Source organism: Pseudorasbora parva, chromosome 1, assembly GCF_024679245.1.
Source record: "Pseudorasbora parva isolate DD20220531a chromosome 1, ASM2467924v1, whole genome shotgun sequence".
NCBI lineage: Eukaryota > Metazoa > Chordata > Actinopteri > Cypriniformes > Gobionidae > Pseudorasbora > Pseudorasbora parva.
Window position 1 is genome coordinate 25,789,180 of NC_090172.1, and position 239,885 is coordinate 26,029,064.

At 38.4% G+C, this 239,885-nt stretch overlaps 6 protein-coding genes across 12 annotated transcripts; 1 reads left to right on the forward strand and 5 right to left on the reverse strand.

Moving 5' to 3' along the window:
- Positions 1-378: 378 nt before the first annotated feature.
- LOC137068772 (insulin receptor substrate 2-B) lies at positions 379-29,856 on the reverse strand. Its single transcript, XM_067437370.1, has 2 exons — positions 26,114-29,856; positions 379-2,700 (listed from the first exon to the last, which is right to left on the reverse strand). Exons 1-2 carry the CDS (start codon positions 29,574-29,576, stop codon positions 2,696-2,698), a joined length of 3,468 nt encoding a protein of 1,155 aa, XP_067293471.1. The 5' UTR covers positions 29,577-29,856; the 3' UTR covers positions 379-2,695.
- A 3,490-nt stretch (positions 29,857-33,346) lies between these two features.
- gc2 (guanylyl cyclase 2) lies at positions 33,347-53,162 on the reverse strand. The gene is made up of 21 exons (XM_067449610.1): positions 52,999-53,162; positions 52,720-52,785; positions 51,482-52,345; positions 50,448-50,752; positions 50,015-50,363; positions 49,845-49,929; positions 49,637-49,733; positions 49,421-49,546; positions 44,419-44,499; positions 44,088-44,264; positions 42,664-42,820; positions 42,418-42,567; positions 41,415-41,563; positions 40,417-40,580; positions 40,108-40,300; positions 39,764-39,938; positions 39,578-39,676; positions 37,703-37,797; positions 34,590-34,675; positions 34,420-34,508; positions 33,347-33,482 (listed from the first exon to the last, which is right to left on the reverse strand). Exons 3-20 carry the CDS (start codon positions 52,233-52,235, stop codon positions 34,421-34,423), a joined length of 3,330 nt encoding a protein of 1,109 aa, XP_067305711.1. The 5' UTR covers positions 52,236-52,345; positions 52,720-52,785; positions 52,999-53,162; the 3' UTR covers positions 33,347-33,482; position 34,420.
- Positions 53,163-59,087: 5,925 nt separating this feature from the next.
- On the reverse strand, positions 59,088-63,408 carry rasl11a (RAS-like, family 11, member A). The gene is made up of 4 exons (XM_067449622.1): positions 62,929-63,408; positions 62,552-62,608; positions 62,196-62,278; positions 59,088-60,518 (listed from the first exon to the last, which is right to left on the reverse strand). The coding sequence occupies exons 1-4, from the start codon at positions 63,077-63,079 to the stop codon at positions 60,048-60,050; spliced, it is 762 nt and encodes a 253-aa protein (XP_067305723.1). The 5' UTR covers positions 63,080-63,408; the 3' UTR covers positions 59,088-60,047.
- A 3,268-nt stretch (positions 63,409-66,676) lies between these two features.
- Positions 66,677-86,935, forward strand: usp12b (ubiquitin specific peptidase 12b). The gene is made up of 9 exons (XM_067437372.1): positions 66,677-66,833; positions 68,333-68,413; positions 72,295-72,508; positions 76,337-76,605; positions 78,379-78,455; positions 78,549-78,632; positions 81,267-81,464; positions 82,257-82,335; positions 85,803-86,935. The coding sequence occupies exons 1-9, from the start codon at positions 66,786-66,788 to the stop codon at positions 85,902-85,904; spliced, it is 1,152 nt and encodes a 383-aa protein (XP_067293473.1). The 5' UTR covers positions 66,677-66,785; the 3' UTR covers positions 85,905-86,935.
- A 3,365-nt stretch (positions 86,936-90,300) lies between these two features.
- Positions 90,301-141,597, reverse strand: arhgap36 (Rho GTPase activating protein 36). 3 transcript variants are annotated; one of them, XM_067437373.1, is made up of 13 exons: positions 141,193-141,597; positions 113,341-113,497; positions 110,563-110,631; positions 105,532-105,812; positions 102,491-102,689; positions 100,380-100,435; positions 99,833-99,983; positions 99,510-99,658; positions 97,888-98,064; positions 96,525-96,613; positions 94,552-94,751; positions 91,528-91,844; positions 90,301-90,951 (listed from the first exon to the last, which is right to left on the reverse strand). In XM_067437373.1, the coding sequence occupies exons 1-13, from the start codon at positions 141,283-141,285 to the stop codon at positions 90,880-90,882; spliced, it is 2,010 nt and encodes a 669-aa protein (XP_067293474.1). In that variant the 5' UTR covers positions 141,286-141,597; the 3' UTR covers positions 90,301-90,879. The 3 variants fall into 3 exon arrangements, with proteins under 3 accessions (XP_067293474.1, XP_067293475.1, XP_067293476.1); XM_067437374.1 differs by having other exon boundaries at positions 94,552-94,748; positions 141,193-141,595; XM_067437375.1 differs by lacking the exon at positions 141,193-141,597 and adding an exon at positions 121,037-121,195.
- A 2,257-nt stretch (positions 141,598-143,854) lies between these two features.
- On the reverse strand, positions 143,855-237,312 carry nhsl2 (NHS-like 2). Of its 5 annotated transcripts, XM_067437378.1 has the most exons (9): positions 215,738-215,863; positions 215,502-215,647; positions 157,607-157,759; positions 152,853-152,995; positions 152,211-152,400; positions 150,591-150,728; positions 147,790-150,285; positions 147,533-147,680; positions 143,855-147,069 (listed from the first exon to the last, which is right to left on the reverse strand). In XM_067437378.1, the coding sequence occupies exons 2-9, from the start codon at positions 215,590-215,592 to the stop codon at positions 146,748-146,750; spliced, it is 3,681 nt and encodes a 1,226-aa protein (XP_067293479.1). In that variant the 5' UTR covers positions 215,593-215,647; positions 215,738-215,863; the 3' UTR covers positions 143,855-146,747. The 5 variants fall into 5 exon arrangements, with proteins under 5 accessions (XP_067293479.1, XP_067293477.1, XP_067293480.1 ...); XM_067437376.1 differs by lacking the exons at positions 215,502-215,647; positions 215,738-215,863 and adding an exon at positions 236,642-237,312; XM_067437379.1 differs by lacking the exons at positions 215,502-215,647; positions 215,738-215,863 and adding an exon at positions 184,347-184,729.
- Positions 237,313-239,885: the final 2,573 nt, after the last annotated feature.

The following is a 239,885-nucleotide window of genomic DNA, read 5'->3' on the forward strand; positions in this document are numbered from 1 at the left end:
TCTGTAAATCGAAAAAAACTAATAAAAATGTTTTAAAAATATATCTAAAATTGAAAACAAGTTTGGTCATAATTGCAGAAGAAATACCAGAAGAAAATTCTTGGCATATGGGGGAGGGAGATTTGTTCAAGAATTGTGTTTGAGTAAAAAACAAACAAACAAAAAAAACGTATTGCATCATCTTATAATATTACATTATGCCAAACAATATCTGTCTTAATAAGCATGACCATGTAATGTTTACACTAAAGTGGTAGTGAGACAGAAGGGTCACTGGATGTTACTGCCCTGTTTTTGGAAGCAAACAATCAAAGTTCAACAATTGTGGACATATTTTTCACTCAAAGGCATACAAAGAAAAAACAAATGGAACTGAAACATGTTTTAGGAACTTTTTTTATTGTAATAGCTCTATTGAAAGCAAAAAACAAAACAAAAAAAGATAAATACAAACACCAAGCAATGTTCAAATGATTTGCCTGCTTTCACTCTTTTTCCCACCAGAGGAAAAAGGAAATGTCTATCAACTGCAGAAAAAAAACAAAAACAAGCCTCAGTATGTACACATGGACACAACCATAAAAAGTTTTTCCTTTTTTGAATCGTCTCAGACTTCATCGGACTTTCACACCTGAACTTTGCCATCTGTCAAACTCAGACTTCAAAAACAATAGCGAACAGAACACAAGCGTACCAAAACATACTAATGAGGTTTGACAAATACACGAAAACTGACATGGGAATGCACAAACATCCCATCACTTTGATTTTGAAATGATGCCAAATGAAAGAACTGCCTTTCAAAAAACATTCCAAAAGAAAAGATCTGAGCCATTAAAACAAAAACAATTAATTTTGGCGGGGGAAAAAAACATTAATGCTGTACCACTGCACATCTGTACTAATCAATGAAAATCATGGCAAAAAGCAGTCAGCTTGATCACATACATTAGCAAAAGGCTGATATCAAATACATTTATGTGAAGTTTAACAATTTGACTGATTTAAAGCTTTTATGTTCGAAAATAATGTTTCTCAGTGTAACTCTTACAGACCATTCTCACAGTTACAAATATTCTGCTAACATTAGCCAGAAAAAAAAGACTAACCTGCACCCTTTTTTATGTCAAAGTCCCATTTACCACAGAGGCAGTTTTGGGTTTCAGATAGTTTTGGACACTGGGTAAAGCCTTGTTTTCACAGAACCAAAGCTGAGCAATGTTGTGCAGCAACTGTGCTAGTTAAGACTCGCTTTGGTAAATCCAGAGTAATTGATTCTTCTACCAGACAAAAAATAAAATAAAAAACTTCCGTACCATTGACAGATTAACAATGAAAACCTTATCATACAGTTTTTTCTTTTTTATCAGATTAAGTTTCACATTTGATTTTGTCTTTTAAAACAATGTGCAGTAACAGGGAAATGTAAAGTAGTGTGAATATCACTCCTTTGACAAAATATACTAGAGATGAGAATGCAGAAATCAGTCAAGGACCACGGTTCGGCGAACTGTACCACTTCTTCACTTCCTGAATGAACAGCCTGATCAAATCAGGACATACCGCAATACTGACAGAAGAGAAAGAGCAGCTGATTGGTAATACTAAAATATTGAATACAAGTCATTATAAATAAAATATTAAATGAAATGTTTATGTTGTTGTTTAAAGGAGACCATTCGATCTTGCCAACAGCATAAAGGTTTATACAGATAAAGCTGGGCTTTCGTACCTTCAAATTGTGCTGTTTGTTCACTAAAGTTGAAAAAAAGGTTCCCCTTACAATTCATTTTCTGTGGGAACCAAACCATAACTTGAGAACTCATTTATATTTATTGGGATGATATAAATCACGAACTGTGCTCATCTGAGTGGCATTTTAGCAACTGAAGCAGATTTTATCAGGGGAGTCCCAGAATAGACCCTTCCTCTTTTCCTGCACACCCACTCTCGCTCTCTCTCTCTCGTACACTTGGCAAAGAGGAGATGATGCTGATCAAAAATTAGTACGGGAACAGATACGAAAAGCCTAACTTTGGGCTGCACTGCTTGCCAAGGCTGCACTGCAAAAAAAACCTGGGGCCCGGCGCTGGATAAAGCAGAGTGAAACGTCATGACTAGCCTGACACTCACAGACACTGAAGAACAGTGTTGATAGTCCAAAGGAGGAGGTTTTGACGGTGCAAAATTGAAGATGTGCGTGAAACATTAAGCGGAGACCTAACGGAGACAGACATTAGGCAGAAAAAAAGATACTACTGCTGTATCCTCATATCCCATCTGCAGTCTGTACCGTACCAATATATGTTCTCTTTGTTAAGCAAACGGTAAACATAAACACTAAAATCTGTAATTGCACCTGAAATCTTTATGGGAAATAAATACAATTTGTACATGCACGTGATGCTTGTAAACAGCATGCACCTGCCCAAACCAGACTTGTGGATTATGGTGTCTTCATAAGATGAACCTCCCTTTTTAATGCATTGAATAAAACATTGTGATACAAATCACAAAGTACTGAACTCATACAAGACAGAACGTATGGATGTGCTCTGAGACAGCACGCGAACAAGTAAAAATAACCATAAGAGTCCATTAAAACAAAACTCAGGATCCTTTTGCTGTGTCACAGGGTTGTGCTAGGGCTTTAATGTTATCCGGCATCTCTGCAGGAGCTTGATGGGACAGGTCCTTAGTCTGTAGTGAGAGAAAGAGAGAAAGGATTAACCTATGTACCATGTGAAGATGGGATACCATTAATACTCTTCAATTAAATGTATTGATGGTTCAGTCAAATGCCATATACAGTTTTTAATGGGTCAGTTCAACCCCATATTTAATTTGTCATTATTTACTCATCCACATGTTGTTCCTCCTAACCCATTAGATATTTTTCAAAAAACATATCTGTGCCACCACAGAGGTTTGTTTACCATATCTGATGTGCTCTATGTATGTGCAGTGTTTATATTTGTGTGTGAATAAAAACCTAAATTAAATCTCCTCATTATATAAAGCCATCGTGTCTCTTTGAAGACTTTGATTAAACTGCTTGATTATATGGATTACTTCTGCTATGTCAGGATAAACTTTAAAGCATCAAAGTTTTGGTGGAATCTTTCAAGTAAGGGACAGAAATTGGTCAGACTTTATTACAAATATCTTCATTTGTAGTTAAAAGTTGAACCGCAGTCTTACGGTATGGGGGCGAGTAAATTATGACAATTTTAACGTTGGGGGGAACTATCCCTTTAAGAAAAATCAAAAACAAAAGCTGGAAGCAGAGTGGTCTGTAACAAAATTCTACATTTAAATGAACTTAGTAGGCTACATTCACACAGGGGATTGACAACTGTCTACTCTACTGTAACAGTTTACATACTGTCTGTATGAACAAATAATGAGTCTTTTTTTACATCCTTCCCTCCTAACCTTACTTCTTTATCTTTACATCCTCTACCCCAGGCGTACTCAAGATCCAAGGCCAAAAGGGCAACATTTACACCAAATCAAAAGCAAATGGCCACTTGAAATAGGACAATCATTTTTTGTGCCCATCTGTGGCAAATGGCCGCAAATGGGCACAAAAAATGATTGTCCTATTTCAAGTGTCACTAAACATGAAAAATACATTTGCAACAAAAAAGTAGTTTAATAGTTTGTAGCTATATAAAAGTAGTTTAATAGTTGTAGCTAGCTATATTCCTAATGCATTCATGCTCAGAGTATGAAAAAAATATGAAAGAGTATGAACGAAATGCATAAATAAACACTAAGCAAGGGGTGAAAATGAGCCTGGTTCAGAAAATAACAGAAAAGTGATGCTCGACAGCTTGAGCATTTCTCTCACGTGTGCAGTAGTGTGAACTATTTTATGTATTTAGCATGTGTGCAAATAAAAAACGAAATCCTAAATATCCAAAATGGTAGGCTATAACACGATTCTAAGAGTTCTTAAATCAGGGGATGGAAATCCAGGAATATGATATGGTTTAATGTGACTATTTAACTTGTAACGGGTGTGATTTAGCTAATTACATAAATATATTATTGTTGTAATTAAATGTATTGTCAGCATCACCGGCTATTACACGGCAGATACTAATTAAACATTTAACAACACGACGTAAATTCAATATAATAAAAAAAAACAATATTTTATACAATTTTACATAAATGAGCACTATTTATTCCTTGATTATAATGGGAGGGTGCGCAAAAGTGCAGAACTCTGTGATCTTACTGGTGGGATGACAGCTCCACACATTGAAATGGAGCTGCACTTTGCTTGTTTTCTGTTTAACCCATTGACAATTTAATTTTTAAGTTTTCTTTTTCAAACTGCCAAGAGGACCATCATCAGCTTCTTATACAATGCAAAGAGTCCTGGACAGGTCCAATATTTATCAGAACACCCGACCTATTATCTGATAGGAACACTAACACCTCACCAGGTTCTCCTGAAACTCTGAAGTGTATTCGTGGCTGTTGGAGCTTTTGGCAGCAAGAAAAACAAAACTTTTGTTCAAAATTGTGAATAAACAAAGCGAGCGAAGAGCAATCCTTATAAAATCATACAATCACTGAAGCCGTCAATTACTTTCAATTTCAGCGTGATTGGCTAATAAAGCTCAATGCCAAATGCGTACGTTGTAAATAGAAACCTTTCATGGTCTTCAAAGCGTGCCACAAACACAAATATGCACAAGACCGTTTGTAAGCAGCTGCCTATCAGATTGCACCAAATTGAGTCAAAAAAATCTTGCCTATGGAACCCCTCCGTGCCTATTTATTTCAAATTTGAGCAGTTCACCCATGTAGTGTATAGACCCAAACAATTCACACAGCCTAATATTCACACAACTTTTGAGAGCAAATAATAACAATAATGCATTCATATCTGCATTAATTTTGTTACACGGGCCACAAAATTAATGCAGATGGCCATGCTGATTACCCCATGCTCTACCCAGGTTTACCTACCAGTCCGGTCTAATGTGCCCTTCACCTGTCATTGCCCCCTCCATCCCGTTACAGCTCTGGTGAGCAGTGGTGTTGTACGGTGGCCTGCTTTGACCCTGACATACACAAACAGTGCCTTTGATAAAAGGCTTTGTCTGACCTAACAATGGTGGTGGGGGCACAATGCCGCCGCTTTCAGAGCTCTCCGCACAGCGGCGTCTGGAGCGGCAGGAATGCCACTGGTTCATTGTTCAAGAGCAGGTCCGATGGGGTAGCAAAGGTCCCTGAGTTCCTCCTGACCTTGGTGCCACAGTGACAACCACAACCTGTTTACCAGGAGAGAAGCTACTAACAACCCCATCAGCATGGGTGTAGTCTTCTGTTTATGAAGCCTCTTCCACACAGAGATTCCGGAAAATACACAGATGATGTGTCCCGGGATCGTTTGATTTTGGTTCATTCACAATGCCAGTGATTTTCTGGAATCTGTGCATGCGTTCACACAGATCCCTTTAATACATGTGACAGAGCCTTACGTTTGCTTATGACCAGTAATATCTGTCTTTCTCTCAACTAGAGAAAATAGAGAAACCACAGTTGTGAATTTTTTTTCTGATTCCATCATAAACTAGCACATCAACCACCGTTCCACTAAGCAGGCGAGCAATCTCAGCTTCAGCGTCATCACTACGACACACCCCTTGCAGCATTGGTTCTGCCTTTTGTTCACACAGTGCGCATTCCGGGAAAGATCCAAGCAATGTTACTAGGCCCCCCTCCAGGATCGATCCCGGGACGTGTTTGCATTCAAACAGAAGGCAAATCTATGGCAGTTTTAGAATCAATGCTGTGTGAAAGCGGCTTTAGAAAGAAGTCTTCAAGTTTGGTTTAGAACAGAAAAGAAGGTGCCATCCCTCCACAAAGCAGCCCAATATCAAGATCAAGAAGTTTAAGAATGCCCAGTTTGGGTGGGCCAGATATTACATATAAACCAACTTCATATAACCCAATATCTGATCCAGCTCAAGCTCAACAAAAACACTGACTTGTCAACATTTTCACTGGCCCCACCACAAAGAAATGCTAAAAATGAAGAGGAAAATAAACACTTATTAATATTTGCTAAACTATAGGAACTGCAGTTTAAAAATCTGGGGTCAGTAAGATGTTGTGCTAAACGTCTTATGCTCATCAAAGCTGCATTCACTTGACCAAAATATACTGTAAAAACAGTAATATTGGGAATTATTATAATGTAAAATAACCTGTGATGGCAAAGCTAAAGTATTAGCAGTATTAGCAGTCTTCCGAAATCATTATATTATGCTGATTTGGTGCTCAAGAAGCTTTTTTTTATTATTACCCGTTTAAATTTACGAGTTGTGCTGCTTATTTTTGGGGAAACATTGATACATTTCAAGTTTAAAAGAACAGCATTTAGTTGAGTTAGAAATCTTCTGTAACATTAAAAATGACTCAATTCAATGCATCCTTGCTAAATTAAAATTAATACTATTTCGCTCCAAAGCCTTCTAATTATTGGGATTTCATTCCTGTTGGACTTTGCCTCACCACATAGAAGAAAAACTAAAGAATTTTTAAAAACATTGTGACTGACATTGTGCCTTAGATGGGTTCATACATTAGCCAACACAACCACCTGCCGAAATCCTTTTATTTTATTTTACTGTACTGTATAATTGCTTTTATTTTGCTGTATATCTTTCTACCTTTCTTGTGCAGGTTCCTCACTTAGTGATGGTGAGCTGCTACACCTGTGGATGTGACATTTTGAATTATGTGTAAAGCAAACGAGAGATTAAAGTTGAGAAGGATGGGAGAGAGACAAAGCCACAGCACTGCCACAAAGGGGGAAGTGACAGTTTAGATGACATCCAAACAAGTGACATCCTTATGGTTGAGCCCTGCATGCCCTAAAAAGTGAAAGATAAAGTTTCCCCACCTTGGAGCAAACCACAATGCAGTTTGCCAAAGGTGCATGGCACTAACAACCTAAAATATGAACCCCAAATTATACAAGGGAGTGAGAAAAGTAATAGTCAAAGAGTTGTTTGCAACTGTGAACTAGCTGCATCTTCCACTGATCATTTGCTTTCAAATCTGCCCACCATTGTCACTAAACCCCACTGTCAAAATGACACGCGCTCTTTTCCTTGCAATAAAAAAGATCACTGGCTGTCACTGGTGCCTCTTCAAAAACAAACAAACAAAACAAAATCAATCCTCCAATCTAAGGCAAAAAAGGAAGCCAACATGTAGTTACCCCCTATTCCTGTATACATACAAAACAAAACAAAATTGTCCCTTTCTGAGCCTGTCCAGTTTGGGTCATTGAGGTGTTATATATTAAACACCTTCGTGGAATCACAGAGATCCGATTCAGTCCCCCACTGTCCAAGAAAAAAGTGAACTGCAGCACAAGACCATCTGCGTCACTGCATGAACACCAAACTCCATGTGCGTCAACCCCCACACACACACAAGCATATCATAGTATGATGCTACAGCAGGCCACCACTATAAGTGGGACAATGATCAAACCACTGCAGCCTCTCTTTTAATTCCTGGCCTATTTTAGAGTTGTTCTGCCAGCCTACGACAGTGGGATTGCCCCTGACCCTGCAAGAGTCTCTTCTTTCACTAGTAGATGAACTTACGAAAGGTATCACCAACTCGTACAGACGTCATTGGTCCTGCGGAACTGTGTTGGCATGGGCATCCGATTTGCGTCATTAGGATCACCTTTGGTGTCATCATGACGAAAGCAAAATCCACAAATGTGACAATTTGCTCATCAAGAAAGCAGCAGGGATATTAAATAAGTTCACAGCAAATGCTGTATGCTGACTTGTGTCACAAAGAATTTTGCTTGCAGAGCAATTCACTCGCTATGCTCAAGTCATTGAACAGAAGCTTATGGAAGAAATAGATTCGTAATTGTAGTCTGCTCTGCACTCAAGAATGATTCAGATGATTTTAAACTGGCATCTACATTAAGAGTCCCCACAATATCCATGTTGTCTCGTTATCATTTACTGTTGTATTCCTTTACTGTCTTTTGCTATACACAATTTTCACATCCACAGGTGGAGCGACTCAACAAGTGATACTGCACAAGAAAGATAGAAAGGTATACTGGTAACATAATAATATCAACAGATATATAGTACTAAAATAAGAGGTTTGTACCTTAGAACGCCATGTCAGTCAGGATCAATGTGTGCAGCATTTACCAAATGTCACTGCAATCTTTCTGGACAAAACCTCAAAAGCCCAGTAAATCTATGAGAAGTTGACACTGAAAACTAAGGTGGGGTGGGACACGGCAACTTTTAATTAATCAAGAAAGAGTCCAAAATTGATATCACAATAATTAGAAAAAAGGCTTTTGAGACAAATAAAATTAACACTTGTATTGAACAAATATGCATTAAATTGATCAAAAGTGACAGAAAGGACATTCCTAATGTTACAAAAGATCTGTTCTTTTAAAGAATTACTTTTGAAGAATTTATATTCACCAAAAAGCTTTTATCCATGAAGTTACATATGGAAGAAGTTACCTCAGCAACACATTTTGGGGAACTTCAAGAATAGAGCATTTATTTATGGTTGAAAAAATAAAGCAATAAAAGAGCATATTGTAAAGTTATTTTCTATCAAGAATTTAACATTTGTGTGTCTAAAACTGAAAAAACAAAAATTCCGGAAGGGTTTCCGCTTTACGCATAAGAAAATATGAAAAAATACAGCAAACCAACGCTATTTTAAAGGTCCTGTTCTTCGCGTGTTTTCGAAGCTTTGATTATGTTAACAGTGTGCAATATAACATGAGTTCATGTTTCGCGTGTAAAAAAAACAGTATTTTTCACACAGCTCTGTTTTCTCTGTCCTAAAAACGCCTGATGAGTTCCTTGTTCTATGTAGTCCCTCCTTCATAAACAAGTAACGAGTTCTGATTGGGCCAGTGCTTCCCGTGTTGTGATTGGACAGCAGCTTAGCCCACTTTGCCCAGTAAGGTCCCGCCGCTTACCATAACGGGGAGATGTAAGCGCTGAATGCGCGCTCTTCTCCACGTGGGAGAGCAAAAAGACTTGTGGGCGGAAGGTTAGTCAACAAATGGTTCTAGTGACGTCATTCCTGAAGGAAGTGCAGGGCTGTAGTCCAAACCGGCCGTTCGCTGCAGGCTTTGAAAGGGAACTTCTGTTAAGTAAAATATCTCGCTTGGCATTGAACTTTGAGCTTTATAATTTCACAGGTATTATTTATGCTCTAACAGCAACATTACACACTAACTAAAGTTTGAAAGATGGAATCGCGAAGAACGGGACCTTTAAACCTTAATGTAAGCAAGACCTTCATCCCATTTACATGGCCATCTTTACATTCACCGTCTACCCAGTTTTACCATGTACCTGTTTGGTTTAAGGATAACACCATGTGCCCTTCACCGGTCATTGCCCCCTCTATCCCGTTACAGCTCTGGTGAGCAGTGGTGTTGTACGGTGGCCTGCTTTGACCCTGACATACACAAACAGTGCCTTTGATAAAAGGCTTTGTCTGACCTAACAATGGTGGTGGGGGCACAATGCCGCCGCTTTCAGAGCTCTCCGCACAGCGGCGTCTGGAGCGGCAGGAATGCCACTGGTTCATTGTTCAAGGGCAGGTCCGATAGGGTACCAAAGGTCCTGGAGTTCCTATCGACCTGCAATCAAATCATTACCCAACAGCGACAACCAAAACCTCACCTCCACTAGCCATTTTGGGTTGGCCAAATGTTATATATTTGATCCCCTTCCTGGAAAAGATCTAAGCAAGCAATCTTCTCAAATGGTCCCTAAAAAGTGAATGACATCTGCATAGGCACCAAACACCATACCACTCATACATCACAAGCATGCCATCAAGACAATAAAGAGATAAAACGATAACGATAATTATCGTGCTATGATTTTTCATTGATAGAAAAATAATTCGAGTTTGGTAAATGTTTGATATAATGTTTCTATTTGGACCACATGGACCATCCGCTTGGCTCATCATTCAAACAGCAGAGCAAGCTTAATATAGGAGATACGTTTACTCACTGATCCGTCTCGGTCACATGACCCTAAACAGTGCTTCAAGATCTAGTGAGAAGCTTGTTAATTCAGCGAAGAGCACAAACGTCTCTGATTTTAAATTTAGTTAAGTTTAAGCCAGATGAAAACACTGACAAGCAGGAGAAACACTGAGCAACGATACAGTCAGAAGGCTTTTCAATCTACAAATCACCATCATTTATGAACATAAATTTACATCTGCATCCTAACTCAAGCTACTGTCAACTATGCATTTCTAAGAGACAAAACATGTAATGTTAATATTGCAGCAATGCACGCACTACAAACAAACGTGTAAAGAAATCAAAAGGGTGAAGTGTTTTTCTTTTGACAATAAAGAGTATTGAGTGTTTTTCAAACCATAATTAACATTCTGGTTTCTACAGCTTTCCCTTAGGAGCAAAAATCTGCCTTTAAATTTTTTTTAATTAAGATTTGACATTTAGTGATTATTATCAATAGCAACAGATTTTTTTTTTTTTATATATAAATATAATCTGGCCATATCACCCAGCCTTACATATCTGCAGTGGCACTGCATTATGACTGGAACCACAGAGGAAACAATGATCAAACCACTTCTGCTCCAACCTATTTAAGGAGTTGTTCTGTCAGCCATTGACAGTGAGATCGCCCCTGACCTATGGGAGTCTCTTCTTTCACTAGTAGATGAACTTATGAAGGGTGACATCAATCAAATCATGTGATTAAGACACAGATGCACCTCACCTTGACAGGAATTATCCAACCAACACCTAATCACAGCCATTCTGAATGTGCCACACACACACGCACACGGAAAGTTCTCCAAACGAAAACAGCTAAACAGCTGCAGGGCACTTGTTTACCATGACGACTGGCCACATAATTCATGATATAAGAGGACAATGGATGGAACTTAATCTTGTCTAAGCCACCTATGCCAGGACACAGTCATAACGTGAGACAAGCAGGTAATGTTTGCTGCAAAATATGAATGCCTGCAATGTGCTAACTGTCTATTAATGTACACTATTGTTCAAAAGTTTAGTCTATGTGCTTTTGAAAGAAGTTTCTTATTCTCCCCAAAGGACTTCATTTATTTGATCAAAAATACAGTAAAAACAAGTAACATAAGAGTAATATTGTGAAATATGACATTTGCATAAATTTGCCATTTAGAAAATGTGTAATTATGGCAAAGCTTGAAATTTCAGAATCATTATTCAAGTATTCAGTGTCACAGAGACAGTGCGACACGCGTCATGATCTGAAAGCCACGCCCACCAGGGGGGAAAACAAGCCAACTGTCTCCATTGACTTTCTATTGCGTGAGGCTGCCTTGTTATTTCTGACTTATGACAAAAAAACTAACATTGTCTTAAAAGCTGATGTGACAAGGTGTACAGAAAACAAGCTAAAAAAAACAGAACCAAAAACCCAGAAGTTGTATAAGCTGTTGACCCCAAAAAACAGCATTTAAATACATAAAATTGCATACGTACAATAGAGACAGAGGAGAAATGTTATATTACACTGAGAACTACCCCCACTGGAGGCGAAAGTAATCAGCAACAGGAAACATCATATATAAAACTGACATTTGGATATTTCACAAAATGTTTACTGCACATGTAGGCATACTGAGACATACTAAGGGTCAGAATCCAAAAATTGACCCATTCTTCCTGCTGAAGCTTCACGTCTTATTGCATGTATCCACTTTTGTCTCCTTAAACGCTCGGTTTTTGGGGCCGACAGCTTATAAAAACGTAGTTTAATGTTTTTTTTATCTTGGTTGCTGTACTCCATGTCGCATATCAGCGTTAAGACATTGTTCTTTTTTTTGTAATAAGTCCGAAATAACAAGGAGGCAGCTTCACACAATACAAAGTCAATTGAGAGCGCTGGATTAGAAAACTGAAACTTGAAACTTGTGAAAATTATCAAAAATGTGGGTGGTGGTGGCTGGCAACTTTTTTCAAAAACACTGGTGAGGAAGTTCAACTTGTATTTTGCTACACTGATGCTGGACTGAGGCAAGTTAAACATACACTGACTGAAGCTGAATCTATGTGAAGCGAGTGAGAGAGACAGATAAATATAGAGAGAGAGTGAGAAAGACACAGAGAGAGGACAGATAACAAAGCATGCCGCGCATGGGTTTATGATGTGGTTGCTAGGCCGGCTATGATTCACCTTTAATGTAAAAAGAACACAGGATATTACAATAGAATAAACACTGGTCAAGTAAATCAGAAATACAATGATTAAGCAGGAAGAATCGGTGTGGCCGTGCATGTGTGCTTGTGCATAAGACCCTCAAGCTCAGCACACCATGTTCTGGACCAAAACATTCCTGTCATCTCTCAAACCTAATTTGGTTCCATAGGTTTTTAAAAAGCTCAAGTGATAGCTTCCGTAGTACTCGACAGAACACCTCGACATGTCCTAAACGCCATCGGGCACTCATGCACTGCAAACCACCACTGCCTTATGCCTTCTAATTTGCCCTGAACACATTGGCAAAATGTTTAAAAGGTCGATATGCGTGGCTTAGGAGTGTTTATATGCATGTCAATAGTTAAAAGAAACCATCATGGATCTACTAATCATTGTGCACACAATCATAGAGTGAAGGTCTCTTTAGGGAGGGGAAACTTGTTTGCTTGTGTATATAGGGTCAAAGTTTCAGGCTGTCCCAACGTAGATCAGTAACTCAGTATACCAGTAAATGAATGGGGGTTGAACTCTAAAGGCTGATACGGACTCGTCCACAATCACTGACAAACAATATTGGCCAACAGCAATACGTCACCTCAAAATTCTCCCCTAAAAACTGCATCGTATTATGGTCAGGTGAACTCAAAACCAGCACAATTATACAGCACTAAGACGGATTGGTCTCATTGAGCAGTTGATTTTTTAAATGGGTTGTATTTTTTTATCTCTATTATGAATAATTGATCTAGCAAAAGAAAAAAAAGCTAAAGTTAATATAGTTGTATAATGTGTCCTCTGTTCTGAATAGTACAAATAATAATAAAAAAATGTAATCAGTCAGAAAAAATAAATAAATAACCATAAACATTTGAACGTCACGTAAAATCATTTAGGGAATATAATATTTGTATTATATATATATATATATATATATATATATATATATATATATATATATATATATATATATATATATATATATATATATATATATATATATATATATATATATATATATATATATATATATATTTTGCTGGTTAAATTCCCATTCTGACGAGTGTTATGCTTGGGCTGTAGCAGATACAAAGTGCCAAAGACACAAAAAGAAGATACAATGTGTATAGCTGCTCTCATTCTCTCAAATGCTTTGTAAAGCATGTAAGAGACATGTGAGTGGGTGCGTGTTTGAACAGAATTTAACACAGGAAAAGGATCCCGTTACCTGCGGTCCTCATTTCCTGCAATAAGAGAAATACTGTTCAGCACATGCCATGGTCGTAAATAAGGTGGGCTCTCAAAATAACGCTGTAAATATAGGCATATGTGATGTACAGAAGAGCATGATGCCCCTTGAGCAGACTTTAGCCCAGCATAGCTCATCTGAAGCGCATTTCTCAACAGAGGACGGAGTGCACAAACCTATTTACACTTTATACATGAATGTTTTTAGACTCTTTTTACATCTAAACTATGCTGTCAATAATTTTGCCCTTTATCAAACACTTGTACACAAAGAAATATATAATATTAGAAATGTATAGTACAAATAAAATTGTGTTCCCTTCCATGAGAAAGACAGTGGAGCAATAAAAGCAGTTTTATCCTAACTATACAGGGCTCGACATTAACACTTGACTGGGACAAGTGGATTTTTTTGAAGGGGCAAGTGAAAGAATTTTACTTGCCGACCAGACAAATAGCCTGATTAAAATGGTAGTAACAAAATATAACTAGTAGGGAGTCACCAAAATATGAGAATGATTCTGCATTAATTAAGTGCAGGTGGCGATTGATATTGAATAATATATTATTGGTAACGCTTTAGATTACGGCCCGGAAAGTACTGCATGATTAAAGTGAATTTACAGCATAACTTTCAGTAATTATACTGTAACTATAAAGTAAGTACGTGTAGGTATAAGGGAACAATATGTAATAGTCGGAGAATAAAGGGGTACTGTCAGGAAAAATAAATAATTTATACTGTAAGTATTTTTTAATTAAGGGGTAATTATCCGTGTAGTTACAGGGCAAGTATGAATGTGCGGGCTGTAAATTAAAGTGGCTCTTGTTCCCCTCTTGTTTCATGTAGTTATGGAGTAAGTACAATTAAAAACACATTTACAAACTAATATCACTCATAAATATTTATTTGAAAAACAACATTCAAAACAGATTTATAGCATGTATCCATTTGTTTTTTTTAAATAAACTTTGTCCCTTTCTCTTTCTTTTCTTGTTCCTCTTCTTCATTTTTGTTTCCATGGATCATGGATGTTAGGATGAATCCCATGTCTTTTGACATTTTTTATTATTATTTATTAAAAGAAAAAGTAGTACACCAAGAAATGCTGTCTTAATTTAGTAATCGTTTCATATCTGATCAGCTGTTACCAGCTCGTGCATGAGACGCTTCAAGCTTTCATGACGTCGTTCTCATGCACGCGTGTGAAACACATCTGAAACACGCGAGAACGGACAGCTCTTGTCTTTTACTCTTGTTTGTTTCTAATTGCTATTATCATATATTATGTTATTGTTTGTATACTGTTGTGAGCATAATTTTTTTGTTTTCAGCATCAGACATCAACATGAGTTTTTCGGCACGCACACGTCACGCTTGACGCTTCAAGTTACGTCAAGTGTGAAATCAACCCTTGCATGCACACGCAGATAACTGCTGGTCGGATGCGATATATTGTTATTTTTCTTACAAACACTTTAACTTCAGAAGACATTGATTCATCCATTGGGATCGTATGGATTACTGTAGTTATTGCTGTATGTGCTGTTTGATGCCTTAACTCTTAGAAACCCTAATGAGTTTTAATTAGATTGTTTATTTATCTGTGTTCATCTGAGGAAATAAAGTCGTACACATCTCAGATGGCAGGAGGGTAAAAGATGAGTAAGCGGTGAGGACATTTCTGCGAGCACTGTATTTTCAGTGTAACAGTTACAGAATACTAGCTAGAGACGTGGGATCTTTCTTAAGATTCATCTGTGGCAAAGAAGAAAAAGAAGAGGAACAAGAGGAGGATGAAGCCAAGCAAGAGAAATTAATGTGTTCTATATCAGTTTTTTTTTTAAACGTTTATATATATTTTTTTTCATTTTTTAAATAAAGGTTTCCGAGTGATATCAGATTGTATGTGTTTTTAATTGTACTTACTCCATAACTACATGAAACAAGAGGAGAACAAGAGCCACTTGAATTTACAGCCCGCACATTCATACTTACCCCGTAACTACACGGATAATTACCCCTTAATTAAAAAATACTTACAGTATAAATAATTTGTTAATTTTCCACCCCTTTATTCCCCCAATATTACATATTTTTCCCATATACTTACTTTATGGTTACAATATAATTACAGAAAGTTATGCTAAATTCACTTTAATTATGCAGTACTTTCCGGGCCGTAATCTAAAGCGTTACCAATTTATTAATTTTTTTTATAACGCACTTTTCATTGCGTGAATCTTCAAGTATATCTCAATGAATTTAACTGACGAGTCACACAGCCTCATGAGAAGAAATCGCAACAAATCAGCGCAGCTTAAATAAACTCTGTTAACTTACTGTGGTACTGTAGTTTTTATATTTTTAACATATGATACAGGTAAACAGCACATACGACCAAGGGTGCTGAATTCCATCACAATTGAAAATGTGATCCTGATTATATTTTATCGTTTGAATGAATGACTCACTCATTAAGACGGTTAACTATCGCCACCCACTAGTGGTTTAGTTTCATTCTTTTTTTTTTTACATTTTATTTTTTATTGAAGTTGCATAACATAAATACACCATTGGTCATATAATACATTAATACATATTTTGATCTTGTCCTACAACATCATCTTTTTCCACCGAAACTAAATGTTTTAGTGTCCAACCATATTAATTTAGTGTATTAATATAAAAATACTAATTTTTATATTTAGTTTATTTTTATTATACCTTTATAAAGGTTAAAAAAATATAAACATGCAGATTTAAATATGTCAAAGCTGACTGAACCGATGCTTCAGAATACAATTTTGTGGTTTACGTAAAAGCTAATGTTTTGACCAATTTACTTGTACGAAAGACAAGCACATGAAAAGGCTTCATGTCTAGCCCTGCTATATGGAGTGGGTCACTACATAAGGGGATAATGGGATTCCTGGTAACTCCACTAGTATCCCCATTTTCGATCACAGGACAAACTAATCATGGACACCTGCTAATAGCACATTTAAACAATGACACCTGGAATGGTGTCGGATAGACTAAAAAATATAACAGTAATTAACACTCCTATTAGTGTCAATCAATCAAGTACATTTTGCAATACTTAGAATAACATTCTACTGCTAAATCTGATCCAAATACATTCAAATATGATCCATTCAGCCCACTGCAGCAAAATACAATGAGGTCATAGTAAACACTAAAACATAAGTAACCACCACATGTATTAGCTATATGTGCACATGAGATGGGGCAGACATTAAGAAAAATGTATACTTCTGCGTCGAGTGTATGGCGTATGCACTATAAGCTGGGTGTAGTAGCACAAGCAATAGGTGATGTACCCTGAAAATATAACACTGCGTCAATTCTACGCAGACCGCAAGCACTGTGATTGGTCTGCCAGAACCCCTTCCTAAGTGGGAATCATGCTCCATCTGCATGTTTAATTGCACATGGATGTGGACAACGACGCAGAAGTATAAATGAAAATCGACACGTAGCCCATGGTATAGAGGCTACAACACAGTCCCACACAAAAGTCAGCCTTTACTGTATCTCCAGCATAGCCTGGTTAAAAACAGACAATTCCAGACAAAAAAAAACCTGAGTTATGGTCTGGCAAAGCTTCACAGATAAACATTTCCATAGGGAATCACCAACGGTTGTCACTCAAATGCCTCTGGGCGCAAATGGATAGACCTAAAAATGCCTAAAACCAATCAGAGCGATGAAGGAGATGACGATTGCAGAGCGACGGAGAAACACCTGAGACTGACAGCAATTCTCTGTTTGTGATTTCGAGGAAGATTTTGCAATGGCTCCTGACGACTTTTGCCGTTGTTGTAAAAGAAATGTGATGATAGTGTCCACCAACACTCCACCATTTTGGATTTAAGGTCAAACAGAAACCATCAAGCTCTGATTGCATTTGCCCCCGTTGTAAGGCATTTGTATTGCGATTAGAACATTATTTGCGATATTTTGAAAAAATAATATTGAGGAGTCTTTGGAAAATTGTGTCTCACAAACTTTATTCAAATTCAGTCATGTCAGATAGGTTAGAACATTTTCAGACTTGAGCATAGTTACGTAAGTTATTTATTTACAATTATTTACATGACTAGCCAATCTAATGTGAGGAAATGAGCACAGAAAGGCCATAAACGGAGCTGCTGTGTGGTGTTAGCACATGATCACACTCCCCATCGTTGATGATGTTTTTATTCCCTTTCTGGACAGGGACAGTATAGTGTGCCTACACTTGGATACGCTATCTAAATATAAAATATCTTAAACTGTGTGTGAAGATGAACGGAGGTCTTACGGGTGTGGAACAACTTTAGGGTGAGTCATTAATGACATCAATTTCATTTTTGGGTGAACTAACCCTTTAATATAGAGTTAGGGTAGGATTAGTATCCTAAAATTTTGCAGTTTATTTAGAAATTGTTTTAGGCTATTTCGTGATTTCAATCATAGTAAAGTAACCAGGCACAACAAAATAATAAATTATAAAAAAAAGTAAGGGGGAGGGAAAGATCACATCCCTGATCATGGCATTCATAAGTACTGATGATTATCTTATAAATAAAATTGATAATATAATATGATAGCGTCACTGAAGCATGGTGTCATTACAGCATGTTTTTGTAAGGGGAAAGAACAGAACAGAACGAGGCTTTATACTTAACAGCCTAGGATCAGACAAGACTACATTAGATAAGCAGCAGAGACCAAAATAACCATTTCAAACATTTCTTCGCTCATTTGGAGGATCTGTGACAATTTAGTACAGAACAAACGGTCCTGTTCTTTGCTACCTTGGTTGTTTACCTCATGATGTGTGATAGTCCCAGAGTGAGCTCTGAAAAGCGCTATGTGTTGAGATTAAAATGCATTCCTCTGTAGCTATGCACTCGCTAATTTACATTCCAACACCAGAAAGAGCACGCATACCCCATATTCAGACAGGCCCATGAACCAGCATAGCCAAAACATCGCCTTATTAACATACCAGTGCCAAACTCAGTTGACAGGCCCACAACGTCAGAATCAAATGTATTTAGACTAAATTGTACTTAAGGTTAAAAGGTGCTGCAAGCCATTTTAGCCATTTCGCTAAGTTGCACCAACTTCAACAACCTCCTTCCAAAACATCTACCTGCAAAGACATCTGTAAACCTTAATGTGTTCAATGTTTTATAGTGATTCTTAAAAAGGGCAGACAGTCTAGAGCGGTCACAGAGACAGGTGTGATCTCATGATGCCCATTTCATAGATATCTGTCAGGTGGTATGGACATTGACTCCATTTAAAAACCACTTATAGCACCAGTAACAAGAACGGTGGCTATGGTCTTTGAATTGATTTGAGCTACTTGTGCTGCTGAGTATTACTTAGCACTATCGGAGTGGCTTACTTTATAGAGGTCGACCGATTGATTTATTTTACAGAATAATCGGCATGAGAACCTGGAAACAAAATCTGCACAAATCCATAACGATAGTTTTTCCAGGATTACATCCATTGTTGGAGTGGCCAAGAAGCAATGTCCAATGTCATTATACAGTATTAGAGAGAGGCGAAACCACTGATGCCTCATGGAATTTGTTTTGACACGTGAAGCTGCGCGCTGTACAGAGCTGGACACTTCAGATACGAATTTAAAATAGACCATATCATTATAAATGAATGAATTTGTTGACATCATTAGTAGAGAAAGAACAGTGGTATATTTGCCGTCAATAAAGGACGCTAACATTAATACCTCGAGCAGTTAAAACTATGTGACAAAAATACACGGAAATCTGTCCCAAATGTCTGATTTCATGATTGTTACCATCCATAACATTATTATTTATTATTTATACCTTGGTCTGTTTAAATACTTGATTCTGATTGGCTGGAAGGTGTGCAGTAAACCCGTTTAATGCACAGGTAGTTTCAGTCAGCTTGATTACAGTTCGAAATGTATCCGCTACTATAAGCATTGGTAAACATAGTAACGCTTGCAAACAGTGACAGTGGCAGTATCAAACATAGATGTACGTTATACGTATAATGTTACATATCTATGGTATTAACATAAAGTGACATGACCTGACACACAGAAGTAAATGTCACATTTGATTTCACTCTGCGCAGATATGGACGTATACGTCAAATCTATGACTGTATTGGCACATCCGTGGCACATGCGGTCTTCATTGGCATACGCTAGTGTATAGTGTGTGCATCTCCGTGTGTCGTGACACCTCCAGTAGTGACTGACAGATTACTCGAGCAACTATACTGACGTAATTGTGACAAAATCCTAAATACATAACCTAATTTTGCTACATTTTAGATTTCAATAAAACACATTAAAGTCAGCACTTTTCAAACATATTTGTGTCAAGTCTGTATTTGATTGTGTGTGCCACTGAATGTGCCACTGAATGTTTTGTAATAGCCTATGTCAGCCATTCTAGGAAAAACACGAAATAAATCTATCATGGGTCAGGGTCCCAATACGAATAGGCCCGCTGAAGTGCTTTGGAACGCACCGCATTATTCAATGTGTTGATGTGATTTCCCCTGAAATGGCTCCAGCTGTTAGCAGCTACTCCCCTTTTTTGAAATAGTCAATAGTGTTTCGTTAATACACAGTGTCAGTTTGACTAGAGCTTTTCTGTTTGGTAAAGCCAGTTTCCTAACCATATATCATCATCATCATCTCCTTAATATCGCTTTGAAATAAAGAATTCTGTGCAGAATTCAAATGGTTCCGATATGTTTGTTGTCTGCGACGACTCGAGCATATGATCCACAATCAACAGCTCTGGTCTAGACTATGTGTGGTCGCTGCAGCGGTGTGTGAAACGAACATGAAACCAGACTTCAGTCGCCTCAACTGAAAGCATATTTACACTGAATCGTTTCCGATCGCATATTAGTGTGCTATGTGCTGTTCACCATGTAGAAATTAAATGTGTGAACAACTGAACTGACCAATTTTAGCCGCAACTTCAGCAGTGTAGGGGGCGGCTTTAGAGTCTACAGAGGATTTGATTGGACAGAAGATTTCATGAGAAGGTAAAGTCTGCGATGATGTCACCAAAATCTGTAATTTGTTTTAACGGAAGTGAGAGACTGTAAGTTTTGAATGTTTAGATCTCCTAAATGCAAATTTTGTCATTGTTTTGGAACACACCAGCTTATTCATAACTAAGGCTGACAGTGTCATACTAAAAGCTAAAAAAAATCCAATTCTGATTTCAGTGGGCCTTAGTCACGTGCGTTACTGTAAAACTTTTTTGTTTGACATACTGACATCTCAACAAGTAAAGTGAAACAATTTCACCTCCAAGCCTAAACCTGAAAAAATCCTACTCCTTTCCATGTCTAATTTCACAACAATCACCAAAAACAAAATTTCCAACTGTTTTCATTATATGAACTCTTTCATCTAAAAACATTTAGATGTCTCTACTTTGTTTAAAGCGGACGGAGTGCTATAACTAAAGAGCCGTAACTAGCCATGCATTAAATGATTTTAATGCATGGCTAGCCGTGAACAATCCCTTACATTTCCAACTGGTCATTTTTTGCATTCAATAGCAAGATTCCTTATATAAAGCTAATGAAGCAAAAAAGAAAATTGATGTGTTCATACAGCCGAAAGAAATTCAACAAATCAGAAACGCATCCAATTTCAGTTTGAACACATTGTTTTGAGTGTACACACCCCAACTTTGTCCCAAATCATTGTTAATGTGCATACTGGCATTTATCTTTCTGTAGCTTTAATATAGGCTGCCGCTGCGTCCGAAACCTGGAAAATGCTGCCTTCGGAGTTCACATTTTAAGGTAGAAAAGCATCAAAGAACGTCTGAATCTAATGTTAGCTTCACTTCCTGTCTCCTGAGATACCTTCATCTGATCAATTTTTGAAGGCACCATATATGTATCATTAGCTACCTTTATTATATCCCACAATCCGGTGCCATTCTGAGACAGTTGAGCTTTAATACTCTTCAATAATATTTTTCATTCAATAAGTTCAGACTATTTTACTTGGTTATGTTTGTTTTCATTCAGTATCCAATTTAAAAACTTTAGGCTGAATAATTGGTTATCGGCCAGTGTGGTTGAACCTAGTTACCATTATCGGTAAAATCCACTATTGGTTGCACTCTTTCTTAAAGAGCAAAAGTCATGACCATGATACAACATAATCAGAAGCATTTCCCACGAGACAAGAGAGGCAATGCCTCCTCAAAATTCTATGTGAAATTAATCCACAGCACAAAAATACACAAACTAAGAAAACGAAAATATTATGAAACTATATATATATAAAAAAATGTTGTCACTTTTTTAAAACAAACACTGTCAAACAGTGAGACCAACAATTAAAGTTACACAGGTAGTCAGCATCTCTCTGAGCTTGAGTTTTACAGGCACTTAATTTATATATATATAAATTATATATATATATATAAATACCCATAACAGCAGCATTATATGGAAATATGGACTAGAAAAGATGCCCCTTTGCCCTTACGTGCATGACACACTCCAGAGTTGCCAGTTTTGGCTGTCTTTCCAGCTCTTAATGCCAAATGTGCTCTTTTAGATCTATAACACAAATTGTATTTATATTGTGATTGATACAGCAAAATTACTTTTTCCTTTTGTTGCGTGCATATGATGCACTTGATGGCGTGTTAATATACATGCATGTAACCCACATCACTAATACCCAATGGGTTGACATGTATGCCTATCATAAGCACTTTAAAGAAAGTTTACATACATTATGCATACCCTCTATTTGTATTTGTTGCATTGCATATTATATGGTCAGGGATGACAGATTGATAAACTTTCTATTTATTGCATTGCATAGGCTATTGTATGGTCAAGGATGACAAATTGATAAGCCGACACGCTTTTTATTTATGACTGGATGTAACTTTTCATACTTTTGCTGTAAAAAGCGCACTCTCCTATTGATTTATCAGTGTGGCTCTCATGAAAAAAGCAAAGAGCACTGCTCTAATGCTTGCTGTGTGTTTGGTTGGAGGTATTTGAGAACGAATGGGAAAAAGTAATGTGAGAGAAGGCAATGCATCCATGCTTTGATTGACCTACATTGTTTACAAGATAAATCCTGAATCTCCTTTTTATGTTCTGCATCCACAAATCAATCAGAATGAATAGTTAAATAATGCTGTAAATAGGAAGACTAGTTAACAAGTATAATATCAAAATAAACTAAAAGTGGACTTTGTGCCATTTCAGAACACTGCACACCAATGAGTACAAATAGTACTTTCGTGCAGAATGATTATCATATTCACATATCAATATACTCCAAGGTACTTAAAATTAGCGGCACTAAAAAAATATGGCACTACTTTATAATAAAGTTAACAAGTATTAGAAAAGAGTTCAATAATACTGGTGAAAGAGAGCATTGAGAGGGTGGGAGGTTAAGAGGAAGACAACTGGCTGGACTGAATCCCAGTTTCTCCAGGTGGATGAACACAGCAGGCTTAAGAACAACATTTTTCTACACTGATGCATTTCCTGCATCACATGTCCCCGTGCTGCAAAATGCAGAGACTATTAGCCCACATCAAAGAAACCAGTGGACAGCCAACAAAACATGGACAAGCTTGAAACATAAGACATGTTTGGTACCAACACCTGGCACCAGTAGCGGTTCTCAAACTGAGGTATGCAGACCACTGGTGGTCAATGGTGACCAGCACTAATGATGGGGGGGGGGGGGGGGGGGGGGGGGGATCTGTAATCAAAATTACAGATCCATCTAAAAAATAATTCACAAACAATATCATAGCAAGAACTGTTATCAGACAAAAATCCAGTTAAGTCTAGTAACATGAAGTAGGCAGCTTAAAAGTTTTGGAATTGTGTAGTTTATGTTACTGGTCTTGTGCAAACCTGTGCTGGCAGGCATGTACAGACACAATAAGCGTGCATGACACACAGATGATGCAATCCATACATGTTCACTTTTGAGATGATAGTCAAACTTTTGAAAGACATAAACATAAACGCTCACACTGTAGCTATAAATATACGGTATAGATAATGCTCATCGAACACAAAAAAAACTTTACAGAAGGTACGGGACAGGTTCATCAAAAAAAAAATGAAGTGTATAAATGCTTGAATGCAAATTAAATAAAACCAACAAGATGTGCAGATAACTGTATAAGTAAACCATCTGCATGTCAAGCTCCCTGTATAACATTTGACTGTTTTGTCTGAGAACTATTCAACATTGACTTAATGGCGTGAGTTTAGGGGACAACCGATGTGTCCCAAGTTATGGCGGACGGAGACCTGTTTGACGTGTGTGAAATTAGCCTGCAACAACTAGTCAAGACAACGAAGTGAAAGTTTATAATTTGCATGTTTTAGATCCTATCAGTTTAAATAGTCACGACACAAAGGAGAACTTAACTCGGAACTCGCACGTTGTTTTCTGTGCTTGTACACAGAGCAGCACAGATAGCATGCCAACACTAAATTCTGTTCTCTTCCACGTCTAGTTGTGCTTGAAAGGAAACATACATGCAAAAGTATGCCAAAATACCCATCTCATTGAGTATCCCTGAAAAAAATAGCCACTCATATTTTATGTCAGGAGTGTCCAAAATCCTGCTCTTGGAAGGCCACTGCCCTGCAGAGTTCAGCTCCAACCCAATCAAACAAGTGATCCAACCGATTAAAGATCTTACTAGGTTTAAGACAAATTGAGAGACAGGTGGGTCTGTTAAGGCATGTTGGAGCTAAACTCTGCAGGATAGTTGCCTTGCAGGACCGAGTTTGGACAGCAGCCTAATATACATGCTGCTGTCTGTGACAACGTTCAACAAATCAAACAAAATACAAAGAGCAAATAACTTTTGTAGCTTTTACAAAGATTAATGATATTACATTTATACAGTGAAAACTATGCAGTGTTATTTTACATTTGATTATTCAATTTCTACTGTTAGACTTACCTAAAAAAATAAAATAAAAAAAAAACAGTTTTTTTCTAGTGCTGGGCAATTAATCACATCCAAAATAAATGTTTCTGTTTACATATAATGTTTGTGTGTATTGTCTATGATTATTATGTGCATATAAATACACACACATCCCATTTGTGTCTTAGAAATATTTGCGCATGTGTGTGTGTTTATATTACATTGTGGGGACCAAATTTCCCCACAATGTAATATAGACCTGAGATCACCTACATTGTGGGGGCCAGCCAGCAGTCCCCACAATGTAAATGGATTCATAAACATAATTATGTTTTTTTGAAAATGTAAAAAATGCAGAATGTTTCCTGTTATGGCTAGGTTTAGGGTATCCACTGGGTAGGGGAATAGAATGCACAGTTTGTACAGTGTAAAATAACGTGTGTACAAACAGACAGACAGATAAATATAGTTTATACAGTTTATACCCACCGATTACTCGATTACCCTTTTTTTGTTCGATTGTATTTATCCAATTTATTTTTGGCATTTATCTTTTTTTTTTATACAAAGATTAAATTACATACAAAATGAACCAATAGTTGTTATTTCCAAACAGAACTATTCAAGTCATCAGGTTGTTTCATATCGCTATATATAAAAATCAAAGAAAAAGTAAATATTGCAATGTCAGTTTTTTTCCCCAATATTGTGCCCTAGTTGGCAGCAATGCTGCATGAAAAAGTTTTCTGTGCATCATCACCCGAGTCACACATCTACAAAAGTGCTGTTTGCCAAAGAAAAAGAAAGGTACAAGAAGAGAGAGGGTGTGAGATGCTAGAAAGTTATTAGATTCTTTAAACCAACCTTTTTCCTCACACACACACATACATCTATCTCTGCTTCAACTATGATAAACAAATGAGTCATCTAGGGCTTGCTGAGAACACTGACTCACTAACACTGCATTCTCTCACTCCCCCTGCTGCAACACACACTCAGCCAACTACATAGCAGCCGCTAAACAAAGTGAATATAAAAAGAGAAACCTTTAGGGCAAATGAGTTAGAGACTGCAACAGGAAGGAGATGGCAAGAGGAGGGGTGCATTACAATAAAGATGTGTTTTGTATAGTTCACCCAAAAATGACAAATTATGTAAATTTACTCACTCATGTCATTCCAAACCTCTACGGCTTACTTTCTTTCTGTGTTTCATACACACAAAAAAGATCATTTGAAGACTGTATCGCCCATACAATTAAAGTCAACAGGGTTTAAACTACATTGGACTTTCATTGTATGGAGAGAAAAAAAAATTGGACTTTACTTGGTGTTGCACAGAAGAAACAAACTCATGCAGGTTTGGTGAGTAAATTAATAAAGCATATGAACTATTTGGGTGAACTAAACCCCTTTTAATATACTCAGTAGTAGTCTGAACTATTGTTTAGACTTTAGAACATAAAAATAATTCTTATAGAACATAATGCAGTATGGATGGAAAGACTGTTCATAAAAGCAAAGAGACATGATTTTAAGAGACATGACTGTCAATAAAAACAAAGAGTCCTAGTAATGATTTCTTACCTTTAGACGCTGATGTGAGCCCCTCAGATTTCATTAAATCTATGCTGGCATAGGCACCGTTCTCTGGGGGAGGAGCGCTGGAGGATGGCATGGGAAGCGCATCATGAGCGTTCCCAGGCCGGAGATCCTCTCTCAGGTCTAGGGCGATGTAGTTCAGGCCATTCTGGTGTTCCACAGTTATAGTTCTTGTAGACCTCATAGAGGGGGGATTGGCTCTATCAGATGCAGTTCCCAAAGTTACATCACTACTGGATGTCATGCCATCAATCCAAACACAGTCAAAGTTTTGTCCCTTGTTGCGGCCCACCTGCTGCGCCCCACCATTGCTAGATGCAGTACCATTGGTGTCCTGGCCACTTCCACCTGACGCTCCTGAAGATGTGACAAAGGTCTCCGAACTGTGTCTCCGCCTGCCCTGGGGATCAGCACGGACAACTTTCGGCTCAGTCGGGGGGCTGAAGGGGAAAAACTGCTGCTCCAGAACACACAGGTGCTCAAGCATGGCTGTGGGGCTCTTCGACTCATCCTCAGCCTCAAAGGACATTTCTGTGTAGTCATCAGGCTTACCCACCATGAGCCCGCTGCACTGGGAGGATGAGGAGGGCCGGATATATGAAGGAGGATTCCAGGGGGCCACCAGAGAAGCCCTAGGTGACCGACTCTTAGGTGGAAGACCATCTACCTCGACAGTCATATAGTCCTGTGGCAAAGGGGATTTGCGCTGCTCCCGGCTGATACTGAGGGTTGAGGGGGAGCCTTCAGCAGACAACGAGCAGGCAGAATATGTGGGCCGATCCCCAAATTCAATATTTATGTACTCTCCCGGGCTGGAAGGCCGCACTGCTGCATCACCTGCTCGCAGAGAGCCGTGCAAACTTCGCCTTCCCAGGGGCAGACGGTTCGGCCGAACAGCACGGCGGTCCGGGAAACTATTATGCTGAGAGGACTCAGAAGGTGGGCACCTGCTACTGCGATCTGGGGTGGCTGTGGGTGAGATGTAGACTGGTTTCGCTGGGGAACTCATGGGCACATAATCATCATGCTCAGCCTGGTCTCTGGATGGAGCTTTGTATGAGCGAGGGAGGGAGAAATATGGACTGTAGGACTTGGGGACACCAGGAGTGGTCAAGGCATAATAATTTTCTGTGGAAACCTTTTGAACATTAGCTGTTGAGCTGCTCTGAGACATATCCATGTATTCTGCATTTTTGGGGTATTCAGAGGCTCTCTGTCCCCCTGCTCGTCTACTAATGTCAGGGCTAGGGGGGAGGGGGGAGTCAGAAGCCCCACTCCTACCGGGGAGCATCATCATATAGCCTTGAGTGTCCCTGTGCTGGGGAACATTTAAATCAGCCCTTTGGACTTGTGGAGAGGCAGAGAGGAGGATATTTGGTTGCATAGGCATATAGTCTGCATCACTAGTGGAGGGCAGCACACCTGCCATCATGGGCATGTACCCATCATCCTTAGGTGCGTCAGCAGGACGTAGGCTAGGAGGCCGGTCCTGACTGTGTTCTGAACTGGAGCTGTAGTCAGAGCAAAGGGAAGAGGAGGTAGAGACTGTCTGGGCACTGCTGCTCCAAGAGCTACTCTCAGCCACAGCCTCGTCCAGCGAGAAGGTGGTCTGGGTCATCTTTTGATAAACAGCTACTCCAGCAGTACTAGCGCCCCCAACCTGTCTGGAGAAGGAAGCTGTCCGTCTCCTTAAAGACCCCGGTCGTGAATCTTCATCTGCACTCTCATCGCGTGTTGCCTCGGCAGCGCTCGTTCCGAACACGTCGCGATTCCAGCCCATAGCCATGTAGTCATTGAGGCAGTGCTCCTCACGGATGGGTGGTGTGTTTCCCAGGGAGTCGGGGGTGTTGCTGCGTACTCTGAAGTAGCGGAAATCTCCAGGGCTTGAGCCATACTCGTCAGATGAGTTGAAACCTCCATCACTTGGGGATCCACAAATGGACGCACTGGAGGGACGAGTGATGGTGTCTGACACAGAGCCATGCCCGCTGCTGCTAGACATGCTGATCGGACTGGTGGTCGAAGGGAAGTGTGACACTGGCAGCGAGGCCGAACGAGCATGATAAGTGGAGCCTGGTGGGGCGCGAATGTAGCGGGCCCCAGCCCCACTGCTACTTTCCTGCCGGCTCAGGTTAGCACGGGCTGTGTTGAGATGAATGAGGCTACCAGTCACAGAGCGAAAGGGACGATTCATTGTGCTCTCTCCCTCGCTGGAGGTGCGAAATCTGTATCCGTTCGCTGCACTGCTCTTCCTGCTAGATGGAGTGCCCACCACAGACTCTGTCCGAGACCGCCGCTGGAGACCTGTCTGGCTGGGCGGAAGGTTCCCCAGATGTCGCCGCGTGGTGATAAAGCCCATTGGGTTGGTGCCAGAAGACTGGCTTTTGCTTCTGGGCCTGAACTCAGCAAATGCCTTCAGCGCCTTCATGGTCTCTAGAATGGTCTCATGCATGTTTTGCGCCACCACAGAATCGTCAACCTGCATCCAAACCTCCCCAGGTCCTATAGAAGAAGAGCGACCAACCTCAATAAAAAAGAAGCTCTCCGAATGGCCACAGCGTCTGATATTCATCAGCTGCAAGTTCACACAAGGCGTCTCAGAGTTCAGCTTTACCAGGTGGATGCTCTTAGCAGACAAACAGAGCCTATATACGCCAGTTAGATTCTTTGTCTGGCCTAAGCCTTTTGGTTTAACATTTACCTGCCACACTTCCTTAAAGTCAGTCCCTGGGGTCACAGTACCGTATCCATCGTCAATCTCTTCCGCGTCCAGGTGACCCCTCTTCCCCTCACTCATAAGCTCGCTGAGCGCCTGGTACCACTCCTCCTGCTCCTGCTCATTCTCAGCGACAATTGCAAAGTATTCATCCTTAGTATACAGAGCAATGAGATGTTTATTCTTTGAATCTGCCCTTTTATTCACAGTGAAACACTGGTAAAGATAGATCACTCTTTTGGGGGGAGAGGCGCCAGCTGAGGCGACGCCAGCAGCAGCGCTCGAGCGCTGGGTGTTTCGGAATTTCTTCTCGCTGTCATAGTATTCAAGTCTGCTCGGCCCCAGGTGACTCGACGCTCGCAAGACGAAAAACCTCTTATGGCCGTGTTTCTGCTTTCTCAGATAGCCACACTTCCTAATTTCGTCAGACACAGCAGAGCTGGTGTTCACAGCAGGGGAAGCTGAGGTAGCGTGTATGTTACTCGCAGCTGAGTCCTCGTGCGCCCGGTGAAATGAGGAAGTGGATCCTTTCCTCGCCGGTGATTCCAGGTGCTGTTGATGCGGATCACTCGGTTGATGAAAAGCAGCGCCGCCGACATCCAGTGCTGAAGGGGGTTCCCCCACAGAGCTGTCGCCGTTCGGCGTTGCAGGTTTAGTCCCAATAGCCCGCTGTTGCGTTTCCAGCATCAACATAGCGGCTTTGCCTTCTTGGTAGTTTGCGAAATTTGCCATCAGATAAAATATTTAAGGTCACTTTACCTCATACTTATAGACCGAGACCCCATGTTTGTTTGGGGGGAACCGTGTCTCTCAAGCGGTGCGCTTAAGTCTTTTCAGTCTTGAGTTTCTCTCGGCCGCCACATGAAAAGCAGATATCCCAGCCAATACTCCTAGAACTCAATGCCAGCAACTGCAACATGACCACATTTACCCGATCTATTATCGGTAGATCCTCCTAGCGGGCTACCAATCTGCTCCTCGCGCCCTGTGTACACTACGGAGCACAGCACAAACAACACATGACTCGTGCGTCATTCGATTGTGGGTGGGAGGAGGCGCCCGATTGAGCGAAACGTGCGATTGAAAGCTGCCGCGACCTATCACAGTGGACCTTTTCGGTGCTACGTCAATGTAACCGACCAATGATTTCACTCGGAGTTTCATTGAACTGGCAAAGTGACGTCTGATGATTGATAAGAGTTTTGTCCAATGATATAATGCAAAGCAGTTTGCGTCATAGGATATCGAGCGCCCATTGGCTTCAGAGTTTGACTGAAAGGTCATCCGTCCTATCTCGGGCGATTTCAAAGTTCCTTGTTGCTCTATGTGTTGTTTATCTCTTTCCAGACGCGCGTATCGCTTGCTAGTTTTCTACTTACTTCAACAGCCGAGCGTGCCTAATTACATTTGTTAAATGTTTGCTAAACACTAATAAATATACACTTTGACCCAATTATTATTGTATTTTGCTAGTGATTGGTATTTTTGACAGAAGCAGTCCGGATTTTGTAAGCCACTCGTGTTACACTATTTACAGTAGCAGCTACTGGTGTGTTGAGAATGTTCTTGTAAATTTAGATTGCTTCAAATTTCTAAGGGAAATATTGGTAGCATCTTCATATTTCATATCAAACTGAGTCAGAAGCAGAGATTAATAGCAAAATTCCATAATCTCAATGCCTAATCATTAAGGTTGTTTAGTACAAATTACATTGTTTGGAGAATGCATTATCCAACATTCTACTAGCCTTTATAAATTGCTCTTAATTACAAATATGACATCGTTTTTGTGTTGTAGTTTTTGTTTTTGGTACAATGACAACAAACTTTTTAAAGATGTTTATAAAGAATCATTTTTTGAGGCTAGTTTATTTTGTGTAATCCTGTTAAAATAAGTTTATTGCAAGGGGTTTAAACAATGCTTTTCGTACTTCGTTTAATGAACCATATCAACAATGCACCTTGCAACACCATTTAGGTAATTTCCAATAACTTAGGACTTTAAAGAGGCCTTTTTTACTGACTTCAGGAGGAGAAAGATGGCCAGGGTCGCTGCTCGTTTGTGTGAACATACCACAGTCCTGCTGCAGGAAAGCACGAGGACTGTAGTAGCCAGAGCCATAACTGCAATGTCCTGAATGTAAGGCAAGTGCTAGAGTGAGGACAGCTGATCCGCCTTGCAATAGCAATGTGTACCCATATAAAATAGTTCATTGAAGATTATTACATGTGGACAATGCAGTGAAGCAATGCATGAATAAAACAAGGATAATATAGCAACCAGTCACCCAGTACTGCATATGATGAAACATTTCAATCTGACACCTTTTTGACCTGCTGAGTAATTATTGTGAAATAATTACTTGATTTGCTCATTTGGAACTACTATAAGGTCAACAACAAACTGAAATGTGTTTTTGTCAATTTGATGTGAGGATCAATTTGGATTGCTTGTTTAATTGATGGCCAGTTGGCATCACTGCATCCAAGAGTTCAAAGTAGTTCAGAGTATCATGAAAATTCATTTTCATTAGAAAAAATGTTTCAGATTTTTTTCAGTGTTTAGTTTGTGCCATTGCTTACCCCTACATATTGATGCCTCAATCAGTGTGACTATGAAATAGCAATAGTATTATTGAAAATATAAATTACATTGGACTGATTTAGGCAACAAGCATCCAAAGTAAACTTTTTTCCAGCACACTTCACACACCTATAAACATGGCAATTACACTGAGAGAATGAGAAGAAACAGTTCATAATTATTAAAAATCACTATCTATAAAGTATGATGGGTAATCTTGCTGTTAGTTTTTGAACAGGTTTTAAAAGAAGGTAATCTGGTTAGGGATGACCTGGTGGCTCTGCAGTCTTATGTAGAGTCAGTACTGGATAATCCACATAGGGCATGAAAATGTAGGTCGCCATCTGCTGCGTTTACTGACATCATAACAAGAGGGCACTGTTATACTGTATTTCTTTAACTACAGTGTCACTGCAAAGTAATTTCAAGACATTATAATACAGTACATACACATTAGCAAATTCAGTATTAAACTATAGCTGTTTTTAAATAAATGACACCTGGTATTTTAAGATATTTGTTTTACAGTACATATGAAATTTATTATATATAATAGTAGTAGTAGTTTGTCTACAAATATACACACTACCATTCAGAAGTTTGGAGTCAGAAAATATTTTTATTTTCTTTGAAAGATATGCATTTATTCCATTTCAAATAAATGCAGTTTTTAACACTGTATTCATCAAAGAAACGTGAAAATAAAATATTTCCTCAAAAATATTAAGCATCACAACTTTAACATTGAATCAAAGGAATATGTTCAAATAAAAATAGATGTTTTAAATAGTAATTTTTCACAACAATACTATTTTAACTCTATTTTAGAAACTTTTTTTCAAAAACAAAATCAGAGAAATATAGACACACACTAATCCTGCTTCTAAAACCACCACAATGTGGATTTATGCAATGTATTACATATTTTGATATTCTGTCTCACCTGGTTTTCATGGTTATTCTATTGTTATGGATTATGACCATCTATGTAGAAAACAATTCTTTGAACAAAAACCCCCTCATAAAAATCATAATTTAAATTGACACTGTAGTTATCCCCTGATAAAACTGATCACTTGTACTATCTAAAATTACAACATTCAAATCATCACAGGACTATATGCACCATATTATTACTGGTAGCATGATCATGTGGGCCTTTCTAGTTTATCTCAATACTATTTACTGTTTACTTCAGTCATGTGTTCTAAGAGGGATAATCCACGAGTGAATAGTGTAAATTGACTTATTATGTGTTAAGTCTTTGAGCCGGACCTGACGCCCCTAAGACCCTATCGCTGAGTATAAATCGATTCCCACATGGTACATTTAGCTCCTTGTGAAACTTATTTCATAAAGGTTTCATGTAGAGAATCAAGAAATGGGACAGAAACAAATCTTGTGTTTCCTACAGCTGTACATGTATATGATGAGTGAGGTGAACCACCATAACTCCAAATGAAAGATTTATCTTATGAGACGCTGAACAGCCATGTAGGTTCAATAGGGTTTGATACACTGAAAGCTTCTTCAAAGTAAATGTTCCACTCAGTGCTCAAAGTGGGGGTGGGGGTTCTTCCGGTTGAAACACGATACGGGGCGGGACGGTCACGGTATTGGCATCATGTGAGAAGTGCCGGTACAGAAGAAAAAGTGATGGTACGCTACAGATTAAAATGTAGAGTTGCCGGTGCATACCGGCCTTCAAGCACTGGTTGTACCGTTTTTTAAGACTGACTTTCTACCATAACTAAGTCCCTGTTCAAAAAACTGTAGACACAGGCTTGCTTCATCAGGTGCTTTTAGATGAAAAACAGACCGAGAACACGTAAGAACAATGTTTTGATGCTCTTTAAGCTTGTTCTCCATCTCTCCACCTTCCATTTCATTCTGCGTACAGGTGTGGGTTCACAAAGGCAAAGGTTAAAGGTCATCAGTGATGGTGGATCATAACATTGCCCTCATCGGATAGGGTGAGGTGAGCCACCTGACGCACAGTGGAGATCTTTCTCACCGCCTTCTTAAGCATCACCTTAAAATCTTTGGATTCAAGTCTGTAACATAGAAAAACAAATAAGGAACACACCTTAGTGTATCTAATACATCATCAAATGACTTCACATGTTTACGCCTGTCTGTCACAAAAACATTAGAAAGAAAAAAGTATATTTAAGAATACATTAAAATTAACTTAATTTCACTGTTATATATCTGTTATATGTATTTAAAAAAAACATGTTTAATTTGTTAACATTAATTATCACATTAGTTACCGTGAATAATGCAATGAATAAAAACATTTATCACTTAGAAAAGGAAAATACAGATAGAAAATAGATATATTGTTTTGGTCTATGTTAAGACATAATACATGAAACACTAAGAACAAACAAGACATTCAGAGCATGACATAACACACAAACAGAAACATAACAGCATGCCAAACATAGCCGACGATCCATTTGGAAAAGCCGGCTATCCATATCTGTGGAGTGCCATCCAATCTGAAAGGAGAGAGCTTTAATAACCACTATCGTAGGTAAGTCACAAATCTTCAAGACCAAAAATATCTACGAGGGTGTACAAAGTTACCAGAAATTATAAAATCACCATATCACACACACAATTTCATTCTGATTTAAGGGTTACTTAGTTATAACTCAAATTACACTAAAGTAAACTTTAAATGAAAAACGTCACGTACAAATGTATAAAACTGACAATTGCAGAAATGAACAGAAAAAAATAGAAATAGTGGAAAGATAAAACAGTAGGATAATGTATTATCATCTGAGAAACATTACTTGAAAGTAGAAGAACTGAGTCTTGTGTATGGTTGGAGAATGAAACCCAACCAAAATGGGAAAAATTGGCAACTGCTTCCCAAAATGACTCTTAACCCCCACCCCCCTGTCCTTTCGTCCTCCCCACCTCCCTCAACTCCCTATGCCACATTGAGTAATGTTATACATTCTCCATGCATAACATTACCTCAGTTTTTCTTCTTTGCAAGCTGTGCTTCTGCTTTCTGCTTCTTGTATGCGGCTATCTCCTCCATCTGCAAGCCATGAGCCATTTGCCTGAAAAATACATTGGAGAAAATAAACAGAAGACACACAGACAGACTGCAGGACACAGGCCATGGAAAGGCCTCCCCTTACCCTGACTTGAGTATGGGCGGCACAGGGAGCGGTTTGGTGAAGCCACTTCTCCCGGTAAGCCAATAGGTTTCTTCTATGCCCTTTCCCTGTGGAGAACAGCAAATTGAGCAGATGAGTTGTCAATCTAAGCACATCGACTTGATCATTAAAGAAATAACTTTGTATTGTTTTGTAATTCAGATCTTTCCACTTGGATGGCCCTGGTAAAATAATGTAAGAGGATTTACTGCATTTGGAAACTAATCTTAGTATCACTATTAGTTACTGGCACATTTTACCCCAAAGCATCTGACACATTATATCAGGGGTCCCCAAACTCGGTCCTGGAGGGCCGCTGTCCTGCAGAGTTTAGCTCCAACCCCAATCAAACACACCTGAAACAGCTAATCAATGCCTTTATAGGACCTACCTTGCGTCCCAATTCGCATACTATCCATACTAAATAGTACTCGAAAATAGAATTAGTATGTCCCAAATCATAGTATTCCATTGGTTTACTATTTCCGGTCCGAATTCGAAGTGCGGGTCGATGCGCATTCTTAACAGCTGATATTGCCGACAACCCATTGCGAGTTGGACAAATATTAGATTAGAACTACAAATGCAGATAAAAAGCGTTAAAAAACTACAAACATGAAGGATGTGCGGGTCTGAAGGTTAAGTAGAGAGGTTCAGATAAAGGGGTTTGAGTGACCAACTATTTGTATTTAACCTGACAAAAATATAATTATTCAGTGTTGTCCACATTATATTTCACCTGCAGCAGCATTGTGAACTTTTGTATTGACTTGTTTGGCCATTAACTTTTAAATGCATCATTATATTTAAACTGCAAACACGAGGAGAGTCTCTGCATTAAAGACCCACAAATGGCAGATCTCACCGATACGGTAGGAAATTAAACTGAATGTGGAGGATTTTAAATGTGACGAATCTGACGATGATTGACAGGACAGTTTAAATGGTGATGGGATGCGCGTAACTAAGCAACAGAGTCCGTTAAAGATGTCAAAGTAGTATGTCCCGAAGCTTGCATACTTTTCTGCTACACACTCAAAAGTATGTACTTTGTCTTCACAAAAAGAGTACATACAAAGAGTACAAGAGTACATACTTTTAGGACGTAGTATAAGTAGGTGAATTGGGACGCAGCACTAGTAAGGCATTGATTAGCTGGTTCAGGTGTGTTTGATTGGGGTTGGAGCTAAACTCTGCAGGACAGCGGCCCTCCAGGACCCCTGCATTATATCCTAATCTAATATGATGATTTTCTGCTGAAGAAACATTTCTTATTGTTGTAATTATTGAAAATAATTGTGCTGCTTAAAACAAGCGTATTAACAAGTAATTGTGAGAGAAATTCTATTAAATCTTTTGGTTGTCCTAAGCCCCTTTCACACTGCGATTCCGGCAAATACACGGATAATGCGACCCGGCATTTGTTCCCGGGCCGCTAGATTTTGTCCATTCACACTGCCAGCAAAATACCGTAATATGTGCGCTTTCACACACAACCCGTAACGGTCCCGGGTCGAGTTGACACGTGACATCCTGAAGTGACGTATAATGGCGAGCGGTCTCAGCTTCAGCGCGGATAATAAGGAGCTCCGTGGTCTCGACTTGTGTCCAGTTTGCGCACATTTCTGCTTGTTTAATTTTAGTTTCTTTTGTATACGAACACTCTCTGCGTTTAAAACACTGACTAGCTCTTCTGGCACTGCAGGGTTGTATTATTAAAGGGGGGGTGAAACACTCAGTTTCAGTCAATCTCATGTCAATCTTGAGTACCTATAGAGTAGTATTGCATCCTTCATATCTCCGAAAAGTCTTTCGTTTTATCATATTTATAAAAGAAATATGGGCTGTACCGAGTCTTTCCGGAAAAAACCGAGCGCCTGGAGGCGTATCATGTGGGCGGAGCTAAAGAATGACAAGCGCGCAAAGCGATGACGTCCTCAAGCGTGGAGAAACCCATCTATCTCAGCTAATACAGATAATGGTCCACAATCAAATCTGAGGCTGAAATAAATTGAACAGGAGAAACGGCAACATCAGGATGTCCGTCTCTGTGGTATGTACTATATTTAGGGGCCTTTGTGTGCAGTTTATGAGGACATGATTCGATTTATGGACTATTGTATGTGACTAGACCTTAGAGGTAGCAAGCAAAACGGTTTTGCACGTCAGAGTCAGAGTAGTGTAACGTTATACAGAACAACAATGGAGTAACCGTTAGCGCATTTGAATGACGAAGCACGCGATCGTATCGTTTACTGATGTTTACTCATGCGACGGTAGCCAATAGCACAGACATTTGAAGTTGATTTACTCACCGGCATCTTCCAAAGCAGGACCGCTCTGTCAAAATCCACTTTGCGACGCGACTGAAGCGATGCCTTGAAGCTTCCCGTCATTTCTGCGTTCAAATCGGTTCAAATGCAGCGCAGCCTTCCCGGAATGCTGTGCTGAAGCGTTGAAGTCGCTCGACGTCACCCATAGGAATAAAGTGGAGCGCGGCGCGTCATAAGTGTTCACGGACGACTGGATCTGCACCTGAGAGGCTGTTTACAGCGTGCATTTCCTCTCTCTCCCTCTAGCCACGCGCGCGCGCACCCTTCCGGGAGAAGAGCCCATACGGCCCATACAAGGACCTTCCGATCTATTTAACGTCAAGTAGACCCATACTCGAAAAAAACTCGCCGAAACTTGTGAGAAACCGGAAGGAGTATTTTTAACACAGAAATACTCCATCAAACGTCCAACATTAGTTTTTGAAACTTTGTCTATGTTTAGGATGGGAATCCAAGTCTTTAAAGGTGTAAAAAGCTCAGTATGCATGAAACAGCATTTCACCCCCCCTTTAAAAAAACAAGCTCTAGGAGTCGCACGATAACTACGTACACGTTGCGGCATTAGTTTCGGCTTTTGTTCACACAGCTCTCGTCCGGGGTCGAATACCGCAATATTACTAGGTCCCCGACCCGGGTCGAATTCGGTAATTAATCCCGGGACGTGGTTGCTTTCACACAGAAGGCGACCCGGCAATGTTCCGGGAATATTGTGGGTCCGACGTGCAGTGTGAAAGGGGCTCTACAGAGGAACTCAGATCTCACCTTGAGTTCTGTTCTGGCTCTCAGCTCTACTTTGTATCCCAATTTCAGGTCCATCAGGATATTCACTGTACTGGAATGGACGTGGATTCTGTACGCTGCAAACACACACAAATTTTAAGTGTCTTATTTTTAAATTAGCAATATAAGAACAATTTCTTTGCCAGGCAAAGCAAAATATACCATTGATGACAATCACCGAATTTAATTGATTATACAGATGTTAATCATTGTTGAGATGTTTAATGAGATATACACCGATCAGGCATAACATTATGACTAATATTGTGTTGGTCCCACTTTTGCTGCCAAAACTGCCCTGACCCATCGAGACATGGACTCCACTAGACCCCTGAAGGTGTGCTGTGGTATCTGGAACTCAGATGTTAGCAGCAAATCCTTTAAGTCCTGTAAGTTGTGAGGTGGGGCCACCATGGAACAGACTTGTTTGTTCAGCAAATCCCAAAGACGCTCGATTGGATTGAAATCTGGGAAATTTGGAGGCTAAGTCAACACCTCAAACTCATGTTGTGCTCCTCAAACATTCCTGATCGTGAACCATTTTTGCTTAGCCTAGAAATCTAGACGCACCCTAGTGGCAGCAAATCTAATTTGCCGCGAGTGTCGTCTAGCAACTCTCAATTCACTTCTGAGCTGTAAATGGCAAACTCTGGTCGGGCCAATCACATCGTGTATAGAGTCGGTGGGCGGGGCTAAACATAATGACGGCCAAGTTGCGCTTGCGTGCTTCTAGTAAACACAGAAACTGGCGAACGGCGGTCTTTCAAATCAGCTTTGATCGCGACTCTGGAAGACTTGGAGTTAAGCTTTTCTCTGAGAAAAGAACAAAGAGCGGCACTGAAGTCATTCTTAAGAAGGGAAGATGTGTTCGGAGTTTAGCCGATCGGATACGTCGAAAGTTTAATCTGTCAACGAGCTCTGCTTCACCTCTGGTTGGTTGTAGCGATATCCAGTTGCGTGCACGCCGTGCAGAGGGAGTTTGAAAGACAACCGTTTATCCCGCCCCTCGGATTGAGCCCTGTCAATGGCGAGTTTCCAGACCAAACATCTTGATGTGGGTCTGGCTTGTCAAACTAATTTTTGCTTTGTGGCAGGGCGCATTATCCTGCTCAAAGAGGCTGCAGTCACCAGGGAATACCGTTTCCATGAGAGGGTGTACATGGTTTGTAACAATGCTAAGGTAGGTGGTATGTGTCAAAGTAACATCCACATGGATGGCAGGACCCAGGGTTTCTCAGCAGAACATTGCCCAGAATCACACTGCCTCCGCCAGCTTGCCTTCTATCCCATAGTGCCATGTGTTCCCCAGGTAAGCAATACACATGCATCCGGCCATCCACGTGATGTAAAATAAAACATGATTTATCAGACCAGGCCACCTTCTTCCATTGCTCTGTGGTCAATGGAAGAAGACAGTTCTGATGCAGTTCTGATGTCCACTGTTGGCACTTTAGGCGGTGGACAGGGGTCAGCATGGACACCCTGACAAGTCTGCGGCTATGCAGCCCCATCTGCAACAAACTGCAATGCTCTGTGTATTCTGACACCTTCCAATCAGAACTAGCATTAACAAGCAATTTGAGCTACAGTAGCTTATCTGTTTGATCAAACCACATGGGCCAGCCTTCATTCCCCACGTGCATCAATGAGCCTGGGTCGTCCATGACCCTATCGAGCAATTGGCAACTTCTTGCGCTTGTATGAGCTTGCCCTGTGTGCATGAATGTTAATTTGACATGTGTTTTCAGTTGTGTAGTGTGAGCTTTTCTGAAATGCCAGTATAAACAAGAGTTGTTTTCATTTTAAAATGCCATTTCAAAACAAAAATTCACTATTGCCTAAGTGTAACATGCTTACGCAATCCTGTAGACTCCATTCTAGAAGCAGTGGTAACTGTGTCCCCGAATAGACAGTACCGCGGCATGGTCAAACCCACTACACCGGCCACACAGGGACCTAAAAAAGAAGGCATGCATAACATAAATCTAACTTTCAACATTTTTTACATTTCATCTTAAACCAAATGGCATGGATCAGCCTGACCTGAGTGAAGTCCTATTCGGATGCGGACCGGTACATCAGGCATGTGCCTCATTTTGAAGGTACCAACAGCACTCAGGATGTCCAGGGCCATGTTTGCAATCTCAGCTGCGTGTCGGTTTCCATTGGGCATGGGCACACCCGATGCCACCATGTAAGCATCACCGATGGTCTCCACCTGCACACAATGGACAGATTCATTAGTAAACTGAAAGATTATAATATTTATGTCAACAATTTTGCACTGTCACAACAAAATCAAGGAAATCTCTGTAGAAACAAACACATTTGCTTTTTACAAACAACAAAAAACAATTTAATAAATGTTAACAATTTTCTAGTGTTACCTTATAAACATCATGATTGCCAATTACAGCATCAAATGTTGTGTAAAGGTCATTGAGGAGGTCAACCACCTCAATAGGCTCACTGTTGGCTGAGATTGTGGTAAAGCCAACAATATCACTGAAATAGAGACTGACGCTGTCAAAATACTCTGGTTCAACTGTAGTGCCCAGTTTTAGAGCCTCTGCCACTGACCTACAGAGGATTAGGTAACAAAAAAAGTTATTTATGTAAGTGAATGAAAGTGGTTCCCTGTTTATTTCTCAGTGTGATGGTAAAGTAATTACTGTGACCGTGTATGAGTCGCTTACGGGGGCAACATTTGTGTGAGGAGTTTCTCAGTCTTTTGTTTCTCTATTTCCAGCTCCTCTGTCCTTTCCCTGATCAACTCCTCCAGGTTGGAGGAATATTGCTCCAACATTCGCAACATGGAGTCTATGATGTTGGTCTTTTTCCCTTTATTAACATTCTTGAACTGTAGAGAGAAGAGGTATACAGAGAAAAGCAGAAAGATTACTGAAATCTAAAGTGATTTCAACAGCGTACCAAAGCATTTGCTATTTGTATTCAGGGACGTATTTTAGTCATTTCTGTTATAAATTCAGTTTTATTATCTTAAATAACTTCTCTTTAAAAATGTTTGTAATTTTGCAGAAAAATGATACAGTAAACACGTTACTGTAAGTTACCTTACCATATAAAAAAACAAAAATGTTGTATCATATGCAGTTTTACTGTTTTTGGAAGTAAAAAAAAAAAACATTTACATTTTAAAATTTAAAAAAAGTTCCTGCAGGACATTTTATTTAAATAATGATATTTCTTCTCATTTTTGTTACGAGTAATGTACATTATAGGGTGATTTGTGTTAAATTTCATTGTTGTTTAGTTAATGTTTATTGCCTTGTTTTAGTGTTGTGTGTTACCCTGATGTTGTTTTAGTATTTTATGGCATGACCACTTATGATGTACTCTAAATCTTCACGTGTTTTTTTATTTTACAACCTGTATTGCTATGGTGGTTATCAGAAAAATTTAAGGTAAAAGAGAGAGAGAGAGAGATTTTTTTAGATTAGTGTTTTGATATTATTTCACTTAATAAAATATATGATTAGTTGTAAAATATACAGGCCATACTGGAAGTACTGTCAGTATTTTTTACATTGAGTTTCTGGCAACTACCAATGCCAGGTTTTAGCTAGATTCTTTTTGTCTTTTCTTTTCTTTTCTTTTTTTACAGAACTGTTGATTTCTGTGAGAGAATAGCAATCACATCATGTGACTTCATGGTGATGTTGCTGATGTTTACCTGGTCAAAGATTTCTTCAAAAGTGGGTCTTTTCTCTGGCTGTTCATTCCAGCAATACTTCATAAGCTGAATACACTCCATTGGAGCGTGGTCCGGAGACACGATGGGCCGACACATTGGAGGAGGCTTCCGGACCTTCTGGACAATTTCTGCATGATCCAGATATAGTCAAACCAAAAATTATATAAACCTTACTTTGAAAATTATCTACACCAGATATAGTATTTTACTAGTGGGTGCAGGAAAATATAATTAATGTATGCAAGTGGATAGTAAAATAATGTAAACTGTGACATTTTATACACAAAAATTCTTCATACAGTGGAGTACCAGTAAAATTGATAGAAATTTGGGACCAAAATTATTCAGCTTGAGTGTTTTTTCTTTAATTGCTAATTAAACCTTTTACACCAAAGAATGCACGCAATATTCTATTTAATTTGATGTAAGTGTGATCTTGTCAAACACACTGTAAGTGGGGCAGTCATGGCCTAATGGTTAGAGTTAGACTGGTAACTTAAAGTTTCCGGGTTCAATCTTTTTAATTCTGGCAGGAAATTACTGATGTGCCATTGAACAAGGCACCTAACCCCCTCGCTCCTGCAGTGAATGGCTGTCCACTGCTCTGGATGTGTCTGTGTCCACATTTTGCAGTGTGTGTTCACTACTCCTAATGTTTGTGCACTAACTTGGATTAGTTAAATGCAGAGGACAAATTCCAAGTATGGGTTACCATACTTGGCCTTAATATCACTGTCACTGTAAAAATAGCTAATGACTTGTTTGAACAACAATCTTCCAATATAGTCAAATAATAGTTATACAGTACAGATACAGTATAATTATTATATTTTGTATAATATATTTATGCATTTTAATATACATCAGCTTTTTTGTATTTAAGTAAGGGGGCCCTTTCAAGGGGATCATCATATTTGTGTGTCTGTGTCATCAAAAATTTTGCAAACCCCTGGTATCATATCCCCGGTTCATGTGACTTTACCATCATAAGACTGCTCCAGCATACAGAATGGAGGCCCTCGCATTACCACCTCTTGCATGATGATTGAGAAACTGTACACATCACCAGAGAGAGTGCCATACAAACCAGGGTGGGACCCTCTGAGTATCTCAGGGGCGGTCCACAGCAGGTCTATTGGGGTTAGAAAAAGCACATTAACATGCATTATTTAAAAAACACATTAACGTTAATATGGAAATGCATAGAAATAATAAGAAAAGACCTTACCTTCAGCAGGCGGTTCAACATAAGGAAACTTTTGAGAATCCAACACCTCGTTGTAGCCATAGTCTGTGATTTTGAGCACAAAGCGCCCATCAACCACACAGTTCCTGGATTTCAGCCTTCCATGACAAATGCTCCTATGGTGAAGGTATTTCATTCCCTGCATGCCAGTCATAAACACATACAAACATACATGTGATGTAACATTTATGTAACAATAATGTACACACTAGAGCAGTGTTTCTCAACTGGTGGGTCGCAACCTGAAAGTCGCAGAATGTCCAGTCAAACAAATACGTTTTTCTGAAGCAAGACTTTTATTTTGAGAGACATGCACGAAAGCAGTTGACTCTTCTGTCAGACTCAGTTTAAGTAAAGAGTGCCTGAGAAAAAAAGCAATGACCTGATTCAGTATATGCGGTCAAATTGTAATGAAATTAAAAGTCACTCATCAGTCATCAGTCTTAATATAAAAAAAAAATGTAATGACCGATAATTACATTTAAAAGTCATTCTCTTTTTTTGTAATAAGATTTTGGTATAAATTCAGAAGACATTACCAATGTGTGCTTGCTTTATTTCAATGTTGATACATTTTACAAGGCAAACTTAAAGGGGTAGTTCCCCCAAAAATGAAAATTCTGTCATTAATTACTCACTCTCATGTCGTTCGACACCCGTAAGACTTTTGTTCATCCTCGTAACGCACATGAAGATATTTTTGTTGAAATCCAATGGCTCAGAAAGGCCTCCATTGGCATCAATGACATTTCCTCTGTCAAGACCCATAAAAGGTAGCCTGACAAGCCAGACCCACATCAAGATGTTTGGTCTGGAAACTCACCATAGACAGGGCTCAATCCGAGGGGCGGGATAAACGGTTGTCTTTCAAACTCCCTCTCAGCGCGACTGGATAGCGCTACAACCAACCAGAGCAACGAAGGTGAAGCAGAGCTCGCTGACTGATTAAACATTCGCCGTATCCGGTCGGCTAAACTACGAACACATCTTCCCTTTTTAAGAATGACTTCAGTGCCGTTCTTTGTTCTTTTCTCAGAGAAAAGCTTAACTCCAAGTCTTCCAGAGTCGCGGTCAAAGCTGATTCGAAAGACCGCCGCCGTTCGCCAGTTTCTGTGTTTACTAGAAGCACGCAAACACAACTCGGCCGTCGTCATTATGGCCCCGCCCGCCGACTCTATACACGATGTGATTGGGCCGTCCAGAAAATGTCATGAAATGTCATTGCTGCCAATGGAGGCCTCTCTGAGCCATCAGATTTCAACTAAAATATCTTCATTTGCATTCCGAAGATGAACAAAGGCCTTATGAGTATCGAGTGACATGAAGGTGAGTAATTAATGACAGAATTTTCATTTTTGGGTGAACTAACCCTTTAATTCAACTAATCCCATTCTTACTAAAAGTACCTTGATGAGGTCCAGAATGAGAGAGGACTTGAACATCCAGTCCAGTTTGACATCGTCATTTAGCAGCAGATCTTCCAAGCTGCCACGCGAACAGTACTCTGTTACTATGGCAAAGACCGCGCAGTCGTGGAAGAAGCCAAGAAAGGTGTTAACGTTCTCGTGCCTCAAATCTTTCATCTAGAGTACAAAGAACAATTGTATGATTATTTGCATGATGAAATAAAGGAAATAATCAATAACAGAGAACAAATCATGTGATTCTACAAACAGATCCTTCATTACAAACACTACACCTAAAGTTTTCCTATGTAAAATCAGTGGCAAAACCAACCAGTTCAAAAACGTCGCTGGTATTAGGTGTGATACTGCGGAAGTTTCCGTACGGAAGCCGTTTCAGCCATGCCCAATCACCCTGCCAAATGAGAAACATTGTACATTTTCAAAGTAGAATTAAAGAAGACTTATTCTGACACTGTTTTCAACCTTTTCTTCTATGAGTTCTACTTAAACGGTCATAATAAAAAAATGCTGTTATGATATTTAAGATTTCTATATATAAATTAACTTTTTTGTTATTAACTAATCTCCAATAGTGTTCAAAACTTTGGGGTCTATAAGATTTGTTTCCTCTATTTTTATATATTTTAAAATGCAAAGTATTCCTGTGATTTTTTTTTGTTTGAGTTTTTAGTGACACATGATCCTTACAAAATCATTCTAATATGCTGAAGCATTTTTTTTTAATTATTATTATCAATCTTTTTTAACAGTATAAATGTCTTTAATGTCATATTTGAACAATTGAATGTATTCTTGCTGAAAAAAATAATTTGACTGACCCTAAACTTTTAAACAGTAGTGTAGTTCACACTGTTATTCATCAAGATTAATCAAGCTGCTAAATATTGAAATATGGGCGGTCATGATAATCATCATCATCTTTACAACATTGATCGTAACCATGACACGTACTAATGATGTCGACCCGCATTTGCAGCTGAGTTTTCATAAATGATCTGAATGGACTGGGGAGAGATAATCCAGTTGTAAATGTTAAATCAACAATCCATTTTAAACTCATTTTTAAGGGGTGATAAATTGAGAAATCAACTTTCCCTTGAGCTTTTGATATATAAAAGATTATGATAATATAAGATTATCCTATAAGTTTCAAAGCTGAAAACATCCTTTTTAGTCAAAGAAAACAGTGTCTTTTATAGACACGAGGCCCAGAAAACGACCGTGTGCTTCATCCTTACATCATAGCGCTACGAAACACCGCCTCTACAGCGCGTCTCATCCAGTAGCCTCGCCCACCGACTCATGGAGGTGATCGGATCACTAATCAGCAGCAATAAACATGCAGAAGAAGATAGCAAGATATTGTGGAAGAACACAGTCCTTCAGAAGCATAATATTAGGAATGTGTGATACTTCATTTATTTTTAATGTTTAAAGTTCCAGCTCACGTAGGGAAGAACGTTTGTGTGTTCACTTCATTTCACCACTGAATCGTTTGTAAACAAGCCTAAAGTGCTGTATTTGCAGACACAATGTTGTGCCTTCTATATTGGATCCGACAGGAATGGTGCAACAAACTTATGTGAGTAAAATGTCTTTTTTATATGTAATAGTACTACTCCTGGGGATGTACCAGACGGGCTACCAAAACGTACGCCCATCAGCAGAAATTCTTTCTTGATCTGGTTGTGCACATGTATGTGTGTGTGTCAGGGATGGAAATTAACTTTTTTGTCCACCGGCCACTGTGGCTGGTGGATTTCAAAATCTACCAGCCACTCAATGTTTTAACCAGCCACTCAATGTTTTAACCAGCCACTCAATGTTTTAACCAGCCACTTTCTTGTTTATAACCGACAATGTGTAACTGCATGTGAAAATTAATACTACAAGCTCTACAATACTTAAGCTGTTTATTTAATCTCAAATCTCAATGAAATACTGACATTTTTTCACTCTTATACACACACAAACCATGAACTGATATACATTTCATTAAATGAGTAGGGCTCTGTGTTCTCTCTCTCTCTTTTTTTTTTTTTTTACCTGGATGTGGCATTTGGATGATTTGTGGTCTTTTATGGCTTCCAGTTTTAGGTTTTTAGTACCAACAATGAAACTACTAGTTTTGGCATCTCCTGAAGCGTGTTGACGACATACCGAGCAGAACATTGTCAGTAGGGATGCACTAAAATAAAAATTATTGGCTGAAACCGAAGCACTAAAAGAAATTATGCCAATTGTCCATTGCATTTATGGCTAATGCTATGACTGTGTAACTTTACTAAAAATTAAGGCATTGCAATTGCATTAATTAATATTAAAGTTTCAAATAATAAATCAATTACAAATTATGCAAATATTTATTTAGCACATTGCAACAACCCACAGTATAAAATAAAATTCAAACTAAAATGTTTAAAATGTAAACTCGACCTCACTCATGTGTTCATTAAATAATAATGTACAGGTCTACTGGCCTGCAGAAAGGTACAGAAATTGAATAAAGTAATCAAATGTAAAATAACTGCATATTTAACTGTTTAAATGAAAGATTAATCCTTACTAAACTTACAAAAGTTATTCAATCAAGAGCAGTGAGTGATGTCCTTTTGTTTGACATTAAACATAGCAGTAAAGGCTACTTCCCCTTTAAGACCTAATAGAAGGATATGCCTTCATCTTTCACGACTGTATAAAGTTCACTTAAGGCATATTCAGACTATGTCTGCTAGAATACTCATCAAGATGAATATGTTGGCATACTTTTTGTGTGAGTTTGTCTGTTTAAGCACAAGACTTGAAAGATAACTCAATATTTGCGCGCTGTGAGACGGGTGCGCGCTTCCGGATGACAGTGACGGATCTTCTCTCAGCGCGAGCACGAGTTCTTATTCGCGTCTTCTGGCACTACATCCGGGTAATGACGGCGAAAACGACTGGTCATATTCGAACATACGGCCGCACTCGCATGCACTGAACACAGTTTATAAAGAGGGGAAACGGTATGCTATTTTTATTTACCCGCCACGTTGGCCGGTAGGTGAAGCGAGTTTACCCGCCACAACTCAAAATCACCCGCATTTGGCTGGTGGCAGGTGCTAATTTCCATCCCTGGTGTGTGTGTTAGTGTGTGTGCACGGTTCGCGCTTATATCGACCAATCCTGCAGGGCCATGTAATACAGAAATAGTATTCCAATCAATCGTGGGTGGATGAGAAATAAATCATTGTGTTTGCTTGATGAAGATGTTTACAAGCCCCGTGGTCAAGAGAATCTTTGCAGTTGCCGCTTTCAAAATAATCTCTCCCTCGTGTGAACTGACACTGGGCCATAGATATGACAGCGGAGCTGAAGCTAATTAAATATGCAAATCTTCTCCAATCCTAGCCGTGAGCTTTTACTTCCAAGTCTCCAGTGCGGCACACCCATCAAAACCCAGCGTTCAGAAGACAGCCTCAAAACCAGTGTAGAAAATAGCCTATTACTTATTACTTATGATGTTTTTGAATGTAAAAACCACACTAATGTCATTAGTTGACCTCAGACAACAGTATAAAAAAAGAAAACAAGCCACTTCATGACACCTTTAAAGGTCCCATTCTTTGCGTGTTTTCGAAGCTTTGATTATGTTTACAGTGTGCAATATAACATGAGTTCATGTTTCGTGTGTAAAAAAACAGTATTTAGCACAATTTACTTATCTGTACAGCGCTGTTTTCTCTGTCCTAAAAATGGCCTGATGATAGTGTCATTTTGAACGAATCTTTATTATGACTTGGGACTACCGAGTTGTCTCAGATAGTGATTCGTTCATTTTGTGTTGACCGCGCATGCGCATTACGCAACATATGGCCTCTGAATCAGCTCTGAATCTCCGAATGATTAGTTCTTTTGAGTCTCGAGTTTGAGTATTTCGTTCTTGCTGTCAGTCCCATGCTGTGTGTGTGTGTGTGTGTGTGTGTGTGTGTGTATATATATATATATATATATATATATATACGTCTGATATTAGCTGAGAATAATATAAAAAAATAACTACGTGCTTTTTACTAAAAAGGTTGTGAACTAGTGTTCTATACAGTGACAAGTCACGTGACAAAAGAACGAACGACTCAAACCCGAGACTCGATCAAAAGAACTAATCTGTTCTGTTTCCGTTATTGACAGCATGGACTCTATGGGACTAACAGGAAGAACGAAAGACTCAAACCCGAAAGACTCGTAAGAACTAATCTTTTCTGTTTCCGTTATTGAAAGCAGACTCTATGGGACTAACAGGAAGAACGAAAGACTCAAACCCGAAAGACTCGTAAGAACTAATCATTTTTGTTTCCGGACCTGTGTCACGCACGGTCCGGGCGGCCCAGCCCCCAGATCTGGTCAGAGTCAGACACAGACGAGTCGACAACTAACGTCTCGAGGAGCTCGAAGACACGAGAGGCGGAGAACAAACGTGATAAATATGAAGTTGCAAGAGAAAGAATGTTTTGGATCAGGAGGTGAGGTGAACTAACAGAGAGACTGCAATAGCCTGACCCAACAACTAATCAATTATTTAAACATTTCAGTTTCTTATAATTTGGCTTTGGTTGCAGTACCCTATAGTTTATTTTTATGTAGTTTTAAAATGTAATCAACATTTTCATAAGTACTAGATGTGTTGTGCTATTTAACATGTAATTTTGGTGAAATGAACGAAATGACTCGAAATGACTCGAAAAAAGATTCGTTCATTTTGCTGAACGAGACTCAAAGATCCGAGTCAGTAAAATGATCCGAACTTCCCACTACTACCTGATGATTTCCTCGTTCTATGAAGTCCCTCCTTCAGAAATACGTAACGAGTTCTGATTGGGCCAGCGCTTCCCGTGTTGTGATTGGACAGCAGCTTAGCGCACTTTGCCCGGAAAGGTCGCGCCTCTTACCATAACGGGGAGATGTAAGCGCTGAATGCGCGCTCTTCTCCACGTGGGAGAGCAACAAGACCACGCCCCCTATTTTGCGTGTTCTTGTGAGCGGAGGGTTAGTCAACAAACGGTTCTAGTGACGTCATACATCCCTGCACTTCCTGCTGTAGTCCAAACCGGCCGTTCGCTGTAGGCTTTGAAAGGGAACTTCTTATAAATAAAATATCTCGCTTGGCATTGAACTTTGAGCTTTATAATTTTACAGGTATTATTTATGCTCTAACAGCAACATTACACAATAACTAGAGTTTGAAAGATGGAATCGCGAAGAACGGGACCTAAGAAGAAAGTAAGAAGGAAAATCAGCCATTTTGGACTCGACTTAGTGAGTTGTTATCTTACCTCAAAAATTACAACATTTGAATTTTCATAGGTGGCTGGCGATTGGCTAGAGAACGGAGACTTGAGGCTTCGCTCTGAAATGCTCATTCTCGTGTCACTGGCCTTGCTGTCATCCATGCTCAGCTTCTGTTTTTTTTGTGTGTGGATAAAATAATTAATTGTTAAGAGCATGTGAGTGCATGTTTGTTTGTTTGTCTGTACATGTGTGTTACTGACCTTATTGCTAAGGGAGGGGTTGATGAAAGTGACATCATCTAAAGTCAGTAAAATCTTGTTCGGTCCCCGCACCAGTCTGATCTTATTAATTTTACGCCTATAGAAAAAGTTTAGAAATATTGTAAAGAAAACTTCCTGTCTACACACTTTGAAAAATGTCAAACTTTACGATAAATTTAGGCTATAATTTGTTGATGAATAGGCCTACCTGATGCAGTAAGAACAGCCAATCGAGAAGAAGAAGAACAGAAAGCCAGACAGGAAGATTAAAACTATATGGAAAATATTCACACCTGTAACAGAGAGGGTAATTGTTATACACAACATGAAATGCATGCATTTCAATGTGTTAGCGAACTAGGTATCATGCAAACCCACCTCCACGGCAGATGATCCCATGTGTAAACCAGCAGCTGGAATCAGTTTTCGGTGGCCCCGCGTGGGGAAAATGAATTGGCCGACCCAGAAAGCGCACCATATCTGTCTGCATCTCTATACGATGTGTAGGTTGCAGCTCCGAAGAAAAGCCATCTGTGTCCAGCACCACATAGTCCAGCGTGCCAAAGTCAGAAGAGTTCGCTTGTAGACTAACACCTTTGAATAGCAGGTTTCGGGCATTTTGGGCGACGTTACCCCCAGACATCCACTGACCTGAAGCCCTGACGCTTTGCACAGCATGAGCCATGAACACGATGGAGGAGTAGATGGTGCCAAACAATGGGGACACCTGTAGAATGTGAAGGTTTTACATTAGCTATTAGCATAGTTTTTAAACCATTTAACGCCCCCATCAGGTAAAACATCTTTGTACCTGCTGTGGTTTAAGGTGCCTGGGCAGCTCTCCTTGCTCCTGGGCTTTTTCAAAAGCTTGGTAGAAAGACTGTTCCTGTGGAGACTCAATAGTGATGGTGAGCACAGCATCGTAGGCTCGTAGCAGCTTGCTGTTGTAGCGCAGGGCTGGCTGGGTAATGTGATGATAGGGCAGACTGTAAAAGAGAGTATCGTAAGATATGAACACCAACGAGCCGTCGGTCATCCGCATGTCGTGAGCGGTCTCCAATAGCAACTTCTGGGCTCCTCCACCAATCAACACCGAGTGCATAACGAGTATGACCACTGCAAACAAAAGCATTGAGAAGAAGAGAGGACAGGTAGAAAGGTATAATCTATAAGAATACATTTTGTATTGAATTCATTAATTATAAATAAATAGAAGCATTTCACTAGATGTCTTAGACATTTGGATCTCACATTTCATTACCGTTCAAAAGTTTAGGGTCAGGAAGATTTTCTTTTTCTTTGAGTTTGACAGAAATAAATACTACTGTTTATACTAGAAATACTAGACTTTTATAATTTTACAGATTTCTACTTCAAATGTTTTATAAAATGATATTCTTTTAAACTTTCGATTTATCAAAATGTATCAGGGTTTCCACAAAAATATTAAGCGGTACAAATGTTTTCAACATTCATAATAATAAGAAATGACTGAAGTAATGATGCTGAAAATTCAGCTTTGCATCACTGGAATAACTTACATTTTAAAATGTATTAAAATAGAAAAAAAATTGTGTTGAAATATTTCACAGTATTACTGTTTTTACTGTATTTCTGATCAAATAAATGCAGCCTTGGTGAGCATAAGAGACTTATTTCAAACACATTTAAAAAACAGTAGTTTAAATACTGAGAAAGTATCAGTATCACAGCAAAGTTTTGAAGCAAACTCATTTAGATTGTAAATTATGGAACTAGTAAATAGTAAATGTTACAGTTTAACATGAGAGCAGACAAATGATCATTACATCATATCATCTGATATTAGCAGTGTTTTAAACTCACAACGAAGATTCGCCACTTTCTTGACCTTGACCAGGGTTTTACGCACGCTTGTGTGGTCATTGCGAACAGATGCCACAATGCCAACAGGCATTCCATGACCCCGCAGGGCATTGGCCAGCCTTATACCCGCCTCCACCCAGACATCCTCAGCTGATGAAATGATGCCAACATGTGCCCAATGGAAGTGCCGCATAAAACTCAGCAGCACAAGGGAGGGGAGGGGCATGGTTCGGGCAAACGTAGGGTGACTGCGGGCGTCATCCAGCTCGTTTCCAATACAAGACCATGAAAACACAGCCTTATTCCAACTCTTTCCTAAAAGAGACGCAGCTTCACAGTAGCCTGGGTTAACTGGACCTATAAACCCAGATGCCCGTTTATAGTAACCAAGAAAGCGGGCAAAAGATTGAGATGTCTCACAGTCCTCCTCCAGGATGACATAATCGAACGTGATGCCCTGTGAGAGGAAGGGGTCCCTGTTGATGTGCTCCACGGCTAACCGCGCAGCCACACCGGGCTGGGCTTTAGAGAAGAGGGGGTCACATGACCAAGGCCCCACCACCCCAACCCTTACAGTGGCAGCGGTGGTGGCAGGGAAGAGGCACAGAAGGCTTACAGTGGACCACAGTAGCCAGAAACATAAATAGGTACGTTTATGATCATTAGAGAAATGGGGGCTTCGGTCAGGGTTCTGGAGTCCTCTGGTGGCCAATGCTGGAAGTAAGCTGTGAAAGGCACTGGATGGTCGTTGCATTGCAAAGTAACAGGTCAGCCACGCAGCTGGTGGGTTGGCACACAGTGGAGCTCCTTCACTGTCACATGAGAAATGCCTTTAATGTCGATCACTCCATCAGCAACAGCAGACTAAGAAAAATAAACATATGTAAACTGATAAAACCGAAAGATCTGTTTGCACACCAAAAAATTAGCAGTTGCATTATATGCATAATTAGCATTGTATGCAATCTAAATGTTTCCAGAGCAGCACAAATATATGACAGTGAATTAGATTTAATATGCATTTGAGCTAGTTATTAATGGTGTAGGATTGGGAGTGAGAGGATTGCTGAAATCCTGTTAAGAGTACAGTATAATTCAGTAATGCTTAGGCTGGTCACCTCAGCATTATTAAAATAAAACGTGATTGTAGTCACGTTCACCCAAAAATACAACCATTACTGTATCTCCTAAATCATACTGGGTAATCATAATCAAAGTAGAGTCCGTATGAAACTTACAGGACTGTAAATATGATTATCCAAGTATCTCTGTGCCGCTACTTGAGTTTACTGTGACCATCACAGCTGTAATACAGAAATGGAAGAAGTAAGCCAATTTAATTGTGAAAAAGCTGACAGTAGTACAAAAAACATTAATTATCTAGATTTACACTTTTTCATCATTTATTTTAGTGTTCATGAAGTTATTGTTGTCGGTGTTTAAAAACCACAGTCTAGCATTACCAATTAGTGACACTAATTGCTTGACTAATTACATAACCACAGGGTTTGACTTACCTACTCTAAATGGAAAAATGATGTCTGATTGCTAATTTCCATAACTTGTCGTCTTCATCTATGCAAGTCCTCTGCATAGAAACACAATAACCATATGTAAAAATCAGTGTAATCAATTATAACTTGTTATTTGCAAATATGCTATGAAATTAATCCAAATATGAGCAGCAAGTATGATCACGGACTATCTAGAACTGAAGTACAGTTATAATCTTCTCTTCTGCTGTGCACCATGCCACAGCTGACCTCAGTGAATGACCTGAAGATTATATCAATCCAATTTTCAGACTGTGTGATGGACATAGTGTTGTGTATGCCCTTCCAAATATAGCAGTTGCTGGTAATTGTAGTTAAAAATATATAATTATTACACAAAGAGTTGGTAAATTAATTAGATAGATTTAGAAAAATGCGGTATAAATTACTTTTGCTGGTGTAATGGTGGGACTCAAAGTTCTGCATATCAAGCCGGGGAAGGAGATAGAAGATGATAGCTGCAGTACCCACACATACTTCCTGACGGATATTATTATGGCCTGGGGCTCTGTGGGATTGTGCTGTAACGTGTGCTCTGTTATCGTTTTATTTAATTTGGTAAAGTTTGCTAAAGTTTAAGGAACAAAAGTGACACTGTACTTTGCAGTTCACTTTCATTATCTGCCCCCATCCCCCTGAATTCCTAAACAAATATTTTACCTTTCTAGAAAATTGCTTTCTTATGCAGTGTGAACGAAATTAAATCCTGGATCAATCGGAATGTTTTAGTAAAGCCTTGTCATAAAAAACTTTCCATATTCCATTTGTCTAGATGCTTTATGTTCTCACAATCAAAGCAGATTTTGTTCTCAACCATAATTCTCATAATTTACTCACCATGACATGACCTGACATCACTGCGGTCATCTAGAGGACATTTCAGTATGAGTAAAGGCAACGAGAAATGTGTCACACTCGTGTCAAATGTAGTGGCTGTGGAATATGGAAAGACTGCTCTGGCAGACCTCAGTGCCCCATAACATTCCCTCACGGCTGCCATCCAAACCTTCCGTCATTAGTAGGCCTAATTCAGACAGTTGAGTTTACATGTGAGGCAATCGTGATGACAAGAATTAATAATACTGTGGAAAGGATGACCTCTGGTGACAGACTAGGCAAGTTGCAGTTGTAGATGCGGTATTTAGTTCTAGTCTTCTAGCCTACACAGTTAGAATCCATGATATTTCGACTATTTTTTAGATCTACATGCCTTCCAGAATAGCAAGTAAAATCAATACAACTACTTTATTTATTTATTTATTTATTTTACCATTGATAAATAAGGAATGGAAGCTCTAAATCATTCCAGACGATGGGACTTACTTTGATGCCACTATAGTTTAGAAGTAAAACAGATGGAGTTCAATGATTTGCTATGAATCTTTTTTTGTTGTAGTAACCACTAACCAGCACACGACTCTAAAACATTGATCCAATTCTGTTCCACGTGTGTGTGTGTGTGTGTGTGTGTGTGTGTGTGTGTGTGTGTGTGTGTGTGTGTGTGTGTGTGTGTGTGTGTGTGTGTGTGTGTGTGTGTGTGTGTGTGTGTGTGTGTGTGTGTGTGTGTGTGTGTGTGTGTGTGTGTGTGTGTGTGTGTGTGTGTGTGTACTTAACTTGTTAATATTACATTGTGGGGACCTAATGTAAATGGATTCATAAACATACTAAATTATGTTGTTTTTGTTTGTTTGTTTGTTTGTTTGTTTGTTTGTTTGTTTGTTTGTTTTTAATGTAAAAATGCAGAATGTTTCCTGTGATGGGTAGGTTTAGGGGCAGGGGCAGTGTAAGGGGATAAAATGTACAGTTTGGAAAGTCCCCACAATTCACAAAAACACTGTGTGTGTGTGTGTGTGTGTGTGTGTGTGTGTGTGTGTGTGTGTGTGTGTGTGTGTGTGTGTGTGTGTGTGTGTGTGTGTGTGTGTGTGTGTGTGTGTGTGTGTGTGTGTGTGTGTGTGTGTGTGTGTGTGTGTGTGTGTGTGTGTGGTTCCACACGTATAGCAAAACCAGTGAATTTTGATCTTGTGGGGACTTTTTTTGTTCCCATAGGATTAATGCCATGAGGAAACAAGATTATAAATCATACATACTGAAAATTGTAAATAGCATAAAGTTAAAGTCAGGTTAAAGCAAATGATCTGCAAAAAATGTGACTCAATAAGACTGACCAAATTCACACTATATCACAGGATAACTGCTACAACAATAGACAAAAATGAGCACAAAACTGAATCTGCACTTCACCGACCAAGTATCTGCAAACTCTGCTCTAAGTTTCACAAAACTGCTAGGCTGATATTTAGAGAAAATTACCATTCAAAGCCAACATGCAGTGATTCATAACCCTTATAACCCCCATATAAACCAATCAACCTTATCCTTGAGCAATGGGAAAACATAATGTGGTCCAAATCCAGATGGTTCATGTTTGAAAAAAGCCAAAGGACACATTGTATAGACAGTTGTTAAACAGAGTGGGTGAGCTGTATTGGTGGACAGGCTTCTCATGGGAGCCATTATTATGCAGGAATATGAAGCCATTTTAGTTGGCCAGGTGTGTCCTGTGGTAAAATAGCTTCTGCAGCCTAGCCATCACTGAAGTGAAACATGACTGAATTTTCACCTCTGTTGTCCCTGAAAGAGCTGGACATTTTTTAGACCACCAAGAAAAAGCCAGGACTTAAACTTAACAGGACAGAAACAGTTTCACGGTAAGCACGGAAGTTCAGAGAGATTTTTTAGTGACTCAATCAAAAAAAGCAGGGTGAATCTTTCATAGTTAGTCAGTTACACAGCCTGGTTTTCAACCCAAAACTGAACAACAAAAACATTTAGAACATTTCGAGAACTTTCAGAAATAAATTTTTCATAACTTTAGCTAAATTCATACTGTCCCAGCTTTTGACTGTAAAACATCTTTCCTTATTGTCTCATCCTCCTCATTTTATCTCATTAATATCACTCCTTCTTTCTGTCCCTCTAACTTCCTGACTTGTTCCCTTCCCTTCCTTTGTCTTTCTGTCTTTCTCTTTCTTTCCCCCCGGTCCTCCTTTGGGAATTGGCTTGGTCATGCTTCCTGTGGCTGTGATAACATAATGAGCTCAGATGGAGGGAAAAAAGAGTCTCTAACCATTTCACGTCACAGCTGTTTCTCCTCTAATAATACTCTGCTGAGAATTCAAACTTCTTTGACAAGCTTTCCCAAATTAACTGTAATTTGGACAAACACCAATTTATACTCCTCAGCATGAGTCAGTGGACAAAATATGTACTGCTGTCTCTCTCAGTTTAGCAGGCCATATTAGCAAACAGGAAGCCATTCATAATTGTAGTGTCAGAGAGACTGTTTATTAAATCTGTCTTAAATCTGTCTTATGCAAACTAGAGTAGAGGCGCCACTGTTTCAGTCTTGTGGTCTAATCCATCAGCAGATCCCACAAATATTATAATTGTACTTAAATGTTCAGGTCAGAGCAGATTACATGCATTAAAATAGCGTGACTCACACTTACACACTCACAAACCTTTAGTCACACTTAAGTTTTTTCTCCACTCATACATGAATGTGGAGCACTAATACGTTTATTACTTGGCTAATTACACATCAAATTATGCAAATATAGATTGTAGTTTAAATATTTTATAATTCTACTTGTATATTATCTTAAAAGTTACACAAAAAAATTGTCTATTACAATATACAAAACATTCCACCCAGCAAAAAGTCGAACACTGCAATGATATTACAGTAATATTAATACTGAAGATCTCCAAGGGCATTGTCACTAATTATATTAACATACAAAAATAGCATTATATGACCCCTTTAATAGAAGTCAGTAGAAAAAAGTTGAACATTCCCAAAAAACATTCCCTTAATGTTTTCATTAACATTTTTTAAATGTTTTTTAAATTAACATTCAAAAAAATTTAAAAAAAATAAATGATGCATACTTTGAACGTTCGGAGAACGTCCAGAAATAATTTAATGGGAACTTAATGAGAAGAATGTGCTTAGAATTTGTTTTTCTCCAGTGACAGTAGGCTATAATGGGTCTGTGTTGTTTTATCAAATAGTAGGCCTCCTCCTCCTGACCAAGCTTAAAGTCCGCCTGTAGTCATTCATTTTACCCTTTAACCACTAAAATTACACACTTTTTTTCCTGTGTATTCATGCCTTAAAGCTACACTGTGTGATGTATTCCCCCATCTAGCAGTGAATGAAGGTATATGACCATCATATGAGTGCGTCTCAATTCGCTCCCTAGTTTACTAGTCAGGGCACTGATTAGGACATAAGTCAATGGGCTGACTCCATGATCAGTGCCCTGGCTATTGAACAAGGGAGTTAATTGGGACGCACCCTTAGTTTCTGTTCCTCTCATTTCCGATTTGGCTGGTGGCCAATTTAGTCTAAGATTAACATGGCTTCCAGTTCGACCTCATCTATGAGTGTCACGTCAAGTGATGAGGTTACTTTAGAAAACTATTATAATTTACAGTTATTTAATTTGTCAGTTAACATGTAGGTTATGACATTTATGTAAAATGAATAATAGTTTTACGTTTTCGTTATTTTTTTCCATTTCATTGCTAACATCAGCTATCAGGTTCCCAGAAGAATGCAAGCTAACCTTAGTAAAGTAACTTTTATCAGTGCTATCGTTATTCTGTACATTGTACGACCTCTTCACATTCGACAAAGGCGAAGCTTGAATTTACGGGTATGTCCCTCATTGGCTAATGTACTTTCAAGATGGAGGAGCAACATGGCGACCGGCATTCGAACCCCTCACCCGTATGTATTTTCAATAGCATCTTATAAACTTACGAAAATACTTTATTACTTGACAGAAGTAAATTTACATTAATGAGAACATATATCTTTAAAAGAATTAAGTGTTTTTAGCTAAGAATAAACTAAAAAAGTTACACAGTGTAGCTTAAAAATAGCTTTAATATCTCTAAACCCTTGCGTCTTTTAGGGACATGCATATGCAAATGAGCACCGCCTCCAATCACTCATTCAGGTTTGTCTACGCTGATGTATCAGAAGAATGGTAATGCATTTTATATATTGTTCTTTACAACATCGGACACATAACGGTAATTAATTTAGCCCTTTGTTTGGTTTAGTTATCAAACAGCTAATAATATGTTTATCCTGTTTGCTAAATATACCCGATTTTTCATATCAACAGAAAATATACTGGGCTAACCTGGCTTCTCTTGAGACTCCCCTTCTTCACATGCATAGTCAATGATAGGCCCTATAAAACCCGCCTGTGCGTTGACATGATTGGTTAAGGTTGTCTGTGACGTAAGAAAAACTGCTTTTTGACAGCTTCCGCTGCAGTTTTAAGAAAAACAATTCTCAGCAATGGACTTATCAACTTGCAAATGGTTGGTTTTAAAGCATATTAAAAACACCAATAGACAGCATTAAAAACTTTGGGGGTATTTATAATTTTTTCCCATTCCAATGCACTACTTTCCATTTGTTTTTCAATGAAAACACATGACACATTTTTAAAGGTTGAGCTTCCTTTAACTTGAGTGCATTTTTTAGAGGCTGCAGAATATGTGAACAATGGTTACGTCCGTCTATAGTGTGTTTTGCATTGAAAAACAATGGAAAAGTAGTGCAGTGGAATGGAGAAACCCCTTCTGTGTGAATGGAATATCACTAAAATATATTTAAGAGCATATTTAAGTTCTTTTAAACCCTTCCTTGATCACAAATACTTTTGAAACTACGGTCATTTTGGAACATTTAAGTGCTCAGCAATACACCCCAGCTGAATTACATTTGCACATGCTTAACAACAGCTGCAAAATCTGGTAAAGGTTTTAGTGAACTTCTGGCGATCATCCAACAAGATCTGAGTTCTCTAGATTGTAATGATTTGAGAATGATATGAGAACATTTCAGTTGAAATGGAATGGTGATGTTGACACAAGAAAGTCTTTGATGTAAAAGAAAGAGGAAGAGAGAGAGAGAGAGAGAGAGAGAGAGAGAGAGAGAGAGAGAGAGAGAGAGAGAGAGAGAGCAAAGGCTTGTTGAGAAAGAAATTGAATCACCACAGTATATACAGTATAGTTTACTACAGTCTTTTTTTACTTTGTCTAAGTATAATGAAATGGACATACTCTCATTTTCTGAGCAGAGAAGGCTGGTCACATTCTGAAGCTGCTTTTCATTAGGCTATTGGGTGAAGAGAAGAAAATGTTAAGCTATATCGGAGTTGAGAGGTTAGAGGTCACTGACTCAGTAGGTGCATGTCCATTAGTTCAGTCTAGAAATTTCCAGTCCTGCATCAGAGGAATCCTACTTCATATATTCTGAAAGATAAACAAACGTCTGTTTGAGTGGGCGAATGGGACATCTGGAAGAAGCCAGCTAAAGAGACCCTCTACGAATCTCCACAGCAAAATCTTTGACGCGGTGTAAGTAGGTCAAAGGTCATGGGAACCACCAGTCAACAACCTCTTCCTCCCACGAATATAAGCAACATAGCTGGATTATGTTATCTAACTGTCAGGAAAAGTTGGGATCAACCTAGAATAGCATTTTGCAAAACTGCCCCCAGTCACATGAGAATCTTAGACTACGATCGTCTCGTGTGTCCAATAAATGGACGTTCTGTTCGTTTTATTTTGCAACTTTCAGTATAATAAATGGAAATTTATTTATAATACAAGAAAATCTTTATTAAAGAATTTAATTTGAGAAAGTCATTATAATCCAGGAAACACTTGCATGATAGCAGCTGAAACAAAGAAACAAAAACAGACTTTATGGCCTTAAAACCATTAGATTAAAAGTTCAGCACCAGGAGTCCCATGCTACAGTTCATCCAGAGAGCAGTAACATCACCGATCATCATCTATGAGCACTTTCGAAAACAACTGACAAGTTTCATTGTTTTGCTTTGTGTTTCACAATCACTTATGCAACGGTATGTTGTTAACACTTTCTAAATTCTCTGTGGTCACATGCGTCAGTCAGTCCATCATCATAGTGCTGTCGCTGACTTGACCTTGGATGAAAGCACTTGTCTGAACCTTCTCTTCAACTCTTGCATGTTCGGGCTCTTTGGCCTGGCAAGGTGTAGTCCACCTTTTCTCTTTTCCCCATTTCCTCCTCCCAGCGCTCGGCTCATCTCCTGACATAAGTGCAGAAAAGCAGCCTGGACGCTCTCATGGTTCTCCCTGGCCGAAGCCTCAAAGTAGGGCCCTCCCAATTCATCAGCCAGCGCCTTACCCTCATGATCTGCCACCTGCCGGGCGCGCAGCAGGTCGCTCTTGTTTCCCACGATGATGACAGGGATGTTGCCGCTGGGATGGATTCGGCGCACGTGTTGGTAGAGAGGCTGAATGGTATGGTAGCTGTTGAGGTCAGTGATGGAGAAGACGAGCACATAACCATCTGCCCAGTAAATGGAGCGGTTGATCTGCTCCTGACAGTAAAGTCCCTCCGCATTATCCTGGAATGACAAAACTCTTGTTTTTATTCCAATTATATATATATATATATATATATATATATATATATATATATATATATATATATATATATATATATATATACAAGGCTCACAATATCAATATCTCGATACAGCAATTCTATGATAATTAATATATTGCTAGAAATCCTATAATGATACATCACAAGATCTGTCTAACTAACAAAATGCCACTGAAATAGTTAAGTGCTGGTTTTCCAGACTTTGGGCTTAAATGTGGCTGAGGCATCCATTACCGTGTTTTACTCGCACAGCTGTCCGCTATCCTTATAACCCTCTTTTTCTTAGGCTAATTAACATATATTTATGTTTCCCTTATTTGTGTGTTGAGCACCACCTTGATGAACCATGAAGTAGTGACGCTGGGAGCAGGAAAATATATTTAGAGTACCTTATTTTATGAATTAAAAAATCAATATTTGATGCCAGCATATCGATAATCATATCACATGGAGATGGACAACAATAATGTCCTATCAGTATTTTGCCCTACCCCTAAAATATACATGATATGTATACAGTGGTGGCGAATATTTTTAGAACACCTGACAGATCTGAAAATATTTTCCTTTTTGCCTCCAAAACATAATTTAATTTCATATTGTTCATGAAACATGCAGGTCAAATATCAGATGAAGTGAGTTGTACTGTTTTTATCCACTTTTAACTTTTAATATTTGTTATGTCCAACTTTTGCAGCAGTTACAGCAGCACATCTCTGGCATAGTGTCAATATATTTCCTCTGAGAACTTCAACACTAATGTTATCCCATGCCTTCTGCAACTGAAGCCAAAGGCTTTTCTTTGAATGTACATTAGATCTATCCAGTTTATTTTCCAACTCAGCCTAGATGTGCTCGACTGGGTTGAGGGGGCCAGTCCATCATTTTCAATATTCCATCAGATTCTTTCCATCGCAGGTAGTTCTTTCCACCAGCAATAGTTAGAAGAATTTGGTCATTAAAAAAAAAAAAAAAAAAAAAAAAAAAACAATCCAGGCCCAATACGACTACTCCCAGATGCCAAGTGTTCTAATATTTTTGGTATGTGGGTGTGTGTTTGTATATATATATAATATGATGCTCTCCAAGGCTGCATTTATTTGATCACCTATACAGTAAAACAGCTATATTGTGAAATATTTTCTATTATAAATTGGTCTATTTATGAAAAATAGAATCAGTGTTTAAAACATTAGCCTTTTGTTTATTCAGCTGAGCAAATAGAACAACTATAACATTATTATTTTATTGATTGCTGCAATAATTTTTCTTCAACAATAACGGAACTAAGTTAGTTCTAATATAACAACTATGTAAGTTCTCAGTCATCATAACACCTATAAATACACTGTGCCTGAGCCAGGATCAGATTCATTCAGTTGAAGAGAGCCCTTCAGTACACATGAGTCAGTCTAATGAGCTTATGGCTGAACACACCCTTTTTATCTCCTCTGCACTGCACACTTTGTTTACAGGCCAAATGTTTGAACTAATATTCCCCATAGTTCATCTGAAGCATGTAGGAATCCCATAGGCAATGATGAGTGATCTAAATGACTGTGGGCCCACTATACTTTTGATGGAGGTTTATCTTAAAGATGGAAGAAAGCGTTGATAATGTGATTTGGAGGTATACCTGCAGTGAGACGCATGGAGTGTCCTGCACTTGTAAAGAAACTTGCTCCCCATCCAAATTAATCTTCCTTGAATACAAGGCTCCTAGAAATGTTGAACAAGAAAAAACACCTAGTAGAATTATAAACTATAGTGTAAGCTATTTGCCTAAAGCTAGAGTAGTTCATTACACATTTTAAGAAATTTAAAGTTCAAATTACAAGCTACTGATGAAGAAAATCATACTGAAAGTCTGAAAAATCCTAAAATCGAGTGCAAATTACAGAAATGATTGTGACAAGTAAAATGGGTTAAAGCATTTTTACAGTTCATATAGAATCATTCAGTTTTAGTGCTTTATTTCATTATAAAATTTACCCGTGTTGGCTTCATAATCTCCAATGAATCTCTTAGTAAGAAATCTTACAATCAGAGCTGAAAATAGAAACCAAATGGAAACTTTGCATCAGCATAACAAGGATAATTGTCTCATAACTCGTGCACAAGTAAGAGTATGTCGCACCCTGGCGTTATAATGGCTTAAATATCATAAACATCATCATCATTTTTTCAGGATTAGAAATGTGCATATACCATTCAGACTTTATTATTGACTAAACTGAATAAATGCATAAACATTAAACCACAAAGTCATGTTAGAATAAGTAGGCTAACTATGAAATAAAAATATATGCATGATTGAATAAATAACAAAACATCTATATATTAAAATAAACATAATTTGACACATTTACCTGTTTTTCCGACATTGCTTGCACCAAGAACAACTATTTTGACGTTTTTGTTAGGCACGCAGTCTAATACGGGGTACTCCGGTATAGGGACTAGCAAAAAGTTGCTAGAGCCACTGCTCATTGTTCTTGGTTGCTCGGTAAGAAGACGCATTTAGAAAGCTGTGACTATCATTAGGCTGTCTAGAAATGCATCTCTTTTCCTCCGCTTTCTCGCGCTATACGAGCACTCCGCACGTTAGATGTCCTCCTCATAACGCGAGAAGCTTCTGTTCCCTCGGCAGACAGAGGTCTTGATAGACTGCTTTAAATAAATGCAAACATCCAGTGCACCCCAGACGCTGGCTCCGCTTCTGCACGACATGAATGTTAATTCTGCATAACGGCCTTCTAATGAAGTAACCAATAAAGTGTAATGAAGTAAAATTGAGCAGTTCACATGCCGCAGTAACTGGTCGCCAGCTCTCTTTCCACGGACCTCAACTGAGCCTTCAGCCAAAAAAAAAAAAAAAAAAAAGAAAGAAAGAAAGAAAAAAGACACGAAAGGACAGGCTGAAGAGGGGCGTGAATAAACCAGTGTCACTCACTAAACTCATTTTTTAAAATAAAATGGGAAAGGATAAAATGTGTGATTTAAATTGAATTGGTAACTGTCAACATTTATAATAACACCTAATTTTATTTATCTTTGTTAATGTTAATTTCAACATTAACTAATAGATTATTAAATATTGTTAACATTATTTAATGCACCTAACTGTTCGCGTTAGTTAATACAAACGTTATTAAGCCTATAAGTGTTAGTCGAAATGTTTTGCAATATTTTTATGTTATGCTTATTTGCTATACTTAAAATAATTTGTGAATTATTGAATGTTTTTTAATGACTTCATTATTTTAATGCCTTTTTTGAAGCACAGCCTATCGGAAAGCGTCTACATTAAGCGTCGCTGGAGCAGCTGTTTCCATGGTTAACGTTATTTATGTCCTCACGCAAAACGCGACTGTTTATTTAACATGCTGCCCTTTGTTGTAACTGAAACGTTGTTTGAAACTGTTGCAAAGCATATTGTTGGTCTAGGAACACCAACAACGTTAACTAGCTATTAGTATGCTATATAAGTCGTTCTGATTCAAGAGTTTTGCAAGTCCACATTTATAACGATAACGACACAGAGAGAGACGATAACCTATTAGTCAATAAATACATTAAAGCGAAATGACCTTAGTGCTTTAGCCTATAGTTTGAACTGGCCAGAAGCCAGGATTTGGTTAATGTGCTTTCAGAGGTTCAAACTTTAACTCTGATGAATGTAAAATATTAGTTTTTCCTGATTAAAATGAATGGACAAATTGAAACATTTGACATTTTCATGTAAAAACAAAAATCAATATATTTATAAAAATATAAATGTACAGTCAGTCACTTAAGCAAACACATTTATCCAGTTTTTAATGTAGGCTATTTATATGTATATATTATTTATATTTATTAAAAAGGCACATTTCAAATTCAACTATTGCTCTCAGGAAACATTGTAGGCCTACCATAGTGGAACTCAAGTATCATCAAACCAGCATATCATATCCCTTTTCATCCTCATCTTCCTCATTACGACACCTCATCCTCACCTTAACTGCCAGTTTAAGTGCAAAAGATCATAATATCATAATATGCAGTTATAGCATTATTCTTATAAATGTATTACAAAATCAAGCAAAAATCCAAATATAGATGATTCTAGCCCCTTATAAATACTATATATTTGTATCCAACCTATGTCTGGTATGACCATTATGGTTCCATTATGGTACAATTGCCTTGAGGCAACACAGTTGTTTTTGCTATATTTACTCTAAAACATGATTTGATGATATATGTAAAGTTCTTGAAAATACTTTTTTACTTACCAGGTGACTCATATTTTTGTGGGTGATTAACTGGATGCAAATTAGTGGAAAATGCACTTTTCATTTGGAGAAAATATGGAGCTGTGTGACCTGTGCACATGACACTATGGACCCCTTTGGGTCATGTGACCACTTTTTTGCACTTTCTTGATTAGTATTTGAGTTCTTCTAGCCTAGAAATCTAGACGCACCCTAGCGGCAGCAAATTTAATCTGCCCGCAACTGCAAACATCTTGATGTGGGTCTGGCTTGTCAGGCTATAGAGTTCTTCTTCCTTGACCAATAAATTTGTGTTTTGTTTATTTAAAAATAAACTAAAGGCTGTTGCCTTGAGGCAACACCGTACAATGGTTCTTCAACGTTTTTTGTGGGGCGGCTGAGGTGCTATATAGCACATTATAAAGAACCTGTTAAGCCCAGGGTCTTCAGTGGTATCAACGGTTCTTTGAGGTGGTTAATATACCATGCCTGCCATACAAAGAATACGTTAAGCCCCTAGTTCTCTGACTCTCTTTCAGTCTCTTAGTTTATTTGGGCAAAGGATTTAAAAAACTACATTAAAAATACAATGCATTTCCTGAAAATAATGAGGTTCTCAACATTTTGCCCCAAGGAAATATTCCAGTGCTCCCACTCAAGACTTTTTGACCTCAGATAAAGGTGATTCAAAACAGCTTCTGCCATTTAACACTGCCATTCATAGCATATGAGAGTGGAGTAACATATCTAAAATCTAAGTAGGTTCTAGTTCTACATAGCACAATTTGACAAAGGTTCTGTATAGCCCCTTTAAAAACAGGTGATATATAGCACCTAAAGTGTTTCATCGTGATTACAAGCAAATAAACCCCTTTTAGTGCTGTTTAGAGTAAGCCACTATTCCTTGTTTCATACTCTTTTTGTCATGACAAAATGAAACAAAGCATTAAACCCACACATTTGATCTTAACTTGCAAGAGATGTATATTGCAAATAGAAAACAGAGTAGAACTCTATAAACAGAATAGAATTCATATTTGCAGTCAGTTGCTCAGGTGTGTGTGCTCCTAATAGAGCACCAGTGTGTAGGTTGTCTCATTGTTGGCTTCTCCCTGTCCTGGCTCCTGCTGATCTGTAAAACTCAGGCCTATACATCGGTCAAAAGCCAGGGTGTCCTGAGTGTGTATACATGACCCTGCAGTAGAGGATCAGTAGCCTAGAGAAACCAGAGGAGAAGGGCGGACCATAGGCTATAAGAAGACTTAGGTCATTAATATGAATTATGTTAACCTATGACAGAAAGATTACAGCAATGTCAGCATTAGGCTACTATTACTATTTTTTCATATGTAAGCCTTCACTGTGCGAATTTACCAAAAGAATGTAAAGCAGGCATTTTTCCAAGGCCTAGTCTGTTTCTATTGAAAAAATAAGAATATTTAAATAATGTCGAATTAATATTTTTTTATATATAAGCCTAGTTTTAGTATGTTTTCTTTTAAGACCATTGCAATATAGCCAACCAGTTACACATTCACAGTATTAATAGCATAAATAAAATAGATAAGATAGATACGATCTCAAAATATCATGTAAAGCAATATAAAAACTGCCCATATTTATTTATTTTTACGTTTAGATTGTCATTTGCATATTTTTCTGTAGGCTACCATTCTATGTGCTTTGATGCTGATATGCTGTCTTTTTCCGTGTGAGAAAAAAACTGAGTTTTTAATACACAATTTTTCCAGTATTCTGTGAACTATATTTACAACAAAGTTCATGTGAACGGAGGTCTTCACCATAGTAGGATTAGTAATAATGTTGTACGCAGCTGCTACACTGCGCGAGGCAGGCGACACTCCCTCATTCCGCTACGAGCTGGACCGACAGAAGGATTCACCGGAACTTCAGCCTGTGCGGCTGTCACAGTTTAAAATAGGGGTTCGGTCCAATATGGCGGCATACGGATGGAAATACTGATGACAGTCCGAAAGATCGCCTCGATTTGTACGATGGTGAGTTTTTCCTCGTATAAGTGAGTGTTGTCCCGTCCACTGCGTCTAACCTGTGTTTGGATTAGCCTGCTAACAGGGCTAGCTCAACAGCTAACAGATAAACAACCGTGTCATGACATGGCAGCACAGCCACAAAAAGTTTGCGCACCTCTCTCTCTGTGTTTATAGACGCACTAGAAGTTTGGATATGTGGTTAAACAGACTTTTAATGATTTTGTTTGTCAGATAATTTGATATTCTGCTCAATTGTTATATGTATAGCCTAGCGTAGTAGCGAGCGACACACATAATGACCATGTTTGATTAGCCGGGCGGCTCAGCTTTATTTACCATCAGATAATATTAGAAACGTGGACGTTTTTCAACGTGTTTACAAGCGTTTTGTAAAGAGTTGCGGTCATACAGGCGAGGTCACACACGAGACTACGGTTGCTTCTGCTGCTGCTGCTGCTGCTGTTGTTGTTGTTGTGTTGTAACATTGTTTGAAGGACATAACTGAAAGCTGATTCAATGAACTCGTGTCTTTGTAGTGCTGAATGGGTTTTCTCAAACTGTTACACGAGAAAGCGAGAATACAGACAGTGACTTACAACGAACATGATATTTATTAGATTTTGCAATGCTGTGTGACTTACACAATATTGTTAGATATTAAACTTTTGGGTTGCTACTGTGGGTTTGCTATAAAAAAATTGAGACTAGCCCATATCTATCAATAAATGCCTCAAATAGCAGATAATTATGTGGCAACTTCCTTATTTTCCAGCAGTTACTGATAATCCATTATTGAGATAAGACCTATACCTATATTCTTGTTGATTTAGCTTAGCCACCTCTGGTGCCAGTATGTGTTATGTAAAAATTGCTGTACATAAATTGAGTACAATTTATTTGGCTTAGGACCAAGGTAATCAATTCTATGGTTTGTAGTTGTCTATTTGATTACCTAAATCATGATGAATCAGATAGTTTTAGAAATAGCATATACTTCACATGATTCAAAAGCATAAATTATATTATAAAATAATCAAACTAAAAAAAGACGCACAAAATTAAGATGCAAAATTAACATGCCACCCCCATTTCTGTTAATAAAAAAGTTTGATAACAAGAAGCTTTAACATTACAGCAAAAATATGTTCACCTATGGAGGGAAGAGGGTCTTCGAATAATGAGATAATAATGGGGAATAATGCGGTCTTCGAGTCAAAAAGGTTGAGAACCACTGTCATAGGCTTTATAACATCTGAGAACTCATTCATTACACCTCAGATACTGACAGCACTTACTCAGCTCTGCCTTGATGTTCTCCCCTGGTGACACTGAGTGGGTTCACTTGCCTAGAAAATGCATCCTGTTAATGCCAAGCTTGGCATCACACTCCACAAACAGGATGTTCCTGTTAGTCTCAAATAGGTGCAGTGTTCCTGGTCACTTGTATTACTATTGAAACTTCTTGAGCAAACTGCAAAGATAACTTTTGTGGCTTTTTTCGATAGGGCGCCAATGCCTCTGCTTTGGAAAAGGAGATTGGACCGGAACAGTTCCCTGTTAATGAACACTACTTTGGACTGGTCAATGTAAGTTTACATTGTTTGTCTATGTCAGTGAATGTGCTATAAATAGAAGATGACTTTGCCATATTACTTTTACATTGTGAAGCACCTGGATTTTTTTTTAAATGCAATGTGCTTGTCCCATCACCTAATGGCAGATTTGGCAAGCGTGTATTAAAGGCAGCAAGATAAAATAATAAAACGTCTCTATAGCTCCTAGTGAAATCACATTTATTCATATAGCATTTTGTACAATACAGATTGTTTTAAAAGTGCTTCACAATACTAAAACAGTATATAACTAGAAATGTTCTAAAATATAATAGTTAATACTCAGCTCAGTGTAAGTCCAATGGGCCTCATTCATGAAACTTTCATAAATATAATTCGCTATTATATTTAACTTTCCTAAATATAGTAATTTGCACGTAAAATTGACATTTACGAAAACTCCTCGAATTCTTACTGAATTCCAAACTTGCAAATAGGGAGCAGGTGCACGCTCATTCATAATTAGCATAATCTCCGCCCATGAGTTACAAATGCAAATGATGTGACCAGCAACGCTGTGGAATTTTTGGACTTCTTTCTCAGGTTTGGCTCCAGTATTTTGCATAAATGTTGAAGAGACTAATTAGCCAAATGAGTAGGAATAAATAATAAATTGTCATGTGTCCATCGAAGCATTTTTTAGCCAGCTAAAAAACGGCTGGTGCTCTTCTGAAAATGGCCAGCTGGTGGCGCTTGAAAGCTTGAAAGCTGGTGGCGCTTGGGAGCGTTTTTCCAGCTGAGATACAGGTCCTTCTCAAAAAATTAGAATATTGTGATAAAAGTTCATTATTTTATATCATTTTTTATCATTAATTCGGACGTGCGAGCCCAACTTTGTTCGTCGGATAATATAGTCATGTCCGAAGCAGCACAGACAAATAACAAAGAAAAAGTTTTGTTGGAGGAAAGCAATAAGAGGAAACAAAAAAGTGATGTGATTAAAGGCAGGACGAGGATCAACATTGGACCAGCGTTTGCTCGTGGGCGTGAGCTGAAGGAGGCGTGCCCGACCGATGCTGACATGCTTGTTATGGTGATTACCTACCACTCAAACATTGAACTGAAGTATCATATAGATTCTGTAAAACGGTAACCAATAGACTACTATAATGACGCTGGCTTGTAAACGTGAGCATCGTGATTATTTGGCGTTTGAAAAAAATAAAACCCATGAAATTATATTCATATGACATGCTGAAACATATGCCACTGACTGTAACGTTACCTGGGATGAAGAAGACATTTCACACGCGACGCCAGAAGAACTCGAACTCCTCCTGCAGTGTTCAGGGGAACTGTTAGCGCTGCACCGACCCGCGGCGCCACTTTTATGAAGTTATTTGGCCCGCACCGCACCACTGTATATATTTTTACAACCTGCCGCGCACCTGCGACCATTAAATAGACATACGGGGTCCGCGGGTTATGAGACGACCCACGCATCACTAGTTCAGGGCTATCAGGGTTGTCATGTCAACAAATGCACGCGCGATGGCATCCCCTGTTGTAGGATGACAGATCTTACGACAGTAGTTGAGGACATAATTTTTTCCAAACTGTAGGGGGACCCCGAGAGCAAAAGTAGCCAAGTGCGGCTTTAATACTGATGATACTGATGAGCTCATGAAAACCTAAAATTCTCAAAACATTAGCATATCATGAAAAGATTCTCTAAACGAGCTATTAACCTAATCTTCTGAATCAACTTATTAACTCTAAACACCTGCAAAAGATTCCTGAGGCTTTTAAAAACTCCCAGCCTGGTTCATTACTCACAACCGCAATCATGGGTAAGACTGCCGACCCGACCCTGTCCAGAAGGCCATCATTGACACCCTCAAGCGAGAGGGTAAGACACAGAAAGAAATTTCTGAACGAATAGGCTGTTCCCAGAGTGCTGTATCAATGCACCTCAGTGGGAAGTCTGTGGGAAGGAAAAAATGTGGCAAAAAAACGCTGCACAGCAATAAGAGGTGACACTGTGTTTTATCAAGGGCAGGGTCAATGCAACTAGCTATCAGGAGATTTTGGAGCACTTCATGCTTCCATCTGCTGAAAAGCTTTATGGAGATGAAGATTTCGTTTTTCAGCACGACCTGGCACCTGTTCATAGTGCCAAAACCACTGGTAAATGGTTTACTGACCATGGTATTACTGTGCTCAATTGGCCTGCCAACTCTCCTGACCTGAACCCCGTAGAGAATCTGTGGGATATTGTGAAGAGAAAGTTGAGAGACGCAAGACCCAACACTCTGGATGAGCTTAAGGCCGCTATCGAAGCATCCTGGGCCTCCATAACACCTCAGCAGTGCCACAGGCTGATCGCCTCCATGCCACGCTGCATTGAAGCAGTAATTTCTGCAAAAAGATTCCCGACCAAGTATTGAGTGCATAACTGAACATAATTATTTGAAGGTTGACATTTTTTGTATTAAAAACACTTTTCTTTTATTGGTCGGATGAAATATGCAAAAACATTTTAAATTTTGTGTTTTCATGAGCTGTATGCAAAAATCTAGCCTGGATGCCAGCCGAACTCAGCCCAGGCCACAACATTTTTAGGTCGGGCAGTTTGGTCTGGCCTTGCTCCATAGAGGAGTAATTATCCCCGAACAGAAACTGTTCGGACCAATGAGATCGTCAGGGAGGGCTTTAGACGGTGACGGACAGATGATCAACAGTAACGTAATCATCCTCGACATCAAAGGGGCTTGGATTATATTTTTTTGAATGTTTGTATATGCATTCACCTTCACAATTTCTCTCAGAAATGCTCATGTTGGCTAAGTACTCTGTGTATCATTAAATTATGTTTTTTTTACAACACCGGCAAAGATTGTGTATTCCAGCCTGATACCAGGGCGCGTGCAGACAGGGTTGCCAAGTTTTTACAACAAAACCCGCCAACTACTAGCCCTAAACAATAGCTTCTCGGGGGGTTCTCCGGGGGAAAAATGGTGTTTGGGGGGTAAAATGTGTGTTATTTTGGCAAGGTTGCCTGCTAAAATTCGCACTCGTCTATATATCACATAATAGTCGCTTCAACCCGCGGACATAAAAAACAACCCATGGGAAGAAAAAAAACGCGGACTTGGCAACACAGTGCAGTTGAGCTCTGTTGACGTCGCTTCGTTGCTCTGATTGGTTGTAGGTCTATCGAATTGATGTCTTTCCTGGTTCGGTTGAAACACGCCCCATAATCACAGCCCATTGGAGCAGTTTCAGAGAGTATGACCACGTAAGGCTAGCAAAAATCATCAGCAATACGGGATATTTCACAGGAAAATACTCAAACGGGAAGACAGCGGGAAAAGAGCTAAATACGTGAGAAACCTGGAAAAAACAGGAGGGTTGACAGCTATGCAGTTTGCTTTAATTAGAACAAAGAATATTAAAATGTTTTACGCACCATTTACAAGCAGTGGAGAGCATGTGTACATTTCTTTCGTACTAACTAAGATTTAGAAAATACGAATATTTTCATGAATCCGAAAATTTACGTCTGAGTGGCTTCACAAACGATTTACAAACAAATTATTTTTACTCGTGTTTCAAGAATGAGGCCCAATGTTCTTAAAATTTAGTTCAATGTCAATTTTCCAACTTTAATTACATTATTCAGCTCAGTTAAGTTCAAACGTTCTTTCAATTTAGTTCAAGAGCAGTGTCAGTGTTCCAATATTAGTGTCATTATCTAGCTCAGTTTAGTTCAAATTTTGTTCCAGCACAGGTTTGTGTTAATTCTCAGAGACATTAATTGAAGATTTGGCACTGTTATATGTGCATGTATGTAATCAGATGTCCTTCATCACTCTTTGATTTGTTCTTTGTCCAATCACAATCTGGTCGCTCAGTTTGGCAACACCTGCTACTGTAACTCAGTGCTGCAGGCACTGTACTTCTGCCGGCCCTTCCGGGAGAAAGTGCTGGCCTATAAGATCCAGCCGCGGCGTAAAGAGAGCCTGCTCACCTGCTTGGCTGACCTGTTCAACAGCATTGCAACTCAGAAGAAGAAAGTGGGAGTCATTCCACCAAAGAAGTTCATCTCCAGACTGAGGAAGGAAAATGGTGAGAAAAGATCATGGGTTCCTGGCAAGTGACTGGCAAGAGAGGGGTTGTTGATGTGGGATAGTGGTGATGAATGTTATGCAGGTGCTCAGAGATCTGTGAAATGATATGTTAAGATGTTGCTATACAGATAATATGCATGGCCCGATATGTTTGTCAACATTTTGAATGTAGACATAGACACCAGGGGCCTGTACCATGAAGCTGGTTTAGCTGGCTAGCCAGATTTGTTTAAGCTCAGTTTGTGCCAATCCTGGGTTTTAGGTACCATTAAAGTGGTTTGGCTTTTAGCTGTGTTCATCGCCATAGTAACTTACGCTCTGGGGCTGGTTATGTTCTGGATTAGAGAGCTCAATTTGAATTTGGGCCAATCAGCTGTGAGTATAGGGACACACCTCTGATGCAATAAAGTTACTCCCCCTGTTTCTACTCCAAATTAAAGGTCACTACATAGAAAATGTTTTTTAAAGACTAAAGCGTCTGGCTTTTAACAATGCTTATTTATAAAAAATAATAATTTTAAATGATTTAGATATCATTTATGTAATTATTATACCTTTAATCAATTACACATTTTTCATTTTAGTTAATCAATCATTAATACTTTGTTAAAATTAATACATAAGTCATATAAATAACATCACCTGGATAAAGTCATATGAATAAGCTTTAAAATCAATAAATAAAACTAGTTTATTAAAAAAAAGAAGCTTACTGAGCTTAAATGTTCAATTTTCTCTATATCAACTAAACTAACTTCATAACTTTTACTTGCATTGACGTATACTATTTTTTCTTTAAGTTGTCCTCTTTCATAGACAGCTTTTCTTCTTGCAGTGTATTTTTATTTTTTTAATTCGTAATATTTTTCAATCATGCAATATTCTGCAGAAGAGAGAAATTAATCTCACTGATTGTCTCGCGTGAAGTGAATCTCAGTTCGACAGCGTGTGATTGGCTGTTCAGTACTGATGTCACAGCTAAACTCCTGAACTCAGGATCAAAGCCTAAGTTGACAAAGAAAGCTGATGATCAGCATCATGGGACCAACAAATCCTTAATACAAAGGTTTGGTTTTGTCAACTCAAAACTAATCCTGTAACCCTGAGTTTGCTAAACTACCATCATGGTACAGGCCGCAGGGGGCGTATTTCAGAAACATCTTAACTTTAGAATCCTATCTTATCTGTTTGGTCTCCATGGTAATGTAAGTTAGGACTGCATTTAGGACAAAAGCTTTTACAGAGTGGCATTTCTTAAATGCATAATCTTATTTTAAAGGATTACTTTAGCGATTAGCATATGGCTTTCTATCAGTAGAAATTGGTTATCAGTTATTGGCTCCCTGGAGTATATTCAAATGACTGTGCTCCCCCCTCCCATATACCCCTGAGACGAGAGTTTTATGCATTTTATTTCGGAAAAAATTACTCCAATTATGCAAATATCATCAATTTGCTTAATTGGAGCAATTTTTGGCCAGACTACTTTTGGCTAAAGACTACAGCCAGCAGAGGGAGCCATTTCCACATGCTTTCAACCCACACATGGGGGTTGGGAGATCGCACTCACAGCTCACCTCGTAGCTGCAGGCATTTGTGTAAACGGAGCTATGCTGAGCAATATAGTGTTTTAACTTCTTAAATTAATTTCTATGAAAGTTAAGCTTCCAAAGGCATGAACTGAAAACGCGCGAGACTGAACACGCGCTGTGAATGTATATGCCGCGAGTGCGGACGTGTTTACCTCAGCTCTCATCATGAGAGATCATTCAACTCATTCATCACAGGATTTTTAACGACCACAGAGAGTCGTGACCTCGGTTTAACGTCTCATCCGAAGGACGGTGCTCATTGACAGTATAGTGTCCCCATCACTATACTGGAGTGTTAGGACCCACACAGACCACAGGGTGAGCACCCCCTGCTGGCCTCACTAACACCTCTACCAGCAGCTACCTGGTTTTCCCATTTGGTCTCCCATCCAGGTACTGACCAGGCTCAGCCCTGCATAGCTATGGACAGTATAACTATCGACAGGAAACGGTGTTAAAGAAGCATTCTAACCTGACAAAAAATCCTAAAAGCAGTCTTAACTTTAGGACAACCCTACTGGTGTCCTAACTTCAAACCTTTTTAAAATCCAACGGAAAACATTTTCAAAAGAGCATTACATCTATTGTTTATACAAGATGAAGGGCAGCGACATTTGATGGTGGAGATACTTTTGGAGGACCCAGAGAATGTGCTGTGCTTTGATGATACAATAATTACAGACTCCCACGACACAGTGGGTGAAATGCCGCAATCCAGGCAACCTGTAACCCGTGTTTTTTCAACCTTAAATCCGTGAAAATGCACTGGAACAGCCGTTAAACCCGTCACTTCCCACCTGTGAACTTGTTGTAGATCGATGTACTCCCAGTTACGAGTACAATGGCAGCTCCTATAGATGGGGTGTTTGTGGAAGTCATACATAAAAAACCAAACTGTTTATTAAAATAAGCCATGGTATTGCTCTAACATTATTTATCCACAAATATCATGCATTGTCAGCAGCTTTTCTAGCGTTAACTAGTTTTCAGTTCATTGAGTGCAAGAATAAAAATAATAATAATATTGTATATTATTATTATATTAATATAAATAATAATAATTTACAAATAATGTAAAATAAAAGGTATTGCAGTTTCTCTTGCCTTATGCGCAGTTTTTTTTCTCCTCCTTTTCCCTCAAATAAGCAAGGAGTAAGCACATTTGGCGATAGAAATGATTGTAAATGAGCATAAGCCCTGTACGGCCCTTCATGCTTTGTTTACATCTAGCTTCCGCAATTCCTTTCGCTCAGGCAGTTTGGTGGGACTTTTCCTTGAAACACTACTACGTTGTGAGTCATGGTTTAAAGTTGTAACTTACAGGCTCAAAAACCTGCCTCGAACACAGCATTAGTTGACGAATCGCGACCAACATTACAGAGGCCAACAAGCCATCGCGGAGCATTACTGGTCATTCTTTAATTTTGTTAATTTTTCAACGGAGCGTATCAAAATGTCAATTTATGCCGCACTGAAATTAAAAGCACGCCATTGTTTCTTCATTTTGATTTTAGTTTTACCTCAGAAGCTGTTTGCGCATCGTTGGTTGCTTGGTAACAGACCTGACAGTTGATTACCGAACTCGTTTAGGGTTGCGTTATTATGGAGCGTTTAGCATTAGGGGGTGATTTCCTAACTACAGATAAGATGAGATTTTGCAAGCTAGGATAAGAATCCTACATCAAGTTAAGATTTGTTTCTGTAATATGAAAATGTGAAAAATCCTAATTAACTTCATCATATCTTAAGTTAAGACCTAAGATAAACAATACAGTGTCTAGATAAACTACAGTGGAGTCAGTAAGATTTAAAACAAAACAAAAAAGATTTCAGAAACATTAACAAATGAGGGTTGTGCTGACCCCAAAACTTTTGAATGGTACTATACAATTAAATATATTTGCATGTATGCAGTGTTGCCTGCCATTTATTTAATAATATTTTAATAACTAGAATAACACGATACCATTTATTAGCTCAGTTGTGAATGTCTCTCGAATTAACAGCTAGTCAGTTTAATAGCAGATGCGGAGTTGGGATGATTTGTTGTTCAATAAGTGCGTGTGATATTATGATATATGCTGCTCTGATGGATTAAAGCAATAACAAACCAGTTAATAAGACATTCATCATTAACTGCACTATACTGGTCATCCAGTATCCAGCCAGCAAAGAAAACATTTATTGACTTGCAACTACTTTGTTACCAACACTTCCTTCTACTCTCCCTACAGAGTTGTTTGACAACTACATGCAGCAAGATGCACACGAATTCCTCAACTACTTGCTCAACACCATTGCAGATCTGCTACAGGAGGAGAAGGGCCAGGAGAGACAGCAGAATGGAAAGGTAGTACAGAACGGTGGGAGCGGAAGTGGAGGAGGTGGAAGCGGGAGCAGCACAGCAGAGGGTGAAGCAGAGGAAAAGACACAACAGACCTGGGTGCACGAGATCTTTCAAGGGACACTGACCAATGAGACACGGTGCCTGAACTGTGAAGCGGTGAGTCAGAGGACATGGAGTGAGTCATAGACACCCTAAAGTGAGTTATCGTGACCATGTTATTGGCTCTTTGGCTTTGACTAATCTGTGTCCGGGAGATTGTATGGATGTGATGGGAGGACAGTTTGTGTCAGTGTGTCATGGCAAAAAAAAAAGAAGTCTGTTAAATGTTTGGATTGGGGAGAATGCTGATAACTCGTCTAGCAAATCTGAGACATAGAAATTAATATAATGTTTCACATTAGATTTCCCCCCTTCCAACTGTTTACGTGTATACTTTTCAAGACAGAGAATTTGAAAGAATTCGATGTGTATCTGACCATTCAAGAGCAATATGCCGCTAAAGAGAACTATATTCGGGATTGCAAGCTATTTTTGAGAGAGGCCTCTTTTTGGGTGTGTATCAATTTTGAGATTTTCATCAATTTTGTTTTTTTTGCTGCCTTTTGACCTCTAACTGTTTAACATCAAGCACGTCCCAAACTTTATTCATGCATGTTCTTTCAGTGGAAGACAAAACATCAGATGAAAGCCCAATGATTATGAATGACATAGAAACCTTTTTTAAATTAGTATAGCCTATAATAGGAGTACTTTATTTACAATCTGACAGTACATTAATATGTATGATAGGCCTATTGAATGACATAAAAAAAGACATTTAAAAAAAAAAAAAGATAGTTTTTCTGCATCGATGACGAAGCATTCAGAAGCAATGCATCTTAAAAATTATTATATTGCAATGCTCTAAAAGGGTTGCAATTTTTTTCTGATAAAAAAAGTGATTGTAATTAAAAAAAAAAAAAAATCTTGATTGTAAGGCTGCAATTTGGTCATAAAATGTGTGCTTTTCATACATTAATGTCTAAATTATCAATATTTAAATTATTTTTATTTAATAAAATATTAAACAATGCAAATATTACTGTTGTAATTTTTGACTTTATTAAATGAAATTAAGACAAATAATTTTATTTTCCAGGACATCTGTAAAATGTAAATATTAATATTTATGGTTGTCTTTCAAATGTTGAACCGTCAAGCTCATATTTTTGCATAAAATCACATGGACTAGAAAACTGTATAAGCGCCTCTCATCGCAATGGAAGATTTATTGGGAAGATGGTTGGCGCATGCTACATTCCCGCATGTTACAAGCGACCAAAACTCTGAGAACGTGCAGAGATGAGTTTGTGTGCTGTGGAGCAGCTTTTACTGCAAACCATGCTGCTCTGAGACGCCAAAAACACCAGATCATGAGCTGCTTGTGTGTAAAAAAAACATAATCGTTAATAATCGCTTTAAGCCATGTTGCGATTTCGGTTTTATTCCGTTTAATTGTGCAGCCTAAGGATCTAATAGACTTGTAGGTGTCTAGTTTTCCATTTTAAGATTAATTTGCTGAGCTGATGTGATTTGCACTGCATGCTACTACTTGACAGCCTTTTTGATATCACATCATTTAAAGTGCAGACTCATTTGAAGTGCAGAGGATAACAACAAGGGCCTAGGGTGGCATTTGGGAAAGGGTGTGGCTGTATTAGAGAACAACATGTAAGAAACAGCCTAATTATCACCCTAATTATCCAGGGCTTCCACCACCGGCTAGTCGTTCAGACAATCCACTAACTAGCTGATTTTAAAATATGCAGTCTTGGCACTTCTTATCTTCTTGAGATGAAATCTATGTGTGTGCTGACAATCCAGCTGCAACAAGACAACAGAATTACATTTATATTGAATGATGGGTAATCCTGTCCTTTTGTGCCTTAGGTGAGCAGTAAAGATGAAGACTTCCTCGACCTCTCGGTGGACGTGGAGCAGAATACCTCCATCACACACTGTCTAAGGTAAAGCTACAAACCCCACGGTCCAGTTGGTGAAAGTTCTTTGTTAGATCTTCATTAAGGTGAAACAATAACTTGTTCTCTCTGCGTTGACAGGGGTTTTAGCAACACAGAGACCTTGTGTAGTGAATACAAGTACTACTGTGAACAATGCAGAAGTAAACAGGAGGCCCAGAAAAGGTTTGTAGTTGCAATAGACTGGCAAGGCTGAAATCACTTGTTCCTGATGTGCATAGGCCTGTCACGATAACAAATTTTACTGGATGATAAATTAGAAATTATTGCGATAAACTATAATATTTTCGTTCTGAGACCATTTTCATCTAAAATAATGATAATGGCATAAAAATGCAGGTACACCTTTTACAAGATCAATAAAGTTTAATTTCTAAAGACAATTTAACACAAAAATTGGAAAACATCCAAAAACAATGAAAGCATGGACTCTCAGTCTGTTTAGAAAATGCATTTAAATAAGTACCAAAAACAATAAATAAAATGGATGAAAACTGCAACGGATGATTGTGTTTTAGGTGCATATTAGGGGCTAGCCTGGATGCCAGCCGAACTCAGCCCTGCCCACAAAATGTTTAGGTCGGGCAGTTCGGTCTAGCCTTGCTCCATAGAGGAGTAATTATCCCCGAACAGAAACTGTTCGGACAAATGAGATCATCAGGGCGGGCTTTAGACGATGACGTACAGATGATCGTAACTTTGCGTATGGCTCCGCAACCGAAGAGCCACGAGTTCCAGACGAATCTGCTGGCCGAGAATGACGTCTCATCACGCCGCACCCGGTCTCCAAACACCTCCCCAAACAGAATAGGCACGCACAGTTAACGAGAGAGACGAGGAAATCAAAAAAAGCATGCAAATGGCAATTATCGCGGCCAGAAAAATTCTTGAGCTCATTTTTTTATCTTGAGATTAATTGATTTATCGACTATCGTGACAGGCCTAGAGCATTTGCTGTGATATCCACATCAACCAATGTGAACCTAATGTTATGGACTATTCCTGTCTATGTAGTATTTTCTTCCTTCCTGCATGCATCTATTATCAACAAAAAAACAAGCAAATTAATTTGAGAGCCCAATTCCAAATCTACGGACAACATGCAAATTAAAGAACACAGACGCAGCCGGATCATTTCCTTAATGACCTAAACAATTTACCAAGAGCAGTGCAAATTAGTGTCTTTAAGACATGTTTTTTTTGCCTTTAAATAATGGAGAAAATACCAGTACTAAGGTTTGGCGAGCGCTAACCTTAGTAAATCTTGCATGACTTATTTAAAGGGGGGGGTGAAACACTCAGTTTCAGTCAATTTCATGTCAATCTTGAGTACCTATAGAGTAGTATTGCATCCTTCATATCTCCGAAAAGTCTTTAGTTTTATTATATTTATAAAAGAAATATGGGCTGTACCGAGTCTTTCCGGAAAAAAAAGAGCGCCAGGAGGCGTATCGTATGGGCGGAGCTAAAGAATGACGAATGCGCACAAAGCGGTGACGTCCTCAAGCGTGGAGAAAACCTTGCTATCGATCTCAGCTAATAGATATGATCCAGAATCTAATTCGAAGGCTGAAATAGAAACAGCAACAGCAGGACGTCCGTCTCTGTGGTATGTACTGTATTTAGTGGCCTGTCAACATTTGTGTGTGTTTACTCGCAGTTTATGAGGACATGATTCGGTTTATGGACTATTGTATGCGACTAAACCTTAGCAGTAGCAAGCAAAACGGTTTTGCACATCAGACTAGTGTAACGTTATACATAGAACAGCAATGGAGTAACCGTTAGCGCATTTGAATGACGAAGCACGCGATCGTGTTGTTTACTGATGTTTACTCATGCGACGATAAGCAACAGCACAGACATTTGAAGCAGTTTTACTCACCGGCTGCTTCCAAAGCACGACCGAACCTTTATCACTGGGACCGCTCCGTCAAAAACACATTTCTTGGAGTGTGGAGATCCACTTTGCGATGCGACTGAAGCGATTTTATGAATCTTCCCGTCATTTCTGCGTTCAAATCGGTTCAAATGCAGCGCTGCCTTCCCAGAATGCTGTGCTGAAGCATTGAAGTCGCTTAATGTCAAAGTGGAGGAATGAAGTGGAGCGCGGCGCGGACTATAACCGACATAAGTGTTCACGGACGACTGGATCTGCAGCTTGAGAGCAGTGTATTTCCTCTCTCGCTCTAGTCACGCGCGCGCGCGCACACTACTGGGAGAAGAGCCCGTACGGCCCACACAAGGACCTTCCGGTCTATTAACGTCAAGCTGAGCCATACTCGAAAAAAATTCTCCGAAACTTGTGAGAAACCGGAAGAAGTATTTTTAACACAGAAATAATCCATCAAACATCAAAATTAGTTTTTGAAACTTTGTCTATGTTTAGGATGGGAATCCAAGTCTTCAACAGTGTAAAAAGCTCAGTATGCATGAAACAGCATTTCACCCCCCCTTTAAAAACTCTCCTCCCATAAATTTTTAGTCTGAATGGTCAGCCACAAAAACAATTATCCACACCTTTTCAGCGCTAATTCTCACTGCGTGTCTTTAGTAAATCCTCCTGACAGTAGTTTTTAATGGTAAAAGAAGGCTTGCCCTGGCACAAGCTGTTAGTAAATAAAGAACACTCCACCGTTTTTAGAAATAGGGCTTATTCAACTTCTTTCCTACATTCATATTTTTAAAAGAAGCATTTAACGATTGCAGTTGCTCAGGAAGTTGTCAAATAAAGTGCAGTCTGAGAATGGAGATGAAATTGCAAGGTAAAATCGATCCTGTCTCTCCTTTTCCTTACAGGATGCGGGTGAAAAAATTACCCATGATCCTTGCCCTGCACTTAAAGCGCTTTAAGTATATGGACCAGCTTCATCGCTACACCAAGCTTTCCTATCGTGTAGTCTTCCCTCTGGAACTAAGGCTCTTTAACACCTCTGGTGATGCTACTAACCCCGAACGATTGTACGACCTGGTGGCTGTAGTGGTGCACTGCGGGAGGTAGGTGTCTGGTGTTACAGTCAATGTAACCAGTCAATGTTTATCTTGATTGAGGATGAAGCATGAAATGGAATTTTACACTATCTATTTTCGAAACTCATCTGATTGTGATTCATCCATGCATGTTTCTTTTTTTTAATTGACAATTTTTTTTATTAAAATGCCATAACATAATTTTTTGTCATTTAGTCCACTGAAACGCAGCCCCTTTTTTACAACCGACTGTAAGCTTGCATTCATTCCAATCAGCAACCGATGGATAGAACCAAGTCCCAACCCTACATTTTATTTTTCCTGATAATGTTAGGAATAATGTTAGGAATAAAAATTACTGCTACAACTACGGCTGTTGTATCATGACTTTGTCTCACTTACTCAACAGAAAAATGCTCGTCTTTCACTTAACCAGTAACTGACCACTTTTTGAGCATAGATCTGCACTTAGTCACGAATGTTTAAATAAGGTTGGTCTCTTTTTAAAGAAGACACTCAGCAGATTTTTGCAGAAGTGAAAGTTAAAACCCAAAAATTAACCCTAAAAGTATTATCAATTTCTTTTGTTCTGCTGAACACAGAAGATATTTGGAAGAATATAATTAACCAAAAAGTTGATGGACCCCACTGACTTCCATAGTATTGGGAAAAAAATGCTATGAATGTTTTTGGGGTCAATCAACTGTTACCGACATTCTTCAAAATAGCTCTTTTGCCCAGGGTCATGTATATATATAATACACACACACATACACACTCTGTTAATCATATATTTTTGGTATGCTCTCTTTTTTGTAGTGGTCCAAATCGAGGTCATTATATCACTATAGTGAAGAGTCACGGCTTCTGGCTCCTGTTTGATGATGACATTGTAGAGGTAAGTCAGTGTATAATTGTTGCTCTACTTAAATTAATTAATAAATTAATATTCTGGGTTAACTCATCTGTAACACTGTCTGTATCCAGATAAAATGATTCCCTTAGTTTTGCTCAAAATAAAAATGTCATGCATGCATAATTTTACTAAATAATACAGTTGCCCCATAGACTTCCAAATCACGTTTATTCTTTGTTTTCCGAGAGGTGAAATTATTTTATAAAAATGATTTTTAATTAATAATGAAGTAATGCTTTTGATAGAGCTCAAGTTGTATTTACCATAGAATAATAGTTTCGTTTCTTTAAAACCGAACCAAGTAAGTAGAAGTAAAAAAAACCTCCCAAGACCTTAAAGCATCAGTTTCAGTTCAGCAAACTTGATTGTTTCTTCTTCCAGCTGTCATTGCTTCATTTTTTTAATTTCCACATTTAGTTTGTGGCGTCTAGTGATAATGAAATGATTGCAGCTAGAGGTATCTTTATGTCTAGCACTGCACAGTAGCACATCTATGAAACCTCCCTGTCAGGTGATGTGCAGCTGCTGTTGATACCTCGCCAAGTGCTTGTCTGGAGTTGACCCAAATACTTTTCTCTGAATGATGGAACCTTTTATAGGAATAGTGATGCATTAATGAGACTAAAACTCTTTCATTCATTTGGCAAGTTTCACTTGATGTTTAAAACATTTGACTGAACTTGATATGGAAAGGAAATGTGTGTCTTTTTGTTAATAAGAGCAATTTGTATTGAAACATGCTCAAAAGAGTGTGACCCAATAACATATTTTCCATTACATCCTCATGACACATTATTATTTAGATTTGCTCTACACTACTGGCGTAAAAATGTACTTTGACAGAACATTGAGACAGGTTTTCCACCACCAGCATTCACATTTATTGTACACATCCATTTGTTTTTAAAACGCAGATGTGATATCCACTTTGCATCATTGTAACCCAGACAAATATTTACACACGTTGTGAACACAAACTCACAGGTGCTTCTCAGAACATGAAGTGGTTGTTGTACCATAAACTTCTTTTATAAATAGCCACAAGTGCACAGTGGTGGTGTAAGTTTCTGGAATTTTAAATGGAGGCAAGGCTGTTTTTTTCATTATCCAATCTCTTCCCAATTGCACCTCTGGAACGAGAGAAATTTCTGGAGTGGGAAATTTTCCATATAAACTTGATGCAGATGCTTCAGAAGACACTTAAAGGTGAATCGTGCCGTTTTTGCACTTCTAGTGACATCAAACAGACAAACAAAATATATCAGTCGATTTCTTGACCCAGTGTCGTTTTGTTTGAGCCTTCTGTGATTGTCAAACAGATTACGCAGTTATGTTCTGTTTTGTTAGTTGTGCAGATATCACATGCTTCACCTTTAAAGGGACGTCATCCCAAACCTCTGTAAAACACAAAATACATTTTTGGACTTTTATTGTATAGACAAAAAAGTAATGGCATGACTGAGAGGATTTTTTTTTTTTTTTTTTAAATATTAAATTTACTAATTTTCATGTATCTTCTAAACATAAATGAATACGAAGTAGATTGAGTATATCAACACCCCCAAAGCTTGCACAGTCCTAACCACTTCCTGTGTCAACATTTCAAATTTTGATTTATATGTTTTTTATTGTTGATGATAAAAAGTTTCATATGCATCTGCTTGCATGAGATTGCTTGTTTCTACTTTTTTCCTCTGTTTTGATCTGGAGATGTTCAGGAGTTGCATAATGGTGCCTCCTACCTAGGGTTTGGTACCGAACTCTGTACTTTTAAGGGTAACTTACTGACTGAATTACGTCGGTACAGAGTACCGGTTCACATTAAATCAATCAGTACCAAATTTCGGTACCTGAGAACTTCGGTGTCTGTGAATATTAAACTGCAAAAAGACTATTTATATATGAATTGTGCATGTCTCAGTAAATGAATGGCGGTTTGCATTATCTCACACCCATCTTTATGGAATCACGCATGACTGTCGTGTGTTTCCATTTCTGCTGTCTCATATGAATGAACGTCATCTCCAGAGCCTGAGAGTCACATTTATGCTGACTTCATGAGCATTTTACATAGGCATTTTTTTTTACATACCGTTTCATTTGAGAAAATCTATCGTCACATCATAAACACACACAGAAACTCAAAGCTCTTCACGGCAATCCCTCAAAATAAGTCAGGTTTAACTTGACAAATACATTACTGTTGTACTGTAGAATTTAGATATGTCTAAGTGTAATAATTTTTTTTACACTAGTCTAATAATAATAATATATTATCAGCATATAATGTAATAATACATTTTATTATAACACAATTCACATTCATATATTCTAATTCAATTAAAATATACATTAAATTAATGTTTTATGTTTTCATTTGATAACCAGAAGATACACAGCACAGAATTTGTGGGAAATCTTTTCATAGAAATTAAATTAAAAAGAAAAAGAAAAATAATATGGTTGTTTTATGAATTCAATTAATTAAGTAGCTAGTAGCTTACAATTTACTGGTAAATATTACAGTAAACAAACATCACAGACAATGGCAGACAAAGACCAAGGCAGCTCTGGCATAATGTCAGTAACACTTCTAAATTACTTAGTTTCTTTACAGTTATTAATGTAAACAGCCCCTAAAGTACCGAAAAAAGGCACCGTTGGGTACCAATTAAAATTTGAACATTACCCAACCCTACCCCTACCTTATAACAGTGAAAACACGGAAAGGCGTACAAACATGTTCTCATGAAAGACGAGAGAGAGTTAACTGTCTAAAGAGACTCAATCATTTTATATGACCAACAGATTATTCCTGATAATTTATTGACCTCCGTGTCATCCAAGATGTTCATGTCGAAAAGAAATTAAGGGTTTTGAGGAAAACATTCCAGGATATTTCTCCATATAGTTGACTTCAACAGGGACTTTCAGTGGACTTCAAAGGACTCTACAGGGGAATAATCCTGAGAGTCTTATCTAGAGTCTTATGAGTGAATCTTTTTAGCGAAACAATATTTTCTGCAATTTTTTTTAAATGCATATACTTTTTAACCACAAATGCTGGTCTTGCACTAGCTCTGCGATGAAGCACACGTTATGTAATCACATTGGAAAGGTCACGCGTGACGTAGGCGTAAGTACCAACCCATATTTATGTCTTTGTGTCAGTTTGTTTAAAAACGTCCAAACAATAAACTGACACAAAGACATAAATAAGTGTCATTCAACATACAACAACTTCTGAATTGTCCTCCTCCTCCACACTTGTAAGCACTGGATCGGTTCTGCCGCCTACGTGACCTTTCCAACATCAAATGTGTGGCGGATTTTGTGAGAACCAGTGAGGTTTGTTTTTATGCGTCAAGCTAGTTCTTTAAGTCAGCAATTAGCACACCATCTTAAAAATGTTTTCCTCTGTATTCATTAATCCTTTTTTGTCCCCACAGAAAATAGATGCCCAAGCGATTGAGGAATTCTATGGTCTGACATCGGACATCTCCAAAAACTCAGAGTCAGGGTATATACTGTTCTATCAGTCTAGAGACTGAACCAGCAGGAGTGACCGACAGAATGGAAGGATGTGATTTGTGAGAGACAGGATCAGGCAGATAGTGGGCTTGGGCTTTGTTGATACAGCTTGGCCCTCTGCTCCATCCCGTCTCAGTCAAGTCCCTTTTCATCCAGGGTTATCAGTGGAGCTTTGCACTGGAGCATCAATCGGGCCCCAGACAGGAGCAGTTGATGCCAGAGTGGCCTGGACACAGCACAGCAGTCGCCGTCTGGTTCGCTGTCGTCTCACTCGCCTGCTTTGTGTTGCTCGGCACACACGAAAACGCACATATAAACATGTGAAATGAACATCTTGATGGCCTGAGAATAGACACTGTACAAACAAAAAAAAATTTCCACCACACACATTAACAAGTTTCATTTTGATCATCTGTTTCACATTCGTCATCACTGGGTCATAGTGTCATGATCTGTTTTGGCACAATGTCAGAAACAGTCCAGAAAGCTGCACAACATTCTTCACCCTTCAGATGTTTATCTGCAGTGTCAAACATGACACATCACGCTACGTCCAAGTCAACCAGCTAGTTCTAAGCGTGCTGTTTCCAGAACCAGTGACTCGTGTTGGCATTAGATTAGAGCTGCTCAACCTGAGTGGAAAAAGCATGAAGGGGATGAGCATTTTCTTTTTGTCAAGAACTTCACAATTGATTTGATGTAGGGCTTATTGTAATGCAGGCCTGTGGGTTGATGGGAGCTCTACTCTGTTAAGCAGAGGGGATTGTGGATACCAGAGAAGTGCTTGTATAAAGGATGTAGCTTGGCTTAAGAATGCTCTTTCAGTATTCAGTGAATGTAAAATAATCTGCCAGTTCGTGTGCATTGCAAGCGAGTGTACAGCTTGATCGTGTCATATAGTGCACACTTAATAGTGCACTAACTGTAGTGTCACAGAGGGAGATAGAAATAGGACTTTATATTATTCTGAATATAAGGTGAAGCTCATAAATGCCTACCGTATTGAAACCAAAAGCTGCGCGCATTCACTCATGTTTTATGAACACTGTGAGATTGTGATGAATGTGGATAATTCAGTTCAGCCATTAAACCATAGAAATGTTGGATCATTCAAACATATGAGTGCACTCCATTATAAAGTCTTCAGATTCATTAGGCCGATTGAATTGGCTGCATCTATTCTGTTTAATTCCAGTAAGATTTCTAGATCTCTGCCCTCTTAATTAATAACGTTTTAACTGAAGATAGACCTAGAAGGGAAGTGAAGCAAGGCCGATGCTGAAGTACAGTTTTAGGTCTGTCTGTGAATGTCAAGTTTATGCTGTGACTCAACCTGCATGGCTCTGTAATAGTTAGCTTGGTTAAGGATTGTTTCTTGTTTGTAAATGTTGCTCAGGATGAGTTACTTCTCCCAGTCGGCTCACAGCTAGTAAATATTTACAAGACATCTAGGCCAGCCTGCATTTAGTCAAATTATAAAAGCACACCCAGCAAGATTAGGTATTTGAGCCTAAATCTTGCAAGGCGGAAAGTACATACGAGCGAGGTACTGCAGTAACATATTCCAGTTTTGCTGTGGTTTCTTGAAAGAGTTTCAACCACACAGTTGTCTAGCTTGTTGTCTTGACTTAAGTTGAAAATGTTTTTTTTTTCTTCTACTTTTTTTCCTTTCCATTTCAGGGTTCCTTTGTAAACTACACTGGTTTTATTTGATTGTTGGTTTGACGAAAATCTGCTTTAATCTGTGAGGGGTCATAACTGACGCTGCTGCTGCTGATTATTATTCCATTCATCCTGTAAAGTCTACTTGGTATCAATGCATGCGTGGTATAACAACTCTTAACATTGTTATAAAGCATGTTAAAAGGTCTTATTAACAAGACATCCCAATGTCTGTAAAGAGGTTTAAGCTTCTCGCTTGTCAGTTAACCTACTGGCATTGCGTGTCTTAAGTAGACTGAACTATATGTTTAAATAAACTGACATATGGTGACATTTCATGTAATTTACACACTTACACATGCCATGTGAGTGTGTTTGTAGATGTCATCATCATGTTTGAATTAAGGCTTCTCTGAGCTCAGTTAACTGGATATTTTATTTTTGAAATTGGTTTGATCTAGTAGTTAAGGGGGAAGGACTCTTTTCCTTTATTTTGGCTCTTTTATATCATACATTTATTTATGTGTAATTATAAATGTTATATTAATATTCTTTGACATTTCCATTTTTATACATTTGCTGATTAGTCCCTTATTTGGACACCAGGACTGTTGTGTGTTATGTGGAGAGATGGTTGAAGCAAACAAAAATTAGGGGTGATCATGTTGGAATTATCAGATTAATGCTGCAAATTTGAGAAGTTGTTACTAGTTGCAAAAACAGTCAATGCACTGATCACAGTAACAGCACCCAGAGTGTTGGTATTAGCAGACAGACAGCAACTACATTAAAACATGAGACAAACACAGTTTAATGCTACATCATGCTAACATTGTTTCATTCCACCTCTTCCCATAACATTGTAATGTTTATTCCATACTGGGTTTGAAAAAAAGTGCACTTTCGATAAAGCAATGTAAAAAAAAGAAGAAAAAAAGAATGAATTGTAAACCAGCTGAATAATCTGGTTCTGGAGTGGAGTGGACAGTGTGGATGACAGATGGGACCGGATCAACTTGTCCCAAATAAAAACAAACAAAAACACATCAACCACCTAAGGGTGTTCATATGGTCTCTGTTTCTTTATGATGCCATTAAACTGGGCAACACCAACGTGACTTTAAGCCATCATAGATGTGACATCATAATCATTTTCAGGAAGGAAACTTTTTTACAAAGATATTCTGCAAACACCTAAAGTTATACCTTTACTATCCTGTTGATTGACAATGTAGCAGAAATGCATCTCAGAGGTGATGCTAATAAAAAGTTTTATACATATTAATTATACATATAATAAATATACATATTCTATTGCTTATGTTAAGAGTCGTTTAATGTTGAAAGTCGAAATGAAAGCTGCACACACACACAAAATGTTTTATAGTGTTTCATAGTTGCTTGATGCGCCTTTTCACGCTCATTGGCTGCTACATCTAGTAGCGTAATATTGTTTGGCGAATAGTGATGCGAAATTATTATTATCGTGATTCACAAGCGAAGACAACGGGAGAATCGCAAAATGTACGAAAGGTAGAAAAGATCTGAAGCCAGAAGACGGAGAGACCGACAAAGACAAAAGATGTGATGGAGAAAATCCCGAATAGATAAGATCATGGTCCTAGTCTAAACACAACAAAATAATTGTATTATCATATAACATTATAAAACATTAAACCCAACTAACTACATTTGAATTTAAAATTCAAAGACTGACCATTAACGCTCACTGAAATCTATAGCCTATTGACAGAGCTGGGTATATTACAATTGTAGGCTAATTGGGTTACTGATTACAAATTACAGAAATTAAAGTTAGTAACGTAATCCAACATTACATATTTACGGATGCAATATGTAATCTATTGTAATCGGACTACGTTTTGATTTAACATTGATTTAAATATAAAAATACAAAGAGAAAGAAAATATATTCCATTCTTTGTGAACAACATTAAATATTACATTAGGCTACATCAGGGTTTCCCAGACTGGGTTTGTGAGTTTAATGAAAAGCTATTAAGTAATTAAACCATAAACATTTTAAATGAAGATAATTTTCAAATAAGAACAAATAATAAAACTTTAAAAAATGTTATTTGTTTGTCTGCATATCATGTGACCATTAACCAACATCAGAGAACCGAACTTAATTTTATTATTAATTATGATTGACTTTATTTTATTATTGACAACTTACAAAATAAAATTTATGGGGGTACTTTAAATATTAGGTCAAACTCAGCTGCAAAAGTTGAGGAATTCCTGCATTGCATGTAAATATGAAACTTTGTGTGTGTGAAACATTTGTGTGTGAAATCGCACAAACCTGGAAGACCTTCTGAACAAGCAGTATAGCTATTTTTAGAAAGTAACATTTTAAAGATAAAAAAGTTAATATTTGACATTTTGAGATGTAATCAATAAAAAAAGTATTTTTTTAAATGTAATTTAATGTAATTACGAGTACTTCATTTTTGCAATCATTTTTGCAATCCAGATTACATTAATTTACCATCCAGCTCTGCCTATAGATTATCTATATTATAGAATATAGTTTCTGTAGGCTACTTGTAGGGAACATTATGGAAGCTTGTTTTTATTCCACAGAATATATTTTTTAACGGTAACAATAATGACTTGTGAGCTAAACAAGCAGTTGCAAGTTTTAAAGTCCTGCAATTCTGAGGGGAAAAAAAAGTCATAAAGTGCGATGAACTTGCAATTCTGAGAAGAAGAAAAAAATCAGAAATGTCAGATAAAAAGTCACTTTTTTTATTTTGTGGCGGAAGCTCCATAGCATGTAACATCAATACTTACACAAAGAACAGTAATGCTGCATTGGCTTAAGAACTACTGAATGCACCTTGATAATACATAATTTAAAAAATGATTTATAGTAAATAAGGAGTTGAGAAACTACCTTTATCTTTGTGTGCAAAGAAGGCCTGGCTCCAACTCAATATACAGTCCAATAGATATATTGCCATTTCATCTATATCAATGTGTATTTCTTTCTTGAGTCAGTTTTACATTTAAGATTGGTAGGTTGATTTGAGATTACAGTGAGATTAGAATTTGTATTAGACTCCAGAAATGGCAATGCTCACTTTGAACAGTTCCACCCTTATTGGTGGAAATCCTGCCATTAATCTGAAACAACAGAGTGAGTGCAGCATTAATAGATGCAACTGCAGATATTTGGACAAGATCTAGTCAATGTAAATATCACCCCCTTGTGGTTCAGTGATGCCATGAGTTCAGAGAATGTTCTCCAAATGGTCAAAAGTTATCATAAATATCCAATTCTTCAAAGATAGTCTTCCATTCCACCTAATTTTTCTCAGACTGTGAATGGTCGTTGAAGAAGTTTTGCAGTGAAGGGCTTCTTCTGACAACAGGTATCTGTAAAGCAACATGTACAACATTTAAGGGTACAGATCCATACAGCCCAGATAAAAAGAATTCAAAGCTACCAAATGTACTATATACACTTTATTTAAAAAAAGGAAATGTGTCAAAGTTGTTAATAAATGTAAAAGCTTCCATAATGGTAAAGACCAAGCCTCAATCAGCTGCCAATACATCAGAAAAGGACTTTAGAGATCTTCAATGCTAATGTAAACAAATAAAATACGAGATGCCAGCCTTTGAATATTTTGAAGTTTCGCTTCCTATGAGTGCATGTTAAGGATTGATGTATTGTATATAAAAGCTGCCTTTTCTATTTAGAAAGTTTGATAAAAGCATACGCTATATATGCAGTTCTGGCAGGTTTATAATAATACTTTTGATAATCTAACATGTTCTTGTTCTAGAGATTATATTATATAAACAGTATAGTGTCCACAGATACATTATTTATGTGTGTGTATCTACTGCCAGTTCTTTATCTGTGCAACTTTTCCGGTTCAAACATACACAAGCCCCACACTATATCTGTTAATCTACGGGTCATACTATAGTCTCTGAGCCTGACACCTTGCCAGTGAAAAAGTCCCAGAAGTTGCTTGACGGCTTGCTCTCTTCTGACGTCGTGGAAGAGGCGTTGGAGCTCTGTCGTACCCAGATGCCCCTCTCTCTAGGACTCTGTGGTTGCGAACCGCTATCTTGTCGCCCCAGACTGAAATGAAGGCGCTCCTCTGAGCAGGTCTGTCTTGAAACGCCTTGCCTCTGCTCCTGGAGCTCTCGCTCCTCACTCGGGGCATTAGAGGAAGACTGGACCAGACTCAGCAGGTTGTGGTGGGAATGAAACTGCCTCATTTTACCGATGGACTTGGGTGGAACCTCAGAGGAGCCTGTTATATGAAGAATAGAAGACAATGCATTTATTTGGGAAAGCACACTACCGTTCAAATATTTGGGGAAAATGTTTAAAAAAAAAAAATCATTTAACACTTATTCAGCAAAGGATGCATTATACTGATCATGAAAAATGACATTTTCTTAAGTGAAAGAAAACATGTTCAACTTTGATAACAAGAAATCCTGTTAACACTTTAGTATGGGGAACACATGTTCAATATAAACAACAACTTTTGCCTCAATCTTCTACCTAATTATTAATATTTAGTAAGGTAGTTTTTGTAGTGTGTAAAATTAGGTATTGGGTAGGATTAAAGGGGTGATGAATTGAAAATTCAACTTTCCCTTGAGCTTTTGATATATAAAAGGTCATGGTAATATAAGATTTTCCTGTAAGTTCAAAGCTGAAAACTTTCCTTTTAGTCAAAGAAAAGCTTTTATAGACACCAGGCCCAGAAAATGATCGTGAGCTTCATCCTTACGTGACCGCGCGACAAAGCACCGCCTCTACAGCACGTCTAATCCAGTAGCCCCGCCCACCGACTCATGGAGCTGTTCGGTCGATCACTAGTCAGCAGCAATAAACATGCCGAAGAAGATAGCAAGATATTGTGGAAGAACACAGTCGCTGTATTAGCTGTCTTCGGATATTAATATTAGGAATGTGTGATACTTTATTCTTTATACACTGGTGGTGGTTTGAGGAGATTCCCCCCTTCAATGTAAAGCACTTTGAGTGCCTTGAAAAGCGCTATATAAATCGAACAATTTTATCATATTCTTTATGAAATAAGCGTAATTTATTTTTAATGAAGTTCCAGCTCACGTGGGGAAGACTGTACACGTGTTTGCTTCATTTCACCGCGGAATCGTTTGTAAACAACCCTAAAGTGCTGGATTTGTAGACACAATGTTGTGCCTTCTTTATTGGATCTGACAGGAATGGTGCAACAAACTTATGTGAGTAAAACGTCTTTTTTATATGTAATAGTACTAATCCTGTACCAGACGGGCTACCAAAACGTACGCCCATCGGCAGAAATTCTTTCTTGATCTGGTTACGCGTGTGTGTGTGTGTGTGTGTGTGTGTGTGTGTGTGTGTGTGTGTGTGTGTGTTGCGCTTATATCGACCGATCCTGCGGGCCATTCAATACAGAAATAATATTCCAATCAATCACGGGTGGATGAGAAATAAATCATTAGCCACGTTTACATGCACACTTTTTTGTCATTCCGATTAAAATCATTCGGATTGAAAGATTTAGTGGATTGTTTACATGAGACGTTATCTAAACCGATCTGGGGTTTACATGTGCTGACTTTCAGTCGCAATAATCACAGAGCAGTTTGTCTGCCGCATCAGAAATGTCAACTCTCCTCTCCAGCAGTTGGAATGTTATCACGGAGGCCATAGCAACTCTCAACGACCACCAGGACTTATACAGTTGTATAAAAGCTATTTATTTATTGTAAAGTGTAATCATCTCAGAAAAAATAAATTCTTCTGTCAGGCACAGTTGAAGTAAAAAGTGCCTGGGACAAATGCTGTCAAGATGAGAGGATGTAGCTGGACTATGTCTGTGCCATTATGTTAACATTATCTTCATAACTTCTAACCAAATAAAAAGTTTACCCCTCAGAAAAATGAACTTTACTCTGAACATTATAGCCTCCGTGTGAGCATGGCGCGCGGTCAGTGGTGAAGGCGCATGCTGTGTATCACGTCATATAAGGACACACACTCAAAAGTAATCCGATCAGGTCGTTTACATGGTTACACTTTTCGTTTGATCAGTTCATGAAAAGGTTTATCCAGCCCCTCTCAAACCGATTACAATTTCATTCGGTTTGGGCATTTTTATTCTGATTGAGGTGTTTATATGGAGCATTTTCATTCAGATTGGATTTTTAAACCGATTACAGTGCTCCATGTAAAGGCACTATTGTGTTTGCTTGATGAAGATGTTTACAAGCCCTGTGGTCAAGAGAATCTTTGCAGTTGCCGCTTTCAAAATAATCTCTCCCTCGTGTGAACTGACACTGGGCCATAGATATGACAGCGGAGCTGAAGATCATTAAATATGCAAATCTTCTCCAATCCTAGCCGTGGGCGTTTACTTCCAAGTCTCCAGTGCGGCACGCCCATCAAAACCCAGCGTTCAGAAGACAGCCTCAAAACCAGTGTAGAAAATAGCCTATTACTTATTACTTATGATGTTTTTGAATGTAAAAAACACACAAACGTCATTAGTTGACCTCAGACAACAGTATAAAAAAAGAAGAAAAAAACAGTTCATGACACCTTTAAGGAATGTAAAATAAAGTCATGCATAGTAAGGCATTAATAAGTGCTTTATAAGTACTAATAAACAGCCAATATATTAGTAATATGCAAGCTAATAAGCTAGTTAATGGCAAAAATTGAACCCTAAAATAAAGTGTTACCGAAATCTTTCTTGGGCAGCAAATCATCATATTAGAATGATTTGTGAAGGATCATGTGACACTGAACACTGGAGTAATGATGCTGAAAATTCAGCTTTGCCATCACAGGAATAAATAAATGTTTAAAATTTAAATAAAAATGTTATCCCAACCTTTTAAATGGTAGTCTAGATAATAATTTCATAATTTAAATTTAGGGTGAAAACGTATTTAAATACCAAACGACCTCACTGTGAAGAATGCTGGACTACTCACGTTTCCTGTTAGTGTTAAGATGAAGGACATTGAAGAAGACCTCACTGCTCAGACTTCCTATTGTCGATGTCTCTGGGTAAAGAGGACTCAGTGGCTCTAGGGATGAAAGGTCATCACTGGACTGACCCACAGAGTCCAGAGATGCCTGTGTGTCCCTCCGTCCACCAGAGTCCACCTCCATTGTCAGGCTGCTACCACTGCTGTCACAAAAGAGAGGAAAAAAAGCACAGTCTGGTATTATTTACCTCATGTACACATAACAACACTTTTTAAAGTAAAGTTTTTTGGAAGACTTTCCTGTAAGTTAAAGGCACAATATGTAATTTGATGACACTTTGATTTCACAAAATCAAGGGAGTTGTCTTCACCTCTACAGCTGGTGGAAAACAGTCAGATGGGACTCAGGAATATTCATGAATAAGCTGATGTATTAAAGATTTATTAACATTACTGTAGTATGAATCGGGTTGGGGTTGAAAGACATTGGAGAAGAACAAGGCCGCTGGACTGATTGCTAATAAGAGACAAGTGTGACACATGGCTCGAGAGCAGTGAAGCTGAGCAACAATCACTGCCATTATAAAGCTTGGAAGAGCCAGGACATTTTTTAATATAACTTTGACTGTGTTCGCCTGAAAGAAGAATGTCATATGGGACAGCTAGGATGGCTTGAGGGTGAGTAAATCATGGGGTAATTTTCATTTTTGGGTGAACTATCCCTTTAAAGTTACATTATAGAGTGCAACAGGGCCATTTATTTTCCGGAAGTATTTTTCCCATTAATTTTTTTCAACAGGGAGTTTTAAAAAGTCTTCATTAAAGCATTAATAAAGTTAAGAACTGTCTATGAGGTAAATCGCAGCATTCAAACGTTGATTAGAAGCAAAAAAGTTTTTGAAAATCTGTTCAAAACAAAGGTACAACACTAATGTCAGTGTTCTGTCACCTCGATCTAGCTTACTCTTGCTTTATGACAGAGCTTCGAGCATGCTCATGCTGCGTGCTTTTCTGTCCTTGTGAGTTTTGTGTGTGGGGCATGGTGTTCGGATCCCAGCACTTCCGTCTAGTTTGGTTTGGGTTTTGTGTTGGGATTCGGATGCTCTTTGTGTTTGTCTTTAGACTCTTGTTGTGTGAGCGTGCACTCTTCTGTCTATTGTGTGTTGTGTTCTGTGTAGCCGAGGTTCGTGTTTACATCGGCCGTGTGCTTTCATGTTATGTTTTGTGTAGCACGCGGCTGGTGTTTTTCACTGGCCGCATGCTTTCTTGTTGTCATATTTTGTTTGAACATGCAGTTTATGAGTTTCTTCGTGCCATGTGCTCTCATGCCTATTGTCTAACCCCACCCATCTTGTTTCCTGTTGATTGGTTCAATTCCCCACCTGTCTTCCCTCGTTACCCCCTTTAGTTTGCTCCCTATTTATTCTCCTTATGTTTGCAGTCCTGTGCTGGATCATTGTCATACATGCCTCCTGTTTACCTCCCCCTTGTGCCAAGCCAAGCCTTGTTTTTCCCCCTCTAGGTTTATTATTATCATTAAAAAAATGTATCTGCATTTCTGAGTCCTCGCCTCAACCCTAACAACTAAGCTCATAAACAGCTGCTGTTTTTTCACTTGAAATGGAGTGGAGGCGTGGACCTGGAAACAGTCATGATTGCACAAACAGATTACATCATTTGCAGTGCTTCATGGGAGTGGGCAGGCGCTAAAAACTTTTGGAGCAATTTGCTTGTCGCGATTCTCTTGGTTGGTGTAAATTTCTTTGCAGAATCAATTCCGCAAAAACAAGGTAAAATAATGTGGGCTGATGGCTTCAACAATAGTACATCTGTATTTAAAGGTTATTGTTAAATATCAATTCACTTTTGTAAAAAAAAATTGAGTTTTTACTTCTGGAACACAACTATTGCTCCCCTATTAAAATCCCATATTCATTATATATTACTAGATGAGTATTATTATTCAGAAAGCTGACCTGAGTTTCCTGCGCAACAGATAGTCAATGACGTCAGGGTCCGTCTGAATGAGGCTCATGAGCACTTCCTGCTGCAGCTCAGCAGACACCTGCACATGAAATAAAACACACTCATTCAGCTAATGCTCGATCTATGAGAGGCTGCTCACGCCAGAATACCAAAAGTAAACCAGAATCCCTACTCTGGATGGAATCTTGGAGAAATAGGTAAAATGGAGCAAAACCCTAAATAGTAAACTATATTACTGATCGGCTGATTATGAAAATATTATTTATTTATTTATATTATATTGAAAAATTGTCTGTAAGGACCAATATAAATACTAAACAACAATGACACTACATGATAATTGAACTGAGCTGGATGACATCACTGTTTTCTCCAGAGCTGCTGTACAGCCGAATCAAATTCTGTTGCATTACTTTCCTGTTTAACACTGTCAAGCTGCTTTGAAACAATCGCCATTGTAAAAAGCACTATATAAATAAAGGTGACTTGACTTGACTAATAGGTGGAGCTAGAAGCTCCAACAACACCCCAACCCTACCCATAGCCTTATCCCTCCACCCATTAGAAAAAAAAGGTGTAGCTGGATGTCATTTGGCTCTTCAGGGAGCACAACTTGCACTCCATTAGAAATATGAATATTCTAGTGCTGGGGAAAAATTATTTGCATCCAAAATAAAATCTTCTTTTTACATAATATGTATGTGTGTACTGTGTATAATTATTATGAATATATAAATACCCATGTATACATTTAAGAAATATTTGCATGTATATGCTATACATATATAATTTTATAAAAATATAAAACATTTCTTAAATATATACATGCATATATATATATATATATATATATATATATATATATATATATATAAATACACACACACATACACACTCTGTTAATCATTATACACAGTACACACACACATTAGTAAACACAAACTTTTATTTTGGATGTGATCACAATACATTTTCCCCAGCAGTAGAATATTCATATTCTCAATTAAAATGATTCAAATTCATCTTACAATCTTCTGTACATGTAAAAAGTATGTATCATATGCAGGCCTATGTTTTTATCATTTGTTCTGTTTTCTTAAGAAAAACAACTGAAACTTTATTTGTAATAATTATTTTACCTAAAATGTTTAATTATTTTATCAATTGCACATTCTAAACACAAAAAGAGAAATTCTAAAGTTTGCCACCACTCTCCATTGCATGGAAAAGAGCAGGTTTCTACATTTCTCCTTTTGTCTTCCACAGAAGAAAGTGAGTTTGGAACAGCATGTTTCATGTTTTAAGTGACCTAATAATTTAATCATTCCACACCTCCACTCATTTCTCTCTCACCATGAAGAGGTGTTGGTGGTTCTGGATGAGCATTAGGGTGACAGAGATGATGGCAGTGCTGTCCTCTATGGCCAGAGCTTGAGGGCTGAGCTCTCTCTCAGATCCTCTCTCTTTCTGCAGGAGGTTGGGCCCAAAGATCACTGCCAGGTTTGCTGCCGTCATCTTGTTACCTGAAATCTAAACATAACACCAATTTAAAAACGGGTCAGAACTTTGATTTGGTTTAAAGTCCTCATGAAATCAAAATTGACCCTATTTACTTTGTTAGTGCATATTAAAGGTCTTATGGTGAACAATTCATCCGGTCAAGTTAATACACTCAACAACAAACAAAAAAACAAAAAATCTGAAAAGTAACTTCCGGTCTGGAAACAGGGTTCCTTCTCAGATGACGGCAGTTTGACGGCTTAGGTTTTAAAATGCTTAACCGCTGCCCTCCTACTGTTAGTCTGCTAAGAGTGAGAGATGGAGAGGAGGAGCGCTGAAGTAAAACCCTGCCTTCAATTCAATATTTCTATTTCACTTGGAAATTCATCACAGCACTGAACCACAGTCAACATACAACACACAGTCAACCAATAGTGACAGTCATTTCTGGTGGGGTGACAATTAATTTATTGGGTACTGGCATTATTAAATCTGGCACTGTCCCTTACAAGACAATGGATTGTTGGTTTACACAAGGCTTAGTTCCTATCCTGCTGAGGGAATTATATATTTTTCATGTATTTATTTTACAGCTGATTGTCAGTGGATGTATGTAAGGTGCAGTGGTGCATACCTTCATATACAGCTCCAGCCCAGACTTTTAGAGTGTGTGTCCAGTTTATGTATTTCAGCTGTTCAGAATGCACTGCTAATGATTTTGCTATCACAAATAGGTAAAACCCAAATGCAATAATGTAAACTAATGCGGAATGTGTTTTTTGTTTGTTTAAACACATACAGTCTTTGCAAAGTATTTCTGTATATGCAAGTATAAATATTACTACGTCTATGAAAATTCCCCATACAACATAGAAACCAGTGTGTGTGGTCCTGGTAAAACCCTACATTATGAGGACAAAATATCTCCACAAGGATGGCCATACTGAAAATCCTTGTGGGGAATAAAAAAAATAAAAATAAAATAAAAATAAAAATAAAAAAATAATAATAATAATAATAATAATAAATATATATATATATATATATATATATATATATATATATATATATATATATATATATATATATATATATATATATATATATATATATATATATATATATATATATAAATCATACTTAAGTGCATTTTACAAAAAACATCACTAAGTTTTCTGTGATTATATGTTTAGGGTTAGGGTTAGGGTTAGGGTTAGGGTTAGGGGATAGAATATACAGTTGTTTGTACAGTATAAAAATCATTATGTTTATGGAAAGCCATAAAACATGGAAACCCAATGTGTGTGTGTATTAAACACAATGTGTATATAACACAATTAACTGAAATGAAAACTTTTGTTCAACCTGAAACATTCCTGTCATTTGTTTTTACCTTATAAAGCGACAGATTAATTTGTCCCTAGTAAAAACATCTGTACTATAAATGACAACTATGATCAGAACCTTGACCATACCTCCTGCTGATTGGGCCCAGTGGAGCTTTTTGCGTTCTCCTGTACTGTATGAAGAAGTGTCAAGAGCCTTAGCAGAGTGTCACAATTGCAGGGTGGCAACAAGTACAACAACTGCTGCAGGTATGCCAACTGATCTGGCCCTCTCAACTCTGTCAGACAAACAAAACATCTTGTAAGGTGAGCATATGTCATTACAGCCAATACAATAATCAGAAGTGTGATGGATATGCAATTACACAGTTCAACTGTGAATCCTGATTCTTGTATAATAATAAACGTTAAATATTTTGTGAATGCCTGTCTTTACAACAGTATGGTCTTACGGTTAGCGTGCAGGAAGGCCCGGTACAGTTCTCGTGGCAACAGGGGGTCAGGCATGTCTCTCAGAAACTCCTTCAGTAATGCAGCCACGTCATGAACGCTGTGTTCCTCGTCTAACACAACATCTATCCCAATGTCAAAGTCCTCACGCAGCTGAAAACACACAATGATACAGAGGATATAACATTACCACCCCGCACAAGACTCAAGTATCCCGTGCATCCTGTTCCTGTATAAACACAGCATATACACACACACACACACACACACACACACACACACACACACACACAAATCACAGTCAATCAGAGGTCAGCTATGAAACCAAGGCGCTGTACATGCTATGAAAGGTATCTAAAACATTCAGAGTTAAGGAGACAGTCATTGCACAAGCAGATAAAACAGTGTGTCAATGTCATACTGACAGCAGTGTGCTGCTAGAATCAATATGAAAGACAGGGGGCGCATGCCACATGTGAGAGACAAATGTTGTGTATGATGCAGTGGTGTTAACTGGCTCTAGAGAGCAGATGGAACCAACAAACTTACTTGACGGACTCTTTTTTTGGAGCTGCCTACACGGAAAATCCCTAAAGTTTGTAATCCTAGAGAGAGAGAGAGAGAGAGAGAGAGTAAACAAGAGAGAGTGTAAACAAGTGCTGGGCTCATATTTCATCGTCCTGATTTTATATCTGTTTTATTGTTTTTGAGTGGTGTCTCATCTGGGTGACCTTCTATTTGTAACTTGAACCAAGGGTGTTATGAACCATGAGCCTGAGGATGTACACAAATTAGTTAAGTTATGTTTCAGGGAAAGAACAAAATTCTTAAAAATATTTGGGTTCGCATGCAGTATTTCGATTGTGGCATTTAAACGTGGCCCAGACTGTTCATAAGCATATCACTTATGCCTCCTAAGGTGGACTTCAAATCAGGGTTATGCACCACTCAGAACTGGATTCTTAAATTTAAATTAAAGGGTTAGTTCACCTATAAATATAAATGTCTGTCATCAATTACTTACCATCAAGACGTCCCAAACCCGTAAGACCTTCGTTCATCTTTAGAACACAAATGAAGATATTTTTGATGAAATCCGAGTGCTCTCTGACCCCACAAGTATTATTGTTGCTTCACAACAAGGTTGAACCACTGTAGTCACATGGAGCATTTTAATGATGTCTTTACTTCCTATCTGGGCCTTGAAATTGGTAATAACATTACAGTCTATGTGGGGGTCGGAAAGGTCTCGGATTTCATCAGAAACATCTTCATTTGGGTTCCGCGGATGAATGAAGGTCTTGCGGGTTTGGAACAACATGAGGGAATGACAGAATGATGACAGAAATTTATTTTGGCTGAACTAACCCTTTAAGGCAGCCAAACCCTGAATTATAATTCTAATTGGAATGAAATAGAATTTAAATGGAATGAAATTCAAAGAAATTAAATACACACACACATGCTTTTATACATGGAAATACACAAAACATACAGGGTTTTTCCTGGAAGATGTTAATATTCAATGCTTGAAATGCTACCTATTGAATTTTGTATTTAATTTGTGTATTTTATTATTTTTAATAAATAAACTTTGATGGCAGAAGAACACTTTATTTAACAGAATAGACTAATTTATTTTTTCAAAATCCCAGTTAACAAAAATGTATTCTAAGAACATTTTGCTAATGTTCCCATTAAGTTCATTATGAATGTTCCCAGAACATTTAAAATGTCCAGTTTTTAAAATTGGATTTGTTAGAGGAATGTTAAGGGAACGTTCCATTTGTGTAATTTTGCAAACATTATGAAACCATTACTTTTGAATTGTCTCTGAACATACTGAAACAAGTAGTTTTAAAAACATTATACGAAGGTCCAACTAAGACGTTTCAGAAAAAAGTTCAATGAACTATATTTTAAGAACATTATTAAAGACCTGATAACATTGAACGAAAAGTCTATTAATGTTACTGGAAGAAAATGTGTTCATAACTTAAAGAGAAATAACCTTGCCATAACCTTCCAGCACCACTAAAGGGACATGGAGAATGAAATGGGGAAAAAAACTAAAATTATACGTTTGGTAAATGTTTTGTGTGGCCTTCTTTCTGAAAAACTTTGCTAGTGAACGTACATTTCTCGGGGAACGCAAACGTTTTTAAATATATTTTTCCCTCCCAACTATTTTTTTTCCACTACAGGGGCTCCGTAGAACTCGATCCAAAGTTCTGAGAATGTTCCCTGTTGGGATAGAGCTAAAATAATAATATAAAATGGTATGAAAACAATGTGGTGTGTGTTTTGCTGTGCTGTAAAGTAAAATATTTGATAGATTAGTGAGTTGTTAATTTTAACAGAATTTAACTTCATATAGAGGAATGTTCAATCAGTTAAAGATTCTGAAAAAGTAATACAAAAATACTATACTATACTATACTATACATAGTATTATATGTTAGGATAGACAATCAAATGAATGATGTAAGTTGTCTTGGCCTAATAAAATTACCCTATTGTATAACAGTTTCAGCTTGTTTCAGTTGCAATTCAGTAAGTTTCTCTGCCTGACAGTCTAATAAAATTTTCAATTCAACTTCCTGCGGCGATTTAAATTTAACGACTGGACATGTTGTGCTGTAATGCTGTTTGCAGCTCACCGTAGGTCTGAATGTGGTTACAGCAGCGCTCTACCACTCGGGGAACTTGTCTGTAGACAGGGTTGAGACTGAGTTTGGCCTGTGTACGACCAGCAGCCTTTTTCATCTCCAGCTCATTAGGGTGAGAGAGCTGCAGAGCTTCCAGGAGTCTGGATTGACTCTCAACCAGGTCAGAGATGCAGTCTACAGACATCCCTCCCTGATAGAGACAAATAAAGGAGAGTTTAAGATGGAAGAATAATGGCGTATGTATAATTTAAACAATGAAGGTCAAAATGACAACATAAATTTAAGAGAAAGCCTGGTATATTTACAATGAATTATTTAAAACAGGTAAACACCCGAATCACTGATCAGTGGTTAAAAGAGCTCAAAGAGAGTAAGACAGACAAATTTAACACAATAAATCTACTTAAGCTATGTATACAAAAGAAATCTACACAAATTTCATTAAAAACTTTTCAAATGTCAACACAATGATGACTGAACATCTCAGAAATATGTTCTTTTTCCTTTCTGTCTCCATGTTTGGGCGGACAGAATGGACAGTTTGATTTGGCAAAGACACAGACATAAATCTCATTCCCTCTTGTTAATTTGTTAATTGACACCCATGTTGTCTCCGGTCATAGTCCATACAGGTATATATGGAATTCATCCTTATGGCATTAAACAATAACTCATTAATAACAGACATCTTAGCCATTATTAATATGTTTGAGGTATTATCTGCTTATTCATAATCTACACTTGACGGGCCCTATTTTAATGATCTGAGCCCATGGTCTGAGGCGTATGCACTGTCAGAAAAAAAGGTACAGTGCTGTCACTGGGGCGGTACCCTAAGGTACAAAACCGAAAAGGTACTACTATGTACCTTTAAGGTACTAATTCACACTCTTAAAGTCCTGATGTGTACCTTTTAACCTCTTAACTGTCGCCCCCTTTTTTGAGAATAGTCATGAAAATGCACTATCCAAACTTAAAGGGCTGTAATTCATGAATGCTTTGGAATATAGACTTAAGTTTGGTCTTGATTTAAAGATGACAATCAGCATATTATTGCTAAAGTGAAAGGATTTCAAGATATACAATTATAGAAAAGTTATGGAAGTTTAAATTTATTGAAAATGAAAAATACAGTACAAAAAAGTTGCCATTCCCTTTAAAAGCTAGTAACGCTTGCACCATGGCGGATTCACTATTTACATGGCAGAATTTGCAAGCGCAAGACTGAACACTTCTCCAAAAGGGAATCCTTTTGTTTTTAATATTTAAAAATGTTTGTGTGTTGCTGCGTCCCTGTGAGTGTATGTGCATTGTGCACGAATATATTCGCATATGACTAACGCACCCTTTAAATAACATAAAAATACTGCGCTATTAACTTTAGACCAGGTTTTCGTTAGTCAATGGAGCAGTAGTTTTCTGTTGCCTCAAAATACCATGGGTGAACAGATGGGCACGAATGCATTTGGTATTTACTTGATGTGAAAATGATAACTGCGTCGAACTGAAACTAGTGTTTGCTGTCGCATTGCACCGGTTTTACGATAGGGCCTGATGACTGCATTTTTGTACCTTGACCAAATTTACACAGTTTTATGTATTAAAGTATTTTTTTAGCCAAGTCACATTTAGTTAAATAGCACTTTATATAATACTGATTGTTGAAAAGCAGCTTTACAGTAATAAACAGAAAAAATAAATGTTGTGTGTAAATGTTGCAAAGTTGATCAAGTATGAAACAACTTCCACTTCAGCTCTACAGAAGACATTTTGTCATTATTCAACTTAGTTCAGTTCATTGTTGATTAAATTCAGTTCAATAAAAGTGTCTTATATTCTGTTAAAGCTAATCAATCATTTTTTTGTTCTAGTTTTTTAGTTTATATTTTAGTTTTTTTGCATCTAATATTGTTTTAACTGTCCCATCCTCCCCCTCAAAAATACTCCTCACTGAAATGTGAAAAATAAACTCAAGATCATACTGAAATGATAAAAAAGGATCAAATAAAATATAAATGAATGCATTTTACATCAATTTTATTTAAAAAATAATTAAACCTGGTTAGAATGTAATATTTTCATTTATTTTAATTTTTTCCATTGTAATTTAATGAAAATTCCAGAGAATTAACTTTATATAACTTTTCAGATACAGAAAACTGAACACATCAGTTTTACACAATCAAAATGACTCATTCAAGCATTTCTGTCTTTGTAGTTTTTTTAACATTTTTTTCCTGACAGAGTAAATGAGAACAGTGAATTATCTCTTTTTTTTCTTTTTCTTTTTAAACAAGTGGCTCAGATTGGGTTAGAAGCCTCAGCCAGAATTTTATCTGTGAGACGTACCATATCAGCACTTGACCGCAGGGAATTTTTTGAATGAAATGATGCCAGGTTAGTGATATCAAGCAGTTTTTATTGGCTCTGATTTATATTTGCGTAGATAGTGTCCTTTCCTCTTATCTGCTCACGTATGAGATGTCAGCAACAATCTCACACAGCAATAACGCAGACTAACTGTATAGCTGTCAGGAGTAATGCAAACAAGACCTAAATCATCTTAAAGCAACATGTATTTATTTTCTAAATGAAAACAATTTAAATAATAAGTGAGTACAGCATAAAACATCTACTAAATAGTGTTTCTACCTTACCATAAATTATTATGTGTAAAAAAAAGGTCGGTGTAGAAACACCGTTTTATTTAGAAAATACAAAGAAACGGCAAGTATCACATTGAATAAAAAAACTAAAACATACGTTATGTACAACGTATAATCTTTGTTTTATTTACAAATATTTTTCACACTGTATAATAACTATGTATATTAGGAATCAAGCCATCAGATTCATCCATGCAGAATAGCTCAAATAATGACCTAAACAACAACTGCTAAAGGGTCAAAAGTTAAATAGTGTAGATTTAAATGTACATAGCTTTTAGGAAATATTACTTTTGATGAGCTTTCTCCTGAGGATGTCAGGATCACAGTAATTCTAAAGAAATATGCACACATGGTTTCCCTTACCCGTCTGTGTGTGCGTGAGGTGTTGTCCATGAACGCTGATGAGGGAGGTTTGCCCTGGACCTCCAGTGCTGTTGTTGAGGCAGCACCAGGTGATAAGGCTGTATTGCCCAGTGGCCGGTTTCCATTGTGCTGCCATTTCTCGGCCCGAAAGTGAAGAACACTTGCCTCCAGGTCCAGACAGTCCCGTCGGCTCTCTTTCAGAGCATCCTGCCGCTGCTTGTGTGCCCGATCGTTTGCGATTACCTGGCTGAGAGGGATACCGAATGCTTTGGCAGCAGACTCTGTGGGAGAATACAAACAGTTAACAATCCCCAGTCAAATGATCAAATTACCATTTAATTCAACAATATCTAGGCCTATAACAAATGCACGATATAAAGTTCCCATTCTGTTTCAGAAACAATTAACTTGAATGGATGTAACATGTCAAAAAAACATGTCAAACGTTTTAAAAGGACACTGCTATTTTTTAATCTACAGTTCAGGAAGGTGTGAAAATTGAACAGTCATTCTTTATCTTGGTGAATAATGACTCTGCACATGTCAAACGTCATTGCAAAAACCTCAGTCATCACCCCACAATCAGTATATTCTTTGTGTTCATTTACTGTTTTCTCACTCTGATAGCTCACAATTTACAGTGCTTCAAAAGCACTATTTTTGTACTTGCTTACATGAGCAAAGTCATATTTTGTTTAGAGAGAAGGTACCATTACCCAATAGGGGAACTGCAAAATTTGTTGCATTTTTTTGTTTCTTTTGGTCCAAGGCACTACACTATATGAAAATCCATTGCTTTTTCATGCACTGGTCAATACTGATTTGAGGCTATTTTGTTAACTTGTCTTTTTTCAGATAAATGGAAAGGAAACATCCAAAATACACACTTTTATTGTTTTAAACTTTATCTTTTTGTGTCTGTAGATTTCAATTACAGTGCATATCTGTATATCTGTATGCATAGTTTCCTCAAAATGAGTTCAAAATGAGTCCACTTTAACATTTACACCAAACATTCCAGTTTTATTTTGGTAGTCTGAAAGTTTAGGGGTTTTTATGTAACATTCACCTGATTAATGTAACATTTTATAACTAAAATTAGATCTTTTTTCTATGAAATTATTTTATTATGTAATTTATTATTTTGTTGACAGCATTTTAAGGAGTAATTCAAAAAAGATATCCAAAATCTCCTCTTTAAAAACCTTTAATGTCAACATAATGATTTTTTTTTTTCCGAAAATTAGCTTTATGCATATATCTTAGGAGAAAAGGCATTACTTTAATGATTTTTTAACAACATTTCACCAAACAGTTGTCTTAATGTACTGTGGTTAATCAACTAGGGAAAGTATAGGAATATCTACTTAAAATTGTAATCTTTGAACATCTCATGTGGCTTATTTTTGGCCTATGTAAAAAAAGAAAAGAAAAAAACTGCATATTTAATAATGTTAAATAAAGCTACATTAAGGATCAATGTGCCGCAAATCACATTTAGATTTTTACATGACTTGTATGTATTTTATAAATACTATAATGTTTCGGATGATCAGTAGCTGCACTCATCCCTTATGAATAAAAATGTGCAATATTACCTTAAAATAAATTGCGATGATAAAAACAGCTGTAACAAGTTTGTGTCTCTTTTGTACATCTGTAGGTAAGCCTTTTAGACAGTTAACAATTTACTTAATTGACTGATTTCTGAACTAATTAAAACATTAGCATTATCCTTTTCTAGTTGCATTACTGCTTTATTTAACATATTCGTCTAAAGCAGCTTAACTGTAATTGAACTTAATCCATCCGTTATTTATATCGATGGAGGGGTACAAATACATGATGTATACACTGTAAAAAAATATTTAGAAAAAAAGTTACCTGGTTGCCTTAAAGTTTTGAGTTCATTGAAATTAAAATTTTGAGTTAATACAATGAACATTTTTTGAGATTCGACAACCTTTATTAAAATATTATTTAATGATTTTGTAAGCATATTGGGTAATTGTGTTTTATTTCTGATGACGCAGTAAAACATGCCAAATAGTGCTATTTTCATGATTTATCAAAAAAATTGATGTGGTTCAGATACAATAATATTTTGAGTTTCTATTTATTAAACAAATTTCCTTCATTGTATCAACTCAAATTTTTAATTTCAATAAACTCAAAATTTTAAGACAACCAGCTTACTTACTTTTTGACGTTAAACCAACAAAAAACAACCAAATTTTTTTACAGTGTAGGTAAAGCAAACACTTTTAAATAGCCAATTTAACACCCTACAAGGACTTATACTGAGCTTACGGCTGATCTGTTTTGGCTGGCAAAGTAACACAAAAGCACAGCAGCCTTGTTTTCTCTTCTTCTCTCCTCCCTCCCCTCTTCAAAATCCCTTTTCTTCTATCGCTACCCCAAGGCTTAAAGGTCTCATTGTGGGTCAGGTTAGTCTGGTCCACTGGCCACTAGTCCTCTGATAAGCTGGATGGATATGGGGATTAAGTCTTCTTTAAATATATTCCTCCCTCTACCCTATCAGCATCCACCCCTCTAGTTCATCATTCAGCCCTCCCCTCCTGACACATTGTACCTGAACCTGGAGTTGACGCACATGCTGGAAACAAGTGCCAGAATGTGGTTGCATGTGGCATGCGTTTGGTAGAACGCCAAGAACACGGTCAAACAAATCCGACTGAGGAATCAGTGATGCTTTAGCTCTGACAAGGCTCAGAGCAGCTCTGAGATCAGTTTGAGCACTAGTGAGTTTATTATTATGGTTACACTTTATTTCGATGGACCACTTTAGACATTATACTAACTATAAGTAACTTTGCAACTAACTCTTATTAGACTATTAGTAGAGCCGTAGTTAGGTACATTAGGGTTTGGGTTAGTAGAATAAGCTGACATATAGCAAAGTTAGCAGATATCAAGCAGACAGTCTACTAATACTCTAATGGCTGCTAGTTGAGCTGATGTTGCAGTTACTTATAGTTAGTAGACTGTCTAAAGTGGACCATCAAAATACAGTGTTAACATTATTATTTACAACATTATAATGTTGTATTACTACACAATATGTATTACAACACAATACAATACAACACAACCTTGTTTCAAGTGTTTAAAACACTGGGTTAAATAAATTAATACTTGTATTAAGTATAGACAGTTAAAAAATAATTATATTTCAAATAAATTGTATTCTTTTGAACTTTCTATTCATCAAAGATTCCTGACAAAAATGTGTTATGTTTTCACACAAAAATATCAAGCAGCATAACTGTTTTCAACATTGAGAATAATAGGAAATTATTCTAGGTCCCCAATACATCATACACCGATCAGGCATAACATTATGACCTAATATTATGTTGGTCCCCCTTTTGCAGCCGAAACAGCCCTGACCCATCGAGGCATGGACTCCACTAGAGCCCTGAAGGTGTGCTGTGGTATCTGTCACCAATATGTTAGCAGCAGATCTTTTAAGTCTTGTAATTTGTTAGGTGGGGCCTCCATGGATCAGGCTTGCTCAGAACATCCCACAGATGCTCGATTGGATTGAGATCTGGGGAATTTGGAGGCCAAGTCAACACCTCAAACTGATTGTGCTCCTCTTATCATTCCTGAATCATTTTTGCTTTATGGCTGAAAAGAGGCCACAGCCACCAGGGAATACAGTTTATTGTTATCACACCGTTATATATAACAGACCAGGTCACCTTCTTTCATTACTCAACGGTCTAGTTCTGATGCTCACATGTCCACTGTTGGCGCTTTCGGCGGTGGACAGGGGTCCGCATGGACACACTGACTAGTCTGCGGCTATGCAGCCCCATATACAACAAACTGTGATGCACTGGGTATTCTGACACCTTTCTATTAGAACCAGCGTCAACTCCTTGAGCAATTTGAAATAAAGTAGCTTGTCTGTTTGCACGGACCACACAGGCCAGCCTTCGCTCCTCACGTGCATTAATGTCCATGACCCTGTCACCCGTTCACCACTGTTTCTTCCTTGGACCACTTTTGATAGATACTGATCACTACAGACCAGGAACACCCCAAAAGTGCTGCAGTTTGAGATAATCAGTTATTCACTGAAGGATGATGTGACATTGAAGACTGGAATAATGATGCTGAAAATTAAACTGTGCCTCCACAGGAATTAAATACATTTTTAAATATATGTATGAAAAGAAAACTTTTAATTTTAAATTGTAATTTAGCAAAATTACTGTTTTTGCTGTATTTTAGAACAAATTAGTAAAACAATAAGAACACATAAATAGAAAGGAATAAACATGCATTGCAGGGATGCAGATTGTTGAGAGTAAAGCTACATTAATGTAAAGTGTCCCGTGTCTTAAAGTCTTAAAGCTGTGTCTTAAAGGCCTATGGGAGATTTGCAAGAACTGTGACCCACCAAACAATCTTGGCAACCAGAGTCAGAGGATTCACAAAGGGAATAGCCATTTTTAAGTCTCCGTTAAGTCTCTATTCTGCCATGTTCACAAAAAAAAAACGTTTTAGTGTTTTATTATTACAGCTGTAATGGTTTGAATTGTTAACAAGGACGTCACAAATATAGAGTTATATAAGAAGACAAAATTTGAAAATGTCCCTCTAACTTGTTTGTGGTTTAAAATAAAAGCGATCACTTGAAAGACATTACGAAGTAGACCCTGTCTTGTTGGTTGTTTAGCAAAGATTACAAGACCAAATGTGCTCAGGAATGCTGCCTGACAAACATTGAATAGAATAAACACTGAAGACAACATGAATCTTCACTCAACCCATTTTACTTCCATTATGTACCAGAATGGAGCCAGACGTTAGTTGGGTAATGCAGTAAAATAGTTTTGTGGACCCTCAAAGGAAGATTATTCAATTATTTAGTTATTCAATTTTGACTGAAGACTAAGACAAAGCATATTTTCTTTGGAATTTTCTTTTGTGGAACTCTTTGCACTCATTTACACAGGTTGCATTAGATTTAAAGATATTAAAAGCATGTGTATCTCTTACCTCGCTCTTTCTTTTCTTTTGAAAAGGAGTCAAACTTTCTCCGTAGTGATTTCCTCCTCTTACGAATCTCTAGAGAGAAGAAAAAACAAGATTCGTTGGTTTTGTGTAGACCAATAGAGAAATATATATAAATACACATATATCATAACACAAAATATGTTATCTTACTAAATTAAATGATACACTACTGATTTTTTTGTTGATTTTTTTGAAGGAAGTATATTATGCTCACCAGAGTAAAATATATATTATATTATATTATATTATATTATATTATATTATATTATATTATATTATATTATATTATATTATATTATATTATAATTATTTACTCCTGAACAACCCAGTCTTGTTGAATTAGTATAATTTGTTTTACCAAAAATAATCTTACTGACCCCATACTTTTAAATGGTATTGTATAAAATGATAAGGCTTAAAGCATCTGATTTGCATGCCAAATGCAATATGCATCACACATTTCAACACATAAAATAGCTCGTTGCACATTTAGCAACACTAACATCTACACAGGTGAATGTAACAGCAAGTGTTCTATTCATAAAATTAAAATGCATTAAATTTAGATGGCTGATAGTGAAGCAATACCCATAAAGCACTGTGAATGAGGAAGGATCATCTGGCAAGGCAAGCACTATATAAAACCTTCGTATTAGTGAAGGCTGTAAGACAAAATTAGAAGCAAAAACATTTCCTGGATAGATAAACAGCCACAATTATCCTTAATTTTTGCTAGAGAAAGCGTATTCTTTCCTAACTTGGAGCTGAAAATAAGTAGCTAAGCTAAAACACCTTTGTCAGTGTGTTTTCATAACCCTGATGTTCTCTGTCTATACGGCCCTCTGGAGAACAGTAAAAGTGTGATGAATTGCTGTTCCCTTTAGCCGGATAAAACTTCCTCCACAGTGCTGCAACATTTTAAAATCAAGCCAATAGCTGTCAAACCATTTTCCACCTTAAATTCTGGTATGTTGGTGGCATTTTGCTGTGCCTTCAGCATAAGACATATACTTTGACTGGTTTGAATCAGATGAATTTAGTTATGGGGCTGAGGAGAAAAATGTAAAAGATGCTGTTGAGATGTCCAGAGAGACAGAGAAAACAAAAAGGGATTGCAGCACAAGCAGATGGGCTTTAGGTGGGGTCATATTCCCATGACTGCAGGAAATGAGAGTTTATTTCTATGGCAACTGCCCCCAACCTTCCCCACACGCCAAGACATCATGGGCTAAAGCCCCCATCAGCTCCCATCAGATGGATGATTAGGGGAATGAACAGAGAGCACACAGAGATATTTGCTTGATTTAGGATAAATAATCTCTTCAGGCCAAAGCAGAGATTGAAAACAAAGTAAAGGAGCCACTTTTATAACGCAAGAGACTGAAACAAAACAATGACAACAAGTCAACAGCTTTAGCCTGCATACAGCTAGAGTTTACAAAGATTAAGAATCAAAATATTTCAAACAGCATGCAGCAAGTTTGAAGGATATAACTTTCAGATAGCCAACGGCTTACCAGAAAATTAAAAAAGCCAAACACAGAGGTCAGTCACTCATGACCTGCTTTCTGAATTCTCTTAAGTCTTTCACAAAGTTTCATTTAACTCTCCACAGGACATTCATCTTCCCCGAAAATAAATGCCAAACACACGTTGATGACAATTCCAAGAGGAGCGGCTGAATAAACCACCAGGCTGAATCTGACAGATTTCTCCTTTGGGAGGAAAATGTTCCGTAAATATTCCCATAAATTGTGGTGGCTGCTTCCCCATGGGTCAGCTAGAGTGCGGACTGAGGTCTTTTCACAGATGACCAGTTGAGAACTTCACTATAGAGAATAGAGGATGACCTTTCCTGATCTGACCATGTGAAGCTGCTCATACGTGCTGGGAATACCACTTCCCACAAAACAATGTGGTTTTCCATGGATATAAGGGGACTCTCGCATGATACATAAAAACACAAACAGGCTGCATAGAGGAGTCAAGAAACATAAAAATGACATATGACAACAACACAATGCAGTCTCATATTATTATTTGATAAACAGGGGTGTTTTCTTTTGTTGAAACTTGATTCATGACCCACATAGAGACTCAACAGAATCAAAAATGTCTATTGTTCATAGGCTCAACAATATACAAAATTAGTTAAAATTGAAATTATTAACATGACAAATTTAGGATATTTATCTTGCATAGTCCTGTTCATGGATTTCAGGGATAAGGACATGACACCCAATCTGTCCAACATTTGCCAAATTTGGCTGCTTCTACCAAGTGACAGATGAATTGAGACACAGCCTTTTAGGGGTCAACAACAAAAGTCTATTTACAAATATGCACAATAATATGGTTGATTCAATTTTATAAATTGGATTTAGAACAATTTTTCCTTGCTGTCAATGATGAAGCGGCCTGGAATCTATTTTTAGGTCATGATGACCTAACTGGTGTTAAACAATCTAGGAGTTGTGTTGGTACAGCACTGCTGTATTCCATCTCACATATCTCGCTTTTTCCTCACAGTCTTATCTGGTGAATTTACTTTTGTGAATCCCCCCGAAATACTTATGAATTGACTGTGATGTGTTTGATTTCTTAGGCATTTGATAAGTATCTGTCTGAAACAATCATATCTGGACTGTGACTCAAGCAACTTATCATGCATGTAAATCTATGCACTACTTCAGTTATGCATGATCACAAATCATCACAAAATTGTGTTTCAACAAGCATATCACTGAAAAGATAATGTACCTCGAGGGATGCTGATCTTAAAGTCCAAGTCTCTTCTTTCCAAGTGGTAAAGGGCCACCTCCTGCAGACGTGCTCTTTCCAGCTCTGAGAGGCTTTGGATGGAAACCGGCTGCAGCCTCACGCTCTGCCCCAGCATGGTGGCCCACGTATGGTCACCCTGAGAAAGAGACAGGGGAAAGAAAAGTGTTATTTTTCCAACTCAGTCTGCCTTTTTGCAGAGTTTGGATTGGACGCAGTTCAAACACACCTGTTTGTCATTTTAAAGGGAAGCTGATACATGTGTTTTTGATCAGAGCTGGAATTCAGCAACAAACCATATCTCCAGGATTTACCCTGCTGAAAGTGATATAGTGTTGTTGAAGTGCTTTGTGCACCTCTTACAAGCCAACCATCAAATATTGTGCAGCAAAAGTTGGGGTTAAAGGGTGTTAAATTACTCTCAACGGTCTTCAAGAGACATTTTTATACATTCATAGTTTTAGATATTTCTCCCTAATAGGAACATGTCTAGATAAACATGCCCTAAAAGGTCCTGTCTGGGTTATTAAAAACACAAAAAGCCTAAAGGTCTAAGCACTTAAAACATGCTATATGTAAATACACTATTTGAGCTTTTCTGTTTAATTTGGGTTCAAGGACGGCTATTTTTAGACTTGGCAGCAGCACTATATTGGGTAAACATACAATAGCTAGTAGACATTTTTTTAAAAGTAATTCCTCTGACAGCTCACATCCTGTGCACAGTCATATGTGTTGGCACATCTGATGTGTTGACAACAATGAGAAGAATTAAAAGCCAAACAATTATTTAAAGGAAATGTGCAACAGATCAACCTTGATGATTACTAGAATAAATAACCAGTTCAAAAAACATCTCTCAGTAATAGAGCTCGGACCAGACTTTCTATTTTGAAAGTCTTTGTGCTAGCTCTATAAATGAGAGATGTCAACATCCAATTTTAGAGAACCGTACGTGTTAACGTACTCTTTAATTGTTAGAATCAAATCTATGCCTCTAAAACCAATTACAAAGTGACTGAACCTCTACATGATGTAATTTAGCCTGATTCTCTGGTTATAAAGCCCCAATTATTCACTGATTAAATGAATGTGTTAGCTGTCATCTCACTAGGGTTTAATTGAAAGCAGGAGTGTGTCTGTAATTTGTTTCCTTGTGTCCACGTAGGAGGTCACTTTTCACTCGAGTTGTGGTCACTAAGGCATGCCAACCAGTGTCGAGAAAAGAACAGAGGTCACAGGTAGTGCTCTGTTTACTAAGAGATCAGTGAAAACTGCATGACAGCCATCAAATACCCGGTTGATACCAGTATTTCCATTGCATGTAGAAGCCATCAACAATTTACAAACTGTAAACTGTTATTTGTGAGGTCAGTTATTATTCTAAATTCATATTCCAACAAATGAGGTGTTATATTATGGAGCTGTAAGCATCCATATACATGTTCTTTAATAAGTTAACAACATTATTGGCTGAGCAAAATGTTCATTAAATATCATGCCTTTTCATTCAACATGGGAAGATGAGAGTCTTCAAGGCAATGCAAGACACAAAGTCGTTCCTTTCCCCCTCCTCCGTAACTATGCCCTTCTCTTTCTCATATACACTGTCCCTTCTTTTTAAACAAAAAAAGTAAAGGTCATGAGCATGAGAAAAGAGCAAAACACAAACACATGTAGCATTACACCATACTTCAAAGCCCAGTGAAATCTAAACCACCATCAATCATCAGGAGTATTGTGCTCATTTACTGGACACAAAAGCTTTTTGTGAGAAACACTTGCCTTCAAGAAACCAAGCAGCCATAACAAACTCAACACACGTCTTATATGACGTATAAAGAATCTTGGGTTGAGGTCTCAAATCATGAAGAAAAAAGAATTTTTTAAATTTTTTAAATGTACTCGGGTTACAATTCAGGCTAAATTATGTGCATGCTTTTAAAGATGATGATAGTTAATTCAAACATAGGCCATTCTGAGTGTACGCTAAGAAGAAACACACTCCTCAACACTCCAGTTGGGATCAAGTGTTTATAGGATAGAAACAGTGTTGGGTAAGTTACTCTAAAATGTAATCAATTACTAGCTAATTCATTCTTTAACTTCAGTGTAATTACATGAATGCACTAATGCATTAGAAAATTACTTTCTCTAAACTCTAAAAAAAATATTGCATTACTTATTATTACTAATTACTTACTAAATCCCATATCAGCCTCTACCAGATGAACAATACATGGGTAGACGTAGAACTGCCCTTTTAATACTTTCAAATAAATCACATGAAATTGTATAAATTATCCTTGATCTGACCAAGGAATTTAAACATTAGACATTACATTTTGATGTTAAATTCACTATTGATTTATATAGAATCGTTCTATAGTATTTAACAATTACGAGTAATCTCTTACTTTACTTTTAAAGGAAAAGTAATTAAATTACAGTAAATAATGACTTAATAATAAATTACACCCAACACTGTATATACAAGTGATTATAGGATATCCTTTGAAAATAAAGGATATTATCTTATATTTCTCATTGCAAAAATGGAACAAAAAACATCACTGAACAACTCACAAGAAAAGTGAGAGTACCATCACTTCTATTCTGAATAATAATGAATGTATTGCTATAAAAGGAGCTCTGAAAAGTTCAGCAGATGGTGTTCATAAAATATATCCACAACAAAAACTCCAACCCCCCAATCATCAAACCCCACTAACCAAACATCTTGAAACTCCTTAGAAGAGGAGACCAGAAAAAGACGAGAATGAGACAAAACTGCATGAGTGAAGCTTCGGTGGTCCAAGACTTTACTACAGTTTTGTTTTGTTTTTTACAATCGCTAGGACCCATTACTTAGGTCACTTTTTCAAAACTCTTCACACAGTGAGCTCAACAGTAGTCTATGTATGCTAAATTGTGGATAATTTATCATTGCTTTAGCACAAAATGCTTTTATTACATACATTTTTCTCATACGGACTAAAACTTCAAAGTTCAAAACCTAATATAATACAAAACTGAATAAGACAGCAACTTTTAATTTCTACAATAATACCATATATATAATAATATTCTGTATCCAAAATATTATCAAAACGATTAGATGTAGCCGAACACCTCCATGACTTAGTCTTTCAACTTCATCCCCATCTAAACAAAAGGAAACAACTTAGGAATAATTTTGTACTGTTATGTAAGCATGGACCACATAACATACTGCAGTGAATTCTAAACAGATGAGAGTGTCCTTATTGAAGATGATGTTAAGATATTTGTCAAATGCTACTACCTGTCGTTAGTGTTTTAGGTCATTGTTTTATAAACATGTATTATATTTTATTGTTTATTTTATTGCGTTATGAAAGAATGAGTTGACTTGAGACACATATGAAGTGTTTGGTAGTTTAAGTGCATTTTGAATGTGAAATTAACTGTCAAGCTGAAAGTTCATCAAGACAACTGTGTGAAGAGTTTTGAAAAAGTTAAGGGGGGGGGGGGGGGTGAAATGCTGTTTCATGCATACTGAGCTTTTTACACTGTTAAAGACTTGGATTCCCATCCTAAACATAGACAAAGTTTCAAAAACTAAGTTGGACGTTTGATGGAGTATTTCTGTGTCAAAAATACTCCTTCCGGTTTCTCACAAGTTTCGGAGAGTTTTTTTCGTTCATGGGTCAGCTTGACGTCGACAGAGCGGAAGGTCCTTGTATGGGCCGTACGGGCTCTTCTCCCGGAAGGGTGCACGCGCGCGCGTGACCAGAGCGAGAGAGGAAATGCACGACTCCCATAAACACTGCTCTCAAGGTGCAGATCCACTCTTCCGTGCAACACTTCTGTCACGCTGCGCTCCACTTTATTTCTATGGGTGACGTTGAGCGACTTTAACGCGTCCGTATAGCATTCCGGGAAGGCAGGGCTGCATTTGAACCGATTTGAACGAAGAAATGATGGGAAGTGTCACAACATCACACTTCAGTCGTGTCGCAAAGTGGATCTCCACGGTCACTGCTGTCACAGGACTTCACAAAATCAACAATGTTACCAAAGAAGTGTGTTTTTGACGGAGCGGTCCCAGCGAGAAAGGTTCACGGTCATGCTTTGGAAACAGGCGGTGAGTAAAACTGCTTCAAATGTCTATGCTGTTGGCTATCGTCGCGTAAGTAAACATCAGTAAACGACACGATCGTGTATTGTTAATTTATCAATGGAGCATGTGATGTATGGTGTGTGTTAAAATACATTTGTTTAGCTGACTAATATAGGTGTTAGTTTGTTTATTGTAAAACCACCCAAACTTAAACCTTGGGGACGTTCTCACAAAGCGTGCTTCTTCATTCAAATGCGGTAACTTACTCCATTGTTTTTTTATACACTATCTGACGTGCAAAACCAATTTGCTTGCTACTGCTAAGGTTTAGTTGCATAATAGTCCATAAACCAAATCATGTGATCATAAACCACGAGTAAACAAACGCAAATATTGACAAGCCACTAAATACAGTACATACCACAGAGACGGATGGTCCTGCTGTTCTGTGCTTCTCCTGTTCAGTTTATTTCAGCCTCCGGATCTGATTCTCGATCATATATGTATTAGCTGAATCTGATTGATAGCCATGGTTTATTAGAGTAACGTTTTCTTTTCCACACTTGAGGATGGCACCGCTTTCAGACGCTCTCATGCAGTAGCTGCGCGTGCTCGTCATTCTTTAGCTCCGCCCACACGATACGCCTCCAGCCGCTCTTTTTTTTTCAAAGACCCGGTACAGCCTATCTTTCTTTTATAAATATAATAAAACTAAAGACTTTTCGGAGATATGAAGGATGCATTACTACTCTATAGGTACTCAAGATTGACATGAGATTGACTGAAACTGAGTGTTTCACCCCCCCTTTAAGAACTGGGACCTAGTGATTGTAAAAAAAAACAAAAAATACATACATTTTTTTCCCATCTACACAAGTTTCTACAATTAAATATTAATGATTGTGCCAAATTAGATGGTGCATAATATAACAACATAATAGCAACAATGAAATCTAAATATAAAACAATCAGTTATTATGCCAAATATATTAGCAATACAGCATATTGTACAGTAGCTGAATTCAAAGGATTTAGAATAGACAATGGGGGGAGGGATATTTATCATCCTGAAAAAATCATATTGGTGCCCTTGGATCATAGCCAATCACTGGTTATTAATGAGAGTTTATTATGTTAAAACACAGTGTCCCTCCACTGACCAAAAAAAAAAAAGATGAAGACATGAAACAGGCTGCTATGTCCATATGTAAATCATATTCATGCATTCATATCTGAGACACCTAATCCATGTGCAGACATACCTGAGTGCATGACAAGACCCAGACAAAAACATCAGTGGCACATAAATATTGTTGCAAGACCACTCTCGAGTACTAGAACAATCAAGTAAACTATTTTGCGAAACTGCTTCACTTCACTTTGAAGAGATTTTCTCAGCCATCCAGAGCACACAATAGCTGATTCCTTAAAAAGTATTTCTTAGTCCATGATCTTATTTGCTTTCAGAATTCTTGTCCGATTTCCACTTCATGTACTTCTTAAGTCCTGACCATATTTGTCTCCAGATCCTTAAAACCTGGCACATGGTCCCTTACGAGATCTTCGACATAAATACTTGTATTTAAAAACATGCTGATGGTTCCCAGATGCCCCTTTTAAATAATTTCAAAGTGTTTGTATAACAGTTTGACCAGTAACGTTCCTGGTGTTCCTATCAAACGGGTAATGTGTGATAAACTTCTATAGTATTATAAATTCCATAGCATTTAAATCAGTTGCTTTGGGTGAGCCGGCACGCATGTGAATGTGCATAATTGTGAGCGAAGATAAACAGCTCTACGACTCGAGTGGCTAAGTGTCCATACAATGGGAAGTTGAGCAAAACACCAAAGCCTTGAGCAACACAACAAATGCCAGACTGACGTATCTGTGCATTTAGAGAACTGAAAGAAAAGTGAGAAAATAAAACAGCAACAGTCAGCCCATTTGAATTATCCATTTAAGGTATACTGTGTCAAACAACAAACAGGGAAACACAATATCTGCCTGCACACACAGAGCATCTCTTTTGGGAAACTTCTTAGATACAAAACATTCAGAAAACCCCAGACAGTCTTGGCTTTGAAAAAAAAAAAAACTAAATTAACAAGTGCTCTTTTCACTCCTCAGACTGATTTAGGTTGACAGCATCCCTCCATTGCACTGAAATTAAGTATGAATTATTCTCTACACAGAGAGTTTCCTAAAAGCAAGCAACTAAAGTCCTCATTCGGTGTGTAATGTTGTCTGGTGGTCTAATCAGTGGTTTTATTCATGTACCTGATGGGATACCGTAAACAAAAGAAAACTGAATCCCAAAGAATTTGTGGTCTGTTTTATGTTGAAGGCTATTGAAACTGACATGAAAAAATGTTAAACACCACTTCACTACAAAATAGGTAAAGTCTTTTAAACAGAGATACAATGCTGTTGTATTAGTATTGTAGAAAGAGAGAGACACTACTGTATATTTGATGTCGCCTACATAAGCATATCACAAAATACTTGTTAAATAAATATGTAATAACATAAGGAAAAGCCAAATAGTCACTTCGGTAATAAGGGTCAGTGCCAAATTAGATAGCCAAAATCAATTTTAAAAGTCACATGTCAAGTTTTTAAAAATGTCATGTTTGTATTAATGTTTCATACATATTTGTAAAACATTCATGATATTTTCAGCAAAAATGTGATTTAATGACATTGAAAACTGCATTGATCAAGTAAAAATAAAAAATAAAACTTTACTTGCACTTTATATATACAACTCTGCACAAGTTTTAAACCTTTTTGTTAATGTTATTATTATTATTAATTCATTTGACCAAATATTGTCTAGAGGTTTTCTTAGGGTTACTCCATTTGACTTGAACAAAGCAAGCTTTTTGATAAAAAGCTTATATATATATATATATATATATATATATATATATATATATATATATATATATATATATATATATATATATATATATATATAAGGAAAAAAACTTAATGACTGACAACATTTTTTTTAGATATTTCTAATGAATCAAAATATCAAATGTAATTTAATCTAATAAATAATATAACATGAAAATTACAGACTTTTACACAACTAACCCCACTAAAAATATCAAAAAATACTCAATTGAGAAAGAACTGAAAACATGTTAATCACAGAAAAAGAATATTCAAGTATTTTTTTTATGAATTGCATTATTTGAATAACTTAATATACATAGGCAAATCATTATTTTTTTTACATGATACAGCAGTAGGACATTACATCTCTACTTAAAACTGTGTAGTAGCTGGTAGTTAAGCATGTGAAATCCTGATTTAGCCGAACTGATCAACACAAATACACTGTGCACCCTCTCAAACAAACACATGTGGCAAATAGTGCCAACATAGACTTAAACTTTCATAAACACTATGAGTAATACTATTCCCCAAGCATACTGATTATCATTGCATTTACATTTTCACTGAATGTATTACACGTTCAAAGACTTTAAAACACTGCAGCCACATTTAGACATAAACCTTGCTCAATATACAGACTCTCACACACACACACACAAATCACCGTACCTGCAGACTGGGAGAAGGCGGCGTGTCTGATAGAAACACACACTCTGTAAATATGAGAACTCTCCTCAGACTCGAATTCAGACAGATACAGCCAGTCCGACCCGAGCATGCGACAGACAGACAGAAGCAGAGAGGGATAAAGAACGAGAGGGAGGTCTGTCCTCTCCATCTGCCATGTACTCATGTAAATCAGAGTGCAGCCAAGAACAAACTTCACGTAAACACTCACACAGTGACGTAGAGCAGAGGGGGCGGGGCCTAAACGGATGCAGCAGAGCTTCGAACCAGTTCCCCTGTCAGACTGTCTGTCACTCGTCGTCAGCATAATAAACACTGGAGATACACTGTCCTCCCTTCTCACATCCCACTGCAGGGTTTCTACTCCTCTTTCTTTCTACGTGTGTTCATGAGTTCATTCCTGTTGAAATCCTGTTCCCAATGAAAACATTATAACAGCATGATAATGAAGAAAGACAGACAGCAGGAAGGGAAAGAAGAAAGATGAGAAATGAAGGCTTCAGGCAGAAGGTGGAGTAATGAAACTCAAACACACTATGCTATTCACACTATTCACAAACTGGCTTCCTCGTGATGAGCACACACCAATAAAGCTTGATCTTTCAACTCTGTGCTGACCTCACAAGTTTGATCTGTTAGGCCTACACAAATTCCACTTTCACGACCACCTTTCAGCCAGAGGCAAAGATACCATAAGAGTCTTTGTTATCAGTGTGTTCTAAACTGGGAAAAGACTGATACCATATTAAAATATGGGGTTGGTAAGAATTTTTTTTATGTTTAAAATATCTTATGCTAACCAACCAAGGCTGCATTCATTTGGTTATAAAACTGTATTATTGTGAACTATTATTACAATTTAAAATATTTATTTTCAATTTAAAATATAAAAAAATGTAAGTTATTCCTGTAAATAACATAATTACTCCAGTCTTCAGTCACATGATCCTTGAGAAATCATTCTAATATGATTTATGATTCTAATACTAAATTTGCTGCTCAAGAAACATTTCTCATTAATGATGAAAACAACTGTGAAAAAACAATTCTTTCTTTCTTTCTTTCTTTCTTTCTTTCTTTCTTTCTTTCTTTCTTTCTTTCTTTCTTTCTTTCTTTCTTTCTTTTTTGTGGAAACTATAACCCCTTTCCCCCCAGAATTAATTTATTTGAAATATAACTCTTTTGTAACTTTAAGATATTTTGTCACTTTTGATCATTTTAATGCATGCTTGCTAAATACAATTATTGATTTCTTTCATGTTTTGCTTGCATCCATTAAAGCATATTGATTCTCAAATCATGCTTGATTGTCATCTATGTAATTTCATATATATATGTTTTTTTTTTTTATTGAAGGTTTTTATAATATTTTCGACGTTAGATGTATGACTTGTATGTGTTGTAATCGATATATTTTCATTTGTTTGTTTTTGGTGTTCTTTTAGTGTTGACTTGGTTATTTGGACTCATTTGATTGTAATTTGGTGATTGTAATAGTTTGGAAACAATTGTAATAAGAAACAGATGTGATGAGAGTCTCCACCTGGTGATCATTGGACTCAGTCTTTTAAAGATTTCTGGGGGAAATATTGTGTGATTCACTGATCAAGGCTGATTGCTGAAACGTCAGAATGTTCCATATGTGCTTTGTTGCAAAATTTTAATTTATTTATCATTTAAATTTTAGTGTATTAAGAAGACACAAGCGAATGCAGATCTCCTTTTTTTCATTTATAAATCATGCTGGATAACATGATTATCAGGTTTTGCACAAACTTGTGGCACTCATGTCGGCTCATGCACTAGTTTGATTTAAGGGGCACCAGTGGCAGTTTTGGCACACTTGGTGCTAGGCGAGGCGTGACTTCATCCTAACGCTATGTCAAAACTTAGAACTACGTACGTGTGGGAACTGTCAGTATAGTGGTGTAGTGTTTGTGTGCAACGTGACATTAACAAATCCCAAACTTATATATTATTATTTAAAATAAACCAAACAGTTGGATGGATATTGGTTCTTTTGAGTAAGGGATGGGTAGTATGATGGCTTATATCATTATAGATTGTGCTATATTGTGCATATCGCGGTATGTAAATAATGTGTGGCACAGCACTATTGACACTTTAGAGTGATGAAACTCATGAATGAGACAGAGTGTGAAGGGAATGATGTTAAAATAGTTATTAAGTGCAATAAGTCATTAAAAAATGCTGACAGGGTGTGCATACGAAGTACTTTGTCTTTGGGCTTAAGCGCATGTACAGAAAGATCGCAAATTCAGTTCTTTTCACACCAGTTCTTTTCAAACATGTGGAGTTTTCATGTTCACATTCAGTTATGTCTCAAGTGAAAGTAACAGTTGGGTAAAAAACGGATGTGTCTCAGTGTATTCGCTCTTAAAGTGACAGCATCCTAATCAACCTGATTTGACCTGTTTGTGTCAAATCAAACAAAAGAGAAAATAACTTACTGTTCTTGACTGAAAAAAAAACTTTTTTTTTAGCTTTAATAAGAATAAATTTAAATGTAATTCATAAGTGAAGACTATGCTGTAATTTATTTATACATTTGATTATTCCATTTCTGTTTTATTTCAAACCTGAAAAAATGTGTTATTTTTTGTAATTTGCTTCTTTGCTCTTATTTTTAATAACAACAATAAAATAAAATTACAAAAATAAATATAGTGAAATAAGACTCTGGAATATCGCCCACCCCTATTTTGAGTGAATACTAATTACACATGCTAAAAACTAGTCAAATTCAGAGTAACATCATTTGTAATAAAGAAAATAATGCAAAATAAAAGCATTTTCGCCAGTGGTGCCTGTGTTATCTATAAGTGAGCATGTATTTGTGATGTTTGTTTGGTCAGTGCCTGACGGCTCAGCAAATGATCCTATTAGAGCACTTCTGTGCGTCTAGCTGACAGACTGACAGATTGAGCACATTAGTGAAGAGCTCCTGGATATAGTGGCAATGTTAGTAGCATCCGGACTAGTCTTCATTCAAGCCGGAACACACAGCACATGGGAAGTAATAGAAAACTGGACAAGCCCAAAGTAAAAACAAGTATTATAGACAAACGTGGACCTAGGTCTGGCTGATATGAAGAAGAGAGCCCCTGCTGGTAGGTGTCCTAAATACAAAATCTCTCCCGATTGCCATTTATCTGTGCGGAATAACATTTTTACTAGCAACATAAATCACAAATAGTTCATTAGTAGATGCTGACCGATTTTTGGATGATATTTGTCCCTGTCTTGTGCTTTTGACAGGGTTCCTGTGCCAGCTTCTAGCCAATGGATAGCTTTTCTCCAGGTATTTTAGACCTCTTTGGCCTAAAATAACTACAGTGCCACCAATAGTAGACATGTTTTTTCAGGCTGATAAATGTGCGGCTGTGAATAATGCCTTTGGAATGTGGTGTGAGACTGTGTGCGGTATGTCTTGGATTTGCCATTAATTTACCATCTGCAGGGCTTTGGATGTACTTGAGCTCTCTGGGGATTCTTCCATCTCCATCAGGGTTGAAAATACAGTCCAGATGTCTTCATCACTTATACCATCCATCCACAGTCATACTGTTTTCACAACATCAGGACTGCCAAAGGAGCCTTCATCACTTAAGAAGGGTGCTGAACAAAAACCCTTTTTGGCTGATTTTAGAGAGGACCATGTAAGGTTCACAAATTATTCGTCCTCAGTGACGCGGTTCAATAAAAAAACAGTAACATTTCATTTTGATTTGTGTAGATTAATAAATCATTGGCAGAAACGCGAGGTTAAAAACTTTGGACTGTCATTCTGAAAAAGAAAAGTGATGACTGTCCCAGTGGTTTTCCGTACATATGAGAATGTTCATATCCGGCCATTAAAAGAGAAGTGCCCCTCAGTTTCATGTGTTTGACCTATGACCCCGGCATCAAGGATGCTCTCTTCCTGTTTTGGCCGTAACATAGGGCTGTTAGATGAATATACAGGGTTGTATGACCCTGATACAGGATGGAGAGGAACAGGAACAGACCTGTCCCAATAGCGGACAGAAGTAAAATCCAATGTGTGCAGGTTTGGTGCGGATGTTCAGATGATGCGGGAAGAGTGACGCATATCTGAACTAAATTTATACTTTCTCATGATGTCTATGAAAAATCTGATTGATATGAATGTTTACGCATCATCAGGTAAGTCAATACATCATTAAGTTATTGATTATAATGTTTGTATTATGGCTTTAGTGGAAGCCTATGACTTAAAGCTATAGACTACACTGCCCACTACAGGTCAAAGTTAGCAAGTCCTACAACACATGAACCATCGAAAATACATTTCAACCACAGCAGCTACAATTTTACAATAAACAAAGATATTTTAAAATGATAGATCTTATCATCTCCAGCCCAATAAAAATCACCTGACTTTTTCTTCTTAATCATGAGTCACTTATGAATCATGACATTCACCTATTCTTCTTGTTACCATCATACTTTTCCTCAGTAGGCTATCATGTCCTCTGCAGAGTCAAATCTCTGTCTAGACATGCTGAGGGGGGAAAAGTAGCAGCTACCACTCACTTTGCAGTACAGTCATAAAAAGGGTCAATGATCCATGTTTATAGCGTGTGTGTGTATCAGCAATAGAGACAGAAAGACAGAAAAAAAGAGAACAGAATATCTGGAATGCCCTACATTGCGCGTCTCGCGAGCCTCATGCTGCTCGCCCTGTTTAATTTGCGACTCGCATGGCCAGTAAATAAGACGGTAAAATGACCATTCAGTCAATAAGTATATTTCATTCAAAAAAAGCCTATAACATAATCCATTAAAAACTCAAAGAGCCTGCTCTATTAAAAATAATATATATTTTAAAATACCTAAAACAGCTGCATTATAAGATGGAAATAAAGACTATAGTAGGCTACATTTATATTTATAGTAGCCTATATACTAGCTATATAGAAAGGATATTTATTTAAACTTGCTCGATGCCCTATAGCGTCCATGACTCTATTTGGCTGTGTGCTTAAAGCAGCACTAGGTAACTTTTCAACCTTCATAATATATTTTTTAAGACTCTTGTGATGATAAATCGACTTACAATAGGTTGAATGACACGTCTGCCATAGCCTGATGGGGTCTGTATCGTTTTTAATCGTACTTTTAAACTTCGGGTTTCGGGTAGTAACCCGAGAAAAAAAAAAAAACTACAAAATTCGACTGTTTTACGGCATATACGTCACTTCCACCAACACACACACTTCCTAACATTCGGACGTGCGAGCCCAACTTTGTTCATGTCCGAAGCAGCACACACAAATAAGAAAGAAAAGGTTTTGTTGGAGGAAAGCAATAAGAGGAAATGAAAAAGTGATGGGATTAAAGGCAGGACGAGGATCAAAATGTGACCAGCGTTTGCTCGTCGGCGTGAGCTGAAGGAGGCGTGCCCGACCGATGCTGTCATGCTTGTTATGGTGATTACCTACCACTCAAACATTGAACTGAAGTATCATATAGATTCTGTAAAACGGTAACCAATAGACTACTATAATGACGCTGGCTTGTAAACGTGAGCATCGTGATTATTTGGCGTTTGAAAAAAATAAAACCCATGAAATTATATTCATATGACATGCTGAAACATATGCCACTGACTGTAACGTTACCTGGGATGAAGAAGACATTTCACACGCGACGCCAGAAGAACTCGAACTCCTCCTGCAGTGTTCAGGGGAACTGTTAGTGCTGCACCGACCCGCGGGACGCTTTTATGAAGTTATTTGGCCCGCACCGCACCGCACCACTGTATATATTTTTAAAACCCGCCGCGCACCCGCGACCATTAAAGGGGTACTTCAGCGCTGGGAAGATGAATCTTTATTTAAACTGGGTCATCAATGCAGTAGAAATGTAAAATTATTTTTGAATTTGGTGTCTTCTAGACTGAGAAAAGACAGAAAATGTATTTTTGTCCCATGGGGATGAAAGACTACAATTCCCAGAATGCTTCGCTGCCCTGTGAGGCCATTCCCAACGCCACCAACTTGATTACTGTGACTGAGTTAGAGAAGACACTACAATTAAAAACTGAGCGTGTCTGTTCAATATAATGAGTGAGTCACCGCGCGAGTATCACAGCACTGAGCACTAACTGCACGAATGATGAGAGCTGAGGTAATCGCGACTACACTCGCGGCTTACATTCACAACACGAGTTCAGTCTGGCGCGTTTCAGTTCATGCCTTTGCAAGCTTAACTTTCATAGAAATTAATTTGAGAAGTTAAAAGACTTACATTGCTCACCATAGCTCCGTTTAAATGAGTGCCTGTAGTTGCCAGCTGAGCTCTCCCTGCAAGCTGAGTGTAATCTCCCCTCCCCCATGCGCAGATTCAAAACATGCGGAAATGGCTCCCTCTGCTGGCTGTAGTCTTTAGCCTTTGGGCAAACATTCCTCCTATGATGCAAATTGACGATTTTTGCATCATAGGAGGAATTTTTCCAGAAATAAAATGCATAAATCTCTCGTCTCAGGGGGATATGAGGGGGGGAAAGCACAATCATTTGAATATACTCCAGGGTTTCTACTGATACAAAGCCATATGCTAATCGCTGAAGTAACCATTTAAATAGACATACGGGGTCCGCGGGTTATGAGACGACCCACGCATCACTAGTTCAGGGCTATCAGGGTTGTCATGTCAACAAATGCACGCGCGATGGCATCCCCTGTTGTAGGATGACAGATCTTACGACAGTAGTTGTGGACATTATTTTTTCCAAACTGTAGGGGGACCCCGAGAGCAAAAGTAGCCAAGTGGGGCTTTAACTCCTAATGTGCAATTATAGATCAACACGTTTTCATGAAATGCGTATCTACAACACAAATTGTATTTATCGTGCTATTTATACGGCAAAAAAATCATTTTACGTACATATGATACGCATTGTCAACCAGGATTAACGTTAGTGGATTATGCGCCAGCATCATGAGATCAGAGAGCGCGCTAGAATCCAGTTCTCTTTCGCTCTTGAACAAACTATAACACAGAGAAAGAATTATGCCAAAATGTCCGTTTTGTCATATATTCTCATTGGAAATAACGTCTTAAACGAACTGAGTTGTGAGGAAATGGAACGCGTGAGACAGCACGTCAGTTTGGCAGCGGTAGGTCTTAAAGCGACAGCACCCATTAATGTTAATCACTGCTCGTGTCTGAAGAACTTTTGTAGTTTTAATAAGGATTAAAAACTGTTAACTTTTAACTTTATACTCATTCAGCGGCATAGCACCAAATTTTGGGCCCTGCACGGGTACAAACCTTTCATCTTGCTGGGCCCCCGTACCAAATACCATAGTGATACAAATGGGTGGGGTATTGCATTTTTATCATTAAAAACATTTAAAATGTAAGCAAAATAAGCCACACTCTGATTAATGTATATGTATGTATAGAAAACTGACTTCTAAGGGCCCCCCTGCCTTGGGCCCTGGGCCAGGGTGCCCCTGTGTACTCGGTACCCTTTACCCCCCCCAGTCCGACGCCCCTGGGGCACAGGTAAATGTGACATGGGTTTATGAGAGGATTGTTTTAAATTGAAGTCTGATATAAATGTTAAAAAGCTAGTAGTTACACTGCAATGTTGAATTGCTACAATTAATGTTTAATAAGGGGGGGGGGGGGTATATATATATATAAAACCATATGAACACTTGTTTTTAATTGGATGTGATTAATCACAATTAATCCGGAAAAGGTGTGATTAATTAAAAAAAAAAAAAAATCAAATCGATTGACAGCACTAAAATAAAGTTTACATTAAAAAATATGTTATGCATAGCCATATCTACCTTTTGTGTTTATTGCATTGCATATTGTATGTTCAGGTATGACAGATTAATATGATTGGATGCAACTGATATTTTGCGGTAAAAGTGTCTCTCCTCTTGATTTTGTCCTACCAGTGTGGCTCTCCTGAAAAAAAGAGCGAAGCCCACTGCTCTAAACATTCACTATTCTCTCTTTTGGTCTGCAGTGTTTGCTTAACAACATGCGTCATGCAATATTCAGGGTAACTCAACAATATTATGGGTTTATGTAATACTCTTTATTACTGATTGATTCACGCTGACCATCATCAACAAAATATAGAATACATATATACATACAAATATAAATATAAATATAGAACAGAAGAGCAATCATACATACATCATACACACAACACATCCACTATAAGCTGGACATTTAGCTGAGCTCTATGTCATGTCATTTAAAAAAACAAAAAGAAACAAATACGAAAACTTTCAAATAAATGCTGTTCTTTTGAATTTTATAATCATCAAACAATCCTGAAAAAAATGGTCATGCTTTCCACAAAAATGTTAAGCAGCTCAACTTGTTTTCATTACTGATAATAATAATATATTTCTTGAGCAGCAAATCAGCATATTTCTGAAGGATCATTTGACAATTCAACTTTGCATCACAGGAATAAATTACATTTAAATAATATTAAAATAGTAAACTGTTACATTTAAATTGTTGTACAAATTCATCAAATTTACTAGCCTGACGTGGTCATACTCAATTCTAGTCAGTTTCTAGTCAATCTAGTCAATTCTACGAACTGCCCGACCTAAAAATTTTGTGGGCCGGGCTGAGTTCGGCTGGCATCCAGGCTACAAATTTACTGTATTTTAATCAAATAAATGCAGCCTTGGTCAACATAAGAGACTTCTTCTTACTGACCCTTCGTGAATCTTTTGACAACTTTAAATGGAAACACAAATTGATGCATAACTAAATTTAAACAGAGCTCAAGTGCATGAAAAGAATGTTTTTTGTTTTGTTTTTACCTAGGCTTCTATCTTTACTTTGTTTAATACAGTAAATCAGAAATCCAAGGTGTGCTTGGGCCAGTGTGGTCTCATTTCACCTTCCAGGATGACGGATTGCGTAACATGAGTCAAAACATTTCTTATTTCCTTTTCCTTTTATCCTCTCAATCCTCTCATCTTTTCTTCGCTTTATCATAACATTAATCTGTTCTTCAAAATATCCCTAGAGGTCATGCAGAGGAAATGCCATTTACAAAAACATTCAGTAAAGATGCCATGCTTCTCTAAACAGGACATTCTCCACCCATCGACGCACAGCTCTCTACTGTTCTGCTCATTATTGTGAAAGAGATCGCCCACCACCACTGACTGACATCCACAATAAATAATACCCCTGAGAATGCTGGTGCTAGTGTTTGCAACCCAAACACTAAACACCACATTTTCCTAAACACCTGTTTGTCACTATGAACTTGCAAAATTTACCTCGAGGTCATCACATGCAACAAAAAAAATTTAATTTGAGATAATTTGATTTTACATTTAGCCAAATTTAAACTTAGATAGAACACGTCTACTAAACAACAACCAAATATATCTGAAGAGTTTAGATGCAAAAGCCTCTAAAAGCACTTTGATCAAAAATGAGATAACGATACCGAGTGAATGCTCTCCAACATATAGTATAAGTTCATAAAATACTTTCACTTCAAACCCACTAAATCCCAGCCTCATCCCATTCAGAAGTACCGGTACTGTGGTATCGATACATGGAAGCCTGACAACATGGAAGCCTGACAACAATGCTTATTTAAAGAAAAACGTCAGAAGGATTTAGAGGCTTTTGCATCTGAAATCTATTCTGTTCATCATGTAACAGATTTATTCATATCATGTGGATGACCAGTTCTATAAACAGGAAGACATGGTATCGACAATCAATCCTGCCATATAGGAATCGCATTTGGGTCACAATCATGACAGACATCATAACAATATTGCTGAAGGCTGCAATCACTATATGGACTGGAACGTCTCTCTCTCTCTGTTTGTTATTGATCAGTAAATTGATAAACTATTGCGATTTACACTATAGTGTTCTCTATCAGCTTCCAGTGCTGTAATACTGATTTTAGATGTTGGTTGAGTGCACTTTATTTATGCATGAACGCACTTCTTGACTTCTGGCCCTACATTCCCGATTCATTTGACTTTCATTATTGCTTAGCTCTGCTAAATTGAATCCTATCTATCTATTTTTTTTTCTCACTGAGTTTTTTAAATAAAGCACATAAACTGATTCCCTTTTATCTTGCAGAGGCTTGTGTCATGAGGTGGGGACACTGTCTGAAGATGCTGTTTCTGAACTTTAAATAAAGAAGATTGAATTTGCTGTGAGGTTTAAAATTATGCAGTTATGAGTGCATAACATTCTAGAAAAACCTCTTTGTCCATTCTGACATAAAATTCAAGTTCACAGAACTGTAAACTCTCGAAAGGATACAAGGTTTTAAACTCTTTCTGGCAACTTTTGACATGTGTGTAATACAACTCAAAGATCTTAAAGGGAGGGGTGAAACACTCAGTTTCAGTCAATCTCATTTAAATCTTGAGAACCTGTAGAGTAGTATTGCATCCTTCATATCTCCGAAAAGTCTTTAGTTTTATTATATTTATAAAATAAATATAGGCTGTACCGAGTCTTTCCGAAAAAAATCGAGCGGCTGGAGGCATATCGTGTGGGCGGAGCTAAAGAATGACGATCGTGAACAAAGCGGTGACGTCCTCAAGCGTGGAGAAGAAAACGCTACCCTAAATCAGATTCAACTTATACATATATGATCCAGAATCAGATCCGGAGGCTGAAATAAATTGAACTCTCTGTGGTATGTACTGTATTTAGTGACCTGTCTACATTTGTGTGGGTTTACTCGCAGTTCATGAGGACTTGATTCGGTTTATGGACTATTGTATGCGACTAAACCTTAGCAGTAGCAAGTAAAGCGGTTTTGCACGTCAGACTAGTGTAACGTTATATATAGAACAACAATGGAGTAACCGTTAGCGAATTTGAATGACGACTTGTGAGAACGCTAGGTTTATGTTTGGGTGGTTTTACAATAAACAAACTGACACCTATAGTGGTCAGCTAAACAAATGTATTTAAACACACACCATAGATCGCATGCTCCATTGATAAATTATTATTTATGGACTAACGTAATACACGATCGTGTTGTTTACTGATGTTTACTTACGCGACGATAGCCAACAGCATAGACATTTGAAGCAGTTTTACTCCTGTTTCCGAAGCAGGACCATGAACCTTTATCGTCACCTCTCCATCAAAAACACACTTCTTTGGTAACTGTTTTTTTCGTGAAGTCCTGTGACAGCAGTGACCGTGGAGATCCACTTTTGCAACGCGACTGAAGTGTGATGTTGTGACACTTCCCATCATTTCTGCGTTTAAATCGGTTCAAATGCAGCTCTGCCTTCCCGGAATGCTGTGCTGAAGCGTTAAAGTCGCTCAACGTCACCCATAGGAATAAAGTGGAGCGCGGCACGACAGAAGTGTTGCACGGACGACTGGATCTGCAGCTTGAGAGCAGTGTTTATGGGCGTGCATTTCCTCTCTCGCTCTAGTCACGGGCCGTATACGGGCTGTATACGGGTATACAAGGACCTTCCACTCTATCAACGTCAAGCCGACCCATACTCGGAAAAAAACTCTCAGAAACTTGTGAGAAACCGGAAGGAGTATTTTTGACACAGAAATACTCTATCAAACGTCCAACTTAGTTTTTGAAACTTTGTCTATGTTTAGGATGGGAATCCAAATCTTTAACAGTGTAAAAAGCTCAGTATGCATGAAACAGAATTTCACCCCCCCCCCCCCCCCCTTTAAGCCACTCTCTTCTAATTCCCAACAACAGAGATGATTTAAGCTGATTCTTTAATAAAGGCACAACTTTTGAATTCTCACACTCCACAGAATGGCCTTTCCACAAATCCCCAAGATAATACAGTAGCATTATTTTCAATTAAAATCATAGTTAATGCAATTGGTGTCCTCCAGTAAACCTCCTATCACTTAGTGTGCATAACTTTCAGTGGGCTTGACCGTGAAATGTACCAGGAAGAGGGGAGGAAAAGGAAGTTTTTAGAACATCAAACCTCCTTTGTTCTTTTATGTTCATCAATCATATGATGAAAACCTTTCAACTGGAAATGTGGAGTCATGTGGAAGCTCACTGCAGAAGTTGGTGACAAGCTTTGAAGTACCATGTTAAGACAGCCGTGTACTATAGAGTTGTGATGTAATGGAAGCAGTGACATATTTTCCTCCATGTTGTGAAGCTCATTTGAGTGAAACAAATTATCATAAGAAATGTTTTACTTGGTACTTGATTTTAACAATCAGTTGTTGATTGGGTGTTAGCTTGCAGGTGTGTAGCCTACTAAATAACTGGAAAAATCACCAGAGGGAAATCAAGATTGAGTTAATTCTCATAAATTAAATTGTCTCTATTATGGTTTTTTGAATATTCAATTTCATGCAGTGTGTAGGCCTAATTTGTTTGTAAATGTAAACTTTCTGCAAAATTGTAAAGTCACAATAAATAAAGTTATTAGCTCCCAAAAGAACAAATACTCTCTGAAGCGCCTATGAGTCAGTAATCTCTTAATGTGAGCTCTGTAGATTCCCCTTAAAACTTTAAGGAATTAAGTAGCTATGATTTAAAGGAATAAGTCATGTCAGTGAACAAATTAGTAACATCTTGATTAATTACATATGGAAATTAAATGGTCAAATACTATCTCTACATGAAGGTCAGCAGAAGGCTCTAGCTTCCTGATCCTGAAAACAACAAACACTTCTTAAAACTGATTTCATATTTATATTTTATTATTTTATATACTTATTTCATTGTTGCTCCAACTCCTTCTGACAGGAGTAGTTAAATAGCCTATGTCATATTACCACTTCATAGGCCAGGTCTTCATATCGTCTACCCAGTTACCAAAGACGCGATAAACAATTCATACCGGATGTGTGCGAGTCAGTTTTTAGATGACAAAATGCGAAGAGCTAAGTTTTAAAAGTGGGCGGGACGGAAGGTAAATACGAGTCGGTTGTATTTCGAATCCGACTGCGTGATAGTTCTATGTCAACAAACAACTTGAACCGACCGCAAACCCATCCAACTCGGGATTTGCAAAACGCTTATTCTTGAAAGTTCAGTGTCCCCTGTTTATTTGGACCAGCTTGCTCCTTATAATCACAATCTGTAAGTATGAATAATTATTGATGTAGGCTATATTTTATACCGGGTGTTCAAAATATGTAGTTTTGTGTTTTATATTGTGTAAGTTTCCGGCTAACCTTCTAACTCACGTTATTACTGTCTAAACCGAAATACCGGTAGCCAACATAAGCAGAGCTCTGTGGGCCACTATTGCCTAAAACTGTGTCTGTTAATGCCGATCGTCTGTCGTTCGAGAATCACTGAAAAATGTGATGTGCAATTTATTTTATGAGACATCTGAACAGTTTTTTACGGAAGCTTATTGCATTCACTTGAGAAAAAAATTTACTCTGTTTTTCTGAATTAATGACTTACCGGTAATTATCTCAGAATTATGAGATAATTTTTCATGAATACATTTTTTTTGCTCTGTTTTTCTGAATTAATGACTTAATTATCTCAGAATTATGAGATAATTTTTCATGGATAATTTTTTTTTGCTCTGTTTTTCTGAATTAATGACTTAATTATCTCAGAATTATGAGATAATTTTTCATGGATAATTTTTTTTTGCTCTGTTTTTCTGAATTAATGACTTAATTATCTCAGAATTATGAGATAATTTTTCATGAATAATTTTTTTTGTTCTGTTTTTCTGAATTAATGACTTAATTATCTCAGAATTATGAGATAATTTTTCATAAATAAAAATTGTTTTGCTCTGTTTTTCTGAATTAATGAGATCCCTCAAAATCCAGCCAGAGCTCTATTTTAGCTGGATTGCATGGAAGTAAACATGTCCCGCCTTTCAAATTTGTGCAGACAGCCGATCTCATGAAAATTCGTATAAATAGTAGTATAAATAAGTGTGCAATCTTGTGGAATGTATACGCTAAAATGAGTTTTGGTGTGCATATGGTACACAGTTTTTCAAGTGCTTATACGCACTTTATGGCATATTATATGTACGAACCCCCCATCCCACCATCCGCAACCTACTCAAGAGCATGTCATATGCATGCACGCGAAAGACTGTGTAGCACGTGCATTATCTCAGTAAACATTCCACACAATATACATTCCAGACGATATACATTAGACACGATTTCACACTCGTACTATTGATACGCATTACTATGTGATCGTGTTAAGATGATGCATCTGAAATGCATTCAGGCTGGCTACGTGGTGACACAAGAGACAATCAGGCAATTGTTGAAAATACTGGATCCCCATGGAGTGCAATAGCAATGTCAAGCAGATCAGAATGTTCATTTCTGCTGTCATGAGCTGTCTGCACAAAGTTGATGCACTAAAAACAATACAATTTTTATTACTTAAAGACAATGTCTCAAACCCAAAGTAAAATAAATCCGGATTAAATTTGAAAGGCGGGACATGTTTACTTCCATGCAATCCAGCTAAAATAGAGCTCTTGGCTGGATTTTGAGGGATCTCATTAATTCTGAAAAACAGAGCAAAAAAATTTTATTTATGAAAAATTATCTCATAATTCTGAGATAATTAAGTCATTAATTCAGAAAAACAGAGCAAAAAAAATGTATTCATGAAAAATTATCTCATAATTCTGAGATAATTAAGTCAATAATTCAGAAAAACAGAGTAGATTTTTTTTTCTCAAGTGAATGCAATAAGCTTCCGTAGTTTTTTGACCTATGATGCATGTAAACCTGTTATAGGAGACCTGGGCCACTTTAAAAATTGAAATGTATGAATTTGTTATCCTGCTATATTTTTCTGTGGATATTAACAATCAGGTATACATTTAGCAATAGTGAGTGATTGAATTCTGTATTACAATAGCCTAATATGATATGACTTTGTCCATTGAAGTTGTTCAAAGGCTAATCATATAAATTACCGTTTTGTGTCCGATATTGTAAGGAGTAATACATAAAATGCATAACTGAATGATACATCAACTTGTAGTTGATTGTAGTGAGTGGAGGCGGTGCTCATTTGCATATGTATCCACATATATGAAGAAAGAGTGTAGGCCTACATTTACTTACAAGTTACATTCAAGTTATTTTAAGGCATTACATTCATTTTTTTTTTTTTTTTTGGTAATCAAAGATGAGTTTTAAGGGATAAAAATATTAACTACAAAACGGCTTTAGGTATTTGGCTACCATCTCAGTTGAATCAGTCTGAGGAGTTCTTCACTGAACTATCAGTGCGGCTACTGAATCACTTACTGAACGGCAACTTCCGTTTCAGGGCATCATTACATTACATTGCAATGAACTGCACATGCTGTGCTACCAAAGAAGAAAATATTTATGAATATTCTTTCATGTCATAAAATCGATAAGCAGGCAATATAGTACAATTACAAGGAAAGCAAAAAATAATTTCACATTTACATTTTACCCCTCATATTTCATCAAAACCTTTTAGGGTATAGACATCTGTGCATCTGATTTTTTAGTTTTTATTTAAGCACTGGAGACTCAGTGGTTGTTTGTGTTATATCTCTCATACATGGTAGCCACATTTGTCTGCTATAAATATAACTCACTTGGACATGTACAACACAATCACAGATTATGTGAGTTAATGTCAAAAACAAAGGGTTCCATTGTTATAAACTACCCCACTACAGGGGTGAGTTAGGGATAGATGTAACAATGAGATATAATTTGCTGAAATAAGAGCCACACAATCTAAATGTATGCAAGAATGTTATTAAAGTTTATTGTATTTCTTTAAGGACTTTAGCACATCTGTTTTAACAGTTCAGTCACTAGCGATTTTGCCATCCACCTATTTTATGTGAATTTTGGGATATCGCATAAAAAACGCAGGATACATGGCGAGATGTGGATCAATTCTACAAATGTGCTCAAAATAATTGTGCTAATTTAGGTGGATAATGTTTTTATTTAATAAGGAGATATGCGCATAAACTATGATGGAAGCATATTGGCTACATAAACTGCTACATAAAATGTTTTAACAGGGGATGTGACTGGTAAATGGAATCATTATAAGGGTTGGTTGTAACATTTTAATGAAGTGTTACAACTATCCCCACCTCAAACAGCCATAACATAGCTAACCGTTGGTTTGAAGTTAGCATGAATGCAAAGCATCAAATTAAACTAGAGAAATTTCTACTTTAGATTATGCTAGTCAAATAACTCTATATACAATACAATGATTGCTAGGCAAAAAAAAAAAAAAAACTTAAAATTGTTTACTTTCCTTGCCACTTCTCCTGCGAGCTCAAAAAGGTGATGTGAGTGTATGATATTGATGACATCACCAAAGCTCTTTTCTGGCTTGTCAGACTGACACTGTTACAACTGATCAACTCTCCGGTCTCCCCTATATATTGGCTGCATCTGAAAACCTTGGCACTATAGGCAGCTGGCTTGTTGCCTCGCTGAAAGTTAGCGTAGGCAAACAAAGGTACCTCAAGACACTGATTTTGGGCAGTGTAACTGTTCTCAGGCAGCGTAACAGTTCAATGATCTACAGCAAAATAGAGCGAGCTACGGTGAGATTTAAACAAATATGTAATTACTACAGTAGTCATTTATTACTAGAAGTTACATCAGAAGTGGAAGACGTTTGTCAAAAACTATACATTTACAGAAAAACTGACCAGCAACTGCAACTTTCAGACACCATTTTTCTTTTTCGAGCTCATTTGTCACCAATTGGACCGCACAGAATTGTGGGATATCAAAGGCAGTGAAGGAAGGATATGGCCCTGTCCCATATTCATGTGCACTTTTGGTCTTGTGGACTTACAAGGGCCGCTGCTTGCCCGTTAAGTTCACGAGATTGCAGGGGGTGCTTCCCAATTATGTGCATCCTTGTTTCCTTTCCTAGCTTCCTTTCCTTGCTCCTTAGCTCCGCCGCTTCAGGATGCGAGGGGAAGGACGCTAGGAAAAGACGCGAGGACAGAGGAATTGAATCAAGTGAAATGATATATCCTCGCTCCCTTTAACGTCACTTTAAAGCGGCGTCAGTTAATGATGATACAGCTGGATTTAGTCGGGATTCTTGAACATTAGAGATAAGTATTTATATTGTGAGCTTCAGCCTCCACAAAATACCACATTTGTCCATATTTTAATTAATATTACCAGTTATTATTAACAACGAATTCCAGTTATTAGCTGCTTTTTATTCATTGTATAGTATTAGTTTCTATTTGTTTCTTTCATTTTCTTGTGCTTTGATATAATTCTGCAATTGTCAGTTGTTGTTATTTGACAAACATTTGTGTCTTGTACATGTAAACATAATAATAATAATGAATAAACTGTGGCATGATATGAAGGGGGAGGATAATTAATGCTTGCGCCACGTTTAGTCGATAAAACACTTCCGCAAAGGATACACCTGTGTATCCTCGGTCACGACTCCTCAGGAAGCCTCCTCACTCCTCGATCCTTGCCTCCTCGCAGATCTCCTTCAAGATGGCTGCGCTCCATCGGTTTCCGGGTCATAGGATGGAGGACGGAGGAGCGAGGAAACGAGGAGGGATATTGAGGCCCTGTCCCAAATGGCACACTTCATGTGCACTTTCGGTCTTGTGGACTTACAATGGCCGTTGCGTGCGCGCGTCCGTTAAGTCCATAAGACCGCAGGGTGTCCCATTTGTCATTTGGTCTAAGAAATGTGTTCGCGAGCGCCCCTTTTGCGGCCGTTATGCACCCTCGATGCACACTTCAGCTGAGGCCGCAAGTTTGAGAGCTACGCAGAGGACTTCTTCCCGGCAGTCAAAGCAGCGTTACGTCGTGAAAGTGCGGACTCAGAGGAAGACCGTGAGGGTTTAGGGTGCCATTTGGGACAGGGGACAGGAGACAGGAAACGAAGCTAACATTGGATTAGGTCGTGTATGCCCTTGATGCCTTCCTACCTTGAAATATGCCCTCCGAAGGCAGCATTTTCCAGTTTTTGGACGCAGCTATGATATCTCTTGTTTTTTTTTGGTGATTCGGTAGGCTACTCTTTAGAAGATGCATAATAACGCCCATCTTTAGTCAATGTTAATGAAAGGTTTTCTCAAAAATTACAGAAATGTCCATAAATGGTGGGAAACATTTTTTTTTTTTTTTAGTTGGGGGAAACCTTGCATTAAGTCAAAGTGCTTAGACATCATCTTTGATCAACGGACCTCTCTTGTTAAACTAAATCTTCTAATCTAACCCAGGTAGAGTTTCGCTGTATAATCCATGAACTTGTGTGCCGTTTTGTGTTGTTTTTTGCTCCTTTTATTGGTTCAAGCTGTAACTCTGGACACGGAGAGACAATCTAATCCTCTTCTGCCTGGCTCCAATCCTTCCAACACCCCAATGCAGAGTTTTCCAATGTTCCAGCAAATATATTTTACTTTTATCCCCCACACAGTCTGTTGGCAATAAGAGTTTTCCACCATTACCATACCCCGATTTTAAGTAGGCCTACGTTTGAATGGCCTTATTCAGTAATTATATTGACACACCTTAAAAACATTATTTGGAGATGAGCAGGCCCTCATTGATCAAGCACTGACATTAGACATGGATCTGTTTATTTTGACTAACACTGCAGGAATGTGCAGCGCCAGAGAATGACTCTAATCATTATCCAGGAGCTCTTGAACATGTGAAAGCTGGTGGCCCTGTTTTGTCTCCTATGAGAATAGACCCTTGCATGTTGTACCTTTGCTGATGAACGGATAATAAACGCTCTTTACAATGCAATGTCATAATGCTAATTGTTTTCGACAGAACAACTGAAGAATATCATGAGAAATGCTGTTGGGCACGGAGCATAAATTAGCGCAGATGTTTACCGTTATGCTGGTATTGCACCTGTCCTATGTCTACAACCGAATGCCGATGGCTATCAGTAAACAGCTGACAGCAGAATGAAATACAAGGGGACCCCTTCCCCCCACACTCACGGCATATGGTCTTCATTATATTGCACACTGTCCAAGATGTTGGCCAATCCATCAAATCTTTGTACTTTTCCACTGCGCACTATTTTTGTAGCAACTTCCTAATCTTTTGCCACCAAGAGCAACAAAATCAGATCGGATCAGCTGACACAAATCCTGAGATTTCGGTAAGTGTGTTGTCTATATTGGTTCATTAGCTTGTGACGTCCCAGTGAGTTTAATTAAATTTGCGCTGTTCGGATTGGCGTGACCCGATGGGTGAAGAACCTATTAAATCAACCATTAGAAACAAAGCCTTCATTCTCAATTGATTGCTTATTCTGTTAAACTTCATTACAGGCCATTTAGCAAAAACATTTAGCAAGAATTGCAAGGACGGTCCGTGTGGAGAAATTCAGGGTTAAACGTCTAACACAATCCAGTGCCAGGATTTTCTACTCATCAGTCCACATGCAGTTCATCCAGAGATGAACCTGCGATCTTTGCATCGCCGGCCACAATTAACATTAGCAGACAAAACAATAGTGCAATATAGTGCTTTGTTACACACACACACACACACACACACACACACACAAGCACAGAATATATATATATATATATATATATATATATATATATATATATATATATATATATATATATATATATATATATATATATATATATATATATGTGTAAGTAAAAAAGTAAAAAAAAAGACTTTGCCTAGTTCAAAGTTGTAAGATATGACAAACTGTAGATAATGGTTTTATATCCGTTTTTTAATTGTTCCTGATGATCATGGATCAAAGTGCAAGACAGCCTGTTTTATAGCATGCTTACCAATACTGCTGTCCCTAAAAGGGTTATTAATATTGGTTAATGCTGATGCTTTAAATTATTCATATTTACCAACACTTAAAGCTAGAGATATTAATATTTCAGTGGAACAACCCTATGTAGGTTGCTAACAACTTGGCACATGGTTGGGAGCTTGTGTTACTGAATATGAGTCTTTGCAGGACAATATGATAGCATCAAAGTAACTTTAGTTCACTCTTCTTTACATTATCATATAGTTTGAGACTGCTTGTCTAGAACGTGTACACATTTGCATAGGACTGTATAGGTGATTCCCCCACTCACCACATAGTAGAACTGCATGTCCTGGCGAACGGGGTCCTCAGGCTGCATGACTGTAGATGACGTTTTATCTGATCCCATGTAGAACAAAACCATAACACCTCCTGGAGACACTCAGATCAGGAGAAAATGCAACGAATAACAAAGCAAATTCCACTTGTTATCATCAGTCAGACTGTTGATGAAGAAAGTCAGTCCATCTGTGGAGCAGCTCCTGTTTCTGGGCTGTTGGTAAGAGGTTCAGTGTCAGTGCTTCCTCTGCATCTGTGTGTCTGAGAAGTGATAGCAGCTCTTCCTGTGAAAGGGTGCTCTCAGAGCGTCTTGTGTGCACTCCAGTTGATAAAGTGCGAGTCCCTACATGCAGCTCAGCGCAGTCTCTGCTGTTCTCCTTGCCAGTCAACAACAGGAAATGTGGCACTGGTGGCTCAGAGTTTGACAAGCTCACAGCCTTCTCTCTAAACCAGCACCAGGAAGCACTGGGAATGCATTAGTATGGGCTGTGCCGGTGGCTGGGATCAGGTCTCACTTATCCTCCCATTCCAACCTCCTTAACTGCGTAAGCCATAAAAAGGTCTGAAGGTTCAAGTCGATTCAGCTTTTATCTCAGTAGTAAATGCAGTATGGTAACTGAACTTTGTTTCATGACCTTTTTGAACTGATGGAAATGCTATGACTGGATCATATTGATAAATTTTAATGAAATAAATGAAAATGAATAACTTTGATATTGAGTGTGTCATCTTGTATGAAAAAAAGTTTTTTTTTTTCTTTATCTTAAAAATCTTTTTGACATTGATCTCTTTGACACTGAACATTTTATGGTCCCTGGCCCAGTGTTTATATCACATTTGCAAAGATTGATATTACTGTACTGTTAAATAAGTAGCAAGAGGCATGCTCAAAGTCCTCTGTGAAAACAAATGACATGTTCAATAATAACATGCTCATTAATGGCCTATACACAGACAGACACATGCAATACAATATAAAAAGCAACCACATTTTCACTTATTTGGCTATTAAAATTTTTAACCCTCTATCTAAAAAAACTCTCATCCTGTATGATTTATAAGCCTTTTGAAAAGTGAGGACCGCTGGCTAGTCCCCACATTGTAGGTGATCTCAGGATTTACTATCCTAATGGGGACATTTGGTCCCCACAATGTAATATAAACAAGGACACGCATACACACACACACACACACACACACACACACACACACACACAAAAGTATGTATCCTCCACTAAACTATGCATGCTCATGTTTTGACCATGAATTAAACTTTTTAAGAAACTTTTATAATGTGCATTTTATTTTATTTTTTAGCTATTTTAGATAAACCTGTATATAAATATCATTACTAATTTCAGAAAATACATTTTAAAAACACAATATAGCCTATCCCCTTAAAAAAACGGAGTAAAAATATTAGGCTATTAACAAAAATTATGTGTTTATAAAAAATTGACATGATTTTTTACAGATTCTGATCCCCCAGAACAGCTGCTTATATAAAGTTTAAGGTAAAAATAGCTGGAATTAATTAGCAAACATTCATATTTAGATAATGCAATTGCAATTTGATACAGGGAAAACAGGGAATAAGGGGATAAAGACAGGGGTAAAGTGATGAAATGAACGAACAGTTTATCTGAGGGCTTCGGTCTTTTTGACACATTGGCCATCCGTCATAAATAATTAGGCAACTTTCACTTTCTGGCGCGAGCGAACAAGCAGATTAAAAGCGAAAGCAATCCTGTCTGTTAGATGCGCGAGAGGCGACGACAACAAATTCTTGACGTTAAACTGATCGCGCGTTCAATCGCGGACACACCAAAGCACTCGCTGGGCAGGGGTAGATTGATGCGGCGGTCTGGGAAGAGTCTGGGGATTTAAGTTTTTTTTCTTTTTTTCCCCCTCGAATTAATTAATATTAATAAAAAGTAGCAGTAATAAAACCGGAAACATCACTCATTTTTGGCGCCCCTATGGACGAGTGGCGCCCCTAGCATTAGCCTATTCTGCCTATGCTACTGAGCCACTGGAGACAGGTCTAACTGCAGAACCGCAGAACCCATATACGTCACTATATATATAATATCATGAATTAATACATTTGAAAATATGTTGAAATAGAAAAGTTACTTTAAATTATAATAATATTTCATGTTTTTGTGATCAAATAAATGCAGCCATGGTGACATTTAAATATAACTGACCGCGAATGTTACTAAACATTTGAAAAATCAAATTAGATCAAAATACCTTTTCTAAATGCACATGGTGGGCTAATGGATCAGAAACATGTTCCAGTACGCTGTGAAAAACAGGTGTTCATGAAAGTGCTAAAGGGGTTGCTATTGAGGTGAGTGCTGCAGAAGTTTGATAAACAGCAGTAATGGAGAGTAAAAATAAACCCACAAGGGGGCAATATTGCTCAGGTTTCTAATAACAGAAAGATTACATAAGTTTGCTTTAGAGATACTAATTGAATGTTTTGTGTGCTTCTCAGTTTGGGTAGGAAATCTGATCTAAGATCTCATGGCAAAGGACTCGGTTTTGGAAATCAGTTTTGCATTTTGAATATAATATAAAATACACAAATGAGGAATGTATGCATGTAGTATAGTTTTGAAGAGAAAAACAACACCATGACTGCAAAGGACTGTTATGCAAGAAAAATAATTTATTTTAATGATATACCTTTTACCACATAGGCAAGACATACTGCAGCTGATTAGAGATCTCACAGCAACCTTCATTTCTGCTGGAGGGTGAGGTCTATAATATGCAATTTTCAAATGTCTTTCCAAGGAAACAAAATAACAAAAATATAATTCTCATTGTTTTCTTGCCTTCCCACCCTGTCTTTTTTTCCATTCCCATTGCACAAGGGCAATCTGAAATTTTAAAGCTTTTCCCGTTCAATCTGGCAATCTGTCAAAGGGCCTTTGTGCTGGAATAAACTCAGTCTCATCTTGCATGTAAAAACTAAAGTTGTATGTGATGCAGGGAGTTGTCAAGAGTTGATTAAAAGTTGTTGGTTCCACTTGACAGCAACCATATGGTTGTCAACAAACTTGTTCAGGACTCCCTTTTTTCTCCCTTAGTTGGCACATTTGACTCTCTTCATGTATTAAATGGGTAGAACAAATCCCTATTGGTTATGTGAGGAGAGAGGGGATGAGCAGAAAATGGCTTGAGTAAAATCAGTGAAACTATAGAGGAATTTGTCACTTTCTCGTGTCAGTGTGTCAAACAATACTAATGTCGTTATAACAATGTATGTCTCTCCACTCATCTCCCCTCCCTGGGATTTACATTAGAGTTGCACAGGGCTTCTAACAGTCCACTAAGTTACATTTCTTAAGTTCTCTATTTTGTTTTGCCCCACCGTCCCTCCGTCTCTCTTCTGCTTGTACCTGTGAGAGTGTTGACATTGATAGGGTTAAGCACAGAGTACACAAGAGTAGTGATAAATATCATAGTAGTAAATCCTAAAAAGAGTAAAAGAAACTCTGCATACTTCTACGGAAGTGCAATACCAAGGCATTTAAAAACACAGAGGCTTCACGCCAGAGTACAAGGCAAATAAACACTGGTTGTCTGACTTTTTTTTCATTCACTAAATATTTAAAACAAGTGTCACACACTATTTTAATGTGGTGGTATTCTGTCTCTTTTTTTCACGTTATGCTTTTCATATTGTCGGAATACCTGAACGACTAGTCTGAGAAGATGAATATCAAGAGTCGATCTCAATAGAACAGATTTTTGCCAAGCACTTCCTCTCCTGGACTGCTGAGGGCGCTCTGGCTCAATAGCACCAGGTTTCTGTCCATTGTCTGATTGGGAGCCAGAAGAATAGTCACATGAGGCAGGGAGCTTCATACGGAATGGTAAGAAGAAGCAGTCTCTGAAGTCTCAGTCTCTGCGGCTGCCTGTTGTAGATCCTCTGTCTGCAGTAGTCTCCAAAATTCCCTTAATGTAGGATGGTGGTCAGTTACCACAGATGACACTCAAGTTCTTGAGTAAATTACCACAATTTGTTAAAGTCTGCAAAGTCTTTGTGCATTCAAACATCGATCTACAACGCGGTCTTGAAGTTGCATGGAGGGCAACCATTAAAAAAAGCATGTTCTTTTTGGTCAAAAATGTAATTTAAAAATAAAACAGTTGAGCTCTGTCTCACCCTTTCCTAATGTCCACAGGCGTTAACTGCCAGTGCAGACAGAAGGGCAGGTTTGATTCAGCTTTGATGCATAGTCTGAAATGGACATAAAGTGAAAAGCTTTGCACTTGTGTTTTAATGATCCTGTCTTGCGAGATGATCTGGAATTGTCGTCTTTAGCGGCGTCTTATTTTTTTGAGGGGGGCAAGAATGAGAAAGATATGAATCTGGTCATCTTTTACCATCCATAGGCCTTAGCAAATCTCCTCCCTGATACTTTGTGTGTCGTTGAATGAAACCTCTGTAAGAGATTATACACTTTGACCAGTAGCCTTGATGGGTTTCCTGAGTTGCAAAGAAACCCCTGAGAGATTTGACACAATATAAGGCCAGCACCAAACCAATAAGTGGTAATGCTTACTTGCTCCTCTTCTGTAGCCCTGTGTCCTCTTATCTTGTACCATCCAAATTTTCTTTTCTAAGGTATGTCAATCTTGATTAGTTGTATGTTGTGCAGAATAACAGATTATGATGTCTGATTACACTTCTGGTAGTTTGGGAAGATCGGTTCAGATGCATTGCATGAGAATGGTTCAATATGACCCCTTCAATGCTTTGTGTGCTGTGAGCTTATAAAATAGGCAGTTTCCCAAGAATTGTCACAGATATGGACAGCTTTGTGTCCCTTGCGTCTTTGATCAAGCAGTTACATTTTCGTATATATATTTATATATCGTATACATAGTTTTATATAGATTAAATAAACTCAAGAAGACATTTATATGGCCTTTCATATCTTTTGAAAAAATAACACCAAAAAAAAAAAACAACGGAAAATAACAAATATAGCTTTTTGTCATGTAAACTAGTTCCTGTACTGGTGAAAGTGCTTCATTTTTTTAAGGGGTACCAGACCTTGCTTACAACCTCTGTGGAATGTTTCCGACTCACGTCATACACTCCTTCATCTCTCTCTGTGCTAGTTTGTGCAGTCTTTTAAAACACAATTATCCTACTAAGACACTTTCTGTTCCACCACTGAAATGGGCAGAGCAGGCTTTGGCCACAAATATAGGCTGGGCTCCTAAAATAGTGAACAGTCAGTTCCCATTCAAGAGATTCATCATTGCAGTCATATGTCAAAAAAAGCAGATTTCTATGCCTGAATTTTGTATCAGTGGTGGGCTCAGCTTCTTTTAATACTGACTATACTCCACAACAATCTTACATCATCAGTTTGATCCCCTTGTCTGAAAGCAACAACTCAAACCCACTTCATTTCCTTCAACATGAGGTCTTTGCAAATGAAACCGATTTGATGGGCAGTGGAGCATAAGGAAAACCAGCCATATTGATAGCCAGCACGTGGTTCTCTTCAAGTGGAATCACTGGTCCTGCTGAGCTGGTTTTAGTGTGTTCGTAGAGCTCCCATCTGGCTGTGACTGAGAGAACTCAGTGACTCGTCGTGCCAAGGGGTTTGTGCTCTTCAGCAACTCCATGGCAGAAACTCGGGTTCCGCTGCTGGCTTTGCTGCTCCTCTTCTGGAGCAGAGCCATAAAGTTTTCATTTCGTGAGCTTGACCTAGGAGTGGTCCCGAGGCCTAGAGTTCGGAGGTCTGTGCTACTGGTCTTCACAGGTGAGACCAGACACTGCCTGCTTCCAAAGGAGTCTGTTGGTTCCTTGCGACCTAGAACTTTCCTCTTTGACCTAAGAAAGTCAGAACAATACAAATATTGTGTATAAGTTTACACCAGGGTTGCTTAAATCTGGCACTAGAGGGCCACTGCCCTGCAGAGCTCACTTTCAACCATAATTGGTATGCACAGTTACAAAAACCCGGCCGTGCGCATACTTTTCTGATGACGAAATCTGAGTACACTAACCCTCGCCTATGTGTAAAACGTGAAGTATACATTGGCCTTAAGAGTTATTGTTCATTTGTGAATAATTATAATAAATATTTAATTGAAAAAGATGATAATTATAAAAATTAAAGTGAAAATTAAGTGGTGACCTCAGCACTAGAAGACATAGCCCCCTGACATCTAGTAACATACCATAACCGCATATATAATGATTATGCCAGATTATATCAATCTGTCAGAACCTTTGTTCCGGCCAAGAAATAGCTAAATTAATCATTGTTAATGTTAAACTGCAAATTATGTACCTGTGTATGATGGTAAAGAGGTCTTCGGTGGTATGAGTTGTGGGTGTATGGACAAATACGTCATCATCTGTTTCTTCTGTAATGTGTAGTTCGGTCTTGTCAACTGCAGAGTTGTTCTCTTCCAGTATTTCTGTTTCAGGATAAGTTTCTGTGGAGCAGCATTTTTAAAAGAACACAAATTAAGCCACAAATTGACTACACCAAAAAACAAAAAAAAACAAAAACAGAAACATTTTTTTAAATTCAAAATGTTTAACCTTTTACTTTCTCAGCTGGAGGTGTCTCTCTTTCCGTGATTTGTTGAGAACCTGAATCTTTTGAAATATTCTCTTCAAGTACCACATCATTCTCCTGATTCTCAAAGATCTCATAACTTTCAAAATGTGTATGATTTCCATGTAAAATTTGCTTTGCATGATCATCTTGATCTTCATCTTTAAGCAAATCTCCCTCAATCTCAGATGTTGATGGGCTTGTAGGTGACTGGGAGATGCTTTCAGAAAGTAGAGTTTTCCTCTCTGCCCCGCCATTGGTCTGGGTGCTTGGAGAGGGCAGAAGAAGGACATTGGGTTTTTTTGGCACTGGAGGAGGTACCTTGGGCTTTCTTTTGTCTAATTCTGCTAAACAGGATATTGTCATTCTACTTGGAAGGGTCTTACTTTTGTCCTCTCTCTCTGGGCTACTTGGGGATGGAAGATCTTCCTCAATGGGAATCCCATGCTCCAGGTCAAACTCAGGGAGAAGAGGTACATAGCTGTGGAATGGCTCTTGAGGGGCTATTGCAGATGTGCTGAGTGATGACTGGGCTGGTCTTTTAGGTTTGGGCTTTCTTACAACCATATAGATGTTACCCACAGGCATGGGCCGGTCCACAGGGGAAGACGGAGGAGATTCAGGTGCCAGAGGGGAGGATGAGGGAGATTTAAGCATCAAATTCATGGGCCGTTTAGGTAGGGGCGGCTTTGTTGCAACTGGTGGCTTTGACTGTTTTATGTTAGAGGGGGTGATAGGAGGGCTGAGATCTCGGATTTGCTCTTCTTCTATTATGTCAGCAGAACCATCAGGACTGTCTTCAAGTTCTGAGCGGCTTACTGAACGAAGGCGGATGTTTCGCAAGTCTGTTGTGGTAACCATAGGCAGAGAAGACTGACTGGGGCTCAGTTTACCTGGTTTGTTGGCTGTAGATGTGTCAGAATGGCGTCGGCTGGCTTTAGGCTTGGGTTTGACAGAGGACAAATCCAGTTGAGAGTTTGCTGGTAGTTCAAATGATAGACGTGAGCGTGATTTATCCTTTGCAGAAGCTGGGAGGGAAGATTTACGCTCTGGAATCTTTGGGCGCATCTTGCAGCCAACTGGAGAAGGTCCAGTGATGAGGGTGTTTGATATAGTTGGGGTTGGAGTTTCAGACTGACTTGAGTAACCACTGGATGGAGACATTAGACATGGGGGCTTGAAGGGGGATACCTTGGTTTCAGCCTCAATTGAGAACTGGGATGGAGATGTGGCTCGTGAGGTTGAAGGCGAATTCAGGGATTCTGAGCTTCCCCGCACCTTCATGCACTCAATCACTGTGGTACCTGTGGCTGTGCTTGAACCTGACAGTGAGCGGTAGGGATCATTGTTGGACTTCCACTCATTGAGCTGCCAGTGAGGCGGAAACCCAAGCTCTGTTTCCCTGTCAGCAGAATGAGAAATATCAGAAGATGTCTCCAAACTACTGTGGGCTTGATCTGTGTCATCCACAGGCTTGGCAATTAGGAACTCAGGCTGGAATGAATCTTGAATATGGTGATCTCGAGGGATAAAGAGACTCTTGGGTCTACCATCCCTGAAGTGCCCTTCACTGTGGTAGGAGCCCATTCCTCCAATCTCTGATAGATTTTTCATCAGGGATACACTACGTACTGGAGGCGGTGGCTTTTTCTTAGATTTTTTTAGTGAGATACTGCGTGAGCGTGACCTCAGTCGACTATCTGGAAAAAAGTCTGAACCTGTGGTCACAGAAACATTATCTGTGCTTGTGCTATCCTCCGAGCTATTGCTTGGATATAGCAGGGCATAGCTCTCACCCTCTGGAACAACAGGGACAGCCTCACCTGGAGAGCATATATTATCTGCTGAGCAAAATGATCCAGAGTCTGTTGGTGTTGAAAGTGAACGTTCACGGAACCTGAATAGATTGGATCGGGCTGATCTCTTCTCTTGCTCACTTTTGGAATTTTCTGTGCCTGCAGTGGAAGTTGCCCCCTCTGTTTCATTCCGTTTCCCTCTAGCAACTCCACTGCCCTGTGTGGACACTGTGTAAACCCGGTGTCCACATGGTTCCGAGATGGAAGTGAAAGAACTGGAGTGTGACCCTGAGCTCATGGAGAGGCCTGAACTGGTATGGGATGGACAAATTAGACCACCTCCTTCACCTCCAGGTGTTAACATTCCAGTTTTAGATATTGATTGCTTTGAAGCAGAGCTCGTAACTAAAGCATAGTTGTAGGAGTCATTCCAGGAAGGAGAGAAAGTGGAACCTTTTGGGCCATTCCAGGAGGGGCTTGGGCACATCAGAGTGGCATGATCCATCATGCCTGATGGGTTCTTCGGGGATGGGGGGACACTGTACTCCAGGTCACTCTGGGTCTTCCGAAGAGGAATATGCTGTTGACCCGTGTTTTCGGTGGTAGGCTCCAAAGATCTGGGTTGAGAGGATCCAGGGGAACAGGCACCTTGTATTAAATCAACAGCAAGAATTTTGCTGTCACCTAAAGACAAAATAGTTTTAAAAAAACAGTTTTAAAAAGAATTTAGTCCTTCTTTCTTAAATAAATATAATTTTTGTAAGGATCCTGAAAGATGTATTTCAATCAGAACATTGTTAGCTAGAACAAATTGCAATCTGTGTGACAGTTTGTCAAAGCTTCTGTGTGGCTCTAACAAACATTAGATTTTAGATTTACAAATTACTCTAGAGACAAGTCATTGGTCAGTGCCCATTGTCCTTTTCCTGTTTATTTCTTTTTGCACTTTGAGACCCTGTCAGTAACTTGCCTAACTTCCTGTTAGTCACCTTGGCAGTGCAGCGTGACATCAGGGCCTGCAACCACACTCCTCGGGCGGCGAACGGTTTTTGGGTTGACCGCTGAATCAGTTCTAAAGGGGGCCCGCAGTTCGTTGTGCCGTGCAGAGTGCTTATCAAAGCTCTGGCCTGAGGCAAGATATGAGATACCAGCTGTCAGGCTAACTGACAGTCTTCAGTCAGATAAATTGTCTTATTTTTATGATTTTTTTTCATGACCATAAAATGGTTGCATAAAAGCCACGTTATTCTATACATGTTATGATTGGGCTGAAAAACATTAGCCATGACCGCCTATTCAGACCTGAATATGCAATGGCAAGCATTTTGGTATATTTATGAAGAAAAAAGTATATTATGGATAAAAGCAATAGCCAACATGAGATAGATGGTTAGCTGAAGACTTGATAATGGTGCCTGATTGATCGGGAGAAATGAATCCGACAATGGACACTGGATAATACATCAAAAAAGAGCTGTGTATTGACAAGGACTACCCAATGGCAGATCAATGTAACTTACTTTCCTTTCTATGCGATAATACAATACAGATTTTTTTTTATTTTAAGAACTGTATTGGACTGGGTGTTTAATAATTTTAAACACCCGGTGAAGGAGAGAGTGCTGTGATAAATGGTCCACCTACACAATGATGAAAGGAACTGAACATAATGTGCTAATTAAGCCCAGTTCTCACTATGTTCTTTACATGGATACCCCTTTTGTCTCTCAGAAAACAGCTCATTTGCTCCCAACATATGAGCTGGCTTCATTCATGAAAATACCAACAAAAAGGAGGTAAAAAACAAAAATCTTTCTTCCTCTCCCTCCCTGTTGCTCCCACCCATCCGCCACAGTTCTCACTCACTTTCTGTCTGTCTCTCACTCTATGCAGCTTTTTCTGCACCTCCTATCTAAGCGAAGGAGGGAGAGCTGCATGTTGCCATGGCAACAGCTACCTGTTCATTATCTTTAGTGGGTGAAGAACAGCACCACTTTGGGAATCAGACACCAGGCTGCCTAAGCACAGCATTATCTGTGTTTATGGATCCAACCATCTCTCTACTGTGTCCAGTAGAGAGAGTAGAGAGAGAGAGAGAGAGAGAGAGAGAGAGAGAGAGGATCACTACTTCAAGAGCTAGGGTGCATGTTTGAGAAAGGAGCAAATGCTTTAACATTTAAAGTACATATAAAAACATAAATGCAAGCTATCTTATCTGACGTATAAACTCTTAGGTAAGCAGACATAAGAACTAAGAAATGGGGTTGCCTGTGATGATGTTGATGATAATATGATTTGCAAGACCAAAAACAGAACTACTTCAAGTGACCTAGGACTTTCTTAGTGGGGAGACACTTTTGTTCAGTGTATGTCATGCTAGATTTTCTTTCCCAAATTGTACAGAACATCAGCTGTACACACCAAAAAAATCTCACTCCATAATATACACTCATTCCATTAAAAAAGCTTTAAAATAGCTAATACATTGGGAAAATATTGTAAAACCTTGCACAACAAAGTTATTAACATTAACTACACATCAATGACCCTAAAAAGACTTTAAAACATACAGATATACTTAGCATGACAGTATGCCAGGTCTCCTTTACCTGTGATCTCAATGGGTACAAGGTGAGCTGGAGTATGTCGGCCCAGGTACCAGCGAGGTTTCTCTGCAACAGCTGGACTCAGTGAGGCATTCCACCCTAGAAGGGACTTCTCTGATCCGCAGGGGGTCGGGTCCTGCGCCCGAACCCCTAAAGTCGTTGTCTCATCCTCACACACCTGTTTATTAGCAGGCTAAAGAGAGAAAGAATTTGTATTTGTAATGAATTATGTAATTATTCAAATACATAACCATTTGTTAATATGGATTTTGAGGTGTATTAAGTATAAATCTGCATGTATAGCAGAATTTGTAAATTCAATGAATGAATATTTAATTAATTTACTTTATATTTAAATACTGAATTGAGATATTATGTTTTTTTAGTAAATGATTTTGCAGAATTCTTAAGCTACTGTTTGTTTACACACTCAAAACCACCAACACAGAGAAGCCTGTAGCTGTTTCACTCGGGGAAAGCCATATCTAATTAGATTTGCAAACTTTATACAAAACATTAATGGTTTACAGGAAACAAATGAGTTGGTTGATGGCACACAACTCAGAATTCAGGGACTTCAAAATGCTCAATAAAACCTTTCTTTCATTAGTATAAGTGCTAAAAAGAAAGCATACAAGTAGTTACCACAAAGACGAACTCGGTCTTTTTGTTGTTGAGTGAGGAAGGGGATCGGCTGAGAGTGGTTGACGTGTCCTCCGAGCTCAGAGAAGAAGTTTGTCTGAATGTCTGTCCTGTCACTCTGTTATCATACAACTGCTCCTCAAAATCTGAGTAGACACAGACACAACATGCTAGTTTTAAAGATAGCAACAGCTCTAAGAGACACTGAAATAAATTAATTAAATCGTTCTCCCTCTTTGTCAGAAATGTTCCCTAGGGCTCTTGTAAACAGAATGATTACCATTGCATTCATTCCAAGGACTCCCCTCACAAGACCCCACCCCATTCTAGTAGCCATTTTAATCCCCCAAAACATTCTCTTTAACCCCTCCCACTGTAAACTCAAAAACACACATACAAAAACACTATCCTTCACTTATTCAAGTCCTTTACCAGTAACTGTTTACTTGTTTGGCTATACTCGTGAGAGCTGGACTTTCACAAATGTCTTCAAATGTCAAACAGGGCCTACTGGCTTGGAAGGACATTTAAGTTGTCCTCACTACTTGAAAGGCTCATAAATTGAGTTTTGATTTTAAATCTAAAAATGTCGACTGGATTCTGTGAGGTTTAGCTTGAGGGGTAAGGTAAATGTTATTACTATAAAATGTTAATGTTTGTATAAAACACGTTCAGTCTATCGATAATAGTCCTCAATGATATGGTCTCTGTGTGTGTGATTGTGTTTGGGGATGAGGGGGGGTTGATCCCTCTTTTCCTGAACTGGGATGCCACACTCTTAGACTTGGGGTTGCCTAGCAATGGCAGGCTGTCTAAGACAATGGCATACCTCCGGAGTCAACAATAGCCCAAAGCCCCAAGTTTAGCCTCGTTGAGTCGAGTCCTCTTCACATGCTGGGACAGAGCAGAATAGAGCACACAGCTGAAATCCTAAACCTTCACAAAACAAAGTGTGAGACTGCAGCAAAACTACAGCCCACAGCTGTGCACTGCCACATGCACAACTTTTGAATATGTGTTGGCATTTTATTCATCATGCCGAATGGAGATAATTCTATTCCAGGAATGATACTTGACCAGATGGCTTTCAAATTGCCACACTAATGAGATACACAGAAAGACAATCCTGCAGTTAGCCTTAGACCTCAAGTTACTCAGGGAATCACTTGTGCTAAATGTACTGCAAAGACTGATGGACCAAACTATGTAATCTGATGCATAAAATCCCATGGAAAGCAAAGTGAAAAAATGAAAAGATCATTTTGGAATGCGTTATGACTAATAGTTTACTGCAGCTGTAACAAGACCGACCTCTGTAAACACAGGCCAACATGCAAAGCATTCTACACGCAAACCACACAGCAAATTCCTCTTCCATATACATAACTATCCTCACTTTTCCAAACGCTCTGCTATATTAAAGTTATAACCTTCCTACTGTATATACATTACCATTTATTTTTGGGGTCAATATGATTTTTTTAAAGAATACTTTTGTGCAGAAAAGTTGCAATTCATTAATCAAATTGACAGTTAATGATTTAAATTGTAAAGAAGTTAAATTGTTACAAATATATATAAAACAAATGTTACTGTTCTGTTTAAATTTATATTAATTAAAGAATCCTTACAAAATTATCACTGTATCAAATTGTTTTTAAATTTTAAATTACAAAATAAGCATCACAACTTTTTTCAACATTGATAATAATAAGAAATGCATATTAGAATGATTTCTGAAGGATCATGTGACACTGCAGACTGGAGTAATGATGCTGAAAATACAAACTAAATGCTAAACATTCATGGAAAGGCATACCAAAGTAAGTTCCTACTAAAAGAGAAGAAAGTAAACTAGATAGAGTCAGAACTCTCCAAACACAGCCTCTGTGGAAGGGTAGGCTTCAAAGGCCAATATCAAAACTTCAAAGATGATGTATGGAATAGTAGGGTACCAAAAGCAACAATGAGAATGAGTGAGTGAGTAAGTGTGTGTGTGTGTGTGTGTGTGTGTGTGTGTGTGTGTGTGTGTGTGTGCGTGCGTGCGTGTGTGTGTCTGTGTGTGAGAATGTATTTTAAACACAATCCCTCCCCTCCCCTGTCCTGATCTTGGGCCAGTCAGTAAAACTAATGGGACTCAAAAATCTCCATTCTTATCAGCCAATCAAATGGCTCGCCTAGACAAGATGCCAACCACTCAAGCGTGTATGAGTGGTCATGAATGACCTCAAAGCATCGCCTAACAAGATGCTCACTGAAAACCAACCATTTATTAAAAAATGGGTCACTCCTTGTCTTGTGTATGCAGTAAAGGAATGGAAGAGGTCAAGTGCAACAATGTTCCTTTTCTTGTCAATTTGGGGAGTTTGCGTCTGGTCTATTTCCATTTGGACTTTGTTTCTCATTTATAACTGAACACAAATCATTTATAATCATGGGGGAGGGGGATATGCACAATATCGCTGATTAGCTTAAGTCCTATGGATGCCTGTTCTCTTCAATGTTGCTGGGCCTCTTAGTTTGCAAATATAATATGAGTAGGCCAGTGAAAGATAAGGACAGGACAGTGTTGTTTTCCAATCAAATATTACGATAAGCCACAATAATTTTTCTATTATAAAAAAATTCTTATAATGCATTATAATATTATATATAAAATAAATAGGAAATAACTACAACTATATCAATATACAAATATATAATTGGCACATACATTGATCAGGCATAACATTATGACTTGTGTTGGTTCCTCTTTTGCTGCCAAAACAGCCCTGATCCAGTCTAGGCATGGACTCCACTAGACCCCTGAAGGTGTGCTGTGGTATCTGGCACCAAGATGTTAGCAGCAGATCCTTTAAGTCCTGTAAGTTGTGAGGTGGAGCCTCCATGGACATGTTTGTTCAGCACATCCCACAGATGCTCGATTGGATTGAGATCTGGGGAATTTGGAGGCCAAGTCAACACCTCAAACTCATTGTTGTGCTCATCAAACATTCCTGATCCTGAACCATTTTGCTTTGTGGCAGGGTGCATTATCCTGCTGAAAGAGGCCACAGCCACCAGGGAATACCGTTTCCATGAGAGGGTTTACCCGGTCTGCAACAATGCTTAGGTAGATGGTACGTGTCAAAGTAACATCCACATGGATGGCAGGACCCAAGGTTTCCCAGCAGAACATTGCCCAAAGCATCACACTGCCTCTGCCGGCTTGCCTTCTTCCCATAGTGCATCCTGGTGCCATGTGTTCCCCAGGTAAGCAACGCACCTGGCCATCCATGTGATGTCAAAGAAAACGTGATTCATCAGACCAGGCCCCCTTCTTCCATTGCTTTGTGTGCCCACTAGTGGCGCTTTAGGCAGTGGACAAGGGCAGCATTGACTCCCTGGTGACTGGTCTCCGGCTATGTTAATTCTGAAACCTTTCTATCAGAACCAGCATTAATTTCTTGAGCAATTTGAGCTACAGTAGTTCTTCTGTTTGATCGGACCACACAGGACAGCCTTCACTCCCTGCATGCATCAATGAGCCTTGGCCACCCATGACCCTATCGCTGGTTCACCACTCTTCCTTCCTTGGACCACTTTTGATAGATACTGACCACTGCAGACCAGGAACTCCCCACAAGAGCTGCAGTTTTGGAGATGCTCTGACCCAGTTGTCTAGCCGTCACAATTTGGCCCTTGTCAAACTCAAATCCTTACATTTGCCCCTTTTTCCTGCTTCTAAAACATCAACTTTGGGGGGAAAAGTTCACTTGCTGCCTCATTTATCCCATACACTAACAATTGCTGTGATGAAGAGATAATCAGTGTTATTCACTTCACCTGTTAGTGGTCATATGTTATGCCTGATCTGTGTATTCAAGGTCAAGATAAGCTGGCAATTAGCCTTTAGATAAAATGTGACTTTCTTTTGCAACTAATTGAGCTTTCCAAAACAAGTTGTTAACTGCATTGTCCGAATTTCAGTGTTTTCAAAGTTATAATAAATATAACTTGCGCATCTCCCTCAATATTAAGATACATTTTTAATCATTGGGTTTCTTAGTCAAATGACAGATTCGTAAACTTCCCCCAAGGGTTGACATTTGGCTACATCCTTGAATGGCAGACAGGCATATGCAATGGCAAATTGCTGTTTATGCACATAGCACAGTGCCACACATTTGTAAACACTGACCACCCACTCACTGTTTAAGCAACAGCTGCCCAGTCGATCTGATGCGGAGCTTAAACCAGAATAGTATCTCATACCTCACAGATAAATATTAATAGCTGACATCAAGCAAGAAAGAGATAAAAGAGGGAAATTCAACCATGTACAGTCAGACACACACAGCGGCAGGAGTCAAGAGCACTGACATATTCATTCAGCGAACGGAAAAAGCGGAAGAGAAGGGGAGACTGTGTATTCTCTACAAATGGAAATGAGTCTAATGGATCATAAAGAAGGACAAAGTATGAGTCAGAAATAGAGGGGGAATGATGGGAGACGAGTTGAGGGAAAACATGAGGATGCTCAGAGGAAAAGAAAAACAAACAGTGCCTCTCTTACCCGCACGGGGAAACATAGAATGGGAATGGAAGTGGAGGATATTCACAGGCAACACGCATGCAAGGCAACGCAAAACACACACCCACAAATACAAAACGAAAACACATGATGGGCAGATCCAGGCAGCCAAAGACGGTCGTGCTGCACAACCTCTCGTGGCACCAAAACACACAGATGAAGCGCCTGCAGTTGACTCTCCTACCTTGAAGCAGACTCTGTAGGTTCAGCTGAGCCTCCTGGTGCAGTTCCTGCACACACTCCGGCCTACTCCACGAGCCGAACACATTCACATGCTGTTGCCATGACGATTGGAAGTGGGCCGTTCGTTTGCTCTCCGAGTCCAAGTTGGTGGCGGCTGGCAGAGAGAGAGAGAGAGAGAGAGAGAGAGAGAGAGAGAGAGAGAGAGAGAGAGAGAGAGAGAGAGAGAGGGAGGGGAGAAGAACAAGAGATACAGATAGAGAGAGAGAGAGAGAGAGAGAGAGAGAGAGAGAGAGAGAGAGAGAGAGAGAGAGAGAGAGAGAGAGAGAGAGAGAGATGCGGAAAGGAGGGAGGGAAGAAAAAAGATACAGTACATAAATAAAAACTGATAATTTGCATATCTTTTTATATATTTGCCTACTATGGCAGCAGAGAGGTGGAGACATCCAACGAATCAACCGCACACTAGATTTGCGATCAAAGGACTGCAATCTTGTAATCATAACAATTAATTAATTACAACCCTAATATGTTTTTCTGTCTGGCAAATTAAACTGGAGACCCAACAGAAAGAACAAACTGGCATACGTTAATAAAACTAACAAGGTTTTTTTCTCTTTTGGTTTATGGTAGTGCTGCAGCATCTGTATAAATAAAGCCATTCACACCAAGGATGATAATGATAACAATAAATTATTAATAATGAATAATTATTAATGAGAATAGGGAAGTCCACACCACAACTAACACAGAGGAATGATATTGTTGGAATCTGATCATCGATTAAAGCATTGAATCATAATCTATTGACTCTAAAAAGCTTAAACATTTAATAGTGAACTGAACATGATTGTGTTGTGGATGCTAATATAGTTATCATTATAGTTATCTAACAAGAGTTGACTGCTCAGAATAATTTATTGTAGACTACTGAAATATCTTTTAACTTGCAGAGCAAATATAAATTTGCCGGAAGTTGTCTGGTTTTTCCCAGGCTAAAAATATCTACAGTCATAAAACTCTATAGGCTGATAGGTCCTTTGCATGACATTTTCAAGCAATCACACCATTACTACATGCATGGCATAAGCTGATGGGCCTCTGCTGATCCTTCAGCCAATGAGATTGCTTGCTAAACATTTGTATAGTCTGGTTTAGTGTTTACTGTAAACTGGTCATGTAGCATGCTATCAGAGTTCCTCTGAAATCATCCACCTCCCCCAGTTCAACATGCCTAAATCTGCTTTTAAGGGCTCCCTCCTAATAGTCGACTAACCGTTAGTCGGCTAGAAGAGGCATGGTTGACCAAAATTGTATTAGATGGTTAGTAGCAGGAAAAAAGAAATCCACAGGAAGTGGCAAAATCACACCGGCTGTGATAGGGTCTACTTTAGGGTTCACCTGTAAAGGTTCTACTTTTATTTCTGTAAACTCACAATAACAACAAAATGTGCTTTTGTAAAATAAAGAGAACAAACAGGATGGTTTGGGATCTGTGAACTTGAGCAGTAACAAAAATGAACCAAAACACAGCATGTACTTGTCTCACAGACATGAGAAATATAGAAAGCTTGAAATATCAAGCAATTGTCAATCAATTCAAGCGGAAAACAATTCTCAGCTCATGTAATCCATATGAAACGTGCATATATAAGCACGTCGACTGTGAAGATGCATTGTCGACTTAATCTTTGCAGCAGAGAACAGAAAACTACCAATAAATTATTCAAATGTTTTGACACTCTCCTTCTATATTTTTAACGATATACTTTCAATATAAATCAATATGTTTCCTGGTACGCTATAGCAAGCTCTATCCGTTTAAGCACTGATTAGGCTATGTATTTTATATAGGCATTATTAGGATTTCTGGCTTATTAATAGAAACACGCAATTACTAAACGCTTAAATCGCTTAAATGAAGACAACAAAAAATCTTAAGTTGAGGGTGGCCCTACTGCTTTTTGTTTTATATATTTATGTATGTCTTTTTATGCAGCAGCAGTATATTTTACATGCTCACAGCAGCACGTCTGTGTATCTGTTAGCAATAGCAAGTCCATCTTGCTCTGCAGCAGCAACAACAATCAGCAGCAGATCTAGCCTGCCAAGACCAAATACATAATAACATTACCATATTCAATAACATGCTAATTACTATTCTGAGAGTTGTCATTTGAACTATCTTGTTTTGTAAAAAAGGAAAACATGAGAAGAGTTTTGAGAAGAGATTGCATTGTGAATGATAAATTAACATAATGACCGAAGAACAAAATAATCTCCTATTTTAACAAAAACATGTCACAAAGCTCCCTTTTTAAAGCAACAGTTAAGGCAAAATGATTCATACGTTTTTATACTTTTATAATCCTGCAAACCAACAACACATCTTTATTTAAAGCTTACTGCCAGATAGCAGAGAGACAGAAAAAGACACTGATGAAAAAGGACGACGCTTACTTATCTCCCAAGAGGTTAACTGAGCACACTTAATTACAACTTCAGCACTAGTTCTCCAAGAGGAAATTAATATGCTATTTCTTCCGCTTACATAACTCTGACTGATCTTCAAAGCATAAAGATTGATGGAATGTAAAGCTGAGTCAACATGTTGAGCATCAGGACAAACATAAGTTAAAACATCAGTTATACATGAACATTTAGAAAGACTGAAATAGTATTTTCATGTAAAACATACTTTAATAATGTTTTTGTTTGTTTTTTAATTTACAAAATGTATTATTTATTTTTATTATGGTCAGGAGGGCTGTGTAGGAGTGAAAAAATAAGAAAGGTGAAAGGTTAGCCTGGACTGATGTTCTAGAAGTCATTCACCTTTTAAACAACCTCAACGCATTTATTTTAAACAACCTACATGAACTGTACATTTGATTAAACACTATCAGTACAATAAATCAGGCAAAAAATAATTACTTCCATAATGGTGGAACCACAGCAAGATTAAAGGGTTAGTTCACCCAAAAATGAAATGTCATTAATGACTCACCCTAATGTTGTTCCTTTTTACATTAAAAAAGTCATAATTTAGAAATAAAAGGCATTTTTTCTATACTGATATTAGCCCTCTGGCTTGAATGCTTTGTTTCAAGAGGCGTGTCTGCTGTGAGTCTTCAGTGAAAACACCCACTGTTGTGATTGGTTGACATCTTTACATTTGAAAGGAGATTACGTGCGGAGGGGGCGTGGTTTAGTGAGGCACGAGCAGGAGCAGAGAGAGAGAGAGAGAGAGAGAGAGAGAGAGAGAGAGAGCTGGGGAAAGATTGCTGAGAAAGTGTTATTGTACCGAGTTTTTGAGAGCACGAGTTTATTTTGTTTGTATCTGAGAGCTCTGAATAAACACGAGTGAACTTTGCAACATTATTTCTCTCACAAAATGCTTTCACCACAGCTAACAACAAACACGACATCAACATGATACAGTAAGAGCTTCTGTTGAGCATAATGAGCAGTATCATTCAAACGTGTGATTGACCAATCGGAACATTTTAACGATTGTTCTTTGATTGCTCTCTGTAGTTTAATCACTTAAATAACAGATTTGTTTCATACTGCTAACAGAAATGACGTGAAGTTGATGGTTTTAGTCACTGGCTTGATTCACTGATGCATCAAGACGGCCAGCGGCGGGACCGACAGTTTTAAACGACTTAGAAATTGATTAGCTACACATCAGAACTCACTGATCCCAGATCAGGCATTACTGAACACTGTTACTCACTGTTTGTGGTGATACTGTTGAATCTGTATGGTAAAGCCCTTGCTGACATCACGACGATAAACTGAATCCATTCTCTACTAATTCTCTGGGCGGGCAAAGCAGAGGAAGGGGAGGTAACTGTTCCTGTTATGATGTCATAACAGGATAATTCAAGATCAGCTACTAGATATACTCTCAAACTAAATATAAAATATCTTAAACTTTTATAGCCTTCAAAAGGCTATAAAATGATCTGCCACCTGCAGCATGCTCAAATGCGATATATCCTTCTAGCCGGGACTCCTTCTTCATGTATACAGACATGATGTAATGGCACAAAGTTAAATGGCAACATGCTCGTATTGCCCACTGAAGTCCACCAGTACCACTCGAATTACATCACACATTATTACTGTTGTGAATCAGGCTAGGTAAGGAGATCGATTTTAAAAACTGGCTGGTTATTTACTTCATGGACCATTCATATACTTTACTTACTGGATAATTTTTTAACCGGAAATAAAAAAGTTAAGGATTACAGCTTCAAGGTCTATTATAAAAATCTTTCCTTGTTTCCATTTCCTGCTGTACCATCTGAACTCCACTATACTCAGTCACATGCATGATACACTTAATTAGACCAATGTTCTGACCTTCATTAGCTGATGATTAACGTGCATGAGCTGAATCTTTGAACTACAGGACATTAAACACGGCATGACATCTCTGCAGCAAGGCCCTTACATGTCGATTCAGAAGCTATTTGTTTTTTAGAAACTATACTTGGCTTTTCACATTTAGAAATGGCATGTCATGCAGGCCACAACGAATACACTGTGCTGATTCAAAGCATATTCTGTATATTTTGGTTATACTAGGCCTGCCTCCAGAAACTAAATAAATGATTTGCTTCTTATGTTTGTTTGCTCTTCAAAGTGGCATATCCAGTTAAAAGAAGACAACGGCCAAGAGAAACAAAGAGAAACAACCAGGCTGCTGCTGTTACCCACTTCAATATTTATAGGCATTTTGTCTCAACTCTTCTCATTGTCATTGTGCAGAATGTATCCAGATGAGATTTGTCAGACGTGTCTGCTGGTACAACATCAAATAAACAGCACAAAGTGCCGAAAGTTTAGAATAGTATAACCAAAGCCTTACAAACCCAGAGTAGAAAAATTCTCAGTAATCTCATATAGTATGCCTTCATCTAGGGTTTCAGAAGAGATCGCAACAATGTCTCAAACTGCGCTCAGAGCTGCCAAGATTTTGCTGCAGACAAAAAAATCTAATATTTCAGTACAAACTAATTCTTTAGTTTTCATCATATTAAAGCTGCACTATACAACTTTCCGTCCACTGGGGGGCGCCTATTCCAAACAAATGCGTAGTTTGATGATGCAAAGTTTGAGCGCACCATCTTGGAACATTTAGTCTTCACCTCACAGAATAGCACTCGGGCAGAAATCACGTTCATGCATGTGGTTATTAACGTTACTGTAGTGTGAAGCAGAGCAGGACCGAGTGTTGTGGAGCTGAGCACGGCCGCTGGAGCGATTGTTAAACAAATACCCGGCTCGCGAACACCGGGACTTTTATTATGACGGGACGGGACACAGTCGCCGGGCGACTGCACTAATCCGCTCTTCCGGTTATGATTTTGAGGTAATGCAGCTCTGTTTATCATATAAGATACCTTTAAGTGTGTTGAAAATGATGTTATGGTCGATCGATAGATAGATAGATAGATAGATAGATAGATAGATAGATAGATAGATAGATAGATAGATAGATAGATAGATAGATAGATAGATAGATAGATAGATAGATAGATAGATAGATAGATAGATAGATAGATAGATAGATAGATAGATAGATAGATAGATAGATAGATAGATAGATAGATAGATAGATAGATAGAAATTATCCAATAGCAATACACATTAAAAAAAGATATATATATATACATATAACCCGTCTCCGGCGCAATAATTCCGATCTTTCATGTATCCATACTCTTGTGTAATCGACGCACCATCCTAAATAAACCCGTCTCTTCCGTGATACCCTGAAATTTTTAATAATCCGATCTATTATGATTTCTGACCTGTAAGGTTGCCAGAATAATAATCATACACAGTGTGTTAATATGCCAGAGGAGAACTGGCACCCCGACTGAGTCTGGTTTCTCCCAAGGTTTATTTTTCTCCATCATGCCCTGGTGGAGTTTTGGTTCCTTGCCACGTTCGCCTTTGGCTTGGCTTGCTCAGTTGGGGACACTAAAATTATGATCAAAGTTATTCAACTATTTATACAGATAAAATTTATGATTTAGGTTTTAATTAATTCTATAAACTATAATACGGATCTGCCAACATTGTCGCTATATGATAAATTAAAATAAGCTGATAACATCACTGTTTTCTCCAGAACGACAGTACAGACAAATCTAATTTTGATGCAATATTATCCTGTTTGACACTGACACAATCGTGATTGTAAAAGCGCTATATAAATAACGTTGATTGATTAATTGATATATATATATATAAAAATAACACGCAGCACACCAACGTTCAACCCCCCCAATGTTCGAACCATATCTACGCCCTTGCTTATATCGACCGATCGTGCAGGTTATGTATATGTAATACAAAACTAATAGCCCAATCATTCGTGGGTGGATGAGAAATGAATCATTGTTTGTTTGATAAAGACGTTTACGAGCCATTCCGGTTGTCACTTTCAAAACAATCCGTCCCTCATGTGAACTGGCAGGAGACCTGAAGCTCATTAAATATGCAAATCTTATCCAATCCTAGCCGTGGGCGTTTACTTCCAAGTGCATTAAAACACCCATTAAAACCCAAGGTTTTGGAGAGAGCCTCAAAACCAGAGTAGAAAATAGCCTATTACTTATTAGTTATGATGTTTTTGAATGTAAAAACCACACGAACATCATTACTTGACCTCAGACAACAGTATACAAAAATGAAAACGCCAGTACATGACTCCTTTAACTGAACCCACTTCTCCACCATAAAAGAACTTAGGAGGAGTGACATCCTAAGAGGGCAGGGGGCGCTACAGTGCAAGTTAGTTTATTTTTAAAGGGGTACTTCAGCGCTGGAAAGATGAATCTGTATTTAAACTGGGTCATCAATGTAGTATAAATGTGAAATTATTTTTGAATTTGGTGCCTTCTAGACTGAGAAAAGACAGAAAATGTATTTTGTCTCATGGGGATGAAAAAATACAATTCCCAGAATGCTTCGCTGCCCTGTGAGGCCATTCCCAAAGCCACCTACTTGACTACTGTGACTGAGTTGGAGAAAACACTACAATTAAAAACTGAACGTGTCTGTTCAATATAATGAGTGAGTCACCGCGCGAGTATCACAGCACTAACTGCAGGTGTCAGATAAATGAGCTAATGAGCTCTCATGATGAGAGCTGAGGTAATCATGACTACACTCGCGGCATACATTCAGAACGCGAGTTCAGTCTGGCACGTTTCAGTTCATGCCTTTGCAAGTTTAACTTTCATAGAAATTAATTTGAGATGTTAAAAGACTTACATTGCTCACCATAGCTCCGTTTAAATGAGAGCGCAGGGAGAGCTCAGCTTGCAGCTACAGGCAGAGTGTAATCTCCCATCCCCCATGTGCGAGTTGAAAACATGCGGAAATGGCTCCCTCTGCTGGCTGTAGTCTTTAGCCTCTGGCCAAACATTCCTCCTATGATGCAAATATTGTCAATTTGCGTCATAGGAGGAATTTTTCCAGAAATAAAGTGCATAAATCTCTTGTCTCAGGGGGATATGAGGGGGGAAAGCACAATCATTTGAATATACTTCAGGGTATCTACTGATACAAAGCCATATGCTAATCGCTGAAGTAACCCTTTAATAAAATCCATTTAATCAGTCAAGCAGTTAAATCCAAATCTTTTGAAAAGAAAAAATGGGTTTATATGATGAACAGATTTAATTTAGGCTTCTATTTGTGATCAATGCGCAGCACATGACATATAAACGGAAGCTCAACTGTGCTTGTTTGACGTTTGAGCTTACGTTTACCATATTTATAAATTATGACAGTGATGAAGTCATTGATGAAATCATAGTGATGAAGAGAACATGACAAGCGTGCATTATTGACGTGGTTTAGCTGGTAATCAGCTCTCATGTATTTCATCCTTCTTCCCTCACATCCACGGCATATTACAGGAGCTTGAAGAGAATGTGTCGCAATCGGACAGTGTTACTTTTATACACCATTTCATCTCATATTTCATAATTTGCGCTCAGTTTTTGTTGACTCAATTATTTTCTCATCCCTGTTTTTTTTTTTTTTTTTTTTTTTTTAGTGATCACTGCCTCCCTTCTCAAACCCCCCTTGGTTATATATAAACTAATAAAAAAGTGCATAAAATTGAATTTGACTTTCATTAAATATTCTCTACTTAGCCAATGCTGGGAGCTTTGATGAGTGATTCCCTTTTTATTCAGATGTTATCATAATTTTATCTCAAGCTTGGGCTCTTTACTTCACACGCGTGTTTAGACATGACGATAGAATCTTGCACAGATCCAATATTGGTAAAGAAGAATACACTGTATACATTAGTAAAATGGTGTCAGTATCCCTCACCAACCCATATCGGCTTGCACAATTTTCTTACATACACGCTGGAATTGTGTTTTTGCTCTGTGATCGTACAGAGAGTGCTGCCAAAAAGCAATTACTCTCACAGGATAATTGTAGTGGCATGAATCTCAATCCAAACTCTCTTTCTGCCCTTCACCCAATCTTTCCCTCTTTCCTTTCACTGATGTGTGAGATTGAAGCCTTTCCACACCGTCAAGCAGGGCTAGAGCCCTTGATGGGTTTTTTACTGGGTTGCACATTGAGAATGTACATAGCAGCACCGAACGTGAGGCGATAGTGATCTAAAAATGTCCGATGTAGTTAAGGGAAGGTTCATGACAACATCACCACCACACCTGGACAAGCACCAATAAAAAGCTGCGAAACACTGCAGTGAATGAAGGTGATTTACACCAGCAGATGGTGTGTACGAGACAAAAACAATCTCAGTCCTCAAAGTGATCGCATAAAACAGACGCTCAATTAATTAAATCGATCAGCTAATGATGAAAGCACTAACATCCGCTCTCAGCTGCCATTTCTGCCCAGAAATGTTCAGCCGAGGTCTGGAAACTACGATGCAAGTGTAAAAATCAACACAAAGGGTAAGCCAGACTCACATTCAGTACATGGACACAGCTCATATTTATGGAAATATGTCTCTCTGTTGTCTTTCTCTCCATGGTAACTGTATGTATAGTGTGATGGAGAAGCTGTGAGCACAGATAGAGTGAAACATTCTTATACTGGATCTCTATATCTTTCGAGTCCATGCTCACTTTTCTTTCGTGTTGTTGATGCATTTTCTCTTGAAATAAGAAAGAAGGGAATATTAGTCCTTTTTTCATCGCAGCTCAGTAAAGCTACACTTGAAGGCTTGTATCAGGGATGAAAGCAATGAAGACACTTTCTAAAGGAATTTCAGTTAATTCATTTTTAGTCCAAGTAACACGATTATGAACAAGAGTTCACACCACTGAAGGCACACAAACAAACCATGATTTGCTACTTGTTATTATTGCTAAAAGAAGGCAGGTGGTATTAACCCATTATAGGAAGAGACATCCTTATAATAGAGAGTGATTTATTGGACAAAAATGTACAAGTCATCAAATTTTCTGTCCTTGTTCCCAGAGGAGAAAGGGGCCATTACACAGAACCTGTTTAAAACACACACACACACCACACACACACACACACACACACACACACACACACGTCCATGCACATACATCTGGTTTACTATGTGGGGACTTTTCATAGACGTGGGAAAGAACAAAATGTACAAACATACACAAGATGCAGGGAAGTGGAATAAAAAATGTATGAATAAAACAGATAATAATAAAACTAGAGACATGTAAAATAGAATAACAATAGAATAAAACTAGAGACATGTACCCTTGTTGCCGTCTGTTGCTGTTGGTCAAAGCAGTGCAGTAAATTGCATGCTTTTAAAAGTGCAGGATTCAATCACAGCAGTCCTTTCCTTATTTATGACTCAAAAGCAACATAATACTGCATAATTTAGTACATAAACATGGGAACAGAACACCCAAATTTACATCGACGAGAATGGCCAAAGACTGAACCAAAACCAAGACTAGAAAAATACACAAGAGGATGATTAATGAAACTTAGAACAGGTGTGAATTAATAAGATACCATGACAACAAAGCACACAAACTGGTGGACAGCAGGCACACCCAGAAGTACACTAGTGTATAGATTAGCTTAAAGCTTACAGGCATAAACTAAAAAGAATCTAATTTTGATGCCATGGGGTCTCGGTCATGTATGTTTGATGTAGAATAGAACTGGATGGATGGATGGATGGATGGATGGATGGATGGATGGATGGAGGGATAGAGGGATTGATGGATGAAAAATAGAATTGGATGGATGGATGGATGGATGGATGTAGAATAGAATTGGATGGATGAATGTTGGATGAATGGATGGATGTAGAATGGAATTGGATGGGTGGGTTGATGGATGGATGCTGGATGTAGAATAGAATTGGATGGATGGATGAAGAATAGAATTGGATGGATGGATGGATATAGAATGTAATTGGATGAATTGATGTTGGATGGATGCTGGATGTAGAATAGAATTGGATGGATGGATGAAGAATAGAATTGGATGGATGGATGGATGGATGGATGGATGTTGGATGTAGAATAGAATTGGATGGATGAATGTTGGATGGATGGATGGATGGATGGATGAATGGATGTAGAATGGAATTAGATTAATTGATGTTGGATGGATGCTGGATGTAGAATAGAATTCAATCGATGGGTGGATGGATGGATGTTTGATGTAGAATAGAATTGGATGGATAAATGTTGGATGGATGGATGGATGGATGAATATTTGGATGAATGGATGGATGGATGTTGGATGTAGAATAGAATTGGATGGATGAATGTTGGATGAATGGATGGATGGATGTAGAATGGAATTGGATTAATTGATGTTGGATGGATGCTGGAAGTAGAATAGAATTGGATGGATGATGGATGTAGAATATAATTGAATCGATGGGTGGATGGATGGATGTTTGATGTAGAATAGAATTGGATGGATAAATGTTGGATGGATGGATGGATGGATGGATGTAGAATGAAATTGGATGGATGATTGATGTAGAATAGAATTGGATGGGTGGGTTGATGGATGGATGTTTGATGTACAATAGAATTGGATGGATGGATGGATGGATGGATGGATGGATGGATGGATGGATATAGAATGTAATTGGATGAATTGATGTTGGATGGATGCTGGATGTAGAATAGAATTGGATGGATGGATGAAGAATAGAATTGGATGGATGGATGGATGAAGAATAGAATTGGATGGATGGATGGATGGATGGATGGATGTTGGATGTAGAATAGAATTGGATGGATGAATGTTGGATGGATGGATGGATGGATGTAGAATGGAATTGGATCAATGGGTGGATGGATGGATGGATGTTTGATGTAGAATAGAATTGGATGGATAAATGTTGGATGGATGGATGGATGGATGGATGGATGGATGTAGAATGAAATTGGATGGGTGACTGATGTAGAATACAATTGGATGGGTGGGTTGGTGGATGAATGTTTGATGTACAATAGAATTGGATGGATGGATGGATGGATGGGTGGATGGATGGATGGATGGATGGATATAGAATGTAATTGGATGAATTGATGTTGGATGGATGCTGAATGTAGAATAGAATTGGATGGATGGATGAAGAATAGAATTGGATGGATGGATGGATGGATGGATGGATGTAGAATAGAATTGGATGGATGAATGTTGGATGAATGGATGGATGTAGAATGGAATTGGATGGGTGGGTTGATGGATGGATGCTGGATGTAGAATAGAATTGGATGGATGGATGAAGAATAGAATTGGATGGATGGATGGATATAGAATGTAATTGGATGAATTGATGTTGGATGGATGCTGGATGTAGAATAGAATTGGATGGATGGATGAAGAATAGAATTGGATGGATGGATGGATGGATGTTGGATGTAGAATAGAATTGGATGGATGAATGTTGGATGGATGGATGGATGGATGGATGGATGGATGAATGGATGTAGAATGGAATTAGATTAATTGATGTTGGATGGATGCTGGATGTAGAATAGAATTGAATCGATGGGTGGATGGATGGGTGTTTAATGTAGAATAGAATTGGATGGATAAATGTTGGATGGATGGATGGATGGATGGATGGATGAATGGTTGGATGGATGGATGGATGGATGTTGGATGTAGAATAGAATTGGATGGATGAATGTTGGATGAATGGATGGATGGATGTAGAATGGAATTGGATTAATTGATGTTGGATGGATGCTGGAAGTAGAATAGAATTGGATGGATGATGGATGTAGAATATAATTGAATCAATGGGTGGATGGATGGATGTTTGATGTGGAATAGAATTGGATGGATAAATGTTGGATGGATGGATGGATGGATGGATGGATGGATGTAGAATGAAATTGGATGGATGATTGATGTAGAATAGAATTGGATGGGTGGGTTGATGGATGGATGTTTGATGTACAATAGAATTGGATGGATGGATGGATGGATGGATGGATGGATAGATGGATGGATGGATGGATGGATGGATATAGAATGTAATTGGATGAATTGATGTTGGATGGATGCTGGATGTAGAATAGAATTGGATGGATGGATGAAGAATAGAATTGGATGGATGGATGGATGAAGAATAGAATTGGATGGATGGATGGATGGATGGATGGATGGATGGATGGATGGATGGATGGATGTTGGATGTAGAATAGAATTGGATGGATGAATGTTGGATGGATGGATGGATGTAGAATGGAATTGGATCAATGGGTGGATGGATGGATGGATGTTTGATGTAGAATAGAATTGGATGGATAAATGTTGGATGGATGGATGGATGGATGGATGGATGTAGAATGAAATTGGATGGGTGACTGATGTAGAATACAATTGGATGGGTGGGTTGATGGATGAATGTTTGATGTACAATAGAATTGGATGGATGGATGGATGGATGGATGGATGGATGGATGGATGGATGGATGGATGGGTGGATGGGTGGATGGATGGATGGATGGATATAGAATGTAATTGGATGAATTGATGTTGGATGGATGCTGAATGTAGAATAGAATTGGATGGATGGATGAAGAATAGAATTGGATGGATGGATGGATGGATGTAGAAAAGAATTGGATGGATGAATGTTGGATGGATGGATGGATGGATGGATGGATGGATGGATGTAGAAAAGAATTGGATGGATGAATGTTGGATGGATGGATGGATGTAGAATGGAATTGGATTAATTGTTGTTGGATGGATGCTGGATGTAGAATAGAATTGGATGGATAAATATTGGATGGATGGATGGATGGATGGATGGATGGATGGATGGATATAGAATGTAATTGGATGAATTGATGTTGGATGGATGCTGGATGTAGAATATAAGTGGGTGGATGATTGATGTAGAATATAATTGGATGGATCTTGGATTTAGAATTGGATGGATGGATGGATGGATGGATGGACGGACAGACAGACTCTACTCACACAAACACAATAGAGGCATAATTTTTCTCATGAGCATAATCTCCTCTTTCTGTTGCAAGCACAAACAGATTCCATGACACCTCCTCCATTTCACATGTTTTCCACAGAAACATGCACCGAGTGCTGGTGAGGCTGTGATGTGTTTGCATATGCTGCAGTGTTGGTCCCAGCAGTGCTGACTGTAGTGACTGCTGCTTCCTCACGGCTCGCTCTGCACTGCCTCACCCCTCCCCGTCTGTTTCCTCTGGTGCCAGTGAGAAAGACAAGTGCTGAAAGACAGGCTATTAGTGAAAGTGTGTCTATGTGTCAGTATGTCTAATAAACAAACATGCAAGAGCTCACACACTTCCCTAAGAGGAAGTGTGCGGAGGATAGGAAATGTGACCACTGGCCTTCTGGAGGTAATCTTTCCCTGTTCATAGTCTCATCATCTCCAATACTCTTCCTCTCATATACCCTTCGACATTATTCATACGAGTGAAGATTACACAGCATTACAAAACACTTTGACGAGAGGCTACAGCACTGATTGGATAGTTTTTTCTGTTTATTGACAGATTAAAATGCGGTGATTTATTTTTATTAGGCCTGACCTTTATTCAAAATGACACATTAAAGCTGCAGTGTGTCCTCTGTGCACAATTAGCAACAAAGAAACAGAATATGAATATAATGATTGTTGTTAAATATTTTTCAAATATAATATAATGAATGTTGACAGTCAACCAAAATGTAAAGAATTTAAGCATTTAAAGTGGCAGATGACATAACTGGAGCATATGCTTACTATAAACAGAAAGTTGTCGTCCATCGGTGTGGCCACTAAAATAGTTATCGCTGTAGTAACCGTTCTTGGTGTGCACATGCCTTTACTACATACACCTATATTTCTGCATTTTAAAAGTGCACTATGGAGATTTTGGGTGGGTAAAACTGAACAAAATTTCAAAAGTTCTATTTTATATTAAGTAAATGTAAAAAAAAAAAAAAAAAAAAAACTGTCCAACACAATAATGAGTGATTTAGGATCGATTGGATTTCATGGAGCATTTCAGGTTTACATCACTCGTCTTTTCATGTTTACATCATGTTCGTAAACAAGGAAAAGAATATCCAGATACTATTGCAGCAGATATGCAACCCGCTCACATAAGTTATTTTTCACACGTCTTGTAGGACTTTATTATTTCTATCAATGTTCATCAAATTTATGTGCTGAATCACAATGTTCTAAAATAAAAAAGTAACTTGAAATTTTATGTTTCAACCACAGATGGCAATAGAGAGTTCCAAATTGCACTTTTAAGCTTCCTGGAATAAATGAAAATATGTGGTCACACTTAATATAAGGTGTCTTTAACTGCTATGTACATATTTCATATTGGTTATGGTGTAAGGGAAGAGTGAACAGTGTAGTTAAAGATTACAGAAATTAATTAAAGCTGTAATTACATCAAGGTATTTAAAAAATAAATGCAATGTAAACAAATCTTGGTACACTAAGTGCATTGTATCAAATTATTGATTTAAATGTTAGTAGATAGTAATTCAAGAAACTTAATCTAAAATATTGTTTATACATCCTTTTTAGCACTGGAATGAAACACACATGAACAGTACTTCAGTAAACACTGAAAGCATGGTTGGCAAATAAACTGTCCCATATGATTTACATGCAGTGTTTGGTTCTAAATGTCTTCACCTTGTAAATAGTCTAAGTAGCAAAATCAGATCACACATGCACAGAAAGTTGGATAATGTGTTTCTCACAGGTCCTCTTCTCAGGGGAAACACATGCTAATCCAAGATGAGAAAATCACTTCAATGAAAAGGCTGTCTCTAACTGTGAAAAAAGAGTTTAAAGAACCGAGAGTACAAGCTCTGACAGCCTCTGTAAAGGAAACGGATCTAAGAAAGCAGATAGCAGGATGAAGCAGACACAGTGCCTTGCGAAAGTATTCGGCCCCTTTGAACTTTGCGACCTTTTGCCACATTTCAGGCTTCAAACATAAAGATATAAAACTGTAATTTTTTGTGAAGAATCAACAACAAGTGGGACACAATCATGAAGGGGAAAGACATTTATTGGATATTTCAAACTTTTTTAACAAATCAAAAATTGAAAAATTGGGCGTGCAAAATTATTCGGCCCCCTTAAGTTAATACTTTGTAGCGCCACCTTTTGCTGCGATTACAGCTGTAAGTCGCTTGGGGTATGTCTCTATCAGTTTTGCACATCGAGAGACTTTTTTTTGCCCATTTCTCCTTGCAGAACAGCTCGACCTCAGTGAGGTTTGATGGAGAGCGTTTGTGAACAGCAGTTTTCAGTTCTTTCCACAGATTCTCGATTGGATTCAGGTCTGGACTTTGACTTTGCCATTCTAACACCTGGATATGTTTATTTTTGAACCATTCCGTTGAAGATTTTGCTTTATGTTTTGGATCATTGTCTTGTTGGAAGACAAATCTCCGTCCCAGTCTCAGGTCTTTTGCAGACTCCATCAGGTTTTCTTCCAGAATGGTCCTGTATTTGGCTCCATCCATCTTCCCATCAATTTTAACCACCTTCCCTGTCCCTGCTGAAGAAAAGCAGGCCCAAACCATGATGCTGCCACCACCATGTTTGACAGTGGGGATGGTGTGTTCAGGGTGATGAGCTGTGTTGCTTTTACGCCAAACATAACGTTTTGCATTGTTGCTAAAAAGTTCAATTTTGGTTTCATCTGACCAGAGCACCTTCTTCCACATGTTTGGTGTGTCTCCCAGGTGGCTTGTGGCAAACTTTAAACAACACTTTTTATGGATATCTTTAAGAAATGGCTTTCTTCTTGCCATTCTTCCATAAAGGCCAGATTTGTGCAGTATACGACTGATTGTTATCCTATGGACAGAGTTTCCCACCTCAGCTGTAGATCTCTGCAGTTCATTCAGAGTGATCATGGGCCTCTTGGCTGCATCTCTGATCAGTCTTCTCCTTGTATGAGCTGAAAGTTTAGAGGGACGGCCAGGTCTTGGTAGATTTGCAGTGGTCTAATACTCCTTCCATTTCAATATTATCGCTTACACAGCACTCCTTGGGATGTTTAAAGCTTGGGAAATCTTTTTGTATCCAAATCCGGCTTTAAACGGCTTTACAACAGTATCTCGGACCTGCCTGGTGTGTTCCTTGTTCTTCATGATGCTCTCTGCACTTTAAACGGACCTCTGAGACTATCACAGTGCAGGTGCATTTATACGGAGACTTGATTACACACAGGTGGATTCTATTTATCATCATTAGTCATTTAGGTCAACATTGGATCATTCAGAGATCCTCACTGAACTTTTGGAGAGAGTTTGCTGCACTGAAAGAAAAGGGGCCGAATAATTTAGCACACCCAATTTTTCAGTTTTTGATTTGTTAAAAAAGTTTGAAACATCCAATAAATTTCGCTCCACTTCATGATTGTGTACCACTTGTTGATTCTTCACAAAAAATTACAGTTTTATATCTTTATGTTTGAAGCCTGAAATGTGGAAAAAGGTTGCAAAGTTCAAGGGGGCTGAATACTTTCGCAAGGCACTGTATACAAGCTAAAACAATGTTTCATAGTCGCCGTAGATAATCCACTGGTCTGAAGCAGAGAGTTAGTGTCCATGAGTGGGCTAGAAATGACTCAATCAAAAGGAAGGGCAAGAGCCATTTTTCCCTAGAAAAACAGAATGAGCTCATGCTACAAATGCTGTGAACTTTTGTCCAATTTCCGCTTTGTACGTGTTTGGTGGTGGCTGATGGGGATTAATGTTGTACAGTCATACTGTGTTGTCAGAGCCAAAGCCTGATCTGCTGCTTATAGCAGTTAGTACCATTATAACTCTCATTTGCTGAAGCTTTTAAATGATGTCCAAACAGGGAATGAATCACTAGCTACCAGCATATCTGCTAAGAAAACTATGGTTAATTTTGCTGCAACCACTGTCTTAAAAAGTAATGTGAACTCATGTGAAATGAGTAGTTTGTATTACATGAAAAACATGTATAAGATTTTTTTATAAGGGCTTTTAGAAGGGAATCAGTCAAGGTTGTAGACTAGGAGTCTAATCGACTTTTTGATTGTTGTGATTGGCTTATGTGAGCTCTATTTTCCGTCCCTTGCTGTGTTGACACAGAAATCTAGAACAATCCCACAGGAAAGCATTATTATGATGTCATTTGTTGACCTGCTTTTTTTTGGCTCTGGGTCCTGTAGTACCTCAACCAGTCACTCAACCAGACTTAAAACTGGGCAACAAATCCCAGGCTTCTTTGAGCTTTCACAGGCTCCACATTTAAGCACATTCTCGTTTACAATCGGATCTGGCATGCTGCACTTGCTCAAAAACCACACGCTATACCTGTGTGAATAAGCATTTGGGGGACTTAAGTGTGTGTGTACACTCCCAGAAAAATGTGCAAAATGTGTACCTTTAGGGGTGCAACAGCTTGTCATTGGAGCAGTACCTTAAAGGAATTTTTTTCCTTATCTACCCTAAAATGTTCATAGAAGCAAGGTACTACTAATATGCACCTTTATATGCACCAATGGCTTTCCTGTAGCTCAACCAGTAGAGCGTGGCGCTAGCAACACCAAGGTCATGGGTTCGATTCCCAGGAAAAGCAAGAATTGACAATAATGTAAAATGTGTACCTTGAATGCAATGTAAGTCGCTTTGGATAAAAGCATCTGCCAAATGCATAAATTTAAATGTTTATAAGGTACAAAGCTCTTGTAACGGTACTGCTCCAGTGACAAGCCATTGTACACCTAAAGGTATGTTTGAAAAAAAAATTCTGGCACTGTACATGTCACACTTGCGTCTATAATGAACACTATGGTAAAAGAGTTGTCGGATGCAGCTTGAAGAAGCTCAAAATATAGAAGCATCTAAAATACGATTTTAATATCATGACGCTAGAGTATAAAATCATCTGCTGCAAGACAAAAATAAACCGAAATAAATTAAGATGGTGCTGCTACATTATAAAAGAGTGGTGCAGGGAGGACGTCAAAACCTGGAAGACTGATTGGCCACTGGCTCCCTCGAGATTTTCCTATGGGGTTTTATAATAGGTCCGTGGTACACATAACTTGACGATACCGCATACCGCTCTACAGCATGCACACTCTCACACCACAAGCGTTTTTATAGTTACTAATAGAAACATATGTTTTTTAAATAAACATAACAGCTTTGATGGGAGTGTATGCAGAGAAAAAGGTTCAGGTATCATCAAGTTATGTTTACCAATAGAGCTTACTTTTTTAAAAATGACAGACTGACTGTACATTTTCCCACTGATAACACAGCTACCTACTTATCAAAGAAATAAAAAGTAACTGAATTTAAATGATTTCATTAGATGGGAAGAGAGACTGCAGAGTGATAAGAGAGGCATGAAACTAGCACAGATGTAGGAAATCGGTTGCCTGGGACAACAGTTAGCCTAATTAACGGACAGTTAAACAGTCATTATACAAAAATATTCAACTTCAGTATGCCTCAACTGACCAATTAAAATAAAGTATTCCTGCGAGCCATGTAATAATCACTGCTCATACTTAGACATACAGTTTATACAAACACAATAAAGAAGAATAGAGACCAATGCCCTTAAGATAACTTCCAGGGTCTATTGTCCCAACAACAGTACTGACAGGAAACTGCACTTCATCCACTTCCTGCCACAGCTAGCAGACAGACTCTGTGATGAAAAGAGATCTTTGAAGGTTTAGATGAATGAGAGCAACAGAAGAAGTAGATATGGAGCGAGTGAGCTGTCAGTGTGTTCCTCGGGGAAGGACTCACATGGGCCTGAACACAGAGGTCAAAGACAAACAAAGTCTGGAGGACGCAGCTCTAATGTGCTGACTTCAGGGTTTGGGCATCTAAAGTCTGTCCAACACAAAAGGACAAGCTCTGCCCCTACACTAACCTACCGAGGGGGTAGATGAAATGAATGCTCAGTAAAGGGTAAAGCAAGAAGGGACTTCTTCAGCGCTTCTTCCTGCTCAGGAAGAAACATGGGTGGAATAGGCTAATCTGACCTCCATTGGAGATACACAGACAGAAGAGGTTAAGGAGAAAGCCTGAGATGTTTATAAAAACAAATCATTCAAGACATTATTTATTTTTTTGCCATTGTAAAACACCACGCAAATCATTCCGAACGTAGTATACCATCATTATGTAGATTGCTTTGATTGATTACACAACATTGCTTTTTTATGACCGTTACCAATTATTAGTGTTTCAAAGAAAAGTTTGTCCAAAACTGAAAATTCTGTCATCAATGTCTAACCCTCATGTAGTTTATTAGACTTCTGTTCATCATTGAAACACACATATTTGTATTATTCTGTCTATATTTTTCAATTAAAGTTTGCACAACCAAAAGTTTCATGCATCAAAAAAATACGAAAAAGACTATTAGACTATCGAAGACTTCTGAGACGGGACCACTTTATATAATGAACCCATTTAATTTAGGATTAATTCACATAAGCACTGATCAACGCACATTCATAGAGCACATGAAATATGGTAAATGGAAGCTCAAACATGCTTACATGACATTTCAGAACAAACTGGTTCTCAGGCATCAAGCAAATGAATTACAAAGCAGATTTTCATGGTTGTTGTTTGTTTTGTTGACACAGTAATACCTAAATTATTACTAGACTACAACAATAAAAACATAAATATTTAATTTTGATGAATTCATAAAACATTTTAGGAAGTTTGTGAAAACATGATTAATCTTTTATGAATTATTTCAATTTCTATTGTTTAACTTTTTGTTTTTAAAGTTTTAATTTGAAAAGTTAAACATTAAATAAATTACTGTACCTCTTGATTGGCAGAATATTAAAAAACAGGTAACACATTATTTTAAGGTTACAAAGTTACACGTTACTACACTGTAAAACATTTTTTTTTAATTTCTAGTCACTGATCACATCTACATTTTTCAATTGGCCAAAATTAATTTCTGTGAATTGATGCAATTTAATTCACAGAAATTCAATTTGGCCAACTGAAAATTTTAGATGTGATCAGTGTACATGTACTTGCTATAGTAATAACCCTAAATTATGAATAATTATAAGCAATTAACCCTAAATCAAACCCTAACCATAACGGTAGCAAGTACATGTAAATAATTACTCAGTACTAAGGTTTGTACAATGTTACTAAAATAAAGAGTTACCAAAAAGGAGCAGTGAAAGAAAAGTTGAAAAGTGTGATTAACACCAGTTAAAAAATACCAAATGATATCTTCAGAACTGGTACTGTTTTGTATGAGCTTGAATTGTTTTTCTCTCTTAATGAGAAAACAAGTATCATTTATAAACTTGTGGCTACTCAAATATTGCTAATCTCCTTCAGAATATAGCAGGGTATACAGGCTCAAGACAGAGAAGGTGCAATGAGAGTCAGAAATGGAAAGATTGCGTGCAAGACAAGGTATGTGCAAAGAAAGTGTTACAACTGAAAACTCACAAAAAAAAGTTTTGTGTGAAACTGTAAGGATGGACAGAGAGAGAAGGAGAGTTTGTCCTTGTAAGCAGTTGGCTTTTGCTGGAACGTATCTGTCAGTGGCAGGATCAATAAATGACTGATAAAGACAGAGGTTTGGCAGAAGTCTGAACGCACACTGGAAAACATAAGCACAACACACACACACACATATACAGACGCAGTAGTTTAACCCTCGCTTTAGCTCTCTCAGGCATTTAGACTGTCAGTCAGGCTGTGTGGCCGCCTGGACTCAAAGGCTTCATTTAGAAACTCGTTTGCATAAAAATTCTATGAGGCTTAATTTTCTCTCCCATTCATTTTACATGCATAATTAGCCAGTGAGCTCTGGAAGCCTTCCATATGAGTGTGTGTGTGGTCCAGGTAAACCCTACATTATGAGGACAAAAAAAATTGATCCCCATGAGGGAACGGCTTATAAATCAGACTACATAATGTTTTTTAAAAATGTAATTTTCTGTGAAGGGTAGGTTTAGGGGATAAAATATACAGTTTGTACAGTATAAAAACCATATGGAAAGTCCCCATTAAACATGAAAAACTGTGTGTGTGTGTGTGTGTGTGTGTGTGTGTGTGTGTGTGTGTGTGTGTGTGTGTGTGTTTGCAGAGAAACTGATTGTGTGTGGCGTTATAAATATATGTGTTCAGCTTCTGCATGTTTTGTCTGTATTCAAAACTGGCATTTTGTGTGTCTGTGTAAAGTACAGTGAGTGAATGTCATGGTTAATATTCCGCATTTGTGGGACTAAGCTGGAATTAAGTCCTGAAATATGACCCCAAGGGAGAGTGAAAACTGGAATGGCAAATGGGCACCAGCCCCATGTCTTGAGCTTCAGCATGTTTTGTGTGTGTGTGAGACTGTTATGAATCTCTGTGACCCAGGATCACTTTCACAGAGGTGTGTTATGATTCCATGACCATGGTGTGCTTCACACACACATACAATGGCACACAAAACAGTAGTCATTCACATGCAGCATTCATATTACATCAACCCCATTCATTTTGTCAACCAAAACATACTGTTTTAAGTTATCAACTGTGCAGACTAACAGCATACACTCTCAAACACGTTATTAAATATGACAGATTACAACCTTTACAACACAAATGCTGACAGTGTAAGCTCACAAATCCTGCTTCAGGAGAGAGGATGATCTCCTATCTCAAAGAAACCCTCTGACAGGCGTCCTCCTGCATTACTGTCTGACCTCCCTGACGCTCTAGAGAGCGTCTTTATACTTCCAGCAGTCACGGTGCATCTCTGAGTTTGAAATATTTAAGAAATTATCCTGTTAAGCACTGTACCAGGCATGGCTCTACAAAGAACATACAGAAAACACAGGATCGCTAACCCTACCTGTTTTTCCTCTGAAGACATCTAGCCTCTCCATAATAACATCCATAGAAGGAAGAAGAGTTAGAGAAAGAAATTGTCTAGCGGCATAGACCTCTAGAGTTACCAGAATGTGAGGTGGGAGTGAGGCACTGAGTGAGAGAGGGAGGGAAGGCGAGAGATAGGCAGGATACATGAGCACTCAGTGTTTTAGGTTGTCCCCCTCCCCACTCTATTGTCAACGCAGCACTGCTTTTTCCTTCCCATGCTCACGGGTGCCTTCCTGTCCTGTTGGAGGTGACAGCCAAACAGCCAATAAGACGTCTGGAAATGCTCACAGGCATTCACAGCAGCTATAAAGTCCAACAGGACTCAACTACTGAACATTAACCAACTACTCAAGCAAAAAACTGACCAGGGTCCAAAATTAAAACTTGCAAGTAGCAAATAGAGGTGGAAAAAATGTTCATTGCCCGTGGATGGTATATTAGTATAAAGAAATGCAACATAAAATATGATAATATACATAGCAAGAGTCAGGCTTGTGCACAATTCAGAATTGAATTGAGAATGACTGCCAAATTCCAATACCATTCTTGAATTTGAATTGATGTCAAAAACAGGATCTAGAATTACAATTCGAATTTGAATTAAAGGAAGCAGAATTGAAATTCAAGAACAGTTCAAAGAAATTCATATACATTTTGTCATAGCAGCTTCATGTTGAGAGAATCTTTAGTGTTGCAGGAGAGATCTTCAGAGCAGAATGACAGTGCAGACTCAGTGATAAAACATTAGAGGAGTGATTGAGAATTAGATGCATCAGTGTTTTGCTCAGTGAGTTTTGCATTGGAATTAATGATAACCATTTACAACAACTTTGTGTTATTTTATTACTTTGAAATTAAAATAAACAAAACTAATTCAATTATAAAATTAATGTAATTGTTGTATTACTGAGGTAAAATGTGAAATTTAATTAGTTACTAATCATATTAAAATAAATTTGCTTTGCATTGATAAAGTAATCCAAACCAGATTTATAATGGGTAACTTCAGTAAGCAATTGTATTTCCAAAGTAACCTTCCTAACACTGAGTGTATGTGAGATTCAACACATTATTTCTGTTGTGTGGCTGTGGAATTTATTTGAATTGTCATGAATTTAATTCTACTTCCTGTCATTCAAATTCAAATTTATAAATTAAATGGAGGCCAATTCTGAAATTCTGATTTTTGCACAAGCCTGATGTGAGTGACCACTGAGTAAAACAATGACCTTTGCTGATGGAAAATAACTAATATGATTATGTATTTTATCATAATACTGATTATGAGACAAGTAAAAAAATGTAAACTATATATTTTAATAAAAACAATTCAAAATATCATGGTCAGTAAGAAGTTTTTTGGGGGGAGGGGTGTACATCTTCTCAGTTCCTACTTTATTGGCAGGTATGGCAATAGAGAGCGAATTTTAGACCCAGAACACATTATGATTTAAGATTGACTAAAAGGAAGGATGCTATGGAAAATATATGGTGTGAACAATTATTATAAAATAAATACAGACACAAATGCTTATATACAAATAGCAAATAGCCTACATAATACAATACTGAAAGCTGTGACTGCTATCTGACCAACAGCTGTGTTTATGTGTTCAAGATGCTTGACACCCAAGGTCAAAAACATATAGATTAGGTCCACTATCTCACATACACAAAAGAAAAAACACAAATATCCACACCAGATATAACTGTGTTTGTACAAAACAACCAAAGTCGATAAACCAGTGGTGAGAAAAAAACTTTCAGTTATCCGGGCACATGGTGTGCTGGTCTAATACAGGTTTCAGTGTGTGGATGTGCATAACTCACAAGTATTTTCACACACTTCTGTTAAGAACACCAGACATGTATTTGCGACCATCTGCTTGAATGTTGAGAATTTTAGTTTAAATATATAGACTACAGTAGATGATAACTTATATAGCTATATGAGGTAAAGGGAACTAAGGCGTCTCAGAGGTTGACACAGGAACACTGACGCAGTGTGGGAACACAACACACACGAACGAACACAGACACACACACACAACACACACACACACACAGAGAAAGAGAGAGAGAGAGAACCGAACAGGCATTCAATTGACTGGCAATACCACCTGTCCGTTGCCATGACAACAACTGCCCAGTCTCACACAGCAACACACAGCTCTCTCTCTCTCTGTTCATGTCAGGGTACGGCCCTTCTCTGAGAGCATGACGTCAGACTAGGAGAAAAAGTATGAATGAAAACAATGTGTGTATAGAAAGCAACATGTGTACAGAGCACTGTGAACTCTAGACATAACAGAAACATACACATACATCACCAATCTTTTGCAGTTGAATATTTGAGTACCAGAACCATGCTAGACCATCAATAACTTGATCACAGACAACAGACATGCACAATCAGAGCCAGTAAAAAACAACAAATTGTAACACAAATTCACAATGAGGAGGGTCATTTCTGCATTACAGATTCTGAACTGTTCAAATACACCGCATAGTGGAAACTGGATCTAGAATCTGAACCTTGCAAAACGCTTTGGGGGGAAAACACACACTTTACAACAGCTGTTTACAGAAATTGAAACAGAAATTATATCAATTTAAAAAATCTGTTTATTCTGTTCACCATGAAAGCCAGTTATAAAGTCAGAATTGTGAGATACAAACTTTATAAACATTATCACACGCAATTCCTAAGTTTATATCTCGCAATTTTAGTAAAGTGTCAGAATTGGGAGTGGGGTTTTATTCTTTTCTTAAAATTGTATTTTAAAATTTGCAGTATCTATATCACAATTCTGAGGAAAGAAGTCATAATTTTGGGAGATAATTCTCAAAATTGTAAGATAAAAAGTGAGATTGGTTGCAATTAGTCAGAAATGTGCGTTAATAATTGCAATTCTGAGATAAAAAGTCAGAGTTGTAGGATAAAAACTATCTTTTAATTTTTTTTTTTCAGTGGTAGAAACAAGCTTTCCACTGATTGTGTACTCATTAATTGATAATGAGTTAATTTGTCATTAATTGACAATTGTCATTGAGTACATTGTGTCATTGTGGAATCGGAAGTTAGTTTCAGGAATCATAATTACTCATATAATTAATCATAATCAATCCAAAAATGAATCAGAATATCTTTTTATTGAATCCGAACCTTACAGCACTCTGAAGAAAAACAAATTATCAGACACTGGATTCACAATTAGATTTAGAATTATATATCAGCTAAGCTTCAGAATAAGAGAATCTCGAACAGAATCATTTTATTCCGACACTACACTGATTAAAAACCATCCAGTAAAACATAATGCCACACAATGAATGCTGGATTTATACATTAGAATTTGGGAACCATCCAGTACAAAAAACAAAAACAAAACACAATGCATAATGGATTCTGATTTAGAAACCAGCCAAGCAACATTAAAAAAGCCAACACTGCAAGACAAAGAGATGTTGATTCTGCTCCTTAAATATACCATGAAGCCGCCTTGTTTAAATCACCATAAACGTTCAGCTGGTGAGCTCTGTTGCCATTAATAGGTTCATCTCTGAATACATGTAGGCTTTTAAGTCTATAAAGCACAGAAAGGTATCTGCATTCTTATGTCTAGGATGTTCTTGAGAGATATAGTGTTAAAGACGTATGTTTGCTAGTACCCATTTAGTGTGCATTCGTGTGTCCTCTCTAATTCACAGATAACAGATAGACTGACAGCTCCTCATCTCCACAACCCCCTCCTCCCGCTGAGTCTCTCTCTCATCTCCCCGTCCTGATCGTCTTCTCGAACTGCCATCACTCCTCATCCGTCTTAAACCTTTCTCCTCCCAATCCATTTCCCACCACCCTTTCCCCTCTCATCTTTTATTTTGTTCCTCAGTCTCTCTGATCCTCTCTGACTTCGGCTGTTCTCTGTGTCGGTGTGTGGCTACACAGTTCTCAAGGCTTGCCACTTCTTTGGTCTTTTCTCCTTTTCTCTCCTTTTTTTGGATAAATGGAAGAAAGCGCAAGAGGCTTCAAAGAGCTCACAGCGATAACGAGAGGGTGAACAGTGGTTTTAAACCCAACGGTGACCGTGGCTAGAGCAGCAACACTGATTAGACACATGAAACCAGTCACTGACACTGCTATCCTCTCACGTGCACACAAACACACACACACACACAATAAGACACAACAACACCTGAAGTGACTACAATAAATCTGTGGCACTGTGGAGTGTGCATGTGCAAGAATGCATCTGCAATTAAATCCGTACACACATCTAGTTGTGTCACAGGTACATGTGTGTGCGCTTTACCTGTTGCCCCCTTGGTTTTATGCCTCCCTTTGGCCCGGCGTTGGGAATTGCCCATAGCTCCGTGTTTCCTGTCCCAAAACATCACCTCATCCCAAGGTTGAAGCCACACAGATTGACAATGACTGAGAGTGTGTTGGTGCGTCTATCTGCGTGAGCACGGCAGCGCATGCATGTGCGTGTGCCCGCTTGACACGGAACAGTCGGCGAGACTGAGTCAGTTTGTTTGCGTGAACGTGAGTGTGTGAGGGTGCGTGTATGTGTGTGAGTGTGAGAGAGACAGACAGAGAGCATGCGCCCAATCCAGTTAGATTCCAGCCAGTCGGAGTACAGGCTCTTTCATTGAGAGCCAGGGAAGGCTGAACGTATGGATGTAGGGAATGCCGAAACGAGGAGAGGGATGGAGAGGGAGAGAGAGAAAGAGGGAGGGAGGGTGTAGATAGAGGAGGGAGGTGGATGCTTTATCACCACTGAGTGATTCTGAGGAGAGGTGGAGCTGCTGCGGTTAGAGGGGAAAAGAGAAATACAGAGAGAGAGAGAGAGAGAGAGAGAGAGAGAGAGAGAGAGAGAGAGAGAGAGAGAGAGAGAGAGAGAGAGAGAGAGAGGCGACAGAGAACATGAACAACATTTTCACATGCTATACTGTGAACATTATCAAACCATTTGATCGGTCTTATTCAAAAGAGATCACCCAAAAATGAAAGGGCTGCCATTTATGACTTTCTTATGTAGAACACAGACAGAGATTTTTTTAAAAATGTTTTTTAAATGTTTTTTGAGACATTTGATTTGATTTGATTTTTTGAGACTTGATTTCCACCAGATATCCACGTACATACAGTAAACTCATGTAAAGTGATAAACACCGATCAGGCATAACATTATGATCCTAATATGTATTGGTCCCCCTTTTGCTACCAAAACAACCCTGACTTGTTGAGGCATGGACTCCACTAGACCCCTGAAGGTGTGCTGTGGTATCTGACACAAGATGTTAGCAGCAGATACTTTAAGTGGTGTAAGTTGTGAGGTGGGGCCTCCATGGATCAGATTCGTTTGTTCAGCACATCCCAAAGACGCTCGATTGAATCTGGAGGTCACCTCAAACTTGTTGTTGTGCTTCTCAAACCATTCCTGAACCATTTTTGCTTTGTCGCAGGGCGCATCATCCTGCTGAAAGAGGCCACAGCCAACAGGGAATATAATTTCCATGGTAGGTTGTACCTGGTCTGCAACAATGCCTAGGTAGGAGGCACGTGTCAAAGTAACATCCACATGGATGGCAGGACCCAAGGTCTCACACTACCTCAGCCAGCTTGCCTTCTTCCCATATATATCCGGATGCCATGTGGACCAGGCCACCTTCTTCCATTGCTTCGTGGTCCAGTTCTGATGCTCACATGCCCAATGTTGGCGCTTTCAGTGGTGGACAGGGGCCAGCATGGGCACCCTGACTGGTCTGCGGTTATGCAGCCCCATTCGCAACAAACTGTGTTGCACTGTGCATTGTGTCACTTTTCTATCAGGACCACCATTAACTTCTTGAGTAATTTGAGCTACAGTAGTCTGTTTAATCAGACCAAACGGGCCATTTTTCACTACCCATGTGCATCAATGAGCCTTGGCCCACCCGTGACCCTATCGTCAGTTCACAAGATAGATACTGACCACTGCAGATCAAGAACACTCCACAAGAGCTGCAATTTTGGAGATGCTCTGACCCAGTCGTCTAGCCATCACAATTTGATCCTTGTCAAACTCGCTCAAATCTTTACGCTTGCCCATTTTTACTGCTTCTAACACATCAACTTTGAGGACAAAATGTTCACTTGCTGCCTAATCTATCCCACTAACAGGTGTCGTGATGAAGAGATAATCAGTGTTATTCAATTCACCTATGAATGGGTTATAATGTTTTTCCTGATCACTGTGTTCTATACAGCAAATCTCAACTGCTTGATTACTTGTATCATTGCAAAATGTAAACTATATTATAGCTGGCTCTAACTGTCAGGATATGGTGTTTACTGTGTACAACGCACAACGACGAGTTAGAGCATGAAACAGGATTTAACTAATCACAAAATACACTTCACACATGCTACTACAAATGGCTGTCCCTTCAAATAATGCCCTATTTGAGGGTATAGGGGGCAATATTGAATTCAGTCATGGAGTAGAACACAAAGCACCATGGGAAACGTAGTCAAAAGAAGACACTAAACATTAACATCATGATTTTCTGTAAAGCTGCTTTGAAACTGCAAAATAATGTAATGAAAATGTTAAAATAAAGTAAAAACATTTGAGTGAGAGTTTTTTTGGGGATTAGAAGACAAGAATATGAATAAGTTATGGATAAAAACAATTGAGAAGCATGATAGAAAAACAGAAGTAGCAACAGATATTTTCTTCTGTATCAAGGCTATATCTGAGTGAAACGGATAGTGAAAAAATGTAGAATGGGACATTGTTTGTTGATTGGATAAAGGCAGATCTGAAAGCGAGTTTGCAGTCGATTGTAAGAAGAGGATGGGGTTTAAAGGGTTACTTCAGCGATTAGCATATGGCTTTGTATCAGTAGAAACCCTGAAGTATAGTCAAATGATTGTGCTTTCCCCCCTCATATCCCCCTGAGACAAGAGATTTATGCATTTTATTTCTGGAAAAATTCCTTTTATGATGCAAATTGATGATATTTGCATCATAGGAGGAATGTTTGGCCAAAGGCTAAAGACTACAGCCAGCAGAGGGAGCCATTTCCGCATGTTTTGAACCCGCGCATGGGGGATGGAGATCACACTCAGAGCTCAGCTCGCAGCTACAGGCACCCATTTAAACGGAGCTATGGTGAGCAATGTAAGTCTTTTAACTTCCCAAATTAATTTCTATGAAAGTTAAGCTTGCAAAGGCATGAACTGAAAAGCGCCAGATTGAACTTGCGTTGTGAATGTATGCCGCGAGTGTAGTTGCGATTACCTCAGATCTCATCACGAGAGCTCATTAGCTTATTTATCTGACTCCTGCAGTTAGTGCTCAGTGCTGTGATACTCGTGCGGTGACTCACTCATTATATTGAACAGACACGTCCAGTTTTTAATTGTAGTGTTTTCTCTAACTCAGTCACAGTAGTCAAGTAGGTGGCTTTGGGAATGGCCTCACAGGGCAGTGAAGCATTCTGGGAATTGTAGTCTTTCATCCCCATGAGACAAAAATACATTTTCTGTTTTTTCTCAGTCTAGAAGGCACCAAATTAAAAAATAATTTCACATTTCTACTACATTGATGACCCAGTTTAAATACATATTCATCTTCCCAGCGCTGAAGTACCCCTTTAAGCAGACTAAATGACTGGAGAATTACAGCATGCGTCACCTAAAAGAAGTCTTTAGTTTCATTGGAATGCCCATTTACAACATTTTAATACAAAATTAAAAAGGTCAAAAAAAATTGTTTTATAATAATAATAATTAAACAAATGCATGGATGAATCCATCACTATAAGATGTATAACATGCATGTGTTCAGAAAATTGATGAATTTACAATCCATGCTAAATTGAACCTTGTTTTCATTTTTATGATATTTTGTGAGACTTCATTGTATTTACTTTAAATGGTCATTGCTTTTTGCAAGACTGTAGCACATTCATGCCAACGAAGACAGAGAGTGTGTGAGATGAGGGTCGGAATGAGGAGCAAAGATGCGGCAAACAGGGAGAGAGAGTGAGAGAGAGATGAGAATAACAAGAGGCAGAGAGCTTGAGAGGAATATTGAGAGGAGGAGAGGTGGAGCGAGAGAAAGGAGACGCGGTAAGTAAAAACAGACGCTATGAGGTGAGAAAGGCAGATAGAGAATAAGACTCATGGTGAGAAAGGTGTTGTAAGGCGACGGCAGCGATATCACCGTCGAAACCAAACGCACAGGCTATTATATGTGCGTGTTAAAAAAATGTGTGATTGGTCGAGGAAGGATGCTTCCCAAGGACAGATGACTGTCAGCCCACTTTTTCCTAAAAAGGAAGAGATAGGAAATGAGGGACGGAGTAATAAATAGCGGAGGATAATAAACGAGTGTAAAATCCTGTTATGAGCCTAGGCTGTGTGCGTGTGAGAGCAGCTTGCTGTCCGAGCTGCTGACTGGCTGCACACACACACACACACACACACACACACACACACACACACACACACACACACACACACACACACACACACACACTGCAGTGGAGAGGGCAGGTCCCTCCCTCTACTGCAGACTGGAGGTTTAGCATTCAAAGCCACAACACTGTTCTCCATTATCAATTCATCACAGACATCTGTCTGGTAAACATCACGTGCCCCGCCCCTTCACACACATACACACACTCACACAGAGGTCACATCCACAAATATGTACACTCACCTGCTCACACAGACCAACAGATGCTGTGAGATCGATACATGCTCTCATGCTCTCATGCATTCATACTTACGCAGTTCTAACACACACAGATGCAACTGCCTTCTTGCAAAATAGATATAAGACCAGAGGGAGTGAAAAATTCCAAATGAAGCTTAAAACTCTGCAGCAGAATATTTACAAGAAGAGCTGACATGGCTTCACATACAGCTCTGGAAAAATGAACAGACCACTTAACATTAAGAAATACATTTTAAGTGGTCTCTTAATTTTTTCCAGCGCTGTACGTATATTGTTAAACCACACATACATTCATAAAATAAATGAGCAGGTGTACACACACAGTCCTCTCTTGCTCTAACACACACACACACTGCACATAGCGGCACAATGATTAATCAGCAGAGCACACACTCCAGTGACCACAGCCTGCTTTGTGCATGTTGATAAAACACACACACACACACAGTTCTTTAATTTTAGTGAGGACATCACATAGATTTGCATTGTTTATAAATCAGGTTAAATTATATTTTCTCCTAACCCCTGACCTTAAGCCTAACCCTCCCAAAAACCAGTGCACATCATTGAAATATAAACATGATATGGACAATCTATCAGCATTTTTAACTAGTGAGGACAAATCAAATATCATAAGTTGCTTATCATGATATGTCTTATATTAGTAGGACATTTGGCTCTCAAAACTATAGACAAACCCACACACACACACACACACACACACACACACACACACACACACACACACACACACACACACACACACACACACACACACACAGGTAGTTAGCATGTCTAGCAGTGTGGCATTCTAAGGCCAATTAACTGCGCCAACAGACGCCAGCCAACATGGACATTATCATTACATTTATATAGCGCTTTTCTAGGCACTCAAAGCGCTTTACATATAGAAGGGGGGAAACTCCTCAACCACAACCAATGTGCAGCATCCACCTGGATAATGCGACGACAGCCATATTGCACCAGAAAGCCAGCCACACACACACCAGCTGATTGGAGGAGAGGATACAGAGTTATGTAGCCAATCAGTGTATGGGGATTATTAGGAGGCCATGATGAACAGAGGCCAAAGGGCAAATTTAGCCAGGATGCCAGGGTTACACTCCAACTCTTTTTACGAAAGACATCCTTGGATTTTTAATTACCACAGAGAGTCAGGACCTCGGTTTAAAGTCTCATCTGAAAGATGGAGTTGCTTGATAGAGTATAGTGTCCCCATCACTACACTGGGGTGTTATGACCCACACGGACCACAGGGTGAGCAACCCCTGCTGGCCTCACTAACACCTCTACCAGGAGCTACCTGGTTTTCCCAGTTGGTCTCCCAGGTACTGACCACAGGCTCATGTTTAGCTTCAGTGGGAAACCAGCCATGGGATACAGGGGGATATGGCTGCTGGTATGTCACTTCTCAGACATTCCAAAACCTGACAAATGCTGATTGGATGTACGTCGCCTGAACACATACGTCGGCTAAGCCAATCGCTCAACAATGCTAACACATGCCAACATGGTACACACACTGATCTGACAAAAAAACAACAAAGTATTTTCCTGTTGGTCTGCAACTATAGGTAAAGTGTGAATTAGTATCTATATTTTGTTTAAATCTATTATAAATTGAAAAAATATAATTTAAAATATGTAATATAAAATATAACAAAATATATTTAAAGGTCAAAGCCATTTAAAACTAAGCCATTTACCATTTCAAATATCTTTTTAGCTCTCTCAAACATTTATTATGCACCCCCTCCTACCTGGAGGCACTCTCCCCCTCAAACCCAAACACAGACAAGGTGTACTCTTTCACCTCAGATACCATGTCAATGTTTCCAGGACCCTCTACAGTGATCAAACAGTCTTCCTTTAAAAACAGGAGGGAGAGGAAGGAAGGGGCAGAGGAAGTGCACAGGCAAAGACTGGCTCAGTTGTTGAGCACTTTGCACAGGGCAACCTGAGGTCAAACACACACACTGACAATAACATTACCCGAGTAAACACACACTGCTCCATTACATATACAAAAGACTATTCATGTACTATTCATGCACATTCATACACACTCATGAATACTTACTTATACAGTGGAGTCTAAAAGACTGACAGCACATTGAAAATCTCTGATTCTTATTTAACCCTGGAATTCAACGGAATGTTTTAGGATTTTGAAACATTTAAAACTAAGAAACATTGTGAAAAATAAATAATACTCTTACACATTTCTAGGTAACTTAGGTAACTTCTAGGTAAAAATAATCAATTCACATAGAGAATGTGACTTTGTACAGACGGTCAGATTAAAGCACAAGATGCTCTTTGGATAATCTCAATATCATATTAGAGAACATCTACAGGTTTGACACAAAATTGTGGAGGTCATGCAGCTTAAGTGCTGCTTCCATTAAAGCAAAAGAGAGACAAACCAAATACCGGTTTTAATTTTTCACAAAAATGTACTAGTGGTCTCAGACTTTTGGACCGTGATTTATATTGTACAGAAAACATGGTTTTACCCAGCTAACAAAAAATTAAAAGAAAAAATATGTTGCTAACGTTCCCATAGGTTATGAAAACAGTAATTTGAAATGTTCTCTGAACGTTTCAAAGCTAGGGATGTTAAGGGAACATTGCATTTTATAATTCTGCAAACATTATGGAAACGTTACTTTTGAATGTTCTCTAAACATTCTGAAACAAGAAGCCTAGTAATATTTTTTTTTTTTAATTGGATGCACATCCAACTAAAATGTTTCAGAAAAAAACTCAAAAAATGGCATTTAAATGTGCTAACATTTTTAGAATATTGTTACAGACCAGATAACTTTGAAAAAACATTCTAAGGTTACTGGAATAATGTTTGTTCATAACTTTGAGAGAACCTTGCTAGAACGTTTATTTTCGCGAACGTTTATAGAACATACCAAAGTTCGGAGAACGTTTTAAGACAAATTCATTGTACCAACAGAGGCTAACCAACAATCACCAGATTACAAGAAGCCAGTTCTCAGACATGCCATGACCTGACAAGTGCCAATTCTGCAAGTTTAATTGGCGAAAACATGCTTTGACAGATGCCAAAAGACACCAGCGGGGGTAACACACTGATCCCAAAGTGACAAAACCCGACAAAGTATCTGTTGCCATCTGTTGGAATCTATTGGTGCACTGTGAATTGGCCTTTAGCTGGTAAGGCCTGTTCACACCAAGAGGAATACTCAGTATGAAAATTCGGTGCAATAAACATTTCAAATTGAATGAAATAATGTGGCATTACATTTTTATAGAGCTTTTTAAGTGGTAGTGAATAGCAAAGAAGGAATAGAACCGGCTACTTGAAAATTACGGTTTGTTCACACATGGCATGCTTGGTTCTATTAAAATGAACCCTTGTGTGAAAATAAATCTTTTCAGTGGTCTTAGTCTGCTTGTTTGGTGCGCACCAGGGTGGTGCTGTTCAAATTAAGTAAGCGCAAGACTCATCAAATCATAAACAAATCAAAATATATAAAAGATGCAACGCTATAATGACAGAATGCTCAAGCATACATGTTTTTCCTCCTCATAGTCACGATGGTGTCCATCACATCGTTTATGTGTGACAGAGGGATTCCTGACGCTGTTTTGACTCATTTACACATACAACGAGTGCATTAACCCAGCACGCAGCATTGTTTTGGATGTTCGTACACACAGAAAAATAGGGTGTCAAAATTGTACCTTTAGGGGTACAACAGCTTGTCGCTGGGGCAGTACCCTAAAAAGAACAACGTTGTACCATTTTTACCACAAAAAGGTTCATTGTAGTACCTTAAGGTACGCATTTGTACTCAAAGGTAATATGCACCTTTGAGGAGTAAAACAGGTAAAGATCCTTTTAAGGGTACTGCACCAGCGACAAGCTAAAGGTACAATTTTGACACCCTATTTTTCTGTGTGTATAGTTCCGCCACAAAATATACGTAATAAAAGCAGAACATATCCCTACCCTATGCCTTTATGTCCTGTATATTTAGATTCTGTGTTAAAATGACATTGTGAATGCTAAATGGACCAGGACTAAATGTTCGTTTTTTTTGTTGCTACGGACCAAACGAGCCAAGCAAACTGAAATACAAGTGTATTTTGCACACCCTCACAGTCAGCCATACAGGTTTGTACTGACATGAGGGTGACAAAATGATGACAGAATTTGGCAGAACACTTTTCTTGTGCAATGATGTGACTAAAGGGGAGTTTTACACAAACAATACCTGCAATATTAATCAGCACATCCTACTGCTACCAAAAGCCAGGTCAACTCTAACTGAAACCAAAAAAAACACACAGACTCAGACAACACAGCACTCACTCATTGTTGCTTTCACCCCATTACGTGAAAACATGATGATATGCAACGGAGTAAGATTTTAATGAAGGTCAAAATCATCTGATATCAAATTTGTTTTACAAAAGCCTCACAATCACCTAAAATCTTCCCAGTGCTGAGTCTGCTACTATTGATTTTTAAGTCTAACTGGACAGGTGCTTATATAAGAAGAGAGAAAAGAAGACTAGGGATCTCATATAGACGCAGAGAAACAGAAAAGACGATTAGAAGATTAAAGCTCATACAGTAACAGCTGTCTGATTTATCACTGTACTCCTGCTCTCGAGCTGAAAGTGACAGCTGGCTTCACAGCTGCAACGATCCTATTGTTCCTCACTGGACGGGAGAGAGTGTGAGATGAGATCGGAGCTGCTCTGCTGTCATCTCTTCTCGTCCTTAGACCACACACATTCAAGAGTGACCCCTGTGAAATTCACATTTTTACATTAACACAAAACTAAAACTACAGCTAACATAAATTACTAAAACAAACTAGAATTAAACTGAAAACTGAAAATAAAAGCTACCTCACAACATTAATACTAAATACTAAAATAACACACTGCTCAATATCTCTTCCACTGAGCCGTTCCTCTCATATTGTCCTTAAATCACCTGCTGTAGTGTTTTTTTTTTTGTGTGTGTGTTTTTTTTAAGTGAATGAAAATCAGATATTAATAATAAAAATGGTCCCTGGGGTCCATCATTGGATTTGCATGGCATCGCATTTCCTCTCTGGAATGTGAAGAGCTAGTCAGTCTGCCCGTGTGCGAGCACCTCACCCTTCAGAGGACAAGAGCTAACCAAATCAAGTCTATTTACACCACAGAACAAATAAACTACTGTCTTGCTATATCTAGATGAGTGACTTTCTCCACACAAACTGAATCTCAAGCACAGTGCTGGAAGCAGAGAGTGAAAAACACGGTTTGATGGATCTAGGAAACAGAACAAAGGGGATAAATCGGGTTTTACGGTACCTTAGTGCAGATCCAGAGTGTGTTCAGATCAGTGCTGCCAATCCACACTATCATTCAGCCCCAAGTCTTGTTTTACAACATGAAATCAGATGTCCTACTGTCACTGAGATGTGTGTGTGTGTGTTTGTGTGTGTATGTGTGACGGTCCATGATTTAGCATCAGGAGGCTGAATCTAGAGCAGTGGACATCTGGCTGCAGATTGAGATTTGGGATAATTGGCTGTGGATTAATAATCCGACTCGACGGCTGCCGGCATACAGAGGAGCAAGAACATGTCAGATTACAACCCTAACTGTCCATCCACCCGCTGGATTACACACACACTACAGAGCTTCAGCTGCACATCTCCAATTCTCCTCTGTGCTCCACAATCGTCTACAAAACAGCTCTTTAGTGCCTTAATCTCGTTTTCAGACTCTCTTTCATCTATTTATGTATTTCAAACTCTCATTTCATTCTATTCATTTCATTTGATTATTCCGTGGGTTCATCTCTTTTAAATTCCTCCATGCAGCGCTGGATTAGGGGATTGTAATTCCAGCTAAACTGCTCAGTTTATCTGAATGAGAAGGAGGAGTGTGTTTTGCATGCAGAGCAGGGGAGGTTTAAAGGGACATCAGGTTTGTGGTTCAGTTTGTGCTATGATAGGATGGAGGAAGTAGGGTGGAGCGGCTCAAATCCTACATCAAAAGTCTCTGTGCAAATGAGGACAGCTGACCTGCTGCCAGAGACGGAAGCAATAGAGGATTTTCATCATGCAAGCAAACACAACTGACAGAGCAAGGAGACCCAGTTAACTTAGAATTGACTATTGTTTATTTACAGAATAATAAACTTATAAAGCTGATCCTTGGGCATGAATGGGTGGAATTAATGCAGAAGGTTCTGGAAAAGAGGTTCTGGTTCTTTCCCAGAAAATTGATGATCTACAGAACAAGGATTTGCAAACCTTGCTATGCCACAGACCCCAAATATCATGATCTCTAGTGACGGACCCACATCCTAAATAAAAAAGCCAGTGATACATTATAAATAATTTGTACAGACAATATATACTAAAAAATAAATAAACAAACAAATAAATAAAGGGAAATTAGATTAAAAAATACACTATAGGTTTGGGGTCTGTAAGATTTTTTTTTTTTTAGAAATCTTTAAACAAAAACATGTATCAAGGATTCCATAAAAAAATTAAGTATTAAGTGTTTGATGATAATAATAATAGTAAATGTTTCACCAAATCAGCATATTAGATGCCATTGTCAGCCGCATGCGTCATCGAGTCTGCTCCATTTCAGAGAAGTAAACATTATGCAAAGTAAGAAAAAAAATATTGTAATTTACACCTCACATGGCAGTCAGTTTTATACTGGCAACTTTACTGAAATTAGACAACATGGGACCTCTGTAGGGAGCAGCCTTAGGACTGAGACACGATTTCTGAAGAATCATAAGACTTATAACTTAGAGTTTACAAGTTTAATCGTTCTCTGGGTATTAAACCCATGCCCTCATGATTGAGCTACTAGAACACTGTTGCTCTTTGTTACTTCCCCTTGCAAATTCCCCAAATTTGAAAACTCCTGATATAGGTCTTTCATCAAATCACATTTCCACAGAGAAGTAATCCTCTTCACTAAACTAGATGGAGCTTGGAAATGATGGGTCTGTGTGCTACCAGAAGCTCCTGGCTGGCACAATCACTGGGGTGCCCTAGTCATTTAGTTATGTTAGAGGAACCCAGGATCTGTCCTACTCGCACACTCACATACTCCATTACATAAGCCAGTTTATGACAGACTGCTGATAAATGTCAGTTTTCACAACTATGCCCTTGTGTACGTGTGTGATCTGTATTCTCAGAGAATGACATACACCCTCACAGAAACGCCCTGCTCTCTGAACCACAGAAGCACACACACATGCAGTGTTAATCACAAGAGATTGCAAGAAGACAGCAATTGACAGAAAATAAGAGAACTCAAATGCTAGATCTTCACACATATTAACTCATTGAACTCTGTGTTAGTCGGCTTGAAAGCTTATGTTGTCTGGCTTTGAGCATGTGTGTGTGTGTGTTTCAGTGAGTGCTGGCTGATTTTGCAGGAATGCTGTCATTTTAATTTCTGCGACTCATTGCTCCACTGTGTACGTTTAGTATTGCCTCTGCAAAAATAAAGCTCATTTACACTCATTAAATATATAAATATTTACAGTAATTATTTAGCCTGTGTCTTGAGGCTTGAGCTTTCTTAACTGTGAAATGACTTTGTGAAATGGAATGCCAAATTAGCTTTTTAAACTTTAAATATTTCAGCAATTATTGTTCTGCGCCACCAGCAGTACCACATGTAATTGTAAAATTAAATATTGTTCACATATATTTCTGCCTCTTCTTCCCTGATATAAAAACATACAGAAATTATGCTGCATTTAAACAGAAAATACATCCTTTAATAGTAATATCTTGGTGTTTCTTAGACACTCCTTGTCCCAAGGGTTGATTTTTTCTTTTTGATATATGAAAAGCGTGAAAATTGACATGGGAAGATTCACCTTGCAAAACAACACTGTGGTGTATTTCAGGAAAATTAAATAAATGATCCCTGCTGAAAAATCAGCATTGCGGGTCATCAGCATAAGGTAGCCTACTATGTTTTGTATGCTGGGACCATCGTGGGATGCTGGTTGCTGGTTTGCTGGATCCAAGCATGGGATGTTGGTTGACCAGTTATCTTTTGGGTGCTGGTATGATCTCTGCAAGACCACAACAAACCGTGTGTATGCATTACATATCACGTTGCTTAATGTGTGTTTGTAGTAAAGAGTTGAAGTTGAACATTCCTTAATCAATTATTCAGCTAAATTTGTAAGGATTATTCAATTTAATTCGATGAAATTTCACTATTAACCGAATTTTAATTTTGTGCATGTACAAAGTTGTTGAAGTCTGTTTGAAGTCGCCATTATGGTGATCAGTGTTCCCTTTAGCTGGGCATTTAGCTGAATTCATTCTCTTTCAGAAACTGTTGAAAGTGCATGCTCTCACTAATTTCAGCAATATTTAATAACAGCAATTTTCAGTTTTTAACTTTCACTGTCAAGTTGTTATTAACTTTCCTATTGAAAGATATCTTCTCATAACCCCTATTAGGAACAAACTGCTTATGAATATGCTTTTATTTACTTGGTTTTCATATCTCTAAATGTTGTTATGCACAAGCTCTTTTTAATTGATTTGAACTGATTTGTGTACAGATCTTTTGAGGCAGTAGACCATTGATACTTTGAAACACTTTACAGAATGCATCGCCCCAAACGTACATCCGTGTAGGACAAGAATCCACAAGGAACATAAGAAACAATGGTGTTGAATACACAATTGGTAATGGGCAAACAATACACACCTGGGGACAATCAAAGACTAATCAACAAGAAAAACTACATAGGACTACAAAACATGGCATAAAACAGGAATTAACACAAGTCCACAGAAGATCAGAGGAAACCAAGACAGAATCATGACAAATTCTGTGTGGCACGCCCACTGTTGGGTATTGTTATTGGACAAATGAATTACTGTAAATAAAAATGTGTTTTAAAGGGTTATAACTCTCATATATAAAGTGATTGTGTCTCCCCTGCTGAAAAATCCTGCATTGCTATACTGGATTTTTTAGGAGGTTCTTCAGAAAACTTGGATTAAACCATTTGATTTATATGGATTATGTTTATTATGTGTTATGAACTTTTATGAAGGACAAATGTTTTTGTGTGTGAACTCATTCCCTTTAAGAGGCTTTATTTTCCAAGAGTGCCCATAGTTGAAGAAACATCCATTATCCTTTTTCCATATTAATAATTTGGGGTCCAACAAGGTATAAGATTAAGTAGAAACTGGACCTGTTTGTTAATGACAGCAGTGACTCCAGCTGCAACATGTGCCTGTGCAGCGCATCAACCAACTGTTACTGTGATTAAATGTGACAACAGCAATATTGTTAATCTTCATATAAATGCTTGACTGACATTGACACTAACAGTGAGTGAAACAGCTAAACAGCTAAAGAGTAAAATGCTTTAGGGAACATCTGTATGCTGTGTTTCTGTGATCATACCTCCAGCAGAACTGTGCTAATGAAAACGAGTTAATGCTACAAGACATGGAGCAGAATAATGATCAGATTTTCCCCATGAGACACCTGTGGGTTAGTATAAGCACATAGCATCTCTTCCAGCATACCAACTTGGTTTCAATTGGCTTTTCTTCACAACCCGTCTATGACCACAACACATTCTGCTCCCTCAATCACCATAAAAGCTGTGTCAGCATCTTTAGTTTCAGCACCTTCTGTCAAACCTGCAGAGTTGCTTGAAAATCATTACTTCATTGCTACATGGGAAACAGAAAGAGAAAAGAGAAGCAAAACTCTTGATAGCACAGCAGGTTTCATTTACTCCAGCAGCACAGAAGATCTCTCATGACATCTCTCGTCCCTCTGGCTCTTACAATACACTAGCTGTCAATCATCAGCTCCATTACACAAAGTTTTCCAAAGGCCTGGATGCTGGGAATTTTCTGTCATTAGCCAGCCGTCATAAAAACATGACTGTAAATCTATGCTTCTCCCTCACTGTCATAGCCTCACCAATATGCTTCATCAAAAGTGCCAGGACACTCCACACAGATTTTGTCAGTTGCATTGACAGGAAAACGAATTAAAAATAGTGCAAGCAAAACTTTCAGACTAGTAATATTAGCTAGGAAGTATATTCTAAACAAAGTTTACCTGTTCAACACTCACCTGGATCATAGACCAGGACCCACCTTTCCAATTTCCACAGGACAAAAATCACAAAGCAAAAAGGACACTAGCATGTGCAGTTCTGCTCTGCTGCAACAGAGGGTGAGGGGTACAGAAGAACATGGTCACATTTAGGGGGCTTAGAGAGAAAATGAAAAAGAAGGAGTGGTGGGAGGGAAAGAAGGTGGAGTGAAGAGAAAAATGGAAGGAGAAGAGCCCCCCTTCTCTGTTTTTTAACTCATGGCAGACTCTGTGAAAACCCCATGAACTGGGCCTTGGAGGAGGGAACGCCTACTTTACTCCTCCTATCCTGGTTTTGCTCCCTCTTTTTCACTACGTCCTCTGGAGCCATTTCCCAATATTGTGGAGAGAGATTAGTGAGGAGGGGGTTGAGGCCTCCTAAAGCTCCTCACCACACAGACATTATTGAAGAAAGAAAGAATACAGAGGAAAAGACCAAAACTAATTATGAAGAAACCCAGAAACTATGTGGAGCTGCTGGAAGATATGTTTGCAGTAAATGAATAATCCCCTCCTGCCTTCAGAGTCATTCGCATTCCCAACACGGAGGAGGTTGTCGTTTGTAGCTTTAAGACTTAAAATAATATTGTTTAAATGGAGGGAGTTACAAGATGAGCCGAAAACCTTAGAAACTCAAACAGAACAGAATATGCACCGTGTATTTAAGCAGAAACAGATGAGTACCGCAGAGATGGAGAGATGATGGATGAGAAGTGGGGTTTATGGTGCTTGTGAGGTAGTGAGCGCAGTCACTGCGAAACGATGAGAGCCAAAACTCTGAAGACCTCAGATTCACACACACATAAACCTCAGCCGCATAAACATGCCTACACCATCTAGAGGCAAAACACAAACACAGCATAGCGCGGCAAAAAAGAAATACTACCTCTGAGTGAATTGTGTGGCTCAGGAAGGAAGAATAGGAAAAGGAACATATTTAAAAGAACGTAAGGCTGGGAATTAATTCAAGACTTGTGCAGGGATTCTGAATGTGATCAGATCAATCTAAAAGCTGCACATGTGATCTGATTTCAGTAGCTTTGTGAGCACTGCCACCAGCGTCCTGGGTGGCTATAGAGAGGCAATCAGGATGACTTTATACTGTGCAACTTTCCTACAGCAACAGCACCTGGCCCTTCAATCAGCCTCTCAGTTTTTCAACAGGCAGGAAGAAACAGAGTAACACGAGAGGAGAGGAGAGAAGAGAGGGATGAATAAACCCAAAGAAAGAATGCCCTCCACTCCGCCATCTGAGAGGATTAGAACTGCTCTCGAGGTTAAAGCTAGAACTTCTCTTTCTCATATGATCTCTGCACACCTCCTTTTACACCCCTTTCTCTAAACTGAGATGTGTGTGACTAGTGTGATCCTGTGACTTTGAAATGACAACCTTCATCTGTGCCCACACTTTATAAATCGCTAATATTTGATTAAGCTCTGCACGTAATCAAATTAGCCCTACTGACTTTGTTAGCATGCATTACTAGTCTTGTGGTGAACAATTAACCATGTAGTTAATCCACACAAAAAAAAATCTTTGTTATCTTTAGTCAAAATATGAAAATTATCTTTCTTCTCCTCTGGATCTAGCCTAGAAATCTAGATGCACCCTAGCGGCAGCAAATCTAATCTGCCGTGAGTGTCTTTTAGCAACTCTCAATACACTTCTGAGCTGTAAAAAAAACTAATTCTGGTCGGGCCAATCACATCGTGTACAGAGTTGGTTGGTGGGGCTTAACATAATGACGGCCGAGTTGCTTGCGTGCTTCTAGTAAACAAAGAAACTTGCAAACGACGGTATTTCAAATCAGCTTTGACCGCGACTCTGGAAGACTTGGAGTTAATCTTTTCTCCGAGTAAACATCAAAGAATGGCACTGAAGTCATTCTTAAAAAGGGAAGATGTGTTTGGAGTTTTGCTGAGCGGATACGGGCGAAAGTTTAATCTTCACATGTTTAATAGCTTCAACTAGCTCCGCTTCACGTTGCTCTGGATGGTTGTAGCGCTATCCTATCGCGTGCAGAGGGAGTTTGAAAGACAACCGTTTATCCCGCCCCTCGGAGTGAGCCCTGTCAATGGTGAGTTTCCAGACCAAACATCTTCATGTGGGTCTGGCTTGTCAGGCTAGTCTGGACCATTCTCCTCCAACCATTAGTCTGTTGCGAGCTAGGGTCCTATCAAACACCCAACACAATGCGAAGAAAGTGTTTTTTGCTAGTTTCAGTCTGATGCAGTTATTTTTTTCATGTCCAGCACCACATTGTTTAAATAGCAAATGCACTCATGCCTGTCTGTTCGCTCATGGGCTTGCTGGTCTGAAAATGAGTTTCAGGCGCATTGTTGCAACTTGGCATGTTGCTATTTTGAGGCAACTGAAAATGACTGCATCAATGACCAACAAAAACCTGGTCTAAAGTTCCAGGATTTTTCTCCTCACTATAGACTTCTATAGCAACCAAAATGTTGACAGTCCAAATCAATGCAGTTTCAAAGTGCTTCAGAAGCTCTGTGCGATCCCAGACAAGGAATAGGGTCTTATCTAACGAAACGATCGGTCAATCGCAAATTGGGGATCAACAGTGTAATTATATGGAATTACAGAAATTAATTACAGATGTAACTTCATAAAGGTATTTTTAAAAATATAAGTAGAGTGTAAAACATGTATGTACACAATAAGTGTATTGTATCAAATGATTCATTTAATGGTTAGTACATATTTAAAGGTCCCGTTCTTCGCGATTCCATCTTTCAAACTTTAGTTAGTGTGAAATGTTGCTGCTGGAGCATAAATAATACCTGTAAAATTATAAAGCTCATGCAAAATTATTTTTACACGCGAAACATGAACTCATGTTATATTGCACAGTGTAAACATAATCAAAGCTTCGAAAACACACGAAGAACGGAACCTTTAAAGATACTTAAGTGGGACCTCATTCGTAATTCTTTCACAATGAGCAAGTGAACACAAGCAAGAGTCCTGTTGTTCATGAATATCAGCAGTGCTCCAGGTTATCACAAGTGTTCAGAAGAAGAAGAAAAAAACATCAACTGCAAGTGAGATTTTATACAGCAGTTCAAAAACAAGAAGCTAATATTGAGTAACTTACATTTTAAACACTGCTTCATTTGTTTTTGCGACTACCAATGAAAACAAGGCCATGGTGATTTGTTCTTGTTTTATTTAATTGGTTGAGGGAATTATTTAATAAATCAATCATTAACACAGTCATTCCTGAATGAATCTGTGTCTTTGAACAAATCGGTTGAATGAATGATTCAATGACTCCCTCATAAAGAAAGTCACTTGTCGCCACCAACTTATGTGATGATTAGGGCTGCACGTTTTCAAGTTTTTCATTAACCGTTAACCGATGTCCTTAGCGGTTAATACTCGGTTAACCATAGTGTGCGTCAGGGTTATTTTTAGTTTATTAATTTGACGACCGCCATCTCCGTAGTGAACACGCCTATAGAGAGAAATGCACATCATGGATTACCTAATCAGAGAGTAGCCTATTTCTTTTCATTTTAAATTGTTAAAAGACATTTCGAGCTTTCTTAAGATGTATTTCATGTCTGTGAGGCGTACGCTGAGTTTCGTTAAATTAGGATGACATGCGCGCTCCAGTTCACGAGCAATGCAAGTGGCCGCGAGGGTGCCTGCATGATTAGGGCATGTAGTAAAATATGCAGCCGAGAATGATTCACACAGCGTTTGACTCGCGTGGCTGAGCCTCTCCCGGTAGAGAGCTCAAGCATCTGTGGACTCGTTCCTTCAGCTCTGGCCTTCTTGCTTTCAGTCCGCGATTAGCTTTTTTTGTTTTCTTCATTACAGTTAAAGTAACGTCTGCTTTTCGCTAGTCCCTCACAAGTTTCTCACTTCAAACTTTCTTTCTTCTGCTCCGTTATGCACAGCGCGCGCGGCTCCCGCTCTGCTTCTGCCCTAATACGACTTATAGTCCAGTGCGACTTGTTATTTTCCTCTTCATGACGCATTTTTTGACCGATGCGACTTATACTCCAGAGCGACTTATAGCCTGAAAAATGCGGTAAGCACTGCATTGCAATACTTACATTTTGCCCTGTCACTCTCAATTTTAAAGTGCTCCCACCACGCTCTACTTTTCTTTGCCCGCTTAGAAACTAAGCTGGTCATGACTTCTTCTTGTGGATATTACAAATGTCTGGGAGCGCTCTGGCGGTCTCTAGTGGTGCAAAAATATATTACAACTAAATTCAAAGTACGTCATTGACGCCACTTAACCGAGCAAAATGTTTCACTCGGTTACGCAATTTTTAACGGTTAATCGGTTAACCATGGACACCCCTAGTGATGATAAAACATAAAAAGAGTCACTAAAAAATCCCACAAACATTTAGAGCTGAAGAGTGGAATTGTTTGGGTCAGGAATATCTTGTCTTATTCAGTGTTTTAAAAGTTTCAAAAAACTGATTTCTGCCACCACCCTTCTGAATCACACAAATCTATAGACGTCCAGTGAAGTTTTCACCACAGCCGTTTCCTCTGAGAACGCAAGGGGGGCAGTGGCTACTCCAAAAATTTAGATGAGAAAATAATACACAGTACAAAAATAAAATACTATGAACCACAGTATTAAAAAGTGTATAAATCAGAGTTTTTGCTACATCAATGCCACATCAGCGGTTATAATTACAGCAAAAGGGATCGTCTCTCTTGCCTCCCCAGAGGTAAAGGTAAAGAGAATAAATGGTGAAAAAAGTCATGTGAGAGGAGACAATGCTTTTTTCCACTGCACTTTGACTGTCCTGTTAGACTGTTCACGTGATACATCCTGACTCTTGTTTCCATGCACGTTCCTCCTCCACAAGTTAATCAGAATGAATAGCTAAATAATGGTGTTAATGGGGAGACTAATTACAAAGTAAGTAAACAACTCACCCACTTAGATATCACAGCTTAATGTCACGTGACACAGCTTTATGTTGTCAGCATGATCTTTGAGGGCTTTTTAGTGAGCTTTTTGGTGAAAGGTAGACTACATTTCCATGTCTGTGACACCATGACACATTTAGTGTTTACTGAGTTTTGATGACTGATGATCTGAAAATAATTTGACAACAGTTGACAAATAAAATATATAAAAATTAAATTTGTTAGGCATACTGTGCTCTAAAGTTATTTTGGAATTTTAAAAAATTCACTTAATTTATTAGAAATATATTGTTTAAATTGAATAAAATAGAAGACATTGTTACATTGCTAATGCAAAACAAAAAATATTAAAACATAATTGTATTGATTGTTGTTGTCTTCTTGATAGTGTAAGTAATGCGTATTTATTTAACGTGAAAATGTGTCGACATTAAGTCTAACTGGAACATGAATTTCAATTTAAAAAGCATCCTCATTTTAGAACACCACTGCACTCCACTGGTTTGCACAGGCCTCAACAAACAGCACAACAGTTGGAGTTGCATATTGGACAGCTTTTGATGTAGAACTGCGTCTTATCTTTCCAAATCCCAAGAGCCATAATAGAGGAAAGAGAAGAAGGAACAAAAACAGCATAATCTCTCTCATTTCCTGTTATGTTATTGGTACCAAAACGTGAACGCATGCTCGCAGACACATTTTTTGAATGTGTACATACACAATAATGAGCATCAGTCTTCTGCATCCCTCATGGCAAATAGTATTAAAATACACTTTCCAACACAATTTCATGCACACAACCTCATACTTTGTCATATAATCCCTTAAAAGGAAGGAAAAACTCAATCCCTCGATCTACTTCAACCTATATCCTACTAAGGCAAATGCTCTCTGCCTCTTTCTTTCTCTCTCTCTCTCTCTCTCTCTCTCTCTCTCTCTCTCTCTCTCTCTCTCTCTCTCTCTCTCTCTCTCTCTCTCTCTCTCTCTCTCTCTCTCTCTCTCTCTCTCTCTCTCTCTCTCTCTCTCTCTCTCTCTCTCTCTCTCTCTCTCTCTCTCCCTGTCTTCCTCTTCATACTGTAAACAGAGGTGCAGACACCATAATCTCTCTCAGTAAAAAAAGGGCTTCTCTCCAAGGCCTGGGGCCATTGAGTCTGTTGTTCACGCGATCTCTCTCTATATGACAGCTTTTACAAATGTAGGAGGGTGAACCATCCATCGGTTACACCAGATGCTTAATTATGCAGAGATTTAAAATAAAGACCATAAAAAGTTCAAAGGACATGAGTAGGGCAAATATAGGCAGATCATGCAGAGTTCAAAGCAGTGATAAGCAGTGTTGTTATTCCCTCTAGTGGATGTGAACAGAACTGCACGTGCTGCTGCAGAAATGCAAATATATGTGTGTGTGTGTGTGTGTGTGTGTGTGTGTGTGTGTGTGTGTGTGTGTGTGTGTGTGTGTGTGTGTGTGTGTGTGTTTGTGTGTGTGTGCATGTGTGCTTGTGTGCGTGTGTGCGTGTGTGCGTGTGTGTGTGTGTGTGTGTGTGTGTGTGTGGGCCATATATACGTGTATATATGTATAGGCCTAGTCACCTCCCAGGAACAGATTTCTGATTTAAATTTGTTCACGATGTAAACTCTGTGTTTTTATTTATTATCATCAATTTCATTGCTTTAAATATTTTTGAAAATATTATTTTTGAGAGGTTTAAACTGAGGTTTAAACTTTTTATTAGAAGTAAGAGCATAAATGATGCAAGAAATAAATGTAATCTCTTATTAATCAAGGAGTTGTTGTGAGGAGGACACATGTAAAACATTTATTAAGAGATGAATGTTCCACAGCAAGTGTCAGTTCTGCCAGCTCGCATCAGCTGACTGTCTGCCTATAGTAATACAGCATACATACACTCTAAAAATGCTGGGTTAAAAAAAACTCAAGTGGGATATTAAAAAAAGTACAAAACCAGCGGTTGGGTTCAATGTTTTACCCACCCTTCTATGTAGTTTTATTTAACTCAACTATTGTTTAAAAATGACTGTATGGCTGGCATAAAATGAACACAAAATATGTTGGAAATTAAAAATTAGGCAATTATAGAGGCAACAAAAGGTGAACATTTATTAATAAGCAATTTAATAAATGTTTATTGTTGAATTATTATTAATTAATCTCATTAATAGTGTTCATTTGTTAAACATTTCCAACATACTTTGGGTTCATTTTAAGCCAGCCATACAGTAATTCTTAAACAATAGTTAAATAAAACTACCCAGCAGGTTTGGTCAAACATTTAAGGCTATAAGCTCCTATCAGCTGCTATCATGTTTCTCCGGAGCTAATTACCCTCCTCCACCCCCAGATCCTCCACTCGTCAGTCAGGATTTGGCATCTGATTCCCACTTAATTAGGTTGTACATTTTAATATTGGCAATATTGCTATCTGCAATATGTTGTTTCTGTTGTGATTACCATAGGGGGGTATATCACTGCTTTCATCCATGCTAGGCTGCCTGGATTCCCAGGGAGTTCTTGTCAGAACAGAACCATACCGCCAATCTAAACTATATGCTAATTGTCTATCACTGTTACAACAGTGATCCTGACAGAAATCATATTATGTGCACACTAAAGGGCTTGGATTACAGTATGGTAGAAGAAAATAATAAAGATTAATCAGAGTGAATCAATTACAACAATTCTACTGGGCATTTTCAAACCCAATCATCCATTTCTCTAATGAAAGATGTTCATATACAAAGAATTGGTCCCTGTCACTGATTCAAACTGAGCTTTTTGTCAGTAAGCCAAGCAGTAAACACAACACTATCAGAGCACTGAAGGACTTCACAGAGAGCAATGTGTGTCGGGATACTGCTTTCAGAATAAACAGCAAGGAAACTGCTTTTACTAATTGACAAGCGGATACTGAAGGGGTCAAACAAAGAGGATGGGGGGCAGGATGGGTTGAACAGAGCATATGATTTAAAAACATTCACATATCAACAGTTATAAGTGTTGAGCCCCTAGGTGTATATAAACACACACCTGCTGTTTACAATCATGTCCATTGCCTCTAGGTGTGTGTGTGCTAATCCCACCCACAAAACTGACTGACGGATAGATATAATGACCTGCACTGAAGAAACAACAAACCAATGAGAGTTGAACAGTAATTAATCCATCACTCATGCAACACCTCACAAATCTGACTCAAAATCAATAAACTCATGCTGGATTAGCGATATAACATCTTGCATAAATAACACACTAATGTGAGTGCATTTTTGTCTGTATTCTGTTTAACACATCTTAGCCAATCAGAACTGCAGGACAGATTGAGTATTTATTGCAGGAAGATACAAAAAACAGCAGGAATACACACACACACACAAACAAATATGCAAGCAAATGGACTAAGGGTGCAAAAGATGCAGCTGAGAGAGAGAGAGAGAGAGAGAGAGAGAGAGAGAGAGAGAGAGAGAGAGAGAGAGAGAGAGAGAGAGAGAGAGAGAGAGAGAGAGAGAGAGAGAGAGAGAGAGAGAGAGAGAGAGAGAGAGAGAGAGAGAGAGAGAGAGAGAGAGAGAGAGAGAGAGAGAGAGAGAGAGAGAGAGAGAGAGAGTTAGGCCTCCTGCACATAAACACACACACACACACACACTGAGGTGGTGTGACTCTTTGACTGAGCTGTGCATAGGCTTCCAGCTGGCCTGTCTTTCAGTTAAGCACTGGGCTGATTTGTTCTCCAGTATATAAAGATGCCACTATCTCCACTCTCAACTGCCTATAAACTCAATTAAGTCTGTCAGACATTCTCCCTCCTATATTGGCCTCCCAATCTCCCTTTCCTTCCCCACCAGAATAAAATGAGAAAACCCACTGATTAATATCTTCAGAATTTTTGTATTTATTATTGATATTTTTTCTTCTGCTTTATTATTTGCAATATTCTGTCTCATTCTAACCCAAAGAAATAGGGATTTTAGTAATTATGACTTGCTTGAAAGCTGTTTTTGAGAACTCATACACACTGGTCCACATAGGCATGGGACTGTACTCAGTGTTTGAGCAGGACTGATTTAAACTGTTTCTAGATCAGAAGAATAAAATGAGCTAAACAACTATAAATCAAGGTATTATTATTATTATTATTAAATATTATAATTTCAATTATAATATTTTAGTTACTTAATCCATGGACACCCCTAATTTCTCTCACTCATATGTGGCCCTGGTTTCAAAAACCTCGAGAACCATTGTTCTTTTTCTAGGTCAAATGTTTGTATTAAAAATGATAAAATCTTAATATAAGTATTTTCAGTATAGACAGTTCATCCAAAAAGTATAATTCTGTTTTCATTTACTCTCCTTCATGTTGTTTCAAACCTGTATGACTTTCTTTATTCTGTGGAACATAAAAGAAGATAAGAGAAATCTCTAAGTGTTTTGTTTTTCGTCCATACACTGGAAGTCAATAGGCTCCAATGTTATTTGTTTCCAACAATCCTCAAAATATTTTTTTTAAGCATACAAAAGAATGTCATACATGACAGGATTTTCAGTTTTTGGTTGAACTATCCCTTTAATATGATTTAATATTAAATTATTCAATATTTACTCATTTTTCGCTAAAAAATATTTTGGGGGGAAATGTGCACTATACATCAGTCAATGACTAGATCATGCCAAAAAGAAAGACTTCAGAAAAGACAGCACTTTATGAATGCAACATTGTGTGTGTATGAGTGCAGATCAAGATTGAGCGTGGAGTGTGGAGCACATTTAGTGAGATGGTTTCCGGAGAATTTAAGATGATAGGTTACATTCCACTGGAGGTTTTCCAGTATTTACCTAAACCAGTTAGTCCACTGCTTGTTGTGCTGTAGCACACTCACTGCAACAGTTAAATTACTGAGCAACAACACATGTAATACATACAATTCCACATAGGAAACACACATACACACACACTATACTGATTATGTTATGATAGTAAACACTTCACTCAGACATACAGCTAATGGCGCACACGCTGAGTGATGCTCTAAAGACCTTATTGTGTGTGTGTGTGTGTGTGTGTGTGTGTGTGTGTGTGTGTGTGTGTGTGTGTGTGTGTGTGTGTGTGTGTGTGTGTGTGTGTCTTAAACCGGCCAGAGGGCATATTGAAAAAGGCCTTCCCTTCCCATACACCCACTCACATAACCCTCTGTCACCACCATTGAATCTGACACTGATCTCTATGTGTGTGTGTGTGTGTGTGTGTGTGTGTGTGTGTGTGTGTGTGTGTGTGTGTGTGTGTGTGTGTGTGTGTGTGTGTGTGTGCATGTGAGTGAGTCAGAGATTCCACAATAAGGATATAATTGAGACTGCTACATTGCACACACGCAAGAGCGACACAAATATACACAACACTCATTTCTCACTCAGAGTCTGTGTATATGCAAGGTAATTTGTTTAACGTTACATGGAAATAAATGTTGTGACGTTATTTCAATCAAGAGGTGCGTCAATTTGTGTGGTTAAGATCTTGTATTGGCAATGCTTGAGACCATGTGTTGACACCATGATGAAATCAAAAGCTACACACTCCATCAATTAGGGTTATAAGAATTGTTGCCAAACATATAACATGCTAGAAACATTATAATCACTGCAATAATGATCCAATCATGTTTATTTAAATCCAAACAGCTATTTTTTTTTTTTTGCCAGGCAGTGTAGAAATATGAATATGCCATATTTTTTGGAGGGTTAATCAGCATTGTCATGATTTATTTTTACTGCAGGGTGAAGAATTATCTTCTATCTGAAAAGAACAGCGAATAAACTTCATTGTGCTTTATCAATGTGCACTGACTCACTCACGGAGTGAAGCCAGTGTTTCCCTGCAGCAGTGATAAGATATTTTCAGTGATCTATGAAGCTGAGTTGGGTTAACCAGCGAAAAAAGAATAGGGCCACGGCCTCACTGCACCATTGAGAGGTGTGTGTGGTCAGGGAAAATCTCCTAATGTGGGCTTGCAGCATCCAAGATGAGTCTGCATGTGCCAGGAAAAGCAGCCAGCATGAGGATTCAGACTCAAAGGATGAGCGGAATGAAAGGCACGTATTGAGGCAAAAAAACATAGGTTATGAATTCGTTCCCTCACAAAGACAAACATTTCAAAGAGCGAACAGCATAAAGAGAAAGACAATTGTCCAAATCAATCCAAACCCTCTAAGTGTATGGACAAAACTTTTCCAAAATCTTCTAGCACTGGTCTGGGTGGTCAACGCTGTCCTATTAACCTTGAAAATCTGCCAAAATAAACAAAACTCATCTTAGAATAGTATTTAACGGAAAGGGTTTAATGGAAAAAGCGATTTTGTGCCCCTCGTGCCCTCTGCCTCAACTCTCTTGGAGAATGTAAACAAAGCATACTTGATGGACTTGTTATAGAGAAGAAATACCCATAATTCAATGCAGACCGTATTGATAGTGAGGACTTCGGTTGCTCTAAAGGGGTTATTTACCACTGGACAAACTTCAGCAAAAATTCGATAGCTAAAGCAGGCTTACATTTGAGAAAATGGAACAATGGAGTGCAGACATGTAGGGAAGAAAGAGGGTGTGAGTGAAATATGGAGAGAACGCTATTGCTCTGGAATGGCCGCCTAGCTGAGATAACTATCAACGCCGCTGTGAGAACGGAGCAATGCGTTGTTGTGCTGGGAAAAAAAGACAGCTGTATTGGAAAAGATTGCTTTTTTGTTGTCCACATGACTGGATTAATATGAACATGGAAGGTGGAAAACATCTGCTGAGCATTACGAGCCGTCGGGGGACACCCATGCACCTCTTGCGCCTTGGAGCCTCACAAACACACGTGCAAAAAGACACACGCTCGCACTTACACAATCCACACGTTGCTCATTTCCTGCCTGGAAAGTGAGGCCAGGCCGTCAGCACCGTTTCGTGACTCTCTTTCTATACCTTCACAAACCCTCCCTAACAGAAACTCAAGTGGAAGTTATAGAGGCGTTTCCACATCAGCACTATAATACAGTAAAACATAAGCATGCCAGCTGGACACTTATTCAACCAGATACTTGATCAGTACTAACTCACTGAGGAATGTAAAACCAACGAAAACAAAATGGAGAGGATGACATCATAGCGAATGGAGGGAAAGGGAAGAGTGGTGGAGCTTAAAGTGCTTTAAAGTGGAGGATGATGTAATTACAAGCATGAGTGTTGAGCATCAGTTCACAACTTGGCTCATGACGTTCATTAATATAGACAACATGGAGACATTTTGCATGTAGTCCGGTTACTGAAACTTTTTCACACCAGGTGATTTCACATCAGGCTACCATCCTACTGACTTTCTGAAAGTCATTTTGTTTCCATGGAGAAGATTGACTGAGAGAGAACGGCCAAACCTCCGACAACGAGCAGATGATTCAGGCTCTCTGTAGACATGTTTTCAGATCTGCCTTTCATTTAGGATGCTTTTTTTTCTTATCTAAATATTCATCGCGATTAAAGAATCCACAAATCTGCTGTAAGGCCCACACTGAGCACATACTATTGAGTCTTGTCAGCAGGCCTGTGGATTTAGCTATCCCAGCATGCCCATGAATGTCGTAGCATGGCACTAAGGCAGCAATGCACTCTCAGCGGTTACCACTAAAAATAAACAAAGATGACAACGACAAACGCTGCGGTTAGCACTGAGTTGCATCTGCCAAATATGAGCTAATGCTATTTAGTCAGGAAGGCAAGAAAAGTCAAAAGAAACTTGCATGTTACCTTAGCATAACATGAGAAATTCAAGAAGTTGAACAACCGCAATCCCTGGACCACATATATCCCTAGTTACATCACTCATTTAAATACTACCAGAAACATTTAGAGATTCAAAACACTGTTATTCTCTGTGAAATCCTTTCAAAGCATTACCACAGATCTGGCCAGACCTTAGTGTTTATAAAGACTTAAACTGAGTAAAGAAATGGTCCCAGACTACATAACCTACTTTCCCGGCTAAATTAAAGCCAAAGCCTTTCGGTTACTTGACGTAGGCTGGTTTACATGAATATGACAAAAATGCATAGTGATGTTTAATCAAATATTCACTTGAAAGACAATTTGAATGTATTGATATGCACTGCAGTGAAAGCTTTTTGGTCTGTAATGTTTTGAAAACAAATGTTTATGCTCACCAAGGATGCATCTATTTAAATAAAAATACTAACACCAGTAATATTGTGTAATATTATTTAAATTTAAAATAACAGTTTTTGATTATACTATATTTTAAAATGTATTTCTGTAATGCAAAGCTGAATTGTCAGCATTGTCCAGTCTCCATATGCTGATTTGATGCTTAAGAAACATTTATTATTATTATCAATGTTGAAAACAATTGTGCTGCTTAATACATTTTTAGGATTCTCTGATAGTTTAAAAGAACAGCATTAATTTGAAATAAATTTGTGTGTCTTTACTCCCACTTCTCATTCATTCAATGCATCCTTGCTAAATATCTCTTTTTTTTTTTTTTAAAGAAGAATGAGCCAAAACTTTTTTTCTGTTCTCTCTGTTGTGGTCGATGGGTACTCATATAAACTATAAAAACATAGTAGTGAGCCAGCTGTTGTTAAGTGATCAAGACTCAAAATAACACTAGATATACACAATCACAATGGCCTATAATTTCAAATGAAACCTGGCAGCTAAATTCCATTAAAAACATCCAATCAATGTAGAACAACGGTCTTTTCAGAAACCACTAATTACGAAACCGTCTGTTTTGAGTTAAATAATAAAATAAAACAATACAGCACTAACCCAGACGCTAAAGTTCTCTTTTAATCTCGTCCAGCAACACACACAGAGAGAATGAAAGAGCATCTCAGCTCTTCAAAATTCTGGAGCCGTTGCCTGGACCACAATCAGAAGACTTTGAGAATCCCGTTTCATGAAATATGGATCAAATGAAATGCCAGAATTTCACCCAGAGAGCCAAAAAACCTCCTGTTCTCTAAGTACCAAGTTTCAGTACCTATAAAGAAAACACAAACATCTAAATCGAACCGATTAAAACATGTTTCTCAGGCTTATTAAGTCTTAACCACACAGACCAAACAAATGTACTCAAGCGCAAATGTCTTAGATGCACCAAAGATAAATACTCGTATGAACTGTTCAGTCTATTACTAAGTACACAAAAATGTTTTAAAAAATTCGGTTTTGGTTGAAATACTCCCATCAGATAGTGTCATATGATGACTGGAGCTGAAGGTCTCCGTGTCTCATGCCCAGAGGGTACAGCTCAATGCTCTGCTTTATTCTGCTGCTTTCTATCTGTTTTATTCCACAAAGAAAGTATAAAAAAGGATTGCAGATGTTGAGTCAGTGAGCAGAAATCTCAGGCCTGGCTGGTTGATAAACAGTAGACTGATACTGCAGTCATGAGACCAACATACCAGCCCTCATTCGCTGCTTAACATATGTAAGAGATGGAGGAAAGATGCCAGAAAATTAGTTATTAATTTAAAAAAAAATAGAAAATTAGAAATTAATAGTTTCCAACTATTTGCAAATTGTGAGAAAACTGCTATTTTAAAGCAGCACTAGGTAACTTTTCAACCTTCATAATATATTTTTTAAGACTCTTGAGATGATAAATCTACTTACAATAGGTTGAATGACACGTCTGCCATTGCCTGATGGGGTCTGTATCGTTTTTAATCGTACTTTTAAACTGCGGGTTTCGGGTAGTAACCCGAGAAAAAGAAAAGAACTACAAAATTCAACTGCTTTACGGCATATACGTCACTTCCACCAACACACACACTTCCTGACATTCGGACGTGCGAGCCCAACTTTGTTCGTCGGATAATATAGTCATGTCCGAAGCAGCAGAGACAAATAAGAAAGAAAAGGTTTTGTTGGAGGAAAGCAATAAGAGGAAATGAAAAAATGATGGGATTAAAGGCAGGACGAGGATCAAAATGTGACCAGGGTTTGCTCGTTGGCGTGAGCTGAAGGAGGCGTGCCCGACCGATGCTGTCCTTACGGTGAGCTACCACTCAAACATTGAACTTACTGAAGTATCATATAGATTCTGTAAAATGGTAACCAATAGACTACTATAATGACGCTGGCTTGTAAACGTGAGCATCGTGATTATTTGGCGTTTAAAAAAAACAAAACCCATGAAATTATATTCATATGACATGCTGAAGCATCTGCCACTGACTGTAACGTTACCTGGGATGAAGACATTTCACACGCGACGCCAGAAGAACTCCTCTTGCAGTTTTCAGGGGAACTGTTAGTGCTGCACCGACCGCACCGACCCGCGGGACGCGCGGGACGCTTGAAGTTATTTGGCCCGCACCGCACCACTGTATATATTTTTACAACACGCCGCGCACCCGCGACCATTAAATAGACATACGGGGTCCGCGGGTTATGAGACGAGACTAGTTCAGGGCTATCAGGGTTGTCATGTCAACAAATGCACGCGCGATGGCATCCCCTGTTGTAGGATGACAGCTTACGACAGTAGTTGAGGACATAATTTTTTCCAAACTGTAGGGGGACCCCGAGAGCAAAAGTAGCCAAGTGGGGCTTTAACCAAGTAGCTGGGACATCTAAGCATAGCGCCGTCTTAGGGATTGCGCCTGCCAATTGCGTCATATCTGCATTATCCTCTGTTTTATTCTGGAGAAGCGCTTTACTCTTAGCAGTGTAAACAAGCATCACAGCAGCCGCTGAGCAAATGCACAAAGTAACATCATAACATAATTTTCAACACACTCAAATGTATCTAATATGATAAACAGAGGTGCGTTACCTCATACTCATGACCGAGAAAAGTGAAAATGTGACTCTCGTCATAGTAAAAGTCCAGCTGCTCGCGAGGCATGTATTGTTAATCTCATTAACAATCGCTCCAGTGGCCATGCTCAGCTCCACAAAACTCGGTCCTGCTCTGCTTCACACTACAGTAACATTAATAACCGCATCCATCAACATGATTTCTGTCAGAGTACTATTTTCCACCGGTTGTGAGGTGAAGACCACATGTCCCAAGATACTGAGCTCAAACTTTGCGTCATCAAACTGCGCCTTTGTTTTGAATAGGCGCCCTCTAGCGGACGGAAAAGTTTCCTTTAATATTACAATTAATTTTCCCAGGGAAAATAGCTTTATAAAAATTAAGGTAATTATTATTATTATAAAACATTAAACTAAATTTTAATATAATATAATATAATATAATATAATATAATATAATATAATATAATATAATCCCACTTCTTATATATAAAAAGTATATGCTTAAACTTTTTTACAACTAATGAGCTTGCTGAATAGTACATTGTGTGTGTGTTTAAACACAGAGCAAGACGATCAATGTGTGTGGTGGAATAGAGTGCATGATGAATGCTTACCTGAGACTGCAGCACATCAGCACTATAAACTATAAACTGAACACACAGAGGTACGAACACACAGCAATGCACTTAACATTACAAATCATGCAAAGTACCAACAGAGAGCACACACCACCACCTAACACAGTTAAGAGTAGTACATAAATGAGCACACTTATAGCTTGGTTACCTCTGAAGAAGGGCATGGTGAACGGTGCCTCCGATCCCCTTGTTTCCCTCTGCCTGCCCTGTTCCGGAGACCTGCGCCTCCTCCAACGCATCACTGTACAGTCCGATAACACACACACCCTGCCTGCCGATCTTCTGTAAAGTTGTCTGTGCTGAATAAATGACAAGTCAGGAATGTGCGTTTTCCCTCATGGATGGCATCATACTCTGAACACATACACACACACACACACACACCTAACAGGAGTTCACAGTGAGTCAGGACGAGAGGATGCAGCTGCATTTCCTTTCACACTTTCTCCCTTTCGCTCTCTCTCATCAGTTCGGTGGCTTTCCATCCTCACTGCAGCAAATTCTGCGGCGTCAGCCTCAAATCAGAGCTTACAACACACACTCACACAAACAAGGCAACACTGTTGAAAATAAGCAAACAGCGCATACACACCACTATGCCGCTATGAAACACCTGCTATTCTCACATCATGTGCTGATGGATCTACAGCATCTATATAAGTGGTTCTAAAATGGCTTTGATTTAAGGAAGATCTTACATTGGACATCACATAGTGATGCAATACAGTGGCAAAACATATATAATTTTCGTTTGCCTCTCATTATTAGTATCACACAATCTGTCCATACTGGCATCTACCTAATTTGACGACTACTATCATGTGAAACATTTTTGATTAATTATCACAGAGATTGATTGAACGCACAGACTTTAATATCAATAACAACATAAAGATCTCCTCATTTATGGTAAGTTGCATTTTAAAGCAGTGATGAATTGAGAAATCAACTTTCCCTTGAGCTTGTGATATATAAAAGGTCGTGGTAATATAAGAATATCCTGTAAGTTTCAGAGCTAAAAACATCCTTGTTAGTCAAAGAAAAGCTTTTATAGACACCAGGCCCAGAAAACATTCGTGTGCTTCATCCTTACGTCATCATGTGGCAAAACACCGCCTCTACAGAATAATAAGCACGTGTAATCCAGTAGCCCCGCCCACCTACTCATGGAGGTGATCGGCTCGCACTAGCCAACAATAAACATGCTGTGGAAGATAGCAAGATATTGAGCTATTCCTGGTAGTGTAAGAACACAGTCGCTGCATAAGCTTTCTTCAGGATTCTAATATTAGGAATGAGTGGTTGAACTTTATTTTTAATGAAGTTCCGGCTCAAGTAGGGAAGACATGTTCACTTAATTTCACTGCGGGATCGTTTGCAAACCAATCTCAGGTCGATGCTGGATTTGGATCCGACAGGAGGAATGGTGCAACACACTTATGTGAGTAAAACATGTTATATATGTAATGGTATTGCATTGTTATAGATCATTTTGCTTGTGTGCGTGTCTAACAGAACATACCTTTAGCACGCTGGACTCAGACATGTATGGGCCAGGGCTCGCAAAGCACAAAGTCCTGGGGCTGTGTGTTTTCCAGACGGGCAACCAAAACGTAAGCCCATTGGCAGGCCGATGAATCTCATTATATTCCTTTCTTGATCTGTTGTTCACTCTCTTGACATTTAAAGAGGCGTGCACGTGTGCGCGCGGTTCGTGCTTATATCGACCGATCGTGCGGGCTATGTAATACAAAAATAATACTCCAATCAATCGCAGGTGGATAAGAAATGAATCATTGTTTGTTTGATAAAGACGTTTACGAGCCATTCCGGTTGCCACTTTCAAAACAATCCCTCCCTCATGTGAACTGGCAGGAGACCTGAGGCTCATTAAATATGCAAATCTTATCCAAATCCTAGCCGTGGGCGTTTACTTCCAAGTGCATTAAAACACCCATTAAAACACAGCGTTTTGGAGAGAGCCTCAAAACCAGTGTAGAAAATAGCCTATTACTTATTGGTTATTATGTTTTTGAATGTAAAAACCACACGAACATCATTACTTGATCTCAGACAACAGTATACAAAAATTAAAAAGCCAGTTCATGACACCTTTAATATTTCTATTGTTTTTCCCTGCAGTCTGAGACTCTATCAGATCAGAGCTCATTCTTTTTCATTGTGACCCCCCAGTTGAGAATCACTGATCTAAATCATCTAGTGTTCACATGATGAAACATGATCCATCATGTAGCCTATAGTTAGACACCTGGAAAAAGTGCAATTGTAGTCCATAAATTACATTTCAGCAGGACATCAACAGAAGAAGAAAAAAACTCTCGAAAATGAGGTTTTGGTTAAATGCCTGAAAAAAGGTCTGTGGTGAACACAAGCTAAAGATATTTTCACGTATGTTTTCTAACAAGTGACTAAGGGCCCTATTTTAATGATCTGAGCCCATGGTCTGAGGCGAATGGTGCAGGTGCACTTAGGGCATGTCCAAATCCACTTTTGATAGTTTAACAACGGAAAAAAACAGTCGGTGCGGCTGGTGCATGGTCCAAAAGGGCTGTACAGTCTCCTTATGAGTCATGGGTGTGTTTTAGGTGTAACATGCAATAAACCAATCAGAGTCTCATTTCTCATGTTGTGCTTGCACCATGGCAGATTCGCTATTTACATGGCGGAATTTGCAAGCGTAAAGACTAAACACTTTTCCAGAGAGGAATCCTTTATTTTTAATATTTGTGCTGCTGTGCATCCATGTGTGTGTAATAAGCAGAATGTATGTGCATTGTGCACCTTACTATATATAGGTGCATATTACTAATGCACTATTTAAATAACATTTAAATAATTAGTCAATGGAGCAGTAGTTTTCTGTTGCCTCAAAATATCAATGCACCACCAATACACCTGAACACACCTTGTTTTCAGACCAGCAGGCCAATGGGTGAACAGATGTGCATGAGTGCATTTGTTATTTAAACAATGTGGTGGTGTGAAAGTGATAACTGTATCAGGCTGAAACTAGCAAAAAACACTTGCGTCACGCCTGGCATCGCATTGTGCCGGGTGTATTATAAGGCCCTTAATGGAAAAACAAAGGCTAAGCATCATCTCACTGAACATGAAAACTCATCTACACACTAATATGCTTTTACATTTACATTGTGCCTATAATGCTGCTCATGCAAACTATTATAAGTAAAATTTTCCAGCTTGTAGATTTTAAATAGAGATTAAAGGTACACTATGTAGTATTTTTTCAGTAAAATATCCAAAAACCACTAGGCCAGTATTATATATTTTGTTCAGTTGAGTACCTACAATATCCCAAATGTTTCCAACTATTTGTAAATTGTGAGAAAATTGCTATTTTAAAGGTCCCGTCTTTCGCGATTCCATCTTTCAAACTTTAGTTAGTGAGAAATGTTGCTTTTAAAGCATAAATAATACCTGTAAAATTATAAAGCTCAAAGTTCAATGCCAAGCGAGATATTTTATTTAACAGAAGTTCCCTTTCAAAGCCTACAGACGCGCTTTTCTCTTAGCAGTGTGAACATGTCACAGCAGCGCCGAGCAAATGCACAGAGTAACGTCATAACATCATTTTAAACACACTTAAATGTATCTAATATGATTAACAAAGCTGCTTTACCTTATACACATGAAAAGCGGAAATAGTGCACGCGCCCGGCGACTGCGTCCCATCCCGTCATAATAAAAGGAGTTTGTGTAACAATCGCTCCAGCAGCCGTGCTCAGCTCCACAACACTTGGTCCTGCTCTGCTTCATACTACAGTAATGTTAATAACCGCATCCATTAACATGATTTCTGCCCGAGTTCTATTTTCCACCGGCTGTGAGGTGAAGACCACATGTCCCAAGATACTGAGCTCAAACTTGGCGTAATCAAACTACTCCTTTGTTTAGAATAGGCACCCTCCAGTGGACGGAAAGTTGCATAGTGCAGCTTTAATGGTGGTGATTTAAGTCATGCAACTGTGGTGTAATTTGTTATAGCCTAAATTTTGCTTTTTACTTCTGTCGATTGTATTTAGGCTTCAAAAAAATCATAAAAGTTGTGTTCATTTGCAAAGATTATCTTGATGAACAAAATGTGTAAGAAACATAAACAAATCATACAAAAAATATAAGCTGATTTACCCTTGCATAAGTTTAGGACAGTGACCAAGTAGGAAATATAAAACCATATATTTTATACTGGGGCACAGCCTGTCACCTGAATTCATAGCTACAGCCAGCAATATAAAATATTATACACTTCATGGTGTCTGGCTGAATGAACGCGCAAGCTACTCTCTTTCACTCTAAATCCACAGCAGAATTTGACAATGTGAGTGATGTGATGGCATCCGCCTCTGTTCCCTGTGTTTGTGTTGCGGTCGGAAATGCTCCAAAGACTGGAAATTAGTGGCCAGTGGAACCCGTTTACAAGAAACATGCTGGACCCACCAGAGGAATGTGGGTTTGGTGATTTGGCTAGAGATGTGGAATAAAAACCTCAAAAAAAAATCATTGCACTCTCCATGCAGCGTCATTTTGATGCATTTCACGATTTCACACTTAGATAAAATCAAGACGAGTAAAGGTTTGGCATGCTCTGAGCTCGGAATTTGGCCCGAACCCAGAGTACTCCCCCATCCCAGGCTGGGATATGAATATTTAGGAGCGAGGAGATGAGGTGGTGGAGGAATGCTGGAAAACTGTTGTGGGACAGAAGTAAGTATGCTAAATACCTCCTGCCATGCTAATTTGGTTAATTATCTGAACATGCTCCTCCCAAAATTTGTTAATAAAACATCACTTATCAGATGGCTCGGCTAGTATCATGCAGTGAAGAGTGTATAATTAAAAGACATAATCCTTGAAATGTTCACACATATTTGTGTGTGTTCACAGTACGAACAGGTGTGTGTGTGTGTGTGTGTGTGTGTGTGTGTGTGTGTTGGGTGGAGCACGAGGCCTGTGGTGCTGCACAGCACAGGGGTGCGTTCACACATACGGTCCTCATTATGGCACCAGAATTAAAACTCAGTGTGTGCATCAGCGCTGGTACTGTCTGTTCTCTTGCACTCTGACACCTCTCTCTCCAGAACACACTGATGAACCTGCCTGAACAGTGTTGAGATATTTGGAACAACTCCCAAGAAGATGAAATTAAAAAGACTATAGTTTTATAGTCCCAGGTCCCAGGTGTCGAAAGCAGTGCAAATACACTTACAAATCTGACAAGTGTGAAATAATGTATATCGAAAGCTTAAGTAAGTGTACAATTAGAAGCCTACAGTAGCAAGCACACTGTGCAGCATTAAACATGATACACTGTAAATCCTTATGTATTGCTGACATTAAAGGGCTGGTTGCATGCGATTTCACTTTTTTAACTTTAGTTAGTGTATAATGTTGCTGCTTGAGCATAAACAGTATCTGAAAAGTTACAGCGCTGAAAGTACAATGCAAACAGAGATATTTTCTTTTAAAGTTATGGCAGTTTATTGCCTACAAAAATGGCCGGTTTGAACTACAACGAGCTTCTTCCCAGGTTGGTGACATCATAAACCCTTGCTAGTGACTGCAGATGTGACTTCTGCCCGTAATGGTAAGGGGCGTGATGTTTCCGGACAACCTATGCTTGGCACTTCAGCCAATAAAAATACATGAAACAACATATGGCCATCTAACCAATCTAAGACCATTGAGTTTTTCTGAGGGATAGAAGCAGGAAGAAAACAAGTCATTTAAAAGACAGTGGAGACAGTGGTGTGGAATAAAGGTAAAATATAATACAAATACGTGTTTAAAAAAGGAAAAGGTATTAAAATAATGTTATTACACGGCTCTGTGAAATACTTGATTCTGATTGGTCAATCGCGCATTCCAGCGGTATGTTATTTCCAGATAACACCCGCTCATACGGGTACTACGAGTTATCTTGACCGGTACTACTTCTATGCTTAACGCTGGCGCCATCTTGTGGCTGTGGGTTACAATGGAAGACTGCAAGGCGGGTTTCCTTTATAACGTTTTTAATATAGATATTTTTCTTACACAAACGCTTCGATTAGAATCAGAAGGCTCTGTTAACCCATCGGAGTCGTGTGGAGCACGTTATTTGATGGACAGCTGCATTTTTTATGGACTTCAAACACAACTACAACTGCTTGGATTAACGTTAGCCTGGACTTTTTAAATATAACTCCGATTGTATTTGTCTGAAAGAAGAATGTAATATACACCTACGATAACTTGAGGGTGAGTAAATCATAGGCTTGGTTTCATTTTTGGGCGAACTAACCCTTTAAGCATTCATTTTCAACATTTAGCAGCAACAGATAAAGGCTTAAAGCAGGTTGGAACTGTTTTCCTTCGCGAAGCTTTGCGTAAGAGCTAATAAAATATTTAATCTCGAGACAATATTTTGTGTCTAATAATTATTTATTTGAGACTAGTAGCCGTGTAATAAGCGGGATAATGTACACCCAGCCGGTTTATATCGCAGAATTAACCCCTTCAGAGTCATGCAAGACCCCTCCGCTTCGCGTCGGAGTCCTGATCACTCTGTCGGGGTTTATTCTGCAATAGCAACCGGCTGGGTGTACATTATCCCTTACTTATACTACTCCTCATAAACCAAGCCTTGAAATAAACCATATGCAGAACCTTCCCTTTAAAAGCTGGTTACATAGAAACTTCCTTAAATGTAATAAGGATAAAACTAAGGTTACTATTTCCAGTCCAATCTGCTCCCAAAAATCCAGAAAAAAGTCTGTTAGTGTCTCAGTGACAACTTCTCTCAAAAAAGACGTTGAGCTCAGCTGTCAATCATGATTTTAGGTCGGGCAGTTCGGTCTGGCCTCGCTCCATAGAGGAGTAATTATCCCCGAACAGAAACTGTTTGGATCAATGAAATCATCAGGGCGGGCTTTGGGCGATGACGGACAGATGATAAACAGTAACGTAATCATCCACGTCATCAAAGGGGCTTGGATTATATTTGTTTGAATTCTAAACGGAGAGCTTGCTTGTATATGCATTCACCTTCACAATTTCTCTCAGAAATGATGATCATGTCGGGTAAGGACTCTGTGTATCATTAAATTGTTATTTTTTTAGAACACCGGCAAAGATCGTTTATTCCAGCCTGATACCAGCGCGTGCAGACAGGGCTGCCAAGTTTTTACAACAAAACCCGCCAACTACTAGCCCTAAACTTCTCGGAGGGTTCTCCGGGGGAAAATGGCGTTTGGGGGGTACAATGTGTGTTATTTTGGCAAGGTTGCCTGCTAAAATTCGCACTCATGGGTCTATATATCACATAATAGTCGTTTCAAGCCACGGACATAGAAAACAACCTGCGGAAAAAACGCGGACTTGACAAAACCATGGGCAACACAGTGCAGTTGAGCTCTGTTGACATTTGACAATGCGTCGCTTCGCTGCTCTGATTGGTTGTAGGTCTATCCAGTTGAGGTCTTTCCTGGTTCAGTTGAAACACGCCCCATAATCACAGCCCAGTGGAGCAGTTTCAGACTCATATTCTGACTAGAATTGAGTATGACAACGTCAGGCTACTTCTGCGCCTAAAATCACTACTGCACAGACTCTGGTCCCAAGATTTTAGCGCCATGCGGGGGCGTCTGAAAGCTTCAACTCTGGTCAGCGCAAACCTGAACCTGAACTCTGAAGCCGCAGCGTCCATATTTTTTACGGTCTATGGTTCAGCCTCATTGTGCTCTCACGCCAGTTATATGAATGAAACGTATTAATAACTTGAAAATGCCTATGAAATGTTTCTTGTCTTGACAGCAATGTACCGTTCTAAACTTTTAAAAAGCACTAAACACTTGTAATTCTGTTTACCACAAAAGGTAAATCTGCTTCAGGTAATACAGCCTAAAAACAAAAACAAGCTTAAAACTAATTACATTTAGACACCACATCCACGCTTGCATGTAAATCTAGCGGTGTCGTACCATTTTTTCTCATAGTATAAAAAAAATGATGGTTATTAATGGCGACGCAAAGAATTGTGGGTTATCTGCAGCAGCAAAGGCTACACCTCATGCACAATCCCAATTCCTGTGAAAGAAGGCACATTCGAAGGTCGCATCTGGAGTATCCTACTCACTTATTTCGAAATTAGACGACCTTATGACATATGCAGCCTTCAAATGTGACCTCCGGGGGACGCAGCCTTCTGAAATGAGACACAGCTGTGCTTCATTCCGCACTTCGAATTCTGACCGGAAATAGTAGACCATCCGGGTATCTTTGAAATAATCTTTTCAGCATACTATGATTTTGGACATACTAATTCTATTTTTGAATACTATTTAGTATGGTTAGTTTGCGAATTGGGACGCAGGGATTCTGTATACCGCTAAAATGAGAAAAACAAACCGCTGTAAGGATTATTGTATGAAATTTAATTTGATTAAATTTGTTACATTTCTTAATTTCTGCAATACGCAAATTCGTTTGAAGAACCAAATTAGCCAGAGATCAGTTATCACGATTAGAAGATCTGGGATCAGTCAAATCATCTCAGATGCATTAAGCAAGGTACGAAGAACGGACCCCTGGTCGCAGTGATTTTACCAAGTAAGACATGATCCTCCTGGAACAACATTCCTGTCTGAAAACCCTATAACACTAACCATAACCAATTCTTAAAGGGAATCAGAGGGAAACAATAGGTGCATATCACTGATATAGAAGCATCTAATCCTGGTTGTAAGCCTAAACTTGACATAAACAGTAAATGTGCTCCTAAAATCTGATTGGTTGATTGAATGTTTTTCCAGGAACATACTCTCCCGACCGCAGACTTCACTACCATCACCACAATGAAAACCTCAATTACTACTGTTAGAGTGATTAGCTACTATGAGGCAATGAATTTACTCAGATTCTCTCAGTATTGTATTTAATCTGTTGCGGTTTAGCAGTAAAACAAATGTATCATATGGACTTTGCAGTTTTTTTTTTTTTGATAGACTTTTTTTGTTCTTTCATGTTTTTCTCTCCTATAAGCCACTCCACTTGCTCCTCAACATCTGGAAATCATTTCTCACATCACCTATTACAACACTGCCAGGCTCAGGCCATTTGTTGATCTTGACAAGGAGCCATTCTCCAACTAAATATCGATTCTTTCATTTCATCAAGTAATTGTGTGCTGATAAAACACTACAGTACCAGGTATAGAGGCACACAAACTAGAGTTGTTATAAAAAGGCGTTTTAACATTTCGAGCACTGCCCTGTTTATTCAGTCTCATTATCTTACGCTTGTGAGTGGTGGGTCATCTGAAGTCCATCCAATATAAACAGAGGGATTTTGTTTTCTTTGGCTGCATGGTGCTTAGACCATAAACAGAGACTGAGACTGAAAGTGCACAACATGTAAAGCAGCATTGCTTGGAAAGATCTCCACCAATCAAATCCCAGTATGAAATGTCTCCATAGTAATGGCAGCTGCTACATGGATCTTTCACAGGTCACATGACCCAGAATTATTCCCCCTTTGAGGTAACATGAGGTCACTTCAGTCAAAGCTAATGCTCAGTTCTCATAAAAGTAGACCTGTTGTCTGGTTGCCATGGCAACAAGAGGCTAATAGTTTCAGTCTGCTCGTGGATGGTATTTGAGACGGTATAGATATCTCTTGTGCATCTCCAGCTACCTTCACATAAACAGCTGCTTTTGCACAGCTTTTCACAATAGTTATGTTTATTCATGTTCAAAGGAGAGGAGGGAGATGATGAAACACATTAGAGAATGATGCAACAGTACACAGCTGCTAAACTTCACACAAACACTTTTCAAATGTCAGTGAATGGTCTGTGGGACAGTCTGTGGGCAGTGTGTGTGTGTTATATTTTATATTTTAATATTATATGTATATTATATTTTAAATACAATTTTATTAAATGCAATTAGTAGAACTTAATAGTGCTTCTTTGACTTAAGTAGGACTAAACACTTATGTACACTATGGGTACATAATTAAATTTTCAATTTTGGGTGAACTAACCCTTTAACATGCAGTTAAGCAAAAGTGTATCTGTTTTAGTAATGTTTCAGTGTGTCTGGGGGCCAAAAGCATGTCGACCTCTGCTACATTACAACACTATTGTGTCATAGTAAGAGCTGGACGGACTGTAGTGTATTACACAAACTCTCTTTGGTCTAGTCTCAGAGCCAAACACTTTCTTGCCAAGAGCTGCACAACTGCCTAGAGATGGGACGCCAGGACAGGAAAGGCGAGCAGTGACTTACATATGTTCAGCATAAAAACACACACAAAATGTCTGCACAGCACAACCTTGGCTTGAGAGAATGTGCTAGAGCTGAGTTTTTATCTAGTTATGTCTGTAGGCATCTGGCAGACAGACACATACAGTCTTACTGAGTTTGTGACAGATGCAAGACATCTTCAGTGTCGACAATTAGCTGCTAGCCCAAGAAACGATAAGCACATTAGAGGTAGAAAGAAATAGAGTTTCTGAGGGTGGAAGCTCTTGGACTTGTGCAACTGTTGCATTTAATTTCAGACAAATTGATTCCTTTTGCGCTTCTTGTTTTATCTTTAGTTCAAAGGTGTGCAATAATCCAAAGTGAGAAGGAAATATACCGTGTCATAATACAGCGTGAGACGCGACTACTTATAACTGTGGCGAGGTTTATGAAGTGAAAAGGTCTGCATGGGTTTTTAGCAAATTAAAGCAATAGAATCATTTCTATGGCAACTCGGGAGCCCAGACCAAGAGAGCAAAAGAGGCCAAAAATAAGACAATTCAAAGTTTCTTTTGCATTTCAGCTGAATTTATACTTGCTACTCTGTCCTTGAACACTTTGGCCCACTCGCTTTCTCCTTCCATCTTCTGTTTCTCTGATCTTCTGTCTCACTCATTCCATCTATCCTCTCTTGCTCTCTCACACTCTCTTATTAAAATTCCAGTTAATCTTGCAGACTATAAAAGACACTGAAAAAAAAGCAATGGCTTGACTCCGTTCAGAGCATTTTTCACACTTCCCCTCTAAAAGTCAGGGATCTCTCTGTATAAATCTTCAAACATTAATATGAACGTCACTTCAAGATTTACGTCCATAATCTGCACCAGATCCATGACACATTACGCATAACCATTCACAGTTACATGAAACTTTCAGCAAGGGAGAAAAACTCATAAAGTTCAGAATCAGAATAAAGAACGTTTATACATTTAAGAATACATTTCGAAAACATCAGGATTGTGAATTGATGGTGCTATGGTGATATATCATTATCTTACAGAGGTTTCTAGCAAGCAGGGATGCACAGATAATAAATGATTTAAAACCGTCATGTCATGGCCAATAACTGCAGTATATTCAATATATTAAAATTATATTATATTAAAATTATATTGCTCGCTTCACAGACAAAGCTTAAACTAGTCCCAAACTAAAATGCATGTTTGAACTTTTTTAACTGAAAGCAACTTGCACTGGCACATCTAAACATGTCACTTCCATTGTTTTGTCTCAAAATTCACGCCAGTATTTATCCTGGCTTAATCTAAGCCATGTCTGTGAAACCAGGCCTATATTAATTTAATTAATTAATGATAAACACAACTGGTTTGTAGTAGGGCTGTGCACTTAATCGTATTTTCGATTTTTCAATTTTGATTTTGGCTTCCAGCGATTATGAAAACAAGACAATCGAGGCAAAACAATCATTGCGCCACTGCCGCATTCCGTCCAGCATACTTTCCTTTCCTTCACAGTGGTGCCTTTTCGTTTCTCCCTAAGCCAAACTTAACATACAAATCACCTGAATAAGTGAGTGATGTAAAAAGCACATGACAGTACCCAAATTTAAAGGGTTAGCCTCATGTCGTCCACACTCGTAATACCTCAGTTCATTTATAGAACAAAGTTTAAAGGGTGAAGTCACCCAAAAATGAAAATTCTGTAATTCTGTCACTTATCCTAATGTCATTCGACACCCGTAAGACCTCTATTCATCTTTGGATCACAAATGAAGATATTTCAGAAAGGCCTTCATTGACACCAATGTCATTCCATCTCTCAAGACCCATAAAATGCACTAAAGACGTCATTAAAAAGTCCATCTCACTACAATGGCTCTACAATAATTTTATGATCAGACGAGAATATTTTTTGTGCACAAAAAACGTATATAGTGATGGGCCAATTTTAAAACAAAGTTTCGAACCGTTATGAATCAGCGTATTGATTCATGATTTGGATCGTGTGTCAAACTGCTGAAATAGCGTGACATTAACGATCCGAAATCGATATGCTGATTCATAACAGTTTGAATCTTTGTTTTGAAATTGGCCCATCATTTTATGGGTCTTGAGAGATGTCATTGGTGTCAATGAAAGCCTTTCTGAGCCATCGGATTTCAACAAAAATATCTTCATTTGTGATTTCAAAGATGAACCGAGGTCTTACGGGTGTCGAACGACATTAGGGTAAGTAATTATTGACAGAATTTTTATTTTTGGGTGAACCAACCCTTTAAGATATTTTATATTTAGTCCAAGAGTTTTCTGTCCCCCCCACTGAAAATGTACGGTATACTGTCCATGTCCAGAAAGGTAATAAAAACATCATCAAAGTAGTCCATATGTGATATCAGTTAGTTAATTAGAAGTTTTTGATGAAAATTAATTTTGGTCCAAAAATAACAAAAACTATAACTTTATTCAGCATTGCCTTCTCTTGCGGGTCTGTTTCTATCTTCGTTCACGACTCTTGAGTGATGCTGATGACGTGTTATCTGGTGCGCCCGAGCTCGATTATAGTCTGAGGGTGACGCACGCTCTAAACAAAACAACCTTCACAAACATGTCTAAGGATTTTGACACAGAGGAAGACTTGCAGTTTTTTGCTTAGTCATATTTATTGATACACGGGCGCACCGGATAACACATCAGCAGCGTCACTAGAGAGTCGTGAACACAGATTGAAAACAGACCCGGAAGAGAAGACAATGCTGAATAAAGTCGTAGTTTTTGTTATTTTTGGAGCAAAATGTATTTCGATGCTTAAAAAAATTCTAACTAACCCACTGATGTCACTGGACTACCATACTTTTATGTTACCTTTCTGGACATGGACAGTACCATACATTTTCAATGGAGGGACAGAAAGCTCTCGGACTCAATATAAAATATCTTAAACTGTGTTCTGAAGATGAACGGAAGTCTTATGGGTGTGAAACGACATTAGGGTGAGTCATTAATGACATCAATTTCATTTTTGGGTGAACTAACCCTTTAATGACTGCTGTAGTCATTGTTAATCTAATAAGAAAATACAACGATAAAATCACTCACAGCTCTTGGATGAATACCTTTTGTAGATTCAAATAAGGATTTGTCTATATTTAATGTATACAGCACTGTTTTTTTTACATGATTACTTTATTCATTTTCTGTTGTAGGCTATTACTCATCTGAATCCCACTGTTAGTAGCCTACTATCTTATAGTTGTTCTTACTTAGACTTTTTAATTAACTTTACTTATTGTCCAATAATTTGTTGAACTAACTAAAAAATAAAAAATTGTAATCTAAACTATTTGCATGCTAATGCATTTGTTACTCAGAAAACCCAAGTAAACATTGCTTGACTGGTTTGAGTACCATTTTGCTACAAGAAAAAAAAAAAAAAGGGTGGGCGGGCAAAATGTTAAGGCGGGGCAATTCTTAATAGACTTTTCACTCATTTCCTCCACTTCTACAGTCATCATTCTTCTTAGTTGCATTCACTCATTTTCCAGTTATCTTGAATGTTATTGAAAATACAACTTAATACTAAAATTTCTCACCATTATGGTAATCAGTGTTCCCTTTGGTTGGGCACTCAGAACTTAATTGATATTATTGTGTCTCTTTCTATTGATGCAGCAGTGCAACACAAAATCACAGTTATCTGATTTCAAAGGAAGTGAAGTAATAAATAAAAATAAAATGGTAAAATAAAGCCAAAAAGAATAAAACGGAGTTACGATTGCCCTGTGATTAATTTATTTGTGCTGCAATGCATTCTGGGAGTACACTTCCTCAGCTCACAGATAGAATTAGCCCCCAATCACACAGAATACGTTTTTGCAGCGTGAGGCGCCTTTTTTGAATGAATCTCGGTTGGCAGAGAGCGTTATGCGCGCTGCTTATGCACCCTGGGCGCCTCGTGTTTAAACCGCTTGCTGCGCCTCGAGTTTTTGAAGTCAACTCTGAGTGGAAAAGCACAAAACGTCATTGCGTTTATTTTCTGTTGTCCAATCGAATGAATGTAGAGGCGGGCCTTCCGTTGTGTTGAGCGTTACATTAGGCTTGTTCGACTTCACCTAGCGATGCGCAGACCGATCGGCGGCTGACTTGAAGCAGTGCATGCCGGTTAGAAATGTTGTCCGACTTGAGACAGCGCCGACAGCACGTGACTGTGATGTCTGTCAACAAAGTACCGCGAGAGCGATTCGAGAGCAGCCGGCTGATGCAGCCGCTGCAGATTCTCAAGGGGGGCTGCAGGTGGATGCAAGAGCTCTGATGACGACACAGCTGATCCATGATTGGCCGATTCACCGCATGACAGCGATCACGTGCGTTTTGTGTTTATTCTAAAACCTTAGGTTATGCTAATGCTCACAAATCATTTATTTAAAACAGTAAAACCTCTTTTCATGTAGCCGCGATGTTATACCATCATGTTTATCAAACTAAAACTGATAAAAACCGTTGACAACACTTCATTGATAGTGTATGTTTGTATGTTGAACATTAATCTTGTCCAAATAGACACTTTATTAAACAGTACATAAAGTATTGAATGAAAATGTCATTTGAAACATCTGTGTATTTGAGAAATATTGCATTTATTTAACTTCAGCTGTGATAAAGTTTGCAAACGCAGTGCAAGCGTCACCACGGGAAGCAGAAAGTGTCCGACTTCACGTCTCCGTTTGCAGCTCCTCCCCGACTGCACTCGGCTACTCTCGCCGATCGCATCCATCCAGCCGCAGCCGATGTCGAACACACCTAACGATTTGTCTGAGAGAGCAGGTGATTCGGGGGGGTACGCATTATGTACCGAACGGTTCTTGGACTAATTAATTAGATTTGGAAAATAAAAAAGTGTGTGAAATATAATAATATGCGTTCAACAAGGTAGCCCAATAACCAAAACGACATAACAGCCAATGCCCCTGACACCGCCGAAGTGAAAGAAAAAAAAAACACCAAATATGTTTTAGGCTGCTCAGTCAGGTGCTCGCTTACTCAGTAGGCTACGCACTGAATGCTTGTCGCAAAATGGCTATTGCGTTTAACAAAGATCCTCCAATAACCAACAGGTCTGGTGTTTGGGTGAACTTTGGTTTCTTTGTAAGCTATAGGCGTTGGCAAGAGTGATGGACTTAAAAACAACGGTATGTCACATTTGCTGATGGTATCAGCGGGAATAATTCATGTCATGTCAATCAACTCATTTACGCCGACAACAAGACGATAAAAAGGAGAAACAGCCACAAACTATCCCACAAACTATCCCCGCAGCATTTAGACAGACATTTCCAACTTATTCAAATGGCAAAAGACATCACCGCGGCGAGTGGTCCATTTATAGCCGCGGATATGAGACCTAACGCCCGTTTCACACATACTCCGTCTGCAGTGCGCGTGCGGTGCGTATTTTTTTCCGTACCCATGTTAACGGATGACCGCTTTCACACTGCACGCGGATGCTGTCCGTCAGTCCGTTCCAGGAGCGTTGCGTCTGCAGCAGTGCACGGATCGTTTTCGTACCGAGTCTATTTTTGCTGCGCTGCGTTGCTGCATTAAAGTGATAGAACACTGTTCGCATTAAAATAAACATGTAGGCCTACTGAAGCGAAAATCTAGTAATTTCACCACAGATGCATATCATTTAAAATATACTCTTGTTTCAAAGTCAACACATGGCTTTTTTTTCTCAAGTAAAGCAACAAAACGACACCTTACCTGGCATTTAGGTTAAAAAAAAGTGCCATAATGGATAGCACTCGTACTTTCTTGGAGGTGAAAAGCAAAGTTCTTTTTGACCTGCAGGATTTCTTTTAAAAGGGTGTAAAAACGAAAGAAAAACGAGTCTTTTTGAATAGACTATTGTAAGTATCTAATTTAAAATGTTTGTGATTTAAGGCTATAAACTATGTTTAAATGTTTTGCCACTTGTGTGAGCTAAATCTAAAGTATATAAATATGAATAAATGAATTTAATAAAATGTTGTTTAAATGTAGTAGGCTACGTAACCTGACTTCTATTAAAGAGTAAACAAAGAGAATTGGAATTCTGACGAGGCATGTTTTTGCTTTTGGATTTTAAATAAAAATAATGAATAAATGCTGTGTTTGTGGTATGCAACAGCGGATCAGTTGCGGACTGCAAACGCAGCATATGTGAAAGCACTACAGGGTGTGGGGCTGCACAATCAACGCAACACACACGCTAATGTAAAGAGCTAATGTCTTATTCCTGTAACTACATAGAAGATGGGTAAAGTATAGCTCCATCATTGTTCAATGTAAAAATAAAAAAAAATCATACTTTGTTAGTTTTAATTTAAAAAAAAAGGTAATTTATCTGCCAATTTTTTCTTTTTGCTGTATCTAAAACATACCGAACCGTACCGTACCGAACCGTGACACCAGTGTATCGTATCAAACCGAACCGTGAATTTTGTGAACCGTTACACCCCTATTAATTATACTTCATTAACAAGTTTTCTGTACAAATTTTGTTAAAGGTGTACTTCAGCGCTGGAAAGATGAATCTGTATTTAAACTGGGTCATTAATGTAGTAGAAATGTGAAATTATTTTTTTAATTCTGTGCCTTTTAGACTGAGAAATGACAGAAAATGTATTTTTGTCTCATGGGGATGAAAGACTACAATTCCTAGAATGCTTCGCTGCCCTATGAGGCCATTCCCAAAGCCATCACTTCTGGATTACAGTGACTGAGAGAACAGACACTACAATTAAAAACTGAACGTGTCTGTTCAATATAATGATCGTGTCTCCGCGTGACTCTCACAGCACTAACTGCAGGAGTCAGATTAAATTTAATGTCATAAATGAGCTGATGAGCTCTCATGATGACAGCTGAGGTAATCGCGGCCACACTCACGGCATACTATACATTTACAACGCGTGTTCAGTCTGGTGCGTTTTCAGTTCATGCCTTTGGAAGCTTAACTTTCATAGAAATTATTTTGAGAAGTTAAAACACTTACATTGCTCTCAGCATAGGTCCGTTTAAATGAATCCCTGAAGCTGCGAGCTGAGCTGTGAGTGTGAGATCTCCATCCGTCTCCATCCCACATTGTGCAAGTGTAAAACATGAGGAAATAGCTCCCTCTGCTGGCTGCAGTCTTTAGCCTTTGGCCAAACATTCCTAAGATGGAATGTTTCGTCAATTTGCGTAGCCAGCCGCTGTTGACTTCAATTACGAGTATAACGCGCTCTTTATCACTGTATCGGCAAGGAAATTATTATGCGTAGCTGAAGCATAGACTGTAAAAAAATATTTGGCTGAACTGAGCGGCACGAGACGAGTCTCTGTGACGTCAACTTCCCTCTTCGACTGATTGGCTACAGGATGAGCAGCTGTCAATCTAGAACTAGTGGACCAATGGTGATACTAAGACCCGCCCCTGATTTACATGAAACTCAAACTGCAACATTTGGAAACGCAAGCGCAGAATGTGTAAACAAGAGCAAAGGAGAAAAGAGCACATACATACAAAAAATGAAAATAAGAGCAGAAAACATGATTTTGTGTGCGATTCAGATAATTTTGAATTCATGATTCAGTTGAGCTATATAATTTTAAACTTGTTTAAATGTTTGACTCACGCTTATTATTTGTATTTCTATGACCGCATTGTTTGTGATTCTGCATTGATTTTTCAGTTATATTTTCTGTATTTGCGTTATATTTTCACATGTGTTTTTAAAATTTTGATGCGTGCTTATTATTGTTTAATGCTTGACTGCAATTCAATTGGCGGCATATTGAGCCCATAGAAATTTTTCCAGAAATAAAATGCATAAATCTCTCGTCTCAGGGGGATATGAGCTGAAGTAACCCTTTAAGTTTTGCCAACAAAAAAAAATTATACGCTGCTTTACTTTTTAAAATTTTTAAGGCAATCGGTTCCCTCACTTTTTCTAAGCAAAGTCAACTTATTAAATTCTACAGTGTAAAGCACTGTTTATTTTAACAATTTGTATTTTTTGTTCTGTTGTATTTTTTCCGGTTTTGTTTGCGATTAGTTTATACACTCTTATTTTATTTCTGACTGTTTACTTGTCTCCTGAGGTTGTTTTGAGGACTTTTTACTTGCAATAGACCTAGTATTAGTTTTTGCTGAAGTATCGATTATGAAATTTCACTGACATTTAAATTTACTCATATCATGAAATAAGACTTTGATCATAACACCCACCAATAATCATGTTAAATAATTGTGATTTCAGTATTGACCAAAATAATCGCAATTATGATTTTTGCCATAATCAAACAGCCCTAGTTTGTAGCACAAACAGTTTCACAGTTTTCTGTTACACTTTGTTATTCTTCTGGTTATAGCAGCTGACAGAAAATAGCTTACTTCCACATTGTAAATTAAGATGGATAAAGTACAGTAAGATAATTTACATACATGATTTTAACTGATTTGCGAAAGACTACATTTGAAATTGTTTTAAAATTATTAGTGTTTTTAAAGATTTAAGTAAGAGTTAGATGATGAGCAATCACAATTAAATATCCAATATCGGCTAAAACAGAAAAATAAATAAAAAGAACTCTAATATTGACCAATTACTGATTCATTATGCATCTCTATTCAGAGTTTCAATTCAGACAGGGCTAAGATTAAGCCAACAGGATTCGGCCTTAGTTCAATTAGGACATTTAAGCTTTTATAAACATAATTTAGAAAAACATCACTGGTGTAGATCTTTGGACAAAACTAAGGCAGTGACATATTGTCACTGTGTCATATTGTCATATGTCAGTGAAAGTTGCAAATAGCTCAAACATGCATTTTTACTAGCTTAAGAATAACTTAAGCCTTTTCTCTAAATCGGGGGGGGGGGGGTATCTACATCACAATATAGAATTGAGAAGAAAAGGTTGAAGGGTTGGAGCAAAGGGTAAGCAAGGTGGAGTCCCAGTCTCTCCACATTTGTCCAATCACATAAAGGCAAATAAGCCGAAAAATATAACCTAAAAAATGTTTAAGGGTCGGAACTCCTTAAATCCACATGATCTTTGGCCTTGTGACTTTCACGTGAATGCCTGGGGAACAAGGCAGTAATCACTGTATTTGACTGACTCTCACTCAGGAAGAGCTGAATCAACTGTCAGTTTCAATGCAATTGCAAAACTGGCCCTGGTTCAATCACTGTAAAAACAAGCCTCCAGTCTGCTCCTTCACCTCCTGTCCCCATCAAACAGTCTCCAGAGGGGCCTGACCTCTGTCCCCACACCGCAGTGGAGAAGAGTTCCCAGCCAAAGAATCCGCTGCATACAGAGATCCACATCATTTATCTTTAGCATGTCAAAGCATGGCAAAAGTTCAAACTGCTAATGCTTCAGCATTACAGTATTAAACAAACACAGTACCAGTGATCTCCTCCTGAACTTGGAGGATAATCTCCACGCTTTGTTTTCGACTGCGGTCTGCCACTGTAAAATGATAAGGACAGAGGAAAAGAAGGACTCAAGCACTCTGCCAAACGTGCCGGTCTCAGGGTTAAGCTAAACAACACAGAGAGGCTTTCTCTGATAAGACAAAGGAAATGGACAGAGGAAATATTCTGCACATCTTCAGATGGTGAAAATTGGCAGGGTTTATCCTGTTTCAGTGTGCAGAGCAGTGTGGGAGGTGTCAGGGGGAGTAGATGCCAAATGCGTCTCAAATGCAAATGAGAATGATTTAAAAACAATACATTATAATGTGAAAGTTAAACACAAAGCCAAGTGTGAATGTGTTGGTAATAAACAGCGTTTGTTTACTGTTCATTAAGAAGAAAAAGTGTTGGTCATTATCCTAATACTTGAATAGCTGTCAAATGACACTGATTTCTTCTGTTTAAACAATAAGGCCATCTATTGTTTTTTCAGTGCTTTTGTGGCAGTGACATACAATTGCAATTTTAGGATATCTTTCCCCCACTCCAAGGCAGCCTAGATACACTAGCAGTAATAACAACTGAGAGGGCATGTCACAAACGAATATACCAAAATACTAGAGCTAATGTTATTCTCTTACATTAATTTATCATGGTAACCATAGTTTCCAAAACCCCATAGTTACCATTGATAATGCTATAAAAACTGGTAATGGTCATAAAAAATAAATGAAACAAAATTACAAAAAAAGACTATATAACACAATGAGCCGGTTTCACAGACAGGCCTTAGATTAGGTCAGGATTAGGCCTTAGTTCAATTAGGACATTTAAGTGGCTTAGGGTCAGGGTTAGGGTTGACAGTGTTACACTGGAGGATAAGCTAGTATATTGCAATGTTCATTAACTAATAGAGAAATAACAGAAGCTGATATATATATATATATATATATATATATATATATATATATATATATATATATATATATATATATATATATATATATATATATATATATACACACACACACACACACCATAATATAGCCTACTTTGACATCAACAAACAAACAAAACACCTGTTAACCTGTTTTTAGGCTTTCCATTTTTCAGTGAGGGTCAAATTTGACTCTTAGGAAAACCGATAACTGTAACTATGTTTTTGCAAAAAACGTAGTTTAACATGGTCTAAATGTCTTGACAAAGGGTCGTTGTTGCTATTATTTGGTTACTTGACAATTGGCTTATTCGGTAGAACTAAACACAAGTTTCATGAGGTGAACAAAAGAACATTTGTTGCTTCTTCCCAACTGGACCATCATCCCTCCATCTCTACATATTTATATTACAGACAGGGGAGAAACAGCTACATTTAGAGACTGAACACAATATCTACAGAATTAATAAAGACGTTATTGTTCTCAAAATATGCTCAGCTGCCCAAGAAAGAAAATCAAGAGATGTTTTATGTTGCATGGTGAATGTAAACATTAGTTATTAAGAAGAACTTGAACTTGACAAAACATAAGTCAGCAAGAGGGTGTAAGTACTGAAAAAAGTTCCTACTTTTGACCGGCGGCTTGGTGGCCAGTGCTGAGATGTGTTTCTGCAGGCTGATAAGTTTATTCTCCAGAGCTCCGGAGCGGTAGCAGATGGAGGCGAGCTCTCCCTCCAGCTCCTCCAGGATGCTCACCGACTGACGGGATAAATCCGACAGCTGCCGGAGCACCGCGCACAGAGTCAAGCCGCACACATCCACCAGATCCGTGAACATCGCACCGCGACTCTTGCCGCCGCGTTTGCACACATCTTTAGGGACTATGGTCCTCTTGCAGAAGGGCATCTTTTCTGCTGGTATGGTAAAGTCCCTTTAAAAGTGCGTGTTTCGCCAGCGCTGAAGAGTGTTGGCGGAGACTCTTGCTCGGGATTGCGCGTACAGTGGAGGCATTTTATGCATTGTAATTGATTGTCCACTGTGAGGAGCTCTGCAGCGCTCCAGTTCACACTAGATCACTGCAAACCATAGCACCAAACTCCCATGAACTGCGCCTGAGAGACCTCACCCACTCGTGCAACAAGACCCTATGAACTGAATATTTCACGAAAACTCAACTATGCGTTCGAAAAGCTGCCTTGCTCTGCGCATGTTCACAAAAATAAGGTTTAAAAGTGATTTAAGTGACTCCAACAAATCTGAGAACAATGAGAGTAATAAAAATCTTTCCTCCAGTCACATTCTAGCCATGCATTTGCCCACCCCTAAATACACATCTGGTCTAGTGTGAGTGTGTGCGCGCACGCTCCCCCACCCTGAACCAGGACTTGGCTCACCTAGATGTTTTGTTCCAGTCTTTCCACACTATAGACGACGAAAGAGGGCGTTCAGTCACAGTGAAGTCAAAAATGATGAGAGAAGAGGAGTGGCTGAGAGTGCTCCATGTTAAATAATCTTATCAAGCATGTTTCTCTATGGCTTCATATGAAACCTTATCTCATACAGGGGATTGATTGGAAACATCTGGGGCTTGTTTTGCCTCACTGTATGACTGTCTTCATTGTTCCTGGTTCCCCACCCCACTCCACATGGCCCGAGTGCATGACAGGAACCACTCCTGGTGGACCTTTTCTTCACGGCAACCTCCTCCCCCTCGTTTCGTTGAAAGGTCTATTTTCTGCTCTTCTGTTCCTGGTTTCTTTTCATGTCTCCTGCGACAGATTGCATCTGCCATGTTTGATTTGAGGGCGTGAGGTCTGGCTAGATTCAAATTTCATTTTCATAATATTATAGCCTATATTTTTTTTTTGCAAACGGGTCCCTGGACTATGCCAGACTCTCATTCAATTATGATGGGAGAACCATGGTGATAACTGAGGAAATGCTTCAAAATCTGACCTGATTGAAGCAATTCATTTATTTCCAGTATGATGATGATTAAGCTAAATTACATGGGGGGGGGGGGGGGGGGGGGGGTTGCTTTGGAAAATCATTATTGCGACTATAAATGTATAGAAAAGTATAAATCAGGGGAGAACTAAGCCATAATTATGATTTAAAAAGTCATCATTGGCTTATCATCTCATTTCAAATTTTCTGACATAACGTTGACTTTTTGCCATCATTTTAACTTTATTTATTTCGATCTTTTAAATGTGTGATGACCATGAAACCCATTTCCAATACAAAACCATGCTTTGGTAAATCATAATTATGACAAAGGCCTGGTTGCACAGACAAGGTCATAAAGTTGACAAGTCAAAATTATGACAAATTTATAATTATGACTAGTCAAAATATGACTGTCTTATTCAAGATATAATAATTTCAAAAATCATGAGATACTAAGTCATAATTATTTTATATATAATTATTGGTTTAATAATTTACAATAATACTTTTTAAAAATAATTATAAAGTACCAATACTTTTTTGTGTGGCAGAAATAGAATTCCATAGATGAGAAACACCTAGCAGAAGTCCATCAGGACAGGGAGGCGGGTGAGCGGTTTCAGGATGATTATGCTTCAAATGCCGCAGAATGTTTAAACTCAAGGACACCAGAGCCTGTGTGTTTTTAGTTTGTATTGCGTTCTGGCAGACAGCCCCTGCAATGTGTGTTGAGGTGAGCCGTGCTGAGCTGCTGTGGACCAGCAGGCCAAAGGCTGCAGGAGGAACAGGCTGAAGCTCAGCAGGACCCATATGGCCTTCTGGAGTTGAGCCTTAGCTATGTGGCACAAGAGGAATACATACACACAGGTGTGCTCCAGTCCTATCGAATCAACAACCCCAAAAGTAGAATCATCTATACAAATATTTGCTCTAGTTCATAAACACCGACTCAGATATGAGTGCAGTACTGCTGTGCTGAAACCATCGTTATTATTTAACTCTTAAACTCATATTCAATCAAAGAAAAGGTTTGCTTTGGCTTTAAAACTAAACTCAGATCCAGCTTTTCCACACTCCATCCATTTTCTATCTGATCAAAGAAAATGCATGAAGTGCCTTTTTTCTACATTTTGAATATTCAATTAAAACAGGAGTGCACGTTCCCAATCCTGTTCCTATAGATTCACTGTCCTGCATGCAAAGTTCAGTTCCAGCCTAAACACACCTGACCCCGAGATCTTCAGTAATGGTGTACAGTATGATGGGTCTAAAGCTCATAATTTTGATATATTTACACATAAAAATTAGATGTATGCTCTACAAGAGGTAGGTCAACCTGCCATGGAGATAACTATCAGCTTAACAGTATATGTCAGTAACGTTATATACACAACCATGACTGACTACCAACAGTGCATTTCTGTAGTGGCTTTCACAAGTGAAAGGCTTGTGATACCGCAACCACACCACCAGGTGTCAGTAAGAGTACAACTGCCAACTCAGCCTTTCAAACTAATCACCGAGCACATCTAGGCCTACTAACGGCCTGCCCCAATATTAGCGTTTCTGGTATACATTTAACTTGCATTAAATATTTTCTGTATGCGGTCCAAGTGAGCGTTAAGACTAAAACTATGTAGAACTTTTGATTATAACACAACATATTGCTAATATATAGTGAGGACATTTATAATTGTATAGTGCAAACATGCAAGTAAAATTTTGAACGCTCTTTATTTAAAATACATTGTACTTTAAAGTGTCAACAACTCAGTAGGCCCATTTGTAATGCTTTTAAGAAGCAGTTGCTATCGTTTTACAAAGAACACACACTCTGCATCAAAGTGTGCAACACTTTACCTCATGCTACCAAATTTAATATATTGCAGTCATTAACATAACTTGCACTCAATCACGTGATTG

Bases quoted from the DNA above. Each gene is read 5' to 3' on its own strand.
- nhsl2 (XM_067437376.1), bottom strand. From the start codon at position 236,918: ATGCCCTTCTGCAAGAGGACCATAGTCCCTAAAGATGTGTGCAAACGC. The intron at 152,401-152,852 runs GTAACTACTTGT...TTCTCTCTTTAG, and splicing joins AGACCGAGTTCGTCTTTGTG to CCTGCTAATAAACAGGTGTG. The intron at 150,729-152,210 runs GTAAAGGAGACC...ATCTTGCCTCAG, and splicing joins TGTACCCATTGAGATCACAG to GCCAGAGCTTTGATAAGCAC.
- usp12b (XM_067437372.1), top strand. From the start codon at position 66,786: ATGGAAATACTGATGACAGTCCGAAAGATCGCCTCGATTTGTACGATG. The intron at 66,834-68,332 runs GTGAGTTTTTCC...TTTTTTCGATAG, and splicing joins TCGCCTCGATTTGTACGATG to GGCGCCAATGCCTCTGCTTT. The intron at 78,456-78,548 runs GTAAAGCTACAA...CTGCGTTGACAG, and splicing joins TCCATCACACACTGTCTAAG to GGGTTTTAGCAACACAGAGA.
- arhgap36 (XM_067437373.1), bottom strand. From the start codon at position 141,285: ATGGTTTTGTTCTACATGGGATCAGATAAAACGTCATCTACAGTCATG. The intron at 102,690-105,531 runs GTAAGGGAAACC...TGTCTCTATCAG, and splicing joins CCTCACGCACACACAGACGG to GGAGGGATGTCTGTAGACTG. The intron at 91,845-94,551 runs GTGAGTAGTCCA...TTCATATAACAG, and splicing joins TCTTAACACTAACAGGAAAC to GCTCCTCTGAGGTTCCACCC.
- gc2 (XM_067449610.1), bottom strand. From the start codon at position 52,235: ATGCAACGACCATCCAGTGCCTTTCACAGCTTACTTCCAGCATTGGCC. The intron at 44,265-44,418 runs GTTGGTTTTGCC...TTTGTACTCTAG, and splicing joins CCAGCGACGTTTTTGAACTG to ATGAAAGATTTGAGGCACGA. The intron at 39,939-40,107 runs GTAACACTAGAA...CATTGTGTGCAG, and splicing joins GCAATCATGATGTTTATAAG to GTGGAGACCATCGGTGATGC.
- rasl11a (XM_067449622.1), bottom strand. From the start codon at position 63,079: ATGCGTCTTCTTACCGAGCAACCAAGAACAATGAGCAGTGGCTCTAGC. The intron at 62,609-62,928 runs GTAAATGTGTCA...TTCTATTTTCAG, and splicing joins AAGCAATGTCGGAAAAACAG to CTCTGATTGTAAGATTTCTT. The intron at 62,279-62,551 runs GTAAATTTTATA...CAACATTTCTAG, and splicing joins AGATTATGAAGCCAACACGG to GAGCCTTGTATTCAAGGAAG.
- LOC137068772 (XM_067437370.1), bottom strand. From the start codon at position 29,576: ATGGCAAATTTCGCAAACTACCAAGAAGGCAAAGCCGCTATGTTGATG.